We start from the raw sequence: 227,089 nt of genomic DNA, 5'->3' as shown, positions 1-227,089 counted from the left end.
CGAGCCGAAACATTCTATACTGTTTTTTTAAGTATAGGAAATTGGAAATAAAGTTCAGAGTTATTAGAATGCATTAATTCATTGTAATGTACGATACTACTAATAATGAATAATATATCGAATATGCCTTTTTTCCTCCATATAATCCATGCATATCGACCGAGAGCACGGGTATCACCGTGCATTTCGACCAATCAGACGACGCTTAGATAACCAGCCCGGTTTAGTCATGCATACGGGTCCGGCTTGCATCACAATGGAAAACCTCCAGTTCGTGGTACAGGTTGGATACAGCTCGAATCCGGTCGCAGTGGAAAACGCAGTGGAATATGTATTGTCTACCCTTAAAAAGTGCTTGTGGAGACTAAAGTGTGCCCTATCTGCTACTAGCTAGGTGTACCCAACAAAGAGGCCACTGAGTGGACATACACAAAAGCTTTATATTCAAATAATTCCTCATAGGGTCTTCATACACACTAATGTTGAGAGTGGTTCAGTATCAGTGGATTATAATCCACATTCTATCATCACTGCTCCAAAAGAAGCTATACAATTGCAGCAAGAAAAGCTTTCCAAGGCTTAAGAAACTCAGATAATGCTTGTCTCCCATCTGGGGGGTGAGGGGGGGGGTACAATTGGAGTGTCAATCCCAGAATGCCTAGTGACCAGTCTCATCTGGTCTTCATAACTGGGTGATTTCTGAGCAGAACCTCCTGAGGCTAAATAAATACTATTCAGTATTAAAGTAGCAGCAGGGTAACGGGGTATCATGGGAGGTGTGGGGGGGATTGGGGTTTAGGGGCTGGGGGGCAAATCTGTGAATTTTCTTTAAGGAGTCTCCTGAAAGGAATGATCATTTTGGGACTGGCTCATTTCACTCTGTGGTGCTGTATATTTTGCCATGTGCTGTGCCATTGCAAAGGGGATTTGCCAGACATTTCGGAGTAGCATCCCATTTCATGTGCAGGTTCATCGCAGCCATGAGTATCAGCATGAAATTAACGCTTTGAACAGGTCCTACCTGTTTATCATCAAACAGCAGTGGAAGCTGACAGTGGGTTAGGATAAATGTTTGTTCAGATAAATCTAGGGTCTGTGTGATGCGACAGGCACCATCTTGCCTGGAGTGACAGGAATACGTGATAAACCGAGCCATTGTGTCCCGATATGGTGTCCTAACCCTTGCCAGATGGTTATTTTACTTTTTGAATTTTTACTTTTGAACTTTTTGAATTAAGCCACTGAAATGGCTCTCGTTGTAAGACTCAAATGCAGAGGACTCGTATGTGAAGGATTTGTACATGGAGGACTCATATGTAAAGGTCGTGTACGTGGAGGACTCATATGTAGAGGATTCATACGTGAAGGACTCGTATGTGAAGGACTTGTACAAGAAGGACGTCTATGTGGAGGACTCGTACATGAAAAACTCATACGTGGGGGACGTGTACGTGGGGGACGTGTACGTGAAGGTACTCATACGTGGGGGACGTGTACGTGAAGGTACTCATACGTGGGGGACGTGTACGTGGGGGATGTGTACGTGAAGGTACTCATACGTGGGGGTCGTATACGTGAAGGTACTCATACGTGGGGGACGTGTACGTGAAGGTACTCATACGTGGGGGACGTGTACGTGAAGGTACTCATACGTGGGGGTCGTATACGTGAAGGTACTCATACGTGGGGGACGTATACGTGAAGGTACTCATACGTGGGGGACGTGTACGTGAAGGTACTCATACGTGGGGGACGTGTACGTGGGGGACGTGTACGTGAAGGTACTCCTCATATAATGAGAGAAGAAAACACTCCCGAGAAATAAAAAAGAAACCAGAAACTAATCTCAGTGTTTTTGTTATTAGAACATTTTTTTCTTCAGACTACATTTAGAGACAATAATCCTCCGGCTTGTCTCATCATGTAATGGCATAATTTAGAAAAATAACAAAATCTTTGTACAAGTGCTTTGTGTGACTATCGGATTAATATAACGGCAGCACCGGTAACTGCATGATTCCCCAGAAAGCCGCATGAAAAGGTTGCAGAAATAAAGACATTCAGAAATCATTGGTCCCAACCCCCCCCCTCCCCCCCGCCCCCAGTACTCCCGCAGTCACACACGTATTCATGATCTGTCTCAGATTTCTCTTATATGCTTTGCTTCTCACAGTTTAATAATGGACTGATACATTTACCCTTTTTCAGGGTAACTTTGCTCACCCTTTATTCACCCCGTAGGTTGTGTGCTCACTGGCTCAGAGGCAGAGGCAGAGGTGGGGGTTAGGCAGGGCTGTGAAGCCAAGCCGCAGATCAGACCAAAACGAAGAACCGGAACTCATGAAATAACCGTGTCTTAATTAATAATGAACAAAAAACGCTTCGAAGCGCGCTGCAGAAACCTCTGACCCTGTTGTAGATGATGAAGCAGCGATATCAATATATTCAGTGTGTGAAATGTCCGGAAGATGGACACGGTGATAACGCACACGGGGAATTCTGCAAACCTTCATACGTAATCATACGTCAGCGTCTGCATGCACACAGCATGACAGACATGAAGCACCCCACTGAAAGAGCATGATCATTCTTAAAAGGTCCCTTCGGGCCAGAACAGAACACAAGGACAGAGAACGGTGACCATGCTAAACACCAGTCTCTTATTGGTTCCTTAATAAAGAGATGTAATGACTGGCCAGAAAGCCTCTACAAGCACCAGGAAACATCCGAAACAAAAATGGGTCCTAAAATTTAGCACAGTATCATAATGTGCTGACTTCAGCCATAAAATTTAAAAGGCCCAGGCAAGAAAATAAACTCCAGATTAAGTCTTTTTAAACCAGGACACTCTACCTTCTCAGTTGATTATGACCAGCTCTGATTGGATGCTACCTTAACAATGTATGAGCTGTTATTAGCGAATTATGTTGACCTTATTTGTTTGTCTTGATAAGCAGCTGTTTGCACTGTTGAAGAAAGAACACACACCGATGAAGACCTAGTGTGGAAGAGTCCGTGACTCAGGGTGGATCATTAATAGCAAATAACGCAAGCCATCTGAGTTCAGATACAATTATTGTTAATGAGAAAGTAAACAAAGAGACAACACATCCATCCATACATCCATCCATCATCACTGCTTATCCAGCAGCATCTGGGTTGCGGAGCAGAGGGAGAGCCTTGTTCCACATGACAGTTCTTCACAGGCCACATACATTGACAATCAGGGACGTACTGGCAGCAAGAAGCAACCTGAGAATTTGCTGGCAGCAGGCCCCAATGTGATGTTTTGGGGGGGCCACTAGGAAATTTCCTGAACTTAACAACAGCGCATTCATGCTTGTTCGCAATCATACCATGAGTGCACATGCACCCTGCACCCGGCAGAGCGGCACACCAGCACCTGGCACCCGGCAGTGTGGCACAGGCGCATCCGGCAGAGCGGCAGGGCAGCACCCTGCACCCGACAGAGCGGCACACCAGCATCTGGCGGAGCGACACACCAGCACCCGGCAGAGCGGCACACCAGCACCTGGCACCCGGCAGAGCGGCACATGCGCATCCGGCAGAGCGGCAGAGCAGCACACGTGCACCCGGCACCCAGCAGAGTGGCACACGCGCACCCAGCATGCGGCAGAGCAGCACACGCACCCGGCGTGCGGCAGAGCGGCGCAAGTGCACCCGCAGCACATGTGTACCCGGAAGAGCGGCACACGTGCATCTGGCACCTGGCAGAGCGGCACGCGCGCATCCTGCAGAGCAGCACCCTGCACCCGGCAGAGCGGCACACCAGCATCCGGTGGAGCGACACACCAGCACCCGGCAGAGCGGCACACCAGCACCTGGCACCCAGCAGAGTGGCACATGCGCACCCAGCATGCGGCAGAGCAGCACACGCACCCGGCACGCGGCAGAGCGGCGCAAGTGCACCCGCAGCACATGTGCACCCGGAAGAGCAGCACACACGCACCTGGCACCCAGCAGAGCGGCACATGCGCATCCGGCAGAGCGGCAGAGCAGCACACGTGCACCCGGCACCCAGCAGAGTGGCACACGCGCACCCAGCATGCGGCAGAGCGGCGCACGCGCACCCGGCACCAGGCAGAGCGGCACACGCGCATCCGGCAGGGCAGCACACGCACACCTGGCACCCAGCAGAGTGACACATGCGCACCCAGCATGCGGCAGAGCAGCACACGTGCACCCGGCAGAGCGGCACACCAGCATCCGGCAGAGTGGCACACCAGCACCTGGCACCCGGCAGAGCGGCACATGCGCATCCGGCAGAGCGGCAGAGCAGCACACGTGCACCCGGCACCCAGCAGAGTGGCACACGCGCACCCAGCATGCGGCAGAGCAGCACACGCACCCGGCGTGCGGCAGAGCGGCGCAAGTGCACCCGCAGCACATGTGTACCCGGAAGAGCGGCACACGTGCATCCGGCACCTGGCAGAGCGGCACGCGCGCATCCTGCAGAGCAGCACCCTGCACCCGGCAGAGCGGCACACCAGCATCCGGTGGAGCGACACACCAGCACCCGGCAGAGCGGCACACCAGCACCTGGCACCCAGCAGAGTGGCACATGCGCACCCAGCATGCGGCAGAGCAGCACACGCACCCGGCACGCGGCAGAGTGGCGCAAGTGCACCCGCAGCACATGTGCACCCGGAAGAGCAGCACACACGCACCTGGCACCCAGCAGAGCGGCACATGCGCATCCGGCAGAGCAGCAGAGCAGCACACGTGCACCCGGCACCCAGCAGAGTGGCACACGCGCACCCAGCATGCGGCAGAGCGGCGCACGCGCACCCGACACCAGGCAGAGCGGCACACGCGCATCCGGCAGGGCAGCACACGCACACCTGGCACCCAGCAGAGTGACACATGCGCACCCAGCATGCGGCAGAGCAGCACACGTGCACCCGGCAGAGCGGCACACCAGCATCCGGCAGAGTGGCACACCAGCACCTGGCACCCAGCAGAGTGGCACATGCGCACCCAGCATGCGGCAGAGCAGCACACGCACCCGACACGCGGCAGAGCAGCGCAAGTGCACCCGCAGCACATGTGCACCCGGAAGAGCAGCACACACGCACCCGCAGCACACGCGCACCCGGCAGAGCGGCACACGCACATCCGGCACCTGGCAGAGCGGCACGTGCGCATCCTGCAGAGCGGCAGAGCAGCACCCTACACCCGGCAGAGCGGCACACCAGCACCCGGCAGAGCGGCACACCAGCACCTGGCACCCAGCAGAGCGGCACATGCAAATCCGGCAGAGCGGCAGAGCAGCACACGTGCACCCGGCACCCAGCAGAGTTTCACACGCGCACCCAGCATGCGGCAGAGCAGCACACGCACACCTGGCACCCAGCAGAGTGGCACATGCGCACCCAGCATGTGGCAGAGCAGCACACGTGCACCCGGCAGAGCGGCACACCAGCATCCGGTGGAGCGACACACCAGCACCCGGCAGAGCGGCACACCAGCACCTGGCACCCAGCAGAGTGGCACATGCGCACCCAGCATGCGGCAGAGCAGCACACGCACCCGGCACGCGGCAGAGCGGCGCAAGTGCACCCGCAGCACATGTGCACCCGGAAGAGCAGCACACATGCACCCGCAGCACACGCGCACCCGGCAGAGCGGCACACCAGCACCCGGCAGAGCGGCACGTGCGCATCCTGCAGAGTGGCAGAGCAGCACACGTGCACCCGGCACCCAGCAGAGCGGCACATGCGCATCTGGCAGAGCGATACACCAGCACCCAGCAGAGTGGCACATGCGCATCCGGCACCCAGCAGAGTGGCACACGCGCACCCAGCATGCGGCAGAGCGGCGCACGCGCACCCGCAGCATATGTGCACCCAGCAGAGCGGCACGCGCGCATCCTGCAGAGTAGCAGAGCAGCACCTGGCATGCAGCAGAGCGGCACACACGCACCCGGCAGAGCGGCAGAGCCAGAGAGACAAAGCGGCACTTCATGAAATCAAAGACAATTTGCTACCAGCTACTCTCTTCTTAGTTACTCGGGGCTCAGTGCTAAATGAATGCAGAGCGTTCAGGGAGCAGCAATCATAGGGATACTTTGGCAATTTTTTTGCTGCACTCTTCCTGAAAACCAATACGGATTTAATGAAGGGGAAGAGAATCAGATAAAGAATCCCGGAGGTGAGGCGAGGTGTTTATGTGAGAGCACCCTGAAGGGCAGAGGAGGGCAACCAAAACATGGGGCTTGAACCCACAGCCAAGAAAGCACAGCAGCCAGTGATAAGTGCAGAGCCCATCTCAGGGGATCCACTGACTAATCAGGTTAAGTGCTGTGAAGGCTGAGGATCAGGCTCGGTACTGGGAGGGCATCCCTCTGAGGCACCTATGGCTCACAAAGGAAGGAGCTTCCCGGCTAGAAGGTCATTTATGGACTGTGAGATGTTCCCTCAGAGAGAGAGATATTTGACCTGAGCTTGCAGAGTAAACAGCCGTCTGTTTAAATACATAATGTAAAGTAGACAGTAGTGCAAATGGCCAATTAAGGGCCGGTTTCCTTGGCGCCACTGGATTCCAGTTGACGACCGAGGAGAAGCCGACTCGCCGGAGGGCACATTAGAGAGACCCAGACCCACCCGAGGCTCACATCTTCATTTTTATGTGTCCAACAGAGACCAGACTAGCGTCTGCCTCAGCAAAAGCCAGGTTCCATCAGGATGTTAGCACCGGGTGTAGGGTGCTGCACGCATAAGGGGCTACATTGGACTGTGCTTTTCACATACCCCATCATCCTCTTCTTCTTTACTGCAGACACACAAATAGAGGTGAGAGTGAAGCTTGGGGTCTGAGTGCAGGGTCAGCTGTCCATCCATCCAGTACCCCTCTACAGTTCTCAAGGGGTTCAGCAGAGATGTGGCTACATTGTCTAACACAGGATTTGAACTGGAGACCTTATGACCACAGGTGCAAATGCCAGACACTGAGCCACTCATACAACAGTGATGATTTCAAAGCTCATAAGGACACTGTACTCAGAGCACTGGATTTTCAGTAACAGTCATAAAGGCCCCTTCCCTTGAACAGTAAATTACATCATGCAGTTGCCAAAGCACGCAGGTGTACTTTTTTCTCCATTACAATCATGTGCCTTCTTTATAAATAATATTAATATTTTATCAGTCGTGAGGCTAACAAAATGCATCCCGATTAGAAACAGCAGTGAGAGCAGCTGGTCCAGGCAGGGGTTACATCATAGCGCTTTATCACTGAAGACAGCGGCTCGTTCAGCCTGCCCTGAGCCAGCGCAGTGCCCAGGGCTCCCAGCGAGTGCCCACACAGCGCCTCTACACCCCCATGACACTTACCGACTGGGTGATCACACTTCCCAGCAGCAAAGACACGTGGGCTTGTCTAGGAGTCCCTGAATAATACCACCGTGTTTTTAAAATCACATTCAAAGCTTTTGAATACCTTAAGACCAGAAAAGAAACAATACAGTTTTGGGTGTTAATGTGTGTGTGTGTGTGTGTGTCTGTGAGAGAGAGAGAGAGAGAGCTCATCAGCTATTTGGCCCTGTGCGGCGGTTCCACAAAGCCACACTTCCTTGAAGAAAGCCCAAGTCAGTTTTTCGCAGAATTACCGGTTTCAGACATGCATTCAAAGTGCAGTTTTTCGAATGGTACAGCTCTTCCCAGAGGAGTCACATGGAGACTTTGAAAAGTTTATTTAAACATTCATAAATATAACAGAGACCCAACGGGAAAGCTGAAGCGAAGAGATCTGCAGGCTGTACCACCTCCAGCTTAAAATTAAAAAATGGAAACAGGGCTTTTTTTCTACCGAGATATTTGAGAAAGAAATTCAGAATAAGCGGACCTTTCTGGAGGTGTAAATTTCACACAAATCAGTTAAAACTGCTTCAAGAACTGAGCCCAAAGCAGGATTTCATTTTTTTTTTATAAAAAAAGGTGAAAGAATCCAACATCCAGCAGTGGCAAGTAGGACTCGACTTTACTGCGGTTTTCCCATTTTTTTAAAATTTATTTTTAATGTGCTTCCCAGAGGCTGCACTCGAGTTCGGTCTGTGCCCCCTTCTTCAGCACTCCATTTTTCGTGGAATTTACATGTTCCCATTTTTTCCTGGCCTGCTTCCCGCCTCGACACCAACAGGCGCGAGGCATGAAGTTAGAGGACAGCGACAGGACACTCATAAAGATGCAAGGAACTAGGAACTCTAGGAACTAGAACCGGCAACATTTACGGCATTTGGCAGACTTGAAACTTGATGTTTTAAGACTTCTTCATAATCCTGCTGTTACCATGGAGACCGGAGCTTCTGCTTTGCTCATGGGGTGGCTCTCTGCCCCCTTTCACTGCTACAATCGTCTGGAGAACTTTGCTGACGTCCCTCACCTTCACACGCAGGGTCTGCGAGAGGAGTCATGCTTTGGCCGCGCCCAGAAGTGCCTATCCCGTTCATATTTCCCAGATTACAAAATGCCCCATAAGCCCTCGCTGTGCTGAGGTGCTGTAATTTGGCCGACGGGTTCACACCACATGGCCGAAAATTATGGGATGTGGTACGCTTAGACTTGCAGAATGAAGTGGCCACATATTTCTGAAGCGGATTGAACATTCCCCAGGATCACGATCCAGGCTCCCCAGGCGCCTGAAGCTAGACAGCAAAGACCGCTTTGAACACTGAACACAGGAGCCCAGGGCTGTGTTTAGTCCATTTTTAATGAACACATTGCACACTTACATGGGTAACCAGCACTGAACATTTCTGAGACAGTGGGCTGGCTTAGGTAGACTCCAAGCACCAAATCCTGAGTGAGGTTAATGCAGATACCATCACTGCTCTGAACATCTGATGCAATGAAGTGATTTTCTAGCCCATTCAAAACCAAACAAAAGGACGGAAGCAACTGGTATGAAACACATGGTATGAAATTAAGGTGCATTCACACAGCATGAAAGGCTTGGTGACTCCAGTCCCAAATTAAAAGCTGTGACTGGAAGGAGACTAAGTAATCCCCCCCCCCCACCCAGATTTAACAAAAACAAGAGCCTTCATCTATCCCATCATACCAAGATTCCTCCACCTACTTATTTTGTTAGTGTCATGTTTTGAAGATAAACTAACCGCATATGTGGTGAATCACTCTAATCCCAAAATGATGACAGTCCCCAGTCCTGTGCCAATGGATCTGATTTCAGCGCTCCCTACACTTCCTTGTTCCTTCAGCTCCATGACCTGGTATCCTTCACTGGCACCCTACCCCTGGCAGGGGTAAGGTGCCAGTGGTGACGTGGCAGGGGTAGGGTGCCAGTGGTGACATGGCAGGGGTAGGGTGCCAGTGGTGACATGGCAGGGGTAGGGTGCCAGTGGTGACATGGCAGGGGTAGGGTGCCAGTGGTGACGTGGCAGGGGTAAGGTGCCAGTGGTGACATGGCAGGGGTAAGGTGCCAGTGGTGACATGGCAGGGGTAAGGTGCCAGTGGTGACATGGCAGGGGTAGGATGCCAGTGGTGACATGGCAGGGGTAGGGTGCCAGTGGTGACATGGCAGGGGTAGGATGCCAGTGGTGACATGGCAGGGGAGGGTGTCAGTGGTGACATGGCAGGGGTAAGGTGCCAGTGGTGACATGGCAGGGGTAAGGTGCCAGTGGTGAACAGGAAAATGAGGAAGAAAAGCAGCTAAGAATGTGTTTCAGATGAACAATCAAAGACCGACTCCAAATAAATAGCAAGTCGTTTATATGGAAATATCAGGCTGTCTTTAAAAAATGACAAAGTGCCGTGGGTTCTACACTAAGTGGCATTCAAGTGGTCCTCAAAGTATCCAGAGCCTTCAAACTTCTGGAAGCGTGGCCCTGAATGCAGCCAGCTAGGGCCCGTCAACCAGGCTGGAGGCCAAAACCACATGGGGAACCTCCCGGCACCCCGAGACCTGCCCTCCGGCGGGTTCCTGCAGCCTGCCTACAGCTTAGAGAAGAAGGGCAGCCCATCATACATGTCCCCCTTCAGCTTCACCCACTCGGCCAGCCTCTGGATGGCGCTCTTCTCCTGCGTAAGGATGCTGGCCGCCTTCCTCAGCTTGTCCTCGTTGTGTTCCAGGTAGCGCAGGCCCTCGTTCTGCAGCCAGTCCAGCTTTTCCTGGCGGCTCTCGTCCAGCGGCACGTCCTCCGTCATATATGGGTTGAAGCGGAAGTAAGTGTCGGGAGGCAGGAGGGCGTCTAGCATGGTGTGTACCTCTGGGGGGGTCGGGAGGGCAGACAGGAGACGGGGGTCAGGGATGAGATTAAGGAGAACCTCACAATTCAGGCTGGGGAGACCCACTTGGCCGACTGAGTGCTCACGTTTATCCTGATGAACATTTAAATATACTCACACATGCGGAAACTGTCGGATCAGGGTGACCTTCAAACCACAGCCCTCCCGACACCAGGCAGGCAAATACGCAGGAGCACCTGTGGACGCCCTGGGTAACCCCACACACCGAAAGTACCCAATGTTGGCAGTGCGTTTGCATAATGGTGGCTGAGGTTAACAGGTATGCTGTGGTGAAGTCTCATGTATGGAAGCAATCTGACACATTAACCTGCGAATTGCCATTATGCGAAGTAGGCTTACAGACCTGCCGTATTCGGGAGCAACATGATTAATCTCCCCCAAACAAAGCGGACTTTAGACAAAAGCCATGGAATCATCTTCAGATCTGCTCTACACCTTCCAGAAAAACACACGTCCTGGTGTCCTGGTGTCCTGGATGTTTGCTTGTGCCAAACTGTATTGCGGTCAAGGGCCCAACGGTGGGATCACTCAGCCGACCCAGGGATTTTAAACCAGTCCCAACCCACAGACCTCCCCCCTCCACCCTTGGTCAGTACATGAATATAAAATAACATGGAATTTTGGTGTTTTCATAATAATTCTAAATTGTAGAGAACAAAACCTTTCTATAGGTAGGTGTGTACAAACTTTTGACTGGGACTGTACACACTGACACAGGACGACAGCCAGCTTTGGGGAGGAGCGGCACATGCTCAGCGGACTCGTCCCGGCAGCCACCCACCCTCTGTATCCGTGGCACTGCTGATGACGTTGGTCAGCTTTGTCTTCAGGCTGGTGTAGGTGGCGCTGTTGCGGCTGCCGCTCTCGAAGCGGCCAGTCCCCAGCGACACGACGCACTGCACCGGCGTGTTGGGCCACAGACACTTGCACTCGTGGATCGCCAGCGCCGTCGGGTTGTTGATCAGCAGGCCGCCGTCCTGCACGGAGCCGGGGGAGCTGGGTGAGCGGCGGGGACCATGGGGTCGACGCGGAGCGCCGTACAGTAACTCATGCTCTAATGTACAGTCTGCAGTAAGTGCATAGCAAGCGGCGGCGTTTGTCTGCAGCTCTGAAGTTAGACGGCGGATAAACAGACGCACTCGCAGGAAGAGCTCGGCACAGCTCTCCTAGGCAGGGGCCACACGAGGAAGGAACATTCGGTGTTTCATGTGAGGAAACACCAAAATTGGGGGGGGTGTTACTGCCTTTGAAGCTACCAATTAGCGAGAGGTGAAGCCGGCACCCAGATCAACACCAAAGGGGATGAAGACAGATGCGGGGGGGGGGGGGGAGGTCCGGCCAGCGGCTGTGGGCGGGATCAAAGGAAGTGGCACGTGCCTCATTAGGAGGGCGCACTGGGGGCGGGGCCAAGCACAGAGAGCTGGGGGGCGGCTCATCCTCCATTTGCATCTGCCCAAGCCACGCGTTCTCACTGACAATGATGACCAACCCCACAAAGCCGGTCTGATTACTCATCTGTGACTATGGGGTTAGTCACAGACGGTCATGTAGGCCCAGAAAAAGCCCTGATGATGATGAGGATGATGAAGATGACAATCGAATGACTCATGGTCTGGATGCTCGACACAAAGGTGCTTTAACAAATCAGAGAGCAGCAGGTGCCCAATTCCGGGACACGGGAGGCTCGTTATCCCTCACAGGAAATCAGTCAAAGCCTTAAAATCACGGCAGCGACAACAGAAATCAAGCCCCATCAGCAAAGAGGGAGAACAAGCAGAAAGGGGGCATTGTGGGCGAGGAGAGGCACTGCAGTGGGCCGGAGCCGGGGAAACTGTGAATCGGGAGACATCCACGTCACTGCAGCCAGCGACACGCAGCGGAGGCTCTTCTCGGAAAAAGGACAATGATGCCAAAGAGTGGTGCAGGAGCCCACGGCCAGGCGCGGCCCCCACCTCCCCGAGGAAAAAGACGCTGCCTCCCTGTATTTTCCATGTTATTATGCATCAGAGCTTCAGGCATTTGGAGGAATGGACCGGCGAGTGGAAAACAGCCGAGTCCCCACCCCCGACGCAGAGGAGCACCAAGGGGGAGACACGTAGATGTACGACTCCCGTCGGAATAAAGCCCTTCAGGGAATTTCAGAACAGCCCTGCTCCTTTTGAATTCCGAGAATCCAGGATGGTACAAATAACCAGCTCTTTTTAAGGCCGTTCAAAGCTGGAAATTCAAACAGGATGCATCACTACCGGGCAGCGGTGAAAGGCTGTGACACCGGCTTTGAATCTGTGTCTGGCAGATAAAGCATGGCCCACTTCTTCTGAGCTAGAGGTTCCTTGGACCGCTGTTCCCCCACATCCAAGATGGCCGGCTGCCTAAGCTCAACTGAATGCGTACTGTCAGGAAATGTGTGAGGAAACAGAGTGAGCCATGGTACGGCCACCGAGAGGGGGCGCGCACCTGGCTGTACCGATAGGGGGGGCGCGACAAGATGTTGCAGACCAAAGCTCTGTCCTTAATAGCCCAAGTGTCTCGTGTCAGATACTGGAGAGTGTTTGTGCTGCGTCGCGCTCCACCACGATGAATTATTCAGGGCTCATTACGAACTCCAGCTGCAGTAAACTAACAAGCCCATCCACACAGGACCAAGATCTGCACCCGCTGACGTCCTGGCGCACGTCTAAGACCAATTGTTGCCACCCTGCCAGAGGGAGCTTCAAATCTGGCAACCCTCTGCATTCAGATTTTTCGGTATTTGTTCGTCCCGGGAGGAAGACGTCTTGGGCTACAGCCAATTCTACCAACAAGGGCGTCACGCCGGGGATGAACTCGGACTGGCATCGAGCCGTAAATGACGAAGTGCCAGGATCACAAAGGCCCTGCAGAGGCCGTCCGTCACACTGCCAGCACGGCGACAGCCACTTCCACTCTGCAGGATGCTGTGCCAAACGGCCCGCTTGCCTTGGGGTGGGGTCACAGGCCTCGCCGGAATCAGCAAAAAGTCCGATAAGCCCTGCGATCGTCGGCATGGCACAAAGGCACAGGTGGGACACGCAGCGCAGACTCCCGCTTTGCAGACCCCTACTCGGTGTCGGGCTTTGTTCATGCCTCATGCCTTCAGGGCTGCAGCTCAGATCACCACGCAAGCCTCTGCCACCCCCCCCACCCCTCTCTGCGGAGACTGACTAATTACCCCTCATCGGCGCTTCAGGGGCAGCCACAGGGGTAGAAATAGATTATCCCCCCCCTTGCCTTCTCTGCCAGAGGCAGGCACTGTCAGATTACAGTTATGAGGGTCTGCACAGCGGGGCCTGGGGGCATCGAAGGTCAACTGCCGAGTAGGAGGGCCGTGCGAACGCAAAGCGAACTCCCCCTTGAGGTGGGGAGTGTAGCAGACATAAATGAGTGAGTCCTGTGCTGCATGGCTGAGGACACATCTGCTCCTCAGCATCACCAAAGGAGCCCCCCCAAGCTAAACCCCCCCCCCACCCACCACAGACACACAGAGTGTCTTTTGAGAGTGTGGAGCCACGAGGAGCGACAGCGACACAAAGGACAGATGCCGGCTGAGGGACACCCCTGATCAGGGACCACCGGGTTTTCTCGGGGGGAGTAACAGCAGTTAGTGGAGTGTTCCAGGGTCAGGTGGGGGGGGGTAGCTCAGAACGGGGCCTTCGAATTTCTGTGTTTTAAAACATGGCTCTTCATGAAGATTCATTTCACAAAGGCAACACAATTACATGTGATGGAACACTCACACTGTGCTCAGGTTACCGTCTATATTCATTTAATGTCATTTTAATTGCCTGGCAAATCTGCTTAATAGACAATTTCTGTACTAGACAATTTCTGTAATAGACAATTAGCATCTCAATTCTTTGTGCTCGAACAACCAAATGTTGGGCAGGGGGAGGGGGGGGTTGGCACACTGAGAAAAGCCCGATTCGACATTCTACATACTGCCATTTAATTACAACAATCTACTTTGGATCCTTCCAAGTCAAACAAGCAAACAAAGAATTAAACTGACGCACAAACAACATTAAATTATTGGTACTTGGCCCTTCCTTCTCAGAAAGTGAAACGTCCTTCTTGTTTCCCTGGGGCAGAAATACCTCTGGTGCCCTGTCTCTCACTGTGTGTAAAATTCAGGGTCCCGTCCAAGGTCTCCCTGCCAAATTACATAACGGTACTGGCCCGCCCCCTCTGGCTGACCTCTCATCTTGAGGCCAGAAGGTCTCCATGAGGTTCAAGTTGCCCTCTTAAATTGAGAAGGAGGGAGGAGAGAGCACTCAGAGGCCCCATCTGAGAATCAGGCCCAGCCACCCCGGAATCACCCCGAGGCAGGACCAGGCGCCGTGTAACGGCAGCTCGGCGTGCGTCAGCAGAGAGCGCTGCAGAGACAGCTTTGGGAGCCCTTTGCCTGCGGAAAGGGGCACGATCACAGCCAAGAACAAGCAGAATATTCAATGGGGCTCAGCAGAGCCCAGCATGTCCCACTCCACCGAGTCAGGCTGTGGAACACACGTCCCACTCAGATTCTGGCAAATCACAGGGTCTCCAAACAGCGGCACACACACCCAAAACTATAACAATGCAAAGCCAGCAACATCTAACCTAAATCGTAGTTCAGGAGTGAGAGGACAAAATGCTTCCCCTAAACAGTGGGCAGATATCTGGCCCATTATTCTTTGGACCTTTCCTCTCCTATCTAGTCCTCTCATCATACTGTCCCGGCCTCCTCTGTACAATGGATGAGTAGGCAGCAAACCATAACCCCCCCCCCCCCCCCCCCCCCCCTCGGATTCATGACGACAATCAAAAACATGCCTCTTCATTCAACACGACATCAGAGGTAAGTGGAAGAATAAGAGGCTGGGAAGCGGAGGTGCCTCCAAGCCAATGGGCTCCGCTGGCATTTACATGAGGTGATGCGGCTCGACAGCGGGGGCGTTTCTCACGGCAGCGGCACACGGCCGTTGCAAAAAAGCTGCAGCCAGCCCCCCAGCAAAGACGCGGCCAGCAAAAGCCAGAAGGCTCCAGCGGGGACTCGCTGTTCCCGTGGAGTCTGAGGAACATGACAGCGTGAAATGTTCCTTTTAAAAGCTCCACCGAATATATCGCCGGGATTACCATCAGGCGGGAACGTAACCGGGTCATCGGCAGCAGCGGCAAGGCGGTTAAACCTTAGCTGGGGGGCCACCTTCAGGCAGCCAGGCAAGTCGTGTAAAATTACCAAAAACATTTCAGTGCAGTTATTAAAAATGTTATGGCTGAAAGAGAGACACCAGGTTTGAGAGAAGAGTCTCTGTTGTTAACATGGGACAGCGACATCGGACAAATGAGCGTGAGGAGTCAGACAGCAGGACAGACACTGCACCTCCAGGAGCCCGGACTCCATCTGCAGCTCAGTCTCTGCATCCCTGTGGCTTCAATAAAACATTCATAAACGGAGCGGCACTCTACTGACCGCATTGCACTCTGGCCTACATCCGCCTGTGCATCCGGAGCTCCGGGTGTGGTCGGAATAGCAGCGTCGCTGGCTTAATAACAGTGTCGCTGGCTTAATAACAGTGTCCGTGACTTAATGACGACTCCCTAGAGCCACTCACCCAGTAACCGGCTCTGCATAATCCAGGGCCAGTGACCTACTCAGTGGGCTGAAAATTAGTTCTGGGGTTTAGCTGATGGGCCATTTACTATATAAAGGGTAGAATCACATGACTGTTACTGGCCATGGCGACACAGTGCTGTTTCTTACCAGGTTCACCCTCTGGAAAATCGAGGGGCTGGTTCGGGGGGGGGGGCAGGTCCGTCTTGCTTAGGAGATGCCATGGCAACCGCTGGCTGCCTGCACTTATGGAGTCTGTGAGGAGTCCAGAGCTGACCTCACTCTGAACGATAATAAAGTGAATCACTGCGCTCCCACGATGCCCAGATGAGGAAGATAAGGAGAGAGGGGCAGTTTACAAGGATACTGTACGCAGCTCAGATCAGCAGAAGGATAATGGTGGTCCTCCTAATCGAGGGTCAAAGGGGAGTAAGCGGGTCTTTATTTTTCCTCAATGAAATTAAATCTGCTTTTTACCGAAAATCCTCTGCAACGTCTGGATTGTTCGTGAGCCAACGAGTGGGGGGGGGGGGGTATGGGGGGGCGGACCAGAGCAGCCTCGCAACAGAAACAGAGCAGAAATGCTCCGCCGATCAGCCAATCAGACTACAGGTGTGAGGGGTCATCCGTCACATTGCCAGCACGGCGACAGCCCCTTCCACTCTGCAGTGGAACGAGGGGTGAGCCCATCTCCACACTGCCATTTAATCACTGTATCCATCCCGGATGTGGCACACGAGGGAGAAGGCGGAGAAGCAAACTATGAGGAGTGTAGCCAATGAGGGGAAAGCTGACAGGCAATTCCTGCATCAGGAGGGGGCACAGGGCTGGAGGGGGGCCGGCATGGGGTCCATCAAGGAACATGCACTCGCACAGTATGGGCCAATCAGACGGCAATTAGTTGAACTGCTTCTGACCGGAGAAGCAAAAGGGATTCTAACCCCCAACCCCAAGGCATGCCACCCAAGGAAAGAACAGGCGATTTCGTCAGGTATCAGACATGGGGCACCGACATCTACCACACTGTTAGCCTCCTTCATATGAGGCGAAAGGACCTGTGAGCAAATTCTCCTGCAGAGCCCATGTAAGGGAGACAGACGGCCTCTAGGTCCAAATAGAGCCACTTGGGGTACCTGGTGAAGGTCGTTCCCCAGCAGGAATTCCTGGAAGTAGCCGGGGGCAGCAGAAGAGGCCCGGATGGCCTGCCACAGCTTGTGCTCACAGCCCCCCAGGTAGTGGGAGCGCACCCCCGAAGGCAGGTTGTAGTTCCTGAAGACATAGGCCTTCAGTGGGGTCCCTCTGTTCACGATGGTGCTCACTGCTGCCACCTAGTGGAGCAGATTGAAGAAAAAATTAAAGTCCACGTCAAAGCTAGTCTTTCACAGAACAAGTAGCCAAAATGCTCGTTCTGAAATAAGGAGGTTCCACACAGCTTAAATTAAATGTGTGCAGTTCTAACGGCAGTGACACTGATTAAACATTACAGAGAGGCACAGTGACATTGGCAGGCAACGCCAGCCCAGGATATTATCCAGTGACATTGCTGCACATGCTCCGTAAGCCATAATCACACGGCCGTCGTGTTTAAAAGAACCATCGACGGGTGTATTACACAGCCTCCCCAGCAGGGCGGCTCACCTTCGGGCATCCCTGGTTCCTCGCCGTTTTGATCATGAGTTCAGAGCCCATTCTCTCTCTGCCATCATTAAAAAAGGAGGAGAGGGTGTCACTCGCCGTACACCAAAGACCAGCCTTGCGTCCGTCTACGTGTCACACCCAGACGCCACCCCGATCCTTACGCCGCTCTCCGGAAGGGGCCCCCTGCCATGCCCTACCTGAGGATGGACTCCCAGACCTCACTGTCGTAGAAAGCGTGGCTCCAGCTCATCTTCACCGTGCCCACGATGACGTTCTGCTTGAAGACGTCGGAGCCCAGGCGCCGGTACATCTCCTCACACTCCTCCAGGGGGATCTGGAAAACACCCAGCATGAAGGCCAAGATGGCCCCTGTGGTGGGACAGGCAAGGAAACAGATAAAATCAGGCATTCAGCAGCCCAAAACAGGACTTTGATCACCAACAAGCAGCCTTACAGGGTCCCACTTCCCTGGGACACCATGCGGTCCCGCTCCCACACTGCCAGCAGCCTAACACAGTCCCACCTCCCCGGAACGCCACGCGGACCCAATCCCGTACTGCCAGCAGCCTTACACAGTCCCACGGTCCTACCTCCCTGGAACACCACGCGGACCTGCTCCTGCACTGCCAGCAGCCTAACACAGTCCCACCTCCCCGGAACGCCACACGGACCCAATCCCGCATTGCCAGGCCCCCTACCAGTGCTCACTCCACAGATGTAGTCGAACAGCTGGTGGATGCGTTTCCCCGTCAGTCTCTCCAGCTTGTGCAGCGTCTGGAGGGCAACTAACCCCCTGAAAATACCATGTTACCAAGGATGAAGTGCTGCAGGTCAAAGGTCAAAAGGTCAGTGCAGTGATGCGCCAGTCTCAAGTGATGCCGGGCAGGCCTTTGTACCTGGTTCCTCCGCCATCGATGGACAGTAGGCGTATACCTCGACCCTTCACCGGGTCTGTGTATCCCACGAGGGCCAGAGCCTCTCTCACAGCACCCTGCAGAGTGGGATCCCCGGCCTGGCGGAGACGCAGAAGGCATGGGATTGCCCTCTCCTGGTCAGGAGGATAAACAATCATCAACACTCACCTGCTCAGGCAACACGAACTGAGAACATGGTAAAACACCAGCAAATGCCATTTACTGGAGGTGCAATGAACTCTATCCCTTAAAAACATCCAAATATTACATTTGGATCAGAAAAAAAATCTGGCTGCGCAAAGAGGAACAAAAACAAAGACATTTTCACAGGCAGACAGAGTACAAAAGCACAGCACCTCAGGCAGTTTGAAAGAGAAGTTCAGTCACACAGCACACTGGAGGGTGGGGCTGGCGAGCGGGCAGTGTCAAACCCACCTTAACGGCCACGCCCTTGGTCTCTGGGAACTCCAGCAGCTGACAGCTAAGCTCTTCCACCCTGCGGATGTAGAGCTTGACATCCGAAGCTCTTTGCAGGGCCTGTACCAGGGCCCTGGTTCTGTTGTCCACACTCACCCTGGCTATGATCTAGAGCCAAAAACCAACAAATGCATGAAACGCCATCTGTTATGGACAACAAAACAAGGCATGATACATGCTAACGTGTGGGTCAGAATTGCTGTCCTTGTAAGTGCTGCATTACCAAAACAGCCATCACACCCCCTAAACACCTACCTCCACAGCACAGACAGTCCACCCTATATGTCTGTTTAGTGGCACGGGGAAAACGAGACGCACAGTCCTGTAGGGACCTATTGAAACACAGCACGCAGCTGCGCTCGCCTGCCACACTCACATATTTGCTTGTCACATAGGTGGAATGAGCTCTGCTCAGCTTACTAGCATATACCTCATCAGCATGGATATCCTTCCACCACACATATAGAAACCAACCTTACAGATCCAGAAGCCAACCTCACAGATCGAGCCAGGAGCTGTTGAATAAACTATGGAGTAGATGCGAGTAGCTGAGCTTCACGCAACAAAACATTAATACAAACAAAACCAGCCCAGTGTATTATGAGAACTAGATGTTTTGTTTTATGGGCGTTGGAAGGCTGGTTGACGGTTTGCTTGGTACTAACCTGTATTCTCTAAAAATGAATATAGCCTTAAGTTCATAAAGGCTTTTGCAACCTTACAGTTAAGGACAGCTGAGCAAACTTACAGAGCTCACGGCTCCTGGACACATTCCAGTCCTATTCACAACAACAGATGTGTTTTATTCGCCATTTGCCCATGTACAGGTACATTGGAATGCTTCTCTTTGCTGACCACATACTGCTGTCTGTAGCTTGGGGGGGTCGTCGCAGCACAGGGTCAGCCAACATGTGGCGCCTCTGGAGTGGGGGGTTAAGGGCCTTGCTCTGCGGAGGTCAGGGTCGAGGCCACTCTCCATGTCTCATTAACTCTTTCAGTCATCTATTTAATCACCTGCTCATCACTCATATTCTAGGACTGATTTTTATTTAATCAACCATAAAGCAATTTCTTATGTTACCACACTAATAATAACTTCTGACCACTGTCCTGTGCTATCAGACATGACATTCCCAAGCAGCTCTCAATCACAACGGATTTGGCTGCCTGCACCTCTGTTATGAACCCATTTATTAAACAGATATCAAGATCAAACAAACACCTGCTTAGCAATCAATAGTATCCCTGGAAAGTCATATAGGAGTATATGGGAGTCACTCAAGCCGTATCTCAGAGGGAAGGTTACTCCCTTTGCTACCCCATGCAGCAGCTGCCTTCCCTCACCTTCTCCCTCTGCAGTAGCAGCTGCTTGGCCTTATCGTCGGCTGCCTTCTGCCCCTCGTCCTCGGTGACTTCCTGCTGCTCGGAGGCAGCATCGTCTGTTGCGGGCGGCTTGTCCTTTTCCCCCGCCATCACTTTGGGCTCTGGGCGGAGTCGGGGGACCAGCACTGCAAAGTAGTTGCCCAGAAAAGCCTGCACGCTGGGCACGGGGTACGACAGGTACTGCCCTATTCCCCGCCTGGGTGATGCACTGGACTCCAGTGTCAGCGGGGGTGCAGCAGGAAGAGGTGAAGAAGAAATGGGGGCCAACTTTGAAGCGCGACTGTCAGACACAGGTACAAGAGCAGGGATGGGGCACGCATCGGTCACATGTGACCTGCTGGGGTCAGAATTACGCCGGCTGGCCTGTCCGTCCTCCACTGCAGCACCACTCCCAAAATACGTGTTGACGTGGCTGGCTAGAGAGTCGTACGTCTCATCCAGGTTGACGCGGAAGTAGTTTGCTTGCGATGGCTGTACGCCCTGCAGGGCTGCCCTGTCTGAGTCAGTCTGATCTTTTGCCGGCTTCCTGCTGTCCCGAGGAGGCTTCTGGGTGTCAGTTTCGTTCTCCGGCTGCTTGTGTATGGCCTCTGGGTTTAATGGCACTCCCTTCCCGGCCAAGGCGATCCCGGGTTTGAGGCGGCCTATCTTCGAGACGAGGTTGGCGGGTGTCCCAGTGACAGCTTTGGATACAGAGCCCAGGGCGCTTTGGATACGTGACATGCGCTGCCGCAGGCCGGTCAAGCCACGCGCTGCCGACGAAGTCAATCTAGAGATGGGGCCCCGGAGACAGAGCCTGAGGCCGAGCAGCCTAGAGGACCATCCATGGATGCCCTGAGCCCTGCGACTTGGAGATGGTGGCCAGTGGCAGTGAGCAACTTTCCCACTGAAGGGCCTCTTTCCAGGGGGCCTCACTGAGATGCTGTGGAGAGCGGGAAACTGCGCTGACACCGGGCCTGCATTAGTGGCCCTGCTCACGGCAAACACAGACACCGAAACAAGCCATCGGACAGTCATTCCTTTGGCTCGCAAAGCTGGCTCTCACGTGGTCAGGTCTCCTAGAAAGTCATCTGAGAGGAAGAGAACATGGAATAAGAGAGGGTAACACACATATTAAAATACCTAATAACAGAAATATGAGACGCCATTTCCACCTTAAGCAAAACTAGCAAATAATTCCTACGCTATAAAAATGCAAGATTTCCCAATCTGATCACAGTCCCGTTTCCAGCAGGCTAGTCTAAACCAGGTCTGTATTGTACCTAAGCACCCTGAAGTAAACTAATATCAGTCAAATCCACATGTAAACTAAATTTGTCACCGGCAGCTATTTAAAGAAAGCAGATGCATCCTGACATGCCACAGCTGGTAGTGGGGACCTCGTCTTCATGTTAAAATGGAATGCAGACAAGTTATATGTGGACGTTCAATAAACGTGTCAATACAGTAAGAACAGTCAATAGATTAAAATGCATGTAATATAGAAAAAACATTTAAGATTTACGAAAACGTGTTAACGTTCGTTTTCTTTTTGTGGCATTTCCTTACAACATATCTTTATTTTAGGAGCAGGAAAACTCACTTTATTCAGAAATCCTCTTTCATGCCAGCAGTAGTTAGGAGATCATAGTAGTTAAGAGACTTTGCTTTAAAGTGCTGAGTTAGCCTGTAACAAACAGATACGCGCCCCGTCCCCCCAAAAGGAGCATCTCGGCTCCCGTAGGACCCCTGCTGGGTCTATGACGTGGCGTACACCGATTGGTGCGCCGAGCTCATCCGCGTTTGACAAGGTAAACAAAACAAATAGCACTTTGGCTAAACGTGCTACAATCACCGTGTGAAACAGAATAATAATTAGCTGGTATTCGAAGTCGCCACGACATGACAGCTAGATACGGCTCTAGTGGGAATCCAAATACGGCTCCTAATTTCATCCAAAATGTTAAATTAAATCTTGTTTAACTTTGTAGCGGTCGTGGACGCTGTGGCTAGCCTGTTAGCCATTACACCAGCACAGGCGAAGTTTCATTAGCTAGCTAAAGATCTACTAGCTAGCCGCGACTACTGTCTTTTCGCCAGGCACTCGGATAACGATATGATGGATAAAGAAATGGGACATACCTTTACCATCATTATTCCTCCGGCATCATATACATTCTAGTAACTATTGCGCTTCGCCAGTGAGAAGAATCCTCAACTTCTCATCTGGAAGCTTTGACTTGGCTGCTGGGTCTGGAGGGAGGGGGAATACCCGGTAATGGTATTTAATACAGCTCAATGATTGGTTGACTTCTACGCGCCGCTCAAGATGCCAACAGGCGATTGGATGAAAGGGACATGCCACCGCTGCGTAACAGAATAAGAACAGGGTGCGGTGTTCGCAGAAAAAAAAGTTTGACAGATGTCACCAACAGTTCTTCAATAACAATTAAATATCAAATTCATTATCATTCAGTCACTCACACCATCCAAGCCAACAAACAAACACTATAACATGCTGGCAAAACATCTGAGATTGTAAGATTTACATTTCAGATTTGTTTGACTTTTTTTTCAAGAACAATAGTTTTAAAGCTGTCATGGAAACCTACATTTGCACAATTGTAATATATCTCCTTCCGGATCCTAACTAAAATAAGATATTACGATCTTTAAAATAAAATGTTTAATTGGCTAAAACAAGTTAATTGCTAAGTAAAGTTTACATAATAAAAATTTAGAAAATATACAAAAAAATGTAATGGTTTCCATCACTAGATGGCAACATAACTTTGAACACAAAAGGATTTATTAGAATTCCAATATAAATCGATATAAATCGGAAGTTTTGAGGTTCAGTCCTCACTGTAATCAGTGCATGCTCTTTACATCCTCTTCCTTTCCAGTTTAGTTTGTCACGATACCAAAATTTCAAACTTTCAAACCTCTATACGATACCAAGAAAAGAATTGAAATTTAATATCATTTTCGATACTCAACACAGTACAGTGACTCAATTAAAATGAAACTGCAAATGCAACTTCGTTTGCGGTAAAAATTTTACAACGTTTTCGTTTTAAACCTTCGCATTTCATTATCAGTCAAAGCATAATTATACCTAACGCTCTCATGGGTACCTATAGTGGCTTTAATGGACAGTAAAGCAGCTCGTAGACAATACAGTCCAGGTCGAACACAGAGAGAATCCAAAACCAATACCCAAGGACGCAGAGTCGTAGTCCAGGGGCAGGCAAGGGTGGGGTGATATGCAGGGTCGATCAGTGGGATCAAGACTGGTATTGGTGGTCAGAAGGCAAGCGATAGTCAGTCAGTGAATGTTGGCAGTCAAAAGGGCAGTAAGGAGTCAAACAACTCAGGAGGCAGATGGAAAACAGGAACGCTGAAACTCAAGGATAAACCAGGAAGATCTCACATCTGAGCGCAAGATCAAATGAACTAAAAGAGTGATTAGAACAACTAGAATCAACTGAGGGCGTAGCTTTGCAAAACCGGAAAAATACCGATGCAGACACGCGTAACCGTATTCGGGAGGGTCAGACTGGTTGGGGATTCCCTGGAGGCGTGGGCTTTGTGATGTCATCTGGGGATCGTCCGGCTTGATCCGGGACACGGAGATGGGCTGCGCAGCTTTTGTGGCATTCAGACCCTGACAGGGCGCTGCGATGTTCACCACCAGGGGGCGTGCAGTGGTGCCGATATTTCCGAACATTAATTCTAAGAGGTCCAGCTTTATTATGAATTGTACGTTACACAACTTTTCAAAGTCTTCACATATAACATTTAATGTTAGATGTAAATATAATATTGCATGTCACTATTAAAAAGGCACAAAAAGTCACGTCCTTGACAAATGTGAACTATTTAAACCGCCTGGTCCACATGCATCGAAAAAAGTCTTATTAATTTAAATAAAAAATCATTTTACAGGTATTTTGCTGATTTGTTTTTATTTGTGTTTAGAACAAACACCCCCCCCCCAAAAAAAAAATACTCAAAGCTAATTTAAATGACAATTAATTAAAATACATTTTACTCCATTTCCTCCCTCGAAATTCAGTTTGACAAGAACATGTAACGATTAGACATTAAGTCTAAGGTGAATTAAAGCAAACCTCTCAATTGCCAGCTCCGCTGACGTCATTTAATTAAGTATAGATAGTATGGTCTGCGGGAAACAGCAGAAGGCGATGATATATGTGGGTAATATACAACCACAAGCTTCAGAGCAGAGGATGACAGAAAGAACTGGATTAATTGAGTAAATATGCTAAACGAATATGCTCTACCTTACTAAGACTTATGATTAAAAAACTTAGGTGTACTAGTATCATATAGCCTATGATTGTGTTGATTAATTAAAAAAAAACACTTATGAAAACATACCTTTTCCCAAAACAATTTCATGATCTTCAGAAAATGTAAGGGTAATATTATGATGTTACTGTGCTATTCCACCCCTCAGAATAATTCTATAGCGTTACAGGTTACTTTATACTGTAAGTACTACTTTAGTCAGCCGTGAAATGTTTCAACAACATGCAAAGCAAAATGTTTTGTAGCATACGGAAGACCAGGGGCATATGACTGCTTTCAACACTGGTGTTGACCAAATCAGCCCTGACTCCCCCATCCTCCTTAAAAAAAACTCGGCACTTCAACTATATTGGTAGTAAGATTTTTCTCGTTTGGCTCTCAACGGAGGCGGTCGCACTTCTTACCCTCTCCCTTCCCTTATCTTCCCTGCTTCGCTCCTCTCGTCTCGTCTAGTCTACTGTCTTATACTGTGTCTGTGAAGAGACTCTCTCAGCCCTGCTCTCCAAACTACGAAAAATTATGGATTTGATCAGCTGGTCTCTCAACGCAATTGACACCATCTTCTCGACGAGAAGCCTAGGGTCGGGGGAACCTGACTGTCCTGCAGGAACGTACGCAGCTGGCTACACGATGGACGGATGGGAGCGGTGGAGGGTCGTGTGCCTGGCAGCTCTTTCCGTGGAGGACATTGAAGACAATCTACTTATTCGGAACCATGATTACAGGTATTATGCTGATTGGATTATTAGGCATTGCCCTGGTTTATCAAAGATTGAAGAAGACGGTGACAGCCTCTCAAAAGCCCCACTAGGCTGGCCGGAATGATTGATGGAGTGGGCAGAGCTGTTAGCACTCAGACTGTGCAGACTGTGCAAACTGGATAACATCGTGGAGAAGCTAACAGCTTTGCAAAAATTATTGGATGGCGGAGATCAGCGCGGACATTAGAGGAGCTGGAAATTTCAGCTCCTCGCATGGAAACCCAAACAACCTTATTCTATCAAGTATTGGCTCCCCCATATCAGCACTGGCCTTGGCCAAGGCTGCTGCTGGAACTAACAACTCCCCCAGAAGAACAAGGCAGTGAGACTCTCTTGCATTCCTCTCCCCCAATCCCAAGGACTTACCCTCCCCCCATCCCACGCCTCCGCCGCTTCATACCCCCAGCGTGAACAGGCGGGTCTGACCAGCGCCGTTTCTATGGCAGCAGGACCGGATGGCTGTCTGTCTCTGCTGGGTCACCTCCACACCCCCTTTCCCCTACCCGTTGCAAGTCGTGTCATTTTTATGTAAGGTGTAGTGCCCATGTGCTTATGTTGCTGAGGTGTTTTTTTCGGTTCCCACAATGTACTCCCTACTGGAGTGCATTCTGGGGGGTGTTTTTTTATTCTCCTCCTCTCCCACCATGTTATCTTGTTTCTATTCTTCTCACTTCCCCTGTCTCCCGGCCGGTCTTCCCCCTACTGTGATGTCTGTGTATATGTAAGGTCGGTTGATGGCCTGCTCTTCACCGGTACTTGTGACTGGTGCCATGGTATATTGCATCAGCAATAAAGGGCTTTTCCAATCCAATCCAATCCAATCCAAGATGTTTCTACTATCAGTACCCAAGTCTACACCCCTGCATTCAAATGGTTCAAATTTCAAATGGTTTCAAATTAATAATATTAATTAAAGTGTGATGTATTCAAACTGAAAAATGTAACACACACTCATACACTCCCTCATAAATGTAACACACGCTCATACACTCCCTCATAAATGTAACACACACTCATACACTCCCTCATAAATGTAACACACGCTCATACACTCCCTCATAAATGTAACACACCCTCATACACTCCCTCATAAATGTAACACACACTCATACACTCCCTCATAAATGTAACACACACTCATACACTTCCTCATAAATGTAACACACGCTCATACACTCCCTCATAAATGTAACACACGCTCATACACTCCCTCATAAATGTAACACACACTCATACACTTCCTCATAAATGTAGCACACTCTCATACACTCCCTCATAAATGTAACACACACTCATACACTCCCTCATAAATGTAACACACGCTCATACACTTCCTCATAAATGTAACACACCCTCATACACTCCCTCATAAATGTAACACACACTCATACACTCCCTCATAAATGTAACACACGCTCATACACTCCCTCATAAATGTAACACAGCCTCATACACTCCCTCATAAATGTAACACACACTCATACACTTCCTCATAAATGTAGCACACTCTCATACACTCCCTCATAAATGTAACACAGACTGATACACTCCCTCATAAATGTAACACATTAAAATATATCTGAAGTAGCACCCTTGTGGAATCCTGATCCTGATATTCCCACCAGCTCCTGGAATTTATTTATTTTTTTGGGAAGGGGGGACATTTTCTCCTGGCTTTTTAATCTGTCAGCTCCCTGTGGAGAAAGACAAAGTTAAGCACATAGATGACGCTGAATGCACAGTGTGTCCATTTAGGATGCCCCATGTGACCCTGGACTCCTGGCCCAGGTTCCATCATGTCCTGGGCCTGCCCCGATGGAGCTAAGTTCCTCCTACACAGTGTTCACAGCAAACCATACAGTACGATAGAATGACTGTGTCTGATGGGTATGCGTATGCGTGGTTAGATCGGAAAATGCGTGGTTAGATAGGAAATGTGTTGCTGATAGATTTGTCTTTTTCTATGTTCATTTGATATTAGTAATGCCAGGGGTCATTTAAAAAGTGATAAAAAAAAGCCTGCACTTGTAATGTGATTTGTCCCCCAAGTGAATTGCTATGGGACCGGCCCTCCTGATTTTCTGCCAGTCTGCCCACAATGTGATTCCTGGCTTTGCTCTTGGTCTGCTGTAAATGTTATTTTTTAACCAGAATAAATGCAGGTACATTGTCAGGTTGTGACATTTGAGCACCACCTGAGAACCAGTTTCCTGTCAGCCTCGGCACCTGCACTGCAGTGACACGGCACTCGTGCAAAAGAGGTATGAGCTGTCAGCAACTCAGCAACAAACAGACCTTGCTCCAGATAGTCACCTGCAGCCATAATCCTCCTCTGTGATGATTCTGATGATGAAATCTCCCAGCTGCCCCGGGGAAAACGTCGTGGGAATGACGACATAGCGGCCCTTGCGGAAGGTTTCACGCATGAAAACAGAGCGAGAAAGGATGTACTGAGATGTAGCCACGATCAACTCTGTCTTCAAGGTGTTGACTCGACTCTCCCTGAGATTTTCAACCTGAAAAAAAGAAATTTTCAATTAATTTCATCCTGGGAATGTCCCTCAAAAAGCACTCAATGCTTTTCAAACAAAAGGACATTAAACAGATATTATCTGGTCAGATATCTCAAGCTTATTTTAAGTTCAGGATCCTGTGTCTTCAGGTCAGAACCTTCTGTGTCACTTTGGAAAACTTTAGCCTGCAGACAGGTGCAGCTCAATCTCCATCTTGCTACCTTCATGATGCTGAAGCCAATTGCCAGGTTCTCCTCTTGCCCGAACACCTTCTGCATTCTCATGTCTCGCTGAATCAGGTCAATCAGAACCTCTTCCTCCGCTCTCACTACATCAAAGAGGTACTGACAAAAAATGAGATTTTGTCACACATTGGCATGTTTCCCAGCCCCTCCCCTCATGCCACTTTCGTGACCCCCATTGGGTTCCGATTGAAGGTGCACTACAGGATAGCAGAGACACTTAGGGGTAGGTGTGTACCTGCGGGTTCTGTAAGAAGGTCCTGTCGTTGTTTAAGCTTCCCCCGCTGCGATTCAGCTTGGCCCTCCTGTCCTTGGTCCACTTCCCCATGTGCATGGTCTTCCCCATGGCCTCTGGTGTGATGCTGACCACATGGCACACGTCTGCATCCATGAAATGCCTGCACCAGTCACTAAACGCCATCTTTCAGGAAAACGGGGGCACCATGAGCAAATGTGTGAAAACCCCCACATGTGGGGAACGTCCAGCTGATACTGCATTATGAAGAATGGCATGAAGCATCTCAGCAGATCTCCCTGTCATCCATCCATCCATACATACAAACGGCTCACCAGAACTCTCCGTCGTCCTCCACAGTGAGGTTCATCATCTTCCTTTCCTTGCTCCCCACTCTCTGCCATTCTTGGGAGCTGGGTGCAGTGGAGAGGGGGTGAGAGTTAAAAGGGCTGAAGGAAGAGAGCTGAAAAGAACCACATGGACAATGGCAGTGGAGGGGATGTGAACACGACCTGGAGTTAAATTGCCCTCTCAGCTGGGGTGCTATTGGGTAAGAGAGGCCCCGCCTCTGGACTCCTCAGCAGACACCGTCGTCACGGTTACCTGTCACACCAGGCACCCGTCCACTCCGTATTTCCCCAGGGGTTCCGCAGGCGGACCATGAGGAGCTTCTGCTTGCCCAGCTGTGTCCTCCTTAACCCCGTCAGTCCGTAGGCATGACCTTTGACCAGGCCGCAGTTCATGCGGGCCTCTCTCTCCGACTGGGACGCCTGACCGGGGTGCAAGACAGTAAGACCATGCCTGATGATGGAGGTCTGGGCACTGTTACATTGTTTGGGATTGTGGGAATACAGTAAAGCATTTTATCCCAAAATTGATCATGCAAAAAACAAACAGTGGGAAAAATCTACACTCAGTCACAATATTTAAATAAAATTATTGCAATGTTAATGAAAAAAGATTGAAAGTGCATAAAATCCTGGGCTCTGTGTGTGACTTTGGGTTTGGACTCAAATCCTAGAGTCTCTGGTCTCACCACTGGGCCCCTGAGCGTGTTGCCTAATCCACCCCCTCCCCACTGAAACATGATGGAGCTGAGGCACCCTGATGGAGGAACTGATGATCCCGTCCTTGTTGTATACTTTGCTGAGGTACTGGAAGAGCACGTCTTGGGCTGTGTGGGTGCTGTACTTCCCGGCCTTCAGGTCGATGGATTCCGACATGGCACCGCAGAAATCCATCACCGCGTCAGCTGCTAGCCCGCCGTCCAGGTTCTCGTAGCACAAGAAGAGCCTGCGGGAAGAGCACAGCGCGCGTGTCAGGGTCCTGCTTCTCAGGACACTGCCGTTCGGGTGCATCGGCGGGGGGGCGGTGTACTTGGCATAAGCTTTCTCCAGCAGGGCGCTCCAGAACTCATTCTTGCTGGTGGAGTGACAGTATACGAGCTTTCCACTGATGGTGGGCAGCTGATCATCTACCACCACATCCAGCCACTCGCCGAAGATCCAGAACTGGAAGTGGAAGATGCCAGCATAGTTCTGGGGAAGCTCCGGGTTCCATTCCTGCTCTTTCCAATCAGGAATCACCTGTAGTGAGAAGGAACTGGACAAAATCACACCCACGCCAGTGACAGAGCACTGGATAAAATAATACCCAAGCCAGTGATGGGGAACGGGGCAAAATCACACCCACGCCAGTGACAGAGCACTGGATAAAATAATACCCAAGCCAGTGATGGGGAACGGGGCAAAATCACACCCAGGCCAGTGACAGAGCACTGGATAAAATAATACCCAAGCCAGTGATGGGGAACGGGGCAAAATCACACCCAGGCCAGTGACAGAGCACTGGATAAAATAATACCCAAGCCAGTGATGGGGAACGGGGCAAAATCACACCCACGCCAGTGACAGAGCACTGGATAAAATAATACCCAAGCCAGTGATGGGGAATGGGGCAAAATCACACCCAGGCCAGTGACAGAGCACTGGAAAAAATCACACCCAGGCCAGTGACGGGGTTTTTTATGATGCTTTTGATTGAACCCACCTTCTCCCACAGGTGTGGTTTGATTGCCAGGCAGGAACATGCAGCAACAAACCAGCAGTTACCCAGCTTGCCCTGGTTCAGGTCGTGGGAGCTGAGTCCTTCTACAAAGAGTCGAGGATTCTCACAGATTTCCTGGGGAGGGACGATGCACAGAGGGGCTAATCATTTCCTTTCAGTGTAAATATCGGAGACCTATTAAATCACTTCTGCTGGGAGTACCATCTGTAGCTTAATAAAAAGGACACGGGACACATGTCACGCCCGGCTCGTCCGCTCCTCGTGTGTGCCACGCCCCCTGATTATCCATGTGTGCTTCCCCGATCGTGCCCAGCAGCTTCCTGTTATTTCACCCTGTCTTGTGTATATCAGTCTGCATCTTCCTCAGCTGGGTGTCCGTCATTAACGTTATGTAACATTGTGTAATTTTCGTAGCCGTCTCCCTGCGCCTCCCCTACAATAAATCCCCGCTTTTCCCCATCTTTTGCCTGCCTGCCTCATTCTTCCCTGCTTCCTGCCTGCCTGCCTACCTGTTTGCCCGTCCAACCCATGGCTCATAACAACACACTGATCCAGTAGCATCTCCAGAATCAGTCACATTGTGATTCTTTGTCTCTCACATCACAGAGGCATAGTCTTGGGCTCATTTGGACCCGCCTTCCCTCTGTGTCGTCAGGCAGAATGACTCACCCCAGGCCGCTTCCACACTACGGCTCCTGGCGGTGACCCTTTGCAGAAGAGGGACTTTTTTGAAGCTGGGAATTCTGGATCCTCAAACTGTTTCTGGGCTTTTATGCAAGCCTTCTTCAGCTCAGAGTACTTCTGGCCTCTGAACGGAATGGCCGACGAGGACATTTTGTCTGAGGTTTGATCAGCTGCAGAGGGCAATCGGTGTGGGAAGTTCCGGTATCTTCTGCTTTGTAACTGCAAGTATGTGTTAAGATGAGCGGTCACTGTGACAAAGAAGAAGTGGCAGAAGACAACATAGAACTGCAGGGACATTAATCAGTGTCACAAAGCCCTATTAAATTTTAACAGTAGTAAGGGCGAATTTAGCTACTGATGTGATAAATGTACAAAGGCAAAATACCTTCCTTGGAAATCCAGCATGTTTGTTTTTAAGCATTACAGCACACAAAGCCCGAAGCTCTCTACTACTTGGCAAGTTCCAGAAATACATAGTGCAAATGCAAACTTTCATGTGATAAAATAATATTTATACTACAGACGCTCCTCTACTTGTGAACGAGTTACTTGAAATGTTCGTAAGTCATAATTCGACATTTTAAGAGTCTACGCAAGTACAAAGAACTAGGATGCTGGGAGTACGCAGCTACGCTGCTGCGTGGCAGGAGTAGCGGCCAGAATTCGTACTGGGCGGAATTGGCGCGCAGAAAAAACGGGACAGGAAACAGGAGCCCAAGGAACACAGTTTTGACTTACGGTCCTCTTGGTTCGTATGTCTGACAATTCGTAAATTGAACGTTCTTATGTAGAGGAGCGCCTGTAATCTATGCTCGTCTATCATTTTGGGATGTTTTGTGTGCTATTTTAAAGATGTTACACCTACCTATAACACACACACATTCACACACACACACACACACACAGGTTTGTAACTATATTTAAACCGTAAGTAATCAAACAAAATATGAGACTTTTGGGATTTTTATTTTTTTGATTGCATTCACAGATCTTTGTGGGGACCTAAAAAATGGTCCCCACAACGGCAAAATAACAAGTTCTTACTACGTTGTGGGGAACATTTGGTCCCCACAATGTAATATAACCCTAATCCACAAACCCACACACACACACACATAAAATGCAATGTCTTCTTCCTAAAAACAATAATGAAAACTTCACTTATAACAGTATCACAGATAAGTATTTCATAAAACGAATTTAACCAGAAAAAAATTATTGAACAATTTCCTATAATTATTAAGCCCCCACCTTGCACTGTAAACTGGGTGTAAATAAGTGAGTAAATGCCTACGGACTGGCACACTCTTACCTCCGGGGAGGCAGCCGGGGGTCTTACCCACTCTGCAGCAGTTCACTCTGCTGTCTCGTCCTCTAGCCTCGCCCCGCTCAGCCGGTGCAGGGAGAATTATCTCTGCCTTTACATCTGGGCCCGCCCTGGCGTGCGCCTGCGCAGATAGCCTGCGCAGATGACCTGCGCTGCTCCAGGGCGCGATAACATCAGGAATGGCGGGTACTGCCACCCCCCCCCCCCCCCCCCCCGGGAGGAAGCTACTCCCAGGAATGTGCTCCGTGAGGCACGCTATGACTAACCAGCAGCCACTGATGGAGGCATGGAGGACAGGATGCCTCTCACTAACAGGATGGGCCCCCCAGACATGAGAAGCAGTCACTCTCAGGGCCAGCGGGAATAAGGTTACACCAGGCCAGCAGGGGACCCCAGGTGAACCAGATTGGTTCAGTGACTGGATGGAGATGTGGAGAGCTGACAATGACTCCGACGTAGAGGAATCCTCTGAGCCACACCATAGTACAGGAATCCCCCCCCCCCCCCCGCCAAAGCAGGCTGCATGTGCAACTAAAATCCCACCTTTGCAGACAAGTTTGTCTCTGTTCTGTGAAAAGGAAGAGTGTTAATGAGCTTCCCAATCACTGGCTAACTGTGGGGTGTTGAGGAGTGTTCCCCCCAAATGGCTGCCTGCCGTTACTCCTGCCGTTATTCCTGCTGTTATTCCTGCCATTATTCCTGCCGTAATGGCTGCTGTTACTCCTGCTGTTATTCCTGCAGTTATTCCTGCCGCTATTCCTGCCATTATTCCTGCTGTTATTCCTGCCGTAATGCCTGCTGTTACTCCTGCTGTTATTCCTGCAGTTATTCCTGCCGTTATTCCTGCCATTATTCCTGCTGTTATTCCTGTGCCCTAGGCTGCAAAACGAATTTGCCAGTGCGTTTGCAGAAGCATATTTAATTTACTCATTGGATGATTAAACGTAGGCCCGACGTAAGTCTGCATCTCACGATTAGTGTCCATGAAGAGAGATAGCTGTTATCATGTTACCGCAGTGCTGCTGGTACGAGTAAGCAGCCTGGGGGGGGGTTGGACTGAGGGGGATAGTGTGTCCTCCGAGGGCTCTTCCAGGTGTTACCTACAGCTCTTAGGATGCTGTTGTGGGGAAATACAAGTAGCAGGTAACTTAGGCTTGTGTTGGGTGGGGCCTATTATTACACCCGTACACCCAGATAGTCACTGGGGGGTTGATTACGGTATATGCCCTTGTGTGAAGTGTGTGGTTATTAGGTGCCGTGAAGTTCTGCCTCCTCCCCAGGTCCTCAGAGTCATGGCTCTGTGTAGGTTCTATGTAGGTTCTGTGTAGGTTCTATGTAGGCTCTGTGTAGGTTCTGTGAAGGTTATTTGTAGGCTCTGTGTAGGTTCTGTGTGTAGGCTCTGTGTAGGTTCTGTGTGTAGGCTCTGTGTAGGCTCTGTGTAGGTTCTGTGTGTAGGCTCTGTGTAGGTTCTGTGTGTAGGCTCTGTGTAGGTTCTGTGTGTAGGCTCTGTGTAGGTTCTGTGTGTAGGCTCTGTGTAGGCTCTGTGTAGGTTCTGTGTGTAGGCTCTGTGTAGGTTCTGTGTAGGCTCTGTGTAGGTTCTGTGTAGCCTTTTAACAAATATACCCGTGTTGTCATATCATCCAATGTGGTTCATGGAAGTAGGTAAGGGACCTTCCAGAAGAAGCGGCTTTTTCAGCACTGAGCAAAATGCACACAGGCCCTAATTAAGAGACCCAGAACAGTAAAAGCATTATATAAAACAGTTGCTTCAGCTTCAGGCTGTGCTGTTTGTTTAATAAGTAATAATGAAGTCTAGGCAGTGAGATCCATGAATGTAATTTACTGGCTGCATGGAGGTAATGTTCAGCCTGTGAATCACAGCTCACAGCCTCGAAAGAAGACTTTCCGTTTAATCTCCTTCTGTTCCTCAGCTGGAAGGAGCATGTAGAAGTGAGCTGGCAGAGTGACCTGAGACAGACCTGAGATCAGGATTTCAGCACGGGTATGCATCATTTATTAAGGCTGCTAATTACCAGGGACTGCAGGCAGTACTAGGAAAAGGAGAATGACTCGCATACACATAACATTCGGCAAGATTTATACATCAACATGTGCGTCATGAAAATCAGCACTAATGGATGCTGTGAAGATCTGCCCAACACACCACTGAACTACTCCCTTAGATTAGCTACTTAAATTGAATTGAAATTCCATAGTTTTGCCACAATTGAATAAAAAATCTTTCCTTTTCCAATCAGTGTTGTCTTCACTGCTGTCTCTCGCACAATCCCGCCTGCACTGCGCTGAGGAACACCCCTACTGCTGCTGGCATGTCCCGCACTTCCCTGCTCCTCCTCCTGCGTGTTCACTGGCCGTGCCGGAGAAAAAAGGCTGCAGAAGCTGTAGCCGCCCAGAACCGGCAGGTTCCTCCATCCCGCCGGAAACACTGCCAGCCGCCCAGAGCCGGCGGGTTCCTCCAAGGTTGCTGGTTTGAATCTCTCCGTGATGTCACCGTTGGGCCCCTGAGAAGGCCATTAACCCCCAAGGACTGTCAGGAAACTGATTTTTCAAAAAAAGTACATTGCTTTGGATGGAAGCGTCCTCTGAATAACTGTAAAGTCGTTAAAGGGGTGTGGTACACAGGAAGATCTGCAGTGAGAATAGCTGCACTTACCTCAGAATCACGTTCACACCACCGGCTCTTTAATATTCCCTTCCTCACCGCCGCCTTATCTGGCCAGTGCAGCTGCTGCCATTGTTCCAAGCAATGGGCTTGTGTGCCAGTGTGGGAATACCCCCCCCCACCCCCCTCCAATCACAAACTACACAATTTCACACATGTAGGGACTTTGCCCCAAGAAGCGGTTTGTTTAAATCAAATACAAACCAGACAAAGTGCATGAATTCTGACAAATGCCATAAAATGCATGAAAACAGCATTTGATTGAAAGTTACCAGTGTGATGAATCAATATTCATCCTTGAAGCCAAAAATTTCAGATAAAGCACAGACTGGTTCCACATGGTAAAACATAATTTTAAGGGAAACTCTAATGAACAAAGTAGATTTAGGCAACAGATCTATTGGACAATTAGCACAGACAGTGAATATGTTTCAGATGTTATATACGTAGTTTACGTTTTACGGGAATTGAATACTATTTTCCCTCATATACACGGACCTGAGAAAGAGTGTATTCAGGGAGACTGACGCTCTGATGTCTTTGTAAAGCCACATCTACAAGTCAGAGCAGCCCTGGGCTGTGACCTCGCTAAACACGGTGCCCAGCCCAAACCGAACTGATCGAAAACATGCCTGTATAACCCTTAAACAGGATATACAAAATATTACTTAGCTGGTTCTTTATAGTCATCTCGGAAAATATATAGTAGTAGTAATAATAATAATAATCATCATCATCACCATTATTATATTTATGTAAATTATTATTATTTTTATTGCATTAATATTCACTGTTATTATCGTTATTGTTAAAATTGCATAACTTAATTACTTAAATCTGAGCTTGTCGCGCCTTTACTTACGCGTTCAGCTGAGTAGGTGTTGCTCTAAAGACTTCATGTAGAAGATGATCATTACGGGGTTTGATTATGGATGTAAAGACGTAGCCTCCTTACCTGCTGCAGGTCTGTCGCATGTACAGTAAGCGGTAATTCTGGCACGGCTGGGCTCCTGGCTCCATTACCCGCTTGACTGAATGCATGCTGGCGATGTAGCGCTCGTTTAACCGCTATTTATCTGGTTCAGTAACAGCTGTGCACCAAGTTAAATTACAAGTTAAAGTGATGCGGGAAGAGCTGGGTACCGAAGCGAACTGCAGCAACAGGAGCACCGGGGGAGAGCAGTGCCACGGATCCGACGGGCGCTTCCCCTTTCTCCAAGTAGCACTTTTGGGGTCTGTTTTCGTGGTGGCCGCCTTCGGCAATCTGCTTTTCTTACACGCACTTTGGAAGAAGCGCAAGAGAAACAGCAGGACACAGCTGTTCCTGCTGCACCTGTGCATCGCCGATCTGCTTCTGGCTTTCTTCCAGGTCCTCCCCCAGCTCTTTATGGGAATAACCCCGCACTTCAGGGGCTCCGATGTCGCCTGCAGGGCTGTGAAATACCTTCAGGTGGTGGGCATGTCTGCCTCGGCGTACCTGATCGTCGCGATGACTGTGGAGCGCTACAATGCGGTCTGCAGACCCAGCGTGTCCTTCTTCAGAGGCTCCTTACGGAGGTATGTGGCGATCGGAGCAGCCTGGGCGACAGCGCTGGCTTTCAGCTGCCCACAACTGTTCATCTTTTCACTGCGAGAAATGGAGGAACACGTGTACGACTGCCAGGCCACCTTTATTGATCCTTGGGGAAGTGAGATATACATCACCTGGGTTACCTTGTCGGTCTTCGTATGCCCTGCCGTAATTTTACTTTTCTGCCAGATTCAGATATGCACAGGGATTTACTTAAATATGAAGAGGAAATCGCTGCAGACGGCTGCAAAGGAGGGTCGATCGGCTTCCAAAGGGGTGTCAAAGACCATGCTAAAGACGGTGAAAATGACATTTGTGATCATTGTCGTTCATATGGGGTGCTGGAGCCCGTTTTTCCTGGTCCAGCTGTGGTCTACCTGGAACTCCCAGAGCGCGCAGACAGAAGGTAACATCTCACCGTGTCTAGGGCCAGGGCACACCGTTCGGGAAAGATCAATAAACATTTAGTAGATATAGATGTTACTCGTATATTTTGTCCCTTAATGCTTTGTATATGTATTGGGCTGTCAAACCCCACTTGATGAGTGACGTCAGAAGTCGGACGAGCCCAGCAGAGTTTCCCGTTTCGTTATTTGTATCAGTATGTTTGTATATAAATTTATATTTTCTTCCCCCAGCTCCGGCATTTATCGTAACGCTGCTTGCCAGTTTGAGCTGCTGCACCAACCCCTGGATCTACCTGTATTACAGCTAGCGGCTAGAGGAGCTGTAAAGACTGAGTTTTACACGCAAAGAGCAGTGTTACTTCGCAGGGAGGACGTTAGGGGGCGCTACAAGTCGGAAGCTTTGATTAAAAGTAGAACCGTTCCTTTGTAGGTGACTCGGTAAATCATGATTTAGATTATCGCGAAATTATGAGAATAATTAGTGAAAGTGACATACCATATATCTCTGTGTGTATGGCTGAGAAGGACTGGATTCAACTAGATTCAACACTTGTATGTATTCATATACGGCAGTGGTTCTCAAAGTCGGTCCTCAGGACCCACTGCCCTGCCTGTTTTCCTGCTATCCCTGCCCCACACACAAGTCCCATCTGCCTTTCAGCTTCTGACTGACTAATCACACCTGATCCAGGTAATCAGCAGTGTGTAGGGCAGGGATAGCTGGAAAACAGGCAGGGCAGTGGGGCCCGAGGAGTTTGAGAACCACTGATATACGGTATAACATCTACATACACAATTAAAATACATTGTAACTTGATTCAATACATCTGTCTGTCCATCCATCCATCCATCCATCCATCCATCCATCCATCCATCCATCCATCATCTTCTTACTGGTCAGGGTTGCCAAGGGGCCTGGATCCATTCCCAGGCAGCACAGGGCAGAAGGCTGGGCTGGACCACTGCTGGGATGCCTGTCCATCACAGGAGAGTAATTACCTAATAAATCCCCTGAAATTGATGCTGCAGTTGTAGCTGAAATAATAAAAATGGGAGTGGCACAGTGCTTCACTGTGGTCCTGCACCTTCACAGATGTGGGCTTGATTCTCCATGAATCTGCACATTCTCCCCACGTCCACTCAGCTACCTCCAGGGACTCCGCTTCCCCTCTCCATCTAAACACACGTGGTTGTGGAGAATCGGCACTTTGAGCTGTGTGTGCCTTGTGACCGGCGTTCCGCCTCGTCCCTGTGCTTCCTGAGAGACTCCAGGCTCCCAGCGATCATGAAAATACACACGATGCATGGATGGATGGTATTGATGTTGTCATGTACAGTATTACAACGCACCCATGTAAAGCACCTTAGAGCGACTCTCATGTGAAAGGCGCTATATAAAAATTAACTGAATTAAATTTTTCTTAAGCACTATTAATTCATTGAATTTATAGATTTTTTATAATAAAGTGGGGGAAATTTTTCTTCAGTGCTAGTGAACTGCTTAACCCTGTCTGGTTATTGTAACCTAGCAGTGCCTGTTTGTACTGGCTGTAGTTTTGGCAGCTGTGTTACTGAAGTGTTTAGGGTGTATAAATATTCTAGGTAACATCATTAATAAAATGCATGCATGTTGTGGACATGTTTCAGTGGTGTTTTTAATCATGAAATGTAAACACTTGTAGTAATAATCAAAGTATGACTGGGGAGTATTTAAATGCACATTACATATTTCTAATGGTTTGATTGTAATAATGATTCAAGAATGTTGGTGCACATTTTTGTGCATGAACAAATTAATACCTCAATGAAATTACAATGAGGGTTTTTGCCTTCAAATGTGTTGTGTACATATGGTTGGGAATTTGAGCTCAATAAGACATTTATGTATAAATTCAAGATGATTGTACTAATTAACACCTTGTAAAACACTACAGGGGTGTAATTAACAAAATTTAAAGGAGAGGAAGGGATAAAGAGAGGGAGGGAGGGAGAGGGAACAAGAGAAGCTGTGAAAGATGGAGAAGAAAGGCAAGGAAATGAAGGAGGGAGAAAGAGAGAGACTGAAGGCGAGTTTCTCAGGTCCGTTACAGTCCTCAATGGAGCCTTAGGTTTGACATTTAAGAAGATGAATCCACAGCCTTGTGTGCCGGCTCAGTCTCTGTGCCTTATGATATTTTTACTGTGTGATGAAGGCTTTCTTCTCCAAAACACAGAGACGACCCAGAGCTAAGTATAATTAAACACTCTACATTTTCATGCTGGTCTTAAATCATAACCTGAGAGAGTCTGTCGCTAATAATCACTGTCACGGGAAGAGGGAGGAAGGGCATACATTTTACAAAGGTCTGGAAATGACTTTTTTTTGATGAATTTTAAATGAACAGTCTAATGGTCTGGCATTATAAATGGTGGTGTCTGAGATGAGGTAAAAGCTTCCTCAGACTAATGTGATAGCTGAGCAAATGTTTACTGGAAAAAAAGTTTATAGAAAACGTGAGAAGTCTGGAATAATTCAATGCTTCTGACAAAGTATCACAAAGAGTAGGTTACAAACAGTGCCCAATGGAAGGGCTTCGTGCGAGTCATGTGACTAATGCTGTTGACGCTGCTTCTTCCTAACACATGTAATCGCAAGCGGTATTTCTTACCACGTACATGTGAGTAATCTGAGTTATGAATGAAAGCACTTCTGCAGAGTCTGCCTCTGAATGCACTACATGCATGAATGCACTACAGCGGGTGAACACTAACCATTAAAACTCGCTGTCACAATGACTAATTATCTCATTAGGAGCTATCTATAGACTCACTGTTTCCAGTTGCAGAGAGGAATGAGGCAAAGCATTCGTCTTTGTCAGCTGCAGATTCTTCATGCGCGTCTCCGGCATGTCATTCTGGTAATTAGGCCTGCGGGCAGTTAATTGCCCTGATATGGCTCTTGCACACATGCATTCCTCCACACTGTAAGCCGAAGCCGGCGATAAAAGGGATAAGATTCTGTTCTGCAGTGCATCGATAGGGCACGGTTTCCCAGCAACACTGGTTTCTGTGGCATCCAACAGAGGCTCGCTAAGGTACCTTCAGGCCAGCATGACTGATGCCATGGAAGGAAAACGGAGCTGGCCTGACAAATCTGAAGGTGAGAGAGCTGACAGACATGCATCCGCTTTCTAATGTCAGAAAGGCCTAGATGGCGGTAGCTGCTCTGCGCCAAACCTCCACCAGCAGCATATGTTACCAGTAGGGCTGCCACTGGTCCAGGATCTGCTGGGACCACCCAGGATTCTGGTCGTCTGTCCTGGAAAAAACTAATTTCACTCCGGGACACAGAATATCCTGGAATCTGAGCCTTCTGTTCATGTGCGCTATTAACACTCAAATTCAGTCAGATGATTAATAGAATGAGACTACACTGAGTCTTACTAGCGATGTAATATGCTCATATGTACTGTATCTTTGTCCAATCAAACAATGACAAGTCATGCTCTACACAAGCACTGCAGAGTCTGTGGCTAGCGCAACATCGAACACTGCTGCCATGTTCAAAGATCAAGTACGTAAAGAAAAAAATAATTGTTACAGTGCACTGAAAACTGAAGGTGTGAGGTGTGTGGTGACATATAACATATAGCAACCAATGAAAACTAATAATAATAATAATCATAATGACAATTCATGGATGGATGCAGGGAAAGTCCCTTTTCGCCACCGTCTTGCTCTCTGTGACACACATATAGGCGGCAGCAAGCTTGACAGTGAAGGGCAGCCACTTGAGTTGGGGGTTAAGGGCCGTGTTCAAGGGCCCACAAATGTGGCTATTCTGCCGAGGCTGGGCTCGAACCGGCGACCTTCCGATCAAAGGCACAGAGGCTTAGCCCGCTATTACATTATACAGTTAATAATCAATTACCAGTGCGTGTTTGAGATCACACTGCCATGTAGGGTTATAATTTCTCCATCAAACAGACGTAAACGAACTTTTGAAACGGTGTCACTGTGTTCAGTATTTTGGGTCGATGACTGTGTGTCTGTGAGGAGGTAACCCTAGTTAGCGTGTCTAACCCTAACCCTAGTTAGCGGTCATCCTCCTGGATTCCTGTCTCCCTGACAACACCAAGAAACGGGGCCAGCAGCAGAGCTGCGATTTCACTTCAAACGCTTTCGACGACCTGCTGACCGTGACTTTCCTCTAGACATGCGCTTCAAGCCTCCTGTGCTCACCTGTCATATTAAAGGTCAGGGAGTAGCTTAGAAGATGGATCCCGTTATTAGAGTCAATATAATGACAGGAATTGCCAAAATATAACACGAAAAAAATACATTGCATTTCTTACTCCACGACTACACAGATATTAGAGTATTGATTAATTTCCCTGCCATACAGTGACTAAAACAATCAATAAATGTTTTGTCATAATGGGTGAGTGCAATGAACTAAAAAGATGTGGTGTAGGTTACCATGGTGAATGGTCATGCGGCAGTCACCGTATGGGACAGGGACATGCGTCTCAGATGTGAATGTCAAGAGGAGCTGTCCACATTGAGGCCGTTGGACAGCTGTTCATCCTGTAGGGCGTATGGGCTACTGCAGATCAGGTAGAGTACGCCACTGATCAGCGTTTACCATCTATGGTCAAGAAGCCAGAATCGACACTGGTAACCTGATCCCTGAGGCCAGGATGTCTATGCCCTCCCTGGGGGAAACTGCGGTCTCCTGCGAATCTGCTGAAGGAGACACGACCAGCCCGAAGACATGATGAATCATCAGAATGATTACGTCACTGAAGCGGCCGCGGGTAAACATATGCTTACGCCGGTTTGCTGCATGAAGAGGCTCCCACCATGAGGCGGAAAGCGGTACTGCAGGCAGTGACTAAAGCAGAGACAGACCTCCTCACTGTAGATAACTGTTAGACTCAGAAGATAAAACGAGATTCTTCCCTTCAGCAGCTTGCAGACTCAGCATCACACAGTGACACAGTCCAGAACAGGTGCATACGGGGAGATTGGAGGGCAGGTTTTTACCATTCATCATCACTGCTTACCCTCAGAGAAAATGAGGTTAGGTTAGGAAAATTGAGGGTAAGAAATGATCCAAATATTTTTTCTTATACTAAATGTATAACTGATAAATTGTACTGGAAATGAACATTTTAAAATTGAGATCACATTTTTTTGTTCGGTAGGGTTAAAATTTACATATAATATGTAATATCAGTACATTTAAATCTGAAATTGTGGAAAGCCAAAGCCAGAGAGTCGCTGAGTGGAAGGGTGGGATCCGGCCTCACACAAAAGCAGAACCGCCACATGCTGAAGGGACCCGTCGGCTAACCGCTGCCCCCTCGTGGTAATATCGTCCTTAATGTCACTCAGCCAAAAACGGCAAAAGACGCATTACATTTATCTGAAAAATGTAATCACATTTGAATAACATAATTTTCTCACACTGCAGAAAGTAAAAAAACAAAATACAATTCATTATTTTGGCAGCAGGACCACAGAAACAAGCAAGGGACAGGTGACAAACAGGTAAGAGGGAGAGGTAAGAGGGACAGGTAATCCCATTCCGCAGGGGTGACCCAACCCTGCTGACTGTAAGAGCCATGTAAACCATGAGGTGACCAACAGAACCTTTTCCCACACAGGAAATAACTCATCTCTAGCATTCCTCGCCTCATACACCATAGTCCATGCTAGGCTATTCTGTGTGAGGCTGCCCTTTGCAGCCAAGCTTACTCTCACCTACACGTGAGTCACGGAGAGCAGGATGGGGTGGGCGAGAAGAGAATTTCCCCATGGGGATCAATAAAGAGTCATTATTATCATTGTTATTAATATTACTGTAGCCTAGCTCCCCAGCTAACATCTGGGCCCGATCTTGCCTTGGGAAAAATGAAAAGCGTAGTTAAATTAGCAACACCTGAGTGTCCATGTTGACGTCAGTCTAGGGCCCCCCCCACGTGCTATACTGCCCCCTGTAGGTAATAAAAAATACTAAAATTCCTGTCATCTGGCAAATTACTACAGTCAGATCTCCAGCAGAAGGTCCTCTGGAAGGTCACAGAAGAGTCGGCCAAATAAATCTTTTACCTTCCCACACCGCTCTTGCATGGCAGTGAGGGGTAAGCTGGTCTCTGACTGGCCTCAAAGGAAAACCTGCCACCAGCTCTACGTCCACAGATCTCTGCAGCCCAGCTCATTGCAAAGCAGACTTTCTCCTTCTGCTTTCAGAAGACGGTCCTGCTTCTGCTCCCAGCTGCTGTCTCCATGCTCTGAACCGTGTCCAAAGCGTCTCCTGGAGCTACTCGGCCTCCAGTCCCAGGACGATCCAAAGGGGAGAACCTGCCCGCCATCGTCGCATGTAAAATGGCAACATGTAACACAAACCCCGGAAGGGATCCCACTGGTGGGCAAAGATGCCAGACGCTTTCGGGTGGGGGGTCTTAATTCACATCATCTTGGCATGGGCGTGGCCCTGATACCTGTGTGTCCGTTCGCCGGATGACATCCACGTATCAGAGCATCACGTTCTAGCCCTCTTCAGTGGAGGGGGGGTGAAATGACACCAGATTCAGTCTAACAGGAGTCATCGGCCGGATCCTTGTCTGTGATGAATATCTGAGGTAGTTAATGAGCCACTAAACCATGAACCCCAGTTCGCTGCAAGCCTTCCAATAACCAGACCCCAGCTGTGATGTTCTGCCATGACCACACGGTGGCACCACCTTTCTGTGAACGGTCCTCACAAAGCAGGCCACTAACCCTGCGGGGTGTCACCCCCCCCCCCAGACATAGGCTCCACCAGCCCATTTGCGGAGCCCTACCCCGACACCCAGATTCAAAGCTCAGCCATCTGGCCTGTTTGCTGCAGTAAGGAAATCAACAGACATTGCAGAGAGACCAAAAAATAATAATACTAAACACTCCCACTTTCCATTGAAAGGACATGCCTTTTCTTTCCTTTGAAAGAATATATACTTCCTTTTGTCTGTAGTGTTTTAAGGAGCTGTAAAACCTGACAACACATGGATTTAATAAACCACAGACAAATGAAACCAGCCCAACCTGATCTAAAGCTCTCAGGCTGGAGCAGAGAATTTATGTTACCGAATCCTTGTTAATAAAACTCTATTAAATATTCCGGGTATATCTGATTGCAGTCAAAGATCACAAAAATCTTGGGATTTGCGATGTCGTCCACGCAGCTGTCGTAGAAGTTTGTGACTCGCGTGTCCTTGGAGGGCGGTCGGCAGAACTTCGACTGTCCGACTGTGTATTCCCCGACGAGCACCCGGGCCAGGAACATGGATTTATACGGTGGGTCGCTCTGGAAAATGGCTGGTACCAGGCCATGTTTTTGAAGAACGACGTTGTGGTTCGCTGTAGTGTGGCAGAATTTACTGGAGTATTTGGCATCTCTTGCAAAATAACTGCCTAAACAAAAGAAAAGAAGGACATTATTGGTCAGCGACCAGCTGTCCCTGGTGTGTCTGTCACCCACACACACGTCAGAAGGAGCGCACACCTTTTCCATAGATGTCACCATGGCTTCCAGTTAATCTCCAGTCAAAATTATACGTGCATATAGCCTGGACGTTGCTGTGGCCTGTGCCGTGGAATAGCATCTTCTCCTCAATGTCCACGGCCCGTTTGATCTTTCTCAGCTGTGCTTTTTTCCTTCAGATGACCAAGGAGTGGAAAAAGAAAGAAAACTCTATATTCCAGGAGCTAAAATACACACAGCGTTACCATTGTCCCAACTTAAGTCACGGCACAATCGTACAGAGAAACAGACACTATTTACCGGCAAAAAAACTCCCAAAGGTCTAAGTTCTGGATCCTCTGGATTGACCTGATGGATGCATCCATAGTTCTCTCAAAAAGTCTCATGACTTCCTTATACTCAAAAGTGTCCTTGCCCAGAGTGATGAGCTGGCAGGGAAAAATGACAAAAAGGACTCATTTAATCAGTTTCATCTTAGGTTACCTTGAAGAACATTCCAGCTCCTAGTACCTGATAGGTCTCTTCTGTATTAATCCTCTCCCAGTGTACAGGAATGGGAAGGGCAAGATTATCACAGATGAACCTGTTAAGAAAAGCAGACACATAATTACTACAGGAACACGCTCATCTGAAGTACCACACAATGTCAAAAAGGGAACTGCTATTAAGTAATTTGGGTTAGAGGCAAAAATACTACAGATTCTGTGGGAAAACGCCTTTGTGACGATAGAATACTGTAATAAAAAAAAATCACAGTAAGGCAGGAATATTTAAGTTACTCAGAACTTAGACACTGTCAAACCATCACAGCAGCTGTGATGCTGTTTCATGGAAAACAAAACACAGAGTGTAAGTAGGAAGCCGCGAGCCGCCAAGTTTCGCTTTCGCTTCGAGCGCAGCTGTGGTTCTGACCTGAAACTTGTTTCGGAATGCAGTGCACGCTTTATAGGACGCTGCTTGCCAGTTGTCAAGTTGGTCTGCTTCATCACTGAACACAGAGGGAAATCACAGACTCGGTCTCACATTCATGTCGCTTCCAAAACACTGCATTCCCAAGGCAAACAGGAGTTAAAACTATCGAACATCATTTGCTACACTGATTTACCATACAATCATGATGGGATGAAGCAAATCTTACCAGGATTTAGTACCTGAAAAATCTAATCTGTAAGTATACTTCGCTGTGCAGAACTCCATGACGCCCAGCTGATTTCTGCTGTAGTTCTGTTCAATTTGCTCACTGGTCACAGAACAGGCAGCACTTTGATTAATCTGCAACAAATACCAGTTATCAAAATTAATCAGCTACGTGTGTGGTGTTTGAGAGCGGCATACAGTTACATCGTACAGTTCCGATAATGTACGAAACCTATACCTCAAACATATGCCAGACGCCACATTCAGCGAGATAAAACCAGTTCCAGCGAGCCTCCGAGGTGTCCATGTCCTCCACCTCGCTGGACACATGTCTGACGGCTCTTGGGCAAAGCATGATCTGATCTCGATCAAAACAAGCATCCATCACACATTAGTAAATATGAAATAATTCCAAGAACAAATAGAAAGATGCCTAAAACAGAGAAAATGATTTAAATCGCGTCATCCATAGCGAAGACACATTAATCCCTGCCACAAACTCTAACAACTATGTCACATTACATTCACATTGATCCCTCCTACAGAGGAAGCAGACAGGTCGTGTTTAACTCCGGCTCAATGTTACCCGATCTGTAACTGTAGGCCAGGGTCCAGTCGTCCTTAGCCGGCAATGAACTAACAGCGCCGGCCGCGTTTCACAGCAGCGCTGACCCTCCAGTTTATTTTGCGGAGCCGCACATTGTGTTTATTTGCTTCCGGTCGCGTCATCGCGTCCGGCTACGTCATCGACGCTTTTCTCTTCCTTGGATACGGTTGCTAAGTTAGAGGAAACAATCGCTGCTATTCAGAAACGCCTTGACTCAGTTCACTCAAATGACTTATGTACACTTGAGTCGCTTGAGTGCTTTTAATAAAAAGAGGAAATGCCAGTGATAACCACGTGAGTGGAGTATACTACCCGGCCGGGGTAGAATGACTATGATCGAGGCGACGCATTCCAAGAGCTGGCGCTAGATAGCGCCCGCATACAGATAAAACGCCTTATACAATGATGGCATGCTTGTTGTTTTGTAACGTAATCAGGCGTATATAGACCAGGAGCCCAGAGGGGTCAGCCTAGCTGAAAAGCGAACCAATTTCCCTTAGTGTAATCTTGCGGGGGGCATATGACAGTTCATCAGAATGGATGTCTGCCCGGCCCGTGGTGGTGGGTGTGGCTGTGAGGGGTGTGGTAATGAATTCAAATTATTGAGCTAGGTCAGCTGATATCCGAACCAAATGAAACTAGTTGGAACTTGTTGGAACTTTGACTTTTGTTCTGTATCAACCCAGGTATCATAAATGAACATTGCCAGACAGTTTCTGTGGTGGGTTACCCCTGCCAGACACACCAAAATTTGAGCTAGATCAGCTGATATAGATATCCGATATGGGCTCACCACCCATGGGAGGGGCCATAGGGGTCGGGTGTGATGTGATCTGGGCAGTTGCCAAAGGCAGGGACTTTGGCGGTCCGATCCTCGGCTACAGAAGCTAGCTCTAGGGACATGGAATGTCACCTCTCTGATGGGGAAGGAGCCTGAGCTGGTGCGCGAGGTTGTGAAGTTCCGGCTAGATATAGTCGGACTCACCTCGATGCACGGCTTGGGCTCTGGAACCAGTCTCCTTGAGGGGGGTTGGACCCTTTTCCACTCTGGATTTGCCCGCGGGGAGAGGCGCCGAGCAGGCGTGGGCATACTTATTGTCCCCAGGCTGGGTGCCTGCACATTGGGGTTTACCGCAGTAGATGAGAGGGTAGCCTCGCTTCACCTTCGGGTGGGGGGACGGGTTCTGACTGTTGTTTGCGCTTATGTGCCAAACGGCAGTTCAGAATACCTACCCTTTTTGGAGTCCTTGGAAGGGGTGTTGGAGAGCGCTCCTCCTGGGGACTCTCTTGTTCTGCTGGGGGACTTCAATGCTCACGTGGGCAATGACAGTGAGACCTGGAGGGGCGTGATTGGGAGGAACGGCCCCCTCGATCTGAACCTGAGCGGTGTTTTGTTATTGGACTTCTGTGCTCATCACGGATTGTCCATAATGAACACTATTTTCAAGCATAAGGGTGTCCATATGTGCACTTGGCACCAGGACACCCTAGGCCGCAGTTCGATGATCGACTTTGTAGTCGTGTTGTTGGACTTGCGGCCGCATGTCTTGGACACTCAGGTGAAGAGAGGGGCGGAGCTGTCGACCGGTCACTACCTGGTGGTGGGTTGGCTCCGCTAGTGGGGGAGGAAGCCGGCCAGGCCTGGCAGGCCCAAGCGTACAGTGAGGGTCTGCTGGGAACGTCTGGCGGAATCCCCTGTCAGGGAGAGTTTCAACTCCTACCTCCGGCAGAACTTCTCCCATATCCCAGGGGAGGTGGGGGACATTGAGTCCGAATGGGCCATGTTCCGTGCCTCCATTGTGGAGGCAGCTGGCCGGAGCTGCGGCCGTAAGGTGGTCGGTGCCTGTCGCGGCGGCAATCCCCGAACCCGCTGGTGGAAGCTGAAGAAGGAGTCCTATCGGGCCTTTTCGGCCTGTGGGACTCCAGACGCAGCTGACGGCTACCGGCAGGCCAAGCAGGATGCGGCTTTGGTGGTTGCTGAGGCAAAAACTCGGGTGTGGGAGGAGTTTGGCGAGGCCATGGAGAACGACTTCTGGACGGCTTCGAGGAGGTTCTGGGCCACCATCCGGCGGCTCCGGGCGGGAAAGCGGTGCAGCATCAACACTATTTATGGTGGGGATGGTGCGCTGCTGACCTCAACTCGGGACGTTTTGGGTCGGTGGAAGGAATACTTCAAAGACCTCCTCAATCCCACCGACACGCCTTCCGATATGGAAGCAGAGTGTGGGGACTTGGGGGTGGACTCTCCTATTTCTGGGGCAGAGGTCACTGAGGTGGTCAAAAAGCTCCTCAGTGGCCGGGCCCCGGGGGTGGATGAGATTCACCCGGAGTTCCTCAAGGCTCTGGATGCTGTGGGGCTGTCCTGGCTGACACGCATCTGCGGCATCGCGTGGACATCGGGGGCAGTGCCTCTGGACTGGCAGACCGGGGTGGTGGTCCCCATCTTTAAGAAAGGGGACCGGAAGGTGTGCTCCAACTATAGGGGGATCACACTCCTCAGCCTCCCTGGTAAGGTCTATTCGGGGGTCCTGGAGAGGAGGGTCCGCCGGATTGTCGAACCTCGGATTCAGGAGGGGCAGTGTGGTTTTCGCCCTGGCCGTGGAACAGTGGACCAACTCTATACTCTCAGCAGGGTTTTGGAGGGTTCATGGGAGTTTGCCCGACCAGTCTACATGTGTTTTGTGGACTTGGAGAGGGCATTCGACCGTGTCCCTCGGGGAGTCCTGTGGGGAGTGCTCCGGGAGTATGGGGTACCGGGCTTCCTTTTAAGGGCGGTTCGGTCCCTGTATGATCGGTGCCAGAGCCTGGTCCGCATGGGCGGCAATAAGTCGGACTTGTTTGCGGTGAGGGTTGGACTCCGTCAGGGCTGCCCTTTCTCACCGATTCTGTTCATAGCTTTAATGGACAGAATTTCTAGGCGCAGCCAGGGCGGTGAGGTAGTCCGGTTCGGTGACCTCAGGATTAGGTCTCTGCTTTTTGCAGATGATGTGGTTCTGTTGGCCTCATCAGACCGTGACCTTCAGCTCTTACTGGAGCAGTTTGCAGCCGAGTGTGAAGCGGCTGGGATGAGAATCAGCACTTCCAAATCCGAGACCATGGTTCTCAGCCGGAAAAGGGTAGAATGCTCTGTCCAGGTTGGGGATGGGGTCCTCCCCCAAGTGGAGGAGTTTAAGTATCTTGGGATCTTGTTCACGAGTGGGGGAATGATGGAGCGGGAGGTCAACAGGCGGATCGGTGCGGCGTCAGCAGTCATGCGGGCGCTACATCGGTCTGTCATGGTGAAGAGAGAGCTGAGCCAAAAGGCAAAGCTCTCGATTTACCAGTCGATCTACGTTCCTACCCTCACCTATGGTCATGAGCTATGGGTAGTGACCGAAAGAACGAGATCGCGGGTGTAAGCGGCCGAAATGAGTTTCGTCTGCAGGGTGGCTGGGCTCTCCCTTAGAGATAGGGTGAGGAGCTCAGTCATTCGGGAGGGACTCAGAGTAGAGCCGCTGCTCCTCCGCATCAAGAGGAGCCAGATGAGGTGGCTCGGGCATCTGATTAGGATGCTTCCGGGACGCCTCCCTGGGGAGGTGTTCCGGGCATGTCCCACTGGGAGGAGACCCCGGGGAAGACCCAGGACACGCTGGAGAGAATATGTCTCCCGGCTGGCCTGGGAACGCCTCGGGATCCCCCCAGAGGAGCTGGATGAAGTGGCCGGGGAGAGGGAAGTGTGGGCTTCTCTGCTGAGACTGCTGCCCCCGCGACCCGACCCCGGATTAAGTGGAAGATGATGGATGGATGGATGGATAGTTTCATTTGGTTCGGATATCAGCTGACCTAGCTCAATAATTTGAATTCATTACCACACCCCTCACAGCCACACCTACCACCACGGGCCCGGCAGACATCCATTTTGATGAACTGTCATATGCCCCCCGCAAGATTACACTAAGGGAAATTGGTTCGCTTTTCAGCTAGGGCTCCTGGTCTAATAGCACTATAAGCCGTAACGTTAAAAGCACCTACCTAATATTGTGTAAATCCCCCTTGTGCCACGAAACAGCTCTGACCTCATGGACTCCACAAGACCACTGAAGGTGTCCGCTGGTATCTCAAGTAGACTGGGCTTCAGTGAGATATTCACACTGGATAAGAGAGTGCTAAATAATTGTTATGTAATATCTCAGCAGCCAGTTTTCGACCTTATTTTTCAAAAACTACGTCGGCATCAATTTCGTAGTCAGCTGTAAGTAACTCGTTTTGTTATCAAGTTGCTAACTTTTATCATTAGCACCTAGTTCTGTGACATTGGGATGTCACAATATTCCGGTATTGAAGATAACCATGATATTTAAAAAAACGATTTATCAATATTGTCTTAATAATCCCCTGCCTCGTGCCCATTGCTTCCGGGATAGGCTCCGGACCCCCCGCGACCCAGTAGGATAAGCGGTTTGGAAAATGGATGGATGGATGGATGTCTTAATAATCCACACATGTAAAAAACTGTGCATAATCCAGTGGCAGCAATTATCTCATTGAAACCCCAGCATAGGCGGCTTTATATTACTCACTCCAGCTGCCAGTGGTGTTGATATCATGTCACAGCTGATTGGTGTACCTTTATTATTTTTATATGCACAGTTTGCAAGCCAAATTGAGAACTGACTGAAAACTATCGGGGAGTAGATCGCAAAATCAGCTCAGTGGGAGTCAAATGTTTTGTGCATTGAAAAAGCATAAAATTCTGCAAACAATATGAATGTGCTGAAGATCTGTCATTGGAACACCCAGTGTGGAAGTTAAACTGGACATTGGTAGCCCGGGAGGGAGGCATATTGGGTCTGTTATGTTTTAGGCCTTAGGTGAGAAGAGATTGTTTTGAATATTGTGTGACCTCGCTTCGTAATAGCTGCCTGCGGTTAGTCCCGCAGACCCTGAAGAAAGATCAGACCTTGGAGAGGCAGACAGAAAACAGAAGACAGAACAAAAAGGGGGGGGGGGTGAGATTTCCCTGCAGGAAGAGATTCGAAGCTGCCGCAACTGGTGCACAATGATATATATAATAGATATATATAATAGATTATAAAATAGTCGCAGCAGGCAATATATAGTATGTTACGTGGGAGTGCAAAAGTAATCATGTTAATCATACTAATCATATGTTAACTATGTATTTGCAGTGATTCAATGACAATTGAATGTGTTAATCATTAATAGTGATTCAATGTCATATGATCAATATCTATATACATATCTCAAGTACAGTCTAGAAGCCGAGACAGATTCCAGTAAATTGAGCAAGATGTGTGGATTTTACTTTGCTACCAAGGTGAACCAATGGAGCAGGAGAATTGTGTTTGTTATACATTTGAGCTCGGTTTGTTGGTGTTTTGTGACCAATCAGGAGTTAGAAGTCCTTATTGGGAATTGGGAGTTATGGTTTATCAACTGGTTGCTCTGTGTGCTGTGACTTGGTACCGAGTGCCAGAATGTGTTGAGAGCGCTTTGCTGGATTGCTGGAATAAGAGATTTTCTTTACTCACCAAACTGAGAGGTCCAGACTTTAATTCTAAGTGACTCTCTGTGTTATCAGAGAGGTTGATTTATAATTTTTGTAGGACACCATGTTCTGGTGACACCCCCATCCCGGGAACACCCCCGTTCTGGGGACACCCCCACCTCTGTCCTGCCTCAGCTAGCATCGTCCACACCCAAATAGCTCAAAGTGTTGTACTCCTTCTTTTGACTTTGTTCTCTTATTGTGTTTTATTTGAAATGCATTGTGTTCTTGCTCCGATGTTACTTGCTACTGGCCGTTTACTGGAAGCTCAGCGTATAGCTGCCCATGTACCGACGTCAGTTCCTTCACTACACACTCCCGTTGTACTGGTGTATGCATGTAAAATTGCATTCACTTTAGCAGATGTAAACATTTCGTCTGAATAAACAATAAGCATGTTATTAACTGTGATACTTTACATTTTTAAAAATTGAATCGTTTGGTTTTGTTTAACACATTCGAAACACCGGAATGCCCTGCTGGGCAATAGCATATATCTAAGCTACTGGAACGTACAGCTGAACTCTGCAGTGTAAGTTATATATAATTCGCGGTCCTTCAAAAAGAGCTTTTAAAAGTTTTTTATTATTATTATTTTTCACACCAAGACATAATAGTAGGAGAACGTGGCAATGGTTAAATAAGGCGGGGTGATTTTGCCTGCATAACGCGCTTGGTAGGCTGCACGCTTTATGGCGATCCGGCCCCCGCGGGAAAATTCATCCCACACCGCCTCCCACTCGCAAACGACGAGGAGCCACGACCCGGACAAGCAGCTCCGAGAAGATTCCAGCGGGTGACTTTATAGTGAGAGACCAGCTACTATGTTGCTGTTTCTGTGTCTTTCGGACCTTTTGCTAATACTGTTATCGATCTTGTTTTTTTCATTTCTCCAAACAAATTTGCGTGTTTTGTTAACGGCGGCGAAAATGATCGCAGACGTTAAAGAATATGAGGTTGTTTTTCTGCTGAAACGCCATTGTTTTGGAAAATTGGAAAAATAAAAGTCTGCTGCAAAAAACAAATTAAGAAATATTTGAAAAGCATAGCACACGGCACGCATTTATTCTGACATTTTAATAATATTACAATGAATATGAGAATCTTTGTGTGTTTATTATTTTTTTTAATTCAGCTATATTCATTACAAGAGTGCAAGTAAATAAGTTTAAAGAAAAAAAAACTATTACAAAATTATACGACAGTTCACTTAATTTTATGTAATGTTCTTATTTTTAAATCGTTCCAAGGTTGAGCTGAATTGACATTTTTGTATAAATAGACCGAAAACCAAAGCAAATGTGACATATTTTCTATGAGCTATGGGGTGTGGAGCTGCTGTCGCCTGGGTCTTTCAGCTGAGCGCCGCGGGGACGCAGAGGCGGACTATGGCTGAGCCCAGAGGAAGAGACCGAGTTAGCAGCTTCGGCGGCGCCCAGGACCAGACAGCGCGGCAGCCCGGGCTCCAGCAGAGGGAAAAGTGGGCTAACAAGAGGGAGTTCCTGTTCTCCATGGCCGGCGAGATCATCGGCTTGGGCAACGTGTGGCGCTTCCCTTACCTGTGCTACAAGAACGGCGGAGGTGAGCGAGTGAGGCAGGGCAAACTCTTAGTCATGTTTCTGTATGCCAGGTTGACTTCACATGTAATAATAATAATAATAATTGATTGATCCCCTGTAGGGAAATTATCTTTATCCCTCCCTCAACTTGCTCTTTGTGGAGTTGACCACGAAGGGCTGCCACCCGTAGCGGTGCCCAGGGAGCTGGGGGTTAAGGGTCTTGCTCAAGGAGCCACAGACGTGCTCAGGCTGGGTTTGAACCTGCAACCTTCTGATTACAAGGACACAGGCTTAGCCCACTTAGCCACACACTTCCCCAATGTAATACATTTCCTATAATGCACTAATCTTCACTTAAACTTTGTCTAGACTTGAAGCAGTGTTGTATGGAATTGTTATTTTTCAGTGTAGGATTTTTTTAAACTTAATGGTTCAATGCCTCATAAATACGGTTTTCAAAGCAGATACAATCATTGTAAATAAGCGGATCAGGGTTTCACTGTATGTTCAGCTCTTCCTGAAAGCAGACTGTAGGGTCTTTTTGTGTGTTTCCCGCTGCTACTCCCCGGAAAACGGCTTTATCCCTAAAGTCCGGACATCTGCTGGCCAACAATGAATGTTCTTCTGGAACTTGATGCTCTCTCTTTCTTCTTCAGGTGTGTTTTTCATCCCGTACTTTGTGTTCCTCTTCTTCTGCGGCATCCCGGTGTTTTTCCTGGAGACGGCTTTGGGCCAGTACACCAGTGAGGGTGGGGTCACAGCCTGGAGGAAGATTTGCCCCATGTTTGAGGGTAAAATATGCCTTGCACTGATGTTAGAATTCGATTCTAAATTAAAACCTTCCACCATAGTTTAGGTTATCATTTACTGACCACGAATTTCACTGTCCTCAACCTTCCCTGTGTTGCTGTCATTTTGGTAGGAATCGGAATAGCGTCGCAGGTCATCTTGATTTACCTGAATGTGTACTACATTGTGGTCTTGGCTTGGGCTCTCTTCTACTTGTTCAGCTCCTTCATCAGCCCTCTGCCATGGTCCACATGCAGCAACACCTGGAACACAGGCAAGCTTTTATTTTTTGTGGATAAACGTTTATGTAGAGACCTTAATAATAGAATATTGGAAAAAACTGAGAAACACAGAAACCACAGGGGCACTGGCCCCAGCTGAAAGCTGACTGGTCCCTGGAGCGCCCCCTCCCCATCACTCACTGATTCAAAATGTATCAATGGCTAATGATCAGGTTGGCGCCTCTGTGTGAATTATGGCTCCTCATATGCCCCCACCTTAAAAAAATCCTAGAATTGCAACTGATTGGCAGCTACTCGGGGAATGGATGTATCACCAGAACATTGTCAGTGGAGTTAAAACACGGTCATGAGGGTTAGAAGTTCGATGATAGAATTGTATTAAGAGCAGCCTGTAAGGATCCTTCCACCCCCGTAAGCTTGGGTCCTGCTGGGTTCTGATGCAGTGTCTGACACTGCATTTCACTGCATGTGAAGAACCAGGAACCAAAGCACCAAGCCCCCAAGACAAAGACCCCCCCCCCCCCGTTATGTTACCATAAGTATGCTGAAATGCACCCCTTCCAGTTTGACCAGTTGGTTGGCTGTGTTGCTGGTCCTGGCTTTCTGGTTGGACCCCCTTGAGTCTTACCATCCTTTATCTTCTGCAGAGAGCTGTCACAACCAGAGCGGCGTTTTTGGAAACTGGACCTTCGTGAAGAATATTAGCGTACAGAATGAGTACAGGTATCCTTTCTCTCATGATGTCATACGATGGTCTCTGGAGGAGGCTCTCTATTGAGCCATTAGCTGAAACACGAGAACATTAAGGGACGAAATTAACCTCACAGCGACGCTAAATAAGCTCTCGGCGACGCTAAATAAGCTCAGCAGCGTTAAATAACCTCACAGACGTGCTTGTGATGAAGTTGTACAATCTTTTTTTTTTTTTTGCAGTGATTTCAACAACATTTCCTTCCTTAAATCCCCAGAAGAGGAATTTTGGAAGTGAGTTACATGGCAGTGTGTCTGGCGAGCACAGAGCAGAACTCCTACTCCATCGTTTGTGCACTGAATACTTGCTGCTTTTTATCTGATGACAGCGCCAAGCGGTTAGGCCATGAGGCGTCACTTCTGAGGCTGTCCGGGGGTATAAGCGCAGATGATATAGCACAGGCCATGAATGGCTTTGCACAGCACGGGTCAGAGTGAGCACAGCGAGTGAAACATCTCACTGCGCTCTTCTCCTCTAGCCAGTGGCTCCGTGTTAATAGACTCTCCACGCATGGATTTTGCCATGAGGGTGTGGCATTGACCCCAGTCCCATTTGGGTTTTGGGGGGCTTCGCCGGCCTCCTGGCCTCACTCCCCTCCGGCGGTTCTTGAGCGAGCTGTCCGCTATGGGGGGCTGACGCCTTCCTTTGATTCCCGGGGGTGGGCGGGAGCACACTGCCTTCATTGATCATGAGGAGAGGGTCCCCTGCTCTGACCTCAGCAGAATTCCATCGCCGTCCTCAACCAGAGAACTAGAAGGTCTGGTTTTTAGAGAGCCCGAGAAGACGCCGTATTGGTTTGTGTGTGTGTCCCAGTAACAGGGTGCTGGGACGGACAGCAGACCTGGCCCAGCCACTGGGCAGTGTGCGCTGGGACCTGGCACTCTGTCTGCTGCTGGCCTGGGTGATCTGCTACTTCTGCATCTGGAAAGGAATCAAGACCACCGGCAAGGTGAGTGCCGCCTGGCTTTGCTGTAGGAAAGATGCCAGTGAAGGACAAGATGTTCTACATGTAGCAACACAGCCTGTGTTCAGGCTCTCTGTTTGGTGTCATTCCCGCTGAAGAAGTGGTTCATTCTCATTGGAGAAAAAAAATCCTAATAAAGTACTTTATAGAGAAAGAACAGGTGGAATCACGCTCAGTTTCTTTAGGAATTTAAAAGTGCAACTCAGCAGCAAGTCAGGACCTGTGTCTCTTGCTCAGAGCCCATATCTCTGTACTCAGGGCTTGTGTCTCTCTGCTCAGAGCCCATGTCTCTGTCCTCAGGGCCTGTGTCTCTCTTGCTCAGAGCCCATATCTCATTGCTCAGAGCCCATGTCTCTCTGCTCAGAGCCCATGTCTCTCTGCTCAGAGCCCATGTCTCTGTGCTCAGGGTCTGTGTCCCTGTTTAGGGCCATCTTTGTGCTCAGTGCCCATGTCTCTATGCTTAGTACCCGTGTCTCCCTGCTCAGGGCCTGTGTCTCTGTGCTTAGTACCCGTGTCTCCGTGCTCAGGGCCTGTGTCTCTCTGCTCAGAGCCCATGTCTCTGTGCTCAGGGTCTGTGTCTCTGTTTAGGGCCATCTTTGTGCTCAGTGCCCATGTTTCTGTGCTTAGTACCTGTGTCTCCCTGCTGAAGGCATGTGTCTCTGTGTTTAGTGCCTGTGTCTCCCTGCTCAGGGCCTATGTCTCTGTGCTTAATACTCGTGTCTCTGTGCTCAGGGCCTGTGTCTCTGTGCTTAGTACCCGTGTCTCCGTGCTCAGGGCCTGTGTCTCCTTGCTCAGGTCCTGTGTCTCTATGATTAATACCTGTGTCTCCCTGCTCAGGGCCTGTGTCTTTGTGCTTAGTACCTGTGTCTCCCTGCTCAGGGCCCATGTCTCCCTGCTCAGGGCCCGTGTCTCTGTGCTTAGTGCCTGTGTGTCCCTGCTCAGGGCCCGTGTCTCCCTGCTCAGGGCCCGTGTCTCTGTGCTTAGTGCCTGTGTGTCCCTGCTCAGGGCCCGTGTCTCCCTGCTCAGGGCCCGTGTCTCTGTGCTTAGTGCCTGTGTCTCCCTGCTCAGGGCCCTTGTCTCTGTGCTTAGTGCCTGTGTGTCCCTGCTCAGGGCCCGTGTCTCTGTGCTTAGTGCCTGTGTCTCCCTGCTCAGGGCCTGTGTCTCTGTGCTTAGTACCTGTGTCTCCGTGCTTAGTACCCGTGTCTCTGTGCTTAGTGCCTGTGTGTCCCTGCTCAGGGCCCGTGTCTCCCTGCTCAGGGCCCGTGTCTCTGTGCTTAGTGCCTGTGTCTCCCTGCTCAGGGCCCGTGTCTCTGTGCTTAGTGCCTGTGTGTCCCTGCTCAGGGCCTGTGTCTCTGTGCTTAATACCTGTGTCTCCCTGCTCAGGGCCTGTGTCTCTGTCCTCCAGGTGGTCTACTTCACAGCCACGTTCCCCTACCTCATGCTTCTCATCCTATTCATCCGAGGACTGTCACTCCCTGGAGCCTGGGAAGGAATCAAGTATTACCTCCTGCCAGACATAACCAAGGTTACCAGCCCCGAGGTGAGATTGTGCAGATCCTTTGATTTACAAAATGATTAAGAAATTCTGTTCTTCCTTGGGCGGGGATCAACATCTTGGCGGATTTTGACGGACATTTTGATCAACATGCAATTCTTGCCTTGGACATTGCATTTCAAAAATGTAGGCAGCATGCTTTTGCTGGTCTTGCTTGTTTGTTTGCACACAGACAGGTTGGCCATCCTTGCCTCAAGCCACAGATTAGGTTTAAGACCTCTTTCACTAGCCAACCATCAACAATGCCTTAAAAGCACTTCATAGCTGTTGAGGTGACCGTGACAGGCTGACCATGTGGAGGCGACTGTGACAGACTGACCGTGTCGAAGTGACTGTGACAGACTGACCGTGTCGAGGTGACCGTGACAGGCTGACCATGTGGAGGCGACTGTGACAGGCTGACCATGTAGCAGTGACTGTGACAGGCTGACCATGTGGAGGTGACTGTGACAGGCTGACCATGTGGAGGTGACTGTGACAGGTTGACCATGTGACGGTGACTGTGACAGACTGACCATGTGCCGGTGACTGTGACAGGCTGTCCATGTGTCGGTGACTGACAGCTGACCATGTGGCGGTGACTGTGACAGGCTGACCATGTGATGGTGACTGTGACAGGCTGACCATGTGGAGGTGACTGTGACAGGCTGACCATGTGATGGTGACTGTTTCAGACTGTCCATGTGTCGGTGACTGTGACAGGCTGACCATGTGGCGGTGACTGTGACAGGCTGACCATGTGGAGGTGACTGTGACAGGCTGACCATGTAGCGGTGACTGTGACAGGCTGACCATGTGTCGGTGACTGACAGCTGACCATGTGGAGGTGACTGTGACAGGCTGACCATGTGATGGTGACTGTTTCAGACTGACCATGTGTCGGTGACTGTGACAGGCTGACCATGTGGCGGTGACTGACAGCTGACCATGTGGCGGTGACTGTGACAGGCTGACCATGTGGCGGTGACTGTGACAGGCTGACCATGTGGAGGTGACTGTGACAGGCTGACCATGTGGCGGTGACTGTGACAGGCTGACCATGTGATGGTGACTGACAGGCTGACCATGTGGCGGTGACTGACAGGCTGACCATGTGGAGGTGACTGTGACAGGCTGACCATGTGATGGTGACTGTGACAGGCTGACCATGTGGAGGTGACTGTGACAGGCTGACCATGTGATGGTGACTGACAGGCTGACCATGTGGCGGTGACTGTGACAGGCTGACCATGTGGAGGTGACTGTGACAGGCTGACCATGTGATGGTGACTGTGACAGGCTGACCATGTGGAGGTGACTGTGACAGGCTGACCATGTGATGGTGACTGTGACAGGCTGACCATGTGGCGGTGACTGTGACAGGCTGACCATGTGGAGGTGACTGTGACAGGCTGACCATGTGGCGGTGACTGTGACAGGCTGACCATGTGATGGTGACTGACAGGCTGACCATGTGGCGGTGACTGACAGGCTGACCATGTGATGGTGACTGACAGGCTGACCATGTGACGGTGACTGACAGGCTGACCATGTGGAGGTGACCATGAAAAGGTGACCGTGTTGAGGTGACCGTGAAGAGGTGACCATATCGAGGTGACCGTGTTGAGGTGACCGTGTCATGTTCTGTCCTGTTCAGGTGTGGCGTGATGCCGGCACACAGGTGTTCTTCTCGTATGCCGTGTGCCAAGGAGCCCTCACGGCCCTGGGCAGCTACAACAGATACAACAACAACTGCTTCAAGTCAGTAGGGGGCGCTCTTCTTGCCTCTTGGGGGGGGCTGGGACATCGCTGGCATGTATGGTTATTCACATAAAGGAACTTACATTATATAAGGCTGTGGTTTGTGGGATTTAATGGAGGTACCTGCCAGGGCTTCTCATGGATACAATGTCTTTATTGCCATATGTTACATAACATATCAGATAAATACCTATTTTTATATATATATATATATATATATATATATATATATATATATATATATATATATATATATAGTGTGTGTGTGTGTGTGCGTGAATGATTAGTGAATGGCAGTGCTGTGGTGAAGTCACCGGAAGGTCACAGTGTCCGACCCCAAAATGCTGTTCGGTGAGCCCCCTTCTCTATCCCTCCCAGGGACTGCCTGGCTCTGTGCTTCCTGAACAGTGGCACCAGCATATTTGCAGGCTTTGCTGTGTTCTCTGTGCTGGGCTTCATGGCCAATGAGCTTCACATCTCCATGGAGCACATAGTCCAGTCTGGTAAGTCTTCAACCGTTTCATCACCTCTGTCCTCAAAATTTTGAGTCCTTCTTTGGAAGGGAATGACCAGCCGGCATTGCATGGCAAGTGCCCACAAGGGGGAGCCTCAGACCATCTAATGGAAGCAGCGATTGCAGACACAATGAGGCTCGGAATAAGGGCGCACCCAAAATCGAATGCTTGTTTGCTATGTAGGAGCCTAAATGTAGCAGTATGTGAAGAGAGCAGTATGTCTTATGAAGAGACAGCTCAGTACAAATTTAAGTAGAAAATAAAATCTAGCTGCAGAAGTTGAATGAAATATATTTTTTTCGCTGATAGTTTTATAAATTTTGTGGGCAACAGCAACAGAAATTCAGTATGGACCTTACAGGTATGCAGCCTTCTCACATGTTATGACTGTAACTGACATACAGACTCTATCTGACTACCTTTTCTCTGCAGGACCTGGCTTGGCATTCATAGCCTACCCAAAAGCACTCGCACTGTTACCGTGGGCACCACTGTGGTCCGTGCTCTTCTTCCTCATGGTGGTCTTCCTCGGTCTGGATAGCCAGGTACGGCACTTCCCTAACCCCGACGAAAGTCCCCCCCTCTTTCCATCTGTAACCCCCTCCTCCACAAATCCACAAACAGAATGCCTTGTGCTGTTGATTTTTGGTGCAAAATCGTAACCTAGCAACGGACATGTCTGTCCCTCAGTTTGTGTGTGTGGAGAGCCTGGCCACAGCGCTGACGGACATGTTCCCGCGCGTGCTGCGGAGGGCGGGCCGGCGGGAGCGGCTGACGCTCGTCATCGCAGTGGTCTGCTTCCTGCTGGGGCTGCCACTGGTCTCCGAGGTCAGAGGTCACGTTGCCGTCAGCTTTACAAAGTGCATGTGAGACAGTGTCACCCTCATGTGGCATTACACAGACACACCCCCTGGGGACAGAGGCTGACCTGCAGTTTGCGGGGTTAGGGTTAGGGTTAGGTTTAGGTTTAGGGTTAGGGTTAGGTTTAGAGTTAGGGTTAGGGTTAGCTCATGACGTGACCTCTCACTTTAATTCAGGGCGGAGTCCACCTCTTCCAGCTGATCGACACCTACGGCCCCAGTGGCACCAGTCTGCTCTTCATCGCCTGCTTTGAGACCATCAGCATCTCTTGGGTCTATGGTGAGTGGCGTGCTGCTGACCCGTGTTTGTAGGTCAGACCAGTACAGCCAGTACAGACGGGTGCCTGATCCCAGTGTCGGCCTGATCTCAAAGCTCATGCCCATATGCATTCTCTCCTTTTTATTCTGTATTTTCTGCCACCATAAAATGATGCATTAATGGGAAAATGCTGACGTTTCAGGCGCGGACCGTTTCTATGACAACATTGAGGACATGATCGGCTACCGGCCACCGCGTGTCATGAAGTACTGCTGGCTGTTAGTGACCCCTCTTATCTGTGCGGTGAGTGCCCCCCAGCTGCCGTCGCCGTGACGCCCAGCCGTGTCGTGATGACAGGATTACTGTGGTATGAGCCAGGCTTGACTTAAACGCAGCAGTCGTGATGTTCGGCTCCAGCGTGTCTGATGCGATGGTGATGTTGGCTGACCTGTTAGGGCTCTCCTTGCTTTCCGAGCCATTTCTGCTGTGTCCTCTCTGCCTTCCCACCTGCCTCATTAACGCCCGGCTCCCTTAGTCGTGTCCCAGCTTGGCTGCTGGCTCCGTGACTCTTGCTTGTAGATTGGCCATTCTGACCCCGGTCTCCTCATGGAGCATGAGTGCCCCCCGGTGTTGGAGGTTAATAGTGCTGCTGTTGGCAGCCCGTCCCTGTGTTCACCTCTCTCTTTCTCCATCAGTCCACCCTGATATACGACTTGGCCATCAGCCCACCCATAGGGAAGTCAGCGTCACCCTGGGGACCTGTCCTGGCCGGCCTGCTGATGCTCACGCCCATCCTCTGCATCCCCGTCTTCATCCTGATGAAACTCCTCAAAGTAGGTCCCACTTCGGACGTCTCGCTGCTTACAGCGACCTCTATAGGACGGTCATGTGCCACCTGGCTTCTGCTTCCTTTCTGTGGTTTATTTCTGAGCATATGGTGCTATGTCGGGTATAGCCTGGGTCGCAATGCTGCGCTATTGCGGGGCAGTGTTTGTCTCAGTGGGTCAGGATCCTGTGCCTGTGATCGGAAGGTCGCTGGGTTAAATCCCAGGGTCAGCTGAGTGGGCCCCTGAGCGAGACCCTTAACCCCTAATTGCTCCAGGTACTGGCTGACCCTGTGTTCACATAAATGTCAGTCACTGTGGATAAATGAACATAGTGACTTGTAAGGTTTCTCCGCCTGCTTTGGCTAGTGGTGTTTCTGGGATAGCCGTCTCTCACATGTCGGGGTTTCAGACAAACAAAGTGCTGCATGGCTGACATTCCAGAGAGCAGCACTGCTGACAGCCCGGTGTGCTCAGCAGGGTCCCCGCGGGATGACGGCTCCCTCTGCTGACCTGCGGCAGCGCTGGCCACAGAAGCCCAGGCTGACGCTGTGCAGCCGCGTCGTCACCGGGGGGGAGAGAGTCGCGGACGGAGGAACAGGAGAGGAGAAGCTGCCCATGCAGGCCGAGGGAGCGGGAGGAGCGCAGTGACCTGGGACACCAGCCCAGTGCTGCCTTAGAACTTGTGCATCCACACTGTTAAAATGGCAGTAACTATGGCAACACACAGGCCTGGCTCCTGAAGCCCAGCCCCCCTGTCATAACCCCCCCCATAGAGTCCTATGGCCCACCCAAGATTTCACAGCAGGATCCAGGCCTGCATCCTGTTTTTATTACTCTCATTGTGTGCGTGATACTCAGTGCGGATACCTGGGAGTTTCTTCACTGCAATGTGTAGTAAATTAATGACTGGTATTAGCACCTCCTGCCTGCCGAATACAGCTGCGCAGGTGGCTGCTTTGTCTGCCTGCACACTGCACAACCAGGCACAGCCCAGCCCGCCACCCCCCACTACCTGGCTACCTTTTCACTCTGTTCTGCTTTTTTGCATCCTGGTATTTAGCGATGCTGTTCACCGCTCACATTCTCCACGTTCACTTATCGCATCATGCCTGAACACGGCTCATAGGTTCATGCTCATTCACTCAACACACATGACCCTGGCAACTGACAGCCCTGACATTGATTAATGTCACATGGATTTATCACACCCTGACCACTTGGGGGCGCCGGAGGATTGCAGTATTTCGTGCACTCCTGCTGTTCCCAGAGGCATGACATTAGCCTGCCTTCGACTGATTCCCACAGAGAGTCTGTTCTGGGAAGGTAATACATCCAATGACAGGGATGTGTGGTTCATGTGTGTTCAGAAGGGTGTTGGTTTTAATCCCAAAATCAGCAAAGTGATGTTACCATTGTAACCTTGATTAAGACCACCCATCCCCAATTGCTCCACCCTACTTTCTCAATTGTGCATATTTTTGGATAAAAGTGTCTCGTAAGCAAATACAATGTGAAAGTAAAGCCTGCTGAGCAGGAGAGTAGCCAGTGCATCTTGGCTGTCACACCTTGGCCAAACATGGGACAAATAAATTCAGCGCCACCCCCAGCTCCACTGGACCCTCATTTCTGGGATCCGCGTTTTTCAGAAATATGCTAAATGGACGTTTGAACACAGACTGTCGCTGTGCAGCTCTGCCGTTCAGCAGATCCTGGTTTCTGAGCCACTGGTTAAGACACCCCGGGGAATTTACACGGGATTGGTTAAAGCTGACCATTCTGTCACGCTCAGCCTAATGTTGACATGCAGGGGGCGCTGTTGGTGAAGAATGGGAGAATACATTATGCAAGTCTGGAGCTGAAATCTGTGCACGTGTGGCAACTCGCCAGGGAATGATTTATTTGCTGGTCTTTTATACTGTATAATTCTTATGGGTGATGGGGCACTGCAGCAGTCCTGTGAGCCATCACTGCACAGGTTCTGTTTCCCACTTCCTGGAGTGCTGAGCGGAGCCTCTTACAAGTCCACAAGCTGGGCAGTTCTGCCGCACTGGTGGCCCACATGCCTGCATCACTCCAGAAGTAACAAAGTCTGCCCCGCATCCATGATGCCGGCCAGAGCAGTCAGCTGTTTCCTCATCTCATTTCAGGTTTTTGCTTAACTGCGTGAGGTTTTAATATCTGCGTACTGTGGGGTCCCACCCAGGGATTCTACGCCATCCAGTGTTTCTGCGCTTTTTGTGATGTCACCAGAGTGATGTCACCATTAGGACCCTGAGCAAGACCCTTAACCCCAAATACTCCAGAGACTGTCTGACTAGGGCTGGTTCTAGGCTTAGGGGGCGTGGGACTTAGCTCACAATCCTGTCAGATTTCAGGATTTAAAAGTATAAAATTCTGATCAGTTCAGCTTTCACTGCTTCTCTTAATATGCATCCAACACTAACAACACTGCTCTCTGCACTTGATGTAATGTCATAACGTTTTTCATTTGGAAAAAGTTTTGCAGTATTCATCGACCCACAACCAGAGAGCATGCTGAGGTGACGGACTCGGTCTTTGGTCAGTCCATCCTCACTTGGGTCCGTCTCTTCCATTCAAAATACATGAATATGGTCTTTCATGGCAACAAACCACATTTACTCATGAAACATAATGACGAAAAGATGATTCTAGGCTTTGCTAAAAGTTTCCAGGCCTCAAGCCTCACTAGCCCAAACTCAGTGCCTCTACTGTGTCTGACGCCGCTGTCTCAAAACAAAGAGCACGTCGCTTTTGTTCAACGCACCTGCTAAATAAATAAAAGGCAGATGTACTCAGAGAGAGGTGCCAGATGCTGCACTTTCATGTCCCCTTGGTTCTCCATGGACATGACATGCTTCTGAAAACTAACATTTCCTGTGAATTTTTCAGTCCTTGTGTCATGGCTAGTACTCTTGCCCGCGGTGGAACGTTTGTTAAACATGACAAACCACATGCAGCTTCACCTGCTGTAACTTCTATCGCCGTAGATTCCAGTTTCCCAGAAGCCTTTTCATCTGTGTGCCATGTGACGGCAGCCATGGATTGCAGTGATCATGCTGACTCGTTTAAATTTTAATTATTCTTCATTACTGTGAAGAATAAACTCACACAACAAACAGGCCATCAGTTAAAGACGTTTTTGTTCTACATTCAAAAGGATTAAAACTGTTGGCACAAAGACATATTAATGATATAATTATACCAAATCATTCTTACAGTTCACAATCCCAAATTATTTGGATCGTTAATTGTGGCCTGATGAGATTATTGACAGATGGCCATGGATGGAGGCCAGGAAAACCCACCGCCTCATGCTAATTAAAGCCCCCCCCCCCCCCCCCCCAAGCTCTGGTCACACAGTGTATCCTGATTAGTGCCAATGTAAATTTAGACATGGACGATGATAGAGTTAAGAAACCTTCAAGCCCAGTTCATTGAGCTCTTTATGGATTATAGTTTGAATGGTTCTTATCGACTGGTGTCTTGCCCAACAACAGTCAAGCAAACAGCAGTGGGATGTGAGATTGATGTGAGAAATGGACACATCCCCTAAGACTGAGCGGCCAAGCGACCTGGATCTCTGCACTACGGCCCATTCAGACCAGCCGGGGGCCGGAGATGGAGGCTATTCCAGAGGAGGACAGACCGGGACACGGACCCCTGGCTCGGCAGCTTGGGGCACCGTCATCTGAGGGGTGCCCACATAGCCAGCCGCTGGCACCATCCTCCCCCCTCCCTGAGAAGCTTCACCGACCCAGCCTTGGAGGAGGGGGACAGGGGGCACATGAAGCTTGCCTAGGGCTCTATGTGGGCCCCCACCCACGGTGCCTGGGTTGGAACCACCTCGGAAGGAAAGCAGGAGCCGAGGTACTCAGGGGGTCGGTTGGGTTCTGAATGCGAAATGGACCCAAAGTCAGCTCTAGACGGACACCATCAGCCCTGAGACTCATGCCGTACTCCCACCCTCCCCTGTAGTCTTGATGGACAGAGAGCTTCAGGGGGGTCACTCAGTTGCCTTATTTGCACCAGTTAGCACATCGATTATCCAGCAGCGTAAACAGGGTCACAGCAATCAAAGCAGACGTTTGAGATAGACAGTTTATCGCTCAACGCCAGCGGCTATGGAACAGTCGTGTATGGGGTCAGTTTCCACTGTGGCCAGTGGGGGGGGGGGTGGGGGGGGGGGGTTGTGTTGATCTCATTTGGGCTCCATTTAAGAAAAGTCTTATGATCTGTGAAGTATGAAGGAAAGATATTTCAGGACGACCGAACTCAATGAAGTCTGAAACATTATGGGAAATCTATGCATATTTTATGACAAATGGATGCTACAGGGCATTATATCGTAACACGGCTGGCTCTGTATGCAGGGAGCAGGCGGCTGATGATGATGAAGGGGTCCTGCTCTGACCTCAGCGACTCGCCAGCAGCCAGACGAGGGGCTTTGAGCCTCAGGAAGGTCAAAGGGCTGGCAGGTTGACGTAAGCGCAGCCACAACCGGGCGCTCCTGGGTCGAGGTGGGCAGGGGCAAGGGGGGCTGTGTGTTGGCCTGACATTTCCGGTGCCCCCCCAAGAGACGTAACACACTCCTGTTGTTCACCGGCCACCGTTCTTCTCACTTGAAGACTAACTTTGTGTACGGGCCTCTTAAGCAAAGTGTTACTCGAAATCCAGCGAGGCTTTTCATACGGCAGATTAAGCCGTTCTCCATGAGGGTATCCCATGGCAACCGGACCCAGGGTCCTCCGAATGGATGAATGTATCATTGTGCCCCGAGGGCCTTGGCACCGAGCGCCGTGACACAGCCACAGAGCAGCATTCTTCAAAGTCGTTTTTGTTTCTGCTTCCATGCCCATTGGAGACTGGGGGAACCCAGCTAAGCTCAACGGGTTGCCGATAAAGAGGTATGTTCGTTTCCACCCCCCGCTGCCCCCCCGCCCCCCCATACCCCCAGGAACCAGCTGATTCATGCCACCCGCTTTTTGCAGGGGTCGGGAATTAATCCAATCGGACAAGAGCTCGAAGCTCATTAAGAGTCATTCAATACAACTCATGTTGTCGGCAGGAAAAGGCTGCAAGCTACAAAGCTCGTTTTATCCACATCTCTGCCGGTACCTCCCGCTCTCGGATGCGGCGGTCCCGTCGGACTGCGCCGGGCATCTTCTGGGGACTCATTTCCTGTCCGTGTCAAAGGAGCGGGTCGGATCTGCCTGCATCTCTCAGGTGCTACAGCCCAGGTGATTTCGCACAGGTTGGTGCCTCCGTACCGTCCTTCCTGCACCCCGGTCCCGCTTTCTGCCCCCCCAGGGTGATGTGGGTTGCTCGTTTGTTGCACTTGTCTTTTGGCAGTTCTCCACATAACCCTGCAGATTTCTGACCCATCTCAGTCCCCGGTTATTAATGGGGAGCCGGAGATGAAGGGGGGGGGGGCATCTAAAAGCGGGGGCTCGGACTCCTTCCCAAATGCGTCCTGCTGTATTTCAGGCTTTGGTCGAGACTGCAAAAGCAACAAAATGTACATTTTTTTTTACTTAAGAAAGACTTTGATGTAGAAGTATTTTAAGTGTGAAAAATATGCTGATCACAGAAAGATTCCTTTTCTGTTCAGGCACACAAAAAATTGATTAGGCTGACATTTCTGTGTGCTGTCAATCACAAGTAAGAAAAAAACATCTGAACAAAAGTGTTAAAGTGTTTCTGAAGGAAGCTGTATTGGATAATTAGATTGTGTGTGCAAAGGGTTATTAAGAAAATAGCAAACTCTTTATAGTTACAATCTTTCTCTTACTTTTTTTGGAACAAATGAAGTCTAGTCTGGAAAAGAATAGAACATAATGAACTTCCCTCCAGAACAGTGTGCCGAAGTGAAAATGTCTAATATTTATCTTACGCTACCCTCAAAGCCCTGTTTATACTGAATTTGACAACGGCTGAGGGTGTTTGACATTAGTGCAGCTCAAATGCATGCAAGGTGCCTGGTGAAGGATTTTATATTAAAAAAATATATTGATTATAATGTCAAAATATCCACAGATATAACATATCCAGATGACATATATGCTAATTAGTCCAACATAAGTTACATAGAAAGATATTTCACATTTTATTCTCATCTTGATGACATCACCCTGTCCAGACTACTTTCCAACGAAAGTTTTCAACTAAATATTAAGCCAAACACACTGCATTATTGTAAGTTAAACAAAGGAAAGTAAAAAATATATATATTTTAGAACCTTTATGCATGTGAAAATACTAAAAAGCAGGCTCATCTATACTGAAAGGTACAATAAGCTATAGCAATAAATCTTGACATTTGTAGAAATGCTTGTGATGCTGATGTTTATGCGCCATGTTTGATTTGCTGGTGTGTATAACGGCACCTTGTGGCCTGACGGCTTTCAGCTTCGGTTCCTTGGGGATCCGGCCGCTTTCTGAAGAGTTCTGAGGATCAGGAGGGGCGCAGCACAGGGACAGGCCGCTTGGTGCCAGGTCGACCATGGGGAAGACAGGGCAGAGCAGCGTGCATCTCAGCTCTCCTTCTGAGGTGAAGCAGGCCACCCCCTTCGAGATGCAGAGCCCCGAGCCCCCCAGAGGGGGTGAGGCAGAGCTCCCGGAGCGGGGAACCTGGAAGGGCAAGTTTGACTTCCTGCTGTCCTGCGTTGGGTACGCCATCGGGTTGGGCAATGTCTGGAGGTTTCCTTACCTGTGTGGTAAAAACGGCGGAGGTAAGTGGCAAGGTGGTGGCGGGGGTGGGGGGGTTCCACCTTGTATGTAGTCATTTTGCTATTCGCTCATATGATCTGAACATACATCTGCTCTCTCATTCCATCACACCTTTCATTAGTATTTAATGTTTATCACATGTCTGATTTCTGGGTAGTTTCCACCAAGAGAACCTGGTTATTCCACTTACATCCCCCACCCCTTTACAAACGCTGCAAAATAAGAGAATAGTGAACCACTGCTAAAGAACCTTCCGAAGCCTCAAAACATCATACTGATGCCGCCCTGCATGGATATGGACAGTGTACAGTACATGTTACCGCGGTAGCATTCTGCGAAACTGACACTGGCTTGCGGTTCGGGTCTCACCATCGCTGCCCCCGCCAGGTGCCTTTTTGATACCCTACTTCCTGACGCTGGTGTTTGCTGGGATTCCTCTCTTCCTGCTGGAGACCGCCCTGGGCCAGTACACCTCTGTGGGGGGCCTTGGAGTGTGGAAGCTCATCCCTATGATGAAGGGTACGTACATCATCCACTCAAAATGTCTCATGGACGAGCATCAGGCATTTAACCCGAACATTACCCGGGCGTTCACCCCAGTGATACCCGTTTAAGGTGGCATCAGGCATTTACCCAGACGTTACCCGGCTAAGGTGATTGTCAGGCATTTATCATGACACTTACCCAGTTAAGGTGAGCATTGGGTGTTTAACAGCGTGTAGCCCAGTGGGTTAGTCTGATAACTGCACAGTGGGTCTGGGTCGTATCTCCTGTGCTCGCTGGTGGCTGAATAGGAGGCCTCGGCCTCCCATGTGGGACCCTGTGTGGGCTCCCCCAGAGCTCCCCAGAGCTGCGTTGGTGTTCCACTCATGCTTACCTCGGTGGCTCTGGGGACCTGGGCTGGAGAAAATTTTCCACAATTCTGCACCAGCCTTGGTCATGTGGCTACAAAGGCTCTGATACTGTGCTTGTAGTTAGAATGTTGCTGATACTCAGGACTGGCTGCGTAATTTCACCTTCAGACACTTCAACAGGGCCCTTAATCTCTCATTGATCTTGGCCTTTCCTTCTCAACAAATGTACACATCTTTGGATAAAAGTCTTTTCTAAATAATTATACATAAACATGGATAGGTATGGCAGATTACTGGCCACAGAAACACTGAAACGCTCCTAGTCTTATCAGTCACGGCCCTTGCTATAAATTCGTTGCTTTTGCATGGCTCTGTGCTTGTTACATCTGTGTCCCCCAGGGGTTGGTCTGGCTGCCTTGGTGTTGTCCTTCTGGCTGAACATCTACTACATAATCATCATCGCCTGGGCCCTCTACTACCTGTTCAGCTCCTTCAGATCTGTAAGTCCTGCATGTTGAGGTGCAGAGTGAAGTAGTTTACCGAGTAATTCAACAGGTCCAGCTTCTGGAGTGACTTGGAGCAGGAAGTTCTGCAGGGGAGCTCCTGTACAGGTAGCAGCCCTCGTTCCCAGCTCCTGCTGCCCATCTGCCATAGAGACCCGTGACCCTTCAGATCCGGTGACCCTTTAGATTCGGTGACCCTTCAGATCCGCTCTTTATATCTATGTTCTTGTTCTCATACTCCGCTCCTGACTCTTTGTTCTTCTGCGGTTCTCCAGTGCCATAGAAACACCATTATTTTATGCAGCATGGCCACCATGGGAAAGAGTGAAAGCACACCCCCACTGTGCACTCTGGGATACCGTGGATTTTCCCACACCTCAGGCCATCTGGGTTTCCCCTGCTGACATATCTCCTTCCTCCTTGCCCCTCGCAGGAGGTGCCATGGCAGAGTTGTGGAAACCCCTGGAACACAGACCGCTGCTTCTCCAACTACAGCCTGGGCGACACCACCAACCTGACCAGCGCCGTGAGCGAATTCTGGGAGTGAGTGACCTGCCGCTCTCACCAACTAGGGCAGACCCAAGGCACTGGCATAACTAAGCTGCAGCTTAGGGCCCAGCAGCCACCAGAGGGCACCCATCTGACCAGTCTGTCAGAATGTGAAAGAAGATGACAAGTGACAACTAGGTTAATGGAATTTCACTTAGGGTCGGGTCGGCCCTGTTACCAACACAAACCCGTAGCTGTGGGGCACACAGAAGCCGGCTTCATCCCCAGCACATTCCTGACTGAGGATCACGCTTGACCTTTACAAGCTGACCGGCACTTTGACTATAACTGGGTTCTCCGGTTTTCCTACCACAGTACAAAAACATGCTGAGGTGAATTGGAGTTGCCAAACTGTGTGAATGTGACCTGCGATGGGGTTGGCGCCATGAGTGGATGGATGAATGGATGATAGACGTAAGAATATATCTTGAGGCAGACGCTGCTTTGCGGGAGCCCTGGTGAGGAGTAAAGCACGCCTCTGTCCCCAGGAGAAACATGCACCAACTGTCCAGTGGGCTGGAGGAGCCAGGAGAGCTGCGCTGGCCCCTGGTGGGGACTCTGGCCTTGGCCTGGGTCCTGGTCTACTTCTCTATCTGGAAGGGAGTAGAGTGGACAGGAAAGGTGGGTCAATCGAGAGACCGTCCACTGTGCCGATGCACAGTGGGCTGTGCATGACCCCCCTGCCAATGTAAGGGCTCTCATTGGAACCCCCCTCATCATCAGCAGGTGTCTAACAGACTGTACACCAGTGTACCACCAGTACAGTGCAGCACCCATTCCATCCACGCCGCCAGTACAGCGTGGCACCCATTCCATCCTCACCGCCGATGCGGCACCCTTTCCATCCTCACTGCCAACACGGCATGACGCCCATTCCGTCCTCACGGCCAGCATGGCATGGAACCCATTACATCCCTAGTGGAAAGTCACTTTTGCACCTCAAATTCATCCTGGCTAACATTCCATTCTGCAGCATATAAAATTAGCCCCCCGCTCTCTCTCCTGCAGGTAGTGTACTTCTCTGCCACCTACCCCTACTTCATGCTGGCTATCCTGTTTGTCCGTGGCGTCACCCTGCCTGGGGCCAGTGACGGGATCCTCTTCTACATCACGCCTGATTTTCATAAGCTGACCCAATCAGAGGTAAATGGAGTCCCCACTAAACGCCCTTAGCATATTCATAAAAGAAAAGCAAAGTGATACGTTACTCATGCCCGTGGGGAGATTGTCTCTTTGCCTACCCCCATCTTGCTCTCCATGAGACACACTTACATGTGAGAGCAGACTTGGGCAGTCGCAGTGCAGGCTTGGTCAGCACCGGTTTGTTATAGTCTGTGTCTCCCCATAGGTCTGGTTAGATGCTGCCACTCAGATCTTCTTCTCCTATGGCCTGGGCCTTGGATCACTGATAGCCCTGGGGAGTTACAATCATTTCCACAACAATGTCTACAGGTAGGCCAGTTTGGAGTCTTCGGCCTGGCACAGGGACCCCTGAGGCCCCCGGAGTCCGGCGAGGCCCCCGATGCATGGCCTCTCACCTGTGTCATTACTGTACCTCAGGGACTCCATCATCGTCTGCTGCATCAACTCATGTACCAGCATGTTTGCAGGCTTCGTCATCTTCTCCATTGTGGGCTTCATGTCTTACATCACCAAGAAGCCCATCCAGGAGCTGGCGGCCTCAGGTTAGCATCTGGTTTAACTAGGCAGGCTGGGTATAGACCAGTTTCTGTCTTTCAGAGTAGTGAATAGGTCACCGCAAATAATGGCATTGGGGAGAGCATCAGCATGGCCACATAAGGGATGATTCTAGGATTTTTGAAGGCGAGGGCATAAGACAGTCCATAATTCATTGAGAGGAACTGACTGCATTATTAGGAAATATGTTGAGAACTTGTGAGTGACAAGGGAGGGAGCAGTCCAGGGGCCAATCAGCTTCCAGCTGGGGTGAGTCTCACTGCGCCCCCACCCATGGATACGCCCAGACTTAATGCTGCATGGCGTTGCTACGTCTAGAAATGAATGACAATTGCACCTCCAACACACGTTTTGCCGCAACTCAACGCATAAATAAAGTATGTCTTTAATGGGCAGCACTACCAGACAGACATCCTGTTCTCTGCCTGGAGCAGATTGTGAGAAATCCCACAGACTGATTCCTCCTCGGGAAGGAGATGCCCGCTTGAAAGGATATGCGTTCAGAGCCCATATGATCCCAAAGTACCCACAACACACTCCACTGTTTTTCACTTCTCCAGTCTAAAAACTTCAAACGGAAAGTTGTACACGGAGCTAGCAGAGCAGCATTACCATTCGGGGCAGAGTAGTCAGGTCCAAATGCAGACGTGGAATCATTACCGTAATGCGCATCAGCCCTCCTGCTCCCCCTGCTGGTAGCAGTAATAATAATGATTGTGTAACAGAGTAATGAATGACCCCCGCAGGACCAGGTCTGGCGTTCCTGGCGTACCCGCAGGCCGTCACACAGCTTCCCATGACATCCCTCTGGGCCGTCCTCTTCTTCTCCATGCTAGTAATGCTGGGACTCGACAGCCAGGTATTGGGGGGGGGGCACCAGTCACCCACTGTCCTTCTCTACAAGCTCATGGAAATAAACGTTTGCATAAATAGCATGGTTGCAGCATGAGCCTCTGCTGGTCATTAACACACGATGGAGTCTCTTCGAGACCCTGTTGTGCACAGACCACAGGGCGTCAAGCAGCTTCTTCTCTGTCGACTAGTTCTGCACTGTGGAGGGCTTCATCACGGCACTGGTGGATGAGTACCCCTTGGTGCTGAGGAAGTGGAAGAAGCTCTTCATCCTGATTGTGTGTCTGGTGTCCTACTTCATCGGCTTCTCGAACATCACGCAGGTGACAGTCGCCGGCCTCACAACATCTGCAAACTTGTGGCCTCTTGTATGCTACACTTCACCGTTGACTTTGTTGACTGTGACTTTGTTGATCACCTGCATAAAATGTTTCTAGCAGCCAAATCATTCCTAGTGTAATGTGTATATTTATGCCTAATAGATTAGTATCTAAATGTGTGAACGCATGTTTCCACAGGGTGGTCTGTATGTTTTCAAGCTGTTTGACTACTACTCTGCCAGTGGGATGTGCCTCCTCTTCCTTGTCTTCTTTGAGACCATCTCGATATCCTGGTTTTATGGTATGCACCCGTGATTCACTGCTGATTCCATTCCAGAGAATATGCTGCTCTTTGACGCAGTCTGACTGTAGAGATAAATGTTTTAGCATGTTTTTTTAGTAAATTCCGAGTCATCTTGACTATTGTAGATGCTCACATTCATCTCACGTAAAAAAAGTTTTCATCGGTGTCTTCCAGGGGCAGAGAAGTTCTATGGTAACATTGAGGAGATGATTGGCTACAGGCCCTGTGGTTGGTGGAAGCTCTGCTGGAAGTTCTTCTCTCCCCTTATCTGTCTGGTAAGACTCAACTCTGAGGTCTCATTGGACCACGTCTGTCTGGTAAGACTCAGCTCTAAGCTCTCATCGGATCATGTCAGCGTGATAAGACTCAACCGTAAGCTTTAATTGGATCATGTCTGTGGGGTTAGACTCCAGTCTAAGTTCTCATAGGATTATGTCTGTCTGCCAGCACTTGGTAGATCTTCACCTTTGTCACACGCAGAAAGACTCTGTGAATCTGCAGAACCTCATCTGATTCTTGCCTTCTGTCTAATGCCAGGGGGTGTTCACGTTCAGCGCCATTGAGATGACCCCCCTTACCCTGGGAAAATACGTGTACCCGGCCTGGGGGCAGGGCATAGGCTGGCTCATGTCCCTCTCCTCCATGGTCTTGGTGCCAGGGTATATTGCCTACATGTTCTTCACCACCAAAGGCAGCCTCTGGCAGGCAAGTGCTCCACCGTCTCTGGTGTGACCTCATAACTCACAGTCACTCGTAGGTCTTTGAATGACTTCTAGGCTTGTTACGTGCTTTTCTGCGGAAATCAGCCCTAATTTTTCCGGCCAGGTTTATTCATTATGAAGTACTGTAGGCACCAGAAATTCCCAGGGCAGAAAGCAATAATCCTGTGTTGTTTGACAAACACAGAAATATCGGAAAATATATAGTATAATATACATAAATATCCATTTAAAAACTATAAGGATTTCTTGACCTCAGGTAGTATATAATACTCACCTCATTTACCTGTCTTAATGCATTATATAATTAGTCCTCATTACATATTTATTTTGCTGAATATTATATATCTCCTACAGCGCTGGTACAAGATGGCCAGTCCAGCAGAAGACATTAAGGCTCAGGAGAGTAACGAACTCGCCAGCGAAACTTCGTTCACCAGCAGTTTCATGGATGGCACTATGTGAATTTAAGTGGAGTTCAGTTATGTCCAGACTGACTGTCGCAGGTGGGGGTGGGGTGGGGTGGGCTAGGGTGGGGGGATATTCAAAACACAAGATAAAACAAGGCAGTGCTGTACCATAAGGTGGTCCCATGGAACCATGGGAAGCCAGAAAGACCAGCTAGAAATTCCGTCTCCTGCTCCCTTTCCTCAGCGCCTCAGCAGGTATAACCGCCAAGCAGAAAGGCCAACGGCCCCCGTGAAGGTTCTTCAGCTTTTTAAACGGTTTCATGTTAATTAGTGAAACACGCACGTTGTGCTATGCCCAGGCCTGCAGTGGTGGTACGGTGGGTTCGAGTCTCTGCCATGGCTGTGTGGAGGTTGCATGTTCTCCCCGTGTCGTCGTGGGGTTTCCTCTGGATGCTCCGGTTGCCCCCCACAGTCCAAACCCATGCTGAGGCTAATTGGAGTTACCAAGTTGCCCATAAGTATGAATGGTGTGTGAGTGTGACCTGTGATGGGTTTATTGCCCCGTCCTGGGTTGTTCCCTGCCTTCCGCCTGTAGCCTCCAGGATAGGCTCCGGACCCCCTGCAACCCTGAACTGGACAAAAGGAAAAGGAACGGATGGATGGATGGATGGATGGAGGCGAAGTTGCCATGGCTTCTGCCGGCTGAGCTGAATACCTTCACAGAGGCCAGCAGGATGCTGCCCCCCTCCCCCCCCAAACCAGCCCATGTGACCAGCTCCCCTGCTTATATTAAACAGTTTGCACCTCTGTCTTTTATGCTGCGTTACATGCTCTGATTTCCCGACCCTAATCTTAATCCCATTGTCTGATTCATTGCTGCCTTGAAAGGGATGTGCTTGTGCTTGTCTTACATTCCAAAGAATATTACATCACTATTGTAAATGATCAAGGCCGAAATCTTAGATGTAAATATAATATAAAATGGACTTTAAACTGCTGATAAAAAATATTATTGTAGGTAATGTAATAATTTGAGGTGGGCTGTACTTTTTGGATTTATCTTCATATGAACTAGTGTTTTTAATAATTATTATGCCTCCTTTACTGTTTGGATGTTTAGTCTTCAGTGAGTGATATGCCGGGTTCTGCTGTACATATTGGTGGGTTTAGGTATGTTTTTATAACTCGCTTTCATTAGTGCATTAACACGTGAGTTACACACAGAGGGATCGCATTTGAGAATGCTAGTTCGACGGTCTGATTTAATGTGACCTCTGCATGCGTTAAATATTACTGCCATTTCTGTTGCTTTGAAAGTCAATAAAAATAATTTAAAACAGTTGGAACACATGAGCGTTACCGTCTGCTATGGAGTGAAACCAGCACTGACAGGAATTCTTTTCCATTCTAGTTTATTTATATCATTGAACTTGCTGGTGAACTGAATGAACTTTATGCAACATTAAGAAATTGTCCAGCAAAGTGTTTCGAAACCGTGAAATGTTTATGACTTCATGTAAGCGAAGAGCTTGCTAGTTTGGAGTGTGTCCACAAGGTGGAAGTGTCATCTGGGTTCTGCTCATATCGATTACTTAAATGCTGGATTGTTTAAAGATTTAAAAGTACATGAAGTTCAGTGTGTCAGTTAAGTAGCTAAAGTTCTCCTTCAGAAATACGGAGCCCCAGAGAGACCATTTCAGCAAATGAGCTGCATAAATCTGAGCTGCTTCTGGTCGCTCTTGTCACACGGGCGATGAGCGCCGTGCTGCTCTGCGGAACATGTGTAATCTGACATATTACAGAACATTCCAGAGAGGCCAAGGAACTGGATGTGTTTTACCTTTTGCTTCTTGGCAAGCAAGGGATAGAACGGCTGGCTTTGATACACAAATGCAACCGACTACATTGGTGGGGAAAATCTGTGACAAAATACTTGTACGAAAAAAGTTTGGAAAAATGTGGCTCTGAGGAGAGGAGCACATGATGCAGGAACTGGGCAGGGCTTCAGGCAGATACGGGACCAGCATGGCGCAGAGAGCCAGCAGGAAAAACAAGAGAGAGATTTTTTCCAACCGGGAAAAGAGAAAAAAGTTGCATCACTGCTGAAAGAAAAGCAGAAGCTTTGCTACCTACACTGGACCCAGGTCAGGATTCTGGTTCCAGTTACAGGCACCACAGCAAAATCAAGCACGCTAGTTTATAGATTTTGGAGAGAAGAACAGAGAGGTGGGACACATCTACACAGATCCGGGTCCCGGCTAGCCGACCTTCACTCGCGAGGCGGCTGGAGACCACAAACACGCCTCCACGCATGATGTCTGTATTTATAGTGCAAGGTCACCTTTAAAAAATGAACAGGACAGCCAGTGTCCACCCTGCTGGTCAGAATAGGTTATTACATCCAGAGTGATGCGATTGTGTCATTTGCAAAGGTCCAATCAGCAAAGTCTGCAGTGATTCCAGTGAATGGATAGTAAAACTATTCATCAATTGGTGAGTGGTATCATTTAGAGCCTTTTATTTTCACCCATGACACAGCAAAGACTCTGCATTTACATATTCACTCATGGCAGTCATTTATTTTGCAATCTATTAAATATAAACTATATGAAATACAAAATATAATACAATAGCAAATTTCATTTTCCATAATGCATATTTTATCTTGTCTTTTATATACAGAGGCAAATGTCCTAGTTTTACTAGACTGGTACGAAATTAGCAGTTCTCAGTGAGCATGACTACATTTTAAAGTGAAATGCACATATTGAAATGAACAGCAAGTCCTGAAACTATGTGTATTACTGGAATGAATGGCACACACTGAAATTATATACATCCTAAAATGAATGGCACATACTGAAATGATGTGCATTCCAGAAATGAAGGGTATGTACTGAAATTAATGTGCATTCCAGAAATGAAGGGTATGTACTGAAATTAATGTGCATGTCCTGAAATGAAGGGCTTATACTGAAATGAAGGGCATGTACTGAAATTAATGTGCATGTCCTGAAATGATGTGCATGTCCTGAAATGAAGGGCTTATACTGAAATTAATGTGCATGTCCTAAAATGATGCGCATGTCCTGAAATGAAGGGCATGTACTGAAATGAAGGGCTTATACTGAAATTAATGTGCATGTCCTAAAATGATGCGCATGTCCTGAAATGAAGGGCATGTACTGAAATTAATGTGCATGTCCTAAAATGATGTGCATGTCCTGAAATGAAGGGCTTATACTGAAATGAAGGGCATGTACTGAAATGACATCCATGCCCAAATATGGTATTCTATGGATGGGATCCTCTTTGTATGTCACATAGACCACCCTTGTTTAGCCAAAGATAGTGTGTTTACATTTGTCCCCCAAAGAACCTCAAAGTAACTTGTTGCTTCAAGGTCTGCAGTGGACATTGCAGACAAAACCGAGAAATTGCAGGAAACACCCCAAGCCCCGTGTCATGGTGGGTCGAGGAGCACTTTCATTTGGGTTCATCTTCTGTACTTACTAAAAATATATACAGTATTCTATTAGTGCTTCTGCTAAGTACAGGTCATTCATTTCCAGGACTTTTCAAGATCATCTAAACATATCTAAAGCCATCTTTATCTTCTGTTTGGAGACCTTTGCCCTTTACTATCTGCTCCGCAGCATTTTTTAAAACTGGAATTATGTCTTTAGAGAGTCACAGTTTGAAACTTATACCCTGAAAAGGCAGTGAATTCTGCTGTTTGTTTTCACTGACGCTTTTCTAAACTATTACAAAATATTCTTCTGCAGCTGATACACAAATTTCAATGGACATGGAAAAAGAAAATATTGAATGGACGATTGAGTAGTGATTTGTACTTGTTAACAAAACATATTCTCAATTCAATGCTAGTTATTGGATTATGAGTATTGCAGAGTAATAAAAGAGAACAGGCAAGTAACGTTTTATTGGTGTCATTCTAGGAAAATAGGATGATAGATATTCTGTAACCAGAATGTCCAAAGTTCACCGCATCAAATATGCGACCAAAATGGCTAGTAAAAAGCCGTTCACCTTGCATCTTCCATAGGATTAACAGATTACCTCCTTCTGGTTTAGCAATAGCTAAACGCATAACGAGGAGGGAATGAGGCCAACGACAGAGGTGGTGCTTATAGGAAGTCAGGCCAAGACCGTCAGCAGATTCACCAGCATTTTCTTTCCACTGTTTCTGAAAGACAAGCTTCTTACCAGCAATCCCTGGATTTCAAATAGCTGTTAGATTACAATCCATACTCAGTTAATGGGGAAATGTTTAAAAAAGTACAGCAGACTGAAAAATTTTGAATTCTGCTTTAAAAATGTACAGTCCTGTATCCCTGTTGGACACTTATTGCAATAAAACATATGTACACTGTCCAAAACAATAACTACCACTCACATAAGAGCCAGAACCCAGCGTGATGGATTTGAAGTGATTAAATATTCTTCTTGGACCTGGAGATTTGGCACATGATATCTTTGTCTACAAAATCCAGCAGAAAATATGATATGATAGCCAAATATATATGCCAAGGTAACCCCAAGGCGTGTTCAGACCTGCAGCTGAATAAATAGGGTCTTCATCACTTTCGGAAGCGTAAACAAAGATGCATCAGCGATGCAGACAGGCTGGGAGTGTAATCATGAGCAAATACCTCCATGGGCCTGGAAGATAAGGGGCAAAGCACGGTACACAGTCAGCAAAACGTGTCCAAATGCTATGCTTAAACGCAAGCCATTCAGATCATATGGCTTGGAATTTGCCCCATACCATACAAAACAACCTCAGTCCAACACGAGCTTATGGTTTTTCCAGAGGTATGGTCCTCTCCTCTACTTTAATCAGAATAAAAAGGATTAGGCATATTCTCTTATTTATTAATTTTATGCACTTTGAAAATATGGTGGGAAATCTGTTTTCTGTGACGTAGACTAAGATTAACTTAGTTAAGACTAACTTATCACACTTAGACACAGGAGATATATTTGGTAAATAACAGTACCTCTGCAGAGACATGCAGATAATCCCCATTCTGTAAAACTGTGCTGCTACTTGGAAACAAACACAGACAAGTAATTCCTCTCAATCTTTAACCGGCAAATTCTCCATAAGTGTGTTTTTTTTTTTGGGGATTTAAGCTTTTTACAGAGCTTGTACGTAAACAGTTTCAACGTGGACAGACTTCACATTTTAAAAGAGAATCTAACATATCATATGATGCCGATGACATAATGTTTACACAATTTTGAGATGCTTCCGGTTGGCCAGGGAGTTCATATCAATGCTTACAGTTTCCAGAGATTCATTCAAAGTTTGTGAAATGAGCACAAATCAAAGAGACCAAATGTTGTTTTTTTATAAACTGTTCAGTGCTGGTTGACCTCGCTCTGTAGTGTTTGCAGGCATGGCACTAACACAAATGGACGCCACTGATTTACAGGGTGGTCGATCCGACCTTATTCTGGTGCTTTGCTGAGGACCAAATGGACGAATGCTTAGAGGTGTGATGGTACAAAACCATGTGCATTTCCAGCTATTCCCAGAGGAGGAGAATGGAGGGTTTCCAGTCATTCAAGAAACCCACAGGGTATCTGTCCAAAAAAAACCCCAACCCACATTCTCACATCGATCTCTGAAAAAAGTGAACAAAAAATACCGAATAAGTCATTCAACTTTTTTTGAGCAAACAGGCAAAATAGTATCGAATTTCATTAAAACTATTCTTTGTTTTTCAAAACGCATGATTTACGTACACGCGTGATTTCCCGTGATTTCCCGTGTTTCCGACTTCGCCCTCAGTTCACCCTGTGCGTTTACATATTGGCTGTGCGTGACACACAGATTATTCACATGAGGCTACTGTAACCCCCTGAGTATCTCCGCTGGTTCAGCTGGGGCTCGGGGGGGCAGTACTGGTGGGGGTGGTTGTAGGGAGGGGGCGGCGGGGGCAGGGGAGGCTGCGAGGCATTTTTGGAGGGTGTGGTCCTGTTTCCCACCTCTGGCGAGCGTGCCGGCGTGGAGTAGGCGGAACGAACAAGCAGCGGTGATGGCGTCCGGCTGAGGAAGGCCTCCGGGTGACCCCGCCCAGCCTGGTCCAGGACGATCACCTTGACGATCTGCTGGCACTGGATGAGTGTCTCCGGGGGCAGGTTGTTGACGGTGGACCTGTGGACCGGGGTCGCTGCTCCTGACTGGAGCTGTGGGCAGCAGAGCTCCCCCTGGTGGTTACGAAGGGCGCCCAGGTAGGATCCACTCTCTGGGCTCCTGGACGTATTGAACTGGCACGTTTGAAGCCTGTTGTGAATTGACACCTATTTTAGAAACAGCCAGAGACAGCATTAAATGTTATAAGACCTTCCTCCTCTATGGAAACAGCCCTCTGGTGTAAATGACAGAACTGACATGCAAGTTTGCGGCGGTGCCCGGGCCGGGGGGGGTTAAGGGTGCTGGGGCTGTGGATGGGATGAGCAGCGTGTCACAGAAGAAAACACCAGGGAATTGCAGAGATCGGGACGCATGCTGTCGCCATGGGGCCCCCAGCTGGCTCCCTGGATCAGTTCAGCCTCCCCCTAGTGGGTGGCTGGGGTGGTGTTCAGCTGGGGTTTCAGAGCCCATTAAATAAAGTTGGGCTCTGCCTTCACTGACATCATGCCACATGGACGCAGAGTGGAACACGTCCCCTCTGGGTGCATGTCGGGTCTTCTCAGGCAGACGTTGGAGGGCCTTGATCAGTAAACACTTTTATTAATAAACCCTGGGGTATTTCTGGCTGCCATCTCTGCAGTCAGCAGGTTAAAGGACAGCAGACAGAGATGCAATATGAAAGGTTCGCCTCTGTTCCCTCTCTCAGACGACTCTGAATCTGGAAGAGAAACGTGCAAGGCTGATAACTAATGCATATTCCGTGTTCCAGAAGAACAAGCATCCAGCAAAAAAATATGCAAAACACGGCTCGTTTTGCTTTAAAAGTGAAGCTCAGAAATATAAAACTAAACAGCATGATGTGATACGGAAAGTAAACGAAGCCCATAAAAGTTCCAGTGCATTTTAAAAGGAAACATTAGTGATGCAAGGGATAATGTCAGCTGCAGCTGGGCTCGGACGCACAGAACAAAGGCCCTCTCTTAATTCTCTAGTCTCCATGCTGCCAGCCACAAACCTCCCACTGTTTTTGGTATGTTCTGATATAGCCGAGAGCTTGGAGGATGATCCAAAGGGGTTCGACCTGATCCATTAGGTACAGCTACGGAGATGGACCAAGCAGTCACGTCACAAACATAAAGCCAGGCTCGTCATAGAGATAGAACAAGCAAAGACCCACAGCAGGTGGGATTATTGTGTTTTTCCAATCTGTGGTTTAACTGATTTTTCATTGGGTCAGTTGGGTTAAGCCATTGACTAACAGGACTGTAAACCCCGCCCATTGTGCTTTAAAGCTATTGATTAACAGGACTGTAAACCCCGCCCACTGTGCTTTAAAGCTATTGACTAATAGGACTGTAAACTCCGCCCACTATTCTTTAAAGCAATTGATTAACAGGACTGTAAACCCTGCCCACTGTTCTTTAAAGCTATTGATTAAAAGGACTGTAAACCCCGCCCACTGTTCTTTAAAGCTATTGATTAACAGGACTGTAAACCCCGCCCACTGTGCTTTAAAGCTATTGACTAACAGGACTGTTAACCCCACCCACTATTCTTTAAAGCAATTGATTAACAGGACTGTAAACCCCGCCCACTGTTCTTTAAAGCTATTGATTAACAGGACTGTAAACCCTGCCCACTGTTCTTTAAAGCTATTGGTTAACAGGACTGTAAACCCCGCCCACTGATCTTTAAAGCTATTGATTAACAGGACTGTAAACCATGCCCACTGTTCTTTAAAGCTATTGATTAAAAGGACTGTAAACCCCGCCCACTGTTCTTTAAAGCTATTGATTAACAGGACTGTAAACCCCGCCCACTGTTCTTTAAAGCTATTGATTAACAGGACTGTAAACCCTGCCCACTGTTCTTTAAAGCTATTGATTAAAAGGACTGTAAACCCCGCCCACTGTTCTTTAAAGCTATTGATTAACACGACTGTAAACCCCGCCCACTGTTCTTTAAAGCTATTGACTAAAAGGACTGTAAACCCCGCCCACTGTTCTTTAAAGCTATTGATTAACAGGACTGTAAACCCCGCCCACTGTTCTTTAAAGCTATTGATTAACAGGACTGTAAACCCCGCCCACTGTTCTTTAAAGCTATTGATTAACAGCCTCACTTCTTACAGCTCTAGTTTTCACGCTTTCAGTTGCTGTGAGTGCAGCTGTTTATCTGCTTTTCCTGTCCACCAAACTCTAACTAGTTTAGCTTTCCAAGTGCACTAAACCTCCCACACAGTCTGCACTGGCAAATCCTGTCTGTCTCAAAGAAAACAGTTACTTTTGGGAAAGTCTAAAACCGAGCCAGTCTGGATCGAACGCAAGTCGAGCAGCAATATATCATTGCAGAAGATTTGAGCAATTTAAAGCAGAGCCACTCCAAAAGAAATAGTGAAAGGAAAGTGTTTTGGGGAGGAGGGTGGTCATTAGTCTGCTCCTAGAAGCCCCCAGCCCACCGCAGTGCAGCCCCTCTGAGACACAGCCTGGATTCTCTAGGCTAACAGACAGCGTTATCCAGAGGCCTACATCATCATCGGTCCTGAGGGTGACAGCGATGATCCATCAGTCACTGAAAATGAAGCTTTTCTAATTTGGGAAAGGTGGGGAGTGCAGCTGACAGGAAATCATCTAAAATTTCTGTCAGACTCTGACATGAAGCTTCCTCATGCAGGAAAGCAGTACCTTTTGGTGAACTGCACACTCCTAACTGCACGGGCCCTTTTGAAAGAGACTAAGATGTCAACTCGGACTGGAGACACAACACAGCCCCCAAAGGCCCAGTATGCATCTAAGAGAAGCTCTGAGGTCACAAAGCCGTCTGTACAAGAAGCTAAGCAGTGCAGCATGTAGGGGCCTTGGCCCCACCATGAGATAACGCTGGGTGTGGCGCCCCCCACTGGATGGAGGAATTGCCTATCAGCATGAACACAGATAATTCAGCATCAGTATGCCATCAGTACTGGGGGGAGTAGATGTGCCTGAGATCAGAAGGCTGCCAGTTTGAATCCCGTCCGTCGCCACTGGGCCCTTCAAAACACCTGGGGCAGCATCAGCCATTACTACACCTTAAACGTCACACTGCATTTATCACAACGGAGGGAGAGGCATGATGGATTCATGTAATTAAAGTGCCATCGTGCCAGGTGGAGCCTGTAAAATTGCAAATTCCAGTGAAAGGGTATTACAGTGTGAACATTACGTTCATCTCCCAGTCATATCTCCTTCTTACGTGTATATTACTCTGTTTACCAGACAATAATAACCACGGTTATCTGTGAGCAGCTACGTGCTGGGCTCTGTTTGAGGTTCTTTTATCTGGTCTGCCTGGGATCCGACCTGGTCCAATCAGCTTTTCCATTTCAAAGTTTCCCACTTAACACTGGATCGTGGTTCCCTGTCACCAACTTTCAACTCATAAACTTCCTATTTGTATCTTGCTTTTTTTTGCTACTTTGCAGATAAAAAGGGGATTTTTTTTCTACCTCCATGGAGAGTGGCTTCCAACGGACTCTTTAGGCAACAGCAGTCGTCTGCATATTTAAGCAGAAACCCACCACGCTGGCAAAAAAATAATAACATTGTTCAATATTTCATGAAGTGTGCATTCCTCAGAGCAGGGAGGCACTTTTGGAACGACTGGAGACAAACGATGAAGGTGCACTCAGGAGGACACGCAGCAGAGCAGGCATGCATGCATGCAGAGTCGAATGTCATCTCCAGCGGGTCTGAGCCCAAAGACTTACCTCTGTCCTTCTGGACCTTAGTTAGGACTCACCTCTGAGCTGCTCCCATTTCTCCCTTCCAGATACCGCTTGCCTGGAAAAACAGCCCAGCAGGAGCGGCCGTGAGCACCAGTGAAGGATAGGGATGGCTACAGAGTTTTCAAAGCTCAACCAGGGAAAGGGAGCAGAGGGTGGCCTGGATGGTTAGACCTCACTCCGCACACAGAAAATTTCTGATTCAAATTTCATCCTCAGCAGAATCTCTTGAGCAAGGCCCTTAAACCCCCCCCCTCCAAAAATGCACCAGGGGTGCTGAATAAATGGCCGACCCCGTGCTCAGACCCCAAGCTTCAAACCTCTATATGTATGTCCAAAAAGGGAGAACAAGGTGGGATTTATGGCAGTTAACATTCCAATGTACTTGTGCAAATGGAAAATAAAATTTCATTTTAGGAAAACTCCTGTAGGTGACGCTCTTGTGGATAGGGTGTAGTGACCTTTGCTTGCTGTGGTAGCAACCCTCAGAACCTCTGAATAGGCCGGTGTAGATGTGCCCATCATCATTTCAGTTTGGGGATGAGTTACCCTCTAAAACACCCCGAAAGCCCTGTTGCGGACATCAGATTAATGAAATGACGCTTTCCCTGAAACACATGCTTTTCCAAGAAGAAAGCAGAGATTGTTCCGCAGTTTCAGACGGTCGTCTGCTCTGCTACAGGAGGCCGTACCAAGAGGTGAAGCCTGCTGGGCTTGGATCTCCAGCTGCGTTCCATTTTTAGCGGAATGACTCCTGGCTTCATGCTGACTCTCTAGCTCCCCTGCAGGACACAAAGGGAAGGGCATCACTGAGGGTGCAGGTAGGCAGAGCAGCCTTCAGCAGTGATAAGATCCTCCGAGATGCTGCCTGTGCTTTGGGTATGCAGCCCCTGCCCTGCGTCCTGCCATGCTGAGTCAGGTATAATGATCTCATTCACGCACTTCAAAGTGATGGATGAGGCTGAGATTTTCTGTCCAAACAAAAACTCACTGTTATCCCTTCGCTTGGGAAGAAAATCCTTTAATACAGATGCGTTGACAAGCAGGAGGAAAGAAAAACTGAAAATAACCGCTTTTCTCAGTTTTTTAGCTTCTCTATATGGTCCGTGGTCCATCGCTCAGCAAACCTGCAAAAGGCTGGCATGAATCTCGCTCTCTCTCCACGAGGACGATATGCGGACACCGGGGCAGTAGGACAGGACCCCAGGGGCTGGGCAGCCCTACAGCTCCTTAGTGCTTCCTGTGTTCCGGATCGCGGGCCACAGTGGACTGGCTAATAATTTCTGTGGATTCTGCCAAAAGTGTGACAATGAGCTGCCCCGTGGCTGCGTGACCCTGCCCGTGTCCTGCTCCTCTCCTTCAAAGGTTTGGCTTGCAGGAGCTCAGCTCAATCCCTTAGGCGGGAAAATGACAAGAGAACAAGCTGGTGCTGCTGCCAAGCCCCGTAAGGAACCCCAAAGCAGTGGTTCTGCTCTTCCACACCCTGACAAGGGCTGTTCAGACTGACTGCATGGTAACAGCAGCTTCTCGCACAGTGTAACCCGATAATCGGTGTTTACGGCTTGAGTTTATTTCTTTGCCAATATGTTTCCTGACTGGATATCACAGCTGAGACGAGGTGCGATCCTGGCCGCCCGGCCACACCGCTCACACTCACACTCAGTCTGGATCTGCTCCATCTCATGCACCTCTGCGATGGACTCCTTCAGGTCCTCCACGAACTTCTGCAGCTCCTCCGCACTCTGCCCACAGAAGTTGAGGACCTGCTTCTTCTCTGACCCAGGGCAAGGAGACACGATGGTGATGCCGTGGTGGTGGTCTGCAAGAAAGGCAGCAGGAGAGTGAGGGAGAAGGTCTGGATGGGGCTAAAAAAGGCCTGCTCAAGGAAACGGAAGCTCACAAGTTCAAGTAAAAGCACTGAATGGAAAAGCCAAGCTGCTCTTCGCCTTTCCCCCTTACTTCTGAGGGATGTGATATGTGGTGTGTTAACAATAAGCACTATTTCTGCTGGACAGCCGAGCGGTAAGTTACAGATGTGGCCTCACTGTGGGTGTCTGTAAGAGTGGGTGTTTAAATGGGAGCAAACTGGCACAGGAGACGTACTATTATGGAAGCAGCCCAGAATTTCAACGAAAAGTTGGCCTTCAGATAAAAATGGATCTATCTCTCCAAATCAATGTTCAAACACAGGAGAATATCTGAACAAAAAACGGCATATGCTAAATACTTGACTAAACCCTAGAAAATCCATCAAATATATTATACAATAATTATGATAAATAACATGTTACCATCATTATTATGTTCATGAGTGTGTCTGTCTGAAAAAATGGAATTTTAATGGACTATACAGAAAACATATTTTGTATACAACAAATCTGGAACATTATGTTACATCATATTACAGGATAATAAGGACATAATTTTAAAATGTCATGCATAGCAGCCGATCCTGTCCTCCTTCTGAGATCATTCATAGGAGGAATGTGTTTATTATCAGATAGGAGGAACATGCAGGGTTTGCTGTCAGGCAGGAGGAACATACAGGTTTTGCTGTCAGGCAGGAGGAACATACAGGGTTTGCTGTCAGGCAGGAGGAACATACAGGTTTTGCTGTCAGGCCGGAGGAACATACAGGGTTTGCTGTCAGGCAGGAGGAACATGCAGGGTTTGCTGTCAGGCAGGAGGAACATGCAGGGTTTGCTGTCAGGCAGGAGGAACATACAGGGTTTGCTGTCAGGCAGGAGGAACATGCAAGTTTTGCTGTCAGGCAGGAGGAACATATAGGGTTTGCTGTCAGGCAGGAGGAACATGCAGGGTTTGCTGTCAGGCAGGAGGAACATGCAGGGTTTGCTGTCAGGCAGGAGGAACATGCAGGGTGTACAGTTTCTGACAGTGCAGCACAATATCATCATCAGAGACACGTGCAGTTCTGACTTACACTCATTCTCAAACAGGTGGTACTGCATCCCCAAGAGACCCAAGGCCCTACAAAAAGTGTAGGTGGCAGAGCTCCGCTTCTTTGGACTGAGCTTTAGGATCTGAGCAGAGAGAGCGATAACACGCAAAGGGTAAGCAAAAGCTTCGCGTACACAGAAGGCTGTGGGGCACAGCCCTACACAAGTGTGAGTGTGTCATGTGACTGTGACTGCACAAGAGCTCTCATGGGCCTCCTTGTGTGAACGTGATACTGCGAGATACAGCAGTAGAACAAAAAGGGACACATTCAGGTCCAATAGATGCAAAACAGGAAAACAATTATCAGCAGCTGTGACATGGAAATAGAGTGGGAAGCTGTACCACGATGAGGTCATTGAAGAGGAAAACCTCCCTCTGGTGAGCAGCTTGTTTCTGTGCCTTGTTGATGTCCATCACCTCAAAAATCCGACTGCAGCACACTAGCCTCCGATGAGGCACTGACAGCACCTTGGACAGCAGAGACAGTAGAGATAGAGTCCTTCAGCCAGACCACAGCAGAAATGAACCACTTTGGTTTCCTCTGTGGGTCCTTCACCCACACCACTTCCCTCTGAGTCTCAGTTGCATCTGAAACCAACAAACTGATCTTCTGTGAGCAGCACGGAGGTTTCAGTGGTTAAAATGAACTAATCATTGGCAGCACGGGGCAACTCCGTGACATTAATAAAAAATTTCTCATCCATCTCTGCTCCCCGTCCAGCAGATTAGGGGGGAAGTTGTTGAGTTGCTGACCTGCCTCATTCGAGTCAGCTTCACAAAGTTCATAAATATTCTCAAAGACTCAGATCCCATCATTTACAAAACAGCAAAAATCATAAGCCGCTTCATAACCATCAGACATTATAGAGTCTGTTTGACTCGGACTCTGATCCTGAAACATGTTTTAAACAGTCCTGATGCGAGTCCACATAAACATCAAGGGATTGCAGCCATAAGTCGCAACGTAAAGTGACCTAAAATTGCATGTGTTTACTGCAGCTTTCAGTGCCCGACTGCGACAGTAGGATCAATGCAACACAGGACGTCCTACTGGGAAAGACATGTGCTCTGTTGCTCAACTGCGCAGGAAGGATTAAAGAGCAACTGCAGTGAGACCAGCATGTGGGTGGGAGGCCAGCCAACCAGGTTGCTGGGAACGATCAACACTGATTGGATAAACGGCTTTGTCACCTGACTCTGCCCTGCTGCAGGAGTCCCTGCCCCTGGCATTGGAACAGTTTTTTTGGATTTAATTTTGGATTCCAGAAAATGAACTAGGCACTGAAGTAGGGCATAACTCAAAAACAGAACAAATGGAGGCAGCTGCGAGTGGCCTGATCGTGGGCAACTTCCTCCCGTCACTAACGAGCGTCACCGACACAAGGCCCTCCTGCGTTTATTCACCAGCCTGCTTTGTGTCCCTGTCACTGCGTGACTCTCAAATTAGCCACGAAGTGTGATGTCACTGCAGTCTGAGATAAAAGACGCTGCTTTGTTGATGATTTCCAATAGACAATGTTTATCACAGCTGAGAAAGAGCCCAAACACAACTGGAGTACGAGACATACACAACAGAAAACAGGGCAGCATCTTGTCCTACAGCCGGGCTCCCTTCTGCCATCCAGAGACTGAGTTTGTTATTACAGCAAATGCACATCGGAAATGCCTCTTCAATCCTCATGCTGGCAGCTGACACATACATGTTTTTTATTGCCTTTTAGTATTTACTAATCCCCCTAACAGCTCAGCTCTTTCACCCGGACATGTCAGGTAACGTTGCGTGAACGACTGAGTCAGCTATCAGTTTCGGAACGCTAAGGTAATGTTCCTGCCACCACAGAGAGCGGGAAATGGTGATGGCTCTCTATTTACCATAGAGACGGAGCCCGCGAAAAGCCCTGGGCGAGGATTGATGGAAAAATCAGCATCAAATGTAGCACTTAAACTGCAAGCTTGGTGCATTTCCATAGTGTCCATTGCGAACTGTATTTATTTAGGGAACTATATTCTCTTTTATAGTAGTTAAATCCCATGTTTGACTAGGTATATAAATGTCTGCGGTATAAATATCACCGTTAGTCACGGCCAGGTAGGAAATGCACACTCACCGTCTTCATGCCCAGGATGGACTGCTCCACCTTGGTGACGTAGGTCACATGGTCCTCATTGGAGCGCAGCTCTCTCTGCTGAATGCGCTCGTAGATGCCGGCCACCATGTCGCGGGGGATGTCCACGCCGTCGTCCACACCTGCTGGGCCAAACACACCAAGCTGCGTGTGAGGAACTGCTTAGGAACGCGGGGGCTCCCACTCAGGAGTGCAGGGGCTCCCGCTCAGGAGTACAGGGGGCTCCCGCTCAGGAGTGCAGGGGCTCCCGCTCAGGAGTGCAGGGGCTCCCGCTCAGGAGTGCAGGGGCTCCCGCTGAGCCACTACGAGAGCAGAAGCCCTGCAGCGGCTCTGGTGCTCAGTGAAGTCTGGATCTGACAGCTGCAGGAATAACCTACCAGTACAAAGCACTGGCAGAGGCATGGTTTTATTGGTGCTGGGCACAGAGAACCCATCCACTATCCCATTTATGTTCTAAGGGGAATTTGAATAACAGCCCCATTAGCATGATGCTGCGGAATGTCGCTTAAAGGTCAGATAACCTGTCTAATAGTGATTAACAACAGGCAAGTGGGACAAAGTAGTTTAACGAGTATGAGAGAGGGTTATATTTTTCCAAATTTCACATAAAATCAATTTCAAAGCATTTTATTTTATTTTTTCTTTTAAAGTATTCAGACTCATTTGGATCCATCCATCCTGCCATCCATCCATTGATTATCTGCTGCTTATCTGGGGTCGGGTCACGGGGGCAGCGGTCAAAGCAGGGATACCCAGACCACCCTCTCACCAGCCACCTCCTCCAGCTCTTATGAGGGCAACCTAAGGTGTTCCCAGGCCAGCCCAGAGATATAATCTCCCCAGTCTATCTTGGGTCTGCCCCGGGGCCTCTTCCTGCTTGGACAAGCCCGAAACATCTACCCAGGGAACTGGGTACCACCTCAGCTTTCTCCTTTCTATGCGGAGGAGCAGCGGCTCTACATTGAGCTCCTCCCCGATGTCTGAGCTCCTCCCCCTCTCTCTAAGGCTGAGCCCAGACACCATTCAAAGGAGACTCATCTCTGCTGCTTGTATCTGCAATCTCATTCTTTCAGTCACGACCCAAATCTCATGACCACAGATTAGGGTAGGAAGGTAGATCAAACAGTAAATCGATACCTTTGCCTTCTGGCTCACTGCCTCTTTACAATGACAGAATGGTACACCGTCCATATTACTGCCAGTACTGCACTCATCCTCCAGTTCATCTCCCGTTCCCTTCTTCCCTCACTCATGAATGAGACCCCGAGATACTTGAGCTCCCCCACATGAGGCAGCATCTCATCCCCCACCAGGAGAGGGCAATCCACTCTTTTCCGGTCGAGAGCCATGACCTCCGATATGGAGGTGCTGAACCCCATCCTGGCCGCTTCACACTCAGCCACGAACTGGCCGACGGGACCACATCATCTGCAAAAAGCACCTATAAATTCTGTCTATAAAAGCTGCAAACAGAATCAGTGACAACGGGCAGCCCTATCGGAGTCCAACACACACTAGGAACGAGTCTGACTTACTGCTGCCAATGGGAACCAAACTCTCACTCCGGATGTGCAGGGACCCCATAGCCTGTAACAGCACAGTCCATACCCCTGACGCGCCCCCACAGGACCCCAGAGGCACACAGTCGTACGCCTTTTCCAAGGTAAGCACAGTGAGGAACAGCTGAGGAGCAGGATTATGGGTAATGAGCATTGGGCAGTGCCCCCTCCTCCCTGAGCAAGAAGCACACTGACCAGAGGTGGCCGCTCTCCAGTGCTTGCACTTCACATTACATGCTGTCAGCATTATTCCTGAATTTAACGTGAGTATTTTTCCCTGAGCCATGGTGTCTTTGAGCTGATTCATACATGCAGGTCAGTCAGGCTAATTTGGCAGTGTCTCCCTAGTACATGTGAGTCAATGCATGTGTGAGTGAATGTATGTGACACGTGGATGGAAGAGGTTCACTCAGACTGCTGGCAGTAGGATGTTTAAAAAACTCAGCATTATGGGTCTATTTGCAACCCCCGTTCCATATTTCTTTGGTCTTTTCTGTTCAGAGCACAGAGGCAGACACATGACCCCTGATAACTGTTGACACTTGCTTCTCCTAATTGATTTTCGCCTAATTAATTAAAGGAGCAGGTGCTGCTCTTGCAGACACTGGTGTGGGAGGTCGTGGGAGGGACAGCAGGAAGAGGGAGACGGGGAAGCGTTAGAGATAGAATTCAAAGCGGGAACCACGTTCACACAAAGAAATTCAGGAGGTGTTACCTACGGTCTGCAGCCCTTGGCAGCACGTCTGATAAATATTTACAAACTTATCGGAAAATGCTAGAAAATCCACGACAGAATGGAAAAATCCACTGTGACAGAAACACATACCGATATCAAAATGTCTAATATGCTTCAAACCCACAGGACCCCTGTGTGTCAAACATGTGTGAAATCACGTCTATTCTGAAAGCTGAGAGTTTCAGTGACATTCGCTGTTTGTTCTAGAACGTGTGAGATGATCAAAACAAGACTGTAAGACTGTGAGCCCGCGTGGTCCGTGTGTGAGAGATACACATGACCTGCTAGGCGTTCACTTATAAAACAGCCTCCCTATCATTGCCAGGTCATTGGATGAGGCTGTCAGATTTACACACACTGGATAACAAATATATTCTGATTTGTCTCATTTTAAGATACACATTCATCTTTAGGATGTTTACCAGTTTATTGCAGAGTATTTCGCAGCATCCACTGGCCAGGTCATCTGTCTCTGCTCTCCGGTGCATTCCCCTGTAGCCTGAGCCCCTCCCCTCCCCATGGCCCCCTCCCACCTACCTCGGAGGTTGCGTATGAAGTCCTCGAGCAGCATCTTGCGGTCAGCTTTGACGCTGGGGCTGTACATGTCAGTGTTGAGGAGAATGATGGCAAAGGCCAGGATGAAGATGGTGTCCGGATTGTGGAATTTCTGCACCACATCTGAGTTGCACATGCAGTAGCGCTGGCTGTGAATGGGGGAGGTGGATTCACATTTTAATCACTATTATAACTAATTACCTTCCATTCACTCCTATATGTGTTTGTGTCCGTGTTGCTGGTCCAGTGTCAGCTCTCACAAACGCAGCTCTGCCCAGCCAACTGGAGCCCCACACAGCTGCAAACAGATGCCAACCGCGGCTTGGTGCCGTGCTCAGAAGTGTGGTCCCTCATGGGATGTGAACCTGAAGCCTTCTGGGTCCCACACCCAGATCTTCAATCCGTTAACTTCATGTTTGGCACTGGACCGCAAACAATTCTGGTGTGTTTGTACATACTGGCAATAAAGTGAGTTCTGGTTCTGACTCTGCTACAGCTTCACTGTTAGTGTGTTACATTAAAGCACACAGAACTCTCTGACCCATGGGCCTCTTAATTGCATTACTTTGGGGAGGTAATTGAACTCTCCCTTACAATCCATCAGCTCTGCTGAAGATTGGCATTTAGCTAACTGATAATTAGATAAGTAGGACTCATTGGAAAGACCTGCCAACCAGCTGTGGGGGAAGCTGCATGTGGTACAGATGCTGGTTTCTGATTGGATACCACATCTAGCGGTCTCTAATTTGCGCTCTTCTACAGAGTTACAGCTAATGTGCTCCTGTGTAAGGCTCGTGGAAGTTTTACTTAGACAAAAACGTTCTGAGGGCAGAAGGAAAAATGACTGGTTCAGAGAGATAACCAATCAGATTGTAGAGGAGGTGGGACCAAGGAACTAGAGGGGAAGTAACCTAGAAATCTGATTTATTATTCTCTCCCTGGACCCCCACTGAGCGTCCCCACCTGAAGGCCTCGATGAGCCGCTCCACCTTCTGGGCCTCGCCCTGCACCCGGATGTGTGCCTGGAACTTCCGCAAGGCCTCATCCAGCTCCATCCCTGAGAAATCCATCTCATCCACCACGCAGCTGAAAAAGCCACACAGAGGGTGGGGCCCAAAGGACATGGTCAGCTGGGGGCTGCATTTGAAGTGCATAACATCCCTATGTATCCCCTGATCAGCTTGGGCTTTACTGCACGTCGGCACATCTGAGTAGAGGAACAACCTGGATTAAGTACCTAGGCTGGGTCAAGAACCAGCAACCTTCAGGTTAAAGGTATATTTGCATTAGGCTGTTTTTGCTTAGACCATCTGCCTGCAATTCAAGGCATCATCTGTGGCTGTTAGATGTAATTAAGTGCATCTTATGATCTTGCGTTCCAGTTAAGTCTTTTAAAAAATCCAAATGGTATCCAAATGCCCAGAACTTTAAACTCCATTAGCAGCACTCCAAACTCCCTGAGTGGATCTGAACGCCAGCCTGCATTCTCAGGTGTTACAAGCCACGCACACATTTTCCGAGTTCAGGATCAGTTTGGCACAGTTCCAGTACGCTGGAGTCCACAACGTGAAGCTGCAGACAGCAGCCGCACATTCCAACGATCCATCTGCATAATAATAGTCTGGATGCATGGTGGTTGGGGCTGTGATTATACCCTGAATACTCTGCAGACCCCGTGAGAGCAGTGCAGCGCATCAGCAACACTTTCTAATATAAACTGGATATCGTCAGTAATCCATGCCTCCAAATGAGTGGACACCTCAGTCAGAAGAACAGGAGATGGTGCAGGACCCGCAGGCAGTAAGTGGACACCTCAGTCAGGTGAACAGGAGATGGCGCAGGACCCGCAGGCAGTGAATGGACACCTCAGTCAGGTGAATAGGAAATGGAGCAGGACCCGCAGGCAGTGAGTGGACACCTCAGTCAGGTGAACAGGAAATGGAGCAGGATCCGCAGGCGGTGAGTGGACACCTCAGTCAGGTGAACAGGAGATGGAGCAGATTGCTGAATGTACAACAGGATGGGTGGATTCTGAATAGATTTCAAAGTCATTTCTGTGGAGACGTGACCCCCCATGAACTCAGGGGACCAGCCAATCAGCAGTAGGGTTTAGGGGTCAGGTGAGGGGGTGGAGGCAGGGGACAGCAGCCTGTCGGTGCAAATGAAATACGAGTGATAATTCACTGTGCTGGTGGGAGGACCGGAGGCCTCAGACGGCGCTTCACAGGTGCATCCAGCCTGTCCAGCTTCTCTGTTACCTGGAGATTAAACCGGACTGGCTGAATCGAGTCAGTGCTCCTCGGAAACCTTCCACCTCACCCACCGTGCTTCAGATTTCTGGCCACAAGCCTGAGGCAGGACTTTTCCCCTTCATTTTTACCACAGTCTGTCATTGTCCTTGTCTTCATCGTTATCATCACCGTCATCATCATTATCGTGTCGCCTGCTTGGCTGGCTTTGTAGGCAATAGGACGCGTATGTATAAATAATGCCGGGGTGAGGAGCGAGCTCGCCTGTTGCCATGCCAACGATTCTACAGCGCCGTGCCAGCAGACGCCTCAGGTAAGAAGACCCAGCTGACACTGTCTGGGCTAATTACTCTGTCAGGGAGAACGAGGCTCGGCTGGCCAGTGGTACGTTGCTTAATGCTGGGCCCTTCAGCCGGTCTCTCAGCTTAGCTGTGCCATTTTGAATTAGCCACTTGAAGTGTTTATTTTATTTCTTAGTTTACTGAAGCAAGCAGGGTTCTGATTAAGCTGCTGCATACACTTAAATATAATTTATACAATGACTATAATGTGCTGTTTTAGACAGACCTCTGTAAGGTAGGTCATTGTGTAACCACTTACAATGTTTTTAATGCTCTGAACATTAAGTTAAGGGCCGACTGCCATCCAGGCACTGATCTGAGATCTGTCAGGAGGCGAGCGAGATGTCAGCCAGGACTCACTCCAGAATATCCTTGTTGAACTGCTTCTTGCTGTTGCCCAGGAACTCGCCGATCATCTGGCGGCTCAGCCCCTTCCGCTGAAGCAGGAAGTGAGCCACGCCAATGGGGGTGTCTGGGATGAAGCCTCGAGCGACGAGGAACTGGACGCCTCGGTCGGGATTCCTGCAGGGAAAGCGACCACCGATGAAGCGACTCCACACACACATCCAGACGCCTGACTCTGGTCTCAAACGTTTTGTAATAACATGAATCGTCTCCGGCAGTCAAGCGCAAATTCGGGGTTTGTTTTGGCAGTAAAACAGCTGCTCGGAAACCATTACGTTGATCAAACGGCGTAATCTGAGCAGCACAGTCCTAAGTGCATCAAACAAAAGGTGTCATCTCAATACAGAAACGGTACTTATTTACTTATCGGTGCATTAAATGCGCGCCTGCTGTGTCGAGCCTGAAAGCTGGATGCGGGTCCTCGACCCGGGTTCACAGACCAAACGAAGTGAGGGCATGAGAGGACACTCACCCGGAGTAGCCAGAGTCACAGAAAGGACCAGAGGAGGAGCCAGTGGTCTCAACTCACTGGGAACCTGTGCTCCCGCTGAACTTTATTTGTCTGTGGCTCTGGCAAAAGCCCCTTTTTCTGGGGCTGGTGGGGTGGGGGGATCCAGCTCTCGATTACTCATCAAAGAGTAAAGAAGTCATACTTGCCAGTTTCCTTGATATTTACAACAGAAATCAAACCAGTGGTTTAATGTGATTGAATCAGTGTCTCACTTTCGTCATGGCGGCATTAAAGAGGCTCACATACACCACAGGTAACTGGGCTGTGCTGGGACCATGCCGATTTCCTCAGACACAAAGCAGCCACTGATAAGGCAACCCCCCCCTCCACTGAGTGCCTGTGTTTACGGCTCTCTCATGCTGGAGGGGCACCAGGGCCCTGGGGGAAGCTGTCCATCCTGACCCGGCCAAATGGGTCATGTAGAAATCCTCCCCTGGCTGTCTCTGACAGACTGTCCCACGGGACAAACGTGGAGCAGCAGCGCCTAAGGCTGGCGTGACCCCCAGCAAATGATCTGATCTAGTTTTGGAAAACATTCCTCTCTAAAGCCTGGATGTGACTCTCGATCTGCAACTCAACGAGTCAAAGCGCGCGTTTCATCTGAGTTCTGGACAGATACCAAGTGGGAGTCACTCTACCTTGTACAATTATACTCATGATGATACAGACCTGACTAATGACCTAAAACAGCTGGTGTTACAAGAGCAAACAAGCCGAATGCCTTCATGCAAAATTAATGTGGCAGATCCAGTTTGAATAAATCCAGTTTGAATAAATCTAGTTTGAATGAAATCTCCTTCAGCCTGGCAGACAAAACACAGAGGAGCCAATTTCTTTATTTCTGTACTTGACATTTAAAAAATACCACAGAATTTTAAACAACTGATTGGCTTTATGACGCTCTCATCTATAATACACTATAAATACCTTCATAATGCAGTACATAGCATCCTTAATTCTTATATTAGCCATTATAATGCATTATAAAGGTATCTACAATGCATTATAGATGACAGCTTCATAAAGAATTCATAATGCATAATACGCATGGCTATAATGTATTATGCCTTTCAACAAACATTTATAGCCATGTTTATAATGCTTTATGAATTGTAGGGCTCTCTGTGCGCTGTGTCTGTGATCGGAAGGTCGTCAGTGCAAACCTCAGTGTCGGCAGAGTGACGTCACCACTGAGCAGGGCCCTTAACCCCAGTTTCTCCAGGGACTATCTGACGCTGCTTTGCTCAGTTGTATGTCACTTTGGATAAGAGCATCTTCTATATAAATTGAAATATGATGAATGAAAAAGTCTCTTAGACTAAGCTAAAACAAGCACTGGATCATAGATGCGGTGTCCTAAACCACAGTCTCCTGATGCAGTGTTATTGTCCCTGGCAGCCCATCTTAAAGTAGTGTCTAGCCTATGACACACCTCCAGAGATGAGAGCAGCTTTTCTTTTAACCTTTAAAAACTTAAATGTTTCTCTGAAGCCCCCATTGTGAGTGGAAAGGACCCAGGGACACGGAGTGGGGTCTCCCAGCACTTACAAGTTGAAGAGGTTGAGGCCGATCCTGTAGAGTCGCTTGCGCATGACGTCGGTGGAGAGGGTGGGGGACTTGCAGACGGCGGGGTTCTCGCAGTGGAGGCGGGGCAGGCTGAGGATCATGGCCTGCAGGGTCTCCTTGGAGGAGACATCAGAGGTGGACTTGGCAGAGGTGGAGGTGCTGCTACTACTCATCTGCTCGGAGCTGTTGTCTGCCACGTCCGACTCACTCCGCTTGACTTCCAGTGTTTCTGGACCAGCTTCAGTAGCCATCTCCAATTCTGTTACCGCCTTTTCCTCCAGCTTCAGATCCTCGAGCTTCTCCAGAGCCAGTGATTCTTCCTCACAGGGAGGGGGGGCAGGGAATTCGCTATGTGACAGCAGATCTAGGACCTCACCATCTTTATGGACCATGGACACATCCTGGTCTCCCTCAGGAGATATTTTGGTTTTCTCAGCCCCTTGCTGTTGGACACAGTTAGGCAGGGAGACGGAGGTGGACTCCATCACAGAAGATGACACATGGAAGTTCTGGTTGTCAATCTGCACGGTTACGTCACGGAAAGCCATCATCAGCTTGCTGGTACTACGAGACACACTCCCCACATTGTCCTCCTGGGTACCCTCATGAGGGGAAGCAGAATCCCCTTCTGGATCTCCTCCCCCGACCCCTGATGAACTCTGGCTGAAGGTCTCGGTAAACTGGTACCTCCCTCCATCCTGCATGGAGCACACAGTCTTCTGGCTCCAGTTGCTGAGGGCATCATCTATGGACTTGGCCAGCGACTGCACTTGCTCTGTGAAGGAGTCCTCCAGGTCGGTCAGGGTGCCGCTGATGGTGGTGGGCAGCGAGGGCGAGCGCACCAAGGGCATGCCCACCAAATTGTATCCCTCCACCATGGCCTTCTCGGCCGAGAAGCCCTCGGAGTTCTGCACGCGAACCTTGCGCATGGAGATGCGCCGTGGAAGGCGGCTCTCCAGCAAGGAGTTGCGTATCTTCTCAAAGTTCTTGCTCAGCTGGTACTGACGGAAGGCGGTCTGAATTCTGCAGGCGGCCCGGCGCGAGATGAGGTGTCCGCCATATTTGTGCTCTAACATTTCAATCTGTGGAGAAGAAGAAGAAGTGTAACTAAGCTCATGTGAAGAACAATGGAGGCAGAGGGATTTTCCTGCTGACTAGAAAGAACAAACCACCAGACGGTCACAGCATACACATCCATGTTACAGTAATTCAGTAATTCAGAGACTCTTTACATTCTTTTGTCAGAGAATGCAACATGTTCTGCAGTCTGCAATCTATGACTGTTAATGATAAGCTGAACCAGTTATGAAAAATAAGAAAAAACTTTATAGAGGGGTTTCTGTGGGTAATATCTGGAGAAAGCGATGCTGAGAGTCCAGCATGTCAAGCGGTAGGACTCCAAGCACACACACACTGCCCATAAAGCTGAGCTAAGCACTTAAGACCTCAATAAACCTTCAGCCAACTGCAAGGCACAGAAAAAAACCCGAAGAGCAGCTCACCCAGCTGATTTATTTTGGCCGCTTCAGGGTGTCAGTCTCTGCCTCCCCCAGCTTATTGGAGCGCGCAAGATAAATAGCAGGAGCCGTGAGAAAGCCTTGCGACTGGGGACCACAGAGCCCATTGAAAGAAAAACGATTCTGACAAGCACATATTTACAGATAACGGGTGTCTGGGCCTGGCTCAGTGAATTCAGCGGGATAGTGGGGGAGTCTCCAGCATGCAGGCTAACCGGGTTTAGCTCTGCCTGAAATATGAACTGCCAGCTTAGCGCCTTGCTTGCTCTGAGCGGATGCGCTAGCCGACAGCTCTTTCAATCAGATAATAAGGCAACTGTTAAATACACCAAATTGACTCGCTGACTCTGTAAATATACATGCATCAATTATCCAGAAGAAGGCTGCAGTGTCTAACTGGACAGGCCCTCTGTTGCAAAGCTGCATGCGTGTGCGTGTCAAATTTAAAGCTCAGGCTGCGTCATGTGCTCAAATGTTAAAAATTAACACTTTTAAAACAAAAAAAAAAACTCTGTAGATGCACTGAGACCCCCAGACACAGAGGATAAGGTGTAGGTGCTAAATGAATCCATCTAGGGGAGCATCTTACTACAGCCACAAATCTGCCGTTCAACCCCTGGCAACATATAATAACACAGAAACATTTAATAGAGCGTTTGGTCGATGCACGTCGATGGTTATGTTTATGTGCTTTATAACAGCCAGTGGATCGGCAGTCACCAGTGGAACTGAATCGGAGAGGGAGTCCAATATGAACAAAGAGCGTACCACTGCATGACTGAGTTAGTACCGTCTGTAAATCCGTCACAACCCCTGAATGCAGCAAACCGGTGACTCACAGCTGCAAATGTTACCGTCGGTGGAGAATAGAATCAGCAAGGAGTACAGTACAGTACTGGCTTATCACAGATTACTCAGTGACTTGTGTCATCTGCTGGAAGAAGAAAGGCACATCTAAAGGAGGAAGAGATGCAACAACGTGCAGCTTCCATCGCATTCTTTTCTCAGAGCCACGCGAACGATATTCGACTCTGCAGCAGTGCCGCAATGAGTCTGAATTACGTTTCCACGGTGAATCTGGGGGAGGCTGTTTGTGATCTGTAATTTGGAGAAGTTTATATTTTACAGTTTCTGCTTCTTTCTAGAAGAACTGCTTCAAAACTATGATGGTCGGTTGGCTAGCTACTAGTCTAGCTACTCTTCAACTAGAGCACGCATCAATGTGCAGAGAGTCCCCAGTGGCCCAGTCCGGCTCACAAAAACACAGTTATTTTTGGAGTTTCATTAAATATATATTCGTTGAAGATGTAATAGAACAGAAAATTGAAAAATCTTTTCTTCCCATTTTAAGGAGCAATGAAAAATTTATAGGTCATCTACACACGGTGATGGGATGTCACGTGACACTGCATGTTGTTAGACTAGGCATGAGACATGCCTTGGGACATGCTTTGAGCACTTTTTTGTACAGAGAGCACCATCTAGTGGGGTCAGAAGATACAGCAAATGGTTCATAAAGTTTCATTTAGCCCATTACTAGCTATTTCCATTTAAATTCCGGATGCAGCTCAGTCATGTCTGTTAAAACGAGCTCCTGAAACACTTTTATAATTGCTGGTCCTCTACATTCAGAAACCCAAAGCAGGTGGGTGAGGACTGACAGACAGTGCTGCACGTCTACTCATCTGATCCGTAGCATCTTTAACATAATCACTGTCATTACTGCAAGGCATTCCATCCTGAAGATAAAGGCCTTTTACATATGTTTTGTTCACTATAGCACTAAAATAGCTTATTGCCTTGATCATTTAACTTCAGTGCCTTTTGCAATGGGATTAGCAGTGAATATTCCAGCTGTCTAATGAGTTATGTTAAGACGCATCAAACGCCCTCTTTCCAAAACATCAAACTGAATATTACAAATGCTTGTAGCCAGACAAGCTCAGCCTTTAAACCTGACCATTATAATTCCTATGGCTGTGATAAAGGCAGACTTAGGCAAAATCCTATTCTATTCTCAATTCTCTGCTGCTGGCATCTAAATATAGACAGTAAGATGGACCTCTTGTTCCCAAAATGACATGTGAGGATTGTTACTAAGATGGATTCATTCTTATTGAAATTAAATCTGAGGATTGTTACTAAAATAGATTCATTCTTATTATAATGACATCTGAGGACTGTTACTAAAATGGACTCATTGTTGCTGAAATGATATTTGAGGACTGCTGCTGAAATTATTTCATTGATACTGAAACTTGTACAGCTTCTTACACTACAGGAAGCATGGCAAGTTTGGCATATATACGAAAGGGACCCTAGAGCTTCCGGAAAAAGCAGAATGTTTTCTCCGTATGGCTGTATTGACCTGACACAGCCTCCTCCGGGGTCAAGTCCGAGTTCAGCATCATATCTGTGTGTAGCTGGTGTTCAGCACAAACCTCTCACCACAAATCAGCTTTTTATGCAATAGACCAAGAATTAAGATTAAGAATTAATTTATACAGTTAATTTATTGAGGCATGATTTGATTGCCTTTGTTTATTTACAGCACTGAGTCAAAATGTCAGTCAGCATCTCATCTACACAAGAGGTTCATAGTCCTAGCCAGTGGAGCTGAAGGGGTCTGTGCTGGGTTAAGATCCATCAGACAGACCATCCACTGTCATTAACCAGCTCTGTTAACGAGAGTCATAGGCGATAACCTTGCGGGAAAATACAATAACACTCCATGCTGAATGCAAATGTACACCACAGGGTGTGATCTCAAAACTCTGCTTTTCTCCCTGAGCAGAGGGATCAGCCACCAGCTGGGCGTTAAACCTCCGCTGTGTGTACGGAACATAAACGGTACAACAGTGAGAGAGAGAACATGGGGGGGGAGCACCATGTAAACCAAGCGAGAAGTAGGAGAGCCCAGCGTGGAGGATGAGTGTAAACAGGAGCCCAGGCTCCACGCTGATTGACATGCATATTTATAAACATGAGCATGAGACACGATAATCAAAGCTGATTTGATGAGGTAAAAACAGCCAGTGTGTGTATATATATATATATATATATATATATATATATATATATATATATATATACACATATATATATATATATATACACACATACCCACACATACCCACACACACACACAAGTGTGTAGAGCAAAGGGACGAGATCATTGTGAGCGGGATGAATTAGTTGCGCCCTGCTCGTGCCCCTCAGCATGCACAGCCCCTCCATGTCTGATCGTTTATAATCTAACAAGGCAAAGGCTGCCTGTCATTCAGTGAGCTATGGTCCATTGCATCCTGCTGCAACATCAGACAGCGGTGAGGGGTCACAAGTCCCAAAGACCTTTCTGTGGGGCAGTCAGTGAAATGTTACGAGAATTAGAGACAGGCCTGAAAACGGTGCGATAGTGTCAGATAGTAACATTATCTAAGGCCCCCATGCCGATCACCACAGTAACACAGATCCTGCACCCAGATCTATCTATCTATCTATCTATCTATCTATCTATCTATCTATCTATCTATCTATCTATCTAAAGAACTGCACACATTTACCACAGAGTGAAGACTTTTACCACATTTTACCATTTGCCGGTACTGACAGTCAATTCAACAATTTCTTTCTAGAATGATTTCTCATTATTTTCTCTCAGACTCTTTTCAGTGTCAGACATAGATGTAAACAATTTCCCCTGCATGTACATGATAATGCTCTGATAAATATCTTGCTTAATAGCTGGAATTAGACAAGGATGAAGTCTTGCAGTTGATCCATGGGGAGATTTCAAAGAGAAGATGTATTTGATCAGTGATCTCTCCGCTGCCTTCTGAAGGGTCTGAAGTCCTCAAGAAAATCAATTAAAGTGAAGATGGAAATATAATGAATGGATCCCAGGCAGGAGAGCCATGTCAGCAGCCCGGAAACATTCAGCACAGAGCCGGAGGCTTCGCTGATTTATCCATTATTCTTCCTATTATCTAACTAATCAAAGGTACAACGTGTACCTTACGGCAGAGCAGGAGAAGAAAGCCCAGATACCTTTGCTATTTTAATTACTGTACTTACTCAATGACAGCCATGAGCAGATTGCACTACAAGGGCCGGATTTATCATGGACATCGCTGGACTGGCCAATAAATATACTGACCATTGGCCATCATGACGAGCATCTGCTATCTTGGTGTTAAGCGTATGTAGAATCAGGTAACAGACTGATGCAGTTCTCCATAGCAGTGATGATATGCAAACATGACAAGTTAAAAATGTACTATTGCAGAACCGGCAAGACGGCTCTGATAGTAGCGGGAGCCTATTTGCATTTCCCAGCATGCTCGGCGCCGTGTACGTAGCCCCAGTGTGCATGTCTTGTTGTAAACAGCTGTTCTATGAGCCTATGTGTCTCTGTGTCCCCTTACCTGTGCGTGTACTCGGTCACTACCTAAACCTCACGTGTCTTTAGCCATTGTGTAAATTACCCACCATGTGCGTGCCTCTCAGTAGTTTCCTCATTCAAGTAAATGCTCTCACTGAGAAAACATCACTATCTTTTGGTCTCACAACCATTGTCTGGTTTTTCTGGTATTTTGCACTGTCAGGTGATTTATAATAATTTTCTCACTTAAGTTAGGGTTGTGTGAAGGTACATTGACTAGGTGTGCTGATGTGTGTGTAAGCGAGGCCCTGTTTATTAGCTGGGTGAATTGTAAATGTATTTTGTACAGTTCTTGGTGTATTCTTTCTTATAGCTTATGCTGTTTGTTGATAATTAAGTCTCAGTGATATTCTACATATGGTTGTAGTTTAAATAAGGTTAGATCAGGTATGTATCCCACTACAAACCACTCATTCTGTGAATATTTTTATTTTAAATTATGTATGCATTTGATAAAACATTTGAGTAAATGCTAAGGAAACATCGCTCTCTTTGTGATTATTTCTCCCCATTTTCAGGGACGTAACACAAAAACATGACCTGCCAAATGACCTTCTGCGGCATCATATTCATCAGATTCCCGGTGATGTAATAAGACAACTACAAAGCAGAGTGAGATGTAATAAGATAACTACAAACAGAATGTGATGTAATAAGATAACTACAAAGCAGAGTGTGATGTAATAAGATAACTACAAACAGAATGTGATGTAATAAGATAACTACAAAGCAGAATGTGATGTAATAAAATAACTATAGAGCAGAGTACTTAAACACACACTCACCACCTGCTGAAGATGCACAGCCTTTCATATGAAAATCAGTTGCTGCTCTAGCTTGATAGTAATTGCTGGCACAAAAGATTCCCATCAGAGGTATAGTGTTAAATGTCATTATCTCTGAGGTGCCCATTTCCATTACACCAACCTGAAGAGAGATGCATTTCAAGCTCCGAAGGAGCTTATCTGTCACCTTACACTGATGAGTCCAGGACCACCCAATGAGCTGAGAAATTCTCCTGCACATCTTCCCCCACCTCTGACTCAGAAACTACTCACCCCACTTTGTGCGCCATCTCATTTAAGGCATCGATATGACAGGAGACATGGTCCCATCCCCGGCAATGTTACATCGTCATAGAAACAGCGAGCATGTCAGCCATTGGCGTTTTAATCCCGGGGGGGGGGGGGGGGGGGGGGGAGGCACAAATGCATTTTTATTTATGAAAGAAGCACCATGAAGATTACAGCTGGTAAAATGGTGTGATGGGTCACCGATCATCTGCAATGGACGAGACAAGAGACAGCACCGAGAAGGACAGAGGTCAGGCTGTGCAGTGCAGGAGGAATGGTCATCTAAGCCTGGAGATCCTCAACCCAATGGGACGCATCTACCCCCATGTGGGCCACTTGACTCTCTGCTGGTGTGAGACAGTGCCCTCCCCCATCCCCACCACAGGCTTGTAACCCAGCACCTACATCCAGCTCCTACCTGCTTGGTTTTGAGGTCAAGCGAGAGCTGGTAGTCGGCAGCATGGGAGTGCCCCCGTCTGGGGGACGTGATGTGGTGCAAGCTGGCTTTCGGCCCCATGACTCTGTGACTCCCTCTCCGCCCTTTGGCCCCCGGTTCCTGCCGCTTCTCCTCCTGGGTCTCCTGCACCAGTCCACCATGTTTGGCACCCGCAGCACAGCTTGGGGGATGGGAGTCACTGTGGAAAGCAGAAAAGTCAGTGTAATGCAGTGTTCTGACCACCTCTGAGGCCTGCAACAGTGTGTTGGGGTAGAAGAAGGAGTTTGGTGAGGGACTGTAAACAGGGCATCCATCTTGAGAGGGTGAAAATATTTACACTCATCTATGGCACATGGAAGGACTGGTAGTCATAGTCATCAAAGAAGTAGAGATCTTTACTGCTGTGGTGGAACATTATGGTGTATTGAATCGGCAATCTCAGGTGTTTTGATGACATTGACCAGACCCTGAGTGGTGCACTCAATCTACTGTGTATTACAGTCTGTTAGACCCCTTGGTGCTGTTCTATTGAAATAGAAACAATTATGACTCATTCACTTTAAAGATGAATACTGCTCCAATTGTCAATATCCAAGCAAATTGTCTTTTCGGGTCTTTAATTTCAACTAATTATTTATTTTATCTTGAGACATTGTGGTGCCCGAAAACCAAAATCTACCAGAAATATCATCTGAAAACCTGCTAGCCATTCTTGTATTTACGTCTGTGGTTATGGTGAATGCGCATTGAAATATGATCGTGGCAAAGATACCACTTAAGTTAAGAGCCCTAACTACTCTGCCATCTCCACTGTAACATTCCACTCCTATGTAAGTATTTAACTGTTCTGGAACCCTCTGCCCTGTATTCTTTGCAGAATCACCCCACTCTACAGAAGCACTCAACTATACAGAATCTCTTCATTTTACAGAAACACTCAACTATACAGAATCTCTCCATTTTACAGAAACACTCAACTATACAGAATCTCTCCATTCTACAGAAACACTCAACTATACAAAATCTCTCCAATCTACAGAAGCACTCAACTATACAGAATCTCTCCATTCTACAGAAACACTCAACTATACAGAATCTCTCCAATCTACAGAAACACTCAACTATACAGAATCTCTCCAATCTACAAAAACACTCAACTATACAAAATCTCTCCAATCTACAGAAACACTCAACTCTACAGAATCTCTCCATTCTACAGAAATACTCAACTCTACAGAATGTCTCCCCTTCATGGACATGGAAACACTTCTCCTTTTTCCACTGACATACTATAATCTTCTGTTTTCATTTTCTGCGATACTGGGTGTAATTTTTCTCTGTGTGAGCACAGTGTTCGTGCCCTTCTCCCATTGTCAAGGGGTGTGTCCTCTGCAGGCCTGGTTTTGTTTTCAGTGGTTCATCAGAGACATGAGCGACACTCTGCCTAACATGAAGAAACTGCGATGAGTTCAGGCGTACGCAATGTCAGGGGACCTTCAGTCACAAAGAGCATGAGCTAATATTCTATACCAGCTCCTGCATGTATCCAGTGCAGCGTGGGTGTGTGTATGACTTGTGTGTTTTGGTACAGCACAGAGGGGCAGGATATCTGACAAAGACTGACTTGATGCCTCTGAAACTTTGTTTTTCTGTTTTTACTTGTGTTTCTCTGTAGTTTTTTTATGCCAGTCACTTCACTTATGAGAGAATGAACTTTCTCTTGCTGCATATGCTTAGCCTGTCAGGGTCAGCTCCTGTTGTCCAAGTCTTCTGTGTCCCTTCCCCGTTTGGCCAGCAGACGTTGCTGGCCATCCTGTCCCTCCTGTCAGCCTTTGTGTTTCCTCTGCCTTCCTGTTGGCCGCATAGCTCAACTTGTTGAGCATGTGGTTGCTTGTGAGTCCTTCCGTCCTGCGTTTGAATCCCACCTCCTCTTTTCTTGTATTTCGTTCCTAGTGTTTCTTTTGTATGAGTTTTTATAGTTCCCGTGTCTAGTGATTTTTGTATTATCTTGGTTTCTTGTTTTGTGCCTTAGTTGTGTTTTATTGGTTTTGTTACTCCCAGTGTTAGATTATGTTGTTCCTGTTTTCTTGGTTAGTTTTTAGTTTCCCTGTTTAGTGCCTTTGAGTTAATTAGTTTCACCTGTGACCTGTTTTCCCAACCCTTGATAATTAATCTCACTTGCCCCTTGTTATTCTCGTTACCCCTCTGTATTTAAGTTCCTTGCCTCTGGTTAGTTCCTGAGTGGTTCATTGTTTTGTATGTTTGTGATACTTGATGGTTGTGATAGTGGTATTGTCAGTAAAGTTGTGAACATTCAGTTTGTAGCCTGTCTGTCTTGACCCTTTTATAAATTTAGTCTTTGTTTACCCCCTTCTGTTTTTGACCCTCGTGGTCCTTTTTTTTTTTTTTTTTTGTAGTATTTTTAATGTTTTCTGTTTTGTTTAATAAATCCCCATTTGTCCCGTGAGCCGCCAGTGGGTCGTCCATTTCTGTTACGACCTACATTATGCCTAGTCCTCGCACCAAACCCAACCGGATCTATGACATAGCCAAAATCCAGAGTGAGTTCAGTATTAAAGCATAATTTCACCACTAATGATTACTAAGAAATAACATCTCCTGTGGCAGCTCTCAAGAAAGTTTGGGCATGGCACCCAGAATTTCTGAAGAGGTTGGAGTTGCTGCTGCATATGTGTTGAGATGTTATTTGCTTCAGAGCTCCTGTTTTCTGAACTCCCCTGGGTTTCTGAGCGATTCCTCTGCAGTGAATGGGATTCGCGCGTCAGGTGCCTCGCCTCTCTATAGGCTGAACTTCACAGCATGTTGGTACAACCCACACTGCGTTGGGGGGGGGCCATCCAAGGAACACTGCTCTCGAGTCTTTGTCCAGGGGATATGCAAATTTTTTCACAGGGAACATCAAATGAAAAAAATCACAGCTGCAGAGAATTCAAGGAACCACCCTAATAGTAACTGATCAGGCTGTGAAGTGGACAGCGGCCAGGGTACATTATTTTGATGAGGAATCACACAACTTGATGTTTATAATTAGTCAGGAAGCACAGATGATGGGAGCGAATGTGCCTGTCGTCAGACCCAGTCCTCTCCGGGAGATCCACAGGTGATGGGAGCGAATGTGCCTGTCATCAGGCCCGGCCTGGTCCTCTCCGGGAGATCCACAGGTGATGGGAGCCAATGTGCTTGTTATCAGGCCCGGCCCGGTCCTCTCCGGGAGATCCACAGGTGATGGGAGCGAATGTGCCTGTCATCAGGCCCGGTCCTCTCCAGGAGATCCACAGGTGATGGGAGCCATTGTGCTTGTCATCTGGCCCAGCCCAGTCCTCTCCGGGAGATCCACAGGTGATGGGAGCCATTGTGCTTGTCATCAGGCCCGGCCCGGTCCTCTCCGGGAGATCCACAGGTGATGGGAGCCATTGTGCTTGTCATCTGGCCCAGCCCAGTCCTCTCCGGGAGATCCACAGGTGATGGGAGCGAATGTGCCTGTCACCAGTCCCGGCCCGGTCCTCTCCGGGAGATCCACAGGTGATGGGAGCCATTGTGCTTGTCATCAGGCCCGGCCCGGTCCTCTCCGGGAGATCCACAGGTGATGGGAGCGAATGTGCCTGTCATCAGGCCCGGCCCAGTCCTCTCCGGGAGATCCACAGGTGATGGGAGCCAATGTGCTTGTTATCAGGCCCGGCCCGGTCCTCTCCGGGAGATCCACAGGTGATGGGAGCCAATGTGCCTGTCATCTGGCCCGGTCCTCTCCGGGAGATCCACAGGTGATGGGAGCCAATGTGCCTGTCATCTGGCCCGGTCCTCTCCGGGAGATCCATGGCTCCCCCCAGTCGAAGGAAGATTTACTAGGATCCTACTTATAAATATCTTCTGACACCTCAGGAGACGCCTCCGATCTGCCAGTAAGATGGATAATTATGAAGTGTGACAGATAATGAATTGTAATTTTGCAATTAGGGCCACTCAGTAATCAAGGCCACAGTTTGAAGCAGAAGATTAACCTTTAAACTCCTGTGTAAAAAACACAGAAAAGTGCTGTGAGTTTGTGCTGGAACCCGGTTCTCCATACTTTTAAATCATCTCCTTTCCATTTCAGAAGAAGTCTGACCGCGAATTATTCACGGCTGCTGCACGGCGTATTGCCTTTTAATGACTGGAGTCAGATATTCTGTCCTCAGAATCAATCATAATTTCTCTTGTCTAAGTTTCAGAAGTCATCACAGAAAACTAAACAATAATCAGGTTAATCATCCCTTAACTCATCTAAGGAAACAATGTGAGGGTTTGACTGATTCCTCCGTGAGGCAGCTACTGTGAGGGTTTGACTGATTCCTCCGTGAGGCAGCTACTGTGAGGGTTTGACTGATTCCTCCGTGAGGCAGTTGCTGTGAGGGTTTGACTGATTCCTCCATGAGGCAGTTACTGTGAGGGTTTGACTGATTCCTCCGTGAGGCAGCTACTGTGAGGGTTTGACTGATTCCTCCGTGAGGCAGTTACTGTGAGGGTTTGACTGATTCCTCCGTGAGGCAGCTACTGTGAGGGTTTGATTGATTCCTCCATGAGGCAATTACTGTGTGGGAATGACTGATTACTCTGTGAGGTAGTCATTGTGATCTTTCAGGCCTTAGCATGAAAGCTTTATTGTCCATTATGCCTCCTCCTTCCTGGTCTTTGTGACAGAAGTAGAACACTGAGAATAGATTAACCACAAACATAACCCGATCTTCCTTCATGAGAGACCAGCATTTCCATCTAAAAATGCTACTTTGATGCCCAGTGCAGAGCATTACAGTGTGTTTTGTCTATTTAGAGCTGTAAGTCAGGGGTGGCCAGTCTTACCCAGAAAGGACTGCTGTGTATGTGGGTTTTCGCTGCAACGAAAGATTACTAATTAGATTACTAATTAAAGGACTGATTGGCTGAAGAGTCCTCACACCTGGGTTTGAACAGCTTGCCTAAAGGTTATCCCAAAAACCTGAATATACATCAGCCCTTTGCGGATGTGATTAGCACATCGCTGTAACTAATTGCTTAATGAATTGTCATCTGTGACTCTGTATTGGGATAATTGCTCAGTTATGTGATCATCGGGGGGGCACTGTTTGGATTTTATAATGTAGATTTTTATGTCACAGCTTATGACTTAGCACTGAGGGCTAAAACCTGCATGTAGTCATCAGCATCATAAGATGAAGGCTAACGCAAACACGTGGTCAGATGTGCTCATCTGAGGTTTAACGCTAAAGGTCTGGACAACGGCTTTTTAATCTGGCAAATGCCCTCTGAGCCTTTTCTTGGTTTGGCAGGACTGCAAACCTCATGGGTTTCCGTTGGTGATCTTCCAGGCAAATTTCATCAGCACTTTTTCTCACAACAGTGCCTGAGCAGAAAATGCGGGGATCCACATACCAATTGGGTAAGTCAGTCCGTCATTATTCAACCAAAGCATGACACAGAAGCACAAAATATCTGGCATAGATCCCTTTAATGGCTGCGCTGCTTCTCTGAAAAATAACAAAACAAGGATTTTATTTCAGCCACATTCCAGGCCCATTAACCTCTGCTGCTTTTGGTGAATCCATACAACAAACTGAGACTTAAAGAAAAGATGATGGAATCATTTAGAATAATACATTTTTCATGAAGTCTCATGAAGCGTTTATCACATTCAGTCTTTGGGAAGAAAACGAAATGAGTATGTTTCAGTGCTAAGAAGTGCCAATGAATAATTCTAATAGCTCTCTTATTGTCCAAAGTTGATTTCAGGGGAAAAAAAAACACTTTAAGCGAGTATAGTGGGAAATAGCAGTTGAAAATAGAGCAAAGAGAGTCTGTTTGGATAGTGTTCCAACACCTGCTCAAAGCCCAGTCAGAGGAAGATCAGAATGCCATTATGTACATTGTTTCCATCCTCTAATTCAAACTTGTAGCAGTATATATGAGTGACAGGGGGATACCATGAACCAGTGAGTGATAGGGGGATACCATGAACCAGTGAGTGATAGGGGGATACCCTGAACCAGTGAGTGATAGGGGGATACCCTGAACCAGTGAGTGACAGGGGGATACCGTGAGCCAGTGAGTGACAGGGGGATACCGTGAGCCAGTGAGTGACGGGGAGATACCGTGAGCCAGTGAGTGACGGGGGGATACCGTGAACCAGTGAGTGACGGGGGGATACCGTGAGCCAGTGAGTGACAGGGGGATACCGTGAGCCAGTGAGTGACAGGGGGATACCGTGAGCCAGTGAGTGACGGGGAGATACCGTGAGCCAGTGAGTGACGGGGGGATACCGTGAACCAGTGAGTGACGGGGGGATACCGTGAGCCAGTGAGTGACAGGGGGATACCGTGAGCCAGTGAGTGACAGGGGGATACCGTGAGCCAGTGAGTGACAGGGGGACACCCCTTCCAGGGTAGACTATGTGCCCCCTGCAGTGCCCTGCAGAGAAGTACCATAATCAGTTTGGACAGAAGCATTATTTTCATCCATTCAAGTTACTCAGAATGACCTGGCATCCAATCACATTCCTCTATACAGCTCGTCTTGCGAATCACTGGGCATCTGAAGTTAAATTAAAAGGGGAGATTTAGGGAAAATCAGCTGGCGACAGCAGAGACAGAGGGGGGTTGCCAGAGAAACAGGGAGGCCGGGGTGCACATCACAGCTGTCAAAACGCCTCCCTGAGGTGTCGATCACAGGGAGAACGGTTGTCATGCCGATTAGGCTAAGAGCGTTACTGCAGATGACAAGGGCGGTGGCGTGGCACGACTTGATACCGCCTCCGTCACCACGACAACACGCCATCCCATCGCCGCCAGCTTCTGAAGCACTTTTAATTAGCCGAGCCCAGCCAGGGTCGCCCACCCTGCTGTCAGCACACCGTAAGGCCCCACGTGGCTCGAAAAGTCTAAGAGATGCGTTTAATCCGTCAATCACGCCTAATCAGCGCCGTCTGCCTGATCAGCAGAGCAAGTAATTAACTCGGCATCAAGCCACGTGTGAAGACACCGGCGACATCGGCGGCAGGGAGTGCATTTCCAAGGCAACGTGGCATTGATCACAGGTACTAGGTGGGTGTGATCCTGGGGGCGTCGCTGACAAGCACCAATCAGCTGGAGAGATTCCTTTGTCTCCAACTAAACTGATCATCGGCAAGACAGAGTATCATGGTGGAGACATGGAAGCAGAACCTGTCCATTGTCGAATTGTCCTCTCAAAAGTCTTTTTGAGCATTTATAGCACATCCATTACAGCTTCAGCCTCCACTTAGTGCAGAATCATAACAGTGGTAATACTTTACTTGATGGGGCACAAATAATATAGTACTATGCTACAACTTATGTATTAATTAGCCACAAATTAAGTCACAAACACTTATATACTGATCTCATGTTAATTCATCATTAATTAATCGGAATTGTGACTCATGTTCTGCCTCAAGCAGTTACCATATTTGTTACAATAGCTGTTAATTCTGTAAGCCTTTGTGGACTACTGAAAGAACTACTGCAGGAACTACTGAGGGAACAAGCCATGACTGCATTTCCTGTACAGTGAGGCTGAGAGCAATCCATCCATCCATTTTCCAAACCGCTTATCCTACTGGGTCACGGGGGGTCCGGAGCCTATCCCGGAAGCAATGGGCACGAGGCAGGGAACAACCCAGGATGGGGGGCCAGCCCATCGCAGGGCACACTCACACACCATTCACTCACACATGCACACCTACGGGCAATTTAGCAACTCCAATTAGCCTCAGCATGTTTTTGGACCATGGGGGGAAACCGGAGTACCCGGAGGAAACCCCACGACGACATGGGGAGAACATGCAAACTCCACACATATGTGACCAAGGCGAAGACTCGAACACGGGTCCCAGAGGTGTGAGGCAACAGTGTTAACCACTGCACCACCATGCCGCCTGAGAGCAACCTAAGGCCTCAAAACCCCAATCATGTCACATATGTTTACAAATCTGTCATGTGACACGACGGGCTGCTCTGATTTGCCACGGCTTGTCTGTGTGAGCGGTTTGGTTTTGAGTGATGAGGGTTCAGACCCAGATGATACAGTGGGAGCTGCTTTTCATGTTGCCCCAGCAGCCTCCTTTACAGGATGCCGGTCAGTCAGCAGCGAGCATATAGAAAGTGTGCCGTGTCTTTTGGTGGATAGAGACACAGTGGACAATGAGGTGACCAACTGTGTTATTTATCAGCTTGCTTCTGAAAACAATCTGCCAGGGAGGATGCAATGGAAAAGGTGGAGCTCACGGTCTAAACACACTTCTTTCACAAATGAAAGAGATTTATTTTGCTTCCCATTTATGGAAGAGATGACTGTATGAAATGAAAGCAGTGGAATCAATTAAATTAATGCTCAGTCGGTCTAAACAGAACTAGGAAAGATCAGACAAATTCAATTCACTCTGACTTTAATCCAAAAGCACATTCATCTTTGTAAAGGAGTTCAATCCTTTACTCACTGCACACAAAGTTACAATCATTCTGAAATAAGTATGGAATGATGAAATGAGTACTCAATGTACTGGCTCTGCTAACTCGCTCCAAAGTCTGCATATTTTGACACAGATAAGCAGAGGAGATTACCAGTCCAGGCTCCAGCCACTGTCCTGGGGTAGAATGACCATCTCAGTATTTGCTGAGGATCTTTGCTGGACCTGCAGCGGACCGGCATTTTTAAACACTGTTTCGCTAAAGTATCCTGTTTGAGCATGAGGTGTCAGGGGAAACGCAAGACCTCGTAAAAGGCAGGCGGAGGATGAAACCAGACGCCTTCAGATTGAACTCTCACAGCAACTGCAGCAGAAGGACATGGCAGCATGAGTTATGGCGACGGCTCACATAAAGGGAGCGCGACTTTATTTCCACGTTTTCTTTTCATTAGAATGACATTAATCACACATTGTCCTACAGGTCGATATGCTTCTTTCTTTCTTGGCATGATCACGGTGGGGAAAGTTCCACTAATCGCCCCCAGATGATGAAGAATATCGCAGAGCTACTGGAGCCCTGTAGGGTCTGCTTGTGACAAGCTAGGCTTCTGTCCCATCAGCAAGCTCTGCAGCCAGTTAAATCCCGTAACCCTGCCACCAGCAGGAAAGACGATCTCCGGCAGCCTGCCGAAGGTCTTGCCTTTCCACTTGGGTGAACAGCAGGGATAAATGTGGGGTGTGACCTCAAAGCCTAACCGTGGGGCTGCGGCCTTTGGCCTTGGCAGAGCAGCTGCCTACGTTTAGCTAATCCCCCCATCAGACTCCGTATCGATTTCCGATTTATCGGCCAGCTTGTCTCCTGCCACATGACGCACCTGAGGGCCTCAGAGATGATCCCACGTGTGGGAGACGAAGAAGACCAATCACGTCCCAGAACCCCAGCAGAGCTCTGAAGTTAAAGTTTTGGCCCTCTTGGCTATTACAACCCCGCCTCCCTCCAACACATTGAGTCACGGTCTTACATGTTATTACCAAATAGCTGAAACAGCTTTAAAGACCAAAGCTCAGAGTCGGCATGTGTGGGTGTGTCTGATGCTTTTTCTCCAGACTTCATATTATATCATATCCAGTCACATGATACATAACGTCCTGCACCACTGCCAGTCACATGGTATACCACGTCCGCGCACCACTGCCGGTCACATGGTACAGTATACCACGTCCGCGCAACACTGCCAGTCACATGGTATACCACCTCCGCGCACCACTGCCGGTCACATGGTATACCACCTCCGCGCACCACTGCCGGTCACATGGTATACCACGTCCGCGTACCACTGCCAGTCACATGGTATACCACGTATGCGCACCACTGCCAGTCACATGGTATACCACGTCCGCGCACCACTGCCGGTCACATGGTATACCACGTATGCGCACCACTGTCAGTCACATGGTATACCACGTATGCGCACCACTGCCAGTCACATGATACATAACGTCCTGCACCACTGCCAGTCACATGGTATTTCCCCTCCGCGCACCACTGCCAGTCACATGGTATACCACGTATGCGCACCACTGCCAGTCACATGGTATACCACGTCCGCGCACCACTGCCGGTCACATGGTATACCACGTCCGCGCACCACTGCCGGTCACATGGTATACCACCTCCGTGCACCACTGCCAGTCACATGGTATACCACGTACGTGCACCACTGCCAGTCACATGGTATATCACATCCGCGCACCACTGCCAGTCACATGGTATACCACGTCCGCGCACCACTGCCGGTCACATGGTATACCACGTCTGCGCACTACTGCCAGTCACATGGTATACCACGTCCATGCACCACTGCCAGTCACATGGTGCTCCACATCCATGTGCCACTGCCAGTCGCATGGTACTGCCAGTCAAATGATATGCCACATCCACGCACCACTGCCAGTCACATGGTGCTCCACATCCACGCACCACTGCCAGTCACATGGTACTGCCAGTCAAATGGTATGCCACATCCACGCACCACTGCCAGTCACATGGTGCTCCACATCCACGCACCACTGCCAGTCACATGGTACTGCCAGTCAAATGGTATGCCACATCCACGCACCACTGCCAGTCACATGGTACTGCCAGTCAAATGGTATGCCACATCCACGCACCACTGCCAGTCACATGGTGCTCCACATCCAGGCACCACTGCTAGTCACATGGTACGCCAGGTCTTGTACAACTGGCAGTCACGACTTTGCTTAGAGATGAAACACAAACAGCAAGAGCCAGGTGCACACGCAGGACACATCCATACCGTCTCCAGCTCAGATCGTCTTTGGTCTCTTCATCTATCCTGGGGCTGGTGAAATTGCTATTTAAAATGCCACTTTACTCTTTTGCAGAAAAGATAACTGACAGCCTACACTGATGTCTTGAAAGCCCGAGATTCTCTCCACTGAAATGATAACAGGATTTAATTACTTTTTATCTGGATGCAACAAGAAGGCCAAGCGACAGCGACTGGCCCTCTGTCACCTGCCCCTGCCGCCCCCCCCCCCCCCCTAAATAACCAGCATCTTCTCAAAGGCAGCTGAGAGAAAAAGCATGACGAATAATAGGAAACTTCATTGAATAGTATTGCTGTTGAACTGAATAGTATTGAAGACTATTCCTGTTGAATTGAATAGTATTGCTATTTACTTCTAATTTATTTTTAATGATACATGTGATCCATACAATTAGGTAGAAAATAAAAAGAATATGAATCCCTTGTTTAAATGAATTGACTCCTATTGTGCTGAACACAGGCTAATTAAGTTGTTTTATTACTTTCACAGCTGGAACACAAAACCAGTCCAGGAAAAATTTCACCAAAGCTTGAAATCCTTTATGGTCCTTGGATAAGAAGCGGAAATGTAATGACTTCCTGCCTTGAGACCTTCCACACAAGGCGGGCAGAGCATTCACGTGTCTGCTGGGAACATTAAGAGCAGAAGCAACAGTCATCTTTCGTGTGTTTCCCTGGCTGAATCCCACACCGAACGGCATGCTGCCATGAAAAAGGTCATTGGACTAAGAACAGAGCAAAGATGTGAGGAAAAGAAGCTGGCAGCCAAAACTGTGCAGTAACTGGAGCAGGGAGCTCAGCTTCATGTGGTTCCTGTACCTGCAGGTGGTGCCCTGTGCACCTCGCAGGGCGGCCATATCTGCAGAGGAAGCAGACACCCTCAGGGTCTGTGACCGAGGCTCAGTGCTGGAACGCCGGACGGAGGGAGAGAGTGCTGGGGGGGGGCAGAGAAGCCTGGGGGGAGCACTCTTAAAACGGAACAGGGCCAGCAGCCACGGTAGCTTTGCACAATGCTAACGCTACGTTCGGAGACGGAAGCAGAAGATTCCGGATGGGTTTCCAGTAGCTGCGTGTTCCTGCCCCCAGTCTCTCATAAGCATGACCCAGGGAAGCAAGCGAGCTCCTGCTTTGTGCTCCCCTGCACACGCCAGGGCCAGAGCTGTGGCGTGAGGAAGTGCCTCAGCCGGATGGGGTAACGTGTTTAAGGCCCATTATGGACTTACGGGCTGCGCGGCTGAAGCAGCTGGCAGAAGCCATTCTCTTGATAATGTGGTTTATATCGGAGTTAATGTACTTCTCCAAAGATCTTTTGAACTAAAGAGCCGTTTGGTAAGATTAACTATGACACTGGGACTGGCTCCCTTGTAATCTAATCAAGGAAACGGTGCAAGTTCTGCTGCCAACAACACTCTTCCTACATCTGCCAGGTGCTGCTTGCATCAGACCCAATTCACTGTGGAATGAGGCATGCGGGGGTGGGGTGGAGGGGGGCCAATGCCAGATGACTATGTTCACCCACATCCATTGGCCCCACCCATCTCTGGCCCTGGTATTTTCTCTGTATATACCGGCATGTTCCGCGTGGTGCTGGTGCACTGTGACAGCCAGGGAACAGCATTGCTGTATTTTCTGTTCTGTTCTCCAGTCTGACTTCACCTTTAGCCTAAAGCATAGCGCCGTCCTATCCTGATTTGCCTGTCCCTGAAAAAGGATAAACCGAAAATATTCCAGCAGACAGCCACTGACCCTGCCTGCCATGTGACTCTGTAAGGATCTCCTACAGTCACCTTCAAAAACCACAGTGACAGAAAGCTTCATCACAGCATCCACAGCAGCATCCAGAACAGCGTCCACAGCAGTGTCTATAACAGTGTCTATATCAGCATCCACAGCAGTGTCTATAACAGTGTCTATATCAGCATCCACAGCAGTGTCTATAACAGTGTCTATATCAGCGTCCACAGCAGTGTCTATAACAGTGTCTATATCAGCATCCACAGCAGTGTCTATAACAGTGTCTATATCAGCATCCACAGCAGTGTCTATAACAGTGTCTATATCAGCATCCACAGCAGTGTCTATAACAGTGTCTATATCAGCATCCACAGCAGTGTCTATAACAGTGTCCATAGAGGCGTCCATAACATTGTGCATAACAATAGCAATAATGGCTCACAGTCAACATTTCACTGCAGACTAGCCAGGCTAGCAAAAAATGGATGGAATTAGCTAGCTGGAATGTCTTGTCAAATTGCGCTCCTCACTGGCAGTCCTCTCAGTCTGCTGCTTCTCTCTCATTTTTCAGTGCATCACCCCCCCCCCCCCCCCCCCCAGCTACTGTACCTACCTCTCCCTGAGATTCCCTAGGACTTAAATCGCCATTCCCTTATTAATTATACAGACTGAGGAGTTCAGGAGTTCAGGAGTTCAAACCCAACTAAGCATATAATACAATCTTGCCACAGCCTGAATGGCAGTGCTGAGCTCGAGCCGTTTGCCTTTTAACGCGGTGAGAGAGCGGAGTCAAGATGCCGTTTGGGAAATCCAGCCAGCATATCAACCACAGAAATACCTCAGCTGTCCAACAAACATGACAAACTGCCCTCGAGGGCCGGGATCCATGAGGGCTGACAGAGAGGGGGGTGGGGGGACTGGGGGCATCAGAATCCAACTCTCTTTCCCCACCCTGTCAGCAACTCATTACCATCCTCAAACTGAACCATAAGAGGCAAACTAAATATCAATTCATTTCTGCAACATCGAACACTGTTTCAACATATACATACATTTCCTTTTTTTGTTGTTTAAATTCTGCAGTTAAATTAAATTAACTTTGAAGGCTAAATAGCATCCCACTTAGCACAATTAGCAGGGGTGCGTTTTAAAAGTTCGTATGTGTATGAGAACCAGCTGACATAACTCATTCGCTATAGCAAAGTTGTGGTCTTCCTGGATCTTGAGTTGCAGGCTAAACGGCAGCTGCTGACAGCTGTCCATCATGCAGCCTCGCTGGTGGAACCACCTTCTATCTGGGCAGCTGTCACCGAAGGCAGCGTGTCACTCACACTATCTGATTTCTGTTTTTACTGCAGCTCTCCTATGGCTACGTCACACACGTATGGGCGGATCGTACAGTGGTGCGAGCACAGCCAGAGGGCAAGGCCTGTCTGAATCGAGGTTTGCTGGGCCCAGCCCAGAGAACCTCTTCTATGCGTTCCCAGAAATGTCCTGGAAGAAATGTCTTCCATATAACATTTGTTCAGCTGCGATGGTGAGTTTCTGCAGACTTACCTTTTGTGTTTTCTCCTTCATTTTGTGAGCCTGTTTTACATCATATAACAGAACAGCCTTGCCAGCCCGACACCCCCTGCCGCCCACCCCCCACCCCGGTGGACCGCTGTGCCGCCCATGTACCTTGGCGCGCCAGGCCCACCTGGGTGAGGAATGCTTTCCTTTCAGTGCTGCCAGCACATTGTCTCCCTTTGCAAACGGCCAATCTGGTGCCTGATACCTGGCAGCTGAATGTAGCCAAGATGAACCCCCCCCCCCCAACTGCAAAATGAATATAGTCTGACTGGTTCCTGGATAGACATTTTCGAAGTGTTCAGCTTCCACTCAGAATACATTACACTTATTTAGCGGTTTCCTAGGAGACGTACGTATGGAAAGCTAGTCTCTGAAGCGATTGGTAGTAAAGGCCTCGCTTAGGAGCCCAGTGTGCAGTGGCCGTGTGTGGTGACAGTGTGCAGTGACAGTGTGCAGCCACAGTGTGTGGTGATAGCGCTACCCAATGCAACGTGTGTGGTGACAGGTCTGCACCATGTGCAATGTTAATATCACCAGTGCATTTCATTCACATGCAGCTGTCACATCACAAGAACTGCGATAGTCTGCTGGGTTCAAACCATCAATAATCATCAATAATCAAACGATTTTTTCATAGGAAACCAAACTTGGCAAACTTTTATAACTCTAATGTATTGGAAATTATCTCCATTGTGTATTTATTTGAATGTATCTAATTTTATTATTCCTTTGATTTGTACTTAATGCATGGGACTATCATTGAGCAGTGACCCGAGTGACCATGCAGTGGAGCGGGCTAGAGGCACTGGCGTGAAGAGTTTTCTTTTGGGGTATGGGCCCCTCAGTTCGCTTCTCCTTCTACCAGTCACTGCGGACGGAATAAGTTGCATGCATTCCTTGGGCTGTTTAGGGCGTCAAGTGTCGTCATGGGATGCTCATTTCTGTGCACAAAATAAATTCTGTGCCACAAAAAGCACGAAATCAAGTAATGCCTTGCTGTACTTTGTCCACAGAAAGACCAACTCCAGTTACAGGTTGTCCACGAAAGGATAAAGGCTTCAATTTGTTTACTTCACAGCAATTAAAAGGAATGTTTCATATTGTGCACAGAATTTAAACCAGCACCTCGCATTTCGTGGAGAGAAGGCTCAATTTATGTGCTTTTGTGAATACAAAGAAAGCCATTCCATGTACAAAACGCACAAGCGTTTTGAAAACTAAATAAATTCTGTGAGTGAAAGTAAGTCATTTTGTGGACGATGTGCATTTCGTGAATGAAAGTCATTTTGTGGATGAATTGAATTTTGTGAATGAAAGAAACGTAAACGAAATGCATTTTGTCTACTAAAAAATTTATTTCATGTACAAAATGCATTTCCTGAGTGAAAGAAAGTCATTTTGTGGACGAAATATATGTAATGAATGATACATGGTCATTTTGTGGACAAAGTGCATTCTGTGGAATCACAAAATAGATTCCATCCACTATAGTGTTTATTTTGTAACTCTTAAAAGGAATTTTGTCACGGAAGAATTTTTTTCGCGCAGGAAACGCTTTTGTGATGTCACGAAATGCGTTCTGTCTTTTGCTGAGTCACGAATGGCATGCGCCTGTGAGGGAGTAATACCTTAAAATGACCAACAGGTGGAGCGCTAGGATAGATTCTCCAGACCCGTGTAATTACATTTGACTTGAATTTAAATGTAATAAAAATACAAATAGCTTTTGGTCTCTCTTGTAAAGAGGGTTCCTTTTATGCTCCTAACAGGCTAGTGGTTACTGTTTTTCATATTTGAAATATGTGGGTTTGCTTCCCAAACATTTCTGTGTGGTGATGTCGGCTAAAATGGGTCATTTTAAACTCTTGAAAAGAGGGCACAGCATGTATTTGTGAAGTCAGATCTCTTTTATTGTTTTAAATTCAAATGATAATAATCAATATAAATAATATTTTAAATGTCAAAAAGAGTAAATGTCCTTAAAGATGATGTCTGACCACCCTAACGGTAACACTGAGTACTGGTTACAGAGCACTAATGGTGTTAAGTAACCACTAGAGCTGCTTATGATCGACAGTTAACAATGACTGTCCTGTCCTGGCTGACCCCCGAACACTGTGCGGACTGGGTCAAGTAACCACTGCCTTCTTGGACAGTATGGTGTGAGCAGGTCCTGACTTTGACAGGTCATTCATCCTTTGGATGGTCTTGGCGCTGTTCTATCTCAGGTTCCCGCTGGCAAAGTGAAGTCTCTCAGTCGCAGCCATACTAACTACCCAGCATCAGACTTGAGTTTCTGGGTATGAAGAAGGTGGTGTGTGAGAGATTCTGCCATTGGTTGAAAGGCCATAAATTCACCGTACGGAATATTAACAATCCCCTTATGTACATTCTGACTAAGCCCAAGCTAGATGCATGTGATCAGCGATGAATCTCTATTCTTGCGCCATATTGCTTTGAGATGTATGCCTCAGGAAGAGTCAATGTTGTGACTGACACCCTCAGCTGGGAGCCTTTTGCGTGGCCTTGTCAGAGCTGTACCATCAGCTGTTAGGGTGTGCATGTGATGTCCCAGACACATCTGTTCACGTCAGCCCTAGTCATTGGATGGTCCGTCCCGTCATCTAGTGGAAATTTCTCAGCAGAGGGTGTCTCTTCCTTGCTGTCCTCCATGGGCTAGTGGGATTCGAGAAAGGAAATGCAGACCTTCTAGGCAGGAGCACTGCAAGAAATGTTCGCTAACTGTAAGGTTCCTGAAACAGTGGGACAGACTCCCTCTACCCAATGGAATCCTGTACAAGGTCACGAGGATCCCCTTACAAAACACAAAAGGTTTCATTTCATCATCCCACACTCCCTTAAATCCCAGATACCTGCTGGGGTTCCTCACCATGGTGGTCATGAGGTCAAGCCCCGGACACTCCCCTTGGCACACCAACACTTTTTCTGATGTGACATGAGAGGGGATTTACACGACTATGTGAGGACCTCTAGCAGATGCATACTCAGCAGGACCGCAGAGCCTGCAACGAAAGCCCCCCCCGGAGAGCATTAAGACCTCGGCCTCCATGGAGCTTGTATGCATTGATTTCTGGACAGGTGTGGATAGTAACCACCGATCTGTAGATGTACTGGTGATCACTGACCACTGCACTGAGTCAGCACATGCTATTCAGCCAGGACCAGACAGCAAGTAAGATGACAAAGAAGCTCTCGCATAATTTCTTATGTATTTATGGCTCCCACCAGCCCAAACACTTGGACCAGGGAGACAACTTTGAGTTATTCGCAGAGCTCCTGTATCTGAGTGGTGTGTGCAGGTCTAGAACTACCCCTACCGTCCTATGGGGAATGGACCACAGGCTTTCCACTATTCTACTTGATGTTTGGAGTCCCAAGGTTGCTTGCTGACCTCCTGTTCAAAAATGTGCTCCATGATGAGAATGTGTGTGACTATAACAGCTATGTTAAGTCTCTAGTGACTGACATGCCGATACACCATACTCCTGGCCCAGAGGAACAGCACTGCTGAGCAAGTGAAACACTCTCTCTGACCCGTATAATAAGGGAGCTAAAGGAGTTCCTCTCTTGCTGGGGGATTGAGTGCTAGGGGGGGTTCAAGGCAAGCGCAAGCTTGCAAGCAAGTGGGATCCTGTAATATGGACAGTAGTGGCATCACAACCTGCATTCTGCATCTACAAGACTAGGTAGCAAGAAGGCAATGAGCGATCGGCACACTACGATCTTACGATCAGGTGAACTTCTTGTCCCTTGGTGTGGTGCAGGCCTCCCTCGACTGTGCTGGATGTCTTGTCTCTATCTAGCTTTCCTGACATGGTCTTGTCAGCGGTGGATACTGTTGCTGCAACTGCTGGTCCCTCTCTGACCCACCTCTCCCAGGCTAATGGCAGTGAAGCACTGCATCATGGATTGGGGATATATACTGCATAGATATACTACATGATACAAATGTTGCATTATGTGACCAATTTTAAAGTTTTATTACATTTTATTCCTGAAATCCACCCTAAATCCACCTTCTGCTGCGATGAAAGGTATACCAATTTGGATCCCAATGATACCTTTGCAATCCCGATCAAGGCTATCCACAAATTTGAATCAAAGGTATCCCAATCCAGCAAAAGGTTTTGAACAACACATATCGAAGATTTGATCCAGATGAAAACCCAGATTGGATTACGTGACCTAATACAATTTCAGAATCCTTTTTTTTTTTCTTTTGAACGACCCATTTTCAAGATTTGATCCAATCCAAGAGCCGAAATCTAATCAGATTACTTCTGAGCAACGGGGCCCTTTTGACCGAATGTGAGGTCGGAAGATGATCAGCTGAATGAACATGAGGGTGGATGATCATCTGTTGATTGGATGTCAGGTTGGAAGATGACGGAAGAGCAGCAGAGCGACATTGGCGAGACATGGTGCAGTGCAGAGTCCTGTTCTGAGACCCTAAGCCTCTGACAAACAGTTTGCGATTATGAAATTATAAATAATCGAAAGCAGAACAAACCACAAGCTGAGACAACTGCCTGTCTCAGAGATACGACTAGCCTTTTAATCTGTGATACTGTCACAGTGGGTTTCGTCCCGGCTTTGTGTCCTGGCTTGGTTATCTCGGCGGATGCGGAGCACATAGAAATGTAAGTATTCTTCTGCAATAAACTGCCCAGATGCTTAGCAACACCAATCGCATTCGTTACTTTTGCTAAGCTGATCGGTTCTTGTGGCACACACTGATGGCTCCTCCCCCTCTGCCCTGCTTTGCCAAGTTTATAATTAATGTTCCCTTTGTTCATTATTCACTCTTTACTCTTGAGAAGGCGGTCGGTCTGAACCCTTTAATAAAATACTCCCATCTCTATTGAAAAGTAGCGACCAGATAATCGCTTGCAGGCACCTTTTATAAACAAAAGCCATTCATTCAGGAGCCACTAAGCATCCCTAGCTCAAATAATGTCCCTGTTAACTTATATTGATATAATTTGATTGTTCAGACTGGATTTCAATGCTGAAAAACACCCACTGAGAGACTCGTCCAAACCGCTCCTCTCGCCTTCCTGTGTGTGACAAACACACACAACCGTGTCTCTATAACAAGCCCTGATGTCACAAGTGAAGCCCTGATGTCACAAGTGAAGCCCTGATGTCACAAGTGCTTCTTCTTACATCACACTACAGTTTTTTTAACACTTTTACTGGTGTCTAAAAATGAGACCTTGCTCCAGCGAATCCAGGGCCCAGCGCTGCCTTAGAGGGCCTGCGACATCCACCTTCGCCATATTATGCAGCACGCAGAATCTCTGCGTTGTTGTGGTGAGCAGCAGAGAGATTCTGCAGAAGCACAGCTCTTGTTCTCGTTCCGCGTCCCTGTGTCACTCTCTGTAGCCCTCACTTCCGTTATCGTTTCATTGTCTGGCGGATGTGTTTTCCGGCCGTGCGTAGCTGCTTGTGTGCTGCAGGGCAGCAGGACGCCTGGAGCCTGTTCCAGGAGGCACCGGGGAGCAGGATGCCAGAACATCGCAGGACACAGAGACATCGAAAGAGCCCGATTCATCACACGGACCTGCTTTTGAACTGTGGGAAAAGCTGAATACACTGTAGAAACTCATGCGAATACATGGAGGACATCCAGACCGCACACACACAATGGCAGTAATCAGACCAGGACCCTGACAGGCCACAGCGCCTCCCAGTGAGCAATGCACTGAAGGCAGGTCTCTGTGAAGTCACACATAGATCTGCATTTTGTACTACAGGGCTAAACATTCACTCATTTAGATTGATTTCTTTGCTCTGTGATGCACTTTCTGGGACATAAACCTACAGTCTTCTGCACCAGCATAATACCTCATGTTGCCTTCTGTTTCAATGAAAATAGGACATAGTCCAGTTAAGATTGAGTGCTTGTTAGGGTTAGGCTGCGGAGTCTATAGTCATAAACAGTGGCAGGGAAGATCCGGCACCAAAGACAAGCCATCAAAGGTTCAGAACAGGCCACCAAGGACCGGGAATAGGCCACCAAGAACCGGGAACAGGACACCAAGGATCAGGAACAGTACACCAAGAACCGGGAACAGACCACCAAGGACCGGGAACAGGTCACCAAGGACCGGGAACAGGCCACCAAGAACCGGGAACAGGACACCAAGGATCAGGAACAGTACACCAAGGACCGGGAACAGGCCACCAAGGACCGGGAACAGGCCACCAAGAACCGGGAACAGGCCACCAAGGACCGGGAACAGTACACCAAGGACCGGGAACAGGCCACCAAGAACTGGGAACAGGTCACCAAGGATGCGGCTCCCACCTGAAACGAGGTGGCTGTGCCTCTGCTGACAGAGCTCACGTAAACAAACCCGAAATAAGAGTGGTGTCTGCAGGCACAGAACGTACCGGGTAGAGCTGGGAGGTTCCGCTTCAGGCGCGTCAGGAGCAGGGCAACAGAACTGGTGGAGGACGGTCTGGTTCCTGTGTGACAGAGGGTGAGAAACAATTGTGAATTACACAGGATCCATGTTTAATACAGCCCTCAGTTATGACAAGAATCGTCCCGTTAACAAGAGCAGCCACAAAAAGCCCGGACTGTTATTGGCCTGAAACTTTTTTCTTCCTCAGCTCATGGCAGCATTTTCAAAGACAACTTTTTAGTGCTAACAGTCACATGCTAGCGGTGAACTCCAGCCAGGCAAAATGGAAAAACCAAATTAGAACCAGATAAATGAGCATGAATACCAAGCATGCTAAATAGCATTGTCATAGCACAAGTGTGCCAAGCAAGAAGAAGGCCAACCCAGTCCCACCGACAAGCAGCCAGCTGGATTTCATTCTTTGTTCTTCATGGTCATGAAAAGTACTAGGGTGCTGAAGAAAGCACTGGGATTATCAATGTTAATGTTACGATCAGATTGTATTCTGGCAACCATATAGACGGCATTATTCTAGAAAGTTCTGTATGCTGTGTGCTGTCTGGCTCCTCACATTTCCCACTGTCACCGGCTAGGCTACTTAAAATTAACAGCTGTTGTGGCGTTCTCTAATTGCGCTGGATAGAATCCAAATACTGACAGGTGAGAATATACATCAGGAAAGGTAGTAATACTCCACCTAAATGTATAAGTATTATGTAAATTAGGGGTAATCCATTCCTGAGAGCCATCAATTGTCTCACTAGACCTCGCTTGGTAATCTCTCCCCAATTGTGTCTCACTGCTGAACAAGGCAATAAAGAAAATGGTTGAATTGGTATCATGGAGTCATTTCTATCTTCAAGGCAAGACATTATTCGTACTTTTTAAACAAAACACAGAAGGTAGAACAAGCTATAACCCCTCCCCCCGATCTCCCATTCCCCCCCCCCCCCCCCTCATTCGCTCTTTCCACAAATCTCCTGCCTCTGACAGGCTGAACTGGGTTGGGAGGAATTAGTAGGATTGCACAGTGTCACAGATACATCAGAAACAGACAGTGTCCCCGCAGGAGAAAGAAAAGCAGAATTTGCTAAGGACCCGGCCCCCATTCTCCCCTTCCCCTTAGCCAGGCTTTCCATTCCTTATCCTGCAGTTGAGTAACCAAGACTGAGCCTCGTTTGAGCACAACGGAGGCTTTGAGACGCGGAGGCCATGTAACATCGTAGCGATGAGTCGAGCAGGGCTTCTACAGCGAGAACCGTGTTGTGACACAGATATTAGTCAGAGCTGGAGATGGAATCTTTCAGAGCCAGTAAAATGGCTGCTGCTGCCTCATCACACGAAGGCCCGCTGCCTGCCAAGAGCGGGGAGATGGCAGCCATTACTATCAGTGATGATGATGTTTAATTACACGTATAGACCATCTCCTTCAATGAGGATGGAGGAATTCTCTGTTCCTGAGATATTTTTATGCACGTCACAGAAATGCAGGAAACACACAGCTAAAGATGACTGAATTAGCACCATGAATGTGGAAAAGACAGGCCTCCCTGCATCTGACTGATGTCTGAAACGCAGGAGGACACACTGGCTGTCCAAACAGTTACTTTAATGAATCGGTCAGGAACTGAGGTGTCCAGCAGTGAACAACCTGTAGCCGCCACACACTCAGGACTGCAACTTTTAACTGCCCGTTTTAACTGTCGTTTTCATGTGCTGCTATCTGCTGCTGCCTTTTGAAAGCACTGCCCTCACATCCCCAGTTTGCCTTTCATCCTGCTCCTGCGTTTGTGTAGCGTTTCCATATTTTCACCAGGTTTGTGTGAGTTTCTTCTCCCAGAGACCAAAATGACAGGGATATTGGAACCTGGGAACTATCTAGATTACCATTAATGTGTGGTCACGTGCATGTGGGTATGTCATGTGACGGACTGGTATTCTCAGTGCATTCTGGGATTGGCTCCAGGCACACTGTAGCCTGGGACAGCATCTGTGTTACAGAAGACGGATGGATGTACTTCTGAACGTGAAAGACATCTGAACAAAGGGAAGATCACAGCCAATGTTGGCTACATGATGGCATTACACTGAAGTGCTGGGACACATTTCAAAGGATATAAATGAGAGAAATGGGCAGCTATGTGTTCATCTCCCAGCATCCGATCCTCGAGGTACAATTTTTTTCCGTACGTCGCTCTTGTTCTTTCACCCTTATTTGGGAAACGTGGTCATGGGCCTGTTCGTCATGGCAACCCAGATGAGCCTCTTCTGCATGCCGAGAGACTCTGTGACACCAGGCAATCGCAGGTTGAACGGCAAAACGTGGAACCCAAAACGAACAAAGAGCAAGCCAAAGCGGCATATCACAGGTCGTGTTTCGTGTACAAATACTCCCAGGTGATTCTGCCACCATCAATCAGGTGACCATGATTTACGCTTCCAAAATCACACCAACAAGTGTAGTATTCAAATAGAACATCACATCATTAAGGGGATGAAGTGCACCACGTAACAGACAGCCCTCTTGTTTACATCACTAGTACACAGGTCACTGATAAGCAATGAGCAATGCTGCAATAATGCATGAGTGACGCACAGAAGGTTTATAGTAATTGCAGTATATGCTTCCTTTCAAGGATCATGGTGTCTGTTGGGGCTGCCAGGGAGAGAGCGTGAGAATCAGCCAGTGCACTATCCATACCCCCACCTCCTCGCTGCTCTTTGATAAGGTCACCCGCAGAGACAGCGAATAACACGCTGGGCGCCCTTGAGTGGAGCTGCATTGTTCTGGCTGACGAGAATTAAACACAGTCGGCCTCGAGAACCGGGCTTTCCGGTCCGTCCCCTCCACTGAGAAAGTAAGTCCAATTACACTCGGGTTGGCAAGTCCTAACTTTGACAAATGGGTCGTCGCTGTTTCAATGGACCAACCACTCTACTCAGAGGAGAACATGCATTTGTTTGCAGTTGGTCCTGTGACAATGTGTTATATTTTTCCCCAAGTCTTTGCATAATAGCGCCTGTGGTGGAAGCGGAGCGCTGTGTGGTTCAGTGGTCTAGGTCGCTGTGTCTGTACAAATCTCAGGGTTGCCAGAGTGGTTCTACTGTTGGGCCCCTGAGCGAGGCCCTTTACCGCCAGCTGCAAGGCCTGGCTGGCCCTGCTCTCTCACAAAAAAAACGTGTGTTGCTTTGGAGAAAAGTGTCTGTTAACTAAATCAATAAAGCTTGGCCATCGCTGGTCCTCACCAGCCACAGAGCATGCTGACTTTCACTGCATCTCTTCTCCTGAGTGCATGAGTAAGGTCACTGTCTGGATGTTGAGTATGTCGCCTGCTGGTCAGATACGTGCAGGACCAGGCCAGCTTCAGCCAGACGCTGAGGGAAGGCTATTTGGCATCAGACATTTTAAAAAATTAACACTGATTTTGTGTTGGTACGCAACCCAAAAATCGGCTTAGCTGCTGTGCAATGTCTAAATATGAGGCATTCAAATCCTGTCTGTGTCGTTTATGCAGCAAAAATGTAGTTATTTCACTAACAGGCCTAATTAATACTAAAGGACAGCATGGACTTGTGGACTTGGAGAAGGCATTCGACCGTGTCCCTCGGGGAGTCCTGTGGGGAGTGCTCCGGGAGTATGGGGTACCGGGCTTCCTCTTAAGGGCGGTTTGGTCTCTGTATGACCGGTGCCAGAGCCTGGTCCGCATGGGCAGCAATAAGTCGGACTTGTTTCCGGTGAGGGTTGGACTCCGTCAGGGCTGCCCTTTGTCACTGATTCTGTTTATAGCTTTTATGGACAGAATTTCTAGGCGCAGCCAGGGAGTTGAGGGTGTCCGGTTCGGTGACCTCAGGATTAGGTCTCTGCTTTTTGCAGATGATGTGGTTCTGTTGGCCTCATCGGACCGTGACCTTCAGCTCTCACTGGAGTAGTTCGCAGCCGAGTGTGAAGCGGCTGGGATGAGAATCAGCACCTCCAAATCCGAGACCATGGTTCTCAGCCGGAAAAGGGTAGAATGCTCTCTCCAGGTTGGGGATGGGGCCCTCCCCCAAGTGGAGGAGTTTAAGTATTTCGGGATCTTGTTCACGAGTGGGGGAACGATGGAGCGGGAGGTCGACAGGCGGATCGGTGCGGCGTCAGCAGTGATGCGGGCGCTGCATCGGTCTGTCATGGTGAAGAGAGAGCTGAGCCAAAAGGCGAAGCTCTCGATTTACCAGTCGATCTACGTTCCTACCCTCACCTATGGTCATGAGCTATGGGTAGTGACCGAAAGAACGAGATCGCGGGTGCAAAAGGCCAAAATGAGTTTCCTCCGCAGGGTGGCTGGGCTCTCCTTTAGAGATAGGGTGAGGAGCTCAGTCATTCGGGAGGGACTCAGAGTAGAGCCGCTGCTACTCCGCATCGAGAGGAGCCAGATGAGGTGGCTCGGGCATCTGATTAGGATGCCTCCGGGACGCCTCCCTGGGGAGGTGTTCCGGGCATGTCCCACTGGGAGGAGACCCCGGGGAAGACCCAGGACACGCTGGAGAGACTATGTCTCTCCGCTGGCCTGGGAACGCCTGGGGATCCCCCCAGAGGAGCTGGATGAAGTGGCCGGGGAGAGGGAAGTCTGGGCCTCCCTGCTGAGACGGCTGCCCCCACGACCCGACCCCCGGATTAAGCGGAAGATGATGGATGGATGGATGGATGGACAGCATGGATATATGGATTTACTACATTCAAGTGGTTCATTTCTACTTCTGACCTTTCTAAAATAAATTAAAGATTTACAGTAATGAAATCAAATCAGGCATGGCGAAGAAACCTTAGTGATGACATCATCGGATGGGGGGGGGGGGCACTCCTCAGGACCCGATGACAAGTGAAGGCCGTATGATCTCATCACTGGGGGATCGCAGTACCAGACCACCCACCCCCCACATTGTGCTGATATTGCGTCCCAGCCACAAGATGCCAACAAAATGGTCACAGGCTTGAATAAAACACGAGAGGTATTTCAGTGACACGTGGAGCAGATGACGACTCTGAGGCTCCGTTTACTTGTGGCTGGGCTGGTAGGCCGACTGATCCGGGTTTGGTGGGACAAAAGCACCGCCGACGTTCTTCATCCATCCACGAGAGTCGGAAAGCTTTCTCATCGCTGTTAAAAATAGCATGGAGCCCGGCTAATCTGCTACCATGGGGGCACCGTCTGTTTTCACTTCGTCTTCCTGCAGTCCGGCTGCTAGCCCCCCCCCCATGCCCTGGCTCCTCCTCCACTCCACTCCCCTCCCCCTACGCCCCTGGCCCTGCAGGCGCCTGTTACCCCCTCCCGCACGTTACCGCCAGGCTTACATAACAGCGGAGTTAAGACTAAAGCCGACGTGGAGAGAATAGGAGAGCGATAGGGTAGGCAGGAGGGGGGGGCAGGTTAGCGTGCGGCACGGTCGTCCCTGGCGAGCCGATCACGTGACGGGCCACACAGAACGGCTTCCATCTCTCTGTGCAGGTTAGCATTCTGCTCATGACCCGTCGGCGCTGAGCGCCGCGTTACCGCTCTGCACAGACCCCCACAAACTAACTTCGCCTCACTGGCAAGCTGCTACATACCTGTCCTCCGTTTCCACAGTCCACTGCTGTTTTAGAGGATGCCACAACGTTTGGGGCAGTATGAATTAAGACCGGATAGTCGGAATTTCCAGCAGGATGCTTCAGAGTGACACAGAGGAAACGCTGAAGGTGTCACTCTGCCTGAACCTGGGGAAACAGGGATGCGGACAGAGCAAGCAGGCGACACATGTGGCACAGATGTACCACTGAAAGTATTGGCCAGTATCATCCCTTTTGCTGTGTTCCAGTTAAATAAGACCCTGCAAAGGTTCACAAAGCAACGGAGTGAAACAGAGCAGGAGAGCTTGAGAGAACGGACCTGCTTTCACCCTAACCGCAGCCTAAAGGTTCATACTCAAGGGCAAGAGAAACTGAGCCCCCCCCAAGCATGAGATATTTCAGCATGAGGGGAGAAATATATTAAGTGTTTTTTTTTCCAAATATGCACTTGGTAGAGCTCATCTGGGAGCTGAGCCCCGACCCCCTGCCTACGAACATTTACAGCTATTAAACTCCCCCCCCCACCAATGTGTGCAATTTTACTCAGGGGTGCTATTTTTAATTGCACCGTATTTGTTCTTGTTCCACCAGCAGTAAATGCATGCATGCTACAGTGAGAGTCACACCCCCCCCCCCCCCACATGCAACTGCAGAGGTGACAGCCCCATTGAAGAGGGCTGAGGACTGTTTATTTTTGCTCCTGATTTAATTATTGGGATGAAATTAAAACATTCTGTGACATTTGCGTAACCTGTGGTTATTTCACCGATTTTGCATCTAGACGTGACTCACACCAGACTGTGGGAATTGTCGCGAAGATATTTCTGCTTCTGAGTGGGTGCTGAGAGCCGATTCGTCCAGCTCTCTCCTAGGGGGGGAGGGGGGGTGGAGGGTGGTTTCTCTTTAAAGAAATTCTTATTTCTTATAGTTTTTGGCTCCACGTTTCATTATTTATAGCAATGCATTCAGGTCTGCTTCGGCCATCTGCTGCCAAAGACCTCCTTCTGGAAGTGGTGCTGCTCAAACAATCACGATTCATTTGGGCAGAGTAAACGCTGTAAACACGAGCTGCTGAAATGGAGTCTAACAAGCAGCGCGACGTTTGCCGCGGCCTCAGGTGGGAGAAAAGGGGCGGGGGGGCTCCGCGTAGGACGTTTGTGTGGAAGCTCAGCATCACACTCCTCCACAGTGACAGTCAGGAACCTCGCAGAATGTACCTGGGAGAAGGCGAGGCTCTCTGGCCCCAGCACTGAGATTTACAGCCTGCGGCTGCTTGGCTGTTTTCAAACACCATGTAAACGTGCCTCAGGGCATAGCCTACCCATAACACCTTTCTGCTGCCGCCGTCTGCCATCCATCAGTGGTAGATTGCTGAACCCTGATGATGTTCTTGCCTCCTACACTTATCTTCACCTTTGAGTGACATTTTGACCAAAATGCTGAATGGCTCTAGAAGGAACTTAAAACTCAGCAAAAAATGGAGAATCTAAAGTTTATATTCAGTTTTAATATGTAATGTCTTCAAACACATTTCACCAGACAGTTCAGCAACAAATCTGACCATACGTCATGTTCAGAAATCCTTAACGTTTCCAGGGGGGTGTACTGAGAACTGGGGAAATATTAGCAGCTCTGGTTTGGGGCAAGATTGAAGATTTAGGACGGAAGAGCAAGCAAGTAACACTTAGCCGACTCAAACTCTGCAGAGACATTGAATAGTTATGGAGATTTCAGATTTAGTTTCTCAAACTGTCCACCTCCACCTTCCCAATAAGCTGCAGGTGAGAAATTGCTTCAGTTTTGCACCAAAAGCCAGAACACCAAAGTAGTTCAGAGGAGCCGTCAAGGGTATCTCTCTGAACTCAACTCACATTTTAAAGTAACTGAAGGAAGAGAAGAAAATATGAAGAAATTCCCATTCTGGCTTTCAATGTTTTACTGACTTTGTATAGCTTAGATAATGTTTTATCTTTCGAAATTAATTACTGAGCTCCAGACGTGCGACGGACTGAGTTCCAGCTGCATACTGAAGCAATGTTTATGGGGAAAAGGGTAACTGGGTGTGGATAAATGTTCAGCCTTGCAGCATCCAGAATCCAGCCAATCAGACTGTCATAAAAAGGTCATGTATGCCTGATGCTCATTTGCAAGAGAGACGGCTGAGGTTATTTCTTTCTGTCCTCTCGGTGAGAAACCTGCAGGTTATAGCAGTTCTTCACGAGAGGGAAACTGGTGCCAAGGATCATCACTGCAGTTAAACATAATCTCTCCCGAACCCGGCACCATTACAAAATGCCTTTCCAAAAATAAGAGCAATGAAAAATTAAAGCTCATAACTGGCTGGGCTACTTGGAATCAGCGTGAAACTTTGCAAATAATTAATCACCTGAACAAAACAAAAAGTCTGGTCACTGCTAGTCCCAGGTAATGGCGAGCAGATAATCGTAGACACTGAAAGCCCATTGATCGCCGATCTCTGTCACTGCGCCATTCTGTCAGGGTCCTCCTGTGATGCATAGAGTCTCATATCCAGCTCCTCCTGTCTCTCTCTGAAGGCTTGGAGATCTGAGCACCACTCTGCTATGTGTTCACATCTCGTGAGCCTCAACAGACAGAACCCTAAATCATATTACATTTACTTAAATAGTAGAGACTTTTATCCAAAATGATGTACAGTTGTGAAAGCAGAGAGAACCAATCCTTGGAGTGACTGGGGATTAAGGGTCTTGCTCAAGGCCCCAATAGTGACATCACTATTCAGACCCTGGGTTTTGAACCAGAAATCTTCTGATTACAAGCACAGCATCCTAACCCGCTGAAGTACACATCAGCCCCAGAACCACATACAGTGCTGCAAGTATGTCGTGAAAGCAGGTCACGTGGTCCAACATGCTCATGCCTTGATATTTTTGGGTCATTCAGAACCCAGATCCTGACTTCTAACTTCTTCCACTGACTCAAGAGTTCATTGACATAAACGGTGTCATAAACAGCCAGTTACGGTAAACCAAGAAAATCTCACTCTCCTTATCCTTCTTACTCCCTCTTTGCAAAAAATTTAACACAGACAAATCAAAATGCTTCACTAAGACAATAAATACAAGTTCACGTATGACAATAAATACGTAATCACAGTGCCATATAAACATATACTGTAGTGCAATGTAAACATATGAAGCAGATATTGTACGATATTGTATGAAGCAGATATTGTATTTCAAAGGAGCAGAAGGGTAAGAAGCACAAGGGCTGCCAGCTGTACTCAGTGAGGTTTCCAATTTGAGACGAGTCTGCGCACACATGCACGCGCATTTACATGCATGTAACTGTTTTATTACCTTGTAAATAGTCTGTACGGTTTGCAAACCCCCCCAACGCTTTTGATGTAGTTGATGTGCTCACGAGGGATTTACAAACAAGTCTGGTTTACTCAGTCATCATTGCAGAGTCTTCTGGATCCACAGGAAGATCTGCGGTGATAACAGTGATGCTCGAACACCAGCAGGCCCGTCGTCCATTTTAGAGTTCAGAAGCAACGTGCAGCCAGATTAGTTTAACGCTCAGAGTGTTCACATGGAAACGAGAGACAGAGTTTTCACAAGAACACCGTCAGTGTTAAATGAGCTCTGTAGTACTATCAGAAAAACAGCATGGCGTGGGAATCCCATCAGATTTGACAAATCGGGTTATGAAACGCCTTGGGTCTTCCCCACTCAGCCAGAAACACACCTCTGTTTGGGAGCCGTACATCCCGCAAGCTGGATCAGCTGTTATTGCAATCGACACATATAGTCATCACTTTTTAGAAGACTTTTGGCTAATAAATTGTACCAAATTGCTATAGTATTTATCTGTAGGCTATTTAACAATCTGTTCATCAATAAAAATGTTAATATGCCAGCAGAAAAAAACAACCATTAAGTATTAACTATGGCATAGCCAGAGGGAAAAAATGTGAGATTTATGGCCCTGGAGAAAATCAGTAGATGGTAGACAGAATGCAGGCCGTCTCTACGCTCAGGCCCTGGATAGTAATCAATGAGGTGTCAGAAACAGCCTCCGAGCCGTTATGATGTCCAGAGAGAGCAGCCGGGAGTGCAGGCTGGCAAAGACTTCTCCAAATGTACGACGGAAAGTTCAAAAGGAGAGTCGAATGAGGCACCTCTCTACACATTACGCCATTTACTGCAGTGACCCTCAAAAAGCCAGAGAGGAAGCAGTATCACATCAGAAGTGAGAAACCCGGACAAGTGAACGGAACCGTGCTGTAACGGTCATGTGACACTTACGATGTGGCCACTATGGTCACCTTTGTCAGCAAAGCTGATATCCAACTCCGCTGTTTGACCATCTTTCAGTACACTGCTGTAATACCCATCTGCTACGAATGACTGAGCCATACCATCCAGTATGAGGTATTAATCTGTTTCCGTTGATTTATCTGAAACGGAACTTCTCTAATTGATTATAAGTGAGTTAGCTTCACTGAACGGTGACGACTCCGCCCCCACAGGCTCCTTATTCCCTCCTCCGTCTCACACACACATGCTGATCGTGTTCTCACCTTTTTGAACTAAACAATTCTGACTTTATTTCCCCCTCGACAATCTTTCCCTGCCCATTGCGGTGCTCTTTTATGCCCTGTTTTCAATAAAATTTAACTTGTTCGGTTAACACCCCAGACCGCTGTGTGTCCCCTTTTATATTGCGGTGTAACACAGTGCTGTTAGCGGTTAGTGGGGGCCTGAGCGAAAACTTTTTTACGGGCAGAATGTTTCACGAGCATAGTACGGTGATTAACAAGCACCTTTTCAGATTAGACAAGTATGTAATAATAATAATAATAATAATAATAATAATAATAATAATAATAATAATAATAGCAGTACCCCCCCCCCCCCCCCCCGCGACCCAGTAGGATAAGCGGTTTGGAAAATGGATGGATGGATGGATGGATAATAGCAGTAGAAGTCATCATCAGCATTATCATCGTCGTCATCATCATCATCATCAGTGTGATTATCTTATCCCGGCTACCTTCATCATAAAGATAACAGTCATGTACGAAGCCTTAAATAAGGAGTGATAATCCGCCTGACAAAAACACCTTTTAGGTGTGAAGTGTCTTCGGTCGCCGATCTCTGATGCTTTATACCTCATACTTAAAGCGAGAAAAGTAGTGAGAATTCATGCTGTTATTAATGGTAGTTACTGGGATCACTTATTAACAGCCCATAACAGAGCAACATGTTTAACACGTTACATGCTTACATGAAATGATGAACCTAGTTCATTTATTGCGGTTTTACATTTGGAATTTCTCTGTAATTTCTCATTGTAATGATTTACTTTTAATCAATATGTATGAAAATATAAAATTTTTTCTTGTTCACTTATATTAGATTTCGTCATATCCCAATTTTACTTTAGGCCTACTTTTATTGTTATGATTGAAATGTCTTAATAATACTGGTAAAACAAATACAAATACACAGTGGCGTATAATCAGTGTAGTTTAGGCTGAAATGCGTTTCATGATGTTGTAAATTATTTTTGAAGTTTTTAGAGAGCGGAAAAGATTTAAATAAAAAGAATACTGGCATTTTACGCGATTTAAGGCAAGAGCCAGTCGTCCTTTAAATTCCCGTATCCTTTCCCCAAGACCCCCTCCCGATGCTCCATTCTATAGGACTTCTGCGGTCTCGGTAACCTCCATTATGGGAGAAATACATTGAGATACAATGAAAATATGAAAATATTAAGCTAAATATCGGAAGCAATATTCCTGCTCTATCCAATAGCGCTTTTATAGGGCTTTAATAAGTGTTTTGTTCGTCAAATGCACGTGATGATCCCCAGATGAAATACTGTACTTAAGTTTTTAATTAAAACGTACCAATGATCCCAGCTTTTCTGTAATGTTCTGTTATTGGCGTCTATGCACCGTCTGCATTTCCCTTTTGGTTGTATAATTATATTTTGTCTATAATTATAAATAATTTCCTTAAGTAGACATTGATTATAACTTATACGCGTCCGTATAATGGTAAGGTCTCCAGACTCACTCTGCCTTTCCAGCGGGTCCCACCGTCCTGCAGAGCGCTGACGGTACCTGTGAGACCAAGGACCTGCAACAAGGGCTTTTCTTAAAGTCCTCTACGGACGTCTGTAGGGGCTGGAGCTGCTGCTGGTGAGCCGGCGGAGGTGGATGCTGCGTCCCCGTGAGCTGAGAGGGAGTTTGCTGCTGCGTAGGCTGGCCATGGCCGGTAGCGGTGCCGGCTTTATTCGCAGGATGACGATGCAGCAGGACGGGAGGCTGCGGGTTGCTGCTAGGCGGCGAAGCGTGCTGGTGCTGATGGTGATACTGAGGCGGTTTCAGCGGCTCCTTCAGCTGGTGGTTTTCGCCGATCAGTTCCTCCACCTTCTGCTCTAGTTCATCAATCCGCTGTCTTTGCGTCTGAATCAGACTTTGCTGGTTCTGTACGATGGTGGTAAGCTCTTTCAAATAGAGCACGGCTTTCATGGGATTATCTAACAGATTCTCCATATCTGTTATTCTTTGTTTCGCAAGCTCCAGATTCAGGTGTGTGCTTGTCAGGACTTATGTCCTAAGGGCACGCTGGAGATCCTTTCGTCTCCTACTTGACAGCGCTGTGCGCGGAGGCGCCGGCGTATCCTGTCCCCCTACTGTATACCCCAGAAAAATGCAGGAAATGGTCCTGATGCTGGAGAGTGGAATGGAGGAGGAGCCAGAGTGAAGGGATGCTATGAGCAGCAACAGCGAAGCGAGGAGTGTTAGCATAAAGACCTTAACCCCTTTAAGCCCATTATGCATACAAACAGAATAATAATAATAATAATAATAATAATAATAATAATAATAAAGAAGAAGAAGAATCACCATTATTTTCATCATCTATCATCAAACATAAACATTTACAATTGATGGTGAAATGATACACATGAGATTTTTGTTGTAATTCGCGAGTTTAAGTGAACATTATTTCCATAAAACACATAAAATTTCCACATTTTACTAAAATCCTCCTTCAGGAGTCTATAGGTTGGATCGATGCTCTGTTCATATGTATGCTGTGCTGATAATGCTGGATACAAGTTCGTACACCCGAACATATAGTGTATATGACTGCAGAATTAGAAATTTACATATCAGTGCATAACATCACATTGCATATATTATGTTTTGTATTCCAGCTTTGGGTAAATATTTTACCATAACCATCAGAAGCACTGAACACAATGTTAAAACCAAATATTATACACGGGATCCTCATCTGTTAAGTATGATAATTTGAATTATTTGAATTACAATTCATCAGCCCGCAGTCTTAGATTAAGTCAGGCAGAAAATAACACATCTGTCAGATCTTTTAGACGTGGATCAGATTGCTATGATTTCTGGGAGATTAAACATATGGACCAACAGGCATATGAAAAATATTTAGCAGGAGCTTGAGTAGCAACATTCTGAAGATCCGTAAGCTCCACGGTGGTGCGCCATTAACTGCAGCAAAAAATAACCACGGATTTTCTCCGTCTGCATCCAAATTGCCTGTAAACTCCAAAAGATTGTGATGACCACAGTCATGTTCTCTTAACGTAAACTTCAGTGAAACTCCACCATGGTCCCTAAACAAATCTGACTCATTCTTCCTCACACAAATGAAAACAAACTATTTTCACCAATGACGGTCACCACAGGTGGTTGTGATATGGCATCGTATCATGATGACACATGGTAAAGCCAGGAGATTTTGGGCAGTTTTCTAAAGTAACATCATGTTATTCAATTAAACAACAATTACATTAAAAGGGCAGAAAATTAATGAACACGCGCCTAGGTTGAGTGCCTTTCTTCCTCATTGTATTCATTTGGTTAGATAAACATTTTCTCAGAATTTTATTATGTTTATTATGTATGTGATGCAAAACGTTAAGTGTTGCCCTAAAATATTCCATGCAATGAAGCCGAGTTTCAGAGGTAGACAATGGCAAAATTTCAGTTAGTAACAAATTTACACACAAAACCTGGGGCGGTGTGCTTTAATTCCACATATTCCATTTTCTCAAAAATGTACGCATCTACTAAATAATTTGCAAAATACAAAATTGAAGTGCTGTCAGCAACAAAATAAAGATATAACAGTAAGTGAACAACACGTTTGCGCTCGGCTTAAAATGAGATTTTAATACATTCAGTACTTTTTGTGATAAATAACCAACAGAGGACCACTGAACAGCGAACCTCCTCACGCTGTAAAGTTCTGCTGGCAGATCGGCGCAACTGCGCGTTGTCAACACGCGCAGCTCTTCCGCACGCACTGAGATGACGGCCACGCGCCGTGACGTAGGCGGAAGTACTGCGAACGCGCCCGGACTGCGAGAGGAGCTGCTGTTAATGTCCGGCTGTCTGGTAGGGACTCGTTAAATGGGCAGGTAAGCAGGTATTCCGTGTGTTATATGGATTCTGTTTTTGCCAATTAACTGTACAGGCTACGGAGGTCGAGGCCTGTCGGATACTAGTTGAAAGTGACGAGGCCGGGAAGGACCGGTGCTGGGGTGATTTTTTTAGCAAGTACTCCCGCGGGCGTAAAAAAAGACATACCAATATTATTAGCTCAAAATAGTTATTTTGGTGTTCAAGTGCCATGTGGTATGATGTGTTGCTATCAGTAAGGTGTTCAATAACAAAAAACACATAAATTTCGTTTACTTTCGGTGTCTATCTGTTTTTTGCATTGGACATTTCCGGCAACATCAGCGGGTTAAGCGGTGTCTTATAATAGCTGCGGCCCGGAAAACTGTGATTTCGCTACCTTGTTTTGCGAGAAATAGGTATAAACGACTGACTAGCGCGACTCAATATCGTGGGCTTTTCTGGGGGGGTGTCATGTGACCGGGACCCTCAGGAAAGTCACGTGACCAAACACTGGCGTTGGTATTTCGCGCGTTGCGTAAAGGGAACTATGTATTCCGCTTAACAACAGGTGGTAATCAAAGCAAGTACAGAATATGAGCGGTGGTTACTGGACAAATAGTCTTACCCAGAGTGACAGAGGACTAAAACTTATAGTTCATAATTAATTTTTCACTGGTCTTGTATAGTGGCCAATCACCAGAAGGGTCGTGGGTTCGATTTACGGCCGGTGTTCAGTGTGTGAAGTTTGCTTATTCCCTCTGTGTTTACGTGGACTTGAGTACTCTGGTTTCCTCCCATACTCTAAAAACCTGTGGTTAGGTCAACTGGCCTTTGAATTGTGTGGAACAGTTTGTGTGATCGAATACGCAGCCTGAAGTGGGTTGGAATCCCATCCAGGGTGTTCCGCTGCCTTGTGCCCATACTACTTGGGGTAGGCTGCAGACCCTCCATCTTCTGTGACCCTGCTCTGATTTCAGCCTTTGATTAATCCATGATTAAAAACTCCCATCCTTGCCATGCATTTTGTTCTCTGCCATCTGCTTCCTCGGGGTGAATGTCAGCCATGCTTTCTACTGCATAGATGAATGGATAATTTGTTTATCCTCAGAAGGAATTAATATGGCTACATGGCTGTAGAAGGTAACTGAATAACTTAAGTGTCCCACACAGGGCGAAAGATCGTTATCTAAGTGATTATATGGATGGACTGTATTTGTTCCTCTTGCCCTCTTATTTGTTCATGATATTTGCTGAAGTGTAGAATGGTTTACTTTTATTTGGCAATAACATTACCTAATCAGTATAATAAGACAGTGACACTTTACTCATCCCTGTGGGAAAATTCTATTTTCGACTTTTCCGTTTTGCTCTCCACGAGATGGTGCTTTTTAAGTTGTTAGTATTGGGACTGGCGGAGATCATGGTAACAAAAGACCCAAATGTGTAGTGTAGTCTGTTATCTTAATGCCTGGGGGTGATTTAGTGATAAACACACTGTGACTTGACAAATTAGCCTACGCTTATCCTCGTAATCACCAAGGCATTCCACGGGGCCTTTATGACAGGTGTAGCATCGGAAGCCAGCCGTGGAATGTGCAGCCTACCTATACAGCGAGTTCTGGGACAGGCACCGAGCCATGCTCTGTTATTTATTTGTGAATGCCATCGCTCCCCCATGCAATGCCAGTCACCATCACAGCCCTCTGATGTTGTTGGATGTGTAATTAAATGACAACAATGAATAATTCATGCAGTGGGACTCGGTTCTTGTGCTGAGGTGGATTAAGCAACATTTGCTTAGCAAAGCAAGGGGCCGTTGTGTGATTAACGGCACGGTACTGCAGCCTTGCCACAAACCCACCGGCCAGGTTTTCACACCATGCCAAGGCCTGGCTGGTCTCACAGCTGGAGTGCACAAGCAGTTCTTTCTCTTACATTAGACAAGGTGATCATTATATAATGCCAGCCTTTAGCCGACAAGCTGCGTGTAGTAGCTGTACTTGGGTTCTGATATGCGGCAGAACACACTGCAGTGTTTGGCTTCATTGGAATTTATTTGCCTGGCAAATGTGCGTACGGTCTTTCATATTACAGTAGTGCGCTTTGCTCTTTTTGTTGTGCAGTGAATCACCATGCATTGGAGGTACTGCTCAGTAATACAGTGGCCCCGCCATCTCCATCAAGCAGTTTTGTGATCTAATTAATTTTTTCTACCCAAAATTATTTAGCAAGTCCTTCAGGGATTTTTGTAGTAATAATAATATAATAAATGTGTGTTTATTTTACAGAACAGTTTACCAAATGGAAGAGAAACATTTTCAAAAACTTGGAGCTGATTATTGCTTCTAATTGTTATGTCCCCCCCCCCCCCCTCATTTGTTGTGGTTTTGCTCTTGTGTCCTGAAATGAGTGCGTGGATGGGAAAGCTGCACACGTCTGTTAATAGTTCCTGTACAGAGTAACTTATTGAAGCCCGTTTCCAGAAAAACAACAGAAGAAAAACACTTATCTCAGAATTCTGATTTGCTAAGTTGAAATTCTGACTTTCATTTTTATCGAGTCAGACAGCATCACCTCCTGTGCAGGACGATATTTAGGAAGGAAAAAAAATATATATATATATATATATATATATATATATATATATATATATATATTCCTAAATATGGTCCTGCACAGGAGGTGTGTGTGTGTGTGTGTATATATAAAAAATAGTAATACATTTTGATAGCAGTAAAACACTGGCGTCCTGTCCTAAGCAAACACTGGTACTGCCTTCATTGCCTCGGTGTGAGTTATTCAGTTGTTCATGCGATGCCAGTATTTGCTTAGGACTTGTAGCTTGAAAGATAGACATGCCTGTATCACAGCTGATTAGATGAAAGATACGTTTTACTGCCCCTCTTTGTTTGAATTCTGGTTAACGTTTACAAGACCGTTATCCTCTCATGTTCCGATGTAGGCGACCATAACTGTAAATGACGACTGTAAATGTGAAAACCCTGGACAGAGCAGACAGCCGCTGCAGCCTCCGCTTCTTCTGAGATAAATGTGTGTGTTTTTTTTTCTCCTCCAGATGGCGGACTCGGGCTTTTATAGTAACTTTGCTATTCTGATTCACAGGGATGCAGGTGTGTTTGAAAGTGTTTGTACTTAGATCCATTTTAGGTGGACAGTTCATGAAGTCCGGTTTAATCGTGATGCACGTTTTCTTTCTCCCCATTGTGATTTTGAAGAATTTTCAAGCCAAATGTTTGCAAGAGGAGACTTTTTGCATTTTATACGTTTTAACATGGCATTTCTGTGGTCTTTTTCTCTCCTTATCTTTGATGCAAACTCCCTCGTTACCCACTGCCGTTGCCCTTTCAATGTGTTGGGTCCATTCAGGATTGGGTTGATGGATGTATTAAGAAACTGATGAGACCAGAAACCCTGACAGCACCTCAGATTTCATCTTGTACAGGGAGTTAATATGTATGTCTCATAAATGTCTTTGTAGAACAGCAAACCAATATAGGAGGAGCTTGCATTTTCATAAACGCAAACTGAACATTTTTACACCTTGTGATCAAAAACTTGTTCAAAATATTTTGAAAAATACACAGAAACCATTTAAAAATATACAATCTGTTAGTGACTGCTCCATTTAATTTCGTGTTTTAGCCAGGTGAAGGTAATTGCCTATGATTCCAACACTATGCTGAATCCCACGGCTGTAATATGTAGCTTAAGCAAATCGGGTTAAAAGCTAATAGTGAACATTGTCCAGCGTAGATACCAGCATGCCCAGGGAACTACTGCAGCAGACGGCTGGACCTTCTTGTTTTCTAGCGGCTAGCATTTGTACTGTTGTCAGTCTCCCTGGGGCCCAGACACCATGAGTGGAATCTCTTTGTTTCGGTGTTGTGTCCCTGCTGTCAGCGCCTCCTTAGCTCACTGTGCTCTTCAGCATGACTAACCCACAAAATGAGCTGCTTTTAATTGGTGGACAGGATTCAGAACAGCAAATGTCCAGTGAATTCAGAATTGACCACAAGCCATGTAAATGAACTGAAATGCTTGGTAAAAGCATCTTGGCAACTGATGAATTTCTTGTGGGAGACCAGTTAACCCAGCCATTAACAGAAAGGTGCGATTAACATAATGACATGCATAGAATAGAAGCGTTGTAGCAGAAATTCCATTTATAAAGCTTAATTATGAAGTTTTACAGTTGCTGATCATGGTCATGTTGTTACCCTGCCTCAGTACCTGGTTGTGTGTGCATTACTGATGTGTCCGACGCCCCTAGGATGACCCAGAAGCATTACCTGGAGGGCCAGGTGTACTCTGTGCCCCTCATCCAGCCTGACCTGCGGCGTGAGGAGGCCATTCACCAGATCGCCGACGCCTTGCAGTACCTGGAGAAAATCTCAACTGATATCTTCAGCAGGTATGCTGATAGTCGTAGGGGAACCTGTAACCCTGACCCTCCGTCATTACAGGCTGGGCCGTCCAGACATCCATGGGGGAACCTGTAACCCTGACCCTCCGTCATTACAGGCTGGGCCGTCCAGACATCCATAGGGGAACCTGTAACCCTGACCCTCCATGCTCACAGGCTGGGCCGTCTTGCATGTGAAAGTAACAGTGATCCTGTTACCTTCTTCTTTCATAACAGAGTGACTTATCATTTCCCCATCTCATTCACTGCCAGAGATCTTTGAGGAAATTATGAAAACTTTTAATCAATCCTACCTTGTGGTCTTCATAACTGGGAAGCATACAATACAAAACAGATGTTTGGATGAATGAATTTTGGATAATATAGCATGACATTTTTGGATCTAGATGTAAATGATCTTCCGGGGCTAGTTACTGTCCACATGGGAGGTAGTTTCCAGGTTCACTTGGCAGTCCAATCAGTTCTATTGAGGGTTTTTTTCAACCCTTGTCCATGTCTTTCTGCACTGCAGACCCTAAAGGGGTCTCCCCAACCAGCAAGCAGGCCTCTTCTGTAGGACTGTACCATTTTAAAAAGGGGTCACTGTGGTAAATGGGGGCCAGATCCATTGAACATTTGGTATAAGAGTGGAATAATTTAACCTAAACACGAAGTGATTCATCTAGGATTGAAAACAAATTAGACTTCTGTCAAAAGGGATTTCTTCCACTTTAATGTGCGGTTTTTGCCTTGTTAACTGATTAGCTGATTAATAGTTTTAAAATCCGACTAGGCATAAAAAGTCCTTCATAGAAAGCCAAAGGGCAGATCAAGTTTGGTTCTTAATTTTGTTTCAGGAAATCCCTGTATTTGTTGTAATGTCGATATTCGTGTGCTTGTCTTAGACCGTTAATAAGACGTTCCGAATGTCTGCCTGCTGAGTTTTCTAGTATCTGGAAGCCTTTTGTGGGTAGATTCTGAGAGTAGATTCAACATCTAATGAAATGTGGATCTCATTTCCCGCTGCGTTCGCAACGAGCCGTTCGACAGCAGAAGGGCTGCCCTGTTAATGACTTACTTGGAGAAGTCCTGGGCTGCGCGTCACCCGTTCCGACGGCAACATCTGGCATCGCGGAAGCAGAATGGAGCCGCCTTTGAGTCATTGTCAGTCCCTGATATAATAAATGTATAATGCTCTCGGACACAGGGGAATACAGGGGAAACAGCAGGATGCCTGCCTTTTCCTGTGCTTGGGGGAGAGTATGATTAGAGGGTGTGCTAGATGTTCATTAGGAAGCCCCCAGAAATAATGTGTGGTCTGTTCATACAAGAGTGTGTTTTGGGCTGGCTTGACATGAATGCGGTTAGTTACCCAGTTGTTCCTTATGGTGTCCACTGTTCCTCTCATTCCGTTAAGTTATTCCTAAGTTATTCCAGATAGTGGGATAACATTTTTATGGGAATGAATGTGTGCTAAGCTAATGCCAGGAAAAATTCAAAATCACTCTGTACTCTGCATCTGGTTCTGAAGGTCCAGGTGGATGGGTGCCTTTGAGGCATCCCATAGCGTTTCCCTCTTCATGCGCTGATCCACGCCACCCCTGCTCGCATAGAAGGATCGATAAAGGCTCGAGTGAATCAGAAGCAGGGAGACTGTGCCCATCTGAATGTGCGACCAAGCTTTATAAGCCACCTGTTTGGTTTCCATGACGACAAGCCGAGAAATTGCACCTGTTAGAGAGAAGAATGGGGGGGGGGTGACAAAACAGGAGAGTTAAGATGTTTAGAACTGTCATTGTCATTAAGGCAGGTGGCAGCCAGCCGGAGAGTGACAGCAGCTTCAAAGTGCAGTACTCCTCACACAGGCAGCGGAAGGAGAGGAACGGGGAATGCAGAGAAATGCCCAGGTGGACGGAGCTCTGTGATTATGGACAGAGCATTCTGTAAACTGAGGGCTCCTAAGTAGGTGCTGAGGCTTTGCCCGCATCCAGGGCTGAGGTCCAGAGCCTTAATTCAGGAGTTTTCTGGGGGAATCCGGGGTGTCTCAAAGGCACCATGGGGACAGGCAGATGATCACAGGGTTCCGCTTTAAGGCTTGTAGACCAGCACAGTTCATGAGGAGAAAACGGGGATGAGTGAGAAATTAATATGAACGGAGCGACGTGCGCTGCGTGTGAAACATACCATCAATACACCGTAATGCGTGTTTTGGCGGGATACTGAGCCTAAACCAGTCAGCCCCTTTGGGTTTCCCATTTAATTCTGAAGTGTGAAGACAAACACAACGGTGGCTGTAATCGCCTCACTTTCACCTTCTCTCAGTGTTCAGCAGGTAATCTGACTTCTGATCCAATCCTTAAGGGTGTCCCAAAGCGTGGAGCAGAACCGGTGCCACCTACAAGCCGTCACAGAGCGTATCAAGTTGGCCCAGGCTCGCGTGGACAAGATCAAAGGCAGTAAGAAGGCAACCAAGGTGAGGGGCCAGGTGTCGCCTTGCTGTCCCTACATGCTAACGAAGCAGGAAGGCCGGCCCTCCTGTAACTGGAAGCATGACTGTGCCATCGATGCAGGTGTTTTCCAGTGCTAAGTACCCGGCCCCAGAGAAGCTGCAGGAATATTCCTCCATCTTTGTGGGTGCCACCGACCCTGCGTCCCAGAAGCGCCCCCGCTACAAGGTCCAGAGCAAGCACCGCCCCCTGGACGAGAAGGCTCTGCAGGTAACCAGGCACAGGAGGTCCGACTGTCCAGTCCCAGGAGTCACTCATTTCCTAGTGGTGTGCTAATGTGTAAATTTTAACCAATCATTATCTATTTTTGTCAAATATTACTGATAGCGATAATTGGCTAACCTCTGAGACAATTCTGCTGGTGGTGAAACACTTTAATAATGAATCATAAACATGTCACAGGCTGTATGAAACCACCTCGCGGGCTAGTGCTTTTAGACCGCTTCTAAGTGCTGACTGAGCCGACAGAATCACTCTTCCTCCATTACAGAAAATGGCTGATGGTCCAGTGCAATCATCTCCATTATTTCAGCTCTGTGAATATCAGCTGAAGAAACAGCCGGCAATAACAACCAAGATTGACACATCAGACCGATGCCTTGATTTATAACAGACATTGGCTGATACTGATATGTTAACTGATATTCTTGAATTTTTGTTGTTTCTTTTATCATTTTGTTTCTTGTGACAGAAAACTATTTATGGACACATAGGTCGAAACCAGGTGTTCCTTGTAATGAAGTCTCATTAGTCCTGCCCGTTTCGAGGATGTTGGCTGTTTGAAGCTGTCGTTTATTCATCCTTCCCTTTATGCCTCCAGTCCTGTCTCTCACCATGCAGCCCATCAGCTGTCCTGCACTCGAAATGCCTTGTTTGATTACTTCCTGCATCAGTGCCCTCAGGAGTGGATTAAGGGCAAATTGTTTCTGTTTATAAATGTTGCCCTTATGATTTATTTAGTGAAGCATGCAGAGTGTCCTTTGGGAGAGATGGTGCCCTGGTACATGTTGGCTGCCAGCCGGCTGCCTCTTTGTTCTGAGGTGTCTTCGCAGGGAGGGCTAAATGTTTAATGACATGTTAATAGCCCACCACTGCCCTAGAGTGGGCTCAGCTTTATGGCTGGAGTATACAGAATGTTCCTTAAAGGGCAACTTTAGCATTGCAGCCCCGGCCACAATAGCGTACCCATATTTAAGTACGCTATCGCAATTAAGCGTGGGGCAGCTTGTGTACCCCTATTCACCAAAGTATGTCGGGCTGTTGTTGTTCTGCTGCCACCTATTGGAGATTGTCAGTGTTACATTCTGATGTACCATTATCAGTCGTAGTGTTGCAATCCCCTCCAAATAACTGCGTACAGTGCCCCATTTGTTATTGTTCCAGTATGATCATGCTGAGCATATATATCGCTTAAGCAGAGTTTTGTGCCAGTGCCTTGCTGTACAATGTGATCATTTTCCCGGGCATTCTGGCCATCCTCTGTCAGGAGCCGAAATCATAATAAAATAGGACATTACTAAATGAGCCCTGGTTCAGTGGCGAGCGCCTGAGGAGCAGCTTTGTGCGGCACCCAACACCAAGAACAGTGATGGCTCCAGAGCCTCCTTGTTGCCAGGGAAACCAAGGGCAGGTGCGATAAGTGCGCGTGGCCCTTTGACGAGTACCTGTTACGGGGCTGTTTCCCGTTCCCGACAGCGTGACAAGCCTGATATACCTTTGGAGCTGGACCAGCCCGCGGTGGGAACACAGGATTTCTGCTGCTTGCAGCACAGGGATGCCCCACTGTGCGTCTCCGTTGGTGAATGCCCTGACCTGTAGTTACTGCATATAAATGGTCACGTAGACATCCGGTAAAGAGACCGAAGCTTTTTCAAAAGACATGCAAACATTTATGAGTAAATTCCTGCCACTGGCGTTCAAAATATGACTGATTACAGAGGCAAATCAGATGAGGCTGCTGCAATCTTGCACCGAAATTCGCCCGGTTGCTCTGGGTCCCCGCAGTCGCGCTCTGGCCGGCGGGATGTGAGAGATGTTGCATTGCTTATGGGTTTTTGTGGCTGCACTCATCGTATTTACTGCAGAACTCGTATCTGCATCACTTCAGTTTGTCATGTAGTCAGTATATCGAGATGTCTGCATAATTCTCTCATAGACTGTCAGTTAATGGTACATTTAAAGAATTGAAATGACAAGCAGCACCAGAAAATAAGGACAACAAGAACATTAAATACTGCAGAGTAACACTATAACAACTCAGAATAAATAGCACAAAAATTATATATGTTCTTTGGGTCTTTTTCCTTCGTCTGACTGCATGCAGTCAGCAGTGTCTCAGGGGTCCTTGTCTCTGAACATCATCACAGCTTTTCTGCAGTAATTAATGGAACTTTTGTTGTAAAACACAGACATCCTGCTCTCAGACCTTTTGGGGCCCTTTCTTCTCACTTAATATGAAAGGCCTATAATCATTACCGACTGCAGCTTGATAACCGGCAGCAGATGGCATAGAGAAACCGCACTTCTGAACGGTGGGACACACAGCGTGTGTCGAGATGCAGCCCCGTTCTCGTTGTGCGTGGGGGAGACGACTGGCCATTCTCATGCCACAGTTTGGGGTAGTTTACCAAGCGCGTGGTATCTGCCAAACGTAATTGGAACATCTCTCCTTCAGCTTTGATGTAGAGCATCCATATGGGCCTCAGCCGGTAACTGTCAGATGTCAGAGAACAAATGTTCTGCAGTTTTGTTTCTGAGCAGCCAGTGACACGTGACTATGCCGTGTGTTTTGAAACTGAAGCTGTGATTGCATGCCTGCTTTCTTCAGCTAGCAGCACAGTGATATCCGCTGCTCACCCTCCCTGCATGCTGGTAAACACTCTTCAGAATCTCTGCTCAGGAAAACCCTGCATGTCTGGCTAAACTCAGGTTCTTGCATCTTCTGCTGGTATTTATGTTTTTCTGGGCACATCTAATGAAAATTAGATATAACCCAGCCACTGCCTGAAAACAATGCATCTCCAGCATGTTGGCATTAAAAGACAGCCATTCTCCATGTGTCGGCTCAGCGCTGGTCTCCTAGAGTGTTGCTGAAGGAGGATCCCAGGCTACCTGAGTGTACAGAGAACGGCCCAGCTGATGGTCAGGCTTTTGGCCAGTGTGCATCCGCGTCCTGGGCTGAGGAGCGATCAGCAAACATCCCGCGAAACAAGCTTGTTCATATGTGGTGGTTTCTGGAAAACTTCTCTCTTACACTACAGACCCATGGCCGAAACACACACACTGTTCCTTAGCCCCCTTCAGAAAAACTGCTGTGAAGTCATCTTTTCCGGGAGCGAGATTAATCGGTTGACTTCAGCATCTTCATTTATTTGTGCTGCATAATGATTTTTTTTCTGGGTAATGTTATGCGCTTACTTTCCCCAGTGATTTAATTTGTGTTTGTCATTTTTGAGGCCTGCCTGTGTGTGCGCACTGTGGGTCCAGGTGCAGATGTTTGCTTTGCTTAATTCATTGCCAGCCGGCTCCATTTTCGTAGTACATTTTATAACTGCCTGCTGGATTCCTGCTAACGTATTTTATGTGTCGGCATGATATCGGGCCCCGAGAGCCCAGCATGAGTCATTCCCCCCCCGATCCTGAAAGTGCCGCTGGCCCTCAGTTTGGGTTGGGCCCCCACATCCAGCTTCGTGAGGCTGCGATCATGGTGGGTGCCGTCAGTGTTTGAGTATCTCTCCTGATCACGGTTCTGCTGCTGTCAGTACTACAACCAGGCCTTGAAGTTTATATTTTACATACGTATGGGATATCATTCAGTTACGTGCAGTTCAAAAAGCAGTCTCTCGAGCGATTTGAGCATAAGGGCTGGCATTCAAACAGGTAACCTACTGATCAGGGTGCAATGTTCTAACTAACTAGCTGATGTCCTGAGCTCGCCGGCAGGTGCATGAAGGTACTCGAAGATCGGTCTGTGGAACGAAGCAATTACACTGTTAATCAGCAAGAAGTGTCACTGCCATTTGTCAAAATGATGTCAACTGGGGAGTGTAGTGCTAAGGATTGCTAGGTACACCCACAGAGGAAAGAGAGACCACCAGCTTGGCCGCTTGGTCATTTCTACTTGCTTTGTGCGCTGTTAGGTTGGAGGTTGTAGGTGTTTCCTCCCCCATGTCATCCAGAGATGCACTGACCTCAAATCGTTCTGCTACATCTATCATTTCTCGAGTCTGATTGACTGACACCTGATCTTTGCTCCTTTCTGCTTGGCTCATACTGTCTCCCGCAGGAGAAGTTAATGTACCTCCCCGTGTGCGTCAACACCAAGAAGTCTCTGGAGGATGATGCCGAGGAAGGCCTAGGGAGCCTGCCCAGGAACGTCAACTCTGTCAGCTCTCTCCTGCTCTTCAACACCACCGAGAACCTGTGAGTTTGCTCGCACGCGTACTCCCACTCCACGTCTGCTTGTCTCCGTCGGCGCCGATGGCCTGAGAGTGAAGTCTCAGTGACCATCTGCCTGCACTTCCCGGCAGCTATAAGAAGTACGTGTTCCTGGACCCTCTGGCGGGTGCGGTGACCAAGACACACACCACCCTGGAGACGGAGAAGGAGGAGAAGCCCTTTGATGCCCCCCTGTCCATCACCAAGAGGGAACAACTGGAGAAGCATGTAAGGCAGTACCAGTGTGGAAAGAGCAGCTTCTCCCCTGGTCCAGTGTGTGACTCACACCCAGCTTCCTCCCAAAAAAATGAAAGTCTGAATAAAGGCACATTCATTTTCCACCCGATCTCGCCAAATTGGATAAAGACTTCCGAAATACTGTTGAAATATTGTTTATTCCAAAGCTTATTCTTAAGGTGATTCTTGAGGTGATGCTTGCAGCACTTTGAAATCAGCTCAGAACAAAGTGCAGATGACCTGCGTCTTCCTTTCCCAGAGTACGGATGACTTGAATCAGCATGCTTGTGGCTTTGTCTGTCTGACGTATTGAGATGGCGTCAGATTGAGATGTGCCCTTGGGGTTGAACGTGAAAATGATCCGCGTGGGTCTGATTTCACTGCCGATTGCGTACAGTTCGGACAGTGCTGGAAAACCAGCAGGGGCTGCGTGGCTGGACGATGCCAGAGTCCAGATCTCCACGCTGCTCGGTTCTTGTAAAGATGGCTGACACTGTCTAGGCTCTGCAGGCCGCACTTACTCTTCTCACTACTCGTCTCACCTTCCCCAGACAGCAGAGAGCTACTTCTATGTGCCGGACCTGGGCCAGGTTCCCGAGATCGACGTGCCCTCCTACCTGCCTGATTTGCCGGGCATCGCCGACGACCTCATGTACAGCGCTGACCTGGGCCCGGGATTCGCACCCTCCGTACCCTCCAGCGCCACTATGCCGGAGCTGCCGTCCTTCAGCGGCAGGCCGGAGGAGACAGAAGGGCAGGGTGAGCTTGGCGGTCCTCCGCAGCTGGCGGTTAGCGCCAAACTCGCTGGCTCGACGCGGCTCATTAAAAGCTAATTAGAGCGCAGGGGCAGCCTGTCATGCTAAGAGGACTCTGAGCCAGATCTCCGCGGGCATGGGGGACACCACCTTTCAGAGCCGCCAGCGGTGGGATCTCGCCGTGTCTGTTCTCACTGCGCCCTGCCAGACTTTGAAGATGATGTCTTTTCTGCAGACTCCTTCTGTAATCTCCCACTGAGCTGGCTCCTCTCAAGCCCTTTCTACTCTTTATTTTAGGGTTGCAGTCAAGAGCCGAAATGCCGCCCCCGCCGCCTCCGCCCCCACCGCCGCCTCCCGAGGCCCTGGTTAGCTCCCCCCCGCCTCCCGGTGCTCCGCCTGCCCCTCCGCCGCCTCCGCCCCCTCCAACCGACACACCAAACGTCGCCAGTGATGCAGACGTTGGGTCCCAGCCCACGGGTACGAGCGCCTTCCAGGCTCCTTGGAGCCACGTCCTCTGTGTGGGTCTTAGGAACGTGACCTTCAGCTGAGTGTCTTTGGTCTGCCTGGCTGTCCCGCCACAGGAGTGCTGAAGGGGGCGCCCTCAGAGGTGGTGCAGCCCTCGGACGGTCGGGCAAGTCTGCTGGAGTCCATCCGCAAGGCAGGCGGTATTGGCAAGGCCAAGCTGCGCAACGTCAAGGAGCGCAAGATGGAGAAGAAGAAGCAAAAGGAAAAGGAGCAAGGTGAGCAACTCTAGAGGGCCGTGGCTGCCAGCACATGGTGCCGCTCACGGACCTTCTGTTCTCACTGCCCTCCTCTCCCCACTTCAGTGGGAGCCACCACCAGCGGAGGAGACTTTATGTCCGACCTGTTCAACAAGCTGGCCATGCGGAGGAAAGGTGAGCACCCCTCGGAAGGGCTCCTGGGTCGATTTCCCTCCGCTCGCAGGGCCCACAAGCCTGGGCCTCGCCTACAGCCGTATCCACGTGGAGCAGCTCATCCGTTCCATGTATGGATGACTGCTGATTATGAGAACAGAAGGGTGATGTGGAATGCCTCGGTGCTGTAACTAGGTTTGTTGCAACTTGAGAGGGGGAATCTTGTCAGAATTTCAGTCTTTTCGAGGGGTTTGACATTCCAGATGTGATGTTCGTGTCTCTAACTCCACCCACATTTCAGTTCTAAATTTCATGGAAGTCTGTGGCGTAAAACCATGTACTCGCCATATTGCCAGTGTTTTGGTCTGCTCCTCTGGTGTGCGAGAGGCTCTGGGCTTAGCATGGCCGCCCGGGAACGCCGCTAAGGGGCCGCCCGGGAACGCCGCTAAGGGGCCGCCCGGGAACGCCGCTAAGGGGCCGCCCGGGAACGCCGCTAAGGGGCCGCCCGGGAACGCCGCTAAGGGGCCGCCCGGGAACGCCGCTAAGGGGCCAGAGCTGATCCTAACCCTGGGACAGGAAACCAGTTGCTCAGCAAAAATCAATGGGGTGGTTTGGTGCTCGTTCCCACTGCGGTAAACAGCTCCTATTATGTTAAACAGCTTGAAGTGTGATTAAATGAAGCGGTCACCTTTCAGTGGAATTCCCCCTTAGGTAAAAGGTCTGTCGCTATGGCGACACCCATCGCATTTAAAATGGAGTGCGAAGGCTTCGGCTCCGGGCCCAGCACTAACAGCCCTGTCTGCTGCCCATCAGGTATCTCCGGCAAAGGCCCCGCCGGAGATGGAGTAGACGCTGCTGCCAGCTCGGGCAGCGCCTTCGCCCGCATCTCGGACGTCATCCCTCCTCTCCCAGCACCCCAGCAGCCGCCTGCAGATGATGAGGATGACTGGGAGGCGTGACCGTGGAGGCCTTGTCTCCCGACGGACCGGCATGGACAGCCATCAACACTACGCGCTCTGATGCGGGAGCAGATTGTTCTCATTGACAGACAAATATAGTGTCCAGGCAGATTAATAATGAAATGACCAAGAAACTCTTAATGACTTTTACTGAACACTGTGTGTCTCCATTGTAAGCTGGGTCCATGCTGTTTGAATTGCATCATTTTAACTGCTTGAGAAAATGTTGAAATGTTCTGAAGCTGACTGGTCGTCTTTGCACCCCTGCGACAGCGTGTCAGGAAGGAATCTCTCCGTCGTGAGTAAGCAGCCTTTTACCCACTAACATTTTACTATGACACATCTTTTCCACTCGACCATAACATTTTATGTACAAACAGGGTAACAAAATCGCTTTATAGGCCTGTAAAACCAGATCGTTTTTTTAGCAACGTTTCACCATTAAAGTTTACTTTGCCTGGTCCCAGTCTGCGGGCCAGGCGGTGTGGAACAGAGTGGCCAGTCAGAGTGAATGGTGCCAACTGCAGAGAGTGAACAGCGCCACCCGGTGCACCACACCACTGTTGCACCCAAAGTGGAAATATTAGCTAGTCGTGGCAGGATTAGCACATGGTTAGAAATGCGATTTGGTCAAGGAGGAAGGTTCTAGAGTGGCAGCAGAATGATTCTGTCTATTTGTGGCCTTGCTTGCCCATAGAGCAGTGGACTTAATGATTCTTGGCAGAAACACATGAGGAAACAGCACTTCAGAGACACCATGAGCGAGCGTGAGCTCCCAGACGGACAGGTCACTTATCTATGTGCGAGGCACGCGGCGTGCCAGGCCGTGATAGTCACTGCAGTTATGTAGGACACACTGATAAACGATCGTCAAAGCACAGCTGAGCATGTGGGAAAGTCAGAGTTAGGGGGTGGGGGTGCAGCGTTTGAGCGTTCGGGTGCATGAGAGCGCACATGCTGCCCCTGGGAACCCACACGCTGAAGGTCGCAGACGCGGCGTCCCACCGGAACACCAAATGGCAGGCTCTGCTCCCCCGGAAGTCACACGTCAGCAGAGTTGGGGGAACCCCCTGAAACCAACGGGGAGTAACTTATTCAGTGAGAGAGCCACCTGTCACACAAGGATTCTGACAAATAGCTCAAAAGGAGCCCGAGTCCTGAAGCAGAAGTTGAAGAGATGTGTAAAAATATGGCTCTGGTGGTGGCTGGGTGCACCGTGCACTGGATTAACCCGCCCAGTGACTGCCAAGCCATAACTAATGGAGCGCCTATCGCAGCTCTCCATCTTACGCTCCTCATAGGCCTTTCTGTCCAAGCTGACCCTCACTATCATTTGCTGGATACTCAGAGATAATGAGAAATAAACTCAGAGTAAACAGATACAGCTTGTTTGCTTATTTTACACAGTGGGCATGGGAGTAATCAGTGTAGTGGGTGGGACTATTATGGCGTCAGTGATGCAGTGTTTCTGTGGCCTTCCCATGATGCCTTGCTGCCCCCATTGGGCTACAGCAGTCAGAGCTGGTCAGTGATGTACCTGCTCCAGAGGCCTGGAATTCCTCGGCGGCCATCCAACATTCGTGACTCCTCGGTCGCTTTTCACAGCAGTTACATATTCATTATTTTTAAATGGTAATGATTGACTGAAATTCATACGGCAATATATTATTAAGAATTATCCAACTGTTTCCAAGCTCATGTTGTGTGTCACAGAGCATTAAGTATCTTAGGCAATAATGTGATTTCCACAATTGTATCCAGGAAATTTCTGTTCAGGGGATGTTCGTATCTTCTAATTCAGGGTTACCTGCTGTTAATGTGGAGCTCGGCTTCTACCATCTACTTCAGGAAGGTCTCGTTGGAAAGGTTACTGTAAAGGGGACCAAGGTTAGGACAGCGGAGAAAGCAAGACCAGCATGGAGATTAGGATGAGGCCCACCAGCGAAGGAGGTCAGAGAGAAGAAAGGGAGGCACTCATGTTTCAGTTATCTTAATGAAAACCATGACAGAAAAAGGACTTGGGCAGACGCAGTGCTGTAAGACGAAATACAGACCCTCAGCCGGCAAAATGCAGCCATTTAAAGCATCATTTTAAGGTCTCACAAAGAAAAATTACTACAAAAAAACTTAAGTAAATAGGAGGAACAGTGACACACAGAGGTGAAGTGAGATGAATTAATACACGTGACATATTGCGCGCAGGAGAGTAAGGAAAACGGGGACAAGGGTGAGATGCGATGGAGCAGAGTGTCAGAGCCAATCTCAGCCATACACTGAAAAATTGACGCGTAATAGCGCACCCAACAAAGCTGAACGTCTGTGCTGACGGGGTGGCGCCCTAAGCAACCTTCACCCCTCCACCCCACAAAGCTGTCAGTAAAAGTTGTCGAGAGTGGAGGATAGGCGGTGCTTTCAGCTGTCGATGCACCCTGGGCTATTACCCATATTAACCTGGCCAGAATCCGCCACTGCAGAAACCGGTTGAAGTGCACCAGCTGGTTCAAAGATTTTAGATCTAGTTTCACAGTTTAATAGTCACCAAATTATATAGCAACGTGGTATAAAGAGTAACAATCCAAATGGTTTGTTTGTTGCGTAACGTCGTGTGCAGGCAACAGGGTTGGACTGGTCATCTGGCATACCGGGCATTTTCCCGGTGGGCCGGACGGGGAGTTACCTGCACGCGAGGTTAGCGGGGGGTGGCGGCGCCAGCATCGCCGAATGCGATCGCTCTGTGCTCTTTATCGTACTACCTGTTTACCTATTAGTTAGGGTGAAGTGTTTTGGGAGAAAATATATAAGTGCAATATTACTAAGCCAGGCTTTTCTGGGCTCTGCTGTTTCCTGGCTCCATGCCATCGGGAAGCGCCTTTCGTCTGCATGGAAATCACGGTTATCTGTCAGAAGTGCCGCAACACCCGAAGCGTCATTTCTGTTTCGGCAAGTTAAAAATGTAACACCTTACTAACCCCCGTGCAACATCAACATCGATAATATACCACGATAAGCTGGCGTATATAACGGGTACGCAGCTTGTGCGCTTAATGCTTCAATTCCAGCTATATTAATAAAAGAAATGAATAAATGTTGCCTTTATGGGTTTTTACAGTAGTTCTTAGACTGTTTCTTTACTTTTTTTTTGCAATCTCCCCCCAGAATTGTGTTCCTGCCGTGGAAACAATTGCGTTATTGCAGCGGACAGACAGCGAGGCGGCGGCGCGGTGCGGCCGTCCGGTCAGTGGCCGCGATCGGTCGCTTGGCGGCGATCTCGTTGCCTTTTTTTGCTGCAGGCTCCTGCTTAAAACGAGGCGCACTTTGCCGCTTCTCTGGAAAGTTCCCTGCCCTTCCTCTTGCGAAGGAAAAAAGAAAGAGATTTAAGTATCGGCAAAATCCGCCTACAAGGGCTCCGGCTGCGCGCCCACCGAGGCTATCCAAAGGAAAGTTCTAGCCGTGGCTGCGCAGCTCAGTCTGCGTGACTGCTGACAAACTTCGCCGCAGCAGATGGATGTTTGCAGATGAAGCTGCTGCATGCTCACCCACTTAACACCAAGTAGTGCTGCTGGTAGCGGTGATCTGCTTTTTCTGGGCGTGCTTCTCCAAAAAGCCAGCGCATAGTGCCCCCGCAGGTTTGCGCACGGCGGCGTTTGATCCCACCGACCCGGGGAGACACATCTCCGGCATGACTGCGGAAAAAGTGACCGACGGCGACGCAAGGCGCACCTTCCAGATGGAGGGAGAAGATATCACTCTAAAGAAAGATGGAGGGGTGCTTAAGGTATCTCTCTCACTATTTTATTGCATTGGCAGTAGTACGTGCTGTTGGATGATACGTGGTTCCCGTATAACCAGCGCCAGAAGAAATGTCCGTTATTAGTAGTAGTAGTATAGTTTTTGTTATAGTCTTAGTAGTGCATGTAGTTGTTTACAGCTTGCATGTGCGTGCGACAGCACAGATTATTGGGGTTTTCGCATGATAATTTCAGGCTTCTATTGTGCATCGCTCTGTCCTTACCTGTCGCTATGAACTCTTCCCACATGAGCTTCAGTCTGACTGCGGCTGGTCCCCGTCGGTCCAGCAGCCAAAGCAAAATCGAGACGCGGGCTGAGATCACGCCCGCTTGTAACGTCAGGAGCGCCGCGCTCAGTGCTGCCCAGGGCGGCGGGCTTTTCTTGGGTTTCGAGCCCTGCATGTTTGATCGCACGATATCCTGAATTGTTTTCTTGTTCCCTCTCAGCTGATACCCAAACCTACCCGAGTCCCACCCAGACACGGGTCCAGCACGCTTCACAAAGCGCATCCGGCTCCGTTTGTGCAGGACGGGCTCAATTTCAGCACATTAATCTAAGTCGCTTTGTTAAAATATCGTGCACAATTATCAGCCTGAACGCACTCAACATTATGTTATATATCTTTAATAGTATGTTTTCATATCATCCCACATTTTCACTTTCATTTCATACTAGTCTTTCTCCCGATGCTGAGAACATTTGGACAAGCGCTGGTTGCATGTTAAGGACTAGCGTTGTGCATCTTCGCAGGTCTGCGAGCTCGGCTGCGCTTCCTCTGCCACCCAAAAGCGCACGAAGCATGTCGCTCATTCAACCCAAATTACCAGCTTTGCAGATAATGCGTTTTGTAAAAAAATACGAACTACTGGTTTACCATTGATATTAAAGTTTGCGACCCTAACCCCGATCAGCTATTTTACAAATATAATTCAGCCATTTTTCACACTCATTTGAGTTTGTTTTGTCTTAATCTGTTATTAAGTGAAAATTTAATCTCTTCTGATCAACAAATAGGGCCTTTTCACCGTTTTAACCAATTCCTGCAATTCAGGATTTCATGGATTCCTTAAGTTAAGCTTCTTCATTCTTCTTACTTCCTGGGAGTTTCATTTTTATTGTCATTAGCAGGTTGGACCTTCGGATTTCCTTTCAAGTAATTGTGCTTAAAATGTGCTTACTGTTAAAATTTGCCCTCCCCAGCTGGTGAAGAAGCAGGGTCATGGGGCAGAGCTTCCAATGACGGGCGACAAAGTCTACCTGCACTACGTAGGCACCTTGTTGGACGGCACCAAGTTCGACTCGAGCCGCGATCGAGAGGAGAAGTTTTCCTTTGAACTCGGCAAAGGTACGCCGGGCTCCCCACGCATGGACCTGCGCACGGGGCGCTGCCTGGACAGGAATTGGGTCCAGGGGCTGTGGAAATGTTATCTTTCACAGACGTGGGGGGGGAGGAGGTGGAACAAGATCAGAGTGTATGGTGAGAGAGGATTTTTAATTTGCAGGTCAGGTGATCAAGGCCTGGGATCTGGGCGTGGCCAGCATGAAAGCAGGAGAGGTGTGCCAACTCATCTGCAGGCCTGAGTATGCATACGGGCAGGCCGGCAGCCCGCCAAGCATCCCGCCCTGCGCCACACTGATCTTCCAGGTAACCGTGGGCACCTCCACTGGAGTCCCTGTTTCACTGCGGTTAACGCGTGACAGCCCATCCCATAATTGCATGTGCCCACAGATGGAGCTGTTCGATTTCCATGGCGAGGACGTCACGGAGGACGAAGACGGGGGCGTCGTTAAGCGAACCATCACCAGAGGGGGGGGACATGCCAAACCCAGCGAGGGCTCCCCCGTGCGAGGTGAGGGGGCACTCTGAGGGGGCCTCCCCGCCCTGAAGCCGTTTGCTTTTCACCACCTTAGTGTTTGAGAACGTTTTCATGCAGGAAGGGGGTGGAGGTGAACTGGTCCAGCTGGGGGGGGCGCTCTTGATTAACAGGAGGCTGCTGTCTGTCCCCCACAGTGACTCTGGAGGGTTCGCTGGGGGCCACCGTGTTTGATCAGAGGGAGCTGAGCTTTGAGGTGGGAGATGGAGAACGTCTGGGCCTCCCTGTGGGCGTGGAGAAAGCGATAATGGCCATGGAGGAGGGAGAGGAGTCGCTCTTCACCCTCACGCCGAAGTCAGTGCGGGTTTGGGGGTCGGGGGTCGGGGCTCTGGGCTCTGTCCATTACGGCCTAGAAAGCCCACTGGATGTCTCGCTCCAAAATTACCAGTTATTTATGTTTTCTTTTTTTTATTATTCTTTTCTGACAGTTGTGCAGTTACACTGCGTGATTAATGTATGTCTGTCTGAGTGCTGCTTAATCACAGACAGCTTTTAGTGTATTCATTAAGCACCCTGAGTTAATGTGATGTTTGCCATATAACGCCAGCATATTTTAACAAGCCGGATTTCAATTACTTTTTAAACCTGTTTATGCTAAACTATACAGTAATTTCAGCTCTAGCTCTTTGGGATAATTGCGCTATGCTTTGCTATAAATTGTTGTTACCCTCTGTTTCACGGACGCAGTTATGCAGTGCAGTTTGCACTGTAATTAATTAAATGTTCTATGGTTTAGTGCCCTTACCTCGTGCTGCAGTGTTTTATATAGCGTCTTTACTGCTGATTGTGTAGTGTAGTCTGGAGTGCAGATAATCCCTTGCTTGCACTGCCCCCTACAGGTACGGATTTGGAAATGCAGGGAATTCCCAGTTTAATATCCCGGGTGGAGCCAAGCTTCAGTACAGGATTAAGTTGACGTCCTTTGAGAAGGTGGGTGAGGCAGAGACACAGTGTGGCACCGATTCACGCACCTCATCTATAAAATGGCCCCGTTTAATAAACATGTGTTCTTTGGCAGTTAAATCTTTTCCTTCGGTCTGCTTGCGTTCAGCTGCGATCCGCTAATACAGTTTTTAGGTCCCCGCTGTGTTCATGTCGTACTCGTTTTTATCGTCTCTCTTCCACTTAATTTACTGATCGGCGCAGTAAAACGGCGAGGCTGGGAGTTCCTGCGGAAAAAGCAGCCAGAGAGCGGCCTGTGTGGGGAGGGGGCCTGGCGGCTGTCAGCGCCCCAGTGTTTTTAAAATCACTTCGCTTTATTTCAGGCCAAAGAATCCTGGGAAATGGATACAACAGAGAAAGTGGTGGAGAGTGGGATCGCGAAGGGGAAAGGGACTCAGTACTTTAAAGTTAGTGTGTATGGTTCCCTTTCATGTAAACGCAGCCGCATGGGTTTGTCTGTGTGTGTCTGTGTCTCTGTGTGTGTGTGTGTGTGTCTCTGTCTCTCTGTGCTTGTCTCTGTGCTTTTGTCTGTGTATGTGTGTGTCTGTGTCTCTCTGTGCTTGTCTCTGTGGCTCTGTCTTTGTGTGTGTGTGAGCGTGCCTGTGTGGGTATTTGATGTGGCCATTTTTTATTCATTTATATTTTTGTGTCCTGATTTGCAATCATTTAGCATTAAACTAAAAAAAACCTTTTAGATGACTGATAAATGACAGGCCATCGCTGCTCTTTCAGGAGGGGAAGTACAAGCTGGCGGTGGGCCAGTACAAGCGGATCGTCGCCTGGCTGTCCCGCGAGTCTGGCCTGAGGGGGGAGGACGAGCGGAAGGTGCAGGCCCTGCAGCTAGCTGCCCACCTCAACCTAGCCATGTGCTACCTGAAGATGCACGATGTAGGCAGGGCGCTGGACAACTGCAACAAGGTGTGTGCCCTCTGCTGTTAGGAATTGGTATGACGCAAACTGTCTGGCATTTGGTTGCTTAAGAGAGTGCGCCCCCCTATCTCTCTTACAGGCTCTGGAGCTGGACGACACCAATGAGAAGGCCCTGTTCCGGCGTGGAGAGGCCCTCTTCGCCATGAAGGAGTATGAGCGAGCCCGGGATGACTTCCGGAGGGTTCTGCGGCTGTACCCAGCCAACAAGGCTGCCAGGACGCAGGCGCTGATATGTCAGCGGCAAATTCGCGAGCAGAACGAGAAGGACAAGCGTCTCTACGCCAACATGTTCCGCAAGTTCGCTGAGAGGGACGCCAAGGTGAGTGGGCAGTGACGCCAAGGAGTCCCGCCCCCAGGACTGGCCGTCTCCTGGCCCACAGAAATCTGGGCTCCAAATTCGGGACGGAAAATGATTTATCAATTTTTATTAGTTTGAAAATTGTGAAAACTTCTAAACAGTTTCATGGTACTTAAGCTAATCAAAAAGGTGTTTTTTTAAACTGCTTTCAGCAGGAAATGGGGGGAAAAATATCTTTTGGTTAATTGTATTAGTAGCTTGTAGGGACTGCTCTTCACCACAAGGTGGCAGGTATGTTTTGTTTTTATAGCAGTTACTGTTATTGCTGTAAGAGCAAGTGAAACTGGCCTCGGAGTCCATCCATCCATTAATCTTGTTTATGATGTTCTGTAAGTTACAGAGGGAGTCGTGCAAGAATGGGAAGAACAGCGCACTGGACTTCGAGGAGTATGGGAAGCAGGACCAAATGGCCACATGAGACCCTCTCCTTTTGTCCAGTTCCTGTGTGATTTTTATTTTTTATTTTTTTTAACTGTACAGCATGTCTGTGTGTCTCGAGCTGTTCGCTGTTCATGCTTTCTGCAGCTAACGGATAAAAGCCGTGCTTTGTGCTGGAGTCTTAATATTTTCCGTACTGCTGAACATAGCTGTAGCCTCAGCCTAATCATTCTTACAACCTCCATTGCCTTCGCTGGGCTTGCTGACATGTTTATAGATTCCATTGTTCTCTGCTGGCGGGAAGAAATCCTCTTGTCCTGAGGCATCATCTGATTGGCTGACGGTCTCGTTCCGGTCACCTGACCGACGACAATCCCGACGCCGACTCAAGGGCTATTCCTTCGGGTTTGCTCGTCCTCGCTGAGAATGTGAGGACCGGTGACCTCCACCCAAACCCTTGCCTTTCTGCTCCACGTGAGGCACCAGCCGAGCAGAAGATGAGACGCAGTCCCTGGGAGCAGCACACAGCACCTCGCGTGCTTGGCGAGCGAGAGACCAAAGAAAAGACGGTTTTGGTGCTACGGACATGAGGGTCAGACCTCGTGACAGCAGGTGACTGTGATGTAGTAGCAGTGGGTTGTTTTTCTGTAATATGCAAGAGAACCTGTAGCATGTGTGTTTTCTGGTTTTCTGGATGATTTTTACGTTCTTCTTTTCGGTGTATTTCGCGTGTAAGCTATTTGTAAACTCATTTGTATGGTGAATATTTAAGCTGGGATCTGCAGCCGATTTGAAGGTGCAAACCAGTGTCCCTGCGCCCTTGGCATGGAAAGACATGGCAGCTAATGGCCAGGGCTGCTGCCTCGGCTGTAAACGGCGCCGCCGGAACGAGGGGCCGGATTGTCGAGTTACTGAACATCCTCTGTGGCCTTGGCTGCAGCCCACATCTCTATGACCTGCTTCCTCCGGGTCTCACTGTGCTATGAGTGAGGCCTGCACAGATCTGCTGAAGGCAATAAATTTCCTCTCCCCATCTTCCAGCATCGCCTCTGTTGTTGTTCATACTCTGCTTAAAAAGGCAGCGTTTAAAGAAGCAGAATGTAGAGAAATAAGGGGGGGGGGGGGAAATCGTCACAGAGTGTTGACACACCATCGTGACACTACATCGAGGTGATCGTTTAATTGGAAAAAAAAAACCCTGGAATATAATTGACGGTGCTTATTCATTGTCACATGGGAACCTACGGCAATGAGATTAGTCACTGCAGACAGTCCAGGTAAGTCCACTGCAGACAGATGGGCTCGGTGCAGGTGCTGTTGAGTTTGGAGAGGGATGGAAAACTGAAGTTTGTGAGGAAATTCTCTCTTTTTTGCCTCCTGTCTTGCCCTCGGTAGGCGAGTGAAAGCTCAGCAGCTACTTGCTGGGCTGTCCAGGGAGCTGGCGGTTTAGGGCCTTGGTCGCAGATCCACCAACGTGCTGAGGCCGGGCTCAAACCAGCGACCTCCTGCTCACAGGCACAGAGGCTTGGCCTATTGAGCCACACGCTGTCCCCAAGCAGCAAGCGCTAGCAGGATTAGCATTCCATTCAGCTGTTCTATAGTGGCTCTTTTAAGTAGGAGGTTGGAGATTTTCACATTTCGAGTTAGCGGGAAAGCATTAATGCATCATGATGTGCGATGCTACTAATAACGAATAATGCACAGAATATCCCGTACGTTCCTTCAGATAATCCATGCGTATCGACGCATGTGTTTTGACCAATCAGATGGTGGTGATGCAGCCAGCTTGGTTCAGACAGGCGGACGGGAATGACTCGGGGGGGCGGCAGTGGAAAAGCAGCATGATTTACCCATCCTGCTCTAGCACCTTTTCGCTATAATGTCTGCAGTGGTATTTGGAAGTTGTCAGTTCTGCGCCATCTGTAATATCCAGCTCCTAACATCTGTTTAAGCTTAAACCTTGGCCATACCACACATCTCCAGAATATCCTGGGTGAAAATGCAGTTATCGCTCACGCCAGTCGACCCCCGTTTCATGTCTCTGCAGCCACGACCAGTCAGTAACACGACCCCGTGGTTTCAGCCTGAACACTACGAGAAACCCAATCAGTCCTTGGAAACAATGGAAGGCCGTGGGTCTTACTGGCCGACCTCGGCTGTTTGCAGCTTCTGCTCTGCTGAGCCTGGAGCACGTGCGAGGGAGGGTTATCATGCCAGCCTGGGGCAAGGTCTCCGCATCCAGTTTCTTCACTCGTCTCCAGCAAATAAACATTTGGACAAATCAACTTATCATCTTACTTAATTGTCCAGCAACAAATCCTTGTCTGACATCATGTAGGCCGCAGGCGCTTCCCTTTAGCTGCCGAGTGATCTGCTTGGATTTTGCTAAGCTGCTTGTTTTCTGAAAAACTCCTTCTGAGAGCCGGTCGTTAGCTGTGTGCCGCACTCAAGCAGCAAGGGCCTTGGAAATCATTATCACTTGACGTATGCACCTTATTTAAATTAATAAAACTGTTAATTTAAATATCCTGACCTGTATGCTACCTGATGTCATAGATACAATAAGCAACTGTACCTGCTCTGTGTATTGACAGACTGTTTGCCTATCGTTGTGATAGCATTCCCTCCAGCGAACTCATCTCTCCCCTTTAATCTCATTAAGGATGTATCTCTAAGCCTATATCCTTGATAAACTCGACTGGGGAGTTGTTCTGCAGTTAAATGGGTCTGCGGTTTAATTGAACAATGTGCTTTTGCCAACATTGTGAGGTCCTCTGCCAGGAATTCCTTTGTATTCCTATAATTGCACGTCTTCCTTCCCGCTTCTGTAATGCTGCAGGACCACAAACCGCAGCACAGTCCTTGCGTCTCATTCACCAACCCCTCTGCGACTATGCAGTGCTCCTTGGGTTGTATTCACAGTGCTGGAGGCTATACAGATTCTTTAGTGTGAAACAACAGGAGTGGTTCCCGCACGACCCCCAAAATGGTACCATTCGCAGGACAGCTGGCCCTGTAGCTTTTCACATAACAGTGGACATAGTGTGGTAAAGCTGTGTGTAGGTGAAGGGGACCCAAGGAATGATTTAAAAATAAATAAATAAATAAATAAATGAACGAGAGATATGCACCCCCACCTTGTGCTGGATTAACGGTAGGCAAGAAGGAAGTAATTTTATCTTATGTTGTGCAATAGAAACAAAGCCTGTCCTTCTGTCAGAAATATCGTTCTAGTATTTGAATAATACTGCTATGCCTCCGCTCTCCCGTTTGTTCGCACGTGTGCGTCCTTAACGAGGAGTCGTTTGTAGGTGTTCCCGTTTGAGAACCCTCCCCCGGCCTTCAGAAGCTGCAAATTGACTAGACCGCGGTGTGAGTGACCGTAGACGCGGCGATGTTGGGGTTGGGGTTATTATAGGTGGTTGGGGTTATTGTAGAGGGACGCTCCGATTGACAGGACAGGCGTGTGGATCAGCAATAAAAGTTAGTCGGAGCGCTTGGTTAAGAAAACGGCGTTAAAATGGGCAGATCGGCGAAGTACAGAAACTGAAAAAGTCATCGTGGGTGGTGGAGGGAGTTAGTAACGTATTGGTGGGAAAAGGCAGTTTTACAATAGTTTGGGGGAAGATGCTGTCCTTTCTCCCCATCAAGAAACTGAGACGGAAGGGCAAGTGCTTAGTGCTGGCGGCGCTGCTGGCGTTTGCGGGCTTGGCCGGGTACCAGCGCTTGGCGGCCGGGAGCACATGGGACCGTCTTCTGCGTGAGTATATGCGCTCCCCCCGCTGTCGCTCCCTGGCCCGGGCTGCATTTTGGCATTTAAAACGGCGGAAAGCGTGCATTTAAAAATGGTATTTTGGAGCTGTCCGTTTCAGCAGGTTTCGCGTGAAAGCAGAGGAAGGTTGCGAGTAAGGTGCTGCAATGTAAACGGGCAGAAATGTGCAGTGTGGCTCATGTGCGCCTTTGAGGTCCGTAATCATCGCAGGATTAACATCTCAGATCATTTCATTAAAAAGTAGAACGTTACTTGTACCACATACTTATTTTGCTTTTATTATTATTATTTAAAATAATTCACGTGTTATTGTGTTTGTTTCAGACTTTCGTTATATTCGCTAGTTTTGTTTTATTCGTTTATTTATGCATGGGGGTCTATGGGGGGTCTCAATTTACACTGGATATAACGTGAAGTATACAAATATAAATGTCAGGAGCATTTTAAGCCTTCCTTGCCATGAGGTTATTACCCGTGTTTATAAATCCTTTCTTATTAGACCAGCCTAATGCATGTTGCTTGGACAGTATCATTTGTGAGTCCTCAGACTTTAAAATGAAGAGATGGACGGCTGGGTGTCACTGGCTGCCGCTGATTTGGGGGAAGTGCCTCTTCACGGTCACTTTTTACAGGATTGTTTGAAGGTGTCAGACCTGCTGCAGGAAAGCAGTGATTCCGGCCTCAGTTCTGTGGGGTGTCAGGCCGCTAATGACTTAAGGTAACTCCACATACAGGAGATTATCCATTACACCAGAGGGGCTCGGACCCTCCTCTAACTGAGGAGGGAGGCTGCTGTCCCAGGCCAGAGGTGGTGTGCTTACGGGTGCTGACAGTTATGAGGGACTATTCAGGATGGATCTGGTTTCAACTGTGAAACTAAACATTATCATTGGTTGCCGTAGGCAAATCTGTACGCTATTTTCTGTGCTGTATTTGCATTGAATTTGTATGCATGTGTGCTGGTAACAACGTCCTGTTATCCTGCAGCTCCTTAAAGAGCACCCCTGCCGTGACACCCGGCCCTCCTGCCAGACTTTCTGCTGCCTGTATTTCCTGTGCTAAGTGTTTCTCTCGCACCCTCATACCCCTGTAAACCTGCTCTACTGCTATGCTGGGTTTCTGTTTTTTGTTGAGGTGTGTTTGCCCCCACCAGGGCCACAGGAATCCAATGTTTGGGCTGGAGTCATTAATCCCCACCCCCCCTTTGTATTTAAATAATGAAGTTGTATCCCTTGCACACCCCAGCTAGGCCCCCCATGCTCGCAGGTTGTGAAAACCAGCAGCCCAGGCCTACGAAGTTATCAGCCTGGTTTGACTTTTTAGTCTGAGTTCTGCTCTTTGGGGTGGGGGGGAGACATTTGCTGCTGTGAGGGGAGGGGAGGGGATGGAGAAGACATTTGCCGCTAGTAGGGACAGCTGGGATTCGCAGGGAGCTAGGCGGGGGGCTTTTAGAGGGGGTGGGTGGCGACTCCCGGCCAGGACAGATGGCGACACGCAGATGGGCGGTGGCGAATGGCGGATGGCGACACGTGGATGGCGATGGGCGGATGGTGACATGCAGATGGGTGGATGGTGACATGCAGATGGGCGGATGGTGACATGCAGATGGGTGGATGGTGACATGCAGATGGGCGGATGGTGACACGCTGATGGGCGGATGGTGACATGCAGATGGGTGGATGGTGACATGCAGATGGGCGGTGGCGAATGGCGGATGGCGACACGGGGATGGCGATGGGCGGATGGTGACATGCAGATGGGCGGATGGTGACATGCAGATGGGCGGATGGTGACATGCAGATGGGCGGATGGCGACATGCAGATGGGCGGTGGCGAATGGCGGATGGCGACACGTGGATGGCGATGGGCGGATGGTGACATGCAGATGGGCGGATGGCGACATGCAGATGGGCGGTGGCGAATGGCGGATGGCGACACGTGGATGGCGATGGGCGGATGGTGACATGCAGATGGGCAGATGGCGACATGCAGGTGGGCGGTGGCGAATGGCGGATGGCGACACGTGGATGGCGATGGGCGGATGGTGACATGCAGATGGGCGGATGGCGACATGCAGATGGGCGGATGGTGACATGCAGGTGGGCGGTGGCGAATGGCGGATGGCGACACGTGGATGGCGATGGGCGGATGGTGACATGCAGATGGGTGGATGGTGGCATGCAGATGGGCGGATGGTGACATGCAGATGGGTGGATGGTGACATGCAGATGGGCGGTGGCGAATGGCGGATGGCGACACGTGGATGGCGATGGGCGGATGGTGACATGCAGATGGGCGGATGGTGGCATGCAGATGGGCGGATGGTGACATGCAGATGGGCGGATGGTGACATGCAGATGGGCGGATGGTGACACGCGGATGGCGATGGGCGGATGGTGACATGCAGATGGGCGGATGGTGACATGCAGATGGGCGGATGGTGACACGCTGATGGGCGGATGGCGGATGGCGACATGCGGATGGCGATGGGCGGATGGTGACATGCAGATGAGCGGATGGTGACATGCAGATGAGCGGATGGTGACATGCAGATGGGCGGATGGCGACACGCGGATGGCGATGGGCGGATGGTGACATGCAGATGGGCGGATGGTGACATGCAGATGGGCGGATGGCGACATGCAGATGGGCGGATGGTGACATGCAGATGGGCGGATGGTGACCTGCAGATGGCGATGGGCGCATGGCGATGGGCAGATGGCGATACGCTGATGGGTGGATGGTGACATGCAGATGGGTGGATGGCGACAGGCTGATGGGCGGATGGTGACATGCAGATGGGCTGATGGTGACATGCAGATGGCAATGGGCGTATGGCGATGGGCAGATGGTGACACGCGGATGGCGACACGCTGATGGGCAGATGGTGACATGCAGATGGTGATGGGCGCATGGCAATGGGCAGATGGCGATACGCTGATGGGTGGATGGTGACACGCAGATGGCGATGGGCGCATGGCGATGGGCAGATGGCGATACGCTGATGGGTGGATGGTGACATGCAGATGGGTGGATGGTGACACACAGATGGGTGGACGGTGACATGCAGATGGGTGGATGGTGACATGCTGATGGGCGGATGGTGACATGCAGATGGGTGGATGGTGACACGCTGATGGGCGGATTATGACACGCAGATGGGCGGATGGTGACACGCTGCTGGCGATGGGCGCATGGCGATGGGCAGATGGCGATACGCTGATGGGTGGATGGTGACATGCAGATGGGCAGATGGCGACACGCGGATGGGTGGATGGTGACATGCAGATGGGTGGATGGTGACACGCAGATGGGTGGATGGTGACACGCAGATGGGCGGATGGTGACACGCAGATGGGCGGATGGTGACACGCTGATGGGCAGATGGCGATACGCTGATGGGTGGATGGTGACACGCAGATGGGTGGATGGTGACACGCAGATGGGTGGACGGTGACATGCAGATGGGCAGATGGTGACATGCAGATGGGCAGATGGTGACACACAGATGGGTGGATGGTGATGGGCGCATGGCGATGGGCAGATGGCGATACGCTGATGGGTGGATGGTGACATGCAGATGGGTGGATGGTGACACACAGATGGGTGGACGGTGACATGCAGATGGGCAGATGGTGACATGCAGATGGGCAGATGGTGACACACAGATGGGTGGATGGTGATGGGCGCATGGCGATGGGCGCATGGCGACACGCAGATGGGCTGATGGCGATGGGCGCATGGCGATGGGCAGATGGTGATGGGTGGATGGCGATGGGCGCATGGCGACACGCAGATGGGCAGATGGTGATGGGCGGATGGAGGAGTTATTTAGGTTGTTGTCGCACACTTAAGGAAATGCGCCTTAAAAGAAAATGGAGCATGTTGTTATTTGTATGTATTTTATGGAAACACTTATTTATTGTGTTATTTTTGACAAAACATTTAGACAGTTTTCTATGTGACATTAAAAGTTTTTTGGCAGGGGTTAGGAATGCAGGGGGAGGGGCAGGGGTTTGTGCAAGGGTGGGGCCAAAGTGGCACTAACCCCAGCTGAAAGTTGATTGGCCCCCGGAGTGCCATCTCTCCTGTCACTCATTGACTCAAAATTTCTGATTGGCTAATGATAAGGTTGCCCCCTTCTTATTCTGCCCACCTTTAAAAGTCCCAGATTCCTCTCTTGGGAAGGGTTAGCCTTTGTCTCCGTCTTTGTATAAACAGAATTTGATTAAGATATATACTGATTGGCGATAAAAAGCCTAAGGAGGCAGCCTGGCCAGATCCCAGAGCTACACGTGTTAGATAGACATGCAGGGGGCGATGCACCCTGCCCTGAGTGCTAGGTAACCCTGACTTTGACTCACAAATAAACAGTTAAGGTTATAAGTAGAATTTAATTCACAAGGCTCCAGCCCTCCATTTTAAACCTGTTTTCAGGCTACAAATGTTTTTTGTGCGGTTTATTTATAAATAACGGTATTCATTTATATTGAAATATTAATATATAAAATTATTTATTTGTTTATTTGTTTGTAGCCAGCAATGTAATTTGTAATTAGTGACATTAAAATCCATGGAGTTCCCGGACTTAGACATCTGCCGTTGGGATTAATTGAGTGCGGAATTCTGACTTGTCTCGTTCTTCCTGACATGGAGAGTCTGCCTTTTCCCCACCAGCTAACAAACTGAAGTGTATCATGTAATTGTAATCCTGGGAATTGGGACACTTCACTTAAGCCTTTTTTATCTGAGCTGGCAGATTTCTAAAGTGGACCCATTAAACAAAAAAGCCAAGGTGACAAGTTTTACGACTCGTATTTGTGTGGAAAACTGAGCACTTTTTTCCCTGAGGTCATAGAAGCATTGTGCCCTGTGTTTGTCTTGCAGATCCGATCCGCTCCACTGGTGGCAGGAGCCCCTGCAGGCATGGAGCGGGAGCAGCGGTAAGCTGTGTGGTGCCCCTGTGTGGGTGTGAACCTCCATGCCATTCCCTGCAGTCTGTGGTTATGTCCCTCCCCTGGAGTCTGCTTGCTCAGAGATGTGGCTTCGGTTACATGCAGCTCTGTTGTTGCATCCTTACCTTCCTGTCATTGCTGTTCTCTCTCTCTCTCTCTCTCTCTCTCTCACTCTCACTCTCACTCCCCCCACACAGGGTCCCGATGATTATCCAGGAGCAACGATGGACAGCAGCCACATGCACGTAACCCCACCCTGGAATCCTGAGGTACAGCAGCTCCAGTTCAGACGTTCGGATCTTCTTGATGTCAGTCATCACGGGAACTTATTCTTTCACAAAAATGTTTTGAGGGAAAAGCAAAAAATAATTGGTTCAGATTGTAGATGAGGTGTATCTAGGCAACTAGAACATCGGATGTCTTGATCCTGCCTCCAGTATTTAATTTGGCTGCATTCACCCCCCTATAAATAGCCATTTCCCTTTGTATTATCAAGTTGTGTCCCCCAGTATTGCACGCTCTCCTACGCTGTTGTGTTCTGTAGTTCCTATCCCTGGACTGCTTACAGCTGTATTTGGTCTCTCACTGGAAGCTCAGCCTAGTAGGGTTGGCCGATATTCAGTGTTCAGACTCAACAAAATGATTTTTAATAATATCGCGATAGACGATATTATCGTTTACATTACTTTTTAAAAAAAAAATAAAGTAAAAGCATCACTCATCCACGAAAAATTGCAGAATTTGTCCACAAGGTGGCATTTAGCTGATGTCCCTCTTAAGCCCCTTAAGAAATTTTCCAGAGAGTTCACTGCAAGCAAGTGGGCATGTTAATGACGTTTCTTACATGCCGCCTATGCAAAAATGTAAGAATATGTAGCTGCTTCATACTCTGTTTCTGCTTGCCTCTGTATGGCTTTCAATTATTTCGCTGATGTTGCGGATATTTCTAGTAGGTGAGATTGCATCTGATACAGAAAACTAGTTAACTGGTGCAAAAACCCAAGTAATCCGAACACTGCAGCGCTACAGTTACCTTTAAATTCTAACTTCAGATTTCCTACTGCGTCTTACAACAAGAGCAGACAAACAACGCCCATTCAGGTCCACATTTCTTTATGTGTGAATTTTAAATACTTCAATGTTCACATCTGTCATGCCCGGCTCGTCCGCTCCTCGAGTGTGCCACGCCCCCTAATTACCCACGTGTGCTTCCCTGATCGTCTCCAGCTTTGTCTGCTTACTTTGATTAGTCTCTGTGTATTTAAGTCCTGGTCTGACCTGTTCCCCTTGTCCGTCATTGATGTTGGTGAGCGTCTTTTCCCGTGTTCCGTCTTGTCCATTCTTGTCTCCAAATAAATCCCTGTTTTCCCCGTATCCCGCTTGCCTGCCTGCTCTTTGCTCGCTCGCCTGCCCAACGATCACCCGCGTTGCCAGGAAGATGACAACATCTGCACTAAACATTCAATAGGTGTCGCTCACTTACAGTCACTGATGGTGAATAGATAATATTAATAATAAATAAAAGTACATAATCTGAAAGTTGAATGTGTGCATTGAGTTGTCTGATTCTTAAAGCATATTTTATTGGGCACGTCTATGTTAAGTTTTATAGTTACTATCAATTCTACACTTTGAACGGACAAAGTGCAGTTATGAACGGTAACTTGCAAAATTGTGTTTTTTCTTCATCCCATTAAATGTTCCCCTCTGCCATGTCCCCTAGGGGCTCAGTAAGTAAGTTTCTGCAGTGAACTGGAAGTGTATCATGTAATTGGAAAACTGGAAAAAGTGACAGTTGCTAATTTGTTAATAACCAGTCGAATTACGGAGTTGCCAAAATAATACTTAAGTAGTAACAAAGTACTATAGAACACTGATAACTAAATATGTAACTGACACCTGACTGTAATAAGTGAATTCTCTGGCAGGCTAAGTTCAACTTGACTTGTCCGAGAATCTTTTTGCTTTTGCAGCTACATGAAAAAACTGTACCGAAAAACCGTGGAGCTTTTCACGCTGGCTGTAATCAGAGAACTTGTCACAGAAATGTGGAGATTGTGGCCAAAACAGTTTAACCACGGACATCCCAGCTGTCTTACAGCTGCAGCTAGGTCACAGTCTTTGTTTTCCTTCAGTGCAGGCGTGTTTGACGGTTAGCATTTCAAAGTGGTATCGTTAGTCAAGTCTGCCAACGATATCGACATATATCCTAAGCCTATAGCATAGCTGTACTTATGCCTAGAACTTCTCGTTACCCGTAGGATTGTAATGTCCCTCACTTGTACGTCGTTTGATAACAGGGTGTATACCCCCTTTCACGCAAATCCCCCCAGTGACGTTCCTCATCTCGGGTTGGGTGCAAAGGAACTGACTCTGAGCGGCAACTTTGCTCTTGTGCCCCCAGTACAAAGGTCAGGCTAACATGCACGTGTTCGAGGACTGGTGTGGCAGCTCCACCGACCAGCTGCGCAGGAACCCGCTCTACCCACTGTACCCACACGTGAGTCCTGCCACACTCAGTCTTGGCTGCAGCTTTCCACGGGTCAGAACTCATCATTTTATACTTGCTGCCATTGTGGTATTGCTAAAAAAGGGATGTATGGATGGATGGATGTGTCATCCCACCATGCAGATGTTTCCCTGAATTTCCCTGATGTTTCCCACACTGTTCTGGTGCTTCTGTCTCCCCTGTCATTTTCAGTCAAGGACGACAGTCCGAAAGCTGGCTGTAGCTCCTGGCTGGAGAAACTACGGCCTGCGAATCTTTGGCTATCTGCACCCCTATGTGGACGGTGAGTCTGGCAGGTGGGATCCCTTGTGAGAGGCGTGAATCTGGATTTTCAGTTCTGTACAATCCTCTTCTATGTGTGGTGTCTCTGTCGGTCTTGATTCCTATAGGCATCTTTGCTTCATCCCATCTTGGTCTCTAGGGCTACCTTTGCTTGATCCCTGTGGCCACTGTGGCTTAATCCCAACTTGATGCCTGTGGCCACCTTGGGTTAATCCTAGCTTGATCCCCATGGCCACCTTCGCTTGATCCTAGCTTGATCCCTGTGGCCAACTTCACTTGATCCCAGCGGCCACCTTCACTTGATCCTAGCTTCATCCCCGTGGCCACCTTCGCTCGATCCCAGCTTGATCCCCGTGGCCACCTTCACTCGATCCCAGCTTGATCCCCGTGGCCACCTTCACTCGATCCCAGCTTGATCTCTATTGTCAGCTTTGCTCGATCCCAGCTTGATCCCCGTGGCCACCTTCACTCGATCCCAGCTTGATCTCTGTTGTCAGCTTTGCTCGATCCCAGCTTGATCTCTGTTGTCAGCTTTGCTCTATCCCAGCTTGATCTCTGTTGTCAGCTTTGCTCGATCCCAGCTTGATCCCAGTGGCCACCTCCGCTTGATCCCCATGGTCACCTTCGCTTGATCCCAGCTTGGTCCCCTTGGTCACCTTCGCTTGATCCCTGTAGCCACGTTTGCTCAATTCCAGATTGATCTCCGTAGCCATCTTCGCTGAATCCTAGCTTGACCCCCATGACCACCATCGCTCCCATTAGGGCACACTGACAGGATCTATGGTGATGATGGACCGTGACAGGGGCGTAACACCTGACCGAAAATCTCACTGCAGGCCCATGTGGCTTTGCAAAACACACATAAATGTGTAATGATATCTCCGTGAGACAGAACAGGGCTGTGCTCACACTTCGATGACATGCGGTGGCCTCCGGATGGTGTGGCCTGCAGAGTCGTGCTGCATTCTCTTTAAATGACGCGGCAATTTGACGCTGCAGGTCATGACACTGTGAGCAGTGATCAGGGACCTTGGAATCACATGGGAGTGGAACAAGAAGATTTTTTTTCCCAGGCATAACGGGGGGCAGGGCAAGGGTCCTGATGACGGCAGCTGTGAATGTGAAGAATAAAGTGGTTGTTTTGCAATGAGCTGAAGTAAAAATAAACTGAGTGGGGTGTGTCTGGGTTGATTGAACCCCGGAGGCTCAGCTAGTGCTCAGAACAGCGTTTTAATCCACGATCCAGTTACTGGATCAGGAATGAGGCACCAGCAAGTCCAAGTACCCCATAAAACCAGCTGACAGTCATTCTGAGCCAGACATAAGCCGCACCTTAGCTGGAGTCCCCCTTGGCGTTCCTGCGGAGGGGGGTGGTGCAGGGAGACCAGCAGGAACGTGAAGCTGGTCATATTCACGACGTTCCCATCTGTCTTATCCAGGCGAGTACCTGTTTACTGTGGCCTCTGACGACAACTCGGAATTCTGGCTGAGCCTGGATCACACCCCCATCCGATCTCAGCGTGTGGCCCTCGTGGGCAAGGTGAGTGTGCGAGCGGGATCCCGAAAGTGCTGAGTCTGTGTACTCACACCTGTCCCGGAGCAGCACCTATCTGCTCAGACTGTGACAGGAGGCATGTCGACTGAGGCCCACTGCCCTGTGATTCCCTGTTCCTTCCTCTGCGCCTGTTCGTGTTTGCAGCTCTGTGTTGTCACATGACTGTATGTGAGACAAACGACTGGTTTAGGTCTCTTTCTAAGTTGAGGCAGGTCCCACTGTCCCATTTGTATTTCGTGAGACAAAATAACACGAAGGATAGACAGAACGTGGACTGTCGTCATGACAACGAGAAGGATGCTGTCTGAAGGTCCTCTCTGTGGGATGTTCGCAGGCAGGCTCGGAATGGGCCGCCCCGGGGGAGTTTGACAAATATGCCAGCCAGGTGTCCCGCCCCATCCGGTGAGTTGGCAGCCGCCGAGCCCGCAGCCATAAAACTCAGGCAGTCTTAACGGTCTCTGCTTTGATCAAAGGAAGATGGTGGGGGGGAGGGGTGGCATAGGGGGTCATGTTGCAGGGAAAGGCAGGGCTGGATTCCTGTTACAGGGAGAGGACTGGGAGCAGCTGCTGGGACACATCTCAGACGCATGAAGGTGTATTTCTCTGTTTCTGGGCTCTCACGTTTTCCCCACTCGCAGTCTGTAGCGTATCTGGTAAAATGAACCGGTTTTGAAGGCATCCCGCAGGCAGAGGTGTGGCTGCAGTGTCTGCCGTGATACACGGTACAGATGACAGATCTCTCTGTAAACAAGGATGGATTACACATGAGCTACTGGAATGTATTTCATTATGGCAACAGGAGTGCAGGGATCAGGACCTAAATGAAACCAGTCCAAATTAACCAGTACAAAAAATGCATAAGACAATGAGTGTCCTGGTGAGGGTGAGGCCTCCTGGATACGCTGACCGAATGTTGCTGTATTCCTCTCAGGCTGAGGGCAGAGGAACGCTATTTCTTTGAGATCCTCCACAAACAGAACGACAAAGGCACGGACCATGTGGAAGTTGCCGTAAGTGATTTCATCTCCCCACCTGCTGTCTTCAGCGCAGCTCACCTTTCAGTCTGCCCTGTATGCCAGCCTGTTTTCTGCTGACCAGAGAACTTCTCAGCATGAAAGTGGGCTTATTGTTCATGCTGAGCTGTGGTGTCATACGATGTCCTGAGTAATCCTGTGTTATGCAGGCAGCCCTGTGTGTGTTCAGCAGTTCATTGCCAGCGCCCTTCAGTATGGTGGATTCATGAAGACTTGCTTCAATGATTGCCTGGTTCTCGGTGTCTCCTGTCGACTTATGCTTGTGGCATGAAATTCCTTGTGCATGCTGAGGTTTTGCAGTCAGCCTGCGCCACACATCTTGCTGTTGTTTTGTTAGATAGGCTGCAGGGTGCTGGTGAAGCTGTGGACTGCCCTAAATGGCTGACAGGCCTGCATTTTACATCTGAGGCCGTTTGTCAGGCTCAAGAAGCTGTTCAGGAAGTGCTGCACCAAACGTCTAGAATCTTGGAAACCCCGCCCCCCATGGTTAGGGAATACCTAGTGGCACTGTGCCTCCAGCCTGGGGGATTGGTGTCAGGCTCAGAGGATTAGCATGCTGTACCTGGGATCAGAACCCAGTCCCTGCTTTTTCAAAAACAAATGTGTGCTGCTTTAGATAAACGTGATTTCCTCCGGGATAATAAAAGTGTTCTGATGAATAATGTAAATAGACAGTGCTGGGTCCTGGTGACAGTGTTTAGTTCCTCTGAGAAACTTTGATGATTTTAAGCTGCAGCCTTGTGAAAGGAAACAGAATCCGAATTACACAAGCAGAAGGTCAGGAGGCTGTTGGCTGTAACCAAGCGCCTGGTATCTGTGAGGTGACCAGTGTCTGCTCACCTTCAGGCATCAGTGCTAGGCAAGCGGATTAATTCATAGAATATGCCAGGCTGTAGCGCAAGCACCCCTCCCCCCCACTTTGGGAAAAACATTAAGGTTACTTAACATCTGAGTGTCCATGCTGATGTCAGGCTTGTCAGCCTCGGGCCCCCAGATGAGTTAATCTGCCCCCTGGTGGTGGAGCCACACAGCGCAGGGTTGTGTTCATGCAGGTTCCCCTCTGTTAGTCACCTGCCACCTCTAGATCCGCCTCACATTGAACGTGCCTCAGCGACTGAAGATGCCTTCGCTGGAGACGTTGCACATTATGATGGCTGGCTCACCTGAACCTCTTGTGTGACCTGTCTTGTGTGACACCTTCCCCAGTGGCGACTCGACCAAGCAGGATGGGGGTTCAAGGTCATCGATTCGAAGTACATTTCCCTCTACACAAGTAAGTTCCTGAAGCGGAGTGAGCACCTCCAGTCAGTGGATATGGCTTAAGATGTCTTCACACCATGCAGCTTTCGAAGGTTTTCACGGGACTGTGAGCTGGTCCCAATTCTGATATCCCAAAGTCCCCTTTAGCAAACTCACGTGCAAGAAATCTCATGTCCTGTTTTGTAGCTAAAATGATACTTTACTGTTCACTGTACTGGTTTGGGACCAATGAGATCTGTAGTTACGTTAACTGGTTATTTTGGAATCATATCGGATTGATTTTCTGTTGGCATTTTAAGCCTTTTAGGACTGGAATGTATCTTGATGAGATTACACGGCCGAAATGACTTGTGACCTCCATGTCAAATTGTGTAATTCGCTGAGAGAGCTTGGTGGAGCTTGTCTGTGATTCTTCGAGTGTGAGCGGACCTGCAGTCTGTGGTGCATGTCTGCGGGACACATGTACTGCATGTTTTCTTGTTTGTTCGCATTCCCAGATGAGTCGGCTCTGAAGATGAATGTAGTGGGTCACATTCCGCTGTCGCCCGCCAGTCACCCGCGCTCCCCCTTGCCTGTCCCCCACCCCGGCCATCTCGGCATTGACATGCTGCGGGACGACCCCCGCGATTCTCTATACCAGAGTGAGCCCCCCCGTCTGGATTTCCTGGTCCCTGGGGCCTCATTTGGCGGGTTTGCTTGAGGCTAATTTTTCAAGGCTGATTCCTTCCCTCCCCCTTTCCTGTCCCTGCTTCCTTCCCTCCCCTTCCCTGCTTCCTTCCCTCCCCCTTTCCTGTCCCTGCTTCCTTCCCTCCCCTTCCCTGCTTCCTTCCCTCCCCCTTTCCTGTCCCTGCTTCCTTCCCTCCCCTTCCCTGCTTCCTTCCCTCCCCCTTTCCTGTCCCTGCTTCCTTCCCTCCCCTTCCCTGCTTCCTTCCCTCCCCCTTTCCTGTCCCTGCTTCCTTCCCTCCCCTTCCCTGCTTCCTTCCCTCCCCCTTTCCTGTCCCTGCTTCCTTCCCTCCCCCTTTCCTGTCCCTGCTTCCTTCCCTCCCCTTCCCTGCTCCCTTCCCTCCACTTTCCTGTCCCTGCTTCCTTCCATTCCCCTTTCCTCTCCCTGCTTACTTCCCTCCACTTTCCTGTTCCTGCTTCCTTCCCTTTCCTGTCCCTGCTTCCTTCCCTCCCCCTTTCCTGTCCCTGCTTCCTTCCCTCCACTTTCCTGGCCCTGCTTCCTTCCCTCCCTCTTTCCTGTCCCTGCTTCCTTCCCTCCCCTTTCCTGTCCCTGCTTCCTTCCATCCCCTGTCCTGTCCCTGCTTCCTTCCCTCCCCCTTTCCTCTCCCTGCTTCCTTCCCTCCCCTTTCCTCTCCCTGCTTCCTTCCCTCCCCTTTCCTGTCCCTGCTTCCTTCCCTCCCCTTTCCTATCCCTGCTTCCTTCCCTCCCTTTTCCTGTCCCTGCTTTCTTCCCTCCCCTTTCCTGTCCCTGCTTCCTTCCCTCCCATTTCCTGTCCATGCTTCCTTCCCTTCCCCTTTCCTGTCCATGCTTCCTTCCCTCCCCCTTTCCTGTCCCTGCTTCCTTCCCTCCCCTTCCCTGCTTCCTTCCCTCCCCCTTTCGTGTCCCTGCTTCCTTCCCTCCCCTTCCCTGCTTACTTCCCTCCACTTTCCTGTCCCTGCTTCTTTCCCTCCCCTTCCCTGCTTCCTTCCCTCCACTTTCCTGTCCCTGCTTCCTTCCCTCCCCCTTTCCTGTCCCTGCTTCCTTCCCTCCCCATCCCTGCTTCCTTCCCTCCACTTTCCTGTCCCTGCTTCCTTCCCTCCCCTTCCCTGCTTCTTTCCTTCCACTTTCCTGTCCCTGCTTCCTTCCCTCCCTTTCCCTGCTTCCTTCCCTCCCCCTTTCCTGTCCCTGCTTCCTTCCCTCCCCTTCCCTGCTTCCTTCCCTCCACTTTCCTGTCCCTGCTTCCTTCCCTCCCCTTCCCTGCTTCCTTCCCTCCCCCTTTCGTGTCCCTGCTTTCTTCCCTCCCCTTCCCTGCTTACTTCCCTCCACTTTCCTGTCCCTGCTTCCTTCCCTCCCCTTCCCTGCTTCCTTCCCTCCCCCTTTCCTGTCCCTGCTTCCTTCCCTCCCCTTCCCTGCTTCCTTCCCTCCACTTTCCTGTCCCTGCTTCCTTCCATCCCCCTTTCCTCTACCTGCTTCCTTCCCTCCACTTTCCTGTTCCTGCTTCCTTCCCTCCCCTTCCCTGCTTCCTTCCCTCCACTTTCCTCTTCCTGCTTCATTCCCTCCCCCTTTCCTGTCCCTGCTTCCTTCCCTCCCCCTTTCCTGTCCCTGCTTCCTTCCCTCCCCTTTCCTATCCCTGCTTCCTTCCCTCCCTTTTCCTGTCCCTGATTCATTCCCTCCCCTTTCCTGTCCCTGCTTTCTTCCCTCCCCTTTCCTGTCCCTGCTTCCTTCCCTCCCATTTCCTGTCCATGCTTTCTTCCCTCCCCCTTTCCTGTCCCTGCTTCCTCCCCTTCCCTGCTTCCTTCCCTCCACTTTCCTATCCCTGCTTCCTTCCCTCCCCTTTCCTGCTTCTTTCCCTCCACTTTCCTGTCCCTGCTTCCTTCCCTCCCCTTCCCTGCTTCCTTCCCTCCCCCTTTCCTGTCCCTGCTTCCTTCCCTCCCCTTCCCTGCTTCCTTCCTTCCCCCTTTCCTGTCCCTGCTTACTTCCCTCCACTTTCCTGTCCCTGCTTCCTTCCCTCCCCTTCCCTGCTTCCTTCCATCCCCCTTTCCTCTCCCTGCTTCCTTCCCTCCACTTTCCTGTTCCTGCTTCCTTCCCTCCCATTCCCTGCTTCCTTCCCTCCACTTTCCTGTTCCTGCTTCCTTCCCTCCCCCTTTCCTGTCCCTGCTTCCTTCCCTCCCCCTTTCCTGTCCCTGCTTCCTTCCCTCCCCTTTCCTGTCCCTGCTTACTTCCATCCCCTTTTCCTGTCCCTGCTTACTTCCATCCCCCTTTCCTGTCCCTGCTTCCTTCCATCCCCCTTTCATGTCCCTGCTTCCTTCCATCCCCCTTTCCTGTCCCTGCTTCCTTCCATCCTCCTTTCATGTCCCTGCTTCCTTCCCCCCCCTTTCCTGTCCCTGCTTCCTTCCCTCCCCCTTTCCTGTCCCTGCCTCATTCCTTCCCCCTTCCCTGTTCCTGCTTCCTTCCCTCCCCCTTTCCTGTCCCTGCTTCCTTCCATCCCCTTTCATGTCCCTGCTTCTTTCCCTCCCCTTTCCTGTCCCTACTTCCTTCCCTCCCCCTTTCCTGTTCCTGCTTCCTTCCCTCCCCCTTTCCTGCCCCTGATTTATTCCCTCCCTTTTCCTGTCCTGTCAGTGCCGCTGGTGGACGAGGAGCTCCTGCAAGGTGTCCTGCCCACCTGCTCCTACAAACCCAGCTACCTCATCCAAGGGTTCGCCTTGCTGAGGTACCAGGGCCTGAAGTTTGTAAGTGAGACCTCTCAGTGCTCCCCCACCCTAACCCCACCCCACTTTAGCTTACAATAAAACCTTTTGATTGGTTCATTACATTTCTTACAGCCCACGCCACTTACAAGGGTCTCAAAAAGTTAGACTCCTAAGAAAGGCCTTAGTCAATAAAAATTTTATTAGAGGACATTTTGACCAGTTGTTCTGACAAGGGTCTGATAATGACCACAGTCTTATGTTTGATTGGCCAGATCCACATGACCTATGTTTACCCCAATGATTACACGCGGCTGACCCACATGGAGAGTGACAACAAGTGCTTCTACCACAACACTGACAGGTGAGGGTGCTGGCCTGGCTTCCTGTCCGCTCGCTATAGCAATGAGGTTGTAGGGAAGATTCACCCATCATCCAGTCAGTTATCCTGGATAGACCCACAGGAAAGGGATACTGGAGCCTGCCCAGTGAGCAGGGGGTGGAAGGTAGGACTCCATCCTGGACAAAACACACCACACACACACACACACAATACGGAAACACCAAACTGCATGTCTGCAATGTGGGAGGAAACCACAGCACACAACACGGGCAAATTTAGAACTTCGGTCTCACCTGCGGGTATGAGGGAATAGGGCTGCCCCCTAAACCACTGTGCCCCCCCATCTGGAAAATCATTGTAGGGATTGTTATTAAATGCAAACAATTTTAATAGTAATTTGTAGTAACAGTGTTTGTCGGTTTATGTTTTTCTTCTAATTTGTAGTGCTATGATAAACCACTAGATGGCGACCAGGGTCTCCAGAGATGGTCTCCAACATTTCCAGTCATTTGCTAAATAAAAATGTTTTATGGGTTGTCTTTCAGATGTAAGAGACTTGATTAAGCAAAGTAATTTTGCATTTATATCCACTTCTAATGGTTTGTAAGATTTTGTCACTCACCTCAAACTGTCAGTAACCTCAGAATCACTTTGGAAGGTCTGGATTCTCTAAATATGTGAAATTCGATGACCCAGAATTGGATGCGTTTGAAGGAGGTTCACGATGGAAGAAAAGACAAGGTGGGAAAATGGGCCTCGACACCTTTATGCCAATCTCTCAGACTTTAAATGTACATTTCTGTACCAGTAGTGTGATAACGTTGAAGTGATTTTGTTTTCCCATTTAGCTGTAGGATTGGGTGTTTCTGAGGGGACAAAGAGCAGGCGGGAGCCTGATGAGATGGACCTGGAGGATTCTCCAGTGACAGTCATCAAGGAGACACGGACCAGACCCGTCAGCTTTCTCAGTGACAGAAGCAGCTCTAACTTCATCCTCAGGTGGAAGCGAAGGCTGACTCAGCCCCCCCGGCCTTCCCCTTTGGGACGGACGCCAACCACCAGCACTGTGTGGATTCCGCAGCTGGGTCACAGGGTCTCAAATGAGAGGTGGACTGACAGACCACCGCAGCAGAAAGACTCTGAAATGCTGAGCATTCCAGTGTACTCTGTTGTCCGTCTTCATCTGGGTCAGGGCGTAGCTCTGGAAAACCCGAACAGCATTCCAAACCAGACGTATAACTCCAGTGGGAGCGAGGCTGTGTCCCCAACTGGTGCTGGGATACCAGTGACCTCCAGGGTCCCTCGAGGAGCTCAACAGATACCCTGGCTGTATGGGAGAAGAATCATTGAAGATGTTCAAAGGGTCATGATGGGGAGAGGTGGAGGGCCGAGAGATGATGACACGCACCACAATACCTACACATCATACGAAATCGATCGCAAGGTGAACTGGCGACGCACCTTCGACATAAAGCAGCTGGACCATCGCGCACTGCGTTCCGATCGCATCAACCTGAGCTGCAACGTAACCGGGAACCTGCTGCTGCCCCCTGAGGAAGCTCTACGTGTGGTGGGAGCCTTCATGGAGAAGGTCAACCAGAAGAACCAGGGGTAGGAAGGGCAAGCCATGGCTTTGTGTCTAACTGTGTGTCTATCTGTGTGTCTATCTGTGTGTCTGTGTGTCTGTGTGTGTGTGTGTGTGTGTGTGTGTGTTAGCATACCAATCCTTTCTGTCAGGCCTGTCCTGACTGAAATAAGTTCTGATTCACTGTGACACTAAAAAATGTTTGAAAGATCTGAAAGTCCTCTGACATCGGGTAAGACACTGAGGGTGCTCTGGCTTCCCGGGCTCTTCCCAGGCGCTTCTCTCTGCTGCGTGTGCTGAATGTGGAGAAGAGGCTGGATGGCGTCCAGGGCAGCCGCTACCTGCTGGAGCTGGAGGTGCGTGACCACAGTGGGGCCACGTTTCGCCTGTCCCGGTACGTGTATCTGATCCAGGTTAGATCGACTCCCCAGGCAGACGGAAGGGCCAGGTCGAGGCTGGGCCACCTGGAGCCGGTACTCTGCCACCCACTGGGCCTGTCCTGGAACCCGGTGGCCACCGTCCACTTTGTCATCCCAGGTGAGAATGATGGGACTGAAGCAGGGTCCGGGTTGTGAGAAGCATTGTTGCTTTTGAACTCCCAAGGGTTCCATGTTCCCAACTTTGCAGTGAAGAATCAGGCCCGATGGGTTCAGAGGTTTATCGAGGACATGGAGGAGGTGTACAGAGCTACCCAGGACAAGAACTTCAACGTCATCATCTCCGACTTCAACAGCACAGATATGGATGTTGAGCTGGCACTCAAGGGCTCCTCCTTGCCTAGGTGAGCTTGGTGAGCTTGGCTTTGGTTTGAATCCAACATGTCATGTCAGTTTGAACATGTCACTGGTTCTTTGCTTGCTTGCCCTGGGTGGCAGGTCGTGTCTGACGGATCATCTGGCCTGTCCCACAGGTACCAGTACACAAAGCTGACTGGGAACTTTGAGCGTTCGGCCGGACTTCAGGCTGGGATAAATATGATCGATGTAAGTAGAAGCACAGAGTCCATGGACCTCTGCCCAGACGTGTCTAACACTCTCTTAAATTTTGGAAATGCAAGATGGCCATAAATATCCATCCAACTTTCAAGTGCATGTCCTGGTTGGGATCACGGCAAGGCCTGAAAGCTGCTCTAGGCGTGACAGAGCAGAGGCTAGACCACGCCCTGGCATGGGTCACCGTGTGTGAATGTATGTCAGACTTACAGAAAGCAGATTTAAGGGAAAGTGTACGCCAAAATTGAGGTGCTTACCCCGGCTGACCCTGCAGGACGAGCACAGCATCGTGTTCTTGTGTGACCTGCACATCCACTTCCCCCAATCCATCGTCGACAGCATCCGCAAGCACTGCGTGGAGGGCAAGATGGCCTTCGCACCAGTGGTGATGCGGCTGGACTGCGGGGCTACGCCCACGGAGCCTCGAGGTAGGTTGGGTGGCACTTTTCTGGGAGCATCACTCAGTTCATGCAGCGGTTACATTTCAGATTACATTTGCCTAGTTCCTTCCTCTTCTCTTTGTCATAGACAAACTGACCAACTTAATCACTTATTTATAATGAAATATGGATGGCTTTCAATAAAAATTAAATCTGATCATTCCTAATTGGTTCTATTTTTTGTGTGTTCCATCCCTTATTCTGATTGGAGAACACTACCCACCAGTCCCACTTCCCATTGGCTATATACTTAGTAGGGATCCCTGGTTGGCTCCCCCAGTGCCCGTATTTTTGGTAGGGAGCACAGATCGTTCACCACTTTTCTCTGGCAACGATTGCAGGTTTCTGGGAGGTCAACGGCTTTGGGCTGCTCGGCATCTACAAGTCCGACTTGGACGCGGCAGGCGGCATGAACACCCAGGAGTTCCGGGACCGCTGGGGGGGGGAGGACTGGGAGCTACTGGACCGGTGAGCAGGTCCAGTGGATTGTAGGCCGATGTGTGGCTCCGCAGTTTGAGGCGCTACGACCCTGATCAGAAGGCTGCCAGCTCAAATCCCGAATGATGTCACTGTTGGGTCGTTGAGTAAGGCCCTAAATTCCCAACTTCTCCAAGGACTGGATGATCCTGCTTTCATAAAAACGAACATGGCTTCGGATAAAAGCAGTGCTGGTCAGACAGCAGAAATAGCGTCTTTTGAGCAAGCAAGCCGACTTTTCTCAGACTAGGGGCACCAGCGATGGAGCTCGCCAAGGGGCGCTGCATGGATGTCGGCTGGCACTAGCTTGAAGCGTCTGCCACGTAAATAAATGTAATGATTTTCAGGCCAGTCGGTTCTGTTCCTGTCCACTGGGCTCCTAGCTGTGCCGCAGTGTTAGGGTCAAGCTTCTCGCCCCTGCAGCACAGAGAGAGACCACTGGGTTAGATCAGCTTAACAGCCCCAGTGTGACCCGGCCTGCTCATGAATGAGTGACCAGCACATGCCTGAAACTCGGGGTCTTTGCTGACGAGCGTCTCACTCCTGTCCCTCACTCCTCTTCCCCGCAGGATACTCCAGACTGGACTTGAAGTGGAGCGCATTTACCTCCGACACTTTTTGCACTACTACCACTCCAAACGAGGCATGTGGAACAGGAAGATCCTCTGAGCCACATAAGCTGTGCAGTACCACTCTATAATGCCCTCTATGTGTTCTGCCTTCCTTTGTCCATCTACCAATGAGTACCTGAGTGGGCGGGGCCAGCCAGGCTCCCACCCTCCAAAGACTCTTTCACTGTGGTCTGGGCTGCATCTGTGCCATGATTATTGTGTGTGTGTGTGTGTGTGTGTCTGAGGGAGACAGTAAGAGAGTATAATTCATAATTCAAGTATGATGATTTTTGTATATCTTGCAGGGTTTTCCTCAGCTTGCCTTATTGGGTGTGATCTACGTTAAAATGCAGTAAAAGGTGACCGCGTGGTTGCCGGGGGTGTTCTGGGGTGTCGTCAGTGCAACTAATGACTCAGCTGTTTACATTCGATTCTCTCTCCCAAGTGTTGTTTCACAATGAAATGAATAGAGTGGGCACTGTGCAGATTGGGTACCACTTTGCTGGTGTTCCTGCTTCAAGGCTGGATGCCAGAAGGAGATGAAATTAATTCATTTATAATGTCTTTGAAAAATTTAAATGCTGTATTTTTTCAGGATTGTTTGGAATGGAGAGTGTATATCAAATGATTTGCTTTGGTTACTTTTGCCTGTAGTGATTTTAAATGCATTTGGTCATTACTGCTTTTTAAGTTTTATCTTGTTTTTTTTTTTTAATTTGAGTTTCTTTGTTTGTGCTTGTGTAAGAAGAAGCACAAACCTTTACTATTTACACTGAAGAGGTTTGAGGTCTGGAAACTGAATAGAAATGACATGAAAATGAAAAAATGAGAAATGCGCAGAAGCAAAGCATCTGATAACCTGAGGAGCGTCAGAGCAGGGAGGTCTGAGCAGACGGTGGATGGTCTGCAGGGCTGTGCCTGCGGTCCACAGAGACATCCACAGAACATTCTTGCAAAATCTATTCAGCAGCAATAACAGAAAGAATGGACCTATGAAGACAATACAGAGATGCTGTTCTGTGTGACGTGGCTCCGAGGTTCTGGTGATACGATGAATGTCGCCATGCTGAGCCAAGAGTCGCCGACAGGCAGTCCCTCGCCGCTGGGCAGCGCTGGGCCAACAGCGAACTACTGAGTTTGTTCATTGTAATCATTGTAGTTTTTTTAAAATTTTGCCTTTTTTACTCATTCTGTCTTAATGACCGTTGAAACTCCTTTGTTTTTTAAATGGGGGACATATTGCCGCCTGGAACCCTGGGTTCCATTTGTTTGTATGTCTGCTACTTAACACTTTTTACTGAGTGAGTGAAGGCTGTGACTGTAAGGAAACAGGGGTAGGCTGTGTCCCAATTCAGGGGCTGCAGTCTGCTAAGGCTTCATTCACAGACCAAATGCATCACAGCGATGCATCACAGCAGTGCAGCAAGGCTGTCCCATTCCGAAGGCTCCTTCAAATGTGGCCTAGAAATCCCAGGATTCCATGCGTGAACCTTCAAGGGACACAACCTCCAAAGGCTACATCGACGATACTCAGGGGATGCAGCCCCTGAATTCGGACCAGCCATTAAAAATACCGATCTCCCTGGCTGGTTCCGTAGTGACTGTGATTTTACACTGATTTCTGTGAAATTGGTATTTGTGTACTTAAAATCAATTCTTAACACAGTTCATGAAAATCATATGTAGATTTTTTATTTTCAGTGGAACAACTGACATTTGCATTTGAACTATAAAAACAGATGCTTGTTTGAATAATCATTAAAAGTGTGCCCTTTATGAAACAAAGTTACAAAAGAGGATCTACTCACAGGATACTAAACACGTACAGTTTTTACACAGGAAGAATCATTTTTTACACGTTAAAGAAAGAAGCAAATCTGTAAATGTAATCTTATGAAAAGCTCCGTCCCTGGCGTAAGTTACACCATTCCGTGTACAGTGAGGTCTAGGTGCTCACACTTAGTTGATGTAAAAGCCAGCCATAAAAGAGTGTTATCTTTCAGGGACTGATTCTGTTAAAGACTTAAAGCGTGACGATTTACTGTTGCAGTCTTTACAAATGTATTGTCCTCGGTACAGTATAGGTCTGCTCCTGCTTGAGTGAGATATGTCATAAAAATAAAATGGAGAAGCAGCTAGATGTTACACCTTAATCAGTGTCCTTCAGTAGGGGACACACATCTAGCATCTCCCTGGCCACGTGTTTGAGCACCGTGTTCGGGTTGGATGCCTGCAGCAGGCTTTTCAGCCTGGCCCAGAAGATCTTCTCCTTGTGGCCGTCGTTATTCGGCCACTTCAAGTAGGTCTGCTGCCAAAGCAGGCTCCTCAGCTTTAGGAACTTTCTGGGGAGGGAATTTATTGGGATGGGCTCCAACAGAATGAAGACCAGTGAATCCTGCTGGATGCTCCAAGCCTGATGCTGTGCGAAGAACAGCTCATAGGTGCACCAGTCACTCTGGATGAAGTTTTGGGAGAGCACAAAGAGTGTCTTGGAGCTACGTTCTAAGCAGCTAATGATGTTGTCGATGATCCAGTCACCTGGGACAAAGTCTCTCTCGTGGATGCAGAGCTTGAAGTTTTCCCTTTCAAGGTGGGGAACCAGCTGACACTCCACCCACCAGCTGTCCTTCTGGCTGTATGAGATGAAGGCATGGTAGTCAAAGACTTGGCCCAGCCTTTGAGCTTTCTGGTTTCCCCTCTGCTTCACTCTCATCCACACCCAGAGCATCTGAAGATACCAGGCGCCATCGCAAACATAGAACACCAGCCCAATGGCCGCCATGAGTAAGATAGTGGTTGTCACTCCTACGACACCTCGAAGCCATGGATCGCAAGACATTCGACTTGGATGAAATTTTTCTAATGTCATTCCAGCAAGATCGGTAGGAGCAGAGCAAGTGTAGTCTTCAGGCCAGTCAATTAATACTGTTTTGTTGAAGCTGGTTGCAAACCAGTATAAATCACAGTTACAGATAAATGGGTTGTTGCCGGCTTTGAGTCGCCGGAGTCCAAGCAGCCCCTTGAAAGAGCTTTGAGGAAAGATGTTTATGTTGTTGTGATCCACATGCAGCTCTTCCAAACTTGGTGCCCAGAGGTCAGAAGGTAAGTCTTTGATGTTGTTGAAGCTCAGAAAAAGGTGCCTTACGTCAGGCAGCTGTGACATGGAATCACTGGTCAACTTTGTGATGCCTGTTTGTGAAAGGTTGAGGGTTTGCATGTATGGTGAGAGATAATCAAACACAGCATCTTCCAGCAGATTGTTGCTTAGAGAAAGGTTTGTGAGTTGTGGGGACCACTTGGCTCTACTAAGCTGTATGATATTTTTGCTCAGGTCCAGAGTGTTGAGATGCTTCATTTCATGGGTGTGATTGGAGATGAACTGAAGATCTTTGAACTGATTGTTTCTAAGGTAGAGTTGCTTCAAGGATGGGAACCCCTCGGGGGAGGAACAGGCAGACCACCACAGCCCGTGGTTGTGCAGAACATTGTCTGATAGATCCAGCACTTCTAGGGATGGTAGGGCTGAGATCAAGTTGCAAGGAATGATGCTCATCCCTGTGCCAGAGAACTTCAGGTGAGTTAGGTGAGGGAACAAGCTCACGTTGACACTGACTAATGGAAAGTAATACTGGTGATGGTGGATTTTGTGAAATGACAATACTCTGAGACGGACTGTCTTATTGTATCCTGGGAGATCATGAATTTGGACGCCGTCAGGTTTGTCTTGGGCAAATGTGATGTTGAAGAAGGAAAGGGTCTCGGCCGAGGATTGCATAACATTGGTAACTGCATTGGTCAAAACAGAGCTGTTAAAGAAGGTGTCCGTAAAGGTGATGTTCTGCAGGTGCTCCATGCCTTTCAACTGCTCAAAAAGGTTGCTAGTGACATTGCACTGGTCTGGAACAAATCTTTTCAGTGTCAGACTCTTAACATGGATTCTGTCCAAGTCTCGAAGGATATCTCCTAATATCAATGGTTTTTCACAGAATGACATTTGAAGTGTCAGTTCTTGCAATGCTGGCAAGCAGGTGAAAGAGCCAGGTTCAAAGTGACTCATCTCGGCTGCTGCACCCAGCTGCAGGTTCTTCAGAGGGATAGCACAGAGTGGAGCAAAGTCAGATGTGTTTATAGATTTAACCAAAGAACTTCCGAGGCCCAGGGAGGTGAGGTTTAGAAGATTCTGGAAAGACCTCCCCAGGCTGTATGAATTGTAGAGGTTCTGAGAGAGGTCTAAGACCTTGAGATCCGGTAGATTCAAGTCAGGAATGATCTTCAGAACATTGTAGGAGACATCAAGGGCCTGGACCCTGGGGTTGCGCTGGAAGGCTAAGGGTGAGATGATTTCCAGGCCATTATGAGCGAGCTTAAGTACACAGAGGTTGGGCAGGTCCTCCAGGTCGTCTCCATTTAGAGAGCTGATGTTGTTGTAAGACAGATCCAGGTACTGGGTGTTCATGGGCAAGTTAGGTGGCACCTTTCTAAGGCCATTTCTGGATAGGTCCAGTTGTGCCTTTGCCAGGGTGAAACAAGTCAGTTCTGTGCTTGTTTGCATTGTGAACCTTCCATCTGCTATCAGTGCCATCAGACTAAGGGCAAACAAAGCAAATGTTATAAGGTTCCTCCTGAAACGCACAAGAAGATTGACATGTGTGACCCATATGTAAAACAAGCCAGATTTATCAGCAAAAAAATACAGCTGCCATTTTGTTTATGTGCTTCTGTTTGTCTTAAATATGCACAAGAAGGTACAATAATGATTTCACAATCTGTGCTGAAAGAAGAAATTTGCTTTTATTTTGTAGTTAAAACCATTAAAAACCTAAAATAGCAACTTACATGGCTGATAATGTGACGCCAGTGTGTATTAACAGGAAACAAGGTGCAGCTGCAGAATTAGTCAAGCTTAGCAGATGCAAATTGAGAGGTTCCTCTGTCTAAAATACTGTTAGATTATATTACACACTGGACAACTGCCAGTTTAACACTAAATGCATTGTTGATTTTTTCCCTGTACATTTCATCTTCTGGGTAAAGCCTACACCGCATCAGCCAGTTAAAAAACTTCTGGTTTCTGAAAATAAAAATACCGTTATATTATATTATTATTAAACTGAACAACTTGGCTGATTTACCTTAACTTGTCGTCTTGGTTTTGCATTTTTTCTTCTTCCCTGCTTCTTGGATGTATTTGCTTTTTTCGGAATCTGATTTTTCAGAATTAGTCAATCCGGTCCGGCCCTCATTCACTCTGCGACTATTAGGGATTGCCGTCGTTTCAGGGTCTCGACGCGCCTCTGCGCCCCTCTCGCTAACGTGACTGTGGTTCATAGATAACAGTGCCGCACGTTACAGGAAAAACTCGAAAATCGCTTCCTTTATTTGCATACTCTCAAATGTTTTATGGTTTGGTGTGATCAAGGCGTGAGAAGTAAGTGACACGTTGTGAGTGCGCTTTAAAACGGCGGTAATGAGGCCCATCATGATTGCTGATACGGGCCTCCTGCGGAATGTGTGATGGCCCTTAGTGACAGTAGAGGAGAAGGCAGGGGCGCTGTGAGCCAAAGCACTCTCTGATGAGGGCGCTTCACCGTGCCGCTGTGGGGAGGCCCAGCGCGACCTGAGGGGTCATGTGCCCTGTGATGGCCAGCCGTTCAGCCCATCCATGTCCCCTGCGTCCTCCCTCCACCCCCCGCTAGCATTTCGCTATTGTTAGCCCTCCTGCGGCACATACCCCAGACAGCCTTGACCTTCACAAAGGAGGAGGAAGCAGAAATCTAAAATACTCCCAAGGTCTGGGGGGGGGGGGAGTCATATTAAGCTGCATAATGATAAAACAGTCGTTTGACCTTAATCTCATACAAATAAGGATGATTTTTTTTTTTTGAGAATAAAGACTCACTTTTCAAATAAGAATGAATAACAGATACAATCTGCATTGTCTTAGCTGAGTTTTTTTATGTATGGTGCAGCCTAGCCCCCACCCCCCCGACAGGCTGATTTTTGAACCCTGCACCGTGACCAGCCCGCCTTCTGCAGTCACACGACGAGCCAACACCGGGGACTAACAGCGTGGGAGTCTGCATCTCCATCAGCAGATGAGGACATCCTTACCCAGCCAGCGTCCCCAGTTTGCTGAACGCCTCTTTAATTAAAAAAGAACACGATGAAATAAATGTCATAGATATAGATGGATAAAAGGCCGACCTTTTTTGATTTATGTGAGACGACTTCCTTGTAAGTTTGGGAACAGCAAGCAACTGGCTGTAAAGCAGATTGTGCTGGATGATTAAACTGTGGATTGAGATCAAACTTCCAGAAACAACAGAAATAAATAAACTTTGCGCCAACGCAGGGCTCCGCCTGTGAGGCGAGTGTACGCTCTCTCCACAGAGCCTGTGCTCACATGCAGGCGGAGGAACGCTGGTGCCACGAATGATGCCCGGGTGTCACTGAGAAGGTCTGCACTCTGTATGCACTGCTGGTCCAGGCCATGCTCAGCAGTTCCTACCCCCCCCACCCCCCCAAAACCCATTCAGTTCAGCCTTCTTCCTCCTCCTCTTTTTTCACGCTGGGGAGAGGCCTCACTGGCCACCTCCAGCAGCATCAAACATCTTCTTCCTGCCTTCCATGCCTGACATGGCCTCCACATTCTTGCGCCAGTCTCCCACCTCGGTGGTCAGAACCTGTGGGGGGAGGCGGTGACCATAGGGGGAGTCAGATGCAGCATTTTCACACGACACACCCCTACGTTTGACTTATGGGTGACAGGTGGACCTGGCCATGATGTCACATTGCTGTGCTGTTGATGATAAATTCCAACATGCCACCTCTGCTGCCTGCCACTACTGAGGTCATGTTTCCACACGTGGAGATCCGTGACGTCTGTCTCCATACCATGTGTACCTATCCCCTCTCTTCAGTTTCTCAACATAAGGCCTGAAGCCTCCACATAGAATGTGGAGTAAAGAAATATCTAATATCTGCTGGGTGATTCTACATGGGCTCTTTTGGTGCCAGTCCTGTGGCCTTATACCTTCTCCTGCTTGATGTCCTCCTTCTTCACGGACTTGAGGTTGGCGCGCAGGTCCATGGAGCCCTTGTGCTTGGAGCCCAGCAGAGCACGCATCATCTCGTCGGCCGACACACGCACTTTCCTCAGCGCCGGCTTCTTAAACTTTCCTCCCAGGTCCTGCACCTTCAGCTTCAGCTCATGGATCTGGATCGGGTCAGAACCACAGTGTTATGTGCTAGGTGCAGGATGGACATTGCAGCTGTAGATTTGACTCCTTGAAAGTGCAAGTATCATCGATCAACCGATGCTGACGCTTCCATCTTTCTGGTGGTGATACACTCTCGCAGCTGTGATCTGCTGTGGAAAACGTAAAGAAACACGTACGTCTCTGTTGTTCTTGATAACTTTGGCTTCGCAGTCATATCGCTCCTCATCCACAACGTCAATTTTCGCGTGAAGCTGCTTGCACAGTTTCTGCACATAAAAGACAGCGTTTGCGTGTTTACAGAAGCATTGTGGTCTTTTATCCACACCTTGTTATTTAAAATCACTCATTCCACTGAAACCAGTGACCATGAGTTTATCGATCGGTTTCCTTAAGGTTGATTGATATGACCGCATCGCGCCCATGCAGAGCGCACACTGTGAGCTACGCAAATGGCCTGTGCTTTTTCGGGCATTTTATGCTTGTGCACTGGTGTGTCTGTGAGGTCATTACGCCGCCGACCTGCAGTCCCTCTGCCACCCCCTTCGCCCGCTCACCTGCATCTCGTCCATTGACAGCCCCGATAGCTGCAGGGGGGGCAGCTTCTCTGCCAGGTATCGCACTTTCTCCTCGTTCCGATCCATCTTCTCCTTCTCCAGGTCCTCCATGGCCCGGGTCAGGAGGAGGATCTGTGTGAGGGACTCATAGGTGAGAACGTCCATCTAGGGCTGCACAAGATTCTGCCTGGTGTATGACGGTTAGAGGCAAAGCTCTGGTTCAAATGGAGACCCACCTTTAGCGAGAGCTTCCGGGATGCAGAAATCTTTGACTTCGGCTGAAAAAGTGAGGATGGGTAAGTCACTTAGGGCTGATATTCACATGATCTATTTCAAGGTCAATATGTAGAGATAAACATTTCCTAACTATTCATCACTTACAGATTAGATAGCGAACTGCATTTTGTTGTCAGTACTTATACATTGTGCAAAAGCAATCCAATGTAATCTAATTTTCTAGGTCTATCAATTTAGGGGAAGCTCTTTGTGAGTAAGGGAAACTTTTTAAAGCCTTGAATGGAACCAGCCAGTGTTCAGAGGACGTAAGCAGTCGGATCTCGGGGCAGCGGAGGTCTGATTTCAGATGTTTGTGAAGTAGCACAATGCTGGACCTCCTGCCTCCATGGTCACGGTGACTGGGGGGCTGCTCTCAGTGTGTCCCTGTCCCTTAAGAAGGCCGATGGCACGGCAGCTGTGTGCGAAGTGCGGCACTGGCCCTGAACACACCTTGGCTTCTGCCTTGGGATGCAGAGGCCTGGGGATGCTGGGCTCCTGTGGGAGAGACACAACAGCCGCGGGCAACAGAGTCACAAGAGGGGCGACCAGTGCAAATCAGCACCCGACGCCTCTTTCAGATCCATTTTACAGCAACTTTACATCATAGATACAGATTTACAGGCACAAACACAGGGTTGGCAAATTTGGTCACTGGCTGGAGTGAGATTTTTAACTTGAGAGTCTGCTCACACATGCACATGCTTTTACAAGAAGGTAACAGTCCTATTACCTTGTAAATAGTCTGCAAGTCTGATGTAGCTAATTTTAGGTTTATAATGGAATAATATTGATTTGACTTAAGATTTCTTGCGTGAGCGTGAGTGTCACGCCGGATGTGTGAGGGCTGGCAACCCTGCATACATGGACGATAATCCTTTGGGGATCTTAATGGTGACACCTAAAGGTGTTTGTACAGGATGTGAATCACGATTCTGTTGCTGAACTTTTTAGACATTTTAAGCATGAGAAATAAATGCTTACCTCGCTGTGAGAGCCAAAGACGCCAAGGAGGACAAACAAACGGAGGGAGAGAGAAATAGTTAGACACGCGAACGCAGGTTTACTTGTATGTTTGCTTCTTGTCGTTTTTGCTGAATGTTTCTAACCCATGTGACGGGACTTCAGAGAAATTCATGGGCAAATTTCAGAAGAGACAATTAGAAAAGTCCACTGTATAGTTTATGTTGAAATTCATATTGATACTAAGTTTTACTTGAAGCTGCTTAAAGGAGTAAAATCAGTGGAAACCACTGAAGCGCACATCCTGAAGCGTAGAAAACATTAAACACGCATTTAAGAGCCAGTCTGCTTCTTTGTTTTACCTAAAGACAATGAACATGACAAATTTGACTGAAGGTTTACTTACTCTGACATTGTGAAACCGTCTAGAAGAAAAAAAGCATAAAGATTAATTTTCATTCACAGGTGATTTGGTGGAAAGCATCAGTGTTAGATACCCTGAACACGCTTGGTTAAGCGGCAGCTTGAGCTGCCTGCCCCCCCATCACTGGCTCCGCTGGCCCTTACCTCAGCCTCTCTGGCACAGACTGATTGTTCCACGCGCCACAGATCGCTGACAATAGCTGCTTTTATGTTCCTGTAGCTACTGGACAATAAATATAGCGCGTGTCCCCAAGAATGGGCCGGCCTGCAGCCATGTGCCAAACGTGACCAGCTGGGTCGAAGGGGGAAGTGTTACAATTATACAGCCTGACACCTGTCATGTCTTTGACGAGAAAAGCTGCCTACCTCATTAGCCGGGCATGTCAGACTCCTGCAGTCAGACGCGGACATGAAGCGGATCCAAGGCCCTGTATTCTATGTGAGAACAATAGCTCACACAGGCCCACCTCCAGGGTTGGGGGTCACAGTCAGCCTGGTACCCCCTGTCATAAGATCGGTTCACCTTTGGGAAAATTGGACGGGGTAAACATAGTAAATCTGGCCCGCAGATCATTCTCCTGGCACCCACCCCACATCTACTCAGAAATCTTTAACACCAGCATCCACCGTCCTATAGCCCTTAGCTCCGCCCCCCCAGGTAATCTTCTTGCCCACCCAACAATTCAAAGCTAGAGCAGGGCATGATCTCACAGCCCTGGAGACAATCTGTTTTGAGAAACCACTTACCAAGTGAAGGACATGGTGGGTGGAAACCCTTCCTGGAAAGGGGTGCTGACCAGGTTCAGCCTGTACAGGACTCAGGGTCTTGTGGGGGGGATTCGCCTACAAGGACACATTCAGTCAACTGAATCACCGACACATAGGCCAGATTCAAACCTATAGCCCCTGGGGTAATGGAGCGAGTCCCCTTTCCCCACCCCGGGGCGACGGAGCGAGTCCCCCTTTCTCCACCCCGAGGCGATGGAGCGAGTCCCCCATCGTCCACCCCGGAGCGACGGAGCGAGTCTCCCTTTCTCCACCCCGGGGCGACGGAGCGAGTCCCCCTTTCTCCACCCCGAGGCGACGGAGCGAGTCCCCCATCGTCCACCTCAGGGCGACAGAGCGAGTTCCCTTTGGGGGAGGCCTCTGCTGTTAATGAAGACTTCCAGCAGCAGCATGACAAGCCAGCTGATAGGATCACTGGCAAAGATGATGATTGACAGCCTTTGTTCCTGGTATTCAGTCAATACACTGAGATGAAGTTGTGGGGACGGCCCCCCGCTAAAGGGCTTCATGCAGTCACACCAGCTCTCTCAGCCTGTTCATCATGGCGGCGGACTCTCAGCGCACACTCAGCTCACTCTCAGTGCAGTCTCAGTGTACTCTCAGTGCGGTCTCAGTGCAGTCTCAGTGCAGTCTCAGTGTACTCTCAGCGGAATTCAACTTTTTATCAGGTTAAAGTAACCCCATGAGTGATAGAGCTGAATGGAAGAAAACTTATTTAAATATTTGGTAGGACTTCTTGTAATTTGGCTGTTTTTATGACTCTAATGACGTCATTCTTAGAAACAAAAAGGTTGCCACGTTTGGGTGGATTTTTAAAGGTGCAAACTGCAGATGTGTCGAAAAGGACAGTTATTGGGCTTAAACTCATTCTACCTTATTTGATTCAGCTGTCTATTCTTTTAGTGGGTTTTCGTGCTTGCGGTAGAAATCATTTATTTCGCAGTCACATAAAGTCAAACATAATAGTTGTAACGCATCTTCTAGAATACACCTGTTCAGGAATGTTTTGTCAGAACTGATAAAAGTTTTCTTTCATTAACACATGCAAATAATTTAGTTATTTCAAGGGTACATGTCACTCCAGGCTGATACAGACAATAAATTATAAACTGCTGAAAGCTTTCTGGGGGTGGGGGGGGTGGGGGGTGATTGAGTGACTCCAGTGCAGGACAGATACAAAAGGCAGGTGTCCCCTTCCTCTGACACCCGATTCCGTCTCTGCTGACTGTCAAACAGCTGACGTGTTCCTGTCCTTATTCAGGGGGCTCAGATGCCGGTATAACCTTGGTTCAGGCGGCTGCAGCCTTGGCTGGGGGCGGGACACCACCTTCCAGGGATACCAAGAATATTTCGGGAGCAGAGCAACACGTGCTAAATATATCAGCCCATATGAACACATCTCCTCCAAAGGCAGAGTACCTGTCTGACAGATGAGAGGCTTTGACATTTAATTTAAATTAATGTAACAAATCCCTGCAGTGCTCCTGTCTTCACAGCTCTGTTTTTAGCTTGGCCCTGACAGCGTAAACTCAGGGGAAGCCCAGCCAAATCTACTATGTCTGCTCCCTCCCTGACTATTGGCTAGTGGTGCTTTTACGTAACCATGACAATGTGAATAATTTAGTCCCATAATTACAAAGCTGTGGGAAATGCAGCCGGTTGATTGGCCGGCCGCCGTGATTGGGCAGAGTGGGTCAGATGGCTACGCCTCTTCAGCTGCTGTCACCGGATGTACACAGTGACCCAGAAACATGTCTTTTTAATTTCCTTGTCGTTCGTTTGCTTTTTGGAGACACCATAAATTCGCAGCGTGTAATTTGCTTTGGCAAAATTAGTGCAAACTTGACCCATGAATTCAGAAGTGTTGAATGTGGGGGAATCGTATGTTAGCTCTCGGCTGATTTAAGCACAGATGAAACGGCCGCCATCTGGGACGCCACTTATAGGTATGAGAGATCTGCATGACATTTATGGAAAGAGGCTGTGACCTCCCTTTAACCCGGAATTGGTCACTTTGGAATCCAGAACGCAGGGACACCCTCTTTGTAAAGCATCACACAGTGACTCAGCATGCAGGGACGGATTACAGACCGGGCCAGCGGGGCCGCTGCCCAGGGGCCCTTGGGGTGCAGGGGGCCCATGGGGCCCCTAGCCCAAAACAATTTGCAACGGTTATCAACAATGTATTTTCGTTTGTCTATTTTAGAGGGCCTACATTCTTTGATCCTCTGCCTACAAGGGCCCCTGACCCTATAGGGAGGGCGTTTGGCTGCCAAGGGCCCTTGAATTGTGGTGGTTGTGGTGGTGGTGCTGGTGGTGGTGGGGGGGGGCCCTCGCGAACGTTTTGCCCAGGGGCCCACACAACCCATAATCCGTCCCTGTCAGCATGTAATGCTGTCTGATGTTCGCACAATGTCTATGACGTCGTCAAGGTACAGGGTTAGGTACAGGGCAGATGCAGGGCTTGGCTGACAGGTCTGCAGTAATGACCAAAGAACCTACGGGATGGTACGGACCAAATATCTCTGTTATCTCTGAGATATTTAGATTTTGTCTTGAATTGTGGTGCATTTTCACTGTGTAGAAATCTATGCATCAAACACTGTATGCCATGGATCTGATACTAATTGACATATAAGTAATGAGATCTGTGTCAGTCTGACTTTGGGGAGAAGGGGGATAAGGGCTGTTGTTTTTCATTCTGTGTCTAACATGAGGGTGTCTGCTGCCCCACAGAGGCAGCGGCGTCCGGATGGAGCAGCTCCAGTGGCCTCCAACCACAGGGTTGTGACCACCTGAGGCCGAGTCAGCGAGCTGCAGGAGGACGTGGGCCTGTAGGGGCTGGACACGGGGGGAGTCAGTAGGGGGCTGCTTGTCGTGCTTTAACCTGGTGCTGCAGGCCGTCGGGACACCCTGTGTGTTTAACAAACCGCACATTCCATCTCCATCCTGCAAGAAGATGGAGTTTGCACAAGAGGGCACCACTGAGCTCTGCTGCAGGTACACAAGGTTCTGGGCCTTCAGTGGTGGGGGGCTATCACCCCGGGATGATGCAATAATAATAGAAATAAATGAAATTATTAAGCTCTTATCCTCTACATGTATGCAAAACAATACAGCAACTTGTTTGTATTTTAAATCGTAATCTCATCCTTGACAAAGACAGTGAATGGAGCAGCATTCTGCATGTTCTCCCTCTAGTGGCAGAACACAGAAGGTGCATCTTTTAGGCTGGAGCTTGTGTCTGGGCAGAGTTCAGCACTATGTAGCCCAGTCGCCCCCAGGCAGAGCGTGCACTGTTCAGGTCCGTTTGGGTCTCGTGTACGTTCACGTGTTCGTGCGCGTATGAGGATATGTGTGTCTTTAAGGTGCCAAGCCTGGCATCACAGGTGCAGGCTGCAATGATAGGTCTGTGAGGAAATGTGGTCTGTTTAGAATGGGCTAGAAGAATGTCAGACAGACAGCACTAGATCAAAGGGAAGGAGCACCTGTGTACCCGTATAGCTGTAGGTCTGTTTACCTGTGTACCTGTTTAGCTGTAGGTCTGTTTATCTGTGTACCTGTATAGTTGTGGGTCTGTTTACCTGTGTACCTGTATAGCTGTGGGTCTGTTTATCTGTGTACCTGTATAGTTGTGGGTCTGTTTACCTGTGTAACTGTATAGTTGTGGGTCTGTTTACCTGTATAGCTGTAGGTCTGTTTATCTATATACCTGTATAGCTGTAGGTCTGTTTACCTGTGTACCTGTATAGCTGTAGGTCTGTTTACCTGTGTACCTGTATAGCTGTGGGTCTGTTTATCTATGTACCTGTATAGCTGTAGGTCTGTTTACCTGTGTACCTGTATAGTTGTGGGTCTGTTTACCTGTGTACCTGTATAGCTGTAGGTCTGTTTACCTGTGTACCTGTATAGCTGTAGGTCTGTTTACCTGATGTTTACCACCTCTCAAACCACGCATTTCTGTGGAGCCCTGACTGTTGAGGGCCCCCTGTTGCCCACAAACAGTCACTACACTAAAAATTAAATAAACGCATTCCTTATTTAGGAGATGGGGGGTTGGGGGGATGCAAGTCAGGGCCCAGAAACAACAAACCCACCTTGGCTTCATGTGCACATTGAGCTTGGCAGCCCCCTGCTGGTGGATCCGTGCCTGAGGTACAAGCCTGAACCTGATCTGTGTCTGACGTCAGTGTAGCTGCAGGTGGATCACACTGTGGATCCAGGAGCGAAAGGATCTTTAGGGCCAGCATCCTCCTCCTATACTAAAATAGAGTCCCTAATTCCGTGTAGCTCAGTGCGGATCTCATCTGCGCCGTGACCTCGTGCGGCACAAAGGCAGTGCAGCAGATTTCATCACCTACAAATAAAACACAGAGCACCCGTGTCTCTCTCCGGCTGCCATATAAAAAGCACAGTTGGGGACACACAGTCATCACAGCCACATGCCTGCCTGTCATTAAGAGATCACTGTGCACATGCTCATAGCCGCAGACGAAAGCGGAGGCTTGGGTTACCCTGGGGGGGCAGTGCCGACTTGTGACCCCTCCCCTGGGGATTTCTGCTCCTGCGTGGAGCGACAGCCCCAGATAAGCTACAGTTCATCTCTGAGATGAAGTCCAGAGAAGCTCCCAGCTATTCCCAGAGATTACATTGTGCATTTCACTAGAGCCTTGCAGAAGGGCTCGTCCTGGGGCCACAGCCCCGCCAAGAGTCTCCTACATCCCCTGTGTGCCAGCTCCACTTTCCTCAGTTCAGTGTGTGTCTCCTGTTCTCTGTACAGCCTCCACCTTCAGAGGTCCGGCGGGCGGTCTGACAGCCTCCACCTTCAGAGGTCCGGCGGGCTCCACACAAATGTTTTAACGGTAGTAAACACTGCTGCTGGTTGGGTGGCATGAGCGTGTCATGTGACAGGAAGATGCTACACCTTCTGTTGATCGTCTCTCTTTCTCCTTTTATAGCTGTTTTGCAAAGCTAATGCCAGGAATTCACAGCTGGACTTCAGCTTACACAGGTGAGCCATACTGCAGCCAAGACCTTGACTGACCCTGAAGTCATCATCACCATCATCATCAGTATTTCTCGTTGTATAACGTCAACCTTCCTGGCCAAGGACTCAACCAGACCTTCAGCTGTCTCTGAGGATCTGCTGGAGGACACCTCCTAATGCCTGTACCGCTCCCCAGATACACAATTCTGGCTGAGAGTCACACAGTTGCGAATGTGGACGTCGTCCTCGCCCGTCCTTCAGAGTCTGTACTTTAAGCTCTGGCCCCCGGCCCCCAGCCCCGGCCCCTTTCCCCCTGCCGTCTGAGCCCACGCCAAGCTCATTAAGGTCCTGCTGGGGTCCCTAGATGCCACACAAGCCGCCTGGAAGCCAGAGAAGCAAAGCAGGCAGGTTCGCGGTGTAAGCCCAGACATTAAGGATCTCCACATGAATTCGCAGGCAAGGTTATTACGAGTACGGAATAAGATTTTTATCATTAATAAAGACTGAAACTAGAATGGATACAAAAGTACTTAGCTAATCAAAATTTAAATTAAACGCCATGTTTATAAAAGTTTATAAAGAGGTTAAGGACACCATGAAAAGAAAGAGGGATGTTAAGAAACAGCCCCCGTAAAAACAGACGCTGACTGTAGTTCTGCATACAGAAGCTCTCTGGCCACTCAGACATTTAAAGAAGGAGAATGTCCTGCTTCTGCTCTTCAGCAGGGGGTGTGCATCTGTCAGCAGGGTGAGGGATGTGCATCTGTCAGCAGGGTGAGGGATGTGCGTCTGTCAGCAAGGTGAGGGATGTGTATCTGTCAGCAGGGGATGTGCGTCTGTCAGCAGGGGATGTGCGTCTCAGCAGGGTGAGGGATGCGCGTCTGTCAGCAGGGGATGTGCATCTGTCAGCAGGGGATGTGCGTCTGTCAGCAGGGGATGTGCGTCTCAGCAGGGTGAGGGATGTGCGTCTGTCAGCAGGGGATGTGCGTCTGTCAGCAGGGTGAGGGATGTGCGTCTGTCAGCAGGGGATGTGCGTCTCATCAGGGTGAGGGATGTGCGTCTGTCAGCAGGGGATGTGCGTCTGTCAGCAGGGTGAGGGATGTGCGTCTGTCAGCAGGGGATGTGCGTCTGTCAGCAGGGTGAGGGATGTGCGTCTGTCAGCGGGGTGAGGGATGTGCGTCTGTCAGCAGGGGATGTGCGTCTGTCAGCAGGGTGAGGGATGTGCGTCTGTCAGCGGGGTGAGGGATGTGCGTCTGTCAGCAGGGGATGTGCGTCTGTCAGCAGGGTGTGGGGTGTGCATCAGCAGGGGATGTGCATCTGTCATCAGGGTGAGGGATGCCACATTAGGACATTAGGCTGCACAATTCATATTTACATTAAAGCAGCTATTTTATATGCTGTACACTCTGTATTCTGTGGAGCTGCATATTCACCTCCAGGGTCAGGGTCTGAATTCCACACCCAACTCTCTGTTTCTGTCTTCCCATTCTGAGTGAGTGTCTGTTCTGTAATGGACTGGTATCCCACGCACTCTCTGCCCTGTCCTGTGTCCTGTGCTTCCTGGAAAAGCCTTTAGGCTCACTGTGTTGCTGCTCTGGATCAGGTAACAAGAACTCAAAGTAATTCAGCTTTCGCTAAAGCCATTAACTTCGGAAATCTCAGCCATGTGTGCTGACACTTGTTTAACGCAAGACATTTCAGTGTGTTATGTTTCCCCTCAATTTCTCTGTTACACTGTATTGCCGCTTGCAACACTTGGAAGCTGAAATCATAGACATGGAATGTGCTAATGGAGAGTGAGTCTCTCACTACAGTAATAAGGAGCAGAATCTTTGTGGTTTTTGTCAGATGCTTTCGCGGGGGACAGGCAGTGTACCCTGACGCCATTCCCAGGAGTGCTGCACCCTTCCACCTGGGTTATTTCATGATGGATCCAGAACCCGGCCCCACAAGGGTCATGAACCTTCACGTCTATAACTAGCACGCTACCTGATCTAAAACCCTCAGCTCCTGTCCCTAGAGAGGTTTCTCTTCAATGCAGTGATCGTAGCAGGCAGCGAACCAGGTGTCTTTGGTCCTGCTGAGTTCTCCCTTCTCTGCAGATAGCTGTTACCATAGTGACCATGAGCTCCAGGGGAGGAGGTGGAGGAAGAGGAGGTGTTGCAGCAGCAGTGAAAAACGGCGGTAAGGAGTTCTAGTCACCGATCCAGCAGGATCCTGCCCCAAGCCTGTCCGTCCTGGTTGGGTCCTCCGCTCCACCAGAGGGCAGAGCAGGACTGTAACAGAGTACTTCCTTTTATGCTGTGAATTGTGGCACATTGGCATCTCCGAATGGCCTTTAGTTTGTGAGTGTTTGCCTTACGGTCGATTGGCATCCCATCCAGGTTCAACCTTATCCTCATGCCCTGTTCTTCCTGTTCTGGAAAAGTGTCATTTTTTCAGAAATGCTATTTCAAACATATATACAAGAATAAAGTGTTCTAAGGTGTGTGCGTGTGTGTGAGAGTGGGTTATGTATATATTATGTTCTGGGGACCAAATGTCCCCACGATGTAATAAAAACCTGTTATTTTTATGTTCTGGGGACACTTTTTTGGTCTCCACAAGGAGAAATTAATTTTTATAAAAATCTGCAACTGCAGTCAAAAATCTAAAAATACTTGTATATTCTTTGGTTACTTATGGTTAAGGTTAGGGCTGGGTAGGGTTAAGTTTGTCATTGTTGGGATTAGGGTTTTTCCCTTAGAAATGAATGGAAAGTCCGCACAAATATATGAATACAAATGTCTGTGTGTGTGTGTGTGTGCGTGCACAGGCGTTTGTGTATTGCACCAGCAGGTGTCACTATTTTGTCACGCAGTACCTAGGAAGGATGGCAGTGCAGCTGCAGTGTCCAGGAGACAGAGTGTGTATGTGTGTGTGTATGTATGTGTGTGTGTGTGTGTGTGCATGTGTGTGTATGTCTGCGTACCTGTGTGCATGTGCAGGTTACTGCGCTCCTTTACCAGATGACCTCTGCGCCTAGATAGAGCCCCTTAGCACCACAAGGTCAACTGATCTTTGACAGATCCTTGCAAACATTGTGATTGGCTGCTGATGTGCCCTGCCTCACAACTGGCTTCTCTCATGACCTGTTTGTTTGTTTGCAGAATCCACATGGATGTGGGATCGCAGCTTTGACTGTCGCCGTTAATCCTCCCTATCCTTTCTTTATTCTTCTGAGCAGCGTTCTCCTGACAGTTCCTTGCAGTTTTGTGTAGAACCTCCGCCTGTATTTTTTGATCTTATTCTGTACATACATGCACCTGTTTTCTTTGCATGACTGACACACGTTAAGCCCTTTTCTTATTAACAGCTACTGAAAGATGCAAGCTGGACGGAATGAGAACATTGTGCTGTGCTAGCTAGTGTCGCTGTAGTAAGATAACAGCGTGATCCTGAATGCAGGGACAACCAGGAGGTGTGTGCTGGCAAGGCTGGGGTGTATTATGGTAATACCGTATACCATGGTATTTGTGTTGGAAATTCCCCAAACCCCCCTCCTCCGCCTTTTATTGGAAAATACTAGAATTCTATCGCTTTCTGCAGTAAAAAGCCTCCTGTTATAAAGCCTCCATACTATACACTGTCAAAGTACCATACACCATAGTATAATGTCCAGACGGTATCACAGCCCTCCACACCTAGTGCTGTCTGAGGGGGGGCAGCTGAGGGGCTGGGGGTTAAATTTACCAGCTGGTGCTCAAGGGTGGGGATAGAATTTGAATAGAAAACGAAAGATTTCCCAAGACTTTGCGCATCATTGGCGAGTGTCAGGGAAGGTGCTGTCACTTTGCAGGGGACTGCAGACCTTCTGGGAAAGGCGGCCTGTCTGTGTCAGTAAGAGGCAGACCTCCTTATTCATCTGTGCCTTCTGGCTGGGGAAGGTTTTAATCTGCACAGAAATGTCACAGTTTAGAAATGTCACAAATGAGCTGCAGGCTTCCTTAGCAGTAGAGTTATAGACCTGCATGAGATGTGAACCTGTGTAAGATGTGTGTGAGATGTGGACCTGCATAAGATGTGAACCTGTGTAAGATGTGTGTGAGATGTGGACCTGCATGAGATGTGAACCTGTGAAAGATGTGTGTGAGATCTGGACCTGCATGAGATGTGAACCTCTGTAAGATGTGTGTGAGATGTGGACCTGCATGAGATGTGAACCTGTGTAAGATGTGTGTGAGATGTAGACCTGCATGAGATGTGAACCTGTGTAAGATGTGTGTGAGATGTGGACCTGCATGAGATGTGAACCTGTGAAAGATGTGTGTGAGATCTGGACCTGCATGAGATGTGAACCTGTGTAAGATGTGTGTGAGATGTGGACCTGCATGAGATGTGAACCTCTGTAAGATGTGTGTGAGATGTAGACCTGCATGAGATGTGAACCTGTGTAAGATGTGTGAGAGATCTGGACCTGCATGAGATGTGAACCTGTGTAAGATGTGTGTGAGATCTGGACCTGCATGAGATGTGAACCTGTGAAAGATGTGTGTGAGATCTGGACCTGCATGAGATGTGAACCTGTGTAAGATGTGTGTGAGATGTGGACCTGCATGAGATGTGAACCTCTGTAAGATGTGTGTGAGATGTAGACCTGCATGAGATGTGAACCTGTGTAAGATGTGTGAGAGATCTGGACCTGCATGAGATGTGAACCTGTGTAAGATGTGTGTGAGATCTGGACCTGCATGAGATGTGAACCTGTGTAAGATGTGTGTGAGATGTGGACCTGCATGAGATGTGAACCTGTGTAAGATGTGTGTGAGATGTGGACCTGCATGAGATGTGAACCTCTGTAAGATGTGTGTGAGATCTGGACCTGCATGAGATGTGAACCTGTGTAAGATGTGTGTGAGATCTGGACCTGCATGAGATGTGAACCTGTGTAAGATGTGTGTGAGATGTGGACCTGCATGAGATGTGAACCTGTGTAAGATGTGTGTGAGATGTGGACCTGCATGAGATGTGAACCTCTGTAAGATGTGTGTGAGATGTGGACCTGCATGAGATGTGAACCTCTGTAAGATGTGTGTGAGATGTGGACCTGTGAAAGATGTGTGTGAGATCTGGACCTGCATGAGATGTGGACCTGTGAAAGATGTGTGTGAGATCTGGACCTGCATGAGATGTGAACCTGTGTAAGATGTGTGTGAGATCTGGACCTGCATGAGATGTGAACCTGTGTAAGATGTGTGTAGGATCTGGACCTGCATGAGATGTGAACCTGTGTAAGATGTGTGTGAGATGTGGACCTGCATGAGATGTGAACCTCTGTAAGATGTGTGTGAGATGTGGACCTGCATGAGATGTGAACCTGTGTAAGATGTGTGTGAGATCTGGACCTGCATGAGATGTGAACCTGTGTAAGATGTGTGTGAGATCTGGACCTGCATGAGATGTGAACCTGTGTAAGATGTGTGTGAGATCTGGACCTGCATGAGATGTGAACCTGTGAAAGATGTGTGTGAGATGTGGACCTGCTTGAGATGTGAACCACTGTAAGATGTGTGTGAGATGTGGACCTGCATGAGATGTGAACCTGTGTAAGATGTGTGTGAGATGTGGACCTGCATGAGATGTGAACCTCTGTAAGATGTGTGTGAGATCTGGACCTGCATGAGATGTAAACCTGTGAAAGATGTGTGTGAGATGTGGACCTGCATGAGATGTGAACCTGTGTAAGATGTGTGTGAGATGTGGACCTGCATGAGATGTGAACCTGTGTAAGATGTGTGTGAGATGTGGACCTGCATGAGATGTGAACCTCTGTAAGATGTGTGTGAGATGTGGACCTGCATGAGATGTGAACCTGTGTAAGATGTGTGTGAGATGTGGACCTGCATGAGATGTGAACCTCTGTAAGATGTGTGTGAGATCTGGACCTGCATGAGATGTAAACCTGTGAAAGATGTGTGTGAGATGTGGACCTGCATGAGATGTGAACCTGTGTAAGATGTGTGTGAGACGTGGTCAGCAGGCTGCCAATCTTTTCCACTGATGTTGTCACTGAGCTAATCTCTGGAGAATTTGCATCCTGGACTGCAGCTGCAATGATCCGAGTGGCTGTTGGTGTGAATATGATTCTTTTATTCAGGACCTCATTTAACTCTCATTTAACTCTGATGTTCAGTTTGATGCTTAGATGGTCCAGTAAGCGCCCTGTTATCACACCTGTCCATCAGACACGCGTCCAGTGAACAGGATGCCACAGCAAGCAGGAAAAGATCTTTAGAAGTCTTTAGATGTCAAAGAGAGAGAAAAAAATGGTGATAATGTAAACGATCACAGCACCTTTCCCTGTGGACATCATCATCATTTGTTGTGGTCTTTGATTTCAGAGTATAGACCTCGATTAAGATCCAGTGTTTCTCAGACACAAACAGCTGCTCCTGTGGAAACGACATCTGTTCGGGGGCTGAGAGCGAAGAGGATAGAAGGTAAGGTGGTGAGGTTGCTGTAGACCGTGACCACAGGCCATGGCAGAGGGTGGCACTCCAGTTGGAGCTGAAACCTTCCTATGGCAGAACATATTCTAAAACTGGATTGATACAAAGATTATCAAGGTCCCTGTGCAGGGATGACATGCAAATCTGTGATGTGTTACAAATTTTCCATGACCTTCCAGGTTACCTACTGGAATATTCCAAACATTCTATAGGACTCATGGGTTGTATTCGTCACTTGCAAGGTATACAGTGAGACTGCAACCTGCAGCAACATGCGAGGTGGTCAACACCACCACAGTAAGGATGGGTGAAATGCAAAAAGACAAAACAGTATATTAACAAGGAACAGTAAAGAAAAAGAAGACATGTGTGACACAGCCCCGACGTAGTGTGTGCTGCATGGATAAGGAGCCAATGTTTCATTACAACTGCCAGTTCAGTGTTAAGCAGTCTGATGGCCTGAGGGCAGAAGCTGCTTCTGAGCCTCTCAGTTCTCAGTGAGAGACAGCAGAAGCGCCTTGCTGACCTCAGCCTGGTTAAGAGGTATTTGGGTAGGTTGTGTCCCTGCAGATTTTGGCAGCTCTGCTCCTGCAGTACCTGAGGTACATGTTCTCCAGAGGGGGCAATCAGCCTTACACAAGCATCCAGTTAAATGTACCACCCTCTGCAGTCCAGGGCAGAACAGCTACCAAACCGGGCTGTGATTCCTGTGGTGAGGATGCTCTCCAACGTTGCTGAGCAGGTTATAAGAATGGCTGGTGAGACCCTGGATCTCCTCAGCTGAAGTCTGGCTTTTCATATCGCAGCGGGTTCCGATGTACAGTGATGAAACTCTTAGGGCCTTGAGCGCAGCCCTTGGCCCCCAACTGCCACCTTACTGCTTACATCCTCCTTACTCCTTACGGCCTCCTTACTCCTTACGGCCTCCTTACTGCTTACGGCCTCCTTACTACTTAGGGCCCCCTTACTCCTCACGGCCTCCTTACTCCTCACTCCTCACAGGGTCTTCCCTCTCCTTTACACGTGCAGCAATTGGACATTGTGTTTTCTACTTTACTCCTATCGTTCTTGACTTATCTTTCTCATTTACTCCTCTTTTTTTTGTGCTTTTTCTTCCCCCTCCTAATCTGTCCCTCCTCTTCCGCCAGCTCACCCACTGCAATATTTTACTTGTGTTAAAAATTAAATAAATAAATAAAATAAAATGAAAAAAGAAATCGATCAACAAGAGGGGCCTATACAGAGTTTATAGAGCCCCTTATGGTAAAGCAGACATGTTTGGCACAGCAGGGTATTCAGACCATGATTCTGCTTGCTAAAGCTGCCGGACAGGATGGGGGGGAGTCGGACAAATGGATGGATGGACGGATGGATCCAGATATGTCACTACTGAGTCATGAGTCATGAGAAGTGATCTGTTGCCAGCCAGGGAAGAGTTATTCTGTAAAACAGTACAAATTAATTTCACTTCTCCTCAAAGTAATATGTACAAAATGCAGACCTGGCGGCAGTGCCCATTACCCCACATGGAGACATGGGCGGCGGCAGAGGGCGCCCGATTCTGGGCAGATTTCACTCTGGGACGGTGGCAGCGCAGACCAGCCCCGCTGTGCGGTGGGTGCGTGTTGGAATCACGGCACAGGGCATATAAATCACACGGCATTGCATTCAAAGTTTCCTCAGGTCCAGATTACTCCCGTATAAAGCAGTTGCGCCTGTTCGCTCCGGGTGCAATAGGAATCCAGCGGCGCTGTTCATCTTTCCCCGGACATCGTGCAACGCGAAAATGACTCACCTGCTAATCGTCCTTGGTCCTAAATCCTTACTGACCACTTAAAGTATTTAGTTTCTCAGAAAACATGAATGAACGTTCATGTCCTATATTAATTCCACTGAACTTAAAACGTCAGCTTTCAGACTATTATCACCTCAGTTTAGCTATACAGGGGCGTTTTAAAGTCGAATCTCTTTGCATGTATGATTGTATGCTTCCCATGGATTAGCATTAGCGGGATTATACAGCAGTACCTGGATAACTGCACATAGCGGGTATGAAACGCCCAGTGGGTGGATCGCTTTACTGGACAAAGCCAATTAAACGCCGGTCTTTCGCAGCACAATATCTTTGGTCGATGCAGCTGAAATATCGATGGGCTGATGCGGCGCCTGCCTCTTATCAATATAAGTGGAATATTAAAAATTGAGATGTTCAGATTCAGCACGTTTTTCTTGGGTGTTTAGCTTTGCCCGTGTCTCAGTTGCGCAGTGCCCCGGAGCTGCCGATCCTCCCATCGGCATGAGAAACCCGGCCAGTGGGAGTCCCGCCCATGCACACGCTTTCAGCTCAATGGGCGACTCGCATTAGCACAAAAAGCGGCGCTTTTGTCTTGCTGGAGGCTCCCTGGGTCCCACAGCTACAGTCCTGAGAGCCGGCGGAGGGAAGAAGCAATGCGGCGCTGCTGGGTTTGCGAGGGCACTGGCGCTGCGGCAAAGTGGCCTTTCGGTCATTTCGGGGATCCGCAATGATGCAGCGGAGCTCCGGAACCAGCAGCGACACCGCCGTGCGTTTACACCGGATCCCGGCGGCGCCTGGGACCCACCGACAGCACAGAGTCCCGAGTCCGGTCAGGCTGATGCGGGATGCATCTCCTCTCATCAGCGGTGCTCGGCTTTATCAGTGATGGAGAATGTCTTCGGCGGTCAAGATAAACTTGTCTTATTTAAAATAACAGCGGTGTGATATTCGGGGTTTTATTGGCAGACGGCAGATGAAGATCGGTCACTGCAGATAACCCGATATAATTTGGTGCAGGGAGTCTGATATAAGATTCCCATCTCCACAGTGATAATGGTTCTGAGATGCCCCAGAAACAGGTCGCTGGTATGGGGCGCCCTGTGCGTCGTCGTGGTGTACTGGGTCTATAACTACCCGGTGTACCGACTGCCCAGCGACAGGGAGGTGGTGCGCGAGGTGCTGCGCCAGGGGCGGACATGGCAGCGGAACCACACCGGCGCCCATCTGTTCAGGTACGCTGTTTGCGCAGCTCTACGCTGCACGTGGCTGTAGCCTTTGCGCTCTGCGTATATCCATGCTGTGGACCCTGCGTTTTATTCGCTATTATTTTAAGAGGGTCAGAGGGATGTTCTCTGTTACCTATATGGATAATCTGCATCTCGCTCAGTATCACATATGGCCTATATGCGTCTTAAGCTTATTTTCTTTTATATTAATTCTGCATAAAAACGGCTGTTTATTTTACATGTTTTGAGAAGCATCCATCCTTGAGTTGTCTTGCCATCAGTCATCAGGATATATCTTGGTCGTGTATTGTTTGATGTGATTTTTTTTGTGATTATGACAGTTGTGCTTTGATTTCCTACAAAATAATTTGTAAATCTCGTTTTCAATTAGGTCCTTTTATGCCCACGAATCAGGGGGATGTTTTATTAACGGCAAGTAGGATATTGAAAGTAGACTTTGCTCATTCCAAGAATGCAAAACGGAAATGAATGCTAAAGACACGTAAAGTCCACCTTTTCACCGAAAAGGATGCAGTAGTTTTCTTTGCCGGTGAATTCTGGGGTGGATGCCGGCTGGATTGCGCCGGGCTCCCCGGCTATGTGCACGGAATCCCCGGCTGATCCGTACTGTTCCCACCGGCTCTGTCTGCTTATTGCACAGCCGTAAATACTGGCGCACTATAACGCCGACTCAGCACAAATGGGCTGCATGACCTTACTGACGGATCACTGGAGCTACGGGGCGTGATGTGCACATTTCTAATTTTCTTACATTCAGATTTTGTTAATTCATTCAATCTACAAATACGCCGTTTGTATAATGTAGTTGTCGATAATCTCTTCTTGGGTCATTTTGTGCAGCTTTCACATTTCACAGTCGCATTTTAATTTTGTACAGTCCCATAATGAACGCGTACGTTATCAGGGCAGCATTCTTACTTAGATTTTTTAAGTAGGCCTGCTTAACCACGATTAACATATCGTAACTTTCTCCGTTGTACATATGAAAAGGCAAGTGGCCGAAAATGAGCTATTTATTTGGCTGCTGTTGGCCACAGCGGGTCATAAGCAAATGGTAACAAAAAACGTGACACTGATTGGATTGGTCTCAGTCCGCGCGAGCTCCTGCCGCTAACCTCAACGCGCGCTTCTGTCACATCCGCCATGCGCGCACACACCGCGGAAGGGATGGGCACGCGCCCCCCAATCCCCCCACCCCCCACACACACCCATTCCACCAGTGCACTCCAGCATATGAAAACAACCCCCATCAACATCGGTAACAGCAATTGATACCCTCCCTGAAATGTGTATTTGGGGAACCACCTGGGCCTGATTGCCGCTGATATCTGCAGAAGTGACAGAGGCTATCACGTTGACTTTCCCCCTTATTTTTTGGGCCAGTTATAAACCAGACAAAAGCACTTCCCTTCTCTAGTGCTAAAATAAGTTTGATCCACTTGAGCAAGTCCAGTGTCGCTCGAAAGCAGAACCTTTGCATGAGGATTCTGACACTGTTTGTTTACGATTCTGTTTTACTTAGTGAGTATGAATATATACAAATGAACTGTTTTGTTTCGTAGCCTTCTGAGTAAACACAGCTTAGAAGTTTTTAAATTAAATTTATGCAATAAGTGCAAAGGGGGGTTTAAATATTTAATATACCCCAATTTAATTTGCTTCAAATCAAAATAACCTGCAGCTTGCAGACACATGCAAAGTGGATGAGTATTACAGCTTGTTAGGGTCTTAATTGTTTTTGAGAACCTTTAATGCTGTGTGGAAGAAACTGCATCAGACTGAATTTCAACTGAAATCTCTGGTTATCTTTGAGAAATGATAAGGTGGCACCAGTTAGAATAGTGATTTGGGACCTGGGCTATGCTGTTGTACCCTTTGGGAAAAGTTGTTTCAGTGAAATATGCTATATACATGGGTAAAATGGTGTTTTATGGGTAAGTAAATATATGCAAGTTTGGAACAACGGAAGAGCTGTGGGTCTAGCGGCCTTAACCCCCAGTGTGGACCCATTGGCTTGGTGTTTTGCATGTAGCAGATGCGAGTTACGTCGTGTCCACTCTGCTCCACAGGAAGCTGCTGGAGGAGTGCTGTCAGCCTAAGCAGATGTTTGCCATAACCAAGGAAAACTCACCCATGGGGAAGGTTTTGTGGTACGACGGGGAGCTTTACCACTCACACACGGTGAACAATGTCACCTACCCCCTATTTGTGCAGGTGAGCTTCCACGGGTTAGGGTGAGGGTGAGGGCCCTCACGCGACCTTGCAGGATCTCTGCTTTGTCTTCAGATCTTTCTCAGTGTACTTGAGATGCCAAGAAGAGATTTAATTTCAGCTTGTGGTACCAATTCCTGATGTACAGTATTTTGCTTTCTTAATGTACTTTATACTAAATGTTTTTTATTCATCCATCCCTCCATTTTCCAAACCGCTTATCCTACTGGGTCGCGGGGTATTTTATTCATATTATTGCTTATTCACTTCTTTACTGGAAAAATTCTTTATGGTTTGTTCAAATGAGAAGTTGGTCATGCTTCTTGCCAGACGTCCAGGTCAATTTTTATTTGTTTTTAAAGCTGTGAACTTGTTTCGTTGTGCTGTGTTTGGTCCCTGAGTTCCACCGTCAGACAGCAGCGTTGGACTGAACGCTGTTACAGCTCACCTAAACCTGACCACGGCTCGCCTAACCCTCACCCACCACGGCTCGCCTGACCCTCACCCCAGGCTTCTTTGATGTCCCTCACATGCAGCCAGAGACGCTGCTAGACATTTTGGGCACCCAACACCGACCAATCCAGTTATATTCCATATTTCTTCGGGCCCCTGTCTCTCAGGGCAAGCCGGCGACTCTCTTTCAGTGTGACCGACCTTTATTCACAAGTCATTTCCTGTTTGACTGCACAGATGCTGCTCCCTCAGTAGGTACCATGCCATACTGCCGTTCACACAGGTCCCACTGCTGGGCTTCGAGCCGCTGCTCAGTTGATCCAGCTGCTAAACACAGATCACACCGATCACAGAGGATCGTAAAATACCTCTGGGAGCCCTTCTGATGAACAGAGTCCATGTGGATCTTCACTGAAGGTCCAGACGGATAGCCAGCAAGACGGATCCTCAGCATGTCTCGATTGGCCTTATTACCCCAAATGTGTGCTCTCCGAGGGTCATGCTGGGAATGGTGTACGGAGTGCGCTGGTGTGGCAGGTTTAGTGCCACCGGTATACACCACCAGCGTACACCACCAGCGTACACCACCAGTCAAAAGCTTTTGCACAAACTTAGATTTTCTATGTTTGCATGTAACTCACTTAACATTTAGTAAAAATACACTCAATATTATTTGCTAATAAATAAATTTACAGTACATTTACTAGTTGGGTACCAAGGTACTAGTTGGGTTATTAGCATGAAAACATTGATTCATCAAAGTAACCTCCTCTAGCAGTTATAACACCAGAGAATATTCAGGGTATTTCATGGGATGAAACAGTGCATTTAAAGTTAAAGGGCAGCCTAGAATGTGACTCTGCCATCACCTCACAACCAGTTAATAGGACTCTTTGCATGTTATAAAGGAAACTTGTTTTATTTGACTTTTCATTTATAGTAATTTACAGAACTTTCCAGTGTGTAACAAGAATAAAAAATGGAAATGAAATAAATGGAAAAATGGTAAAAACCTGTGGTGTGCAAAAACGTTTGACTGGTGGTGCACGCTGTCTCTCCAGAACCCTCCACTTCCTTTGCCCCTGAAGAGATGTGCCGTTGTTGGCAATGGAGGAGTCCTGAAGCGCAGTGACTGTGGTGGGGAAATCGACCAATCGGACTTCATCATGAGGTAAGGCGGGGCTCTGCTGAGGCAGCCTTTGTTACATGAGGTAAGGCGGGGCTCTGCTGAGGCAGCCTTTGTTACATGAGGTAAAGCGGGGCTCTGCTGAGGCAGCCTCTGTTACATGAGGTAAGGCGGGGCTCTGCTGAGGCAGCCTTTGTTACATGAGGTAAGGCGGGGCTCTGCTGAGGCAGCCTTTGTTACATGAGATAAGGCGGGGCTCTGCTGAGGCAGCCTTTGTTACATGAGGTAAGGCGGGGCTCTGCTTAAGCAGCCTTTGTTACATGAGGTAAGGCGGGGCTCTGCTTAAGCAGCCTTTGTTACATGAGGTAAGGCGGTGCTCTGCTGAGGCAGCCTTTGTTACATGAGGTAAGGCGGGGCTCTGCTGAGGCAGCCTTTGTTACATGAGGTAAGGCGGGGCTCTGCTGAGGCAGCCTTTGTCACATGAGGTAAGGCGGGGCTCTGCTGAGGCAGCCTTTGTCACATGAGGTAAGGCGGGGCTCTGCTGAGGCAGCCTTTGTTACATGAGGTAAGGCGGGGCTCTGCTGAGGCAGCCTTTGTCACATGAGGTAAGGCGGGGCTCTGCTGAAGCAGCCTTTGTTACATGAGGTAAGGCGGGGCTCTGCTGAGGCAGCCTTTGTTACATGAGGTAAGGCGGGGCTCTGCTGAGGCAGCCTTTGTTACATGAGGTAAGGCGGGGCTCTGCTGAGGCAGCCTTTGTCACATGAGGTAAGGCGGGGCTCTGCTGAGGCAGCCTTTGTCACATGAGGTAAGGCGGGGCTCTGCTGAGGCAGCCTCTGTTACATGAGGTAAGGCGGGGCTCTGCTGAGGCAGCCTCTGTTACATGAGGTAAGGCGGGGCTCTGCTGAGGCAGCCTCTGTTACATGAGGTAAGGCGGGGCTCTGCTGAGGCAGCCTTTGTTACATGAGGTAAGGCGGGGCTCTGCTGAGGCAGCCTTTGTCACATGAGGTAAGGCGGGGCTCTGCTGAGGCAGCCTCTGTTACATGAGGTAAGGCGGGGCTCTGCTGAGGCAGCCTCTGTTACATGAGGTAAGGCGGGGCTCTGCTGAGGCAGCCTCTGTTACATGAGGTAAGGCGGGGCTCTGCTGAGGCAGCCTTTGTTACATGAGGTAAGGCGGGGCTCTGCTGAGGCAGCCTTTGTTACATGAGATAAGGCGGGGCTCTGCTGAGGCAGCCTTTGTTACATGAGGTAAGGCGGGGCTCTGCTTAAGCAGCCTTTGTTACATGAGGTAAGGCGGGGCTCTGCTGAAGCAGCCTTTGTTACATGAGGTTAGGCGGGGCTCTGCTGAAGCAGCCTTTGTTACATGAGGTAAGGCGGGGCTCTGCTGAGGCAGCCTTTGTTACATGAGGTAAGGCGGGGCTCTGCTGAGGCAGCCTTTGTTACATGAGGTAAGGCGGTGCTCTGCTGAGGCAGCCTTTGTTACATGAGATAAGGCGGGGCTCTGCTGAGGCAGCCTTTGTTACATGAGGTAAGGCGGGGCTCTGCTGAGGCAGCCTTTGTTATATGAGGTAAGGCGGGGCTCTGCTGAGGCAGCCTTTGTTACATGAGGTAAGGCAGGGCTCTGCAGAGAACTTTCATTTCATTTCAGTTCCTCTTTTCACCTCTTTTGCATTCTTAGTACCAGGCAAGAGTTTGAAACACAGAAGTGATACAAACCACATTTGCATAAAAGTTAGTACACTTTCGAAAAATAAAAATCTGAAATTTGGGATTTCACTTGAACCTTTTTCTAACAGACAAAGGGACAAAGAAAGATTTTTAGTGTATTCACAGACAGTTAATGACTGCACAAATGAGAAATGTGTGGCTTCATAGACATAGTCTGTGCTTGACTGGGCTGCCTGCAGCCCAGATCTGTGTCCTGTTGAAAATGTCTGCAGAATCAGACAACTGCGACCACGGATTGTTGAGCAGCTCAAGTCTTATATACAGCAGGAATGGGCAAAATTTTCACTTGCAAAATGGCACCAATTAGTTTATTCAGTTCCCAAATGAATCAGAAGTGTGATAAAAGGAAATGGGAATGCCACCCAGTGGAAAACTTGCCTCTGTCCCAACTTTTTTGGAGTATGGTGCAGGCATCAATTTCTAAATGTTTGACAACATATCTTTAACAATTAAGTTTCTCTTTTTTTGTTCTTTTGCCTGTTAAATAAAGGTTCAAGTAGAATACCAAATACAGATTTTAGTTTTTATTGCATTTTTAGAAAGTGTTTTCTGGTTTGTAGATATAGTACGGTGAGTTTTCTGTACACCTGGGAAGTGAGTAACTTTTTCCCTACTTTCTCTACATCAGGTGCAACCTGCCACCGCTGTCTAAGGAGTACACCAACGATGTCGGGACCAAAACACACTTGGTGTCTGCAAATCCCAGCATCATCGAGAAAAGGTACTGGGTCCTTCACAGCCGTTTGGGCAAACAGGCTCTGTGAGTTTGGCTGCATTTGAGGACACTAGAGTGTCCTGTTCATTGGTGCAGGGCCTTTTAGTCATCTAGTGATGGACATTTTTGAGAAAGCAAGATCAGAGAGTCCCTGAACAATTGGGGGTCAGGGGCTTTGCTCAAGGGCACAACGGCAAGATGCCGATCATGGGATTAAACCAGCGACCTTCCGATCACAGGTGCAATGTCCCAGTCTGCTGACTCACAGACATCCCAATCCCGAATCATGTTGGGCAGCTATTGCCCAAAAAAGGCAGTATCCTGACAGTCGTAAGCCATCTCGCGGATGGGATGTGGCCTTAAACATCCTGACAGTCGTAAGCCATCTCGCGGATGGGATGTGGCCCTAAACATCCTGACAGTCGTAAGCCATCTCGCGGATGGGATGTGGCCCTAAACATCCTGACAGTCGTAAGCCATCTCGCGGATGGGATGTGGCCTTAAACATCCTGACAGTCGTAAGCCATCTCGCGGATGGGATGTGGCCTTAAACATCCTAACAGTCGTAAGCCAGCTCGCAGATGGGATGTGGCCCTAAGTTGTGTTTTCCGCTTCTGGCACTATAAGCCATGACTGTTAATTCTCTGGATTAAAATGGAGCCCTGATCTGCTTTATTTAGCTGGTCTTCATGAACAATAGTTCATCAGAACTGGAAATGAAGGCCTCAGCCTTTGAAGGAGACCTGTCACATTTATTTTCTCGGGATAAGTTCAGTATGCCTGGCTATTCAGATATAAATCTTTGATTTGGTTTGTAATCTTTGAGTGTAATTGAGTTCCTCTGAGCTAACGAAATTCTGATAATGAGAAAGATGTAGGTGGAGATACTGGCATCCTTACAAAGCTGCTTCTGCATTTCCTCTTTGTGACCTGCAGGTTTCAGAACCTCCTGTGGTCGAGGAGATCCTTTGTGGAGAGCATGAAGGCTTACGCCTCCAGCTACATCTACATGCCGGCCTTCTCCATGAAACCTGGGACGGACCCATCCCTTCGCGTTAGCTACGCCCTGTCCGACAGTGGCTCCAACCAGACGATGCTCTTTGCCAATCCGGACTTCCTGAGGAGCGTGGACCGGTTCTGGAAGGCCCGTGGCATCCATGCCAAGCGTCTCTCCACAGGCCTGTTTCTTGTGAGCCTGGCGCTGGGACTCTGTGAGGAGGTCACGGCTTATGGCTTCTGGCCCTTCTCCGTGGGCCTGGATGAGGGTTTCATAAGCCACCACTACTATGACAACATCCTACCCTTCTCCGGCTTCCATGCCATGCCTGAGGAGTTCCTGCAGCTATGGCAGCTGCATAAGGGTGGCGTCCTGCGCATGCGTGTCGGCAAATGTCCGTCGGAAGCTGGGTAGTCCCACACTGGCCCGCTGTCACCAGCATGCGAACATTCATCCGAGCTCCCTCCGTGCTTGCCTCTGCATGCCTTCCCTTCCCTAACGTTTGATGTTTTTAGCTGGCAGAGATGTCTGTTTGGAGTCATGGATCCCGAAAATGTCGCAGACGTCGATCTGGGTCGGCAGGACACGGGGGAAGGAGGGGGAAGGAGAAAACAAGAGGAGAGAACAAAATGAACAAGTCAGTGAGGTCAGCACTGCAGCTGGTGAACCAGAATCGCAGGGGAGGAGGGAAGTGCTGGCGATTAATGCCAAGGATTATCACAGTCCGTGAAGCAAGGCTCCAGTGTGGAACCAGCAGTCCAGAAGCGAGAACTGAGCATTAATACTTCTCTCTATTTCCTTTGATGTTTCCAAACTCGCTACTCAATTGACGTCGTTTTAGCTATAGGCTAACCTAACCCGCTAACGAAAAAAAAATTATATATCTTGGTGTCGTAATACATCAACGTACTAAGAAGCTTGTGGGTGACAGAGAAGGACCCCATACCAATGTTTGGGAAAAGACATGTGGAGCTATCATGAATCCTAAATCAACAATTTGGTTTGTCCTCAGTGAACATGGGGGAATGTCATGAGACGCAGCTCAGCTGATGGCAGGAGTGGGTGCTGGGAGAGCCCGGTTCTCCACGGGTCTTTCCTTTTGGGAAGAACTATTTCCAAAGGACACGCAGGAGTTCATGGTGAGGCTGCACTGGGGCCATTTTTACAGTGTTAAATTCCACCCCCCAAGTCACATCAAACTGCAGTAATGAGCACTTTATGGTACAAACATGTGGAGAAAGTCATACATTACAATCTTTGCTCCATGGAATTAGTGATGTCAGCCACCTCCTGAACTGGAGAAATGGTAGGATGATGGATGGAAGGGTGGATGGATGGACCTCTTAAAGCGAGAAACGCGAGTGGTTCGTAACGGTGTTTTCATTTGCATTCGATGCTGTACGATTGGCTCCACTCAGGGGCCCATAATGCACTGCTTTGTTCGTTTACATCATCTTCCAGAAAGGTCCCCACTTTGTGCTTGTTGTCTCGTGGTGTTCCATCGAGCTGCCGGTTGAATGTGCTCGGAAGGCTTGAAGAGTGCCTTGTCCTTATTAACTGGACATGACAGAAGGAGCAAGAAAAAAATGAATTTTGTATTTCAGTGAGCGATACCTTCAGAAACAGCCATTAAACACTGCAGTGTGTCAGAAACAGCCGTTAATAATGAAGTGTGTCCTTGGGGACGTGCGGTTTCCCCGCTCGGGGTGATGAGCTGACTTAACCTACAGTCGTATTCTAAGTTGGTCAGCTGGTCGATCTGGGAGTTTCAGATCCTGAGGATTTTACTCCTTATCGTCCTACATTTCCTGCCTACTTTTCTGAATGTTGTTCTGTGTTTAGAGGAGATGCAATTTAACCCAGTTAATTGGCACTATCAGTTTTCCTGTGGCACGTTAAGCCAGAGGAATAGAATAATGGATTTTTTACGTCTTCATGACTGTTGGGTATCTGTCTGTACTGTGTGTTTAATGTAATTAACCTTTCATGCTGGTATCAGTGTTTCAATGAGGCTCAAATTGACAGTATTGATATTATGTTGATGGTAAATGCTGAAGAAGCCGTTTCATTTTGAAACTGGTGAAAAGTTCAGATTTAATTTTCTTTGTTTCCCATTAACCTGGAAACACCCTTTTGCTGGCTGTTTATCTCTGGGGGATTAAAGTCAGAGCTGGTCGATGTCTGTCAGTGAAAAGCACAGAAAAACAAGAACTAACAGATCTTTTCTTTTTAAATGTAATGTGAATGTGATCACTGAACACATTTTAAATGTACATATAGCCTACATTAAGACGTGGCACTATATCGGCTAGCATCCCAGCCGGAAGTGACGTTTGGTTTGTGCCGTATGCTGATTTGTTGGCATTGTGGTCTTCAGGGAACCAGCCAATCAGGTCAAGGTTGGCAAAGTAAGCGAGGGCGTGACCAATCGCATCACAGCTGACCATGTCTCTGCATTACCTATAGAGTAGAAAAGTGAGTTTTGTGTATGAAAAGCTGTTTGTGTTGTGATGTTCATTTGTACCACAGTACCCTTTGAGCCGAGGTACCTTTTTGCCATGGGGGCCCTGCACCGCGGTATCTGCCGTTTGGGGCTGGGGGTGGGGGTGGGCATTTTTCCCACAGGATGGATAGTTGAAGTGCTTTTGGTCTATAACTGCCCATCAGTGTCATCCGCCTGATTCACTCTAAGGCAGCTGTAATCTTTGGCTAATAACGTCACTTTTTGGGGTAACTTAATGTTCTGTCCCATAAAAAGCCTCTTCAGTGTGGGGTACTGGTTTAAATCACCCAGCCTGGTCTTGTGGCCTTGAATGTGTTTCTGTTTCCTGCACTGAGCGGACAAGCAGCCGTCGTAGCGCCTGTCCCTGCCAGCTGCCAATATATTTAGATTTTTTAAAGCTGCATTATTGTTTTACCTGTAAATCTTCTCCTCTCCACCAGGAACATAATTGGTGCTTTAATTTTATGAACGAAATTTGGTTTAAGTTTAAGGAGCATATTACATATTTACAAGAATATTTTTTAATGGTGTAAAGCGTATTTTTTTATATTTTCAGAGAGGCTTGTTTTTGTATAATTGTGTGTGTGGCTAAATGCAAATGTTGGCAGATTTTTCCCTTTAATGTCTGGTTTCAGTCTATGCCTCAAAATAAAACAGGAACTTCAACAAATTCTGATGTACAATAAAGCTACCTAGCTACCTCTTCCAATTAAGGTAAAGAGCTTTTCTTTGTAGCAGCTTCTGTTAGGGCAGCTATGGCGTAACGTGCCGGGACTCTCACAGCTGTGATCTCACTCCTCGGTTCACTTTCACGCCTAACAGTGGTGTAATGTTGAACTCAGCTCACGATTTGATACGCATCACAAAATTTCTAACAAACGTAACTTCGATCAGATGTCTTGGGCCCACCTCATCTACGATATGATTGGTTATCTACCTGAACCAATCATTTTTCTTTCTGCACGCAGAACATTTTTGAGCTGTCATCCCAGATCTCTTGCCTTGTGACATATCGCTTGGCTATGAGGCCGATGATGCAATCATGATGATCAGCGAAACAGCTAAGCGATATGTCGCAGGAGGAGGGAATTCGGACAGAGGAAGAGATTTGGCACGACAGCTTCAATGGCAGTTAAAGCACTCGATAAACGACAGAGGTGGCGACGCAGTGCAACACAACTTAAGTACTGCGATGGGTATCAAAGCATAATTGAATCGAGAAATTTTGGGACACAAAATACCGTTACGCCCCTGTCGTCTAACATCCTTCCTGGTTCACTTAACTACGTTTGGCAGTGGAAGGAAACTGACCAATCAGGCAGTAAAGTGACCAAGAAACTGACCAATCAGGTAGTAAAGTGACCAAAAAACTGACCAATCAGGCAGTAAAGTGACCAAGAAACTGACCAATCAGGCAGTAAAGTGAACCATGACTTTTGAGTATTTAAAATTTGGCAAATGTATCACATCATTTATTTAAAAGGTTTTGGGAAAAAGTCATTTATTTAGAGCAGAAATGATTTATGTGAAATTTGTTGTGTATGTTTAATTGGTACCTACAAGCACATATAGTGTTGTGTTAATTCGGGTTTCTTCTGTTATGGTATGGAGCCGTGAACCGGGCTGCTATTCCCACACCAGGTCACTGAAGCCGCACCTCCCCCATGTCAGAAAACACCAGCACTGCTGTTCTGGCTCTGACCCCCCCAACCTAATTGCCTTCTGCATTCTTGCAGTGTCCTGCTCAAGTTCCCCGATTGTGAACGTCTCAATAAACTGGTAAGAAGGCTTCTGGCTTGTGGTGTGTTTTGTGACACGCTGGCGTCCCCAAGAGTGCAGCCGAGGGAACCCGGTTAAGGGAGCAGGCGGCTTCCTCGCATCCGCTCTCACTTCTGCTCAGTCCTTGCATCTGGGGCACGTCCCACCAGGGTCACCAATAAGACAGGCGGCCTTTGTATTTATACAGTTTTTTCTAACGATTATGGCATCTCCATATTTCACTGCAACTAATACACTTGAGTGGTGACACCGGCCTCGTTTTCGTAGGACTGCATCTCTATGGACTTTCGAACAAGATGGTGGTTGGGTCACAAGCTGCCTGTGTGGGCGGCTCAATCAGAAACGCCGCTAGGATGAATAATTGGGCCTGAGTGGTTGCTATGAGACGTCAGTTCGTTTGTCTCTATTCCACCGCCGTGTAAATTTAATGTTGGAGCAAAAGGATTCAGCCTGCAGCCCTGCTTTGAAGATACACTTTTTTCTGATCATTTTCCCGACAGTGTGTCTGGCTTAGGGGAAGCCTCCCTTACGGCAGGAATGGTGCCATCGATGACCCTCCGATGCGATAGCCTGGCTTTTTACTGGCCCGCTTTCTGGCTCTCGTTGTCCTGTTGGCCAATGGGGTGAGGAAGGGGTGTTGTCACGGTAACACGAATGTCGGGGAGGCCCACCGTTAGGAGGACCCTGAGCTGGTGGAACGTCGAAGGCTTCTGTGGTAACGACACCATCCGGATCAGAGTGGTGCGACAGACGCCATGCTGTCCCTTCGTGGAAGGTGGTGTCCAGGGCTGCGACCGCATGGGTACGAGGCCCGGATCAGCTCCAACCGATGGCGCCAGTGACATGCTGTGGGCCAGACTGGGGAGTCATTCTGCCGACCGCGACACACACGCTCACACACACACACACACACACACGCTCACACACACACACACGCTCACACACACACGCTCAAACACACACACACGATCATACATGCTCACACATGCACACACACAGATGCAAACACATGCTCACACATACACACACACACACACACTCATACACACGCTGCAGTGGAATCAGCAGGGAGTGTGTGTCGTCTCGAGCTGTACGGTCCCCTTAATAGCACCACAGGTCTCCAGTCCTCACATCTATCAGCTGTCAGGGTGGTTACAGTGCCAACGATGTTCCTGGTGAGCAGTTGAGCTGGGAAAGTGGAGGGTTTATTGATCCGAGGTCTGAGGAGACTGTCATCAGCAACCCGCTCTGCATGACAGTTAAGGTGGCTTCTCTGGCAGGGGTTCGGAGCTCCTCAACCCAGCAGATACTGAGCAACAGCCCCATGCCCCCCCCCCCCCCATCTTGGGGTCAATTCTCTTCACATCCCACCTGTTCAATGGCCACAGTCTAGCACTCCAGGCCACGTGGGGACATGCTGAGGTAGTTGACTGCTCAGATGCATGTAGGGCAGTCAAGCAGACGTAAGGCAGGACTGTCAGTGCACTGTGACGATACCAGGCATGGTCCTTTATGAATGCCAATGATTCTGTTCATCTCCATGGTGATGATAACATGTTAACAGGTAGCTGTTTAATGCTGCCTTTATTAGTTACTTAAGACCAGCCTGCAGAGCACATTAACATCTTGCAGTAATCAGGCTGGCTGACCAGAGAGTACAGACTTTGGGTGTGAACGTTTAGCAGTGATCTAGCTCACGGTCACTCAGCCATGGTTCTAGATTAGGTAAATATGGTTTGGTGCGTGATGAAATATCCAGAAAAACTGCATGCCACCCCCCCACCACCCTGGTTGGCAAACCCTGCCCCCCCCATCCCACACTGTTGGCTGCAGACACGTTTTAATGGTCAGTAGTCAGGTCTTGTGCTTGGACAGGTGGAAAATCCCAGAGGGACCTGCAGACAGACATAAAACTGTGGCATCTACACAGGCAGCAGAAGGCAGAAAGGAAAGTCTGCTTTTCACTGTGTGTCTGACTTTGTCTTCACTATATTTAGTCTATTTGCATAAATAAATGTGCACTTCCCCAGAGCAGAATCAGCTGGAGGATACAGCCGTGAAAAAAAATGATGAGACAACAGCACAATTTTTGCAAGATTTGTCTGTTTTTTTCTCATTTTCCAACTCAAGGCTCCCAGCCGTCCGGTCGCCTGGTTGGGGGGGGGGGCTAAGCCTTTATGATCATCATCACCATGAAATAAAGATCTACAGGGACACGTGGAAATCGGCAGAATCAGGACGTGCATGTCGGACATGTGGGCCACCACCGCAAAGGACCAGTGTTAAGCCAGAGCCCTTCATGCCCCCCCCAGGAAGGAGAAAATTGACAGTTTTCTTTGTCATAAAAAATGCAGCTTCTGTAATGCTGCAGCCAGTCTGTAGCTGAGGGGATTTTTCCAGCCTTGACGGGACCTTCAGTCGCGATTAGTGACCTTGGGCCTGGTTTTGATTCTAAGTTTCGCATTCCCTGACACCCCCACAACACCCCCGCGGCTCCTGTTTCAGTGCATTTCCAGTGTAGCTGTAGGCAGAGACCAACAACCTGGCAGCTACCTCAGGCTTCCCCTTGCTTCTGCCAGGTGCAGTTCTGGTTCTCCTCCGGCACTTCTGAGCTGACAGACAGGAGGCGCGCCCCCCTCACTCTCTTCCATCTGTCTCCCCGCCCAGCCTCTGAAAGCCAGAGATCCTTCTGGAAAAGCGGACTGGAGCCAGCCTGCCACTATCACATGCCCATCTTACCTTCGAGCCAGTGTTGCAGAGAATTCAGTTTGTGGGCATCACTGCCGTGGGCCGTGGCTTGGTCTCTGCGGGCGTCCGTCCGGTGATACCTCACCGCCTCCACAGCTGCCACGGCGGTGTGTGTCTCTGTGTGCGTCTGTGTGTGTGTCTGTATGTGTGTGTGTGTGTGTGTGTTTGTCAGATACAGCAGTTACTGATGCAGTGAGTCGAAACCATACCAGCACTCACACCATCCGCTTGCCTGCATCACTTAAAGCAGGTCAGTCTGGCTTAACGCCGAGCTCCAGATGTCGATTTTAAGTCTCTGGGGTGATTTGGCAAAAGTCTCATTGCATTTCCTCCAAGCCACCGTTGGTAGCTGGCTCACCTCTAGGGTTTAGAAGGCTGAATTCAAACAGATGCATTTGGATCCAGCTTTAATCTCTAAAGAACATACTGTGGTGCTAGAAAGTTTGTGAATCCTTTAGAACCTGCACATCATTTTTTTAATTCCTGCATCTGACTATAATTCCCCCCCCCCCCAAATGAACTGGTAACCGTTTTCACACAAAGATATGTAGTATTGGATACTTTTTATAAAAAAAGGAACAGATGTTATGTTTATGTTTAATTGGGTTCTCTTTATCTAGTTTTTGGACATCTGATCAGGTTTTAGGTCACATTTATGCAGTAAATTCTACTGCCTTCGCAGACTCTGCAGGCCCACTGTCGGGGCTCTTCTTTGGGCCTGCTGTGCCTGCTGCCGCCTTCGCAGACTCTCCAGGCCCACTGTCGGGGCTCTTTGGGCCTGCTGTGCCTGCTGCCGCCTTCGCAGACTCTCCAGGCCCACTGCCGGGGCTCTTCTTTGGGCCTGCTGTGCCTGCTGCCGCCTTCGCAGACTCTCCAGGCCCACTGTCGGGGCTCTTCTTTGGGCCTGCTGTGCCTGCTGCCGCCTTCGCAGACTCTCCAGGCCCACTGTCGGGGCTCTTCTTTGGGCCTGCTGTGCCTGCTGCCGCCTTCGCAGACTCTCCAGGCCCACTGTCGGGGCTCTGCTTTGGGCCTGCTGTGCCTGCTGCCGCCTTCGCAGACTCTCTAGGCGCACTGTCGGGGCTCTGCTTTGGGCCTGCTGTGCCTGCTGCCGCCTTCGCAGACTCTCTAGGCGCACTGTCGGGGCTCTGCTTTGGGCCTGCTGTGCCTGCTGCCGCCTTCGCAGACTCTCCAGGCCCACTGTCGGGGCTCTTCTTTGGGCCTGCTGTGCCTGCTGCCGCCTTCGCAGACTCTCCAGGCCCACTGTCAGGGTGCTTCTTCTAAGCGTTCCCTCGCTATGGAAACGACTCTCTAAGTTCAGCCTTATTTTAACTAGCAGTGGAAACTGCTACCCTCTACCCTGCAGGTGGGCCCCACAAAGGCCCTTTCCTATTGTCTCCATCTCATCTCCATCTGAATCATCGTTGCCATCGCCACCCACCACAGAATGTGCTTTGGCCCATGGGGTGTGGCCTCTGTGAGTGACAGCAGCACCTAGCCAATGGGAGTGAGGTATGATGTACATGGCATGCTGACCTTTCCTGACCTTTACGTCCCACATAGCTAAACGAGCAAATAGCCCATTGCTTTCGACCAAAAGCCACAGCGATGCTCACCGATGCTCACCAATGATGACGATTTACCACACTGTGGGAACCAAATGTCCCCACAATGGGGTAAAACCTGTTACTTTTAATCTTGTGGGGACATGCTTATGGTTAAGGTTAGAGTTAGGGTTGTTAGTGCTGGGCTGGGTTAGGGTCGCCCTTGCCTGTGTCTGTCTGTGGGTTCCTGGCATAAGCGACTCTGGTGAGGCACTTAGCTAAGAAGGGTGGATGGACATTACATCAATGTGTAGAAGCTACTTTCAGCTGGTTATTTTGGGATTAAATTGTGTGCATGTGTAGCTTTCATATGGCGACATGTTTTTAGACATTTAACAAAAATGCAAATTTTTAATTTGGGTGTTAACGGAGTTTTTTGCGAGTTTGTGAGGGCTTCCTTGCGGATTAGTTCCCTGATGCCTGCATCAGCCCTGGGTCTCCACCCCCTTCCTTCATCTGTGCCCCCACACTCCTTCCTGGGGTGACCCTGCCCCTGAGCCCCCACCTGACGGAGACCCCTGATCTACACCACCTGTACCTTCACTCTGGGGGGGTTCCTGTCTGCTGCAGTAGCAGTGTGCTTTTAACCCACCCCCCCTCCTAAGCAAATGTCACATCAGCATACAGCTCCTGTGTCTCACCCACCATGGTTCCGGTTGGCAGCCAATAGAAGCAAGTGGGCCGGTGTGGGGGTGAGCTCGCCACAGCTTGGCGGAACGTGACGGCTGGTCTGACCTGTGTCTGCACCGGCCAATGTGCAGCTTCCCCTGCCCCCGCCAGCCGAGGCGCTGACCTCCACCCCCATCCCGCTGAAAAGCGTGACACGTCCCCACACAGGTGTCCCTCCGCATGCCTGTCTTCCACGTCCTGGTCAAAGCCGCCCCCTCAGCGTGTCATCAGCGTGTCCCCAATGACATCTCGCAC

General features: G+C 48.6%; 13 protein-coding genes, 4 long non-coding RNA genes and 1 pseudogene across 33 annotated transcripts; 11 read left to right on the top strand and 7 right to left on the bottom strand.

Moving 5' to 3' along the window:
• Window positions 1-8,709: 8,709 nt before the first annotated feature.
• LOC125738304 (uncharacterized) lies at window positions 8,710-9,614 on the bottom strand. The gene is made up of 2 exons (XR_007396783.1): window positions 9,384-9,614; window positions 8,710-9,257 (listed from the first exon to the last, which is right to left on the bottom strand). It is a non-coding gene; the product is annotated as an uncharacterized LOC125738304 (long non-coding RNA).
• On the top strand, window positions 9,159-9,759 carry LOC125738305 (uncharacterized). 5 transcript variants are annotated; one of them, XR_007396786.1, is made up of 3 exons: window positions 9,159-9,285; window positions 9,426-9,537; window positions 9,621-9,759. It is a non-coding gene; the product is annotated as an uncharacterized LOC125738305 (long non-coding RNA). The 5 variants fall into 5 exon arrangements; XR_007396787.1 differs by having other exon boundaries at window positions 9,243-9,341; XR_007396785.1 differs by having other exon boundaries at window positions 9,273-9,397; window positions 9,454-9,537.
• LOC125738300 (calcium-independent phospholipase A2-gamma-like) lies at window positions 9,730-22,538 on the bottom strand. 2 transcript variants are annotated; one of them, XM_049007144.1, is made up of 10 exons: window positions 22,422-22,538; window positions 20,265-21,370; window positions 18,879-19,028; window positions 18,426-18,577; window positions 18,228-18,322; window positions 17,727-17,898; window positions 17,530-17,587; window positions 17,025-17,219; window positions 11,065-11,260; window positions 9,730-10,243 (listed from the first exon to the last, which is right to left on the bottom strand). In XM_049007144.1, the coding sequence occupies exons 2-10, from the start codon at window positions 21,315-21,317 to the stop codon at window positions 9,969-9,971; spliced, it is 2,346 nt and encodes a 781-aa protein (XP_048863101.1). In that variant the 5' UTR covers window positions 21,318-21,370; window positions 22,422-22,538; the 3' UTR covers window positions 9,730-9,968. The 2 variants fall into 2 exon arrangements, with proteins under 2 accessions (XP_048863101.1, XP_048863102.1); XM_049007145.1 differs by lacking the exon at window positions 22,422-22,538 and adding an exon at window positions 21,883-22,315.
• A 4,097-nt stretch (window positions 22,539-26,635) lies between these two features.
• LOC125738302 (calpain-5-like) lies at window positions 26,636-32,639 on the bottom strand. 6 transcript variants are annotated; one of them, XM_049007149.1, is made up of 11 exons: window positions 32,429-32,639; window positions 31,102-31,401; window positions 30,415-30,546; window positions 29,743-29,951; window positions 29,469-29,658; window positions 28,969-29,135; window positions 28,701-28,778; window positions 28,369-28,552; window positions 28,110-28,232; window positions 27,689-27,891; window positions 26,636-27,069 (listed from the first exon to the last, which is right to left on the bottom strand). In XM_049007149.1, exons 2-11 carry the CDS (start codon window positions 31,264-31,266, stop codon window positions 27,054-27,056), a joined length of 1,467 nt encoding a protein of 488 aa, XP_048863106.1. In that variant the 5' UTR covers window positions 31,267-31,401; window positions 32,429-32,639; the 3' UTR covers window positions 26,636-27,053. The 6 variants fall into 6 exon arrangements, with proteins under 6 accessions (XP_048863106.1, XP_048863104.1, XP_048863109.1 ...); XM_049007147.1 differs by having other exon boundaries at window positions 31,102-31,364; XM_049007152.1 differs by having other exon boundaries at window positions 31,102-31,327.
• A 901-nt stretch (window positions 32,640-33,540) lies between these two features.
• On the top strand, window positions 33,541-35,860 carry LOC125738307 (uncharacterized). The gene is made up of 3 exons (XR_007396791.1): window positions 33,541-33,586; window positions 34,375-34,445; window positions 34,702-35,860. It is a non-coding gene; the product is annotated as an uncharacterized LOC125738307 (long non-coding RNA).
• On the top strand, window positions 33,717-34,114 carry LOC125738306 (uncharacterized). Of its 2 annotated transcripts, none has more exons than XR_007396790.1 (3): window positions 33,717-33,826; window positions 33,875-33,957; window positions 34,017-34,114. It is a non-coding gene; the product is annotated as an uncharacterized LOC125738306 (long non-coding RNA). The 2 variants fall into 2 exon arrangements; XR_007396789.1 differs by having other exon boundaries at window positions 33,993-34,114.
• A 16-nt stretch (window positions 35,861-35,876) lies between the features above and the next one.
• On the top strand, window positions 35,877-38,710 carry avpr2l (arginine vasopressin receptor 2, like). Its single transcript, XM_049007153.1, has 2 exons — window positions 35,877-37,102; window positions 37,335-38,710. Exons 1-2 carry the CDS (start codon window positions 36,250-36,252, stop codon window positions 37,409-37,411), a joined length of 930 nt encoding a protein of 309 aa, XP_048863110.1. The 5' UTR covers window positions 35,877-36,249; the 3' UTR covers window positions 37,412-38,710.
• Window positions 38,711-42,505: 3,795 nt separating this feature from the next.
• On the bottom strand, window positions 42,506-46,585 carry LOC125739263 (protein mono-ADP-ribosyltransferase PARP11). Its single transcript, XM_049009162.1, has 7 exons — window positions 45,986-46,585; window positions 45,762-45,882; window positions 45,523-45,598; window positions 45,121-45,193; window positions 44,911-45,038; window positions 44,632-44,783; window positions 42,506-44,540 (listed from the first exon to the last, which is right to left on the bottom strand). Exons 1-7 carry the CDS (start codon window positions 46,130-46,132, stop codon window positions 44,224-44,226), a joined length of 1,014 nt encoding a protein of 337 aa, XP_048865119.1. The 5' UTR covers window positions 46,133-46,585; the 3' UTR covers window positions 42,506-44,223.
• Window positions 46,586-52,640: 6,055 nt separating this feature from the next.
• LOC125738984 (sodium- and chloride-dependent GABA transporter 2-like) lies at window positions 52,641-63,569 on the top strand. Its single transcript, XM_049008577.1, has 16 exons — window positions 52,641-52,709; window positions 53,261-53,483; window positions 54,118-54,252; window positions 54,384-54,524; window positions 55,140-55,215; window positions 55,426-55,476; window positions 56,057-56,192; window positions 57,613-57,747; window positions 59,399-59,502; window positions 59,881-60,005; window positions 60,450-60,562; window positions 60,708-60,845; window positions 61,055-61,157; window positions 61,339-61,439; window positions 61,832-61,969; window positions 62,441-63,569. The coding sequence occupies exons 2-16, from the start codon at window positions 53,291-53,293 to the stop codon at window positions 62,609-62,611; spliced, it is 1,860 nt and encodes a 619-aa protein (XP_048864534.1). The 5' UTR covers window positions 52,641-52,709; window positions 53,261-53,290; the 3' UTR covers window positions 62,612-63,569.
• Window positions 63,570-66,763: 3,194 nt separating this feature from the next.
• On the top strand, window positions 66,764-75,016 carry LOC125738985 (sodium- and chloride-dependent GABA transporter 1-like). Of its 2 annotated transcripts, none has more exons than XM_049008578.1 (16): window positions 66,764-66,888; window positions 66,973-67,235; window positions 68,390-68,712; window positions 69,098-69,229; window positions 69,964-70,064; window positions 70,501-70,610; window positions 71,105-71,237; window positions 71,625-71,759; window positions 71,965-72,068; window positions 72,177-72,301; window positions 73,061-73,173; window positions 73,358-73,489; window positions 73,685-73,787; window positions 73,965-74,065; window positions 74,328-74,495; window positions 74,867-75,016. In XM_049008578.1, the coding sequence occupies exons 3-16, from the start codon at window positions 68,484-68,486 to the stop codon at window positions 74,972-74,974; spliced, it is 1,794 nt and encodes a 597-aa protein (XP_048864535.1). In that variant the 5' UTR covers window positions 66,764-66,888; window positions 66,973-67,235; window positions 68,390-68,483; the 3' UTR covers window positions 74,975-75,016. The 2 variants fall into 2 exon arrangements, with proteins under 2 accessions (XP_048864535.1, XP_048864536.1); XM_049008579.1 differs by having other exon boundaries at window positions 66,837-66,888; window positions 67,050-67,235.
• A 2,393-nt stretch (window positions 75,017-77,409) lies between these two features.
• On the bottom strand, window positions 77,410-138,189 carry LOC125738983 (IQ motif and SEC7 domain-containing protein 3-like). Of its 3 annotated transcripts, none has more exons than XM_049008573.1 (14): window positions 137,529-138,189; window positions 125,863-125,937; window positions 105,298-105,514; window positions 97,831-98,930; window positions 95,727-95,888; window positions 93,740-93,862; window positions 92,759-92,925; window positions 89,909-90,051; window positions 88,143-88,268; window positions 87,784-87,883; window positions 86,500-86,661; window positions 85,535-85,624; window positions 84,860-84,900; window positions 77,410-81,249 (listed from the first exon to the last, which is right to left on the bottom strand). In XM_049008573.1, the coding sequence occupies exons 1-14, from the start codon at window positions 138,008-138,010 to the stop codon at window positions 80,785-80,787; spliced, it is 3,453 nt and encodes a 1,150-aa protein (XP_048864530.1). In that variant the 5' UTR covers window positions 138,011-138,189; the 3' UTR covers window positions 77,410-80,784. The 3 variants fall into 3 exon arrangements, with proteins under 3 accessions (XP_048864530.1, XP_048864531.1, XP_048864532.1); XM_049008574.1 differs by having other exon boundaries at window positions 89,909-90,048; XM_049008575.1 differs by having other exon boundaries at window positions 81,037-81,232.
• A 1,549-nt stretch (window positions 138,190-139,738) lies between these two features.
• wash1 (WAS protein family homolog 1) lies at window positions 139,739-155,476 on the top strand. Its single transcript, XM_049007239.1, has 11 exons — window positions 139,739-139,920; window positions 144,195-144,335; window positions 146,688-146,799; window positions 146,897-147,043; window positions 151,119-151,255; window positions 151,363-151,498; window positions 152,059-152,266; window positions 152,560-152,739; window positions 152,844-153,002; window positions 153,090-153,158; window positions 153,951-155,476. Exons 1-11 carry the CDS (start codon window positions 139,913-139,915, stop codon window positions 154,094-154,096), a joined length of 1,443 nt encoding a protein of 480 aa, XP_048863196.1. The 5' UTR covers window positions 139,739-139,912; the 3' UTR covers window positions 154,097-155,476.
• A 948-nt stretch (window positions 155,477-156,424) lies between these two features.
• On the top strand, window positions 156,425-163,400 carry LOC125738364 (peptidyl-prolyl cis-trans isomerase FKBP4-like). 3 transcript variants are annotated; one of them, XM_049007243.1, is made up of 11 exons: window positions 156,425-157,120; window positions 157,253-157,871; window positions 159,086-159,230; window positions 159,388-159,530; window positions 159,615-159,735; window positions 159,897-160,053; window positions 160,599-160,689; window positions 161,025-161,108; window positions 161,434-161,619; window positions 161,711-161,950; window positions 162,324-163,400. In XM_049007243.1, exons 2-11 carry the CDS (start codon window positions 157,776-157,778, stop codon window positions 162,405-162,407), a joined length of 1,347 nt encoding a protein of 448 aa, XP_048863200.1. In that variant the 5' UTR covers window positions 156,425-157,120; window positions 157,253-157,775; the 3' UTR covers window positions 162,408-163,400. The 3 variants fall into 3 exon arrangements, with proteins under 3 accessions (XP_048863200.1, XP_048863199.1, XP_048863201.1); XM_049007242.1 differs by having other exon boundaries at window positions 156,425-157,871; XM_049007244.1 differs by having other exon boundaries at window positions 156,457-157,871; window positions 162,330-163,400.
• A 2,273-nt stretch (window positions 163,401-165,673) lies between these two features.
• On the top strand, window positions 165,674-187,272 carry b4galnt3b (beta-1,4-N-acetyl-galactosaminyl transferase 3b). Its single transcript, XM_049007237.1, has 20 exons — window positions 165,674-166,127; window positions 171,027-171,082; window positions 171,292-171,363; window positions 173,499-173,594; window positions 173,796-173,886; window positions 175,325-175,425; window positions 175,775-175,842; window positions 176,372-176,450; window positions 177,681-177,747; window positions 178,232-178,375; window positions 181,056-181,165; window positions 181,399-181,487; window positions 182,125-182,207; window positions 182,315-183,077; window positions 183,326-183,588; window positions 183,679-183,832; window positions 183,962-184,034; window positions 184,318-184,471; window positions 184,825-184,951; window positions 185,530-187,272. The coding sequence occupies exons 1-20, from the start codon at window positions 165,995-165,997 to the stop codon at window positions 185,627-185,629; spliced, it is 2,823 nt and encodes a 940-aa protein (XP_048863194.1). The 5' UTR covers window positions 165,674-165,994; the 3' UTR covers window positions 185,630-187,272.
• On the bottom strand, window positions 187,242-190,153 carry LOC125738362 (toll-like receptor 6). Its single transcript, XM_049007238.1, has one exon. It carries the CDS (start codon window positions 190,151-190,153, stop codon window positions 187,721-187,723), a length of 2,433 nt encoding a protein of 810 aa, XP_048863195.1. The 3' UTR covers window positions 187,242-187,720.
• A 190-nt stretch (window positions 190,154-190,343) lies between these two features.
• On the bottom strand, window positions 190,344-194,321 carry LOC125738691 (troponin I, slow skeletal muscle-like). The gene is made up of 7 exons (XM_049007891.1): window positions 194,241-194,321; window positions 194,072-194,116; window positions 193,582-193,623; window positions 193,346-193,477; window positions 192,968-193,057; window positions 192,605-192,787; window positions 190,344-192,254 (listed from the first exon to the last, which is right to left on the bottom strand). The coding sequence occupies exons 1-7, from the start codon at window positions 194,319-194,321 to the stop codon at window positions 192,153-192,155; spliced, it is 675 nt and encodes a 224-aa protein (XP_048863848.1). The 3' UTR covers window positions 190,344-192,152.
• Window positions 194,322-207,330: 13,009 nt separating this feature from the next.
• Window positions 207,331-207,431, top strand: LOC125739584 (U6 spliceosomal RNA; annotated as a pseudogene).
• A 1,963-nt stretch (window positions 207,432-209,394) lies between these two features.
• LOC125739523 (alpha-N-acetylneuraminide alpha-2,8-sialyltransferase-like) lies at window positions 209,395-221,818 on the top strand. The gene is made up of 5 exons (XM_049009721.1): window positions 209,395-210,292; window positions 212,377-212,521; window positions 214,033-214,142; window positions 216,451-216,543; window positions 217,474-221,818. Exons 1-5 carry the CDS (start codon window positions 210,114-210,116, stop codon window positions 217,946-217,948), a joined length of 1,002 nt encoding a protein of 333 aa, XP_048865678.1. The 5' UTR covers window positions 209,395-210,113; the 3' UTR covers window positions 217,949-221,818.
• The last annotated feature ends 5,271 nt before the right edge of the window (window positions 221,819-227,089 follow it).

The sequence above is a fragment of the Brienomyrus brachyistius genome, chromosome 3 (assembly GCF_023856365.1).
Source record: "Brienomyrus brachyistius isolate T26 chromosome 3, BBRACH_0.4, whole genome shotgun sequence".
Taxonomy (NCBI): domain Eukaryota; kingdom Metazoa; phylum Chordata; class Actinopteri; order Osteoglossiformes; family Mormyridae; genus Brienomyrus; species Brienomyrus brachyistius.
This window is presented reverse-complemented; position numbering and strand designations above follow the sequence as displayed.

Excerpts from the sequence above, each read along its gene's own strand:
- b4galnt3b (XM_049007237.1), top strand. The coding sequence starts at position 165,995 with ATGCTGTCCTTTCTCCCCATCAAGAAACTGAGACGGAAGGGCAAGTGC. Across the intron at positions 171,364-173,498 it reads CCCCACCCTGGAATCCTGAG|TACAAAGGTCAGGCTAACAT; the intron begins GTACAGCAGCTC and ends TTGTGCCCCCAG. Across the intron at positions 176,451-177,680 it reads CGGACCATGTGGAAGTTGCC|TGGCGACTCGACCAAGCAGG; the intron begins GTAAGTGATTTC and ends CACCTTCCCCAG.
- LOC125738300 (XM_049007144.1), bottom strand. The coding sequence starts at position 21,317 with ATGACTGTCCGATGGCTTGTTTCGGTGTCTGTGTTTGCCGTGAGCAGG. Across the intron at positions 18,578-18,878 it reads CCAAGGGCGTGGCCGTTAAG|GAGAGGGCAATCCCATGCCT; the intron begins GTGGGTTTGACA and ends CCTCCTGACCAG. Across the intron at positions 17,899-18,227 it reads CATCTGTGGAGTGAGCACTG|GGGCCATCTTGGCCTTCATG; the intron begins GTAGGGGGCCTG and ends GTCCCACCACAG.
- LOC125738984 (XM_049008577.1), top strand. The coding sequence starts at position 53,291 with ATGGCTGAGCCCAGAGGAAGAGACCGAGTTAGCAGCTTCGGCGGCGCC. Across the intron at positions 55,216-55,425 it reads AGCGTACAGAATGAGTACAG|TGATTTCAACAACATTTCCT; the intron begins GTATCCTTTCTC and ends TTTTTTTTGCAG. Across the intron at positions 59,503-59,880 it reads TACAACAACAACTGCTTCAA|GGACTGCCTGGCTCTGTGCT; the intron begins GTCAGTAGGGGG and ends TATCCCTCCCAG.
- LOC125738983 (XM_049008573.1), bottom strand. The coding sequence starts at position 138,010 with ATGGAGAATCTGTTAGATAATCCCATGAAAGCCGTGCTCTATTTGAAA. Across the intron at positions 90,052-92,758 it reads CTTCATACGCAACCTCCGAG|CAGGTGTGGACGACGGCGTG; the intron begins GTAGGTGGGAGG and ends TGTTTGGCCCAG. Across the intron at positions 81,250-84,859 it reads GAAATGGGAGCAGCTCAGAG|GTGTCAATTCACAACAGGCT; the intron begins GTGAGTCCTAAC and ends TTTCTAAAATAG.
- avpr2l (XM_049007153.1), top strand. The coding sequence starts at position 36,250 with ATGCGGGAAGAGCTGGGTACCGAAGCGAACTGCAGCAACAGGAGCACC. Across the intron at positions 37,103-37,334 it reads CCAGAGCGCGCAGACAGAAG|CTCCGGCATTTATCGTAACG; the intron begins GTAACATCTCAC and ends TTCTTCCCCCAG.
- LOC125739523 (XM_049009721.1), top strand. The coding sequence starts at position 210,114 with ATGGTTCTGAGATGCCCCAGAAACAGGTCGCTGGTATGGGGCGCCCTG. Across the intron at positions 212,522-214,032 it reads CCTACCCCCTATTTGTGCAG|AACCCTCCACTTCCTTTGCC; the intron begins GTGAGCTTCCAC and ends CTGTCTCTCCAG. Across the intron at positions 214,143-216,450 it reads CAATCGGACTTCATCATGAG|GTGCAACCTGCCACCGCTGT; the intron begins GTAAGGCGGGGC and ends TCTCTACATCAG.
- LOC125738985 (XM_049008578.1), top strand. The coding sequence starts at position 68,484 with ATGGGGAAGACAGGGCAGAGCAGCGTGCATCTCAGCTCTCCTTCTGAG. Across the intron at positions 68,713-69,097 it reads GTGTGGTAAAAACGGCGGAG|GTGCCTTTTTGATACCCTAC; the intron begins GTAAGTGGCAAG and ends TGCCCCCGCCAG. Across the intron at positions 69,230-69,963 it reads GCTCATCCCTATGATGAAGG|GGGTTGGTCTGGCTGCCTTG; the intron begins GTACGTACATCA and ends TGTGTCCCCCAG.
- LOC125738362 (XM_049007238.1), bottom strand. The coding sequence starts at position 190,153 with ATGGCACTGATAGCAGATGGAAGGTTCACAATGCAAACAAGCACAGAA.
- LOC125738302 (XM_049007146.1), bottom strand. The coding sequence starts at position 31,413 with ATGTCCCTGCAGTTCTATGTTGTCTTCTGCCACTTCTTCTTTGTCACA. Across the intron at positions 29,659-29,742 it reads CTGGAGAAAGCTTATGCCAA|GCTCTTCTTGTGCTACGAGA; the intron begins GTACACCGCCCC and ends CTCTTCCCGCAG. Across the intron at positions 28,233-28,368 it reads CCTTCTTACAGAACCCGCAG|TACCTCTTTGATGTAGTGAG; the intron begins GTACACACCTAC and ends ATTTTTTGTCAG.
- LOC125739263 (XM_049009162.1), bottom strand. The coding sequence starts at position 46,132 with ATGGATGCTTGTTTTGATCGAGATCAGATCATGCTTTGCCCAAGAGCC. Across the intron at positions 45,599-45,761 it reads TTACAGATTAGATTTTTCAG|TGATGAAGCAGACCAACTTG; the intron begins GTACTAAATCCT and ends CTCTGTGTTCAG. Across the intron at positions 45,039-45,120 it reads ATACAGAAGAGACCTATCAG|CTCATCACTCTGGGCAAGGA; the intron begins GTACTAGGAGCT and ends TTTCCCTGCCAG.
- LOC125738364 (XM_049007243.1), top strand. The coding sequence starts at position 157,776 with ATGACTGCGGAAAAAGTGACCGACGGCGACGCAAGGCGCACCTTCCAG. Across the intron at positions 159,531-159,614 it reads GCGCCACACTGATCTTCCAG|ATGGAGCTGTTCGATTTCCA; the intron begins GTAACCGTGGGC and ends ATGTGCCCACAG. Across the intron at positions 161,109-161,433 it reads AAGGGACTCAGTACTTTAAA|GAGGGGAAGTACAAGCTGGC; the intron begins GTTAGTGTGTAT and ends CTGCTCTTTCAG.
- wash1 (XM_049007239.1), top strand. Across the intron at positions 146,800-146,896 it reads GCAGTAAGAAGGCAACCAAG|GTGTTTTCCAGTGCTAAGTA; the intron begins GTGAGGGGCCAG and ends CCATCGATGCAG. Across the intron at positions 152,740-152,843 it reads CGTTGGGTCCCAGCCCACGG|GAGTGCTGAAGGGGGCGCCC; the intron begins GTACGAGCGCCT and ends GTCCCGCCACAG.
- LOC125738691 (XM_049007891.1), bottom strand. The coding sequence starts at position 194,321 with ATGTGCATGTGTGAGCAGACTCTCAAGTTAAAAATCTCACTCCAGCCA. Across the intron at positions 194,117-194,240 it reads CCAACCCTGTGTTTGTGCCT|GAGCCCAGCATCCCCAGGCC; the intron begins GTAAATCTGTAT and ends TCTCTCCCACAG. Across the intron at positions 192,788-192,967 it reads TTATCAAGAACAACAGAGAC|ATCCATGAGCTGAAGCTGAA; the intron begins GTACGTGTTTCT and ends GACCCGATCCAG.